Consider the following 222,282-nt stretch of genomic DNA (forward strand, 5'->3'; position numbering starts at 1 on the left):
ATCCTTCCAGTCCTGAATAATACACTGGGTCTTACTAACCCAAAATTAGCATACAGCTAAAAATACATGTGTGGAGATGCACTCCGTCACCCGTGCACCTTATCCGCTCCACAGCTCCTCTGAATCAATTTCACAACCAATATAGACTCCGGACCCTCGGAATACTATGATCACTTGAAATATTAGACCCTCCGGACCCCCTGGTCCTTTGACGGCTCTACAGCTGGGTCACCTTAGTCACTCTTGACATTCCGGACGCTAGACATTAGACGCTCCGGCACCTTAAACGCTCCGGACACACGGACGTTTCTACCCTCTGACAACACCGGACACCCCGGATATTCCTACCATCAAAAACTCTCAGCTGAAAATATACCCGATACAGTGTACTACACTTGATACAGACATAACGTAAGGACGTTATACATGGCAAGTTAAAAAGATTATATTATTATGGCAATTACAAAACAGAGGTTCAATAGTAAACCTAACCCTGCTTGATAAGACAATAGTAAACGATTCTTTTTAAAAAATGTAGCTTAACATTACCAATACAAATCCTGCACTACGTCGCAACAAGAATAAAAAATGCACGCATTATGGTATGTAAAGAAACTATAACAAACATGCAAAGGTAAATATGGTACTACACTAGTTATCACTTAAAACCCCAAAATTACCTACCCCTACAGCTGGAGTTGTGCGAATCCTTTAAGCAGGCCGCTTGCTGACAAAACCATTAGTATTGTAAAGGTCCTTTACATATAGTAACGTATTTATACCTTTAGAATTTTTGTTATTCTTTATCAAAGGCACCTTGCACGTGTGGCACAGGACGAATCGTACTCACGATTTCGAAATACAATAGACCCTGATATAATCACCCTCGGGCATCGTTGTACAGCGAAAAGAAACGAAACCCGAGTACATGTATTTAATTAACAACCTTTACACCATTCCGTGACAACCAGATAGATTCCATAAATGACTGCGGTCACAGGATACGCTCGAGCGTAATATGGTTTATCAATCCCGGTCAGCATTCCTGGTTTGGAATCTCTACTTAACAGAATGGTCTTTCCGTTAGCAAGAACAGGGTCGAGTTTGTCAAGGGTAATCCACGTATCGGAATCTGTTTGCACAATAAATTTTATTCTGGAAAAATATTTCTTACTGTGTTCATCGCTTTGATGAATATCAAATAGATAATCAATAATTGTTTTTGCTCGGGCATCAGTCATTGTAGCATCGATGACTTCGTCAACATCGATGCTGTCATCGATGACTTCGTCAATATCGGGGATAATTTTAAATGACGACCATACATGAGAAGCGCCGTCGTCGCGGAATTCTTTTTTGGCATCCGTGATAATATTAAATAGATCAGTTAGATTCCGCCGTCGTGAGTCTCTGTTTAGCCTGTCAAGATCGAATCTCCCAGCGCCAAATAAACCCTTCATATTATATTTAAGACGAATATTTAAATAAGAAATATTATATATACAATGAATAACTGCAAGTGGTTAAAAGTTGGATCTGTAACAGTCTGTAATAAGCCTTGCAGGAAGGAATTCTGCGGTGAACATATACAAAGCATCAAACGAGGAAGCACAGGACCTATCCCATGCCTACGATGTGGCATTGGCGTCAGGGGTAAAACACAATTATGTGCGGGATGCGGGGGGAAACGATACCGTGAACTCAAGCGATACTACAATAAAACAAATAATGGAGATGCGCTGAAATCTGAGAGTGATTATATAACTAAGTTTTCAGACAAATTATAAATTAGACAAATACATGAGGTATAAATGAATCAAGAATTTGTTCGACATCCAATCATCGAGAATTACGAAGCATCACGTGAGGGAATAGTGAGACACTGTAGGCGGAAAAAACCAGTTGGTGCTGTTAGTAATGCTGGTTATCTAATGTTTGCTGCTGGAAAGAAACATTATCATAATCACAGGTTTGTGTTTGAGGTATTTAAAGGAGAGATCAAAGACGGTCTTGTAATTGATCGCAAAGATAATAATAAACTTAATAACTCTTTTCAAAATTTGCAAGCCATCACATGGAACGAGAATTCTGCACGAGGTGACACTGGTAAATTTGCAAAAGTTCCCAGAGCTGTCAGATCTTTCAACAAAAATACAAATGAAGAAATAATATTTCAATCGATATATGCAGCTGGCAAGCATTTTGGTATTTGTGCACCCTCAGTACAAAAAGTCGCAGAAAAAATATACAAATCCGCGTTGTCAAAAACATATAATAAGCAGAAGATTATATTTTCTTATGTAGATAACTCTGCAGTGACTGTGTGAAAATCCGAAGGATTTTTGAAGTCAATGATACAATTATTTCCCCCTTGTCACCTTGACAGCGTCAAGGATGACAGCGCGCTATAACACTTCCGCATTCACAGGTAACAGCAGACGATTTTCTGCACAATATCTTAAGGTGTATTTTTTTACCTGTAAGCGAGGCCTACCTGTATAAATTTCACAACAGGTAGATCAGTATATAATAAGTTTTAAATCCTATATTATCAGATTAGACAGTGGCACAGTGGTAACGCGTTTGACTTTCGTCCCGACGCTATCAAATGCCACGTTCGAATCCTCGTTACGGACATATTGCCCATTTGTTTTTTTATAATAGATGGGGGCTCCAGCAGGGGCCTTGTGTACATATCTCCTCCACGTCGAATCGATTTGAGGGGGTATGTACACAGACAGTTTCACTTTCGCTTGGAGCCCCCAAAAATAAACAGTAGTCATTGGATGCATAAGCTCTACGGTCAAAAACAAAATATGGCTAAAAGAACCGATCACGAGGATGCCGAGAAGCTATAAGAAAAGCTCTGTAAGACTGAGAATAAAAAAGATCTGAAAAATAAAAAAATCACCTTGACAAAGTCAATGACAAAATCAAGGAAGTAAAAAATCTCAAGTCTGAAAGGACCTCGTGGAGACCCATAAGCCAGTATAAGACTAACCGCTCATCAATGACTACTGTTTTTTTTTATTATTTTAAATATATAAAAATATATATAAATATGAATCGAGAAAATATCAATAATGTGATTGATGCTATTAAAAAATTAGAAAAACAAGGATTTAATATATTACGAAATCCTGAAACAATTCTGTCTGATTTTGAATCATTATATGAAGCTAAATGCGCAGGGCGTTATATTCTTCCTGCTCAATATCGATTCATAAAGATGATCCAAAATAATTTGTATAAATCACTAGCTGGCGTAGAAGAAGCACAAATAAATGAATTTGTTCCATTGTCTCGTGCAATCGAAAAGATCAGGCTGGCATTGGCAGGCGAGTATGAGATGAAAAACTTAATAAATAATCGCGTCCGAAAATTGAAACATTGTATGTCCGCTGACACTGTCAGCGATGACACTGTCAGCGATGAAATCAACGAGGAAGTAAATACCTCACCTTGATTTCGTCATTGACGAAGTCAAATACCTTGATAAAATCAAGGAAGTGAAATCGAGTACTTGGAAGTGAAATCGAAAGTAAAAAAAAATATTACTTTTTTTTACTGTCCAAATTATGCAATTGTCCGCTTTCACTGATTGCTACTAGCAAATACCCTATCAGGATTAGCAACTTGGACATTTTCTCTGGCTGCTACTAGCAAATACCCTATCAGGATTAGCAATTTGGACATTTTCTCTGGTTTCTACTAGCAAATACCCTATCAAAACCAGTGAAATTGTCAGTGTTAAAAATTATATATAATAAAATTATGCAATTGTCCGATTTCTCTGGTTTTTTCTAGCAAATGCCCTATCAAGATTAGCAACTTGGACAATTTCTCTGGTTTTTACTAGCAAATACCCTATCAAGATTAGCAACTTGGACAATTTCTCTGGTTTTTACTAGCAAAAACCCTATGAAAACCAGTAAAATTGTCAGTGTTGTAAAAAATATATATAAAGTAAAATATTTTTACTGCACAAAAAAATAAAATTATCGTGAAATCGTCCGATTCCCCCCCCCCCCCCTTGACTTTCACTGCAGTATCTTATCAAGATGATCCCGCGAAATACACGAGTGAGCATAATTCATGATTTGGTCTGGAAAACATGTGATCGCTATGATATGATTTTCTTGTAGTTGTTTCAACTGCGATTCTGTCAGTAAAAAATCATCATTACCGTATTTATCAATAACTATTTTAACTTCACCTAATTTCATCATTGATGAAATCGACGACGTTCCGCTGAATAATTTTTTGATATATTCTTCAAGTGTTTGTTTGTCGTATATGGAACATTTCACGTGCTGATACATGCTATATTTTTTTTTATCATTTAATATAATTTATTGTGACAGTGCTGTCATTGATGGTGATGTTACCAACAGTGCCATCATCGTCGTCACTGTCACTAACAATAAAATCACTGTCAGAGACATCTTCATCACTAACAATAAAATCACTGTCAGAGACATCTTCATCACTAACAATAAAATCACTGTCAGAGAGATTTTTATCATCATCATCGTACTTCCGGAAATTCGAAGATTTTTTGGACATTATTATAATATGACATTATTAATTGAAAAATTTTCGAAGATTTTTCAAGATTGGAAGTCTACGATTTCACCAGCAAATTAATACTAATAGTTTCATTTCTCAGGTCCAAAAGTCTACCCTGTTGGTCAGTAACTTTAAAATTCATCCTTGTCAGCGTTGGACTCAAACACTGCAGAAATACTGGATTGATTGGCTCTTGTACAATCAAAACCCAGGTGGTTCTTTAGGAGTAAATGAATATAATATAAACCCTTGCTGGGCTTGATTTGATATTGTTGTGTCTATGTTGTAACTGCCATTGATTACGTCACACACAAGATTGACCGCGACATCAGTGATATTTACGATTCCCGGAGAAATATGTCTGCCATCGCTCGCTGTGGAATTGTCATGTCTGAGGATAGTTGGCGATGGCAGTATTCGCTTGTGCTGGTCAAGTATGTCATCGAAGTATTCATCGATGACATCAGTAACTGATTTTTTCAAGATGACCGGAGAAATATATCTTGGTAGTTTATAATTTGCAAGTTCATCCTCTTTGATTTTAAGTCTATCTAATGTTTCTCGGAGATCACGCAGTTCATCTTCTTCTTTTTTCTTCATCCCGCTGCTTTTGGTAATCAAGGATCTGGAAAACCATCCTTTTCAAATAACCCCTTTAGTCTTTCTTCACTTTCTAAAGCATCCCTTACTGTTCTTTTTTGTCGCTCGATCGCTTCGACTATATCAGCAACTGCTCTGTTGTTCAAAATGTCCATGTAACTCGCGACTTTATTTAATATTTAGATCTCATTGATGATATTATCACGTGAACCGGTTATATCGCTGATATGTGATTGAAAATGCGAACGTAAATTATTTAGTCGTTGATTGTGCAATTCACGATAATAATTAAATAGATCAGTAAAATCCTCAAGCGAATAATCAAATGTTTCACCGTATCTTACCATCCAGTTGGTTTTGCCTGTTCTGGAGTAAAAATAATATTCTGGATCACGATCAAAAAGCGTTATTACCGGGATAGTACGTCTCTGCTCATCTTTGCTAAAGTATCCTGATATATGATATGACTCCTCGTTAGTGATATAATCAGACTTTTTAGGTTCAGGTGGTATCGGTGTATCAGGGGGTTTTGATTCAGGCCATCCTAATACTGTTCTGATTGAACTGTTATAAATGTCTACGGCGTAACCCGGTGAAGCGACTTCAATGATCGTTGACAACGTTGGCTCGTTAGCGGTTATTGATATTTTTGCTTCTTTTCCCGTGATACGCTTTATTTGACGTTGTATTTCTTTGTTGATTTCTTCTATCTGATAAGACCCTGTTGGTAACGTGACAACGTTCCAGTCGGGGGTACCGTCAGGTTTATTCTGATACGAAAATACAAATGAATTATTTGGCAACTGTCTGTGAAATGATGTCGACCTGATGTTGGGTCAACTGTGATATACTCGTAATTGTGCCGACGCGATTTCTTTTACTGGAATTGCAGTTGGAAAATTAATATTAAAGTCTGGTTGCGTTGAAGATATTGTTATCATTGATGTTTTTGCCGGAGCTGTGTTTGCGGCTATCTGCTGAAGTAATTCCGTCATTATTTATCTTCATCGTTTTCAAATCAAAGTACTTTGAAAAACACTTTGTGTTTTTGTAATCGTTGTATGCGCTGGACATCAACGTGAATTCGGAATCGGATATTGTTGTATCGTCAAGGCTGGATGATATCAACGAGGACAATTTCGAGTAGGTGCTCGTGGCCGCGCTGTTTAACTTTTCATATTCGTGTAATTTTGTTAGCGCACACGAGGATATTTTTTTTTGCAATTATATTAGCAACTCCTGCAATCGTCGTTGATGTTGAAATTGTGATTGTAATCGCGATTGCAGTTGTCACTGGTGTCAGCGCTGATAATAGGACACCCGTGGATGCAACTACCGCGGATACCGAATACACTGTTGTGTCTAATACAGTTACACGCCGTTTGTATTTTTTTTATCTTTGTTGCACAATTGTCAATAGTGGTTTTTAACTCTGACTGCCATTCGCGTACTTGATCATACCTATATTGCTGAGCATTTAGTGTTGTCGTTGATGCCGAAACACTTTGCATTTATTATTTTACGCGGTAACCAATTGAGGCGTTTCAGCTACAAATTCCAAACACCACCAGTAAGATGTTGCGGTTAATTTCTTGTCTGCGGCTTCCAGTATAAATGTTTCTTCGGTTCCCTTGTTTAATATGATAGTCACAACCCCGGAATACTTATCGGTGGAATGTCTCCAGGGATATGTTGTGAAGATCTCAAATTTTGCAGCACTGAATACAGACAGTCTATACACGCCAGTGGCTGTTGCTGTATATTTGATAGTATTATTTTGTCGGGACCATGTTGCGAATCCAGATGATACCGTGTATACGATGTTGGTGATATGCCCGGGGGTAACTCCAGTGGGGACTTTAATCAGACTGGTTTTGTTAACGATCTCAGGAATTCCCGATACGATATCTTGCTGTGTTTGTTTGATCGTGTCAATGTTATTTTGTATCAACGCGATTTGATCTGAAAAACTTCTATCTGTTCTGACTACACCTAACCGGGTATTAATCTTGTTGATATCGTTGGCGTTATTAGTAAGATTTGGTATGATTTCAGAAAGTTTCATGTCGATGACTGGAGGAGTCCCAAAGAACTTATCCACGGCCTCATCAGTTTTTGCGAAGTTTCTTCGAAGTCTTGTAAACGCGCCCACGTGAACATCATACTCTGCCCGCAACGTGGTTAGTTTACTGTCAACGGTGCTAGTGCTTGTGTGAACACTCGTGTCTACATATTGTTTGTTTGCGGCATCTTCCGGGGATGTTGGATCTCTTAAAACGGTTATTTTGTTACCGTTCATGCTGAGTTCACCTGTCATTGTATCACCGGTCTTCGCTACACGTTCCCCTGCGGCTTTTCGTGCATCATCTCGAAGCGCCGCGATTGATATCAGCGAATCTCTGATTCTGCCGCTGTCAGTGAATACAACGATGTTGTCCGTGGTAGCTCCAATAACCCTGCGAATTATGTCATTCCACTTAATGTTACTGGTTTTTAGCTTGCCATGTCGATCTTGAAAAATTACAACCTCATCTGGGTCTATCCCGGTTAACGTTAAAAGATTATCAATTTCATCTTTGGTCGCATACTTTGATAAATCGATATCTTTTTTTTTCCTTTGTTCTGCTTGATCTTCCGTAAATATCAACCATTATTAGTTATGGGGTTGTTTAACTTTGGAAATCACATTTGTGATTTCAGCGTGTATTCATGCACTACTTTGTGAGGAGAACTCGCTGATTTCGAGATTGCATCAAGAACATTTAATACTTCACGGCCACATATCGGAGGATCAGTTAATGTTTGTGTTGGCAACGTTGAGTACCAAACCTTTGCTGACGTTGTCCCTAACTTTGTTAGGGGGGATACATATCGAAGAAACTCAATTGGCGGTGCTAGCCCGTACGAATCAAAATAGATAATTCCACGTGGATCGATCGCGTAAGCAACCCAGTGAGTTCCTGGACCATCGCCGTTATCAAGATTAATAATTCCGGTTTCTGGATTATTCGGTCGTGCTGGTAATTGATCTCGCATAAAGACTCCTCTGAAATGTTTTACGCGTAATCGTTTAGCGGCATCAAGTAAATCAAAGTTGGACGCTGAAAGTGAAACAGAAACACCTTGTGTTTTCAAAACCTTTTTGGGTACCATGATGGCGGAGTTCCTGGAAGTCTAAGGCCGGATCCCCTCTTTTTTTGTATCCGGATCCTGATCTAGGTATTAGTGATCTTATCGCGTGAGGAAGTGTAATTCCTGCGATATTTAACAGAGACCGGGCCTGAGGCGACAACGATGACAAATCAGGCTGTGGTAAAGCTACCTTTTGACCTGGTGGCATTTTGGCAAGTCGTGCAAGTGGTCCAAGTACTGCTAGTATATTTCCTTCTCGTTTCTTATATTTTCCTCCAGTGGCTTTCTTTAGTGCCATTCCAGCTGCGGTTGCAACAGCTCCTAACGCTGCGGCTTTGGCGACTGCTGGTGCTGCTGCGGAAATCAACGCTGGTATTGCTGCAAGAAACGGAAATATTCCACCGGATTTAATCATATCATGGACAGCTGCGGCACTAAAATCCAGTCTGATTCCTTTTCCGGCTGCGTTAGCCTTGGAAATTTGATTAAGCTGTGTTTGAGTAACCGATAACTTATTTTGACCACCACTAAGTTGTTCATGTTTAAGTGTTTTTGACGTTCCTGACGCTGATGCTTGCTTTGATTTCAATTTCTTGATCTGACCAGGAGTCAGAGTGACATTAACATGACTGTATGACATGTTATTTAATACGAGATTGATCTAATTGTTACATATTTTCGGAAAATATTACATATTTTCCACTGGTGCATCAACGAGTATCATTCGGCCGCCGGCACCTTCAAGCAACATTGCTTTATCGGAAAGTATGACCACGATTGCTCTGTAATTAGCTATAACTCCTGCGTCTCTATTCACGGTAACCCGAAAGTGAATATCAACGACCGACTGTCTGGTTAAATCAAGATGTTCCAGCGAGAAGTAATAGATTGGATAATGAGATATAAAATCCAATTGTGATATTTGCAAACCAGTGTCGATATTTAGATCACGCGCTAGATATTTTGTCAATCGTTGATATGCACGTGCAACATGATTATTACCAAAATTTAACAGTATGTTCTCAGATGGTTCCTGATGTCCATTTATTCTCAGAGAAACGTCAGTGATACCAAGTTGATCAAATATCACATGCGAACGTGTTTCATTACCCACCCGTGCAGCATCCTGAAGAGCAATACAAATATGTCACGGCGCGGCAACCCCCTGCTGTGATGCTATATGCCATGTGAATAAACCGTTATTGGTACTTTGAATACTATCTGTGGTTGTTGTAAGCCACGATAGCAGCACTTTACCACCTTGATCCATAAAAGAAAGCAGTCGCTTTTCTTCAGTAATTGCAGGAGTCATTACCGGCATCCACAGTGATAGTTTTGTTATGTTTACCTTACCAGCGTCACCTAGAGGTCGCCATAGCGCATCATTGTCGTCAGCTTTTCTAACAAGCACGACTGTATGTTTTGCTCCAAAAATCACCTTTCTGACATCTCTGCAAAATCCAAAGATATGCGACAGCGGAATGGCACATGAAAAATTTCTACGATTACCTTTTAGCATTTGTCTACGTGCAGCGAAACCTAAATTAAATTCTGCATTAGCACCACGAACCACCGGCCACACATCAGCGTCAGCGTTATCGGCAAAGTTTCTTGGTCGTCTAATATCGTACTGATCACTGTTAGGAAAATTAGAAGTGTCCTTGGCAAACATCATTGATGGACCGGCTGATCTTGTATAATCATCAGAATATCTCGCTAGACCAATTATTGTTGTAGCAACATCGACATCCTTTTGAATTGATTCAATATTTTTTCCATCAATCATGTAGATAGCTCTATCAAACAAGGCCATAATTCCGTTATTGACAAAACCGATTTTAACATTGGGTCCGTATTCTGTGTCATCGGTTTTTATAATTTCACCTTCTACCTCAATAAATGCTTCAGCGGGCAGGAAATATCTACTTGCATCCTGAACCTGAAGTTCAATTCGTCCTCATTTATTTGGTTCTCGTGCGTCATAAGAATAATACTGATAATCACGCACTGATTCATTTTTAAGAACCGGTTCGTCTATGTCGAATGCTGGGTCGTATTCCCGTTTAAGCATTTTATTATAGAAGTTATCGTCTAAAACGAAGACCACTTCCCACAATCAAACTTGTGTTTGTTTGTTCAGGATTTATCAGCGCTGCTAGTTTTTGATTTGCGGCTTCATTTATTACTTTACTAACATTTGCTGGCATGTCTGCGGTGGCTGGTAATTTTACCGGCGGAGGTTTTCTACGTATCAGTCGTGCTAGTCTGTCCTTGATTGCCAGGAATGGCTTTCATTGATAATTGTTTTGCGATCGGTATTGCTTTAGGTGCCATCCTCGCGAATAAACCCCGAACAACATCGCCTAATCCGTTTCCATAAGTCATCCTGTATACTGGTACTCGTGAATTTACCACCCTGACCATGACTGGTCTACGATGAGAATTGTGTACTATCATTTTATTTAATTAGTTATTTCTCTAATCGCTGTCCAAGAGTTCATCAATAAGTTCTCGATAGATGTGAGTATCCATGATGCCGCCTTGAAATAATCGCTGACAGATATCAGCCGCTTCATTAATTATTTCTGGTGAGTTATTTCCGGCACGTTTTCCTAATAAGAGAACTTCTAGCCGTGATACATCATTGATGATGTTATCAGGGCAGGGAATAAAATTACCCCCCAAACCACTACCGGTTACACCCGGGTCAGGCGATGGCTGTCTTCGTGGTCGAGATCGCTGCTTCATTGGTGTTGAAATACCCCCTTTCATTTCATTAACTCGCTCAACAAAATTATCATATTCGCGCTTATATTTTTTGCTGATCTGTGAAATACCTTTATACTCACGAAATACCCTCGCGTTCCACTCATGTTCTGCAGTATTATAAAATTCTGGCTTTAGAAGCTGATGACGCATTTGATATCCCGCTGCAGCGATCTTAACAGGATCGGCTATAACTTCTGCATAACCCTGCTGAGCAAAATATCTAGTTTTTAATTCTGGTTTAGTAGATAGATTCTCGACAATATTTTTAACGTCTTCGATTTCAGCACGTGTTTTATTAGCAGACTCCATTGCTTCGCTGATCTGTTTTGGTAATTCCGCGATAACTTGCTGTGTTGCTGTTGTGGCTTTAGCGATATTTTTGGTTGGCTCAGTAATTGGTTTAAATAATTCTTCTGCACCTGTTGCAAATTCAATTTGTGCTTGTTGCCGCGTTTGTAATTTTTGTCTTACACTGTCTCGCACAGGAATAAATTTTTTTATTGCTTCTAGTCGCTCTCGAGCTAGTCTAGCAGAATGTGCTTCTTCAATGTTGGCCATTATTGTTAACTTAAATATTTAAATCACAGCAGAAATCATAGAATTTTTAAATCAATAGCAGTAGAGAGACTAGGCCACCAAGTGTTTCGTCTAGTAGACCCCGGAGTCAAGAAGTATTTTTATAGTTAGTTATTTTTCATGAAATAACTCTTCTAGTCAGCAGAGAAGGCTTATTTATCATAGCTTTCTGAATAGAGGGTTTATTTTGTGAAATAAGACCCTCTATCAAGAGTGTTCTCGATAGAAGGTTCTGTTGGACGGAATAGTTGGTGGGCTCAGTCTCTCTGCTGCTCTACATTTCTTGGCCTTTGCAAGCAGTTTTTTTTTCTGTTGGAAATTTATGAAGATTACATGCAAAGACATAACCATCAAACCTGTATCAGTGCACCAAAAGCCCAGTGTGCTAAATATGTTGCGAGTAGTGACGAATACGAGTTGTACAGCCCCTTCTGAGGAAGGCATTCTTCGTACTATATGATCGCTTCATACTTACCAATAAGTGCGCATATCAAATAGGATACACCAACAGTCTTACAAAAGGATGTACGTGACTACAAAAGTGTTGGATTCAACGCATGACAGCAAGAAGTCGCTGAATATATAACAAAAATGTTGCCTTTCCTATTAAATAGTACAAGACAGAACAAGTGTGTTACAATGTTTACCAGATTTGTTCCAACCACAACAGATCTATATTTCAGATCAGGACACTATTTGTAGCTAAAGTCTAGTCGATACCACTTTCCGATAATCAGTGAAGACGAATTCCAGTACAAAAATGAAACAAGAATGTCCTAAAGTTTATACGATCGTTCAAATAAAATTTCCAAAAGGGGGCAAAACTGTTATCGATATCTCATATCAATGTTGCTTAAACGTTTTGAAAGGAACGGTGCTTTTGCTATGGATGCGGAAGAAGTGATTAGAACAACATTATTCACGTTATGGTGGAAAAGAACATGCTCACCAATGCTTTTATCATCTTCTTCATCATTTTATCACTTCTCTTAAAAGATGTCCAGCAAAATCGATCCTTATAAAGGATAAGCCTCTTTAAGCAACGGTCTTGCCAGTATGGGTAGAAATCATAGTCTTTAAACAAGTATACTTTTGTATTGATAAGATACGTCATGAAAGCCACTCAGTCACCCTGAAGGGGGAAGTAGTGCAACTGCAGTAACATTTAAATCAAGGAATATCTATGTGTTTAATTCATCATCCATGAAATATCTCTGACCAAAAGGATGCATCATGTTTCTTTTCATGAAGCTTTGACATTAATTTTCTGTTTCAATACAATGCAAGAACTATTTTGTGAAAATTTGCTCAGCCAGCAGCCAGATTCAACATGGCAGATTGTGGTTCCTTTGTTCTATGGATATTCAAAAGAACAGGTTTGCTCCTCGATGTTGATATATTCATTCCAAATTTTAAGGAATAAAGGAGTAATAATTTCTTCTATGTCTCTAACATTCAGATTCAATAATTATTAGTATTTGTTTTTTAAATATTTTTTTAAAAAGCAATTTAACATCAGGCACTATATCTTTGAATATAGTTACAGCTCAACATTCATGAGATTGGTGTAATAACTGGTGTAGAAAAAGCTGATGCCTATTGCCATAATGTCAACTTTCTTACACTCTTCTGATTCAGAAAATGTTTCATTTGAAGGATCCTCTGATGTAGAGCAAGACCTTCCTGTTAAGGACTATTTAGAGGGTATTATCTACAACGTGAAACATTTAAATTCAACCAATTTCACAATAACATTTTTGATTACTGGATTTTTTCATCAGTTCCTGGAATAAATTAAAAAGGAATTCACATTTGATTCATCCCAGTCCAAGTTTACTATCACAACACATGCTGATGGTCTAAAATGTGTACTTATTTTTAATTGTGCTGAAAGTCTAATAGAAGTTATGGGTTTAGGGTCAATGAAATGGAAAGATAATAACTTCATCAGAATGGCTACTAATCTATTTTTAGAAACCCCTACCAGTGAGGATAGTTTCAATGCCACATGTTTATCAGATATAGTGGACTCAAATTAGAGTTGTAGTCATAGAAAACAGGAATTATCTGATGAGAGAGAGAGCTGACCCACTTTCTAGGGTTCCTGTAATGAATAGCACTCCAATGACTATGACGCCTATTCCGCCTACAGAGGGCCCTACTAGAGATCATAGACAGCTCTCTCCATGTATGTGTAATACTGACCTGCTGCTGACTGTAATACAAACACTCCAGAAGCAGGTGGGCAAGATGCAAAAACAGATTGACAAACTAATGAATGAGAAGGTTAAATTAGCTGCCCAGAGAGAGAAACCTGTGACTATCAGCAGACATTCACAAACCATTGGTCCTAAACCTATTTCTCTAAGTAAAAGTGTACAGACACCTGAAGTATAGCCAAAAGAAAACCCAATTCAGTGTTCCAACTTTGCCACTAACTCAGCCAGAACTGATAAAGTTAAGAGTAATAAAGCACCATACAGACTACCTACATCAATACAAAGTAAACATCATACTTTGTCTTCTGCTAGCAGAGGTAACATCCTCCTTATTGGTAGTTCTATTTTACATGGAATTAACAACAGAGGGCTGAGGCACTGTGTTAGAAAGCATGCCATTTCAGGTGCCAAAATACAGACAATACTGGAAGATAGAAAAATGTATGATCTCTCCAAGTTTACTAAAATAGTTCTCTGTATTGGAGAGAACAATGCCAGTGAAAGGACTGCTCTAGAACTTTTTGAAGAACTATATGACCAGTTACACACATCCATAAGCAAAATCAAAGCTGTCAGGTTACATTGTGTGAAATGGCCCCCAGGGGAGATTGTGATGTGCTAGATATCAATAAGGTCATCCGAAGACTGGCAAGTGAACGGAAGTGTGATTTTATTTACAATTAAATGAGTTTCCTGGATGAAGAGGGGCAAGTGATGCAACATTGATTTGGAAAAAGAAATAATATCCACCTGTCTACTAAAGGGGTGGAAAAACTGGCAAAAAATATAAATGCAGTCATTCGTGTAGTCTGGTCTTGCAGCCATATTACAAACTTCATCCGTCCCTATAAATCCAATGTAGGTCAAAACAGCATCAGACAATATGGTCAGCCATGTCAATACAGTTAATACACTTTGGGATGTGATTACTGTGGTGAGATCAAACACTCAGCACAGGAATGCAGGCACAGGCAGCCAATACAATGCCATCAGTGTTGTAGCTTTGGACACAAAGCCAAAACTCACACTAGATTTATGGAATAGGAAAAGGGCAATGAGGCCATCTCAGCTCCACAAGGAAGACTCTATTCAGCAGGAGGACCAATCTATTTATCAAAGACTGTCAAATACACCATGCATCCCTTGTCAAAACAGGTTTGATACCCTTGCTGATACATGGAAACTTACCAGCTACTTGTACATATTCAGAAATGACTGATAGTTCAGATTTATACAATGATTAACAAAAATAGAAAATGTAGTTGTGGAAAAATTAAATTTTTCATACAGTAATGATAGTAGTAATGATGATCACTGTGAACATAGTTTTAATACTTTTAATGTCTCTTTGAGTGCCTCTAATAGATTGATATTAATATCATGAATTTACGAGTTTCTAGCAAAGGTTTACACATAGGTCATTTACACATTCAGGGTTTTAGTGGAAAGATTGATCAAGTAAAGTTACTGCTAACCTCTCCAAATAATAGTATCCATTTATTTGGACTCTCGGATATCAATGGCTACGACAAAACCTTATCGAAAGGATAGGAAAACAGGCGGTTGTGGCTCCTTGTGTATGTGAGAACCGGTCCGGACAATTAGGGACACGGTAAACTTTATTTTCATGGTAAAACTGTCACAATTGAGAAATTGCAGAAATCCTGTTACCCAAATTGCCAGATCAAGCTGACCCCGACTTAGGAGCCTTTGAAAAAGGCGGCAGAGATATTTGATTATGATTGGTTACGTTAAATAACGTTAAATAAGGGGCGTGTTTCCCACACAAAATTTCCTAGGTTTTAATATCGCCACATCGAAAATTTTAAACAGTCTAAGCTTTTCTGCAAGAGAAACCAGAGTATGCTCCTGGGATTTGCAAGAAATTTCCTCGTAAAAGAACTGTTGTCCAAAGGAGAAAGTTGTCGAAAGAAACCGACGAACTAATTTGGCGATTAGAGGGAGGAATGTTGAAAGCAAAGGTAGTGTGACAATTCCATGTAATTTATTGATGCCATATATAATGCTTTGCTGAATTTATTTACTTGTATTTGCATGAATCTTGTTTTCTACATTTGCTTTATGAAGTATAACTGTGTTGAGTCTACGCATAGGAAGTCGTACATTAATCTTCTTTAGATAAGTTTGATGAATTGTTTGAATTTGTCGTCTCGCTTGCATAAGAATTAGGTTCTAAGAATTTAATGCATTACATTAGTTGATATGATCACGAGAATCCGTGCAAATTCGCCGAATTTAGAAGATTTCACGTATGATTAAGAGTAAGTGTGTATTGACTGAAATAATGTAGTAATTGATGTAATGTATCTCATTTATTCGCTGTGTAAATTGAGGCTGGTTCAGAACCCCAGGCCTCGTGTGGTGTGTTAATGTGTGATGTCACTGCGTAACGAATTAGCCATTTGACTAACTAGGGTCATTATAGGACATGTGGAGTCGATTGATAGCCTTAGCATCTGTCTAGCACTGATAGTAAAATCTGATAACGAGGGAGAATAATGCAGAATCCCCTGTATCATAAATAACAGGAAATTTAGGTTGTCTCTATTTGTATTTATTTAAAAGGGAGAAAATAGCTCTTGAGACGTATAATCCAGTGACGCCATCCTGCGACGTATCAATTCTGAGACGTATACGGAGAAGTATAGAGAGAAGTGCAGTGGGAAATACAATCTTGTGACGTAATCCCGCGACGAATTAATTTCTAAAACGTATTCTGAGAGTATCCTGAGGCGGATGGTGGAAAGTATCATCCTGAGATCCAAGGGTCTGAACAGCTATAGTGGAAGCAGAGCAAACTGGGGACGAGCAGGTTATGCAATCGTACAAGACGTTGACTCCGATTGTTCACTCGATCCTATTATGAAATAAATCTATCAGTAAACAGATCGGAAATTTTATTTAAATCTATTTGTGTTTTTCTTTGTAATTTGGTGAAAGTTTTATTTCCAAAAGCAGAATATATTCCTGATGTAATGAATTCTCACGGTTGTTTTATGTAATTGATTAAATTGTTTGTTTACATGTACGGGGGCTCGTGTTGGTTTGTTCTATATATTTGCTCAGATCTCTATCTATTTCACCTATAAGTTTCACCACTTATATTTATATTTACTCGAACCGGGCAATAACATCGAGGGCGGTCAACCCCTAGATAACAAAAATCAAATTAAGCGGGACACCCACCAGAAAACAAAACCCCTTACACTGTCTGAGATTGGTTAAACCAAAACGGTACTTGAAAATAATTTACAGTATGCTTTCAACAGTTCAAGTATGGTGCAAGGAAAACAGTATGATCATAAATACAGAAAAAACGACAGCCCTACTAGTTAGAATACAATAAAAACGAGTAAACCTAGATAGCGACAAACTCCAGGTTCTATTTGACAACGTGAGCCTCAATATGACCTCTCAAGATAGAAGTCTTGGTGTATTCGTGGATAACAATCTTACTTGGTCTATTCACATTAAACGTATCTCAAAAAAGGTTAATTCTTATCTTTGGCTACTGAGGAAAATCAAAACATACATTCATCTTCAGTACAGGGTCATCTTTTATAAAAGTTATATTCAGCCATATCTGGACTACTGTAATGTAATTTGGGGTGATACCTCTAATTCAAACATAACAACACTTTTAAGACTCCAAAAGAGGGCTTGCCATTTAATTTTAGATCAATGTATATACAATTTTCAGGATGCAATGAATGATATAAAGGTTTTAACAATACATGAAAGAATATTTCTTAGAAAGGCCAAACTGATGTATAAAGTATCCAGAAAAGACATTCATGTGTATCTAAGCAATATCTTTCACCAAAGAGATGTTGATAGTACTCCAAATTTAAGGTCCATAAGAAGAAAAAATTACATTATACCAAGGCCAAAGAAGGAATTGTATATAAAAAGTTTTCAATATACTGGTCCACTGGTATGGAACAACATTTTCAGTGACATAAGGCAGGCTCCTAGCATTTCATTTTTTCACAATCAATGTCCTGAATGGATGAAATCTTTAGAAAATTTAATAGTTATAGTTCAAAAAATACCGCCTGCTTTTCTGTAATTTTGGATCATTTTCATTGCTTAATTTTTCAATGCTGGATGATATTTTATGTTTTATATATGTTTATGTTTTCACTGATGCCTGTGCATGTGTTCCAGGCTTGATACTTTGAATTTTAAAATTACTTAATTATTTAGTGTCAAGCCAGACTCTTCACATCATGTTGTATATACTGTATATATTGTACATAACATATAGAAGGCCTCAGGGTAGATTAGTTCTGTAACTAATTGAGTTACCTTAACTAAATAAAGTCTTTATTATTATTATTATTATTATTATAAAAACGACACTATTCTCGAAAGATATGACACATGTCCCCTTTGATCTTATGGAAGGACGAAAAATAACTTTAGTTCCTTTCAAACCAAGGTTGAAACTCCATCACTGGTACGAGCACATCATTTATCTAACCATAATGTCTGCGAAATGTCACATTTTCAGCAAGAATTAAAATCGTTGATGGTTCGAACAAATTTGTCAGAAATAGAAAAGTACTGCAACGTCTTCAACTCTTTCACCAGATTGCTTTAGACCAAACGGTTAAGTCTACTCCGACTGATCTAAAAAATTTCATGAACGGCGAAGAAAAACAAAAATCAACAAAGACGATGACTTATTCCAACCATGTTGATACTTCAGGCTTCGTACCATCCTTGCATCAGATGTGCTTCAGAAATAATGACACCAGAGAGCGAAGTCACGGTGTTCAATCGATTGCTTAGAACGTCAAAAAAAAAAAAAAAAAAAAAAAAAAAGAAGAAGAAAAATGTTAAACATGAGAGACTTGTCTCACAGTGGAAAAACCAAACGCACAGTTGACAAAAGTTATGTAATTAGATGGTGGACAAGGGTTGTTTCGTGTCACTGGATAACTGCATGGACTTGCTCCTCCTGTTTATGATTTGCAAGATATGAACGGAGAAGTGTTAAAAGGAATGAATTGTTGTTAATTGCTAAGTTATAACACGTGGCTTCGAAAGAAGACGACTTTTGCAAAATCGAATGCGCCTTTGATCGAATAACATCTTAAGTGGGAAAACACAAGAGGTGAAAGTTCGTTGGAAAATATATCCATCCAATTTCGATTATTGAACTGCTGCTTCCCAACTCGGTGACTCTAAAAAAGCAGAAGTTACCAACATAGCCGCTAAGTACAGCTAAATCTTTCCAGAATTTCTATATCCGAGAACTAAATAAATTAGCCCTGTGGGTGTGGTGGGTAAAACGAATACAAAAAGACTTAAATTCATTATTTTTCTTCAAAAACCATCGTGGCATATTGTGTCATCGGAGCAGTTAATAGAAATTCAACTTTGTAACAAAGAGATAAACAATTATGGACTATTTTACTTGGCAGTTGTATGTGTCATCATCCTTGAAATACACCGACAGTAACAACGGTAGCCTCACCACCGCTTGTCACCACTGCTCTTCCAATCACGGCAGTATATCTGTTCTGGAATCGTCTTTGGAAAATAATTCTTTAACATCGAGTGACTCTTCGGAGACTAGGGCTATCGATCTATAAATAATCGATTGCATTTAAATGCTACCTAATGACAGTTTAATGTATGTATTTCCCAAAAACATGTTGGGTTCTATCGCAACCCGAGTACCTGAGTCAAAACAATTAGATTAAGAAATTCGGTAGGAAGTATCTTTGGTAGAAGTCAATTATCCCAATCAAGTTAAGAATGTGGTTAGAGATCAAACAACTTTACTCATCATAAAATATTTAAAGAACAAGTCCAAAGTCACTTGGACAAGAATAATCCTTTCATTTATATATCCTAAACGACATCGATGAGTATTCCTATATAATAGTACTTTAATGTTCAACCTCTCGTCGATACTATTTCGGCTATTGTCAACTAATGGTCTGGCAAAGCACTGGAGGACACTCGCCGTAGTGAACCTGTCGACTGCCATACTATTTCTCATCGTCTTTAAATGACTCTGTCCGACTCAAAGAACGACGTATATCAGATTTGCTCCCAGTTTGCTATTCTGCGTGGAAACACGAACCTAGTGGAGAAGTCCAAAGATATTCACAACAACGATATTTTCGTACAAGTATTTTCGCGACTCGATCAAATTGAACGAAGTACTGGATTTCATGCTTGTGGAATCTCATCTGGATTACAACGTTGCAGGAATCAAAGCTGTTCCATTGCTGAGAGCCATTTCTCTCAAAATGAACGCTGCCGTAGCCGTTTACGATTAAGGATGAAACACGCATCACGTTCACCCATCTTCATTATCTTCATGTCCTTAAATTGTATTTTGACAGTTTCAATACTGTTATAAAAGGAGATCTTGGATGAAATATTCTGTTCTCGAAAACAGTGTCACCGTGAAACTACATCTTACAAAACCATAATCAAGTGAAAGGTAACAAATGTATCCGGTGTAAGGAGTCACTCCATAACAAGGATATATTTTGCAAGATATGTTAAAATCGGTTTTTTCGTTCCGCAGCATCTATCTTAAAACCGATGTTGACTGGAGGATTGTATACTTTTAAAATATGCATATTTGACACGAGGAAAAGAATTTATCAGACATGTACTTATATACCAACAAAATCCTAAAGAAGTGTGGATCTATGCAAGAGAAAACGTGCTGATTTAGACAGGAACGTGCCTCCTAGGGCGCTGATATATCTCCATAAACTGACACTTCTAACGACTTCATTAACTCCGCCGCTATACCAAAGCAAGAACAAAACAGAAAGAGAAGACAAAACCTCTTAAGACATCATAGACATGATCAGAAAAAGAATAAAAAAGAAGAAGAAAAACTGTGAGAGAATTGGACTTTCGTTATTCCTATTTAAAAAATAAAAACAAAGAAAAAGGAAATCGATGCATCAATCGTCTTGAGAATGTTACAAGTCATAGCTTGATATATTTTCCATGCCATTGACGATGTTGAAGATTCAAGAATTCCAATTGTAGAATTCATCTTGTGTTATCTCTGACATCAACACATATCGAATTAAATACCAAAGGACAAACTGAAGACTACATCTAGCTGAATAGCAGTTACTTGTACCTGAATGTCAACGTTCTCAAAACAGAGAACAGAAATCAAGGAGCCAATGGCAGAATAGCTCCCGTCAACATTGCTTTGCATTTGTTTTTCAGCGATGTGTAGTTGAATAACAGTCTAGCGAGTAACAACATGGACACTTACCCCTAATTAGTGTAATTGAACTTAAAGACCTCTTGACGTACGGAAAATAAGCCAAGAACACATATCTGGACATCATAAATGAATACCTGAGAACTTCGTTAACTTCTGAATCACAGTTCGTACACAGTTTTAAGGAATCCAGTGGTGTGTTCTTAAGGTGAAGTTCCTCATCGTAAACCTAACGACTTTCAAGTCTATGTCATCAACATGGACGACGGTCCTCGCCCAGGAACCCAGTGGGTAGCTGTCTACTCATCCAACGACCACAGCGGGGAATATTTTGATTCTGATGGATTCCTTCTATGAGAAATAATGCTGTATCCACTCAGTTTAATAATGTGGGATAACAAGGATCAGATTCCATTTTGTATAGACTATATTGTAAATATGTTTTTCATCAACGCAGCCGTGGATTTCTCTTAGTACACTAAGTAAGTTCTTTTGAAAATGAGTACTCTAGAAACGATGAAAAAAAAAAGAAAGGTAGTTTTAAGCGCAGAAACGTACTGTATATCTATATCAACAAGACACGATATTAGATCATTAGAAGACTAGTCTCACACATCAACGTTGTCAACCTTGTAAATTCGTTCATTCTTAATGTTTTGGCATTTGTAAATGATGAGGAATAGACCCTGCTCCAACCTTTTAATTGATTATGCTGATGTACCAATAAGCGGGGCAGTTTAAAAAATAGCGTTGATTTGGGAAAATGGTGTTGTCTTGTTTGGGATTTTTGTGATCTTTTATATCAACATAACCATTTCTTTGGATAAGTCGTTTCACATTCTCTTTGTCGTTCTTTGTGTAAAAAAAAAAACATGTTTTCATTCACATATGCGTACCTGACGCAAGCTTTGACGTGGTGTGATAGTATGTTTGCATGATTTCATCCCCCTTCTTTATCCTACGCTTTTCGTTGCACAGTTAATGCGGAATATTTAGTCACTACAAAATGTGTTTTGGATAGTATGCATAGTTGGATAATACTCAGAAAGTGTGCGTTTGATAATACTCAAAAGTGGGTATTGGATACCACCCAAAACCTGGATGTTGGATAAGAATCAAAAAGCGAGTATTGGATAAAAGTCAAAAAGTGAGTGTTGAATAGTAATGCAAAAAGTAAATGTTGGATAGGACACGCGGGTGTGGGGATGGTGATCAATGCTTGACATATATACATCTTTAATATTACCATTTCTGTAGGGGTCTATAACGGCCAAGCTTTTTAAAGAAAATGCTTAGATGCATTAGTAACATGCAGGTGATTCTTTGGGCCCCTTGTTCTAAACCTATTGGCAGTTTAATATTATCATTCCCATTTGATCCCATCATGGTCCCCAACGGTAACCTATGGCGTAATGCTAATTCCCGTTGTGGACTATAACAGCCCAATATTCCGGCCCTATACTACTATTGCCACACAACAGCGATAAAAAATATTCATGTATATGATATTAAAATAAAGGTACTACAATGAATTTATTTTTACTAAAAAAACAAGAAGATTAATTTTGTTTTTCTTTTTTGTCACTATCCCCCCCCCCCCCGCCTCCCCGGAGATGCAAGGTTGTACTGGGTGAAGACACAGCCTTTGAGTAACCTTAGAGTGACAGCAAATGACAACTCTTTCAAGCATAGTTCATGCATCACTTTTTCACTTTGATTAAAAACTACAACTGAGACCGCAAAGTAAATGCATACAGTTAACTCGTCTAAATCCTCTACACCGTCACATGTACAATATACACGCAACGTTTGGAAGGTACCTCATCATAATATGCAATATATAGTGACTAATATAAAATGTTTACCATTGAATAAACATATCGCTTACTACTTATTACCGCTCTGGTCATAACGGGATATGTATTGCATGGAATCAGCTAAGCACTTATATTTAGCCTATGTTCGAAAAGCAAAAACGTAGGTCGTGGTGACCTTCATTGGCTGCAAGATTATAGTAATAATAAAGATACATATTATTATCGAGTTTCATGATTTTAACCTAAACAACAACCACAAAACAAACTGTGCAGACTAAATGTCAACATAGTCGTTGAAGTATAATTTATAGGTCACAAATACCTCATTTAGCAATAAAGGTTGAGTACCTATTACAATCCATCCCCTAACCAAATTTCATGAATCTAGGTAGGATACTGTGCATACAACATGCCATTAACTCTGTGCTCATGACATAAACGTAAAGTCTTCACCAAAGCGAGTAACAGATAAAATATAGGTCACGATGACCTACGTTTGCTATAATAGTTTGGTACTAACAAATATATTATCGTAATCAATGTCAAAATTCTAACATGAATTATCTTCAAAAATGAACACAAACACAAAATTTAACCCAGTTAAGTGATACTCAAAATCTGGGTTATAATGATAATGTGAAATGTATGTCAAAGTGACCTTTTCTTTTGGTACAGATGTAGCACTATAATAAAGGTGTTTACAACCATCTACTTTCAGGATTCCATGTATAACACTGTACACCGGGTGCAAAATGAACTAAACGCACAAACGTAACCAAAGATACAACTAGTGTACATGTATGAACAAAGTTAACCCCAAGGGGTAGTTGCTAAGAAACGCACTCCAAACTGTTATTTATGATCCATTAAGAAAGAATGGGCGAGATGCAGTGAGGCTCTACATATATATATGATTGTATGAAAGCTGACGGCGATGCAAATGCCATGGGTAGTACATTAGCATTCATCTGCTGAATAGAAGGAAGCTATAAAAAAAAAAAAAAAACGGCTGTAGCTGCTTCACAGCAAGTATCCGTTTAAAGATTAAGCGTCGTGATGATTAATCAGGATGTCTAACGAAACAGCATTTCTCCAAAGTTTTCCACAACATAATTATAAAAAAAAACACGAGATGTAAATGGTACATGATTCGTTATTTGCTTTGTGGTTGCTCACAGATGAACATCGCGCAAAAAAAGTTTTTTACGGTTCAAGTCGATGGTTTCTGCAAAAACCTTTTTCCTACCTACTATCGACTGCAACAATTATACTAACTTTAAAGATATCAAGTGCTTGTGCTTCTCCAATTCCATGGAACAAGAGTATACATATTTCTTTTAGTTAAAGTGAGCCTGATATTTGATATTTTGACTCCGAAAACAAAAGGCTTCTTTCTTACCCAATGAGCACGCAATCGCAGTCTACAAAGCATATTAACTGTAGATGATGGGGAAACTCGAGCTATTTTGCATAAACCGTTTATGATGGGGAAACTCTAGCTATTGTGCATAAACCGTTCATAATGGAGAAACTTGAGCTAGTGTGCATAAACCGTTCATGATGGGGAAACTCGAGCTATTATGCATAAACCAATCATGATGGGGAAACTCGAGCTATTGTGCAATAATCATTCATGATGGGGAAACTTGATCTATTGTGCATAAACTTTTTATCTTCTTTCAGTCACATTGATCTTAACCTTTGATAATTTTGACCCCGAAATAAACAGGGTTCTTTCTTATCAAAAGTCCAATCCATATACTAAGTTTGTTCCAGGTCTGTGATATAGAACTGACGTTATTATGCAGAAACCATTTATCTTTTGGCGCCAAAATATGTAGGTGTTTTTCCTAGCACAAGTGGAGGTCATCTAATTTGTTTGATAACAACAGATGGTGAAGAACTAAACTTACTCTTCGCAGGCCATTTTTGTTCTTCCAGCCATATTGATCTTTACCTCTTACCATTAGAGCTCGAAATCCATTCGATTATTCCTTACCTAAGGTGCAATATATTCACAAAGTTTGGTCTAGCTCTTTGACAAATAACTAATGTCTTTGTGTCGAAATCATCTTTTCAGTTGTGTGTTCGTTCATCAAGTCGATGAGGACCACTTTAGTCATCCAGTGTTGTAGCGGGAACGAATGGTCTGTGTGTACGTAGGTTATTTATGTGACCAATGTGCGCCCTATGGCACTGTGGACAGGGGACGGTACCATCCTCATCCCATGTCTTTTCAGTCACAGTGACCTTGATCATTGAATTTTTGACTCCCAAACCAACAGTGCTCTGTCTTCCTTCAATTGAAAATTGCAAGCCATCCACAAAACTTGGGATCTCTCAATATTTGTGGAGAACTTGGGTCATTCTCACAAAAAGACATGAAAGGAATAAATGGAAATTAAAAATAAAGTATCATATATTTGTAAGATACATAAAAAACTAATTTATCTATCTTTTCAACGCATTTAGTCACAATTTTAATGAAATATTACTTGCATTGTTTTTGTTGTTTATTCTTTGTACGCATGCTATACCGTTTCAAGGGATGCAACTTCACCCGCCATCACCGCCATCATAATTCATATTTACCTAGTCACAATAAACTTTCAAATGGTATATGATATGGATTTGTGTAGGTTGGCATGTTTTAGATATTTACGAGGTTACATCCCACGTGTCCTTTCCTATCCTGCTTTAGATATTTAGAAAGTTACACACCATGTGTCCTTTCCTACTTTATTTTAAATATTTGCAAGGTTACACCCCACGTGTTCTTCCCTATCCTGCTTTAGATATTTAGAAGGTTACATCCCATGTGTCCTTTCCTACCTTATTTTAAATATTTGCAAGGTTACATCCCACGTGTCCTTTCTTATCCTGCTTTAGATATTTGGAAGGTTACACCCTACGTGTCCTTTCCTACCTTATTTTAAATATTTGCAAGGTTACATTCCACGTGTACTTTACTACCTTATTTTAAATATTTGCAAGGTTACACCCCACGTGTCCTGTCCTATCCTGCTTTAGATATTTAGAAGGTTACACCCCATGTGTCCTTTCCTACCTTATTTTAAATATTTGCAAGGCTACACCCCACGTGTCCTTTCCTACCTTATTTTAAATATTTGCAAGGTTACATCCTACGTGTCCTTTCCTTCCTTATTTTAAAAATTTGCAAGGTTACACCCCACGTGTCCTTTCCTACTTTATTTTAAATATTTGCAAGGTTACACCCCACGTGTCCTTTCCTATCCTGCTTTTGTATTTGGAAGGTTACACCCCATGTGTCCTTTCCTACTTTATTTTAAATATTTGCAAGGTTACATCCCACGTGTCCTTTCCTATCCTGCTTTAGATATTTGGAAGGCTACACACCATGTGTCCTTTCCTACCTTATTTTAAATACTTGCAAGGTTACACCCCATGTGCTCTTTCCTACCTTATTTTAAATATTTGCAAGGTTACATCCCACGTGCCCTTTCCTATCCTGTTTTAGATATTTAGAAAGTTACACTTTATTTTAAATATTTGCAAGGTTACACCCCACGTGTCCTTTCCTACCTTATTTTAAATATTTGCAAGGTTACACCCCATGTGTCCTTTCCTACTTTATTTTAAATATTTGCAAGGTTACACCCCATGTGTCCTTTCCTACTTTATTTTAAATATTTGCAAGGTTACACCCCATGTGCTCTTTCCTACCTTATTTTAAATATTTGCAAGGTTACATCCCACGTGCCCTTTCCTATCCTGTTTTAGATATTTAGAAGGTTACACCCTATGTGTCCTTTCCTACTTTATTTTAAATATTTGCAAGGTTACACCCCACGTGTCCTTTCCTATCCTGCTTTTGTATTTGGAAGGTTACACCCCATGTGTCCTTTCCTACTTTATTTTAAATATTTGCAAGGTTACACCCCACGTGTCCTTTCCTATCCTGCTTTAGATATTTAGAAGGTTACACCCCATGTGTCCTTTCCTACCTTATTTTAAATATTTGCAAGGTTACACCCCATGTGCTCTTTCATACCTTCTTTTAAATATGTTCAAGGCTATACCCCACGTGTCCTTTCCCATCCTGCTTTAAATATTTGCAAGGCTACACCCCACGTGTCCTTTCCTACCCTACTTTAGATGTTTAGAAGGTTACACCCCACGTGTCCTTTCCTACCCTGCTTTAGATGTTTAGAAGGTTACACTCCACGTGTCCTTTCCTACCCTGCTTTAGATGTTTAGAAGGTTACACTCCACGTGTCCTTTCCTACCCTGCTTTAGATGTTTAGAAGGTTACACACCATGTAGAGCAAACGCAGACGATGATTAACAAAAATCATCCAGCTGGCCACACAAAAAATCAAACAACAAGAGAAAAAAATCACATCAACTTTAAAATTACAAAAGCATATTGTATAGTTGTTATTCAGAAATAAAACATTTGAACAGAAATAAAATGAATTGTATCTTATCAAAATTAAAATTCCCAAAGAAAGTCGAATTAGGGCCAAATCTTACGTTTCATTGGTAAAACTGTCATGTGACAGTAGTATGAACGTCATAAATACAGCGCCTGAAGATGGTCTATGGAAAAATTTGCATAAATTTAGTAAAGCAAATATTTTCCAACGCTCCGATGAGTTGAAAATAAATCTAAAAATCTTATTTTGCCCGTCTGTGAAAGATGTTTGAAATACTTCCCCCGTTTTTAATTTTGTATGGTTATTTATCAGTGCTCTGATATCTTTTGCCACCCTTTGCGGTAAAGTGGTTACATATTCCATAGTGCACGATATGCAAGCAGAAACGTAGCTACCATATAGCATGAGTATGCAAACTACACCATCAATTTTATCAGGGGCCCATCGGTAAACTTTGCATAAGGTCCCGCATAGGGACTCAAATATCCTAGCTACGCCACTGCATCCTGGCCATGTAGGCGTTCAGTCTTGATTTTGTTTTTAGTAATCGATATAATTTATTAGAATTTGATTACACATAACTTTTGGCGGTTATTCACTTTATTTCGATTTTCATAAATCCATATTCCTCTGGAAGGTCATTATACACACGCCCCGATAAACATATACGGCAAAATTAAATGCTAAAGTACATGGAAAGTTTTGGACGAGGTCACTCGAAGGGTGGGCGATGGGACAGATCAGGTGATGCGTGTCCTGTCCCCTTCCCGTCCCCCGCTGATAAAAAAAAATGCATGGGTTTCAATAATCCTGTATAGGTCTAATGCGTCTAATAATTTAGCCTAACATATTTGTAATAATTATATATACATAAAAAGGACAGTTTTGAGAACTACTTTCAGGGTGTATTTGTAGATCTATAATCCTACCATTCATTGTCTAGCTCGCCCCTCCCGCCTTACTAAACCCTGGGTCTATGTAAATGTGCGATCCAGTACAAATCGAAATAATTCAAATTTTCTTTTGTAATTACTATTTAAAGCAATCTAACTGACCAGGCCCTTTCCAATGTTGGCGGGTTAATAACCGTAGGTACCCATTTTTTTAAAGCCACACCCACCTACACTACTTCTTTTGTACATAATACTCAATGAGGAATATATTTAGAATATAGGGCCACTGTATCTCAGATTTCTTACATAAGATTTTAATTACGAACGAAATAATGGACCTTTTTAAAAAAATAAATGAGATATATTTGCTGATGCTACTAAAATATTCTTTAAATTAATAAATAAACACTGTCTACTTACATGACTTGATGTTAAAGACAGGACGGTACTGTTAGCACTTCATCATTGTTTGTATTTATTAAAAGATTGCCTCTTCATTATTTTTTTTTTATTTTTTTAGAAATTCAACGAAGTATAAATCGAAAAAAATGCCTTGGAAACTGTATAAGCTGCGAATCGGTCATATTAGTTGTACAGTTTGCAAAGTTTTTTTCCGGTTCATACTTCATTGAATTTATAATTAAAATAATCGATCCTTATATGAATGGCACACGTTCAAAGGCACAGTGCGTCTGGAAATAAATTGGTACACTACTATTTATAATGTTAGACCCGAAGTCCTCTTTTCTTGACCAAGTCTTGTTTCTAGCCATCATTTTAAAATTATAAATTGATCAATACTTTTTGTCGTAATTTTTGGATGATATTGAATATTCAGAACATTCAACAATCGGGACTGAATTGTCTCTGGTTATGCTACAATAGTACAAAACGTTAAAACAACAAGAATATTTAGTTTAAGCAAGTGTGCCTACATGAACACGTTGACATCCACTCTAGGTTAGTCCTGCAAGCACCTGATGCCAACTCCTCCCCCCCCCCCCCATCGAAGCGGAAGTCTGGTTTAAGTAGCATACCTTCGTGGAAATAACAGCAGTTGCTTTCAAAAATAAATCGATAACATCAGTGACAGATGGCTAATTATTCAACACTTAACGAATCCCCTTACCATTATTATATGATAAAGAGACAAGGACGGATCTTATTCAGAGGTAAAGTATTGGATAATGGTTGTTGTATTTTTGTTGTTGTAGGTTTCTTATTTTGGAGAGGGATTTGTTCATCTGAAGGCAGAGGTTTGGGCTGCAACATGATTTGATGTATTCAGAGAAATCAGCCCCAGTATCACTGTATTGGTATGTTGGTAGATAAAATACTCAGCATGTTGCAATACATGTCTGGCAACCGATTTATCGCACTACATCTGACGCAGATTCAGGTGATCGTGTCACTTGTTTTCGAGGTAGAAACAAACTCGACGATACTCGGAGTTGATATATAATTTATTTAAACTATTTAATATAAAAAATCGACGTTAATTTGATTGAATGTCAAAGTAAGACAAGCCTTTTAATTAATCAGTGTCGACGATGGATGTTCTTTGTAGGCGGTTTTGTTCGTCACGTTGTTAGCTGTTCTTGGTTTCCATTATAATGAGACCGCTCCGGTGGCCTAATGGTTAGAGCGTCCGCCTCGGATGCGGTAGGTCGTGGGTTCGATCTCCGGTCGAGTCATACCAAAGACTTCCAAAAATGGTACTAACAGCTGCCTCTCATGGTGCTCAGAATTAAGAGAGACTGGTCGGCCTGGTGTCAGGATAATGTGACTGGGTGGGACATCATGCTACATGTCTGCGGCATGATGGCCCAGTGCTAGACATCACTATAAACTGTCACACTGCGGACATCGTAGTGATTTCCGCTCGGGGATTGGGGTCGGCAGTGGTAATGGCATTTGGAGAAGAAAACAAATTAAACAAGTTTTAATGATACTGAACTTTAAATTTTCTCCCAAGACTTTACAATTACTTTAAATCTCTCTCTCTCTCTCTCTCTCTCTCTCTCTCTCTCTCTCAATTAGTAACGCGTAGGGCCGCTGTGAGTGCGAGGCCAAATCGGTCCAATCGGTCTAAGGCTGGCCATGAGTGCTGCAGTTGTTGGTGCAAGTCACAAAGTATCAATATTATTATTACCAAAAATCGGTACCTTTTGAGAATCCCATGAAAACTGCAGTAAAAACGAGTGCAGGCATTTAAGCAAGAATTTAGTCCATTTTCCCTTCTGTGCCAGTGCAGGCTTCAGAGCTGTTTGAAGTAACCCTAAATTGATGCAGTGAATGACATTCACTGTTGGTATGCACACCACAATTTTAATAGAAAATTCAAGTCAGTCACTGTATTTAATTCAGCTACATGACCGTGTTGACATTATTTGGAAAAAAAATTAAATAATACCTTTATAAGATGAGATGAGAATTCTTTATTTCAGACTACATAGCCCATACATCTAAATTAAAATATAAAGTTAAACCATTGTAGACATAAAAGATCATAGACATCATATGTACAAGTATACAGATACATCTACAATAATGGACAGTGTTCTGCATTGTTAAAAATGAAATTATGTTGCACAATTTAAAGAGTAATTTGTTCCGTCTGCTAATAATTTGAGATTTTCAATGAATGTCATTGTTCCAAAGAGATTTCAATATACAGTTCTTACTGTTAGACAGTCTTGTCCTTATTTACAATACATACTTCCTCATTACTTAATCAAAACTGAATACATTATAATTTACAAACATATTGGAGACACACAAGCAGCAAGGACAAAAAGGAAATTTTAAAATAATGGATGATGACAGGGAAATTGTTTTTCAGTTCCTTTTTCTGCTTTATTTGGATCAGTGTCAAAACATTTTGTTGGAAGTAGCCACAGTGATTAATCAGTGATTATTGTTTGACAGTTTTATGACAGCTGCTGGTTTACCTTAAAGTATGTTGTGTTGTAAAATATCCTGATTTTAAACCAGGCAACCCAAAGCATAATACATTTTTATCTACCTGTATAAATTATAGCATGACCACTGGTTTTATATGAAACATTCAGCAACTGGTTCCCTGGGATTAATCCAGTCTTTTCATTCTTTCTTTTAGCACTTGTCATATTTATTGACACAGAGAATTTTGAATTGTCAAACATATGCATGGTAGTTTTAAAAACTGAGTTATTTTAATGCCTGTTTCATAAGATGTGTTTTTGCCAATTCAGTACATTTTCAGCTTTGATTCTAGTTGCACGTTGTATGATGTTAAAATAATAATTATTCTGAACACGGTGGAAAAACTGATTTCCACATTATTAAGTTTAACAACACAGGCAGTTTGAAAGTGTTTTTAATGAAAAATCCATCAAAATAATGGTAATAAATTTCTTATACAGCGGTTGGCAACCTATGGGTTTTATGCACTCAAGACTCATTTGAAAGGCATGTAGTATAAGTTGTAGTTCTGTATTATATGTACTAAAAATGATAATTAAATGAAAGAGACTAAGACTTGGCACACATCACTATACAGCACAGCAGTTCCAGTAGGTCACTGAGGCCTGTTGTTTCATCATCAACTTTGTGAACTTATTTTACAATACATGTATTTTATCAAAATTAATTTGTTGTTCAGGTATGTGAAAATTTATGTCAATGAACAGTGGCTGTTATACTTGCTGACCTAGTTCACAGATGGCACTGACTGTACAACGAGATTCCTGGAGATCCTTATCCCCACGTAGGGTACAGGATATAGAATTGCGACGGGAAAATATGCGTGGCCTGAATCAACTGGCCCAAATCTTGTTATCAAACACCGACAGGCAGATTTTGTACCGGATCCTTAAGGACTACAGGAGACACCATGATGTTGAGAGGCTGGTACCAGGTTTAAGATTAGTCTTACAAAATCCAGAACAACTAGAGTTGCTGAAGTATATTAGGACAGTCATTCATCCTGACCAGGTCCCCGAGTTCGATAGGCTTACAAACTACCAGATTCGATACAAGAAAAGGACAAAATCACCTTCATATAGATCACCAGGTAGTGAGTATTTAGAATGAATGACCATGACAAATTCGTAATTTAAGTTGTTTCTTATGTTTGTCTGATAATCTCGACTTGCAGGATGAAAGACTAAAATTAATTTTATCAAACAGCTGCTGTTGATTTTTACCTTCCATTGCTATTTTAGTACCTGTTACATAAACTTAATATCAGGGAGTGATAGAGGTAATGAGGGGGGAGATATTTTAAATAAGGGAGTTATAGAAGTAATGAGGAAAGATGTTTTGAATACGAGAATGATAGAGGTAATGAGAAAATATATATTTTAAATAAGGGAGTGATAGAGGTAATGAGGAAAGAGATATTTTGAATACAGCATTAACAGAGGTATCAAGAATGAGATATTTTGATGAAGGGATTGGCAGAGGTAATATGCAAGAAGATATTTTGAAGAGGGAATGAAAGCGGTAATGAGGAAAAAGATATTTTGAATTAGGGAGTGATAGAGGTAATGTGGAAGGAGATATTTTGAATAAGGGAGTGATAGAGGTAATGTGGAAGGAGATATTTTGGATAAAAGAATGATAGAGGTAATGAGGAAAGATATTTTAAATAAGGAAGTGATAGAGATAATGAGGAAGGAGATATTTTGAATAAGTGAGTGGCAGAAGTAATAGAGAAGGAGATATTTTGAATAATGAAGTGATGGAGGTAATGAGGGAGGAGATATTTTGAGAAAGGGATTGGCAGATGTAATAAAAAAGGATATATTTTGAATAATGGAGTAGTAGAGGTAACGAGGGAGTTTTTTTTGTATAAGTGATATAGGTAATGCGAGAGGAGATATTTTGAATAAGTGTTTGACAGAGGTAATGTAGAAAGAGATATTTTGAATAAGGGAATGATAAAAATAATGAGGAAGGAGATATTTTGAATAAGGAATTGGCAGATGTAATATGGAAGAAGATATTTTGAATAAGGGAATGACAGAAGTAATGAGGAAAGAGATATTTTGAATAAGAGAGTGATAGAGGTAATGTAGAAGGAGATATTTGGAATAAAAGAGTGATTGAGATAATGATGAAAGAGATATTTTGAATAAGGGATTGACAGAGGTAATCTGGAAGAAGATATTTTGAATAAGGGAATGATAGAGGTAATAAGGAAGGGGATATTTTGAATAAAGGAGTGATAGAGATAACTAGGAAGGAGATCTTTTGAATAAGGGAATGATATAGGTAATGAGGGAGTAGATATTTTGAATAAGGGATTGACAGAGGTAATGAGGAAGGAGATATTTTGTATAAGTGAATGATAGAGGTCATGGGGGAGGAGATATTTTGAATAAGGGGGTGATAAAGTTAATGTGGAAGGAGATATTTTGAGTAAGGGAATGATGGATAGAGGTAATGAGGAAGGAGATATTTTGTATAAGTGAATGATAGAGGTAATGGGGGAGGATATATTTTGAATAAGGGGGTGATAAAGTTAATGTGGAAGGAGATATTTTGAGTAAGGGAGTGATAGAGGTAATAAGGAAGGAGATATCTTTAATAAGGGAGTGACAGAGGTAATGAAGGAAGAGATATTTTGTTAGGTAAGTGGCAGAGGTAATAGAGAAGGAGATATTTTGAATAATGGAGTGATAAAGGTAATGAGGGACATTCTATTTTGTATAAGGGAGTGATGGAGGTAATGAGGGAGGAGATATTTTGAGAAAGGGAGTAGCATAAGTAATGTGGGAAGAGATATTTTAAATAAGAGTGGCAGAGGTAATAGGGAAGGAGATATTTTGAATAATGGAGTAATAGAGGTAATGGGGTAGGAGATATTTTAAATGAGTGAATGATAGAGGTAATGTGGAAGGAGATATTTTGAATAAGGGAGTGATAGATGTAAAGTGGAGGGAGATATTTTGAATAAGGGAGTTACAGAGGTAATGAAGGAGATATTTTGAATAAGGGAATGATAGAGGTAAAGAAGGAGGTGCTATTTTGTATAAGTGAATGATAGAGGTAATTATGGATATATTTTGAATAAAGGAGTGATTGAGGTAATGGGAACAGATATTTTGAATAAGGGAGTGATAGAGGTAATGAGGAAGAAGATATTTTGAATAAAGGAGTGATTGATGTAATCAGGACATATATTTTGAATAAGGGAGTGATAGAGGTATGGGTTATAGAGAAAGATATTTTGAATAATGGAGTTATATAGGTACTGAGGATGAGATATTTTATATAATGAAATGATAGAGGTAATGAAGAAGGAGATATTTTGAATAAGGGAGTGATAGAAGTAATAGGGAAGGAGATACTTTGAATAATGGAGTTATAGAATAATGAAGGAGATATTTTAATTAATGGAGTGATAAAGTTGACGTGTAGATGACTGTTCTCTGTTTGTGAAAATTTGTAATATTTAAATACTTAGAAGATTTAGAGAAAACTATTGCTTCTTCAGCATTCATAAGTACCAGTTTTGAATTGAAACCTGACATAATGTCCACAGTGGAAATGAACACAAGCTTACAAAAATCCATTGCCACATTGTGACCCTTCCATATCTTTTAAACAGTACTTGCATAACAATTTGGTAAATGTTGTCTTTTGTCTATTTATTTTACTTTCTTGAAGTTATAATTTGATCAGAAATATGCATTTTTTTCTAATACAAAAAATTCCATCATTTTATTGAGATTAAAGTAATTGAAATATTACGAAAAGATTCACACTGCAGGTCTATGGACTGTCAGCTCATTTGGGCTTGCCACATATGAGAAAGTTAACTAAAAGAAGAAAACTGTGACTGACACACAGCTTACAACTTTGCACACTAATGCAGTACAAAAGATATTGAAATTGTTGCACCCAGAATTTTTTAACTAGATTCGTTTCAGGCCTGGAAAGAAACTTCTTGTAAATATAGTTTCAAGAATTACAGTAACATTTTATGTACTGCTTGACAATGCTGAGAGGAGAGCACATAAAAACAGCAAATTCTGATGGAATATGGTATACATATTTTATGTGTTTACAAATGTTAATCTTCAACTAGTCCTAATAGAACCAGTCTTTGATTAATGTGCTGTTTCCTATTCAACATGAAGCAACAGTTAATTTCTATTTTTACTTCCCTGCCAATGTAATCTTTCACAGTATAAAGGATAGAGCCATTAATAATTTACAGCTTGATTCTGTATCAAGCTATAGTCTGAGGTAATTGAAAAATGCTTCCATGGCCAGTCCAGGTACGTCTACCTTTCCATCTGTTACCTGCTTGTTTCATTTGATCAATAACAGGTACAGGTCTGCATCACAACAACACTATGAACAAGGTGTTGATTTAACTTTTGGTATAATGGGCCTGTCGGTATGACACAAAGAAATCCATATTTTGCTGGTCAATAAAGGGCCTGTCAGTAAGAAGTAGTGTAAAATCATACATATAGTTTAAATAGAAATTGAAATACATATATTGACAAGCAGAAACACCCAATAATGTGTGGAATGTTTTATCATGGTTTTGTCAATCCTCCTCAATACAATTCATTTACTTTTGTGGTTATGAGTTTTAATGACTGTGTGAATTATTTTTTTCTTCTCATCAGTACTTAAATTAATGGATTGGGAAATGGTCCTGTTGTTTTCATTTATGGTATGCTGCAACCATAAAACTCCCAGAATTGGTGTTCCACATATTTATATTGTTATTATATATATATATATATATATATATATATATATATATATAGAGAGAGAGAGAGAGAGAGAGAGAGAGAGAGAGAGAGAGAGAGGACTATTATTACAAGTGAATATATATATATATATATATATATTCATTAAAATACAGTGAAAAATTTCATGAAGGACAGTACTGTGCGTTGTTGGCCAGAGCAGATTACATTATTACAATCACCTTTTTACACTTGTGGTTATTTGAAAATTTAGCATTATATATTTTGTTATACATCTCATGAAATCTTGTGGGTAGAATCATCTGAAGGAACACAAGTACTACTTATCATTTGCAAAAGTAACTTTCAGTGACATGCTTTTCACGCTTCCATGATCAAATTGTTTTTGCATTTGGCTTCCTTTCTCTGATATATTACTGGAATGATGTCACAGTCCTTTGTCACTAGCCTGTGAAATATTTCAGGCTTTCTGGCAGCAGCTTTAAATGTCAGCCCCTTTGCAATACCTGGTTGAAGTGCTTCAAGAAATCTGAGCCACTGAAACAAGAAAATTACCTAGCCCCACTTCAGTGTCGGCATGACATCATTAGCAGGAGTACTCATTACTTGCAATAATAGTATTATCTTTAATAGCAATGTTGTATCCATCACTTGCAGTAATATCCTTGTCCTTATTAGTTGTGTGGTACTCATCACTTGCAATAATAGTTTTGTCTTCATTAGCAGTGGTACTCATCACTTGCAATAATAGTCCTGTCTTTATTAGCACTGATACTCATGACTTGCAATAATAGCATTGTCTTCAATAGCAGTGGTACTCATCACTTGCAATAATAGTCCTGTCTTTATTAGCACTGATACTCATGACTTGCAATAATAGCATTGTCTTCAATAGCAGTGGTACTCATCACTTGCAATAATAGTCCTGTCTTTATTAGCAGTGGTACTTATGACTTGCAATAATAGTATTGTCTTCAATAGTAGTGTGGTATTCATCACTTGCAATAATATTCTTGTCTTCATTAGCAGTGGTACTCATCACTTGCAATAATAGTATTGTCTTCAATAGCAGTGGTAATCATCGCCTGCAATAATAGTCCTGTCTTTATTAGCAGTGGTACTCATGACTTGCAATAATAGTATTGTCTTCAATAGTAGTGTGGTATTCATCACTTGCAATAATATTCTTGTCTTCATTAGCAGTGGTACTCATCACTTGCAATAATATCCTAGTCTTCATTAGCAGTGGTACTCATCATTTGCAGTAATATTAATGTCTTCAATAACAGTGGTAATCATCACTTGCAATACTAGTCATGTCTGTATTAGCACAGATACTCATCACTTGCAATAATAGCCTTGTCTTCATTAGCAGTGGTACTCATCACTTGCAATAATAGCCTTGTCTTCATCAGCAGTGGTACTCATGATTTGCAGTAATAGTATTTTATTTAATAGCAGTGGTACTCATCACTTGCAATAATAGCCCTGTCTTCATCAGCAGTGGTACTCATGACTTGCAATAGTAGTATTGTATTTAATAGCAGTGGTAATCATCACTTGCAGTAATAGCCTTGTCTTCATCAGCAGTGGTACTCATCACTTGCAATAATAGTCTTATCTTCATTAGCAGTGGTACTCATCACTAGCAATAATAGCCTTGTCTTCATTAGCAGTGATAGTCAACACTTGCAATAATAGTATTGTCTTCAGTAGCAGTGTGGTGTTCATCACTTGCAATAATAGCCTTGTCTTCATTAGCAGTGGGACTCATCACTTGTAATAATAGCCTTGTCTTCATTAGCAGGGGCACTCATCACTTGCAATAATAGTATTGTCTTCAATAGCAGTTGTAATCATCACTTGCAATAATAGTCCTGTCTTTTTTAGAAGTGTGGTACTCATCACTTGCAATAATAGTATTGTCTTTAATAACAGTGGTAATGCTCACTTGAAATAATAGTCCTGTCTTTATTAGCAGTGTGGTACTCTTCACTTGCAATATTAGTTTTGTCTTTATTAGTGCTGATGCTCATCACTTGCAATAATATCCTTGTCTTCATTAGCAGTGGTACTCATCACTTGCAATAATAGTATTGTCTTCAATAGCAGTGGTAATCATCACTTGCAATAATAGTCCTGTCTTTATTAGTACTGATACTCATCACTTGTAATAATAGCATTGTCTTCATTAGCAGTAGTACTCATCACTTGCAATAATAGTATTGTCTTCATTAGCAGTGGTACTCAGCACTCACAGTAATAGTATTGTATTTAATAGCAGTGGTATTCATCACTTGCAATAATAGCCTTGTCTTCATCAGCAGTGGTACTCATCACTTGCAATAATAGTATTGTCTTTGATAGTAGTGTGGTGTTCATCACTTGCAGTAATAGTATCATCTTCAATAGCAGTGGTACTCATCACTTGCAATAATAGCATTGTCTTTATTAGCAGTGTTACTCATCACTCACAATAATAGTATTGTATTTAATGGCAGTGAAAGTCATCACTTGCAATAATAGCCTTGTCTTCATTAGCAGTGGTACTCATCACTTGCAATAATAGTATCATCTTCAATAGCAGTGGTACTCATCACTTGCAATAATAGCATTGTCTTTATTAGCAGTAGTACTCATCATTCACAATAATAGTATTGTATTTAATAGCAGTGGTAGTCATCACTTGCAATACTAGCCTTGTCTTCATCAGCAGTGGTACCCATCACTTGCAATAATAGTATTGTCTTCAATAGCAGCGGTGATCATCACTTGCACTAAAAGTCCTGTCTTTATTAGCACTGATACTCATCACTCACAATAATAGCCTTGTCTTCATTAGCAGTGGTACTCATCACTTGCAATAATATCCTTGTCTTCATTAGCAGTGGTACTCATCACTTGCAATAATAGTATTGTATTCAATAGCAGTGGTATTCATCACGTGCAATAATAGCCTTGTCTTCAATAGCAGTGTGGTGTTCATCACTTGTAATGATAGTCTTGTTTTCATTAACAATGGTACTCATCACTTGCAGTTGTAGCCTTGTCTTCATTAGCAGTGGTACTCATGACTTGCAATAATAGTATTGTCTTCAATAGCAGTGGTAATCGTCACTTGCATTAATTGTCCTGTCTTTATTAGTACTGATAGTCATCACTTACAATAATAGCCTTATCTGCATTAGCAGTGTGGTACTCATCACTTGCAATGATAGTCTTGTCTTCATTAGCAGTGTGGTAGTCATCACTTGCAATAATAGTCTTGTCATTATTAGCAGTGGTCATCATCACTTCCAATAATAGACTTGTCTTCATTAGCAATGTTCTGCTCATCACTTGCAATAGTGGTATTGTCTTCATTAGCAGTGTAGTACTCAGCACTTGCAATAAAATATTGTCTTTCATGGCAGTGGTAATCATCACTTGCAATAATAGTTATGTCTTCATTAGCGATGTGGTGCTCATCACTTGCAATAACAGTATTGTTTTTAATAGCAGTGGTACTCATCACTTGCAATAATAGTATTGTCTTTAATAGCAGTAGTACTCATCATTTGCAATAATAATATTTTCTTTGATAGGAATTTAGTACTCATCACTTGCCATAATGGTAATGTCTTTATTTGCAGTGGTATTCATCACTTGTGATAATAGTCTTGTCATTTTTAGCATTGGTAGTCATAACTTGCAAGAATAGTCCTGTCTTTTTTAGCAGAGGTACTGATCACTTGCAATTATAGTATTGTCCTTATTAGCAGTGTGGTACTCATCATTTGCAATAATATTATTGTCTTTAATAGCAGTGGTACTTATCACGTGCAATAACAGTCTTGTCTTTATTAGCAGTGGTACTCATCACTTGCAATTATTGTATTGTCTTTAATAGTAGTGTGGTACTCATCACTTGCAATAATATTATTGTCTTTAATAGCAGTGGTACTCATCACTTACAGTTATAGTATTGTATTCATTAGCAATGTGGTACTCATGTTTTGCAATAATAACCATGTCATTATTAGCTGATCGAAGTTGTGAAAGTTCTTTCTGCAAGTGAGTTATAGTATACTAGTAGATCTTTGTTTTAAACATTCTGTGGAGACCAGAAATGTACATTACTTAAAGAAAGCAAGTCATATATATATATATATATATATATATATATATATATATATATATATATATATATATATATATATTATAGTAAAATTTCTTGATAGCTTAAGAATGGCTACAAGGAAACAGTAATGTCTTACTTTTTTATTTATTTTTACATGTGATACCAGATCTTAGTCTGTGACACAAATTAAAATTGTGGTGAGATCAAAATTGTTTACTTCTGTTCTCTTTTTTTCTGTTTCCAGAAAGAGATTTTGCATCTGTCAGTAGCAATAGTGGCAGTAGGAACAGAGCAGAGAACATTCGGATTGTCACAATTCGCCGTCAGCATGGTGAACCAAGTCTTGGCTTCAGTGTACGAGGAGGATCAGAGCATGGCTTGGGGATATATGTCAGTGAAATTGAAACAGGTTCTGTTGCAGGTGTGTCACAATATTTCTGGTTTATCTGATACTCCTCCTTAACTGGGAAAATTCCAATTTGATTGAAGCATATATTCTATTGAAAATTCCTATTCCAACTGAGGATAGTATTGGGTTTTATGAAAATCCATCTTTTTGGTAATTAATATTTAATTTTGTAATGTCTCCCTCTTAGTAAGAGGGGTGGTTAATTGGGTTTGGCTGGCATTATCTAGAGGATGACCTCCCTTGATAGTATAGTTTGATGGGAGTGAAAGAAAAATATAATTTCAACAGAGAACTGAGCGAGAATACTGGGAAGAAATAAAGCAATATGAGCCCCCTTTGACAAGAAAATAACAAATTTAATTAAAACAAATTAATAACGGTAATTCCAATTCAAGTTAGATTATATCAATAGAATATAACAGGAGTGTCCAATTTGGATTTATTTCATCATCGTAACGAGAGGTGAAAAAGAGCGCAATGTCCATGACCGATTTGCATCACCTTCCTGTCTGGACCGTATATCAATATCTCCTAGTTCATCCTTCCTAAGCTCTATGCTTTGCCCCTTCATGGACTTCCTGGTCCTTTTATTCTGACCTTGTCCTTCTTTCCCTCAGACTTTTGTCTTCAGACTGTCTCATCACTTTCTCCCAGAAATCTGTTCCTTAAAGGACAAAATTACCCCATAATTTTGTATACCCCACACTCTAAGACGTACATAAAATACACCCATGTACTCAGAACATGTTGGCTCAACACACTGCGTAAATTCTGGCTTAGTACGGTAGGACATTGACCTCACTTCCAGCGGCAGGTCTTAAATTACCATGTGAGCGTCTATCGAATATTACCATATTCTTTTACATGTGCTACTACATGTTCGATTACTACTGCATGAAATTCACAAATTGTAACTCGCAGCAGTCCTTAACCGACAAGATTATTCAAACATTACAAAATCAGATATAATTAGGTAAGTATCATTAACTCATGATAGTCTGTATCATCCTAACAAACAAAGGAAGTTATTTCATATAGCCCTATGAAATCCTACACATATGAACATTTGGATCACATGCAATCAATTCTACCAATGAACTAATAACTGTATAAGTAAAAGGTAAATTGCATAAAAGTTCTAGCTTCAACACTTTTCATGAAATTGAATAAAATAAATTGCATACTAACTCTAGCATCAACACTTTTCCATGAAATTGAATAAAATAAGTTGTTTAACAGCTCTAGCATCAACACATGAAATTGAATAAACGATACATAATATGGAAACCTAGTCATAGCAAACACATTTGCATAAAGCAAACAATGAATAATAGAATATTATGTGAAACTAAAATTGCATAACTTATTGCTGTTCTCTTTTAGAACTTGGGCATCCTAGCACTAAACCCTGTCTTTCTTTTTACAAGACAGACACCTGGTCCCTTTCTTGTTTAACAAGGAAAGCACTAATCTCTTTATGCCTCCCTGGAGTCGACTACACTTCCTCCTTCCAGGGAATGTTTAGACTAAAGAATTTTGACTAAGGTCATCACTTTAAAGTCTGATTGCTCTAAAGTGTACGCCTTAATTTATTCTGCCCAATCGTAGGCAGCGGTCACTAACTTTTCCTAAAGAAATAATTCCTTTCATCAGGTTTAGACAGCTCAGAATCTGTGAACAACTGTGCATAACAATTTCCCTTTGAAAAAATGATAAGTGAACATAGGTTCCTACCAAGTGGTTAGGGTTGTTAGCTCATTTAATGTTTACTTTCTAAGGACTGTGTTAAGATACCCTGGTCAATTTCACTGAGTTGGAATGCTGCCCCTTTGAAGTTTACACTGACATTGGGAGAGATGAATAAAGAAAGGTCGAAGTGACCCTTTGCGAAGACTTTACTGGCTTAAATGCGATAAAAGTTTAATGTTCAGTGCATTTACTGCAATTCAATATTCGGCCCTTCACAAATTTGTTTATTTATAATTAATGATATAACTTAGAATGATCATTCTTGAGTTTTGGTTTAACTAGTCCCTTATAGGCCAGTCCATTATCATTATTTTGTTTTACTAGTTTTAATGCAGTTATCATGAATTTCCCCCATAAAAACCCATGACTGTTGATACTTAAATTTGTGGATCATAGAAGTATCCCAATCATCTTGCAAGATGACTATTTCTTACTTGTCTAACTAGGAAATGGTTCTGATTGTCTTCCAAGATGGCTTATTATTTTTCTGATCAAGAAAGGGTTTCTACTTGTATTTCAAGGTCACCTATTGTGTTTTGTCCAATCACATAATGGTTCTCATTGTCTTTCAGTGTGGCTGATTGTGTTTTTTATTGTCCAATTACAGAATGGTTCTGATTGTCTTCCAAGGTGGCTCACTGTGTTTTGTCCAATCAGAGAATGGTTATCATTGTCTTCCGGTGTGGCTGATTGTGTTTTTTATGGTCCAGAATGGTTTTGATTGTCTTCCAAGGTGGCTCATTGTGTTTTGTACAATCCGAGAATGGTTCTGGTTGTCTTACAAGGTAGCTCATTGTGTTTTGTCCAGTCACAGAATGGTTGTGATTGTTATCCAAGTTGGCCCATTGTATATTGTCAAGTCATAGACTGGTTCTGATTGACTTCCAAGGTGGCTTATTGTTTTAGTTCAATCAGAGAAGGGCTCTGATTGTCTTACAAGGTGGCTCATTGTGTTTGTTTCATATCAGAGAATGGTTCTGATTGTCTCCCAAGGTTGTTTACTGTTTTAGTTCAATCAGAGAATGGTTCTGATTGACTTCTAAGGTGGCTCATTGTTTTTTGTCTAATCAGATATAGGGTCTGATTGTCTTCCAAGGTGGCTTATTGTTTTTGTTCAATCAGAGAATGGTTCTGATTGTCTTCTGAGGTAGCTCGTTGTGTATAGTCAAATCAGAGAGTGGTTCTGGTTGGCTTCCAAGGTATCTTATTGTTTTGTCCAATCAGAGAATGTTTCTGATTGTCTTCCAAGGTGGCTTATTTTTATTGGTCAATCAAAAAATGGTTTTGATTGTCTTCTAAGGTGGCTCATTGTTTTAGTTTAATCAGAGAATGATTTTGTCTTCCAAGGTGATTTATTGTGTTTTGTCCAATCAGAGAATGGTTCTGATTGTCTTCCAAGGTGGCTCATTGTGTTGTGTTTTGTCCAGTCAGAGAATGGTTCTGATTGTCTCCCTCAGTAGCCCATTGTGTTTTGTCCAGTCAGAGAATGGTTCTGATTGTCTCCCTCAGTAGCTCATTGTGTTTTGTCCAATCAGAGCATGGTTCTGATTGTCTTCCAAGGTGACTCATTGTGTTTTGTCCAATCAGAGCATGGTTCTGATTGTCTTCCAAGGTGACTCATTGTGTTTTGTCCAATCAGAGCATGGTTCTGATTGTCTTCCGAGAGGTATATCATTGTGTTTTGTTCAGTCAGAGAATGGTTTTGATTGTCTTCCAAGGTGGCTTATTGTTTTAGTTCAATGAGAGAATGGTTCTGATTTTCTTCCAAGGTGGCTCATTGTGTTTTGTCTAATCAGAGAATGGTTCTGATTGTCTTTCAAGGTGACTCATTGTGTTTTGTTCAATTAGATAATAGTTATGATTGGCTTCCAAGGCGGCTTATAGTTTTAGTTCAATCAGAGATTGGTTAGGATTGTCTTCCATGGTGGCTAATTGTTTTAGTTGAATCAGAGAATGGTTCTGATTGTCTTCCAAGGTGGCTTATTGTTTTAGTTCAATCAGGGAATGGTTCTGATTCTCTTCCATGGGTGCTAATAGTTTTATTTCAATCAGAGGATGGTTGTGATTTTCTTCCAAGGTGGCTCATTGTGTTTTGTCAAATCAGAGAATGGTTCTGATTGTTTTCCGAGGTCACTCATTGTGTTTTGTCTGATCATTGAATGCTTCTGATTGTCTTCCAAGGTGGCTCATTATGTTTTGTCTAATCAGAGAATGGTTCTGATTGTCTTCTGAACGTGGCTCATTGTGTTTGGTTGAATTAGATTGTCTTCCAATGTGGTTTATTGTTTTAGTTCAATCAGAGAATGGTTATGATTGTCATTCAAAGTGACTTACTATTTTATTTCAATCAGAGAATGGTTCTGATTGTCTTCCAAGGTGACTTATTGTTTTAGTTTGGCCAGAGAAGGTTCTGATTGTCTTCAAAGGTGGCCCATTGTTTTTTGTCCAATCAGAGGATGTTTCTGATTGTATTCCAAGGTGGCTTATTGTGTTTTGTTCAATCAGAGATTGGTTCTGATTATCTTCCAAGGTAGATCATTGTGTTCTGTCCACTCAGAGAATGGTTCTGATTGGCTTCCAAGGTGGCTTGTTAATTTAGTTAAATCAGGGAATGGTTTTGATTATCTTCAAAGGTGGCTCATTGTGTTTTGTTTAATCTGATAGTTGTTTTGATTGTTTTCCTAAGTGGCTCATTGTGTTTTTTGTTCAATCAAAGAATGTTTCTGATTGTCTACAAAAGTGGCTCATTATTTTTTGCTGAATCAGATAATAGTTCTGATTGACTTTCAAGGTGGCATATTGTTTTAGTTCAGTTAGAGAATGGTTCTGATTGTCTACCATGGTGGCTAATTGTTTTAGTTCAATCAAATAATGGTTCTGATTGTCTTCGAAGGTGACTCATTGTGTTTTATTCAATCAGAGAATGGTTCTGATAGTCTTCCAAGGTGGCTTTTTGTTTTGGTTTATTCAGAAAATGGTTCTGATTGTCTTCCAAGGTGGTTTACTGTTTTAGTTCACTCAGAGAATGGTTCTGATTGTCTTCCAAGGTGTCTAATTGTTTTGTCCAATCATAGAAGGGTTCTAATTGTCTTCAAAGGTGGCTTATTGTGTTTTGTTTAATCTGAGAATAGTTCTGATTGTCTTCCAAGGTGGCCTATTGGTTAAGTTCAATCAGAGAATGGTTCTGATAGTTTTCCAAGGTGGGTCATTGTGTTTTGTCCAGAGAGAGAATTGTTTTGATTGTCTTCCAAGGTGGCTGATTGTGTTTTGTGCAATCAGTAAATGGTTGTGATTGTCTTCCCTGGAGGATTATTGTTTTAGTTCAGACAGATAATGGTTCTGGTTGTCTTCCAAGGTGGCTCATTGTGTTTTGTTGAATCAGAGAATATGTCTGATTGTCTACCAAGGTGGCTTATTGTTTTAGTTCAGTCAGAGAATGGTTCTGGTTGTCTTCCAAGGTGGCTCATTTGTGTTTTCTTGAATCAGAGAATAGGTCTGATTGTCTACCAAGGTGGCTTATTGTTTTAGTTCAGTCAGAGAATGGTTCTGGTTGTCTTCCAAGGTGGCTTATTGTATTTTGTCCAATCAGAGAATGGTTGTGATTGTCTTCCAAGGTGGCTCATTGTGTTTTTTATTGTCCAATTAGAGAATGATTTCGGTTGTCTTCCAAGGTGGTTTATTGTTTTAGTTAAATCAGAGAATGGTTCTGGTTGTCTTTTGAGTTGTCGCATTGTCACATGTATGGTCAGTGAATGGTTTCAGATGTCAACCAAGAAGTTTTGTTAAATTCAAATATAATATTTTTCCCTATAAGACAATGAAAATTAAAAATAACTTACAGTATGTTGAATGATATCCAAATTAGATCTAAAATTCTATCACAAGTCTAAGTATTGAGTATTCCAAATGAGTTCCAGTGTTGTTCCAAATGATGTCCAGTCTATTGTGCTGATGTGCCAGTAGTTTCGATGCATCACAGTGATATAATCCAGAATGTCTTTAAATGAATTCATATTGTTTCCAAAAAAGCTGCTAAATCTGTAAGTATGAGCACTTTGTAAGTCCATGTCAACAATTGAAATAAATAAATAAATAAAATAAATCTTCTCAAATGACCATAACTATATTTTTCCTCTAGGACTGATGTTAATGCTTGGAATAACTACTTTTCAGTAAATCATCTCTCATATATAAACTAAGATTCAGTTTCAAAACCAGAACGAGAGTCTGATTCATTCTAGATGAATCTAAGCTTGTCAGCAAGGTCAAGTACTTTAACATCCAGCCAATCAGGAACTAGATCAGCCTGGTTTTTCAAGAACTCATGACCTGAAATCAAATCAGATAAACATGTTTACTTTGATTAGTATAGATGCATTACAAAGAAACTATGTGTTTACTAAAATGACTTCATCTTAAAGTACAACCTTTAATCATGAAGAAAATTAGTATTTAATGTTATTTACTAAATGACCCTTACTCATGAAAATTAACACACATAATATAGATATACATAAGACCAGATAAAAGTGAGAGTTGCATTAAAAGGTTTACTTTAAAATCTTTGCTTGTTTTTGTTAAGTACTCTGTTTGGATTCTTCTGTATCACGCTCCAATAAGAGTTCATCAAGAAGATGGAAAGTGGTCATACCATTGAAATTTGAAGGTACTTGCGACAAAAAAACTAATATTGATATCATTCTTTATTGGGGCCACTGAGCTGGGAATGAAAGTGATGATGACACTGACCATGCAAAATAGTTAAGGACTGATCCCTGTGGAAAATGAAGGTGATGACGAAAAGGAAAATGAACCAGCATCTCATTGTCCCATTCATTTAATTTATTTAACGTTTACAGACATGTACATTTGGCTACAAACATTACAGGATATAACAATTAGGGGAAGGTGGACTTAATTAGCCTATAAAGAAAAGAAACTGATAATAGAGTTGGCATAGATGAATGTACTAATCCCATGGAATACAAAGGCATACAGTGTGCTTAGGATTCATACTTTTTGCAGCTCTGAAAACCATGTAGATAATAATGAAAGTATGCAGGAAAAGTTGTGTTTGATAGACATGAAGCTAACTTTTCAGCTGAAAAGCATGATTTACACAAGGCTGTTGTGGCTATTGCATTCAATGTGGCTATAGTATAGTACTTTTTAGCTAATTAGTGTTACATCCAATGTGGCTATGGGTATAGCACTTTTTGGTCAGTTGGTGGTACATAAAGTCTGCCTATAGGTATAGCATGTATTGGCCAATTGGTGTTACATACAGTGTGGTCAAATGTATTGCACTTGGCCAGTTGGTGTTACATACAGTTTGTGTTGCATACATTGTGTTACATGCAGTGTGGCTGAGGGTATAGTACTTTTTAACCATTTGGTGTTACATACAATGTGGCCATGGGTACAGTGCTTGGCTGATTGGTGTTACATACAATGTGATAATGGGTATAGCACTTGGCCAGTTGGTGTTACATGCAGTGTGGCCATGTGTATAGAACTTGGCCAGTTGATGTTACATACATTGTGGCCATGGGTTTATTTTGGCCAATCGATGTTACATCCAGTGTGGTCATGAGTATACCTTTTTTACAACCTGATGCAGGTAAATTATACTGGCACTTGACCTGATACAGGTAAAAATACTGGCACTTGACCTGATACAGGTAAAAATACTGGTGCCTGACCTGAGACAATTTAAAATACTGGCACTTGACCTGATACAGGTAAAAATACTGGCACTTGACCTGATACTAGGTAAAAATACTGGCACTGGACCTGATACAGGTTAAAATACTGGTAATCTTAGTTATTTATGTAAAAGCAACATTAACAGATACATTCACAGTAAAAATTGATAGAATATTTGTTCTTGTACTCAAATAATATTATAATCAGACAAATTTTTAACCAAATGATGTGAGATTTTGGTACACGATGCTGTATTAACATGTTGGTAGATTAAATGTATATGAAAATTTATTGAATTATAGATAAGAAGCAAACAAGTTTTGAATTAAATGAGTTTTCTATTCAGTTATTTTGATATCATTAGAAAACCCAGAAGTTTTATACTTGCTTTTGGTGTTTTTGCCAGATATTAGTGGCTTGGAAGTAGGGGATAGAATTTTAGAAGCGAACAACATCAGTTTCTACGGTGTGGCCAGCAGTAGTGCTGTCAAGGTCCTCACAGGTAGCAACTTGCTGAAACTGGTCATCAACAGAACAAGGAAAGTTCCAGAATGGAGACTATCCAAAGAGAAAACGGCATGGTAAGTTTGTCATTTTGATGTTCTGTTCAGTAACTGCTCAACCTCTCCATTTTAATGTTAAGTAGATTCAAGAGAAAAATCTTGATAAAAAAGAAGGAAACCATTCTAGCAAACAATATGTTATTATGCTGTGTTTTCGATATAATATTTTAACACAAATATGAATGTAAAACATTTTCTGATTGGTGGAAAATTAAAATTTGTTAAGTAAAATATTTTAATTCACCTGTGAATAAGGCTGCAATATTTACATGTGCCAATAGCTTCATGTAGTTTATTGCCTGTAAACATGTACAAAATTGGTAAATGTGTAAATTAGCATTCTTATGGCTGTCACAGGAATTACCCGTTTTAATTAAATGATATATTTTCACATATCTGCTCAAGAAAACTGTTTAGTAATATTTTTCTGTTTAATTTTTTTCTTTCTTAATGTTTGGCTGATTTCTACATAAAGAATGGCATTGATAGAAAAAGTCCAAGTTGATGAGAATTGGTTGTACCACATATTACATAATACTACATGTTACATAATATTACACAATATATAACATTGCAAATTACATAACACATTACATAACATTACACATTACATAACATTACACATTACATAACAACACACATTACATAACATTACACATTACATAACAACACACATTACATAACATTACACATTACATACCATTACCATTTACATACTATTACATATTATCTAACATTGCATTACATAACATTACACATTACATATTATTACACATTACATATTATTAAACATTACGTAACATTACACATTACATAACACTTCATATTAAATTGATTTATGATGTACCTGACAAACATTCTTTAAACCATATTACTTACCTTTAAGAAAAATCTTTGTTAACAGGATTTTTTATTTTAAAGAAATACCATTACATTTTACAGTCCACTTTAATTTTAAAGAAACGCTATTAAAGTTAATAGTCCACTTTAGTTTCTTGCAGTCATCATAAATCCTATAAAGTGTTCCAGCCACATGAATACATTATGTCCATTTGCATTATTGAATTTTTTCAGGAGAAGTAAAAAAACCAATATTATGATGATATCAGGCATGATTTTATTAAGTATTCAACAATTTTATTAAGTATTCAACAAAGACATGGTTCAAAGACTGAATCCTGTCATTATAAGAGTCATGGGTTAAAGACTGAACCCTGTCATTATAAGAGTCATGGTTTAAAGACTGAATCCTGTCATTATAAGAGTCATAGTTTAAAGACTGAATCCTGTCATAGTAAGAATCATGATTTAAAGACTGAATCCTGTCATAATAAGAATCATGATTTAAAGACTGAATCCTTATAATAAGAGTTTAAAGACTGAATCCTGTCATCATATGAGTCATGGTTTATGGACTGAATCCTGCCTTAATAAGAATTTAAAGACTGAATCCTGTCATAGTAAGAATCATGGTTTAGAGACTGAATCCTGTCATAGTAAAGTCATGGTTGAAAAACTGAATCCTGTCATAATAAGAATCATGGATTCAAGACTGAATCCTGTTGTCATAAGAGTTGTGGTTTAAAGACTGAATCCTGTCATAATAAGAGTTTATAGACTGAATCCTGCCATTATTAGAGTCATGGTTTAAAGACTGAATCCTGTCATAATAGGAGTTTAAGGACTGAATCCTGTCATCATAAGAGTCATGGTTTAAAGACTGAATCCTGTCGTAGTAAGAGTCATGGTTTAAAGACTGAATCTTGTTGTAGTAAGAGTCATGGTTTAAAGACTAAATCCTGTCATATTAAGAATCATGGTTTAAAGACTAAATCCTGTTATAATAAGAGTTTAAAGACTGAATCCTGTTGTCATAAGAGATGTGGTTTAAAGACTGAATCCTGTTGTCGTAAGAGTTGTGGTTTAAAGACTGAATCCTGTTGTCGTAAGAGTTGTGGTTTAAAGACTGAATCTTGTTGTAGTAAGAGTCATGGTTTAAAGACTAAATCCTGTCATAAAAAGAATCATGGTTTGAAGACTGAATCCTGTTATAATAAGAGTTTAAAGACTGAATCCTGTTGTCATAAGAGATGCGGTTTAAAGACTGAATCCTGTTGTCGTAAGAGTTGTGGTTTAAAGACTGAATCCTGTTGTCATAAGAGTTGTGGTTTAAAGACTGAATCCTGTTGTCATAAGAGTTGTGGTTTAAAGACTGAATCCTGTCATAATAAGAGTTTATAAACTGAATCCTGCCATTATTAGAGTCATGGTTTAAAGACTGAATCCTGCCATTTTTAGAGGCACGGTTTAAAGACTGAATCCTAAGTTTAAAGACTGAATAATGCATCATAAGACTTGTGGTTTGAAGACTGAATCCTGTCATAACAAGAGTTTAAGGACTGAATCCTGTCATCATAAGAGTCATGGTTTAAAGACTGAATCCTGTAATAATAAGCATTTCGGTTTAAAGACTGAATCTTGTCATCATAAGAGTCATGGTTTAAAGACTGAATCCTGTCATCATAACAGTCATGGTTTAAAGACTGAATCCTGTAATAATAAGAGTTTTGGTTTAAAGGCTGAATCCTGTCATCATAAGAGTCATGCTTTAAAGACTGAATCCTGTAATAATAAGAGTTTTTGTTTATAGACTGAATCCTGTCATCATAAGAGTCATGGTTTAAAGACTGAATCCGGTCATAATAAGAGTCATTATTTAAAGACTGAATCCTGTCATAATAAGAGTTAAAAGACTGAATCAGTCATAGAAAGAGTCATGGTTTGAAGACTGAATCCTGTCATAATAAGAGTTTATTTTATAGACTGAATCCTGTAATAATAAGAGTCATGGTTTAAAGACTGAATCCTGTAATAATAAGAGTCATGGTTTAAAGACTGAATCCTGTCATCATAACAGTCATGGTTTAAAGACTGAATCCTGTAATAATAAGAGTCATGCTTTAAAGACAGAATCCTATTATAATAAGAGTTTTATTTTATAGACTGAATCCTGTAATAATAAGAGTCATGGTTTAAAGACTGAATCCAGTCATAATAAGAGTCATTATTTAAAGACTGAATCCTGTCTTAAAAAGAGTTTAAAGACAGAATCCAGTCATAATAAGAGTTAAAAGACTGAATCTGTCATAGAAAGAGTCATGGTTTGAAGACTGAATCCTGTCATAATAAGAGTTTAAAGACAGAATCCTATTATAATAAGAGTTTTATTTTATAGACTGAATCCTGTAATAATAAGAGTCATGGTTTACAGACTGAATCCTGTAATAATAAGAGTCATGGTTTACAGACTGAATCCTGTAATAATAAGAGTCATGGTTTACAGACTGAATCCTGTCATAATAAGAGTCATGGCTTACAGACTGAATCCAGTCATAATAAGAGTTAAAAGACTGAATCTGTCATAGAAAGAGTCATGGTTTGAAGACTGAATCCTGTCATAATAAGAGTTTAAAGACAGAATCCTATTATAATAAGAGTTTTGTTTTATAGACTGAATCCTGTAATAATAAGTCATGATTTACAAACTGAATCCTGTCATAATAAGAGTTTAAAGACTGAATCCTGTCATAATAAGAGTCGTGGTTTGAAGACTGAATCCTGTCATAACAAGAGTTTAAAGACTGAATCTTGTCATAATAAGAGTTGTGGTTTGAAGACTGAATTCTGTCGTAATAAGAGTTTAAAGACTGAATCCTGTCATAATAAGAGTCATGGTTTGAAGACTGAATCCTGTCATAATAAGAGTTTAAAGACTGAATCATGGCATAATAAGTGTTGTGGTTTTGGAGACTGAATCCTGTCATAATAGAAGTCTAAAGACTGAATCCTGTCCTAATAAGAGTTTAAAGACTAAATCATGTCATAATAAGAGTTTGAAGACTGAATCCTGTCATAATAAGAGTTTAAAGACTAAATCCTGTCATAATAAGAGTTGTGGTTTAAGGACTGAATCCTGTCATAATAAGAGTTTAAAGACTGATTCCTGTCAAAATAAAATTTAGAAACTGAATCATGTCATAATAAGAGTTTGAAGACTGAATCCTGTCATAATAAAAGGTATTTAGCTTATATGGCAATTGAAACAATCACAAGGAGAGTGAGGTACATGGAATGCACATTGTCAGTGGTTTACATGCACATTGTCAATGGTTTGCATGCACATTGTCAATGGTTTACATACAGATAGTGAGGTATGGCATACACATTGTCAGTGGTTAACATATAAATAATGAAGTTGTTGTTGTTGTTGTTGATCTAGGGTTTAACCCCATTTTTCAGCACAAGATAGGCTATACATGGCGGCCAGTATAACTGGTGGAGGAAGAACCCTGGAAAACCCAGGGAAGAACCACCGACCCACGAGAAGCTACTGGCAGGCTTTCCCACGTACCCACACTAGCCGAGCCTTGGACTACAACCCACGCAGACAGAGGTGAGATGGCAGTGATCCGGTACGGTGAGCGCTTTAGACCACTCGGCCACTCGGGGCCCCAAATAATGAAGTATGGCATGCACATTGTCAATGGTATACATAGAATTATCCATGAACCTAATGTGCATATTAAATAGCATGATTTTGTTTATTGTATACTGTGTACATGTTTAGAAGGCTCGTTAATCATTGCAGCCTTACATCTGAATGCTTAAGAATCAAACATCAAAATTTGTGGCAGCAAAATATTTTAAAACAACTGTCAGTATAACATACATTCTGATTGGTTAATCATCAGTATGTGTGGCAGTAACATATTTTAACACAACTGTCAGTGTAACATGCTTTCTGATTGAAAGAACATCAAAATTAGTGGCAGTAAAATATTTTAACACAACTGTCAGTGTAACATGCTTTCTGATTGGTTGAAAATCAAAATTTGTGGCAATTAAATATTTTAACTCAGCTGTCAGTATAACACACATTCTGATTGGTTAAACATGATAATTTGTGGCAGTAAAATATTTTGATATATCTGCAAATGTAACACGCTTTCTGATTAGTTTAACTTCAAAATTAGGGGCTGCAAATCATGTAAACTGTTGGAATTGTTTATGCCATTGTGTCTTCATGACTCTCTCTGTGACGTAGCAACATTTTCTTATGTTTTAGTTATTGGTGGTTTACTGTCACAAAGTATGATTACTAGCCTTACAATCAGTAAAACTATCCAACAGTAAAACCACCATGAATGTGGTCAAATACTCAATACAAAACTGTCATCCCCTAAGTGGCAGACAGAGCAGTCTTTCTTAACTTGCTTCACACATATATAATACTGTGAAAAAAGGATGGAACTAGACTTGCTTGATACTTTTACTGTATGTGATATTGGGAACAGGAAAAGGTATAGGACTAAACATTCCTCACATATTTACTGTATGAGACTCCAGGGCATGCAATTAATGCTAATCCACTATCCCATGCTTAGTGCTTTCTGTTGGGGCAAATCCAAATTTGAAAATATTGGATTGAAAACAAATTTTATTACTTAGTTATTTATTAGTGTATGTTAATGTATTAAGTGCATGTATTCCTTGGTAAGACTGCAAATTTTCTTTCTAAGCTTTACAGATAGAACAGTTGTTTTTTGTTTGAATTTTATGTAATTTCTCAAGGCCACTAAATATTTTCTCAAATGTTGAGTAAGTGTGTTTTCTTTTTTTGTTAGCCTTCTCTGATAATTGTTTTGCCTAGATGTTGCCATTCCATTCAAAGTTTCTCTGCCTATTTTATCAGTAGTGTAACTTGTAGACTTAAGTGTCAACATTTCTGATTTTATATACAAGTACTTTAATGGCATCACAATGTTTTTCACAGGGTGTCATCTCTGGTGTAAGCTTAGTCATCCAGGTTTGGTTACAGTTTTTATAATTACACAACAGTTAAGATACACATACGATACACATAAGATACACATAGGATACACATAAGATACACATAGGATACACATAGGATGCACATAAGATACACATAGGAAGTTCATAAGCTATAATGTACTGAGCACATAATTTGAGGCTGGAGTTGCAATTTATATTTGAGCTGAGATATTTTAGTTTATCTCAAGATAATTAATTGAAAAAAACATAATGGATATAGTATGGTGTTATTTTTCTATAAATTAGAACAAAATATTTGTACCTGATGTTGATGGAAAATAAAAAAAGTGTCAGACCCTTTCCCAGAACATTAAATTGTAGGTCTTTAGTATAATTTAGGTATATCATGATATTCATGGTATGATCAGAAATATCATGGTAACAAAAATTGTGGTACCCATATCAAGTATTCTTTCAAGTTAAATACAGTTAATATTATCTTAATTAAGATGTTGGTGCAAATAAATATGTATGAAAGAGTAAATGTCAATAAAACACTTTGAATACAATAGACAACAAATGGGTCAATGTCAGTAAAACTCTTTGTATACAGTAGACAACAAATGAGTAAATCTCATTAAAACAATTTATACAATAGACAAAAATGAATAAATGTCAATAAAACACTTTGTGCACAATATACAATAGATGAGTCAATGTCAGTAAAACTCTTTGTATACAGTAGACAACAAATGAGTAAATCTCATTAAAACAATTTATACAATAGACAAAAATGAATAAATGTCAATAAAACACTTTGTATACAATAGACGGTAAATGGGTCAATGTCAGTACAACTCTTTGTATACAGTAGACAACAAATGAGTAAATCTCATTAAAACAATTTATACAGTAGAGAAAAATGAATAAATGTCAATAAAACACTTTGTATACAATAGACAACAAATGAGTAAATCTCATTAAAACAATTTATACAATAGACAAAAATGAATAAATGTCAATAAAACACTTTGTACACAATATACAATAGATGAGTCAGTGTTAATAAAACACTTTGTACACAATAAACAGTAAATGAGTTTATGCCAATACAATGTATGTATACAATAGACAATAACTGAGTCAGTGTCAACAAAACACATTTGTATACAATAGACAATAACTGAGTCAGCATCAACAAAACACATTTGTATACAATAGACAATAACTGAGTCAGTGTCAACAAAACACATTTGTATACAATAGACAATAAGCTGCAGAGTTTGATGCAATACGTGATGTGGTCACTGCACTCATATAGAAAAGGTTCAAGTTTAACTGCAACATCATTTGGGTGGAAAACTACATTCAAAGATGGAATTCTGTGTGATTTTTTGTTTTGGAAAAAAATATTGTCACATCATATATTTGTCACCAGGTGTTTATCTTATTTGCAACTTGCAAAATTTTTGCTGACCAACAGCAAAAACATAGATGTTCATTGATGAGGGATCAAGAATACACATGGCAGTGAATAGGGAAAAGGGAAATCACTCCAAAGCAAGTAAAAAGTGTATAAAAAAAATAATTTGGCTATCTCACTGTGTTGGGTTTCTCCAAAACAAAATTATGCTTGAACTTTTTCAGCTCATGTTTTTAGACATTTAGATTAAATTAATTTCTTAACTTTATGTAAAGCTATCTTAAAACTTGATGACTTGCTTTTATTTAAAAGTATCAGCAGATGTTATAATTCTGTAACCTGTGGATTACAGTTTCAGCTAGTGTTATAGTTAGATAAGCTGTGGATTACAGTATTAGCTTGTGTTATACTTAACCTGTGAATTACAGTTCTAGCAAATGTTAATACTTAGAAAACCTATGAATTAGAGTTCCAGCTAGTGTTATACTTAGATAATATGTGGATTATTGTATCAGTTAGTGTTATACATAGATAACCTGTAGATTACAGTATCAGCTTGTGTTATATGTAGATAACATTGACTAAAGTATCAGATAGGGTTGCACTTAGATAAACCTGTGAATTACAGTTCCAGGTATTGTTATACTTAGACAATATGTGGATAAAAGTCTCAACTAGTGTTATACATATATATCCTTTGACTTACAGTTCCAGCTAATGCTATACTTAGATTGCCTGTGGATTGATGAAAAATCAGAATCATTCTTGCCAGAATACCACATGCTTACACAATACAGTAAATGTGAATTCATATAAGTTTTTTTTTTGCATTTTGGATTGATAGAAGATCTGACAACAGTTGCAAACATAATACTTAAGTCTCAAAGAATACAGGGATCCCTCACTATAAAGCCCCTCCATATACCACTGTCCCTTTTATAACATGGGTATGGTCCTGGATCCCATATACAATGGTCTCTCACTATAAAGCCCCTCTCTATACTAGTCCCTCACTATAATGCCCCTCATTATATTACTGTCCATCTTATAACATGGGTATGGTGATATAATCCATACGATACCTCATTGTAAAGCCTCTTAGTATACTAATGTCCCTTGTATAATGTGGATATGGGCATGGATGACAAAAATTTGTTTGAATTTGGTTTTATTCTTACTACTTAAATTATTTCACTTCATTTAAGTTCATGGCTCAGAAGAAGCAATTATAGTATTTCACATCATGAATGACTCAGTTTTGGTATTTTTTTGTATGCACTATTGTGTCACATACTTGTTGCAACCTGCCTCATTATTATGCTGTCTTACTTATGACTTGGATAACTATTATGACAGCCATGAACAACATTACCATGAGAAAGCAGTGTATGTTAACAGACCATACATTCACTGTTTTGGTACTTGAAAAAAATACTGTAGGTATGACAAAGTGTGTAAGGATGAAGAACTGTAGTGTACACAAGCCTAATTTTATTTAGTAATACTAATAATTGATTTTTTTTCCAGCTAGAAATGTGTTCTGGCCAGCATTACACTCATACAGCTACCTTTGGTATGCATTTAATTTGTATGCTGGAGATATTACATGGTAATTATTTTATTACCATGATTTCATTAATTTATACATTTCAATTGTTAAGTGAAGAACTCACAGAAGGATGGCATTTTAATGAAGGTATGTTTAGGCTAGTTTTAAATATGTTTTGTTGGCTGTTTATTCAGAAAATGTTCCATTGACAATCTATGAGGAAATTAATGATTAAAAATAAAGTATTTGTTAGATATTTTCAACATGGTCTTCATATGAAAAATGGTTCAGGGAAATTTAAAATTGTAGAAGTACTCTTCACTCTGGTATGACTTTGGTTTGCTGTAAGAGAGGTCAAAAATATTAAGTTCAATGAAAAATCATCAGTATATATTGATTCATCATCAGAAAACAAACCAGATGGGCAGACAGCTTTCATTCCTTTATAGACTAATAATAGACAAATCAGAGAGAAACACAGCAACGGACAATAAATGTTTGGATTGAAGAAAGTTAAGCTTTCCACAAGCACATTTACATTGGCAGTATCTAGGTTTCCTAGCAATGAAAACATTCATGGTTAATCTCAGATTGGCTGTGTGTGAAGTTGACTGGATTGACTCCAGTCAACTTTTTTTCACTTGGCAGATTTTGCCTAGCAACAGGAAAATGAACATATTACCCTAGATATTGCTACACTAACCTTTAAAACTGTATGATTTTTGAACTGGTATGGTTCATCTATAAATGTTGAATACCATTATTATCAGAGGCAAGTATAAACTGGATGTCTGTGTTCAGACTGGTGATCTATCATTTTCAGGGAGTTGTATGTAGCATTGGTACTGTTGATGAAACAAAACTTCCTGTCTTGTCTGCTGGATTGACATGTATTTTGCCTGATTTTTATCCTCAGTTCTCCTTCAGACTTTGGTATGAAAGTGATTTACCAGTAGTTGTACCAGACTCAACGCATATATTGAAAAGCTACATATTTGTCCTTGTAGCCTAACCTTGGACACCTACCATATTTACACAGACTGGTACATAGAATTCATTTGATTCATTCCTCCCTATTATTTTAAGGAATGGTAGACATGATTTTTTAGCAGTCTCAAATAAAATCATGGAAAGTAGGTCAAAATAGCAAATTTTCATGAGAAAAACACCTACCAGGCACGTTTGGTCTTAATAGATATCCTGAGGTGAAAGCTAGATCCTCAGCAGGGAGGATGGACAGATGGAGAAATAACATTGGGAATCCTTTGTAGTGGCTGGAGCTGCAGTGGCTCATTAAGGCTTTGGACATGAGACCAGAAGGGCCATAAAATGCCAAACAAAACCATGCTTTGGACACGATACCAGAAGGGCCATAAAACAGCAAACAAAACCATGCTTTGGACATGAGACCAGAAGGGCCATAAAACACCAAACAAAACCATGCTTTGGACATGAGACCTGAAGGGCCATAAAACACCAAACAAAACCATGCTTTGGACATGAGACTTGAAGGGCCATAAAACACCAAACAAAACCATGCTTTGGACATGAGACCAGAAAGGCCATAAAACACCAAACAAAACCATGCTTTGGACATGAGACCAGAAAGGTCATAAAACACCAAAAAAAACATGCTTTGCATGCAGATTCTAGGTTTTTTTCCAATGGAAATACTGTTCATGCTAAAAGGCTGATATATTTGGGCAATTTTCCAGCTACTTTCTCTGATAAATCCCTGAAAAGAAAGATGGAAAGATGCATGTGTGATCCATAGCACAGGCTGAATATTTGCCACCATTTTCATGGAAGAAAGCCAAATATTTTATCTGCTCCAGCAAAACTTGTAATGGAATTTGTTAAAGCTTTCTAGAACTCACTAGAACTGCTGAAATAATACTTCTTTGAACTTACAAAAACTTCCAAATACATAAATATGGAAAACTAATTATTTGGGATAAAGTGGAATGACACAAGGCATACAGGATTTATTGGGTACTTCAAGTTAGTCCCAAGTAATGCTGTGTGAGTCAAAAGTAACTGTTCATAACATGCCAGCAAATTTATAAGATCCACAATGATCTTCTGACTTCCAAAAGTCCAGTTTTTTCTGATGCAAAGGCCGAAATAATTTGATTATTACTAATGAGCTAATGGAATAATCTTTGATTTAAAGGACATCCTACAAGTGACTGACCACTCATGTGGCCTAAGTGGTTATAGTGTCCACCTTGAATATGGGAGGTCATGGGTTCGAAGTACGGCAGAGTTGCACCAAAGACTTCACTCGGCACTCAGCATTAAGGGGTTTGTTTTAGACCTGGTGGGCCGTGTGTCAGGATAATATGACTGGGTGGGACATGATGCTACATGTCTGTGGCATGATGCCCCATTGCTAGACATCACTATAAACTGCCACATTGCAGACATCATAGTGATATGACTGAAAAATTGTTGAATTAGGTTAAAACTCTAAATCACACACACACACACACACACACACACACACACACACTTCAAGTTCTTAATCAGTAATAAGCAAATGTTGAATTATGTTTGTAAGCTAGAATTATCCTTAATTTTTAAACATAAATTATTCTAATAGTCAATCAGGAATGTTTTGAAACTTACAGTATTTACTGTATATGTTGGGAGACCATATTTGTTGGGACACCATAAATTAATTTTAAAAGTAATTTTTTTGTGCACTGTATGTTCTGGGACAGATCGTTTTTTTTTTACTTGTAAATTGTGGGACACCTTTTAAATTTGAAAGTTACATGTCAGAAAATGCACTCCAACTGAAATTTTATTTTAAAAAATATAAAACTTTACTTGAGATAAGACTCTTTAATCCATTGCAGCTGCATCTCATCAACACAATCCTTCTCCTGTACACATACCATCCATTCTTTTGATGCATGAATATTGTTTATAGCTTTCTCATGAAAAATTGTTAGAGGCAACACATCACCTGAGGCAGAAACTGCAAGGACTAAAGTTAGATTTTTTCAAATCTGCACCAGTCATGCTAATTCTCACACTTTTGACCCCCATCTTATCATCAGTCCGTCCAGGAATGCGATCAAAGTTCACTAGAATTTCATCCATGTTAATGATCATATTGTCCATGAAATCATCTGCTTCTCTTCAGGCCTTCATGAATTCATCACATGATTTTATTTTCTCCAAATCTTCTGGGCGATGCTGGTCATCAATGTCTGTGTACAAAGCACTATATTGCGTACTTTAAAAATTGTTCTATTGTTTCAATTTATTTTCAAAATTCCCATGAATACCGGTGAAAAGGAACCAAAGTTTGGTTCCATATCTTGGCCGTCTTTGTATATTCCCCAAAAAATAAAATCAGCACACTTAAAAGAATAAATAGTCGGCTTCCAAGGTCATCTTACTTTGCAATAAAATAACTTTTGTATCGATATCCTTTGAAAAAAAGTAATCAAAGTCAGCTTTTGAGGTCAGCTCGCTTTGCAATAAAAATAACCGTTGTCTTTGATGTCCTGTCGATAAGCTTGCTGCCAGTTGTGTTTATTAACCACCCAGGCTTCTATGTACTTGGCATCCATAGTTATAATTAATACAAAGGAGCATTGATGTCTGTGGGTAAATAGTAATGATACTTTTGTAACCCGTGCTGGCAAAAAGATTGTCACTTGCACTCAAGTGAATGTTTTCAAATAATGATTTTTATTTGTGAGATACTGTCATATATTAGACCTGATATAATTCAGTCTTGATTATTTTGCACCTAACATATTGTCATGCTTGAATGGCAGTTGTCTTCAATATTTCAGTTGATTATTTTCCTCTTGTTTGTGATATAATCTGCTTTTCTTCTGGCCTTCATGAATTCATCACATGATTTTATTTTCTGCAAATATTCTGGGTAACTTTGGGTCATAGACGTCTGTGTACGTAGCACTATATTGTGTCACTTTAAAATTTTGGTCCATTGATTCAGTTTATTTTCAAAATTCTCATGAATACCAGTGAAAAGGAACCAAAGTTTGCTTCTGTATCTCAGCCATCTTTGTATATTCAAAAAAAAAAGAAAATTGGCGCACTTAAAAGAATCCATAGTAGGCTTCTGTTGTCAGCTTGCTTTGCAGTAAAATAACCTTTGTATTGATATCCTTTAAAAAAAAGTAAGCAAAGTCAGCTTTTGAGGTTGTCTTGCTTTGTAATAAAAATAACCTTTCTCTTTGATATCCTGTTGGTTAGTTCAAAGAAGGAGTTTACTGTTCACTGCCAGTTGTGTTTATTCACCACCCATGCTTCTATTATCCTTAGCATCTGTAATAATAATTAACACAAAGGGGCATTGATGCCTGCGGGTAAATAGTAATGATACTTATGTAACCCATGCTGGTGAAAAGATTGTCATTTACACTCAAGTGAATGTGTTTGCAAATAATGATTTTATTTGCAAGATACTGTCAGTAGACCTGATATAATTCAGTCTTGATTATTTTGCACCTAACATATTGTCATGTGTGAATGGCAGTTGTCTTCAAAATATTGGTTGATTATTTCCATCTTGTTTGAGATTTTGTTCAATTTGGTTTTCATTTCTTAAGGGATACAATGTCTGCTGATTGGCAGTTTATAGTGATGTCTAACACTGAGGCATCATGTTACAGACATGTAGCATGATGTCCCAACCAGTCACATTATTCTGACACAGGCGGACAAGTCCTAACACTAACCACTTAATGCTGAGTGCCTAGTGAGGCAGCAGTTAGTACCATTTTATAAATCTTTGGTATGACTGGGCCAAGGTACAAACCTACATCCGAGGTGGATGCTGTAACCACTAGGCCACTGGGATGGTCTGCACTTGGGTTAAGAAAGAAACTGATCGATTTTGAGGTCAAAAGGTTGAATGTCAAGGTGACTGTGACTGAAACAAGATAAATGGTGTCCACAGAATAACATTAGTTCTGCAGAACAGACCTGCACCAAAACTTTGTGGATAGCTTGGTACTATAGTAAGGAAAAACCAAATTACATTGGGGTTAGAAGGTGAAAGGTCAAGGTAACAATGACTGAAAGAAGAAAAATGGTTTATGCACAAAATTTTCAGTTTTATATGTAGAGGACTATTAAACACAGGGAAGGCATTATATGTGCTCTTTGCATTTTTGTTCTGCAAAGATCTGCAGTAATGCAAAATAATGTCATTTAAGTCAGCTAAACCTTCAAGTATTGTACCAAGTGTGCAATAAAAGGTGGTAGAGAATTTTCAAATAATTTAGACTGTTGCATTTATTCCCCATATCTTTCAGTCTAAAATAGTAAGATGAGTTACATGACCAAAATGTCTTTAAGTTAAATTTGCATGCAGGTTTTTAAGGGACACGCCAATCTGCATTTTAAAAAAATTCATTTTAAAAACGTGCTTCAGTTAGGTCAAAAAGTACTATGTTTATAGATATGTGTAGTAGTAAATCAAAACTTAACATTATGATTCATTTGACCTGAAAAGTCAAAACAAGTTTGTAACAAATGAAGTTTATTCATCCTAGTCCCACATTCACACATGCCTTTGTCATGTCCAATGGCCAATTTTGAAGCAAAGTGACATCCATTGTGCACATGAAGGCCCTTTCCCAACACAAAACTATTTAAAAACATTGTGTACTAAACAGCTTGAGACAATTCAAAATGTTGCCATCCAGGCTGTTTTTGAGATGTTCCACGTTCCTTGAATCCACTGTGTCTGCTGATACAAGTGGATGGCTCAGCTTCCTAGCTGACTACTGCTGTTTTAGTGACTATTGCTATTTCAGAGTCCAAGTACTGTTAATTAAATACAAGCCATGTATGTACCTCAGATTAATGTCCTGTACAACTAAATACCAAGGCACTTGATTCACAAATACATTGATATATTTAATTATTATTAATAATAATAATAATAGTTAAAAATATCAAGCATATTTAAATAGTTATAGCTGAATACAAATGAAACAGCAGCCTTGAATTAAGAATTTTGATGTGTACCAATTTATGAAACTATGTCTACCTACCTAAAAATTGAACAATCTCCTTCATGTTTATGGGTTCTTTTTCAAAAGTCTTTGTAAAATACATAATCAGTCTAATAAATGGCAAACATTAACAGTGCTTAAAACTTAAGAAGTTTTAGTGAATTCCAGCTTTAAATGAATTGGTAACCATGGACATTATTTGATAATCAGCATACCAAATTAGGACATTTAATAGTTATCTAGTTAAAGTGGGATTGTGTGAAATGTTCTGGATTATACAAATTATTGGCAAATTCCAGATGATTCAATTTCACTAATAATTGGTGCTGAGCTGGAGTATTTGAGAACATATCAAACTTAATCTGAAACTTGGAGCAAAATTTTGCAGGGTCAGGACATTTGCAATCAAGAGGTTGGATAGTCTTCATGTTCATGTTATACATATAACTGTAGTAATGTTAAACCAGCAATTCTATGTGTTATTAAGTTTAGTTGCATTGTAGCATACTGCTGGTCAATTTGCATAAACACTTGATATCATCACCTCCTTCTGAAAACATTTGAATCTCATTCCAGATGCAGGAGGTCATGGGTTGGAACCTTGGCCATGTCATACCAAAGACTAATAAAAATGGTACTAATAGCTGCCTCTCTAGGTGCTCAGCATTAAGAGGTCAGTGTTAGGACTGGTTGGCCTGGTGTCAGGATAATGTGACTGGGTGGGACATCATGCTACACGTCTGCAGTATGATGCCCCAGTGCTAGACACCACTATAAACTGCCACACTGCAGACATCATAGCGAGATAGATTTAGATTGAATTTGGTATGTAAGCTTATATCCGCATGTTCTCAAGAGAGTTCAAGCAACATTCACTTGTATTAATGAGGTGGTCATTCACCTGATTGTCTGAGCTTGTGAACACTCTGTAGGCCATATTTATGAACACAGTTTGATCAGACTTGCTATATACGAGTTCAGTTAGTAGGTAGATCCAAGCATATTATAAAGGATTCTAGCTAATAGATGTTAGGAATACAGTCTACAACCTTTGTTCATGTGTCCAGTGCATTAATCACCATAGGTTTCTTGGGTGGGGATATCAATGGTTTCCAAGTTATGAGACTAAGAGTAGGGCCTTTTGGGGGTGGGTGGAGGAAATACCCATGAATGCTTGTTGACATCATAGATTATTTTTTCTTATAATGTTAAGTAAGTGTATGTACATTAAGAGTAGGGCCATGAACAGTTTCTAAGTGATGAATTGGGACCTAGTCTCCTGAGACAGGTGAGATCTTTGAAAGAATGCTGGTTGTATGAATGGCTGGTCCTTCTTATGTTGAGAGAGTCATCGTATATATATGGTGTAGGAAGGAAAAAAAAGACATCATCATTAATAATTAATGTAACAGTGATGTTATATGGTGTAGGAAGGAAAAAAAAGACATCATCATTAATAATTAATGTAACAGTGATGTTATAAGGTGTAGGAAGGAAAATAAAAGACATCAGCATTAATAATTAATGTAACAGTGATGTTATATGGTGTAGGAAGGAAAAAAAAGACATCATCATTAATAATTAATGTAACAGTGATGTTATATGGTGTAGGAAGGAAAAAAAAGACATCATCATTAATAATTAATGTAACAGTGATGTTATAAGGTGTAGGAAGGAAAATAAAAGACATCAGCATTACTAATTAATGTAACAGTGATGTTATATGGTGTAGGAAGGAAAATAAAAGACATCAGCATTACTAATTAATGTAACAGTGATGTTATATGGTGTAGGAAGGGGGAAAAAGACATCAGCATTAATAATTAATGTAACAGTGATGTTATATGGTGTAGGAGGGAAAGTAAAAGACATCAGCATTAATAATTAATGTAACAGTGTTGTTATAATGTGTAGGAAGGAAGAAAAGACATCAGCATTAATAATTAATGTAACAGTGATGTTATATGGTGTAGGAGGGAAATTAAAAGACATCAGCATTAATAATTAATGTAACAGTGATGTTATATGGTGTAGGAAGGAAAATAAAAGACATCATCATTAATAATTAATGTAACAGTGATGTTATATGGTGTAGGAAGGAAAAAAAAGACATCATCATTAATAATTAATGTAACAGTGATGTTATATGGTGTAGGAAGGAAAATAAAAGACATCAGCATTACTAATTAATGTAACAGTGATGTTATATGGTGTAGGAAGGGGGAAAAAGACATCAGCATTAATAATTAATGTAACAGTGATGTTATATGGTGTAGGAGGGAAAGTAAAAGACATCAGCATTAATAATTAATGTAACAGTGTTGTTATAATGTGTAGGAAGGAAGAAAAGACATCAGCATTAATAATTAATGTAACAGTGATGTTATATGGTGTAGGAAGGAAAATAAAAGACATAAGCATTAATAATTAATGTACCAGTAATCTTATATATAGGGTGTAGGAAGGAAAATAAAAGACATAAGCATTAATAATTAATGGAACAGTAATCTTATATATATATGGTGTAGGAAGGGGAAAAAAGACATCAGTATTAATAATTAATGTAACAGTGATGTTATATGGTGTAGGAAGGAAATTAAAAGACATCAGCATTAATAATTAATGTAACAGTAATCTTATATATATATGGTGTAGGAAGGGGAAAAAAGACATCAGTATTAATAATTAATGTAACAGTGATGTTATATGGTGTAGGAAGGAAATTAAAAGACATCAGCATTAATAATTAATGTAACAGTGATGTTATATGGTGTAGGAAGGAAAATAAAAGACATCAGCATTAATAATTAATGTAACAGTGATGTTATATGGTGTAGGAAGGAAAAAAAAAACATCATCATTAATAATTAATGTAACAGTGATGTTATAAGGTGTAGGAAGGAAAATAAAAGACATCAGCATTACTAATTAATGTAACAGTGATGTTATATGGTGTAGGAAGGAAAATAAAAGACATCAGCATTACTAATTAATGTAACAGTGATGTTATATGGTGTAGGAAGGGGGAAAAAGACATCAGCATTAATAATTAATGTAACAGTGATGTTATATGGTGTAGGAGGGAAAGTAAAAGACATCAGCATTAATAATTAATGTAACAGTGTTGTTATAATGTGTAGGAAGGAAGAAAAGACATCAGCATTAATAATTAATGTAACAGTGATGTTATATGGTGTAGGAAGGAAATTAAAAGACATCAGCATTAATAATTAATGTAACAGTGATGTTATATGGTGTAGGAAGGAAAATAAAAGACATCATGATTAATAATTAATGTAACAGTGATGTTATATGGTGTAGGAAGGAAAAAAAAGACATCATCATTAATAATTAATGTAACAGTGATGTTATATGGTGTAGGAAGGAAAATAAAAGACATCAGCATTAATAATTAATGTAACAGTGATGTTATATGGTGTAGGAGGGAAAGTAAAAGACATCAGCATTAATAATTAATGTAACAGTGTTGTTATAATGTGTAGGAAGGAAGAAAAGACATCAGCATTAATAATTAATGTAACAGTGATGTTATATGGTGTAGGAAGGAAAATAAAAGACATAAGCATTAATAATTAATGTACCAGTAATCTTATATATAGGGTGTAGGAAGGAAAATAAAAGACATAAGCATTAATAATTAATGGAACAGTAATCTTATATATATATGGTGTAGGAAGGGGAAAAAAGACATCAGTATTAATAATTAATGTAACAGTGATGTTATATGGTGTAGGAAGGAAATTAAAAGACATCAGCATTAATAATTAATGTAACAGTAATCTTATATATATATGGTGTAGGAAGGGGAAAAAAGACATCAGTATTAATAATTAATGTAACAGTGATGTTATATGGTGTAGGAAGGAAATTAAAAGACATCAGCATTAATAATTAATGTAACAGTGATGTTATATGGTGTAGGAAGGAAAATAAAAGACATCAGCATTAATAATTAAAATAACTGATGTTATATGGTGTAGGAAGGAAAATAAAAGACATCAGCATTAATAATTAATGTAACAGTGATGTTATATGGTGTAGGAAGGAAATTAAAAGATATCAGCATTAATAATTAATGTAACAGTAATCTTATATATATATATGGTGTAGGAAGGGGAAAAAAGACATCAGTATTAATAATTAATGTAACAGTGATGTTATATGGTGTAGGAAGGAAATTAAAAGACATCAGCATTAATAATTAATGTAACAGTAATCTTATATATATATGGTGTAGGAAGGGGAAAAAAGACATCAGTATTAATAATTAATGTAACAGTGATGTTATATGGTGTAGGAAGGAAATTAAAAGACATCAGCATTAATAATTAATGTAACAGTGATGTTATATGGTGTAGGAAGGAAAATAAAAGACATCAGCATTAATAATTAATGTAACAGTGTTGTTATATGGTGTAGGAAGGAAAATAAAAGACATCAGCATTAATAATTAATGTAACAGTGATGTTATATGGTGTAGGAAGGAAATTAAAAGACATCAGCATTAATAATAAATTTAACAGTGATCATATATATATTGTGTGGGGAGGAAATATTTTTAAGTTTCTGTGGACAGGAACCTAATATGGTCTCAACACATTACTTGTATAATATAGAAAATAAATGCCTATTTGTGGCTGAATAGAAAACCAAAATATTTCATACCTGTAAAACAGAATTACCTTTTATGAAAAGCTACATCCAGCATCATGTTGATTATTGAGAAATTGTTGGAGGAACTTATTGAAGATTGTCAGACTCTAAGAAAAGGCATGCACAGAGTTTATCAAATTCCACAGCCCAACATCCTAGACTATTCATTTTCAAAGTTGGATAAGTCAAATATTCCAGAATTCTAGTCCTGATCAAGAGCTTTTGCCTGTTTTAAAACAACTCTTGCTTGTGATATTTTGCAAGCTTCAGTCATATTTATTACTTTTGTCTGACAAATCACATCCTCCAGGCATTTTGAAAACTGTTTGAATTTACCTCTCTATTTAGTCATTCAGCACATCTCACACCTATCGTAAGTGCTCACTGATAACTGTTGTATGTTGAGTTAAGGGTCAGAATTATCAGTCAATCAAACACTTTCAACAAAACAAATCCTGTAGTGAGTAATTAGCAGGTGTTTAAATGACATTGTTATGTTGTGTCTACTCAATCCAGATACTCCTAACTGAATCACTCTTTGATTTCAGACCTGCATGTCATGAAATTAAATTAATTTAAGGCATGTACTGATATAAGTGTTGATTTTCTTTATGAATTGATTCAGTGACAGTAACAATTCTTAATTTTTTTAAATTGACTATACAGAAGATCGCCGTCAATGTGTGATAATATGATATTGCATTTGAAGCAAAACAATTACACTAATCAAAGAAGTAGTGTATGTTTACATTTAAATGACAAAAGCTATGTTATTTTATTATTTTATTATTTTAGATGTAGTTGTCAATGAAGATGATCATTCCTGTTGGGAAATGAGTTTACAAATTTATGTTTGCAAGGGAGGTCATAAGGAAGATTCTGAGAGGGAACATTCATGTGAAAAATGGAAGAAGAAAATGTAAGGCTGCCAATGAGTCTGACGTAACTATTTGTCCAAAAAGACTAATCCAGATTCTGTGGCAGCAAAACATATCAAACATGACAATCCTTTGAGACAGGTGTTAAGCCACATTTGTGGATAATTATCCATGGCTTGAACACATTGACTCTTAAGGAAATATGTCTTTATATCCCAAACTGGCACGGGTTGGATATTCATCCAGTGTATTTGTCAATGGAACTGACAAATTCTGGATTTAATGTAGCACATCTCATGACAGTTTTAGGCCTCATAAGGCCTGTGCAACAGGGTAAATGCATGACACTAGCCAGCAACACAGCATGGTCAATACATGACACTAGCCAGCAACGCAGCATGGTCAGTACATGACACTAGCCAGCAATGCAGCATGGTCAGTACATGACACTAGCCAGCAATGAAGCATGGTCAGTACATGACACTAGCCAGCAATGCAGCATGGTCAGTACATGACACTAGCCAGCAATGCAGCATGGTCAGTACATGACACTAGCCAGCAATGCAGCATGGTCAGTACATGACACTAGCCAGCAATGCAGCATGGTCAGTACATGACACTAGCCAGCAATGCAGCATGGTCAGTACATGACACTAGCCAGCAATGCAGCATGGTCAGTACATGACACTAGCCAGCAACGCAGCATGGTCAGAACATGACACTAGCCAGCAATGCAGCATGGTCAGTACATGACACTAGCCAGCAACGCAGCATGGTCAGTACATGACACTAGCCAGCAATGCAGCATGGTCAGTACATGACACTAGCCAGCAATGCAGCATGGTCAGTACATGACACTAGCCAGCAATGCAGCATGGTCGCAATGCAGCATGGTCAGTACATGACACTAGCCAGCCATGCAGCATGGTCAGTACATGACACTAGCCAGCAATGCAGCATGGTCAGTACATGACACTAGCCAGCAATGCAGCATGGTCAGTACATGACACAAGCCAGCAAATGAATTTTCTGAAACCACTAGTCCTGGACAAATGAGTGAATTTTTTTTATCGGCCCTGCTGTAGAAGTATACTTGTTGAACCAGTAATAAATAATTCATAGACAATGAGTCTCACTGTTGAACCCAGAATATTTATCAATAAGACAAAGATTTTGCTTTAATTTTCAAATAACACTCTTCCATATGATATAAGTTGTTTCATTACAGAAAATAAGAAAATAACACCAACTCTGTTCTTAATTACTGCCAGAAATTATTGCCAGAAATATGTAAATACACAAACTCTGGACAATGGCCCAATGACTGCCAGAAACAGTGTAAATATACCAACTATATACACAATTACTGCCAGAAAATGTGTAAATGCACCAACTCTATGGTAGTTGTTGCCAGAATTTTCAGAATTCCTCAAACAAACACAATGCAGAAAGTATTCATTACTCAGGTTTCTTCTTCTGCAACAGCATTCCAACAAAGTTATTAAATGGATTCAATAACAATTTATATCTGTGTATTAAACCTCAGTGCTTCCTATAATATATTTTAGCAGTATTATGCAATGTTTACTTGTAAATACTTAATTTGGCAGGGAGAGGAAGAGAGAGCAGGAGAGTGAGATTATACATTAGTATACGGTACAAGTATAAGAGTGTTAATACTTGTAAATGTTGTATTTTGTAGAGAGCTTCAAGGGAGATTAGTTATATTCAACTGAGTTACCTTCTTTGAATAAAGACAAAGATATTATTTTTATTTTTATTATTATTATTATTATTATTATTATTAATATTATTATTGAGACTCCATGTCAGAGATAAAAATTTAAAATTTGTATTTGGAATTCCTGAATGTTTGATGTATGGATACATGACTGTAGAATATAATTGCTTTAGTGTTCCTGACAAAAATTAACTTAGCACTGATAATCACATGCAGGAAGAAGATACTGGAAATTTTGATTTCACTTTCTGCTAAATTGGCACTTGTGAGAAAGGGTAAGAAATAGGCCACCTAGAGATAAGTGGCTATTTAATTTAAATTTAGTTTTACTGCTACATTGTTTAAAGAATTTCTTAGATTGACACTCAAGATTACTGAATTGGTTTGATTACTGAATTGCTGAAACTGTAAGAGAAATTTTTTATTGCCAAATGCTTAGTGCCTTTCATTCTTTTTCTTTTCTTTCTTTCCTTCTTTGTTCTTTTGTGCAGAAAGCTAGTCCTGGGTTCTGTTAATTATCATTGGTAATTGCTGAGTGCAGACAGCTTCAGTAAACACTTTGTTCAGTAACTGCTATGTCAATTTGTACCAAATCCAAAACAATTTACAGAATGCGTTGGAAAATGCACTATATAACTGCTAATTCAGAATTTACAGACAGTGTTGCGTTAAGAATAAACAAAGCAATTATTGTGATTCAGATACAATTAAGATGAAAGACACTCCAGTTTGTTGAATAATTTACAGAGTATGTTTATAAAGGTTATATATACCACATGCTTTCACATGATATGCAAAAATTCCATGAGTCTGGCATTTATTTGCCTGATAGAAGATCTACACATATCTGTTGTTGGGCTATCAGGGTTCTTTTAAAATAGAATATCTGGTAAAAGGTGAACAGTTTGCAAATTTCAGGCTGTTTATTATCTTCCATGTTTATTGTATTTATTGTTCAACTGTTTGAAAATCATTGATGTAATGTGAAAGGAGTTAATTCTTGTTTCAAAATACAATTTAGTTACCAGTCCATGTTTTACAATCTTTCATCTTAAACTGAGTAACAGAAAGAAGCAAGACAACTAAGTTTTGTAAAACTTAACAAATAGTTTAATTTTTATATATTATAAAATAAAATTTTGAAACAAATCTAAAATAATCCTAAAATGTTTTATCACAATTTAAAAAAAAAATAGTGCTCCAAATGAATTCCAGGTCCTTGATTTGCTCAAATACCAATATCCTTGAATATGCTGATGTGTCATATGTCTTGATTGGTCACAATGACATTACACAAAATTTCTTTGAATGAATTCACAATAATCCCAGATTAATTTTTTAATGACCAAAGGGAGTGAGCACTTTCTAATTCCAATGAATAATCCAAGCAAATCATTGCTCTCAAACATATTTAAACACAACATTAAATACACTGCAGAGTGTTAAAACAAGAACATAGGAAATAAGAAGGAATTAATTATCATTTCTATGCTTTATATATACCCTATGGCTCTAAATTGTGATATTTTCCTACTTGATCTATGTCATCCAATGGGAAATTACCACAAACTTGTAAACAGTTTAATTATTAAGACTGATTTTAAAACTTAACAACCTATTTATAGCTCATTGCAATCTGCAATCATGGACCAAAGGTTAAAGACACAATATAGATATACATAACACTATCGTCTTTTTAGCAGTGACCTTTCCATGTTTCAAAACAGTTTATTCTAAGATCTGTATAGACTTGTGAATGCTAGTGATGTCATTTATGTTGATAATTCATGATTCCTCCTATACAGAACTCCAGTCCACCATACTTATAGTTACCTCCCTTAAACAAATACCTACAGTATCCAACTACTGAGCCACAGTCAATCATACTGACCACAAAGCCACAGTCCAGCATGCTGACCACCAAGCCACAGTCCAACATGCTGACCACCAAGCCACAATCCAGCATGCTAACCACAAACCACAGTCAAGCATGCTAACCACCAAGCCACAGTCCAGCATGCTGACCACTGAGCCACAGTCCAGCATGTTGACCACCAAGCCACAGTCCAGCATGCTGACCACCATGCCATGGTCCAGCATGCTGACCACTGAGCCACAGTCCAGCATGTTGACCACCAAGCCACAGTCCAGCATGCTGACCACTGAGCCACAGTCCAGCATGTTGACCACCAAGCCACAGTCCAGCATGCTGACCACCATGCCATGGTCCAGCATGCTGACCACTGAGCCACAGTCCAGCATGTTGACCACCAAGCCACAGTCAGCATGCTAACCACCAGGCCACAGTCCAGCATGTTGACCACCAAGCCACAGTCCAGCATGCTAACCACTAGGCCACAGTCCCGCATGCTGACCACCAGGCCACGGATCAGCATGCTGACCACCATGCCATTGTCCAGCATGCTAACCACAAAGCCACAGTCCAGCATGCTGACCACTGAGCCACAGTAGCTTCTGCCTCCATTAGTTGCCTTGTACGACATGTAGCAAGATGAATGAGTTTTGTTCTAAATACCAGAGCCCAAGGATGGGGGAGTCTGCATATAAATGTATAGGATTATGGAAGCTTTTTTAAACTTTGGTATGTATGATCAGAATAGAAAGCAGTACAGTGGAAGGTGTCTGATTTGTTTGTCTCTTGACTGAACAAGTGGGAGATGTTGTGGGATGTTGCTACACATATAGAGGGATGAAGATGTCCCACCCAGTCACATTATCCTGACACCAGGCCGACCAGTCCTAACACTAACCTCTTAAAGATGAGCGCCTAGCGAGGCAGCTGTTAGTACCATTTCGTAAGTCTTTGGTATGACTCGGCTGAGGTTAAAACCTACGACCTCCTGCTTTCAAGGCGGACGCTCTAACCACTAGGCCACTGGAATGGTTTTCAAATTAGGACTGACATGACAAGCCATGGACCCACTCTGTTCCCTCCTAATTGATATAGTAAACAGAGGGGAGGCTCCCATTCTGCTCCTAGACGAGCTAAAAGAAATCAGCAATCCTCTTCCCTTAGGAGTGCAGCTAGTAGGATTAGTCCCATCATCCCCACTAAGGAACTTTGGGATGACAGCAACCCCATTTTGATGTCTCTCCCTACAGATACATAGTGGGAATGACATATATCATTTCCATTATAGTGGATTCAAATGAGTTCTCACAGGAATGAGTGTGGACTGTATGTACACCAGCAATTGGGCTCCATGCACCTTCCCACCTATTGGGTGCTGGCAGACAAGAAAGTTTGGACTTTTGATAAGGCAGTGAATAAAGTATGCCACCTCCTTCCCCAAGACTTTTGACCTAAGCCTTTTGGCACTGAAGATGTTTTTTCTCCAGGCAGCAGAGGCTTTCTGGGACTTTAATCTCATTCAAATTTTTTTCTCCTCCAGCACCCTGCTATGATCTGAGAGCTTATACAAAAATTTTCCTGGACCAAAAGTTCACCAGGTAGCAGATGGTCTTGTCTGTTGCCACTTCTGGACTATGGTTGTTAAATTTGGCCTCCAGCTATCAAGTTTAATTCTTTGGCTTTGCACCTTAAGTAACCTGCCCATGGACTCTGGGACATCACAAATGGGAACATCAGGTGGGGCAGCCTCCCACTTATAATCCTTGAAACCTAAGGCCTGCATTATATGAATGATCCCCTCATATGCTTATTTCTCATCGGTTGCCCCCTTATGCCTTTTCTAGGAGGAATCATTGTCTTTAGTCAAAACAAGCCAGGAAACACACATACATACACACCTTGATTACCCTTTGGGACCTTCTCCAAAGCTCTTCAGGCAGGAGGAGAGGCCAAGGAGGAAACATTTGGACTCATCCCCTTTCCCCAAGGAAGAAGGCACAAGGGAGTTGCATCCTGTCCTGCAGCATCTTCCTCTTCCCAGTGCCCAGACAGGTGCTTGTCAAGACCTTTTTTTCATGGATTTGGTCAGAAATCACAATGTGTGTGTCCATTCAAACTTAAAGGAACATTCTCTCCTGTCATGGATCACAACCTCTTTCAAAAGTTTAAACTGGGTTCTCTGTACTGGGTATGACCAGGAAAGGCTCCATTGCCCAGTTAGAGCTTTAATATTATTTTTGGCTTCCTGTAACAGAGAAGGAAGGATCTGGCTCATCTCTTTCTACATCTTAAAGGTTTCTCATATCTTTCCAAGTCAAAAGCATGAGGTATTCCATATGTTGGTTGTAATTAACAAGTCAGACTGGGATCATATTCTTTACATTACTAATTTGATGAAGGAATTAATACCTTGGACCAAGACTAACAGGCTTGGAAAAGGATTGCAGTACAATAGTAAGTGTTATATATTACATCATGAAGTAGTTTTACATCCCCTCCAAGACCCCTACATATTCAGGATGCAATTTTTTTTTTCTTCATTCTAGTCATATCTGTATGATATGCAGGGCCGGTGCCAGACCCGGCCAGACTATCTGGCACCCTAGGCAAGGTTAGATTCTGCCCCCCTCCCCCGATTTTCAAATTTATAAACAATACATATTTTTTTTTTAAAATGCGCCCCCTTGAAATCAGTGCCCTAGGCGGCTGCCTAGTTTGCTTATATGGTAGCGCCGGCCCTGATGATATGTCTTAAATGTCTAAATGCTTTGCCTCTTTAGAATGTTAGCTGTATTGTAAAGATCTTAACATATTTGTTGTGGAGATGGTCTGGCCTATTAGTCATAAAACTGTTTGAGCACAAAATAATGTTCTGGCCCAGAAATCGTGAAACTGTTTGAGCACAGATGTTCTAGTCCAGTTGTCGTGAAACTGTTTGAGCACAGATATACTAGCCCTGTAATCATGAAACTGTTTGAGCACAGATGTACTAGCCCAGTAATCATGATACTGCTTGAGCACAGATGTACTAGCCCAGTAATCATGATACTGCTTGAGCACAGATATTCTGTCCCAGTAGTCCCAATACTGTTTGAGCACAAAATAATGTTCTGGCCCAGAAATCATGAAACTTTTTGAGCACAAATGTTTTGGCTTAGTAATCATGAAACTATTTGAGAATGTATGTTCTGGCCCACTTGTCAGGCAACTGTTTGAGCACTTTTATTCTTGCCTACAAGTCATGAATTGGTTTAAACACAAAATTGAACTCCAACTGAAGACACCTAAATTAGAAACCATACTTAAAGACCCTTGACAGCAAGGACATTTTAAGAGTTATGTAGAGTTAAGAATATTATGCCATCTCAGAAAATTCTGTCATTTCTACCTTTAGTCACATTAAAGTTATTAGCTTCAAGATATTTCATGACTAACAGGGCCTGGTGTTTTAGGCAATGGCAGATTGAGTCTGTTGTTTTCATAGATGGGTGTAGCCTGTTATGCATGAAGAAATAGAGCATTTTTTTAAAATCCTACATCCTGTACTCAAGCATCAGCATTCCTAATTGCCCTGTTTATTTCACTGTTTAACAGTATCCCAACTAACTAAACGGTGGATCAATCCATGTCTGTTTTTCACAAGTTTCACTCTATTATATAGACAAGAAGAGTATGCATGGCATTTGGAGAAGAAAAAGTAGGGAAAAAAACATTCCAAAGGTTTGCACGTCCATCAGAAATAATTAAGTTTTAGATTTCTCTTGGCCATATATGCCATAATATGAGTATGTGTGCTTAAAAGAAAAGTAAATGTGCAGTGATGATATCGTAAACACTGTTCCCATCACATTTACATATCAAAAGTTTTAGTAGTTTTGTCTTGTTGGGAGCTCTTTACTTTGGAGGTGATTTCTTTCTTCCAATATGGTAAAGTTGAATAAATCACATGTAAGATCAAATTTTGAAACTGATTAAATGCTCAAGTTCAAGTGGTAAGGATGCATTATGAAGAAAATCATGATGTTCTAGCTGGGTCATTAGCATCAGGAATGATGGAATTGGATACACTGTTTTCGTACTTTTGTAAATTTTGATCAAAGAGAGGGATGTGCACTTCTTAAAGCATGTGTTTTTATTAGGTTGGATAGGGTATAGATCTAGCTTGTTCTGCGAGTAGGAAAAGAACCATACAGGAAGTATCAGAAATACAGAATACCTGGAAATCTTGGAGGTGGCTTGTATTTTTGTTGCTGCAGTGAACATGCTTAGGTGTAGGCATAGTGATCAGTTGTATGATTGTAGTTTACCATATACTGTACAATAAAAACTCCATAATTCAAACGCCTTTTATCAAGATTTTTCTACCCATCATGCAGATCACATGAAGTATCCTTCAAATTTACATTACTATCTTGTTCAAATTAATTGTTATGGATACAAAAGTTCTGGTGTTCTCAAAAGTATTGTAGGTCTCATCAGATTTGTGTTTGTCAACCCCACTGTCTTGTCATCTATTGTTGTCATCCAGAATTATATTTGTATACCCCATTATCTTGTCATCTAGTGTTGTCATCCAGAATTATATTTTATACCCCACTGTCTTTTCATCTAGTGTTGTCATCCATAATTATATTTGTATACCCCACTGTCTTATGATCTAGTGTTGTCATCCAGAATTATGTTTTTATACCCCATTGTCTTGTCATCTAGTGTTGTCATTCAGAATTATGTTTTTATACCCCATTGTCTTGTCATCTAGTATTGTTATCCAGAATTATATTTGTATACCCCATTATCTTGTCATCTAGTGTTGTCATCCAGAATTATATTTTATACCCCACTGTCTTGTCATCTAGTGTTGTCATCCAGAATTATATTTGTATACCCCATTATCTTGTCATCAAGTGTTGTCATCCAGAATTATATTTGTATACCCCACTGTCTTATGATCTGGTGTTGTCATCCAGAATTATGTTTTTATACCCTATTGTCTTGTCATCTAGTGTTGTCATTCAGAATTATATTTTTATACCCCTCTGTCTTATGATCTGGTGTTGTCATCCAGAATTATGATTTTATATCACATTGTCTTGTCATCAGTCGTTGTCATCCAGAATTATGTTTTTATACCCCATTGTCTTGTCATCAAGTGTTGTCATCCAGAATTATATTTTTATACCCTATTATCTTGTCAACAGAACTATTGAGCTCATCAACAAGAACCATGTTTTTCAACCCCACTAAGTAGTAGTAAAATGTGGGTTTTAAAATTTTACAATATTCCATATCAGGTTCAAGCTGTCCCCCCCCCCAATTTTCCCTTTTTTTCTGAGTGCAGGTGCATTCCCAGCACATACAAACACACATGCGAATTATTTTTCTTTCACACCTGCACACAGATGACACAGGACCTCCAAGGTATAAGCATTCTTGGTCTATGCATACAAAATGGTAACTTGCAAGCATTTGCTTAATTTTTATTGCATGTTAATCAAATACCTCTTTCAGTTTTTGATTTCATGTCTGTGTACGAAGTTGTCAGAAGTTTCCATTTCTGCCAACACAGTCATGAAGTCGGCCATGGCAATTGTTTTATCTTTGATTGGCGACTGAATATAGTTTACTGATGGTATTGAGACTGCTTGGTCCGAATAGGCATATAGTTATTAATGGAGCTGTAATTAAATTATTTTTTCAACCAAACTAGCCATACAAGTTGCTATTGATAAAGGTCTGACAACAATTACTGTTGGTCAATCTATGATGGTTGCCATCTTCACAATCCTAGCAGCATAACAGTTCAGTTTTTTTCAAAGCTACGATGGCCATGACTTCCTCAGCTGCATCAAATAAAAGAATTTTGTGAAACCATTGCTGCATTGTTGATGAAACATAGTGTGTGGTTCATTATGGACATGTCAGTGACTATACAATTTTGGAATGTGTCACTTGCATGCTTGTGGAACAATTATTCAGACACTAGTTCATGCAAGAATGGTAGATTCAGACAAAATTCTCATGAGTGGGTGATCTGGCTTAAGTTGGTCATATTAGCAGTGGATAATGAAACCACACATATTTCGTATGTTCTTGTTTTAAAATCTCAATGTCATCTAGAGCTGAAATTATACTACACACTCTTCTCAACAGAACCATTGAGCTAACCATTAGAGCCATGTTTTTATATCACACTGTCTTGTCATCTAGAGCTGGTGTTTTACCTCATTGATTTGACAACAGAATTATTGAACCCATCAGTTAGAGTTGTTTTTAAATTTAAATGTCTGGTCAACAAAAATATTGAGCTTATCATGATGAGCTGTTTTCATAACCCACTGTCATGTCATCCAGAGATGTTTTCATACCCCACTGTCATGTCATCCAGAGCTGTTTTCATACCCCACTGTCATGTCATCCAGAGCTGTTTTCATACCCCACTGTCATGTCATCCAGAGATGTTTTCTTACCCCACTGTCATGTCATCCAGAGCTGTTTTCATACCCCACTGTCATGTCATCCAGAGATGTTTTCTTACCACACTGTCATGTCATCCAGAGCTGTTTTCATACCCCACTGTCATGTCATCCAGAGATGTTTTCATACCCCACTGTCATGTCATCCAGAGCTGTTTTCATACCCCACTGTCATGTCATCCAGAGCTGTTTTCATACCCCACTGTCATGTCATCTAGAGCTGTTTTCATACCCCACTGTCATGTCATCTAGAGCTGTTTTTATATCCAAATGTTTTGTCAAGAAAACTATTCAGCTTATCATTCAAAGTTGTAATTTCATACCCTAATGTCTTGTCATCCAAAGTTGTTTTTATACCCCACTGTCTTGTCATTTAAAGCTGTTTTTATATCCTACTGTCTTGTCATCCAAAGCTGTTTTTATATCCCACTGTCTTGTCATCCAAAGTTGTTTTTATACACCACTGTCTTGTCATCAAAAGCTGTTGTTTTAGTCCACTGTCTTGTCATCAATAGCTGTTGTTATACCCCACTGTCTTGTCATCCAAAGCTGTTGTTATATACCACTATTGTCCTCAGTACTGTTGAGTTCATCAGCCAGAGCACTGTTATTATACCCCACTGTCTTGTCATCCAAAGCTGTTATTATATCCCACTGTCTTGTCATCCAAAGCTGTTGTTATACCCCACTGTTTTGTTATCTAAAACTGTTGTTACACCCTACTGTCTTGCCATCCAAAGCAGTTGTTATACCCACTGTCTTGTCATCAAAAGCTGTTGCTATATCCTACTGTATTTTCTTCCAAAACTGTTGTTATACCCACCGTCATGTCATCCAAAGCAGTTGTTATAACCCATATTATAGTAGAAGGGGCATATAGTTTTGTTGCTGCCAATCCACATGTCCATACGCCTGACCAAATCTGTCTGTTTGTACATCCACATGTCCATACGCCTGTGCCAAATCTGTCTGTGTGGACATCCACATGTCCATATGCCTGTGCCAAATCTGTCTGTGTGTGTACATCCACATGTCCATACACCTGTGCCAAATCTGTTTTAGTATTAAAGCTGAAAAATATTCAACTCAGAGTCATCAAACTTTAAACACTTCATCAAGGTCTTAATAAGATGACCTGATTAGATATTTGGCCACTACAGCAGTTTTTAAATTTTCAATGTATTTTTGGACTTCAACATTCGTAATAAAAGACTTTTTGAAACAATTAAGCAAAAACCACTTACGGTAAGCAAATTTAGTTTAAGAGGATATTTTTATTTATATGTAGATACCCATATTTATATGTAGATACCCATATTTATATGTAGATACCCATATTTATATGCTGATGCCCATATTTATATGTAGATACCCATATTTGTATGCTGATGCCCATGTTTACATGTTGATGCCCATATTTATATGTTGATATCCATATTTATATGCTGATGCCCATATTTATATGTTGATGCCCATATTTATATTTTGATGCCCATATTAAATGCTGATGCCATATTAATATGTTGATGCCCATATTTATATGTTGATGCCCATATTAAATGCTGATGCCCATATTTATATGCTGATGCCCATATTTATATGTTGTTATCCATATTTATATGTTGATGCCCCTATTTATTATTTGATGCCCATATTTATATGCTGATGCCATATTTAAATGCTGATGCTCATATTTATATGTTGATGCCCATATTAGATTTAAAAATCATTACTGCAAATATTATCTCTGTTAGTGAGAGACTAGAAGAGTTTATTCAATGGCCTGATAATTGCCCATCATCTGTCCGTCAATAAGCACATGTTTGTTACTATGAAGCTAATTGGTGGAAGGTCTTGAAACTTGACACAGTTTCATCAAAGGTTTAGCTTGTCCTGAATGAAAAATAGTTAACCATGGTCTTCAAATAGACACATGGTGGCATCTTGAAATCTTGTTATAGCTACTCCTGATTGGATCTTTATATCAACATTGGGTTGTCAGTGAAAGATGTCTTATGGTACATAGTTGGTCATAAATTAGAATAGTGCTGATTGGACATTCAGTATGACTGTCATGGTTACCATCTTGAAAATGTTGTTATTGCTCATATTTACTTAACAGATGTTAAATTCGACATGAGTTTTACAGAAAAACTTCTTATGAAATCTAGATGGCCTTAAGTGAAACTGGTGTCAAGTTGACTTACAACAAGGCTGATAAGGTGGCCATTTTGAAAATATTTATTGCCACTCTTGCTAAACTGATGGATGGCCATGTTGGCGTGGACGTTTTGTTTAGAAGCATTTTTATGATACATGGTCCTAAAATGAAAATGGTGCCAATCTAATATCCAATATGGTTACCTTCAGTATCATGTTACAACTTCTTTTCTGGTATTGATGGTCAAATGTATGTGTTGATTTTGCTAAAACATTTCTCATGATATTTCTCTTGTTGGTGCTGATCTAATGTCCAACTCTCATGAGAATGAATGATCAAAATGCATGTTTTCACTAGAAGATCTATCTGGTTCCAAATGAAAACAGTGCCAATCTGAATTTTCAACAAGGCTGCCATTATCGTCAACTTGAAACATTTGTTAGTACTACCACTCGACAACAAATAGACGTATTGATATGTGGTTTTTACTGAAAAACTTCTTATAATAAGTGGAAGGGCATAAATGAACATCGTAGCAATATGACTGAAAAATTGTTAAAGCTACGTTAAAAATCCAAAATCACATCACATCACATACGTGAAAACGATGTTCTCAGACATACATGATGACCGTCTAGAAAATCTTGTTATTGCTTATTTGCTATTGCTACTGGCCACACAGATGTTTTTTTTGTTGTTTTTTTAAATTGTAAGACATCTTTACAACATATAGATGGTCCAAAATGAAAATAGTACTGATCTTACTTGGTTGTTTTGATGACCATCATGAAAGGTTTACTGCTACTGTTACAATTCTATGGTCAGAAACCAAGTAATAGAAAGAAGCAAAACCAACAAGATATATAAAACTTAACAAATAATTTAAGTCAGAAAATGAAAATTTAAGAGAAAATTACAGTATTATGAATTAAATCTAAAATAATTCCAAAAGATCGATAACAGGATGTTGGAAAATTCCAGACAAAAAGTTTGATCCTTGATCAAATTGGACAGATTTGGGAAGGCCAACAAATGTATAAAAAAAAATAGATCTTTTTGCATGGTTTTATTCTTTATATTCCTTAAATGAGTGGGCTGAGGAAATCTTTTGGATGCACACATTATGGACAACAAATACTGATTGCCTAGCTTGGTCTTAGGCAAAGGATAAACAGAACACAATTATTTCACTAAGAGGTTTGTCAGATGCAGGGCTTGTCTTTAGGTATCTTCTGATTGGATGTTCCTACCATATGACAAGTGAGGCAATATCTACAGTATTCACAAACATCATTTTTAATTCTTGGCCAGAAAGAATGACTTAAGGTCTTATGATAAGTCTTATTGACTCCTAAATGACCAGCCAATGGAGTTTCATGGGCCTGACTAAGTATTTTTTGTCTGTACAACTTAGGAATAACCATCAGATAGTTCATTAACCAGCAGGTACCTCAGGTGTTCTCCAGCAGGTGTTCTCCAGTTTATCATAAGGATCCCATTTTCAAAAAATAACAAGCTGGTACTTGTGTGGCTTCAGTGTCACTCAAAACCATTTGCAACAAACAGGAGATCTCGGGATCATGTTCCAGTGAGACAACTAGTAATTGTCTTTTTCACCCTGATTAGAATTGAGAGAATGAATAGTATCAAAAAAGGTGATCAAAACCATTTATTAGATCAGTAGCAGGAAGTGAAGTTACCTCATCAAAAGACTGGATATCAATCAGGGATTTCATTTTCAACATGTTCAGATTTACTGATCCAAACAGGGCTTTTCAGTTACAAATGGCTAAAAGACAAACGTAATCAGCTAGGTCATTGTCTACCAGTTCGGCAAAGACGTTACTGCTCCAACTGTCACAGTTCCTGTAACAGATTGACACAATGGAGAGGAATACTAACAAAGCTCTACTTGACTCCCTGAATAAGAACACTTTCACTAGACAAAAACTTCTGAGATAAATGCAGATTACCTGATAATAAGCAATTCTGAGAAGCTCGTGTCCCTTAATATTATAATAGGGATAGGCTTGGCAGAATCAACCTATAAGTGATATAGAACCTTTAAACACGAACAGTTCATAATTATCCATAATAAAATCAGACTGGGGTTTGTTTGGCCCAACAAATGTGTTGTTTCCAATAATGACTGTGACAGTGACCTTGTAGAAACAATAACATTTGGAATAACTCTGTCTTTATTCTGTTGCTTATTTTGAAGTTTGTAACAATCAGAAATGACATGCTTTATTTACTTGTAATAAGTGCATGAAGGAAGAGATAAGGATTTTCGGAAAGTCTTACGAAAAGTTTCATTTTTGTAAGTTGTGCCAGATTCAAATTTGGAAGCACTTATATGAAACTAAAATGGTTTATTACTAAAAATGTGTAGAGAGGAAAACTTATTGACAAACAAAACTTTATGAGTAAAGGAATAAACATCACCTGTACAAGCAACTTCTTCCAAAGTTCCTACCATTTGCTGATCAAGATAAGTCTTGACATCACTATTGATGCTGTTCTTGAACTCTTTGATTAATAGGAGTTGTCTTAGTTTTTTTCGTAATCTTTATCAGTCTTTTGAGTTGCACACCACCTGTCAAATAGTTCTTCTTTTTCTCTAGCAGACTGAACATGGGTTTGGATTGTTTCTTTTCTGCAATTACTAAGCTTCTGTCGATGTGCCTTAGGTACCAACTCATAAACCATTGAAGATACATTCCATGACCAAACTATAATCAGGAATGCTTCTACTGACAGTGAAGTGTAAATTTCTTGAGCTTTGCCAGTATGTAGACTTTGTAACAGTAAAGTCCTGTGACTTCTTGGCCATTTCAGATTCTCAGCAATTTTCTCAAAATGAGGAAAATATTGATTTACCTATTTTCTTTAAAAGGAGGTTCTAAACTTATATTTTTGGCAACATTAGAACCCAAACTTTCATGAGAGTAGTGCTTCCTACTTCCCAGTTCTAATTCTTTTAATTGCAGTTGCATTTCCATTTTTCATTCTTCTTTTTTGCATTTTCCATTTTATTTGCATCTCTCTTCTTTTATTCTGCATTTCCATTTCTCTTATTTTCATTTTTCATTTTTCATTTGCATTTGCCTCTTCCCTTTTGCTTTCTTCCTTCTTATTTCACATTTCACATTCTCTCTCTCTTTCTCTCGTATTTTGCATTTCTTTTTACCTTTCTTTCTTCTTATTTTGCATTTCTCTTGATCTTTCATCTGTCTGATTTTGGATTTCCTTCATTTCATTTTTGAAGTTGAAGCTTTCTTAGCTCTATTTCCATCTGGATTTTCAATTTCAATTTTAATTTCAATTTCAGTTTTAATTTCAATCTCAATTTCAAATTTAATTTTAATTTCAATTTTCAATTTCAATTTCAATTCTATTACTTTCATTTTAGAGCTAGATACAGATTTACTAATTAAACTCATTATAAAAATGTTACTTCCATCAAATACTGGACCAAAATATTTTTAATTTTTTAGTTTCTTAAGTAGCCTTTACTTCCCAAAAGAATATTGCTTGGCAAACTGAAGCTACTCATCCTTTTTAAAATCTCCATCCCTTCCTGGGTCAGATCATAAACAAAACTCTCCATCACTTACTGGGTCAGATCAGAAACAAAACTCTCTTCATTTCCTGTGTCAGATCAGAAACAAAACTCTCCATCACTTCCTGTGTCAGATCAGAAACAAAACTCTCTTCACTTCCTGGGTCAGATCAGAAACAAAACTCTCCATCACTTCCTGGGTCAGATCAGAAACAAATCTCCATTCTTTCCTGGTTAAGATCAGAAACAAAACTCTCCACTCTATATGACGTTGTGAAACTTGTTGGTTTCATTGTGTCAGATCAAAAGACAAGAGACAGAAAATTTCAAAACAAAATGTGATTTCTAAAACAATTCATGTCCTGTATGAAGGCCAAATTTCTGTTATAATTCTGTTGTCATAAACAAAGTAACAGAAAGAAGCAAAACCAACAAGTTATGTAAAACTTAACAAAAAAGTAATTCTCTAAGTTAATAAATGAAAATTTAAGAGGAATGTACAGTATCATGAATTAAAATCAAATAATTCCAAAAGGTATATAACAATTCTTAAAGAATAGAATGTTCTGAGCGAATTCCAGATCCTTGCATGTATTGATCTGTCAACAGTCCTGATGCATCACAATGGCATTGTCCAGAACTCCGTTGAATAAATTCACAGTAATCCCAGAATAATATTTTACTCCAATGAGCATTTGGTAATTCTAGTGAATAATCTTGTTTCCTCACAAATTATATCTAAACACAACATTAAACACATATGTAGACTGATGCTAAAATAAGGAAATAAGAATGTCTTAATTTTCAAATTCCATATCCTTATATCAAATCATAAGGCCCTAAAACACAACTTTCTCTTACTATTTGCGACCCACTCATCCAATGGGAAATAATTGAATTCTTTGAAGAACCCACCTGACCCCATTAGCCAATGAAAAATTACTCCAGCTTGTCAACATGTTCAATATCTATGTTAAATTTAAGTTGAAAGTACCCATTTGTAGCTGAATATGTTTAATTTCTTCTGATATGTGCATGTAGTTGGTCTTAAATAAAAATGATGCCAATTTGATGTACAGTTTGAATGCTGGCCATTTTGAAAATCTTACAGCTACATTTCCTGAATGGATAGCTGGATTGACATGAGGCTGGGTGCTGTCAATTTAGTATGTACACATGGAGGGGATCAATCCAAATGCTTGCATATGGGAGGCTTACTGATAATTTACGTACACATCGGAAACGGGGGGTGGGGGTGAAACCTTGATAATATTTTGTCTACTGCATAACATGTTTGTCTGGATTCAGTTGGCATTTGAATTTTAGCAGATACTAGACAAACTTATTAAAGTTACACAGCTTATTTCTTTGATACAGCCAGACATTCAGTGTTGGTGGACTTTATGTTTTATTAATGAAGTTAATATTATTAATCCTTGATTGTTTCTGCATGGATTAAATATAGGATGTTATGTAGAATTGGGGAATGTCAAGCCTGGGAACGCAGGTGGGGTGTGTGTAAAAAAAAGTATGCATGTGTATGGGGGGGACGGGTCAAGCTTTGCCAGATTTTTGCATACGTACATACATACTTAATGGATTGCCCCCTGCCATTTAAAAAAAATAATTTATGATACTTTATCTTGTTAGTCCTAAATAAAATTGTTGCCAATCTGACATCCAGTGTGGCCACCATTATGATGAACTTGTAAAAGTTCTTATTGCTAATCCAACAGAATGGATGGTTATATTGACATGAGGTTTTCACTATAGCTCTTCTTGTAACATGTGGTTGGTCCTTTATTAAAGTGATGCCAATTTATCATCCAAAATGGCTGCATTTGTGGCCATCTTGGAAATGTTTTATGTCTACTTTTCCAGAACATGTAACCAATGGGGTGATGCAGGGGTTCAAGCTTCATTAACCTAGTTTATGTTTTGCATTCAGGTTAGTTTCTTTCGCACTGTTGGCACCAGTATCATGACATTTTGTGTTTTGATTGTATGCCACACTGTCCTGTCAAAAGTTGGTCACTATGATCTATAATTCATGATTATTAACTTTCATCAAGTTTTGTGTTGAAGTTAGTTTTATATGGGATTCATGTTTGGTTGTAAAGGATGAAGTGGACCATTGTTTTTTTATAATGGATCATTTCTAGAATTATAAAACCATTTGTATTATTCCGTGGACTTGTTTCAAGTTTGAGATAACCATTTGTATTATTCCGTGGGCTGCTTTCTAGTTTGATACTGTATAACCATTTGTATTATTCCGCGGACTTGTTTCAAGTTTGAGATAACCATTTGTATTATTCCGTGGGCTGCTTTCTAGTTTGATACTGTATAACCATTTGTATTATTCCGTGGGCTGCTTTCTAGTTTGATACTGTATAACCATTTGTATTATTCCGTGGACTGGTTTCTACTTTTATACAACAATATGCATTACTCTGTCAGCTTGTTTGATAACCATATTCTCGTTGTTTATAAGGTACGATGTACACAAGGAGCAAATTATCTCCGGAGACTTTGAGGAGTGTGGGGTAATGCATTACATACGTGGCCTGGATGTTGACATCTCTGAGAGACGAGTAAACTTAAAGTATGCACGCAGAGAAAAGACTCTGGGCTTCAATATCCGTGGAGGGTCAGAGTATGGCCTAGGCATATATATATCCAAGTAAGTCTTCTCTAGTAGTTTGAGATAAACCTGTTTTCAACTTATTCTCTTTTTCTTGAAAAACAACGCGCCATTTGTCACTGAACAGTGTACTATCTACCACAGAACAATGCACTATTTCCATATAAAGAGGGAAGTATTAAGTTGAAAGCACCTATTTATAGCTGAATATGTTTAATTTCTTCTGATATATGCATGTAGTTGGTCTTAAATAAAAATGATGCCAATTTGATGTACAGTTTGAATGCTGGCCATTTTGAAAATCTTACAGCTACAATTCCTGAATGGATAGCTGGATTGACATGAGGCTGGGGGCCATCAGTCACTCCAAAATCGTCATTTTCAAAAGAAAGGTCAAAGTTTGTCTCCAGGATTTATCAAAAACTATAAATGAACAGTTACCTTAGCATGTATGCTATAGACATTAAATGAGTCCCTAACACAGCATGGTTTGTCTCCCAGCGTGTCATTCTGTACATCATTTCCATACTCCATATAGTTTTATCAAATACACAAAGATTATGTTGGTGGGTTTGGTGGGTATATTTTTATCAGATACACAAAGATTATGTTGGTGGGTTTGTTGGGTATAGTTTTATCAAATACACAAAGATTATGTTGGTGGGTTTGGGTATCTTTTTATCAAATACACAAAGATTATGTTGGTGGGTTTGGTGGGTATATTTTCATCAAATGCACAAAGATTATGTTAGTGGGTTTGGTGGGTATATTTTTATCAAATACACGAAGATTATGTTGGTTCATTTGGTGGGTTTATTTTTATCAAATACACAAAGATTATTTTGGTGGGTATAGTTTTATCAAATACACAAAGATTATGTTGGTGGGTTTGGTGGGTATAGTTTTATCAAATATACAAAGATTATTTTGGTGGGTATAGTTTTATCAAATATACAAAGATTATGTTGGTGGGTTTGGTGGGTACAGTTTTATCAAAATAGACAAAGATTATGTTGGTGGGTTTGGTGGGTATATTTGTACCAGATAAAGCAAAGATTATGTTGGTGGGTTTGGTGGGTATATTTGTATCAGATAAAGCAAAAAAAAATGTTCATGGGTTTGGTGGGTACAGTTTTATCAAATATACAAAGATTATGTTGGTGGGTATATTTTTATCAAATACACAAAGATTATGTTGGTGGATTTGGTGGGTATATTTTTATCAAATACACAAAGATTATGTTGGTTTATTTTTTATGAAAAACACAAATGTTAAAATTGTTCAAACTTGGTGGGAGTATTTTTTATCAAATTCACAAAGGTTATTTCAGTGGGGATAATTGTATCCACTATATCAAGTATATATGTTGATGGGTATAATTTTAAGTATCAAATACACAAAGGGTATGTTGGTGGATATATTTTAAGTATCAAATACACAAAGGGTATGTTGGTTGGTATAGTTATAGTATGATATAAATATTAAAGTCATATTGGTTTTATGCAACAGTAAGCTTGCATTATGTCAGGTCACAAGCTACTAGTTTTTCAAATGTGTATTTTCATTAACTTTATAGTTTTCTTTTTCATGTGAACTTTGCAATTATTAAAATTTAATATTTTTTTTTCTTTGTCATTATTCAAATCATTTTCCTACCATAGTTCAAAGGTCTACATTACACATAGGCAACTAAATCATTTTATGTCCTAGTTCTCCCACCATTGTTTAAAAGTCTACATTACGCATAGGCAACCAAATCCTTTTTCCTCCATGCTCTTCCACCATAGTTCAAAAGTCAACACATAGGCAACTAAATCATTTTACATCCTACCTCTCCGACCATAGTTCAGAAATTCACATTACACATAGGCAACCAAATCCTTTTTCCTCCATACTCTCCAACCATAGTTAAAAAGTCAACACATAGGCACTAAATCATTAACATCTTAGTTCTCCCACCATAGTTCAGAACTCTACATTACACATAGGCAACCAAATCATTTTACGTCCTAGCTCTCCCACCATAGTTCAAAAAGGTCAACATTAAACATGCGCAACCAAATCATTTTATGTCCTAGCTCTCCCACCATAGTTCAAAAGTTCACATTACACATAGGCAACCAAATCCTTTTTCCTCCACACTCTCCTACCATAGTTAAAAAGTCAACACATAGGCACTAAATCATTTTACATCCTAGCTCTCCCACCATAGTTCAGAACTCTACATTACACATAGGCAACCAAATCCTTTTTACTCCAAGCTCTCCCACCATAGTTCAGAGGTCTACATTACACATAGGCAACCAAATCATTTTTCCTCCAAGTTCTTCCACCATAGTTCAGAGGTCTACATTACACATAGGCAACCAAATCATTTTTCCTCCAAGTTCTTCCACCATAGTTCAGATGTCTACATTACACATAGGCAACCAAATCCTGTTTACTCCAAGCTCTCCCACCATAGTTCAGAGGTCTACATTACACACAGGCAACCAAATCATTTTACATCCTAGCTCTCCCACCATAGTTCAGAAGTCTACATTACACATAGGCAACCAAATCCTTTTTCCTCCAAGCTCTCCCACCATAGTTCAAAAGTCTACATTACACATGGGCAACCAAATCATTTTATGTCACATCTCTTCCACCATAGTTCAAAGGTCTACATTACACATGGGCAACCAAATCCTTTTTTCTCCAAGCTCTTCCACCATAGTTCAGAGGTCTACATTACAGATGGGCAACCAAATCATTTTTCCTCCAAGCTCTTCCACCATAGTTTAAAGGTTTACATTAGACATGGTCAACCAAATCCTTTTCTCTCCAAGCTCTCCCACCATAGTTCAGAAGTCTACATTACATATAGGCAACCAAATCCTTTCTCCTCCAAGCTCTCCCACCATAGTTCAAAAGTCTACATCACACATAGGCAACCAAATCATTTTATGTCACATCTCTCCCACCATAGTTTAAAGGTCTACATTACACATAGGCAACCAAATCATTTTATGTCCTAGCTCTCCCACTTGAGTTTATGGGTCTATATTACACATAGGCAGAAGTGATGTCACATCCTTGCCAGCTGTACATCATGTGGACTACCTTTTCTGCCAATGAAAATGTAATTTTCTGTAAAAACTATGAAATCGATCAACACTGAAATACATTTTATCTATACCAATACAAAAGTATATTCCAGAACAGAAAATTTATCAGGGAAATTCATCCCCACAATTGAAAATTAGGGAGATGTTTTGTACTTAGGGAAAATCACCCCAACATTTGGAAAAAAATTGACATTCTCCATGTATAGGAGGGTTTTAATGAAAAATTAAATATAGAGCTTCAAGATATAGTGAGTTACTTTCATGCTTTCCATTGATTTTTCAACACATTTTTGAGAAACTTGCATGAATTCAACAATCACACATCCTAGAATAAATCTGCCAATGAGTTAGTCACAAACGTTTGTATGCAAATAAGAAACACAACTTACTATTTTGACACATACTAAAATACTCAGATCCAATGCATATTGAGAAAATCCATGAACCATGACATTGGATGGATATGACCATTAATTAAGCATGCAGTCATGTGTGTCTGAACCCAAGACCACAGAGATGCTTGGCAAGTGCTTGAAATGAACACAACATTGTGCAAGTGCCTGAAATGAACGCAGCAAAATTCAATACTTCAAAATGATCAAAACGGTATGCAAGTGCTTGAAATGAACACAGCAATATGCAATCCTTGGAATGAGCACAGCAATATGCAATGCTTGAAATGAGCTCAGAAATATGCAAGTGCCTGAAATGAACACAGCAATATGCAGTGCTCCCAATGAACACAGCAATATGCAGGTGCTCCAGATTAGCACAGCAATATGCAAGTGCTTGAGATGAACACAGCAATATGCAGTGCTCCCAATGAACACAGCAATATGCAGGTGCTTGAGATGAATACAGGAATATGCGATGCTCCCAGTGAACACAGCAATATACAAGTGGTTCAAATTAACACAGCAATATGCAAGTGCATTAAATTAACACAGCAATATGCAAGTGCTCCCAATAAATACAGCAGTATACAAGTGCTCCAGATTAAGCAACCAATATGCAAGTGATTGAAATGAACACAGGAATATATAATACTTGAAATGAACACACCAATGCTTGAAATAAACACATGAATATGCAATGCTTGAAATGAGCACAGAAATATGCAAGTGCCTGAAATGAACACATCAATATGCAAGTGCTTGAAATAAACACATGAATATGCAAGTGCTTTAATAAACACATGAATATGCAAGTGCTTGAAATGATCACAGAAATATGCAAGTGCTTGAGATAAACACATGAATATGCAAGTGCTTGAAATGATCACAGAAATGTGCAATACTTTAAATGAGCACAGCAATATGCAAGTGCCTGAAATGAACACAGCAATATGCAAGTGTTTCAAGTGAACACTGCAATATGCAATGCTCCAAATTAACACACCAATATGCAAGTGCTTGAAATTAACACAGGAATATACAATCATTGAAAAGAGCACAGCAATATGCATTGCTTGAAATGAACACATCATTATGCAAACCCCACAGATTATCCTAATGCTACCTCCCATACCTTTGGAGCTACTACTAAAAAATGTAATGAACTTTTTAGCGAAATCTGCCTTAAATGTGAATATTTTGATCAAAGTGAGCTTTTGCCATTTTTGGCATCATTTGTAAGTAAATTAATTTACATTCATACCAATAAATTTTATTATATTTTTCAGGGTTATCCCTGGAGGTCTTGCTGAAAAGAATGGTGTACATGTTGGAGACCAGATAATAGATGTCAATGGGAAGCCCTTTGATAACATTACTCACTCACAAGCAGTTGAAAGTCTCAGAAATATGAGTCATCTTATCCTCACACTGAGGGTACACAACTCTTTGAAATAATATTTTAATCTCCTTGAAAGGTTATCTCCCTTACTCATGATGCTAGATGATGTGTGTGTAAAGTGAGTGTTCATATTTACATATGCCAGAATTAATATTTTTGTTGTCATCCTATTTATCAGTTGCATTATTTATTTAGCAGAATATCTCTTTTTTAATGTTTTTATACATTCTTTTTATGATGGAGTGAGTGTGTGTGTGTGTGATTTGGATTTTTATCATAGCTTTCACAATTTTTAGTCATATTGCTATGATGTCTGCAGTGTGGCAGTTTATAGTGATGTCTAGCACTGGAGCATCATGCCGCAGACATTAAGCATGATGTCCCACCAAATCACATTATCCTGACACCAGGCCGACCAGTCCTAACACTAACCTCTTAATGCTGAGCTCCAAGCGAGGCAGCTATTAGTACCATTTACTAAAGTTTTTAATATGACTTGGCAGGGGGATCGAACCCACAACCTCCCACATCTGAGGCGGATGCTCTAACCACTAGGCCACCGGAGTGGTTTCCCACATCTGAGGCAGATGCTCTAGCCACTTAGGCCACCAGCATGGTCCCATAATGGGGAAAACATACTTAGACTACTGTAATGTAGTTTCGGGATGTAAAATGGGGGTTAGCTGAAATTGATCTTGAATGGGACTGTTGCCTTGTTTTCTAGCATGAAATAGTTCATTGATAATAGGCCATATTGCTTTAACTTTGTGCACAAGTCTGGCCTTTCTCAGAAATATTTTCATTGAATTTTTCTTCTTCTTCTTCTTCTTGTTATTATTATTATTATTATTATTGTCAAATATAGGATAGCTAATGATGTATAAGTCTAATGCAAAACTTGCAAGCTATTATTTACATTGTGTTGAATGTGTCAATATTTCTTCGTCTCACCTGTTTCAGGATGTGGGCCGGTATCCTGCATATAAGGAACTATATGCAGAATACACCTGGAGTGATTGTACAGGTAGCTGTAATAGATCACTTAGAGGTGAGAAAAGACATATCTTAGATTCCCTCTGAATATATTACATTAGCAAAAGATATCTTTGAAGGGTTGAAGTTCAGATGTCAATAGTTTTAACTCCAGATTTGTGAATTTCAAGTTGAAATTTTAATAATTTTAAAAACTTTTTCTTGCTTTACTCAAACTTTGTGTCTTTTATGTGTTAGTTCTCTGTTGAAATATTGCTTTTATAAAGTAATAGTTCATTACAAAGTAATGTATACTTTTGACATACGAATTATGGCTAGCTTTTATAATGTAATATTTCATTACAAAGTAATATGAACTCTTGATATCTAGTGTTTTATTACAGAGTAATGTGTATTCTTGACATCAAGTGTTTCATTATAGAGTAATATGAATGGTTGACATCAATGCTTGACATCAAATGTTTCATTACAGAGTAATATGTACTCTTGACATCAATGTTTTTGTTACAAAGTAATATGAACACTTGACATCACCACTGACATCAAGTGTTTCATTACAGAGTAATGTGTGTGCCTGACATCAAGTTTTTATTACAGAGTAATTTGTATGCTTGACATCTAGTGTGCAATTACAAAGTAATGTGTACTTTTAATATCTAGTGTTTCATTACCAAGTAATATGAATGCTTGACATCTAGTGTTTCATTATAGAGTAGTATGTACTCTTGACATCTAGTAAAATGTACTCTTGACATCAAGTGTTTCATTATAAAATAATATAAACACTTGACATCAATACTTGACATAAAGTGTTTCATTACAGAGTAATGTGTACACTTAACATCTAGCATTTCATTACAGAGTAATAAATATGCCTGATGTCAAGTGTTTCATTACAGATTAATATGTTCACTTTACATGTGTATGTTTGACAGCTAGTGTTTCATTACAGAGTAATGTGTACTCTTGACATCAGGTGTTTCATTACAGAGTAATATGTACGCTTGACATCATGTGTTTCATTACAGAGTAATATGTACACTTGACATCAAGTGTTTCATTACAGAGTAATATGTACACTTCACATCAAGTGTTTCATTACAGAGTAATTAATATGTTCACTTGACATCAAGTGTTTTATTGCAGAGTAATATGTACACTTGACATCATGTGTTTCATTACAGAGTAATATGTACACTTGACATCATGTGTTTCATTACAGAGTAATATGTACACTTGACATCATGTGTTTCATTACAGAGTAATATGTACACTTGACATCAAGTGTTTCATTACAGAGTAATATGTACACTTCACATCAAGTGTTTCATTAGAGAGTAATTAATATATACACTTGACATCAAGTGTTTCATTACAGAGTAATATGTACACTTCACATCAAGTGTTTCATTACAGAGTAATTAATATATACACTTGACATCAAGTGTTTCATAACAGAGTAATATGTACATTTGACATCAAATGTTTCATGACAGAGTAATATGTACACTTGACATGTATGATTGACAGCTAGTGTTTCATTATATAGTAATATATACACTTGGCATCAAGTGTTTCATTACAGACTAATATGTACACTTGACATCAAGTGTTTCATGACAGAGTAATATGTACACTTGACATTAAGTATTTCATTCATCATCATCATCATCATTGGCGACTCGGTCTCGAAAGACCATGCGAATAGCGCCCTTGGGGTGTTGCCTGTCTCTGTTGGCAACGTCTGCTGTGGCTGTACAGGCCCATACGTGAGTGACAGTCCCTACTGCAGTTGGTGCAGACATACTGGGAAGTCTGCATTACTGTGGTTGGTGTTGCGTTCTTCTTTCTCTTACGTTTCTCTGCCACCAACTGGCCTCTCATCGCATCAGCGACTGATATGCCATTGTTTACCATCAGTCTCCAGGTGCCTCGGTCCTCAGCCAGCTCTTCCCAGCCATCGGGTGAAATGTTGCATGCCTTCATGTCCCTCTTGCACACATCTTTGAAACGGAGTGAGGGGCGTCCGACTCTTCTCATGCCAGTGGCCAGCTGTCCATATAAGATGTCCTTTGGCAGCCTTCCATCCTCCATGCGTCGGACGTGACCCAGCCATCGAAGGTGGCGTTTAATTAGCAGGGAGTACATGCTGGGGGTACTTGCACGCTGCAGGATCTCGCTGTGTGGAACACGGTCTTGCCAGCTGATTTTCAGGATGCGTTTTAGGCACCGTATATGGAAGGAGTTGAGCTGGCGTTCTTGCCTCATGTAGGTACTCCACGTCTCACTTCCATATAGAAGGGTGCTGAGAACGCAGGCCTGGTAGACTCGGACCTTGGTGTGCTCTGTCAGCGCGTTGTTTTCCCAAACCCTCTTTGTTAATCGAGCCATGATGGTGTTTGCCTTTCCAAGCCTTCTGTCCAGCTCCATATCAATCGAGAGAGTGTTGCTGATGGTTGACCCTAGGTAGGTAAAGTTGTTGACTGCTTCCAGGGTGACACCGTTGATTTTGATTGAAGGGGCAATGGTGGTATCTTGCACGCTGACATTTGTTTTTTCCAAGCTGATTGTGAGACCAAAGTGCGTGCAGGCAACAGCAAAACGGTCTCCCAGTCTCTGGAGGGCTTCCTCGGTGTGGGCCACAAGAGCTGCGTCATCTGCAAAAAGCATCTCCCTGATGAGCACAGCTCTCACTTTGGTCTTTGAGCGCAGTCGTGCCAGGTTGAACAGGCTCCCATCAGACCTGGTGTTTAGATATATGCCATCCGTGGACGTGTCGAAGGCGTAGGACAGGAGCAGGGAGAAGAAGATCCCAAAAAGTGTTGGTGCCAGCACGCAGCCCTGCTTCACACCACTGTTAATTGGGAAGGAAGTTGAGGATGATCCATCATACAGGACTGTTCCCTTCATATCTGCATGGAAAGAGATTATCATGCTGAGGAGTTTTGGGGGGCAACCGATCTTACTCAGAAGTTCAAAAAGGCCCTTCCTGCTGACCAAGTCAAAGGCCTTGGTGAGGTCGATGAACATCATGTAGAGTGGTTGACCTTGCTCTCTGCTCTTCCCTTGGAGTTGTCGTAGGGAGAAGATCATGTCTGTCGTCGACCTGCCTGCTCTGAAGCCGCACTGTGATTCCGGGTACACACGGTCTGCCAGCAACTGCAGCCTGTTGAGTATGATGCGGGCGTACACTTTACCAACAATACTCAAGAGCGAGATCCCTCTGTAATTATTACAGTCACTGCGGTCGCCCTTGTTTTTGTAAAGGGTCACAATTGTGGCATCACGCACGTCTTGAGGGACTACTCCTTCCTCCCAGCAGCGGCAAAGTAGCTCGTGCAGTGGTTTAATCAATGCTGGTTTTCCACGTTTGATAGCTTCGGGTGGGATGCTGTCACTACCTGGTGCTTTGTCGTTTGGAAGGCAGTCGATTGCTTTGCTGAGCTCCTCTAAGGTTGGCACTTTGTCGAGCTCTTCCATGGTGGGCAGATTCTTTATGCTGCTGAGGGCTGCATCAGTGACTGACGTTTCTCTGGAGTATAGTTCTGAGTAGTGCTCCACCCATCTGGCCATCTGTTGCCCACGGTCTGTGATCTTCTCTCCCATCAGGGATTTCAGGGGAGCGACCCCTTTCACTGTAGGGCCTAGAGCCTTCTTGATGCCACTGTACATGCCTTGGATGTGTCCGGACTCGGCACTTCGCTGGATCCCTTCACACAGTTGTTGCCAGTACTCGTTCGCACACTGTCTAGCAATGCATTGGGTGTTACTTCGGGCACTTCTGAGAGCAGCAAGCGTCCGTTCATTAGGGCATTTTTTGTAAGCTATGAAGGCTTTTCGTTTCTCCTCGATTTGTGGTTCCATCCTTGATAGGTGTGCATTGAACCAGTCCTGGCTGGGTCGTTCCTTCTTGCCAAACGTTGACATTGCTGTACTGTAGATGGCACCCTTCATGGCGTTCCACTTGGCTGTAGCGTCATACTCAGGCAGGTCCTGGAGAGCCTTGTTCAGGGCAGACACATACTCCTCCACCTTGGCAGGGACTGACATCTGTGCAGTGTTTATGCGAGGACATCCTTTTGGTTTTGTGCGGTGTAGCACATGTGGCTGTAGTCGCACTCTGCTGCTCACAAGGGCATGGTCGGAGTCACAGTCTGCACTGTGGTAGGTTCTGGTGGAGAGGACGCTGTTAAGGGCAGAGCGCCTGGTGATGACCAAGTCGAGTTGGTGCCAGTGATGAGATCTGGGGTGTTTCCATGACACTTTGTGTTGTGGCTTACACTTGAAGAAGGTGTTTGTGATGCACAGGCCATGGTAGGTGCATAGCTCCAGCAGTCTTTGGCCATTTTCGTTGGTCTTTCCAGTGCCATGATATCCGAGGCAGGTAGGCCAGGACTCATGGTCCGCACCTACTCTGGCATTAAAGTCGCCGAGGAGGAATAGTGGTTCATTTTTGGGGCATCCTTTGATCTGTTCGTCCAGCTGCCCATAGAACTGATCCTTCACGTCTTCTGATGACGTGAGGGTTGGGGCGTAGACACTGATGATGTTGACAGGACCTGAAGTAGTGGTGAGGCGGATGGACAAGAGACGCTCAGTGCCCCCGTTGGAGGTTCAACCGAGGCCAGGAGATTGTTTTTGATGGCAAAGCCCACTCCGTGCTGACGGGGCTCCTCAGGTTCTCGACCCTTCCAGAAGAAGGTGTAGTTTTCCTCTCTGAGGGAGCCACTAGAGGCGAGCCTGGTTTCCTGGAGGGCAGCTATGCTGATATTTAGTCTGGTGAGTTCTCTATCGATGATGGCCGTCTTTCTGGTGTCGTCCACTTCTCTGAGGTCGTCGGAGATGCCTGTACACATGGTGCGCACATTCCAGCTTGCAAATCGAAGAGCTGGAGTCTTCTTTATTGGTGTTTCCTGACAGAGTAATATGTACACTTGACATTAAGTATTTCATTACAGAGTAATATATACACTTGATGTCAAGTGTTTCATGACAGAGTAATATGTACACTTGACATTAAGTATTTCATTACAGAGTAATATGTACACTTGACATTAAGTATTTCATTACAGAGTAATATGTACACCTGACATCAAGTGTTTCATTACAGAGTAATATGTACACTTGATGTCAGGTGTTTCATTGCAGATTAATATGTACACTTGGCATCAAATGTTTCATTGCAGATTAATATATACACTTGATGTCAAGTGATTCATTTCAGAGTAATATATATGCTTGACATCAAGTGTTTCATTACAGAGTTATATGTATGCTTGACATCAAGTATTTCATTACAGGGTAATTTATGCTTGACATCAAGTACTTCATTACTGAGTAAGATATATGCTTGACATCAAGTGTTTAATTACAGAGTAATGTATGTGCTTGACATCAAGTGTTTAATTACAGAGTAATATCTATGCTTCATGTTAAATTTTTAATTATCACAAGATGCACACAGTAAGTTCTAAATGCATTTATTTACGCAAACTTATATTAACAAAAAGTACATGTATACTTATCTCGGGCATGGCATGTATGATTATTAAAAATAAATGGTATAAACTTGTTTGAAAAGCAATTTATTTAGATTTGTGTATAATTTGATCAAATGATGACAAGAATTGAGCAGTCGTGAGTTGCTGTAACACTACCTCTGCCTTTTGATTCAATTATTGTTTGTTTATGCATCATTGCATTTTACATTTTATATCAGTAATTACGTTTTTACTTTGCCTTGAAATTGTAAACACCTAACTCATTAAAATTTGATCCCAGTATGATAACACAACAAACAACATTACAGTTTGATTCAATGCTCGCAAATAGGCTACTGAATGTATTTACATAATGGCGCCACTGCATGTACATTGTAGGTTTGAACATGCGCTGAATGAAGTACATCCTTAGAGTCGAATCATGGGCACCACTGCACTAAACTTTATTGATATCTCCAAAATACAATAATTAAGTTTCAGAAATAATCCTTCGAAAATTATGCTAATACTGTTAAAGCTGAGTTGTAGTTTGCTTTGATGTAAGTGACCTTACACCATACCTGTCAACTCTCACACTGGGAGAGACAAAACTCCTGAATTTTGGGGTCACTCCATGCCTATCTCCCGATTTCATATCTCCTGATTTTGCAAAGAACTCCCGATTATTATATTATGTCTTCAATTTTAATTTCTCCTAAAAAAAAAGTCCTACATAAATAGATATATCGTATGCAATCCATGGAAGGCATGTTCTGTTGTATCACATGTGAATATAGTCCTTCATTTAAGAAGTATCACATGTTATTTATGTTTTAGTGCTACGACCCTGATGCCCAAAACATATCAGCATCAAAGTCTTACATGTAGGACTACTGCGAATATTATCATGACGAAATAATTATTAGAAAGGATTCCTTCTTCACTAAATAGGATGTTAAGTTTAAATATTATTCACATAAATTTGTAATTTGTTTTCACCTTAAACAGTACAAAAAAATCAGAGTAATATATATGCTTGACATCAGGTGTTTAATTACAGAGTAATATATATGCTTGACATCAGGTGTTTAATTACAGAGTAATATATATGTTTGACATCAAGTGTTTCATTACAGAGTAATATATATGCTTGACATCAAGTGTTCCATTACAGAGCAATGTATATGCTTGTCATCAAGTTTTTAATTACAGATTGATATGAACTCTTGACATCAAGTGTTTCATTATTGAGTAATATATATGCTTGACATCAGGTGTTTAATTACAGAGTAATATGTATGCTTGACATCAAGTGTTTAATTACAGAGTAATATGTATGCTTGACATCAAGTGTTTAATTACAGAGTAATATATATGCTTGACATCAAGTGTTTAATTACAGAGTAATATATATACTTGACATCAAGTGTTTCATTACAGAGTAATATATATGCTTGACATCAAGTGTTTCATTACAGAGTAATATATATGCTTGACATCAAGTGTTTCATTACAGAGTAATATATATGCTTGACATCAAGTGTTTCATTACAGAGTAATATATATGCTTGACATCAAGTGTTTCATTACAGAGTAATATATATACTTGACATCAAGTGTTTCATTACAGAGTAATATATATGCTTGACATCAAGTGTTTCATTACAGAGTAATATATATACTTCACATCAAGTGTTTCATTACAGAGTAATATATATGCTTGACATCAAGTGTTTCATTACAGAGTAATATATATGCTTGACATCAAGTGTTTCATTACAGAGTAATATATATACTTGACATCAAGTGTTTCATTACAGAGTAATATATATGCTTGACATCAAGTGTTTCATTACAGAGTAATATATATACTTGACATCAAGTGTTTCATTACAGAGTAATATATATACTTGACATCAAGTGTTTCATTACAGAGTAATATATATGCTTGACATCAAGTGTTTCATTACAGAGTAATATATATGCTTGACATCAAGTGTTTCATTACAGAGTAATATATATACTTGACATCAAGTGTTTCTTTACAGAGTAATATATATGCTTGACATCAAGTGTTCCATTACAGAGCAATGTATATGCTTGTCATCAAGTTTTTAATTACAAATTGATATGAACTCTTGACATCAAGTGTTTCATTATTGAGTAATATATATGCTTGACATCAAGTGTTTCATTACAGAGTAATATATATACTTGACATCAAGTGTTTCATTACAGAGTAATATATATGCTTGACATCAAGTGTTTCATTACAGAGTAATATATATGCTTGACATCAAGTGTTTCATTACAGAGTAATATATATGCTTGACATCAAGTGTTTCATTACAGAGTAATATATATGCTTGACATCAAGTGTTTCATTACAGAGTAATATATATGCTTGACATCAAGTGTTTCATTACAGAGTAATATATATGCTTGACATCAAGTGTTTCATTACAGAGTAATATATATATCCTTGACATCAAGTGTTTCATTACAGAGTAATATATATACTTGACATCAAGTGTTTCATTACAGAGTAATATATATGCTTGACATCAAGTGTTTCATTACAGAGTAATATATATATGCTTGACATCAAGTGTTTCATTACAGAGTAATATATATGCTTGACATCAAGTGTTTCATTACAGAGTAATATATATGCTTGACATCAAGTGTTTCATTACAGAGTAATATATATACTTGACATCAAGTGTTTCATTACAGAGTAATATATATGCTTGACATCAAGTGTTTCATTACAGAGTAATATATATGCTTGACATCAAGTGTTTCATTACAAAGTAATATATATGCTTGACATCAAGTGTTTCAATACAGAGTAACATGTACACTTGACATCAAGTGTTTCATTACAGAGTCATGTATATGCTTGTCATCAAGTTTTTAATTACAGATTAATATGAACTCTTGACATCATGTGTTTCATTATTGAGTAATATATATGCTTGACAGCAAGTGTTTAATTACAGAGTAATAGGTATGCTTGACATCAAGTGTTTCATTACAGAGTAATATATATGCTTGACATCAGGTGTTTAATTACAGAGTAATATGTATGCTTGACAGCAAGTGTTTAATTACAGAGTAATATGTATGCTTGACAGCAAGTGTTTCATTATTGAGTAATATATATGCTTGACATCAGGTGTTTAATTACAGAGTAATATGTATGCTTGACAGCAAGTGTTTAATTACAGAGTAATATGTATGCTAGACATCAAGTGTTTCATTACAGAGTAATATATATGCTTGACATCAAGTGTTTCATTACAGAGTAATATATATGCTTGACATCAGGTGTTTAATTACAGAGTAATATGTATGCTTGACATCAAGTGTTTCATTATTGAGTAATATATATGCTTGACATCAGGTGTTTAATTACAGAGTAATATGTATGCTTGACAGCAAGTGTTTAATTACAGAGTAATATGTATGCTTGACATCAAGTGTTTCATTACAGAGTAATATATATGCTTGACATCAAGTGTTTCATTACAGAGTAATATATATGCTTGACATCAAGTATTTCATTACAGAGTAATATATATGCTTGACATCAAGTGTTTCATTACAGAGTAATATGTATGCTTGACATCAAGTGTTTCATTACAGAGTAATATATATGCTTGACATCAATTGTTTCATTACAGAGTAATATATATGCTTGACATCAAGTGTTTCATTACAGAGTAATATATATGCTTGACATCAAGTGTTTCATTACAGAGTAATATGTATGCTTGACATCAAGTGTTTCATTACAGAGTAATATATAGGCTTGACATCAAGTGTTTAATTACAGAGTATTAATTATGCTTGACATCAAGTGTTTCATTACAGAGTAATATGTACACTTGACATCAAGTGTTTCATTGCAGAGTCATGTATATGCTTGTCATCAAGTTTTTAATTACAGATTAATATGAACTCTTGACATCAAGTGTTTCATTACAGAGTAATATGTACACTTGACATTAAATGTTTCATTACAGAGTAATATGCACACTTGACATAATGTGTTTCATTACAGAGTAATATATATGCTTGACATCAAGTGTTTCATTACAGAGTAATATGTATGCTTGACAGCAAGTGTTTAATTACAGAGTCATGTATATGCTTGTCATCAAGTTTTTAATTACAGATTAATATGAACTCTTGACATCAAGTGTTTCATTACAGAGTAATATGTACACTTGACATAATGTGTTTCATTACAGAGTAATATGTACTCGTGACATCTAGTTTCATTACAGAGCAATATGTACTTGATATAAAATCACTGTGCATTATTTAGGATGACAAATACTGATGACATTCCAGGAAGATCTGAGAGGACTATGAAGAATAAGTAAATGTGTGATACATGCCTTTTTGTAATGCCATTTTGTAAATAAAATAAATAATGCCAGATGAAATCAGAGAGGAATAAATAGATCTTAAATTTTGCATATTATGTATTTTGTATGCAGTAAAATTAGTTCATTTTTCTTTTCTTTACTTTCTACCTAGCAAAATATGGAAAGGACTTAATATTGCACATTTCCTTTATCTAGGATCATCAGATAATTTGCTGGAAAGTGCAATTCAAGGTATATCGGATGACACGGAGACACAAAAGAGAAGGCTTCGACTTGCACACAGATTTGACCTGTCTAGTCAGTGGTCACTGAATACAATGGAAATCCCCAGATCCAGTGGTCTGCCTGCGCAGTCAGATGTCTTCCTACCTCGGTCAGAGGACATCAAAATATGCACCAGATGCATGGATTTGTCTGAAGATGAAGACTCCATTGATTTGGATCAGTGGGATGCAGAAGATCAGGCAAAAGTTGGGCAAATAAATCCAAGCTATTCCTCAGACAGTGATCAAGATGGTTATACACTATTTAAAAACACCGATGTCCAACAGACATCTAAAATCAGAGCTGATGTTGAACCAAGAAGTTCCAGTTCTATTGCAAGAGAAAATTATGAAGTTCAAGAAAATTCAGACGCTGTTGAAAATGATAAACATAGATCTATTGTTTCAAAAGTTGGGGGCAGAAAATATAATGTTAAAAGCAGTGAGGATGTTCATGAGGTAGTTGGACACAGAGAGGAACATAAAACAAATGTGTCATCAAGACCTTATGATGCACAAAGAGATAAAACTGATGAAGCTATTTATGTGCTGTCAGCCTCTAATGATGATGCTCACCATCAATTGTCTCATGAAATGCATTTGTCATCAGAACTTAACCTTGATGATTCTGATGTGGAATCACATGACAGTCCAAAATCTGATACAGACGATGAGTCAGGCAGGGAAGGGAACTATGACATGTCCCCAAAGAAAGCATCTGTGGTGACTATAGAGGCATCCCCCCCAAAAAGAGAATATACTTCACCAACCCCAAGCAAGACTAGAACAGGGTACAATACGACCAGCAATGTTAATATTTCAAATGGAGAGGGCATGGACATGATATACAGCTCTACTGAGGATATACATAGAACTGATGATACAACTGCTTCAGTGGAAAGAACTGAAATTAAAGAAGAGTACATATATGCTCAGGTCAAAAAGGTCAACAAGTCCCTCAATCTGCAGGCTCCAGTATCATCTCCAGGAGAGTCTTCTTCAAGGTCAAGGTCATCTTCATTGCATGATCAGTTTGTAATTTTAGAAGATCAGCACATTCTCACTGGACAAAATCCTAGTAAACTTGGAGGTCAAAGTCAGGGAAAGAATCTTAATTTTAGTGTTGATGGGACAAAAAATAACTGTCAAGATGAGATGAAAATAATTAATGTCACAATCTCAGATCAACAGCAGCAGGGTAGCCATGGTGATGACCAAGTGGATGGCTACCATGGCAACTCAGATTCCAGCAAAACTGTTAACTCAAGCTATCCAGATAAAACAGATGATAGACGTGAAGATGAAAACTTTGATGAATTTGAAATCTGCAATTTAGAAGAAAGAATTCAGAAACTGGAATCCAGAAAATCAAGTATAGGGATGTATGAACTGAACTCGTTGTCACCAGGTGAAACCATTGACAAATCAGATAGAAAGAAAAGTTACCAGGGTTAGTATATTGAAACAGAAACTATCTTGAATCATTTAGGGATGGTGGTACTTTAGCCAGCAGAATAAATTTGTCAAAGCATCAAGGCTACCTTCTGATAGTATTTAGTGAATAATGCATTTATTGGTGTGGAATTAGGTATAATCAACTACTCTAGATGATGCAGTTATTAGATTTAATTTTATTACATAACTAGTTTTCAAAAATGAATGTAGTTACAACATAATAATAAATGAGAATGATCAAGTCAATGAAAAATCAAAACAAAAATTAGAAAATTAGGATTTTCATTACTCTTTAAATATCTTGCAGATTTTGTCATACTTTTATTACAGTCTAATTCACCGAGTTTTGTGTACTTTTTGAATATTTTTAATTATTTGGAATAAAAATAATTTTATATATTAGTTGGTTTGACCAAACATTAATTTGGTAGTTTTGCATCATTGAAGCATGTAAGACATATATTTGTAACAAGTAAAATAACCAATAACATCCTCAGTGAAACTTCTAAAACAGACTGTAACATGTAAAATCACTATTAATCTCCTCTGCAAAGTTTGTAAGACATATTTGTAACAAGTAAAACAAAATTTAATTTCTTCAGTGAAGCTTTGAAACATATTTGTAACAAGTAAAACAACCATTAACATCCTTACTGAAGTTAGTAAAAAATATATTTGTAACAAGTAAACCGATTAATGATGTCCTCAGGGAAGTTTGTAAAACAGATATTTGTAACAAGTAAACCGATTAATAATGTCCTCAGTGAAGTTTGTAAAACATATTTGTAACAAGTAAACCAGTTAATAATGTCCTCAGTGAAATTTGTAAAACAGATATTTGTACAAGTAAACTGATTGATAATGTCCTCAGTGAAGTTTGTAAAACAGATATTTGTAACAAGTAACTGATTAATAATGTCCTCAGTGAAGTTTGTAAAACAGATATTTGTAACAAGTAAACCGATTAATAATGTCATCAGAGTCTCAAACAACAAAGACTTTTCTCGATTTAAACAGTGGAAAATTTGGTCAAAAATAGCTGTGTCATAGGGACAGCCATGGAAGTAAAATGGCATAAAACTTTCTGAAATAAATTTTATTATTCCAAATTTTGGCTTTTGACAAATCAGAAAGCATATTATGTCTAGCGCTAGGGCATCATGCCACAAACATTTTGTGTGATGTCCCACCCAGGCTGATTATCCTGACACCAGGCCGAACAGTCCTAACACTAACCTCTTAATGCTGAGTGCCAAGCAAGGCAGCTGTTAGTGCCATTTTTAGAAGTCTTTGGTATGACTTGTCCTCAGTTCAAACCCACGACCTCTCGCATCAAGAGCAGATGCTCTAATCCAGGGGTGGGCAAACTACGGCCCATGGGCCGCATGCGGCCCGCCAAGGGTTCTCATGCAGCCTAGGAACAAGTCATCGTTCACACTAACTCTGTTTATGTTACTCTGTTTATCAAATAAATGTGCTTCTTTTGAAGTTTAAGTTTAAGTTTTCAAATATTAACAACATATTAACAACTGAAAATTAGTTTTAGATGTTATTTAGAAAAACTTTTTGTTTTTGCTATTTCAAATATTAATTATTTTACTTAATGAACTATGCGGCCCACAACAAGGTGTAAATTTGTGCATGTGGCACTTGAACTGGAAAGTTTACCCACCTGTGCTCTAATCACTTGGCCACCAGAACGGTCAACACTACCTGGATGTACCCCATTAATTGAGTAAAAATTAACACTACCTGGATGTACCCCATTAATTGAGTAAAAATTAACAATACCTGGATGTACCCCATTAATTGAGTAAAAATTAACACTACCTGGATGTACCCCATTAATTGAGTAAAAATTAACAATACCTGGCTGTACCCCATTAATTGAGTAAAAATTAACAATACCTGGATGTACCCCATTAATTGAGTAAAAATTAACAATACCTGGATGTACCCCATTAATTGAGTAAAAATTAACACTACCTGGATGTTCGAGATTGCTATGCATTTGCTGAATTAGTAAAATGTATTCCAAGATTAGACTAGTGTATATGAAATATTAGAAAATGATGCTCTGCCAGTAAAAAATTTATGAATTCTAAAACACATGCACATATATTAACTGCCACATTAATGGGTACATCCAGGTATTGGTAATTGTTTTTGCTCACTTAATAGGGTACATCCAGGTGTTTCATCACAGAGACTCAGTTTCAACAAGGGATCATTCTGTACAAGAATTTTTAAAAGAAATTTAAACTGAAAAGTGCACTATTTTCATGACAGATAAAGATTCAGTTTCTTCCTAATAAATATTCCAATGAAAAGTCAAATAAAAGTTATTTTTGGGATAAAAACTATGGCTTTACCATTTCTAATGTCAGTTTTCTGTAAAAAAAAATTCTTTTTGTGCCTTTTATTTTAGTCTCACCTGATGCAGGCACACCAAAAAACAGTAAATGGAAGACTTTTAAGAATAAGATAAAGGGCAGCATGAAAGTCAAGTCGTCAAAGAGAGCCAGTTTGAAGAATATTGAAGGTATTATGCTGTTATATGGTTTGCATTTTAAGTGATATTGATGATATTATACTGTTATGTGGTTTGCATTTTAAGCAGTATTGATGGTATTATACTGTTATACGGTTTGCATTTTAAGCAATATTGATGATATAATACTGTTATGTGGTTTGCATTTTAAGCAGTATTGATGGTATTATACTGTTATACGGTTTGCATTTTAAGTGATATTGATGATATTATACTGTTATGTGGTTTGCATTTTAAGCAGTATTGATGGTATTATACTGTTATACGGTTTGCATTTTAAGCAATATTGATGATATAATACTGTTATGTGGTTTGCATTTTAAGCAATATTGATGGTATTATACTGTTATGTGGTTTGCATTTTAAGCAATATTGATGATATAATACTGTTATGTGGTTTGCATTTTAAGTAATATTTTGGTATTATACTATTATGGGGTTTGCATTTTAAGCAATATTGATGATATAATACTGTTATGTGGTTGGCATTTTAAGCAATATTGATGGTATTATACTGTTATGTGGTTTGCATTTTAAGCAATATTGACGGTATTATACTGTTATGTGGTTTGCATTTTAAGCAATATTGATGGTATTATACTGTTATGTGGTTTGCATTTTAAGCAATATTGATGATATTATACTGTTATGTGGTTTGCATTTTAAGCAATATTGATGATATTATACTGTTATGCAGTTTGCATTTTAAGCAATATTGACGGTATTATACTGTTATGTGGTTTGCATTTTAAGCAATATTGACGGTATTATACTGTTATGTGGTTTGCATTTTAAGCAATATTGACGGTATTATACTGTTATGTGGTTTGCATTTTAAGCGATATTGTGGATGATTGCCAATTTGATATTATGATCAGCAGATCAATCATGTCTTTTTTGTAAGACTTATTAAACCACCATATTTTTGTGTGTAAATTTATAATTTAATGAATTAAACAAAATCTCCCACTGTGTTGTTACCTCAAATAGCCTTAAAATGTAGCCAAATATTTGGTATTTGATTGGTTACTTTTGAGCCACTATTGATGATTTTAAAATTCTCTGAAACATTGGGCAAATAATATCAGTTGCAGTGCCCCAATTATATACTCTCAGCATGGAAATCATTAATTTTGAAAGTAACTAAAATGATCGAATAATTTATGATAAAATTTTCACTGATTTTCAACACTGGTATCCTCTATTTCCATCCTATTCACTCGGTGAATGCATTCAACAGCAGCCAGGTTGCTCTGACCACAAAATGCAGGAAAATCTCTAGTATTTTCATTCTTTCTCCTTTTTATAATACCCTTGCTATATTCTATAAAAGGTGAAAATAGTGTTACACGTATCCATTCAATCCTGTTCAGGGCTATTATTGCAAATTTTGTTTCCAATCAATTTTTTTAAGAACTTTATGAATTGCAAGCAAATTTTTTATTACGTTTAATAATACAACAAATATAAGCAAAGTTTTATATTTACCTGGTTTGATCAGAATTGGAATTATGGCCCTTGAGTTATGGTTCTTCTATGACTTTGAAGTTTGTCCTTTAATCATGAATTCTGTTTCTGTTAAGTAATTTCTGAAGGGCTTAATAGAATCAAATAAAATTTTGTATGGTGTTTTATACTGAGAAATTATGATTAGGTTCAGTTTGGATTGTGTTACTGAATTATTGCCCTTATTTGGTTTGGAATAATGAATTCTTTATGCACTGAATAACATTTTTAGGACTTAATAGATTTAAACCAATTTAAAATGAAAACAGATGCCTCTTTAATAGCTGCATAATTTTGCACACTGTTCTCATTTGCAAAATTGATAGTGAATGTTTGCACAGAAATATACCACAGCAAAGTGTTCCTTTTTGTGTTGATGGATCAGTACAGATAAAAAAATCCTACTTGAGTTTTCCAAATCAAAAACAAACTGATAACACAAAATTTCTGTCAGAAATGTAAGTCAAGCCCTATGTGAAATATTACACAGCTGTCTTAAAATTTGGTTGATTGTATACATGAAATGATGTCTGAGAGTAATGGTTTAATTCCAGACCTTTTTCTGTCTAGATTTCCATGAATCTGGTACCATGGGGAAGAAGGGCATCTTTGAGAAGAGCATTGGCTTCCATGTTGTTCACTCCAACACTATTGATGGGTACAGTCTAGCAATACTGGAAGACTCGGCCAGGAAAACGCTCACAAATGATGAATTCAGTGCTGTGATGAGACATATCAAAACAGTATGCTGTAAAAAAAAAATTGTCTGTGGAAAAAAAAAGAAATCATGCTGCAGTAAAATGGCATTAAAATCTAATGTTACGCAATTTTTCAACCTTTATTATAGAGATGATTGATTACCAGTAGATATAGAGATGTTTACCTGTAGTTAATATATATATGATCATGAGTATTTATAGAGATGGATACCAGTAGTTATAGAGATGATTACCAATAGCTGTAGAGATGGATACCAATAGTTACAGAGATGATTGATTACCAGTAGTTATAGAGATGGATACCAGTAGTTAAAGAGATGATTACCAGTAGATATAGAGATAATTACCAGGAGTTATTGAGTTGATTAGGAGTGGTAATATATATAATAACAAAAGTTGTAGAGATTAATACCAGTAGATATAGAGATGATTACCAGAAGTTGTAGAGATGATTACCAGTATTTATAGAGATGGATACCAGTAGTTATAGAGATGTATATCAGTAATTGTAGAGATGGATAACAGTAGTTATAGAGATAATTACCAGTATTTATAGAGATGATTACCAGTAGATATAGAGATAATTACCAGTAGTTATTGAGATGATTATGAGTAGTTATATAGATAATATCAGTAGTTGTAGAGATGATTACCAGTAGATATAGAGATGAATATCAGGAGTTGTAGAGATGGATACCAGTAGTTACAGAGGTGAATACCAGTAGATATAGAGATGTATACCTAGTTGTAGAGATGGATGCCAGTACACTTATAGAGATGAATACCAATAGTTATAGAGATTAATACCTGTTGTTATACGATGATAACCAGTAGTTGTCGAGATGGATATCAGTAATTATTGCTGGGTACCAGTAGATATAGAGTAACATACCTCTAGTTATAGAAATGGATACCAGTAGTTGTAGTGAAGGATACCAGTAGCTATTGAGATTGCTACCAGTTGATTATAGAGATGATTACCAGTAGTTATAGAGATGATTACCAGTAGTTATAGAGATGATTACCAGTAGCTATAGAGATGTATACCAGTAGTTGCAGAGATGGATACCAGTAATTATAGCTGGGTACCAGTAGATATAGAGTAAAATACCACTAGTTATAGAAATGGTACCAGTAGTTGTAGTGAAGGATACCAGTAGATTTAGAGATGAATACCAGTTGATTATAGAGATGATTACCAGTAGTTGTAGAGATGGATATCAGTAGTTATAGAGATGAATACCAGTAGTTATTGAGATGTTTATGAGTAGTCATATAGATAATACCAGTAATTGTAGAGATGATTACCAGTAGATATAGAGATGATTACTAGGAGTTGTAGAGATGGATTCTAGTAGTTATAGAGATGAATGCCAGTAGATATAGTGATGTATACACATAGTTGTAGAGATGGATACCAGTAGATATAAGGATGAATACCAGTAGTTGTAGAGATGGATTCCACTAGTTGTAGAGATGATTGCCAATAGTTGTAGAGATTAATACCAGGTGATGATTACCAGTAGTTGTAGAGATGATTACCAGTAGTTGTAGAGATGAATACCAGTAGTTGTAGAGATGGATATCAATAGTTATAAAGATAAATACCAGTAGTTGTAGAGATGGATATCAGTAGTTATAAAGATAAATACCAGTAGTTGTAGAGATGGATATCAATAGTTATAAAGATAAATACCAGTAGTTGTAGAGATGGATATCAATAGTTATAAAGATAAATACCAGTAGTTATAGAGATGGATATCAATAGTTATAAAGATAAATACCAGTAGTTGTAGAGATGGATATCAATAGTTATAAAGATAAATACCAGTAGTTGTAGAGATGGATATCAATAGTTATAAAGATAAATACCAGTAGTTGTAGAGATGGATATCAATAGTTATAAAGATAAATACCAGTAGTTGTAGAGATGGATATCAGTAGTTATAAAGATAAATACCAGTAGTTGTAGAGATGGATATCAGTAGTTATAAAGATAAATACCAGTAGTTGTAGAGATGGATATCAGTAGTTATAAAGATAAATACCAGTAGTTGTAGAGATGGATATCAGTAGTTATAAAGATAAATACCAGTAGTTGTAGAGATGGATATCAGTAGTTATAAAGATAAATACCAGTAGTTGTAGAGATGGATATCAATAGTTATAAAGATAAATACCAGTAGTTGTAGAGATGATTACCAGTAGTTGTAGAGATGAATACCAGTAGTTATAGAGACGGATACCAGTAGATATGGAGTAAAATACCAGTAGCTGTAGAGATGAATACCAGTTGATATAGAGATAATTACCAGTTGTTATAGAGATGAATACTAGTATTTATAGAGATGGATACCAGTATAGAGATGATTACCAGTAGTTATATAGATGATTATCAGTAGTTATAGAGATAGATACCAGTAGATATGGAGTAAAATACCAGTAGCTGTAGAGATGAATACCAGTAGTTTTAGAAATCGATACCAATAGTTGTAGAGATGGATACCAGTAGATTTAGAGATGAATACCAGTTGATATAGAGATAATTACCAGTAGTTGTAGAGATGGATACCAGTAGCTATAGAGATTAATACTAGTATTTATAGAGATGGATACCAGTATAGAGATGATTACTAGTAGTTATATAGATGATTACCAGTAGTTGTAGAGATGGATGCCAGTAGATATAAAGATGATTACCAGTTGATATAGAGATGTATACCAGTAGTTGTAGAGATGATTATTTTCATTTATAGAGATGTTTACTAGTATTTATAGAAATGATAACAAGTAGTTATAGAGATGATTACTAGTAGGTATAGGGATGATTAAAAATAGTTATGAGATGTATACCAGTATTTACAGAGATGACTACCAGTAGATATAAAGATGTATGCCAGTAGATATAGAGATGATAACTGGTAGTTATAGAGATGTTTACCAGTAGTTATATAGATGATCATGAGTATTTATAGAGATGGATACCAGTAGTATAGAGATGATTACTAGTAGGTATAGAGATGATTAAAAATAACTACCAGCATCATATACTTAACAAAATACAACAAATTCTGCAACAGATGTTATTCCATGCATCAAGTAAATTAAGGTGATTATTGTCAAAAAGTCTTCACACACATGGAACTAACCTGGCATACTAGCACAGTACACTGATTTCAAGATAGATGATACAAAAATTGATATATGGTGTCAGACTAGTTATTGACCAATCAGAAAAGTCCAGATGTCCAACTCAACAAATAATCCAGAATTACAGTAAATAAAGTGTTTTAATCTATTTGTCATTGTTGATAAACAAATTCAATACGAGGCCCTGAGTGGCCGAGTGGTCTAAAGTGCTCTCTGTTACGGATCACTGCCATCTCACCTCTGTCTGTGTGGGTTCGAGTCTAAGATTTGGCCAATGTGGGTATGTGAGAAAGCTTGCCAGTAGCTTCTCGTGGTCGGTGGTTCTTCCTGGGGTTTTCCCAGGTTCTTCCTCCACCATTAATACTGGCCGCCATACATAGCCTATCATGTGCTGAAAAATGGTGTTAAACCCCACAACAACAACAACAACAACAAATTCAGTGCATTATGCTGTGACATTTGGAATATATGTATTGAGTAGCATTTTATAGCAACTCATTATGACAGTAGATATATGATGCCACCTAAAGAAAAAAAATTGATAACAAAGTGGAAGTGTTTGAATTGTGCACAACCACCATCAAAATATGAGACTTTAGAGAGAACATAATTGTAAATATGATGAAGAGAGTTAAACAATTCCAGAAATGTGGAAAAAACACAAAAAAATGGCTATCATATGACCAAGGAAAGGATTTGATGTTATGTACTTTCTGTGGTGTCTTCATTGAAATATGAAAGCATGCAGGGTACTTCATTATGATTCTTTGATGGGTATACAAACTTGCACAGTTCATCCATGGAATCACACTATCGCTGGTGCTCCTTAACTCACCAAACATCAAGGATTATAACCCATTCCATCGGTCTGCGGCATGTTTCTCGACCAAGAAACAAAAAGCCAGAGACAATGCCTGGTTGAACTAGGTCTGATCATGAATCAGACATGGAACATTTAATTTTCGGTGATTCTTGTTTGTGAAATATAGTTATTTCTTACAGTTGATGTTAGTGAATAAAAAAATATTGAATAGGAAATTGGACTTACATCTGTTTCATTTTTGCAAGAAGTAAAATTTAAACCAGAGCATTAAGAAATTTTTATTATGGTGACAGTAGGTTAGTGAATATAAAATCCTAATTTTGTGTCCTCTTTTTATATGGCCATGTTGATACCTTGTCTGGCTTCATCCATTCAGATTCAAGATTTAACACAAAATGCTGTGTGAAGATTCAGGTGCAATATTTATAATTATTTGGACTAGCATAACATATCTCAGTGTCCAAGTTAGAATTTACCCAGATAACGCATGATAATTATGGTTTTGTTGAATCTGTGTGGAAACTAAAACTTCATCCATGTTGGAACTAAAATTTCATCCATTTTGGAACTAAAATTTCAGCCATGTAGGAACTAAAACTTAATCCAGGTGTGAACTTAAACTTCATCCATGTTGGAACTAAAATTTCATCCATGTAGGAACTAAAACTGCATCCATATATGAACTAAAACTGCATCCATGTAGGAACTAAAACTGCATCCATATAGGTAATGAAAACACTGACATTGTTTGGTATTAAGTATCAGAGTAGGCACACTAGTTTTCACATATTAGTACCTTACATGACTCAGCATATTCTGTGTAGGCAAAATTAACAGAATGGTCATCTGGTCTCAATGGTCACTCTTATTTCCTCTCAATAAATTTCAAGTGTAAAAGTTGTGTATAATGAAGTTACCTGATTTTCATGGTCAACACCCAGGTGTTTCCTACACATTAATGGTTTCTCAAAGGAGTGTTATTGACAGTGGCCGCTCACCTCCGTATGCAAATTAAATTTTTGCTTCTTAAGGAAGGCGTAGTTTGGATGGGTGCATAGTATATGAATCAATGTAACTTGAAGATCCAGTGTGCCAGATTCAAAAGTCAGGTGATTTTTTCAAACGGGGAGAGGGTTGAAGCAGTTCATCTGCTGGATGATTGGAAAAACCAGTTGTTTCATCACAGCAGAAATGCAGTTGCCTTTTGGTGCAAGTGTGAAAGGTATAGTTTGATATCTGCATCTATGTACCTGACATATTTTGGTTACAAAAGTTCATCTTTGAAGAGTATCCCTTGACATTAATCTCAGAGGTCATTCAGTACATTTTTAAAACTTCGCTGTATAGGCAAGTGAAATTTCAATTCACATATTATTTCAATTTGAGATAGATACAGTCTTGATCCTGACTTCAAAAACTTCCAGAATTGAAATTTGATATTAGTTGAGAGAGTATTTTCCCAAAATGGTAATTGTGGCCTAGATCAAGTAGAGGAGTATGTAGTCTTGTTTACATTGGGATTATTCATCCTTGCCTTAACATCTGAAACACAGTCAGTTGTATTGTTGTGTTCAGTTTTTAATTTGGTTGGATTTATTTCATTCTTATTCACTGGAATTATAAAGTGCTCAATAATATTCTTGGACATTTTGGCTTACATTATTGTGATACATCAAAAGACTGTTAGTATATCACCACACTCCAGGCCATTGGCACATGCAAGACTACAGGCACATCAACATATTCAATATTGGAACTTATTTGGAACACTACTGGAATGGAATTCAATCAGAACACACTATACTTTTGGACTTGTAACATAACCTTTAGGACTATTTTGGTATTTAATTCACAATACTGTCACTTCTTTTTAAATTTTCATTTTGTATTTTAGGAAAATAAACTATTTATTGAATTTCACAAGACTGGCTTTGTTTTCACTCTTTTCTGTTACCTAAATTAAGACCATAGAGTCATAAAAAGAGTGTTCTTGGAAACTTCTGGATGTAAGCAAAGCAGTGTTCTTGGAAACTTGGTGTCAGGATGATGTGACTTGGTGGGACATCATGCTACATGCCTGCGGCATGATGTCCCAGAGCTAGACATCACTATAAACTGCCACACTGCAGACATTGTAGCGATATAACTGAAAATTTTTTAAAGCTACATTAAAAATCCAAATCACACACACACACTCTGGTTGTATGCAAAACAATGTGTTTGTGGAAACTTCTTTATGTAGGAAAGCATAGTTTATTGGAAACTTCTGGTTGTATGCACACAGTAGTGTTATTGGAAACTTCTGGTTGCAGGCACACAACAGTGTTATTGGAAACTTCTGTTCGTAGGCAGACCATAGTGTTATTGGAAACGTCTGTTTGTAGGCAGACCATAGTGTTATTGGAAACTTCTGGTTGTAGGCATGCAATAGTGTTATTGGAAACTTCTGTTCATAGACACACAATAGTGTTATTGGAAACTTCTGGTTGTAGGCAGACAATAGTATTATTGGAAACTTCTGGTTGAAGGGACACAATAGTATTATTGGAAACTTCTGGTTGTAGGCACACAATAGTGTTATTGGAAACTTTTGGTTGTAGGCACACAATAGTGTTATTGGAAACTTCTGGTTGTAGGCACACAATAGTGTTATTGGAAATTTCTGGTTGCAGGCACACACTAGCGTTATTGGAAACTTCTGTTTGTAGGCAGACCATAATGTTATTGGAAACTTCTGGTTGTAGGCATGCAATAGTGTTATTGGAAACTTCTGGTTGTAGGCACACAATAGTGTTATTGGAAACTTCTGTTTGTAGGCAGACAGTAGTATTATTGGAAACTTCTGGTTGTAGGCACACAATAGTATTATTGGAAACTTCTGGTTGTAGGCACACAGTAGTGTTATTGGAAACTTTTAGTTGTAGGCACACACTAGTGTTATTGGAAACTTCTGTTTGTAGGCAGACCATAGTGTTATTGTAAACGTCTGGTTGTAGGCACACAATTGTGCTATTGGAAACTTCTGTTTGTAGGCAGACAATAGTGTTATTGGAAACTTCTGATTGTAGGCACACAATAGTGTTATTGGAAACTTCTGGTTGCAGGCACACAATAGTGTTGTTGGAAACTTCTGTTTGTAGGCAGACAATAGTGTTATTGTAAACATCTGGTTGTAGGCACACAATTCTGTTATTGGAAACTTCTAATTGTAGGCACACACTAGTGTTATTGGAAACTTCTGGTTGTAGGCACACAATAGCATTATTGGAAACTTCTGGTTGTAGGCACACAATAGTGTTATTGGAAACTTTTGGTTGGCAGACAATAGTGTTATTGGAAACTTCTGGTTGTAGGCAGACAATAGTGTTATTGGAAACTTCTGGTTGTAGGCAGACAATAGTTTTATTGGAAACTTCTGGTTGTAGGCACACAATAGTTTTATTGGAAACTTCTGGTTGTAGGCAGACAATAGTGTTATTGGAAACTTCTGGTTGTAGGCAGACAATAGTGTTATTGGAAACTTCTGGTTGTAGGCAGACAATAGTGTTATTGGAAACTTCTGGTTGTAGGCACACAATAGTTTTATTGGAAACTTCTGGTTGTAGGCAGACCATAGTGTATTAGGAAACTTCTGGTTGTAGGCATGCAATAGTTTTGTTGGAAACTTCTGGTTGTAGGCAGACAATAGTTTTATTGGAAACTTCTGTTTGTAGGCACACAGTAGTTTTATTGGAAACTTTTGGTTGTAGGCAGACCATAGCGTATTCGGATGCTTCTGGTTTTAGGCAGACCATATTGTTATTGGAAACTTCTGGTTGTAGGCACACAGTAGTTTTATTGGAAACTTTTGGTTGTAGGCAGACAATAGTGTTGTTGGAAACTTCTGGTTGTAGGCAGACAATAGTGTTATTGGAAACTTCTGGTTGTAGGCAGACAATAGTGTTATTGGAAACTTCTGGTTGTAGGCAGACAATAGTTTTATTGGAAACTTCTGGTTGTAGGCACACAATAGTTTTATTGGAAACTTCTGGTTGTAGGCAGACCATAGTGTATTAGGAAACTTCTGGTTGTAGGCATGCAATAGTTTTGTTGGAAACTTCTGGTTGTAGGCAGACAATAGTTTTATTGGAAACTTCTGGTTGTAGGCACACAATAGTTTTATTGGAAACTTCTGGTTGTAGGCAGACAATAGTGTTATTGGAAACTTCTGGTTGTAGGCAGACAATAGTGTTATTGGAAACTTCTGGTTGTAGGCAGACAATAGTGTTATTGGAAACTTCTGGTTGTAGGCAGACAATAGTTTTATTGGAAACTTCTGGTTGTAGGCACACAATAGTTTTATTGGAAACTTCTGGTTGTAGGCAGACCATAGTGTATTAGGAAACTTCTGGTTGTAGGCATGCAATAATGTTATTGGAAACCTCTGGTTGTAGGCATGCAATAGTTTTATTGGAAACTTCTGGTTGTAGGCATGCAATAGTGTTATTGGAAACTTCTGGTTGTAGGCATGCAATAGTGTTATTGGAAACTTCTGTTTGTAGGCAGACCATAGTGTTATTGGAAACTTCTGGTTGTAGGCATGCAATAGTGTTATTGGAAACTTCTGTTTGTAGGCAGACCATAGTGTTATTGGGAACTTCTGTTTGTAGACACTTCTGTTTGTAGACAGACCATAGTGTTATTGGAAACTTCTGGTTGTAGGTAGACAGTAGTTTTATTGGAAACTTCTGGTTGTAGGCAGACAATAGTGTTATTGGAAACTTCTGGTTGTAGGCAGACAATAGTGTTATTGGAAACTTCTGGTTGTAGGCAGACAATAGTGTTATTGGAAACTTCTGGTTGTAGGCAGACAATAGTTTTATTGGAAACTTCTGGTTGTAGGCAGACAATAGTGTTATTGGAAACTTCTGGTTGTAGGCAGACAATAGTGTTATTGGAAACTTCTGGTTGTAGGCAGACAATAGTGTTATTGGAAACTTCTGGTTGTAGGCAGACAATAGTTTTATTGGAAACTTCTGGTTGTAGGCACACAATAGTTTTATTGGAAACTTCTGGTTGTAGGCAGACCATAGTGTATTAGGAAACTTCTGGTTGTAGGCATGCAATAGTTTTGTTGGAAACTTCTGGTTGTAGGCAGACAATAGTTTTATTGGAAACTTCTGTTTGTAGGCACACAGTAGTTTTATTGGAAACTTTTGGTTGTAGGCAGACCATAGCGTATTCGGATGCTTCTGGTTTTAGGCAGACCATATTGTTATTGGAAACTTCTGGTTGTAGGCACACAGTAGTTTTATTGGAAACTTCTGGTTGTAGGCAGACAATAGTGTTATTGGAAACTTCTGGTTGTAGGCAGACAATAGTGTTATTGGAAACTTCTGGTTGTAGGCAGACAATAGTTTTATTGGAAACTTCTGGTTGTAGGCACACAATAGTTTTATTGGAAACTTCTGGTTGTAGGCAGACCATAGTGTATTAGGAAACTTCTGGTTGTAGGCAGACAATAGTTTTATTGGAAACTTCTGGTTGTAGGCAGACAATATTGTTATTGGAAACTTCTGGATAATACTTTTACAGCGACATTGGCCTTTGCTGAAGTCAAGCAGACAACATTGAACTTATCCTTGGGAGATACAAGATTACCACCAAGATAAATAACATAATATCGCAGTTAAAGGTAAAACATTAAGTAAAATGAAATATGGGAAACATGCATTACATTTATTTTACAAGTAAAGAGCTTTTTTTTCTTCTTCATATCTTTGTTTGGACCATAAAACTTTCAACCAGTTATTAAAGTTATCAAAATAGATATATGTAGATGTAGATGAGAAAAAAATGAATGCATATATATATATATATATATATATATATATATATATATATATACATGTATTTAGATAGATAACTGGATAGATAGATGAGAGTTTTGGAAATAGCTAGATCTGAGAGAGAGATATGGTTAGGTAGACTGAACAATAAAACAGCTTTGTTCTTTGAAACATGTTCAGTAGATTTTATTTTGAAACTTCATCAGGTTTCCTTCCTTTGCCTAAATACACTAAATTCCTAAACTACATGAACACTAATTAAAGCTTGACTTTATGTCTCCTGTAATTATATAAACAGTAGATATTTAACCTTCTTCAGTTTCCTGTATTTTTGGTACTTCATTTGCACATTTAAAGAAATCCAGGTGATTAGTTATTATAAATTAGTGTTGTCTATTTCACACCTGTCAGAAGTATTTCATGAGTTATGTTATTAACAGTAATCATCTATTCACATTGAAATCACTGATATGCATCAAAACAATCTTTGACAGGTCGATTTTATAGAGTAGGCAAGCTGGGTACATATTGGAACCTGTAGCTAGGTTAGGACTTGAATGTGGGCAAATCCTGTATGCATACAAATATTATGATTGAAATGTAGCTGATATGTTAACTCATGAACCCCGTGTGCCAGTTTTATCTGTCATGAAGTTGTGCCCTACTTCTGTACGATACACCAAAACTATGATATTACAGAAAAGTAGATAGATGTAGTTCTAGAACGGTACTATATAATCTGGACTTCCTACTTGCATTACAAAATACAGCGAGAAAAACTTAATTTTGTAGACCTGATTTTTTTGGCACCAAAATTTTATATGGACTTTTTGACCTGAGATTTAAATCAGACCAGTCTGAACTGCACAAAAAAAGGTGAACCTTTGCAAAAAGTAAGATAAGTTTGAGATTTAGAGTAAAAAGTAGCCAGGACACAAGTATAATGGGTCCAGTAAGCCCAACAAAAAAAGAAGTCCAGTTTTTAACCCTCTGCATATGTGCAGGTGAAATCACCAATCAAAAACAATGTTTTTAACACAACTATTCATATAGCTAATAAAATATCTCTTGGAAGTAGATATATTTGGATGTGTTCAGAAGTAACCCAGCAAATGCCTGTCCTATTCCCAATTCAGGTGAAAATGAAAAAAATCTCCAGGGAATAATGAGTAGTATACAGTGGAACCCCGCTATAACGCGATGATCGGGGTCCATAAAATCGGATCGCGTTAAAAGCGGGGTCGCGTTAATGCGGGGTTTTACAATATTTAACTTTTTTCCGAGAACATATACGTGTATACATGTACAATGATCAAAAGTCGGCTTATCATCAGATGAATATTAACTGGAATGCATTAATTAAGATATATTCAAAATAATCGAAGGCTATTATATTTATAGGTTATTACTGTGCATTAAAAACATTTACTAATTTTTATTTGTTTGAACGATAATACAGATTGACCGATAATACCAGACTATCGCTATATCATGAAAAGTGTATCAACACCGTATGCTACCGTGCCGTCGTGGCATGCAGTTCATCCATAATGGATGTAATTTCATTGAAAATCGTACAGATTTAAAATATTCAATAATTTTGTAATAGTCTGAATTCGTCGTGTAAAATATAGGATGAACAAAATATTGAAACCATTTACTTGCCGTCTGATGTCGTACGGTCATTGCATGCAGCTATTCCCGGGTCTACATACGGTGTCTGTACAAATTTCATACCGCTAAAATTTTATCATATGCGACAACTGCAAGAATAATTAACAATCAACGCATGATTTCAGCGTGCAAATAACTTTTATTTCAGATTTTGTGAACATCAAAAGAAACATGTGAAAACTGCTAAATTAATACTTCTTTTAAGTTGAGTAATGCCAATGATGTGTCGACGGATGCGTTATTATCTGCTACCATTCCCTTTATCATTTCACGGCGATAATTTTGTTTAAATACGGAAATTATGCCTTGGTCAAGTGGCTGGATTTCTGACGTAGTGTTTTTCGGGAGGTACGAAACTTTGATCTTGCCATCACTGCTGACAAGATTTTCCGCTGGGGGGTGGGCAGGGCAATTATCCAGCAGGAGGAGATCTTTTTCCTCCAGCTTGAGTTTTCGTAAATGAGCCCGAACATCTGGAACGAATGTTTTGTGAAACCAGTCGTCAAATATGGAGCTATTCATCCAAGCATTCTTGCTGTTAGTGTACTGGAATGGAAGTGCCTTCATATTTACATGATGAAAACATCTGGGAGCTTTCGATTTTCCAATCATCAGAGGTCTGACTTTGTGGCTGCCAGATTTGTTAACACAAAATAAGAGAGTCACTCTGTCCTTCCTCTTCTTGAAACCTTCTCGTTTGTGACTGTCAGTCTTGGTTGCAATGGTACGATCGGGTAACATTTTATAACATTAACCAGTCTCATCGCAGTTGTAAACTTGGTCGGCTGTGTAGCAACCGTCCTCCAGCAACTTTTTAAGCCCAATCGGGTAGGAATTGGCAGCCTCTTTGTCAGCGGAGCGGATTTCCCCAGACACAAGAACTTGGCTGATAGCGTGCCTTTTCTTGAATCTGTCTAGCCAGCCATTACTCGCCTTAAATTTGGAATCATCTCCATTGATACGGCGATCAAATTTCTCTGCTTGGGCTTTCAGAATTGGGACAGAAATTGGAACACCTTCTGAGCGAGCTTGTACAAAAAATTGGTACAAAGCTGAATCTAGGACATTGTCATTAGCTAACTTAACCCTTTTACGCTGTAAACCAGTTTCCTCTTCAAGAATGTTGGGTAGACTACGGAGCTTTCCTTCATCTGTTTTCCACCCTCGCAAAGTGGACTCACTGATTCCTAGATCTCTGGCAAGCTGAGTTTGTTGTTTGCACTTCTTTAGTTGATCTAGGGCATACAGTTTCTCTTTAGCAGAAAACGACTTGCGTTTTTGAACTTGCTTTTCCATAACAGTAAAATATTTTTTTATATAAGCAAACAACGTACACAGATAAAGCTCAATAACTAAGTAATGAAGGCCTGCAATGGTTACGAATCACTTTTTATATAAAACAAAATTAAGCTGAACGGATGTACAATTTCATACCTTTTTAATTTACAGATAATAAAGTGGATATTATTTACTTTCAACTGTTTGTTGTTTGATCACACCGCCAAGCACAGCATACATGTTGGCAGCTTTCGTCCTTTGATGTTTATTAAATTGTGCGACTCTTGTATCAACCACAACTTTGTCTGCTGCTTGGCTGTGATTGCAGTTAAATAAGAAGCCCATGTCGGCTATTGTTTGAGCAACGACTGTATACAGAATTCATGGAAGACGATCACAAAGACGATTTACTGGCTTTACTCATGGATCCGTAATAAGTAACACTTCCGATAATGTTTACTTCGGCTTAACAATTCAAAAACCTAATGAAACCAGTTTTCTCTTCTAGAGTAGAATACGGAGCTTCACCACAACCTGTTCAAATTGATAAATTTCAGAAGCCAAGCGTTGTACACACTGTTTCTCGTACGTTATATATATCGTATTATTTTAGAATTCATACACGATCACTTCTCCAAAATCACTTAAAGAACCAGGATAAATTGTTAAGTTCCGATCGTTTATTATTAAAAGTCATACGCGAATTCTTCCACCAAATTATAATAAACGTTTTACACACTATTTCTCGTACGTTAAACAAATATTTTCACGGTCCGATAAAAATACACGTAAATGAATTTCAAATTTCAGGAACCATGCCACGATCATATTATTTTAAAAGTCACAACTAATCTCATGCCCAAAATGAAGTTAATTTCTTGTTTTGTTTTTTTTTAACTTTTCTCCAAAATTTTTTTCTCCATGTGTGAATGAATATACGAAATTTCGGGAGCCATGCTACGACCGCGTTATATCCGAATTCGCGTTATGGCGGGGCGCCTTATAGCAGGGTTCCACTGTATATGTATATGTTGTTAATCACTATTTGTCAATGCTTGTTTCAAATGGTAAATATTCAAATTATCCGATCTATGCCAAAAGTATGAAACCAACTTTGACACTGACTACAACATGAAAATGTGAAGCAGTGTATTGTGTGAAATAAAAATTGGTAGATAAGAGAAACTTAGGCAGTTACGTAATAGAAGAATTCAGTATACCGAGTAAATAAATACTAAATAAAGGACTTCATATATGTGCTGTGGTGAGATTTCAGATTACAACACTTGCAAAACATAGAGCATTACAAACTAAGCACACACATCACACACACTCCTCAAAATGTTTGGGACTTGCACATTTGCAACTACACCAGCCCAAGCCAAATTTGAGCATGACATTGATGTTGAGCAAGTTGATTTGTTGAAGCCTGCAACAGATGGACTTCAGGATCTGAACTTTATTGTAGTGTTGCTGTATCTTTAAGCCATTTTATATATTAACAGTATGGCACTGACCGTTTGCTGGAAGCACATTGACCTGGATTTTTTTACAGACCAACCTTGGAAATAAAACTGCCTTATAACTGATTTTTTCCTTATAGAATGACTCGTCAGTGGAATTGCTTTATGTTGGTCATTCACGTTCAGATCCATTGAACTGGTTTTGCAGTTCTTTGATCCAAAATTTTGTTAAGGGAATTTTTTGTTATTATTGTTTAATTGAGAAAATTTGACAGTGTATTATGTCTCTTTAATATTCCTTCATTTTTAATTTCAGTATCATAATGACCATGACATCGAACACTTAGTCCAGTTGCTGTTAGCCATCCTGGACAAACCAGAAAAGATCCTGTTGCTCAGAGATGTCAGGTGAGTGTTAACCTAATCAAGATGTCAGAACACAATTTACGATCAACAGTTTTCTCGCAAACTATTCATAAAATTTCACTGAAGAAAAGTATTTACTTCGACTCTACTCCTTTTAAAGATTAATTATTAAGTAACAACAAGATGACATGCAGTCACAAAAACGCATAGCACCTGGGCAGTTCCAGTCAAATCCAACCATAAAGTTTTAGTTGGTCAGTTGTCAAGGAAGAGGATGATAATAAAGGTTCATTTTTGTGCTAGGATCTTTTTCTTTTTAATTTGTGCTCAAGCTACACAAATTTTGTTGCAAGGCTAATATATGCTTACACTCTGTCACATAAATAATTCAAAAACACATGATATGAGCAATCTTTGTAGCAGCCCTGGGTTTTAGCTGTACTGGTCATACAATGGAAGAGTCTACTGGTTGGTCTTTTATCCATCATTTATTTCATTACAGTCATATGGCATACATCTCTCTCTCCATTGCACAATTTTGTTATGGTTACTACTATTTTAAAAAATTTGAGAGGACCACCATGAAGTGTTATGAACACTTTCATCACTTGGTCTGGTTGGTCATAAATGAAAATGGTGCTGCACAGATGTCAAATATTGCCATTACAGTGGCCATCATGCATAACTTTTTATTGCAGCTCCTCTCTGATGGAAAGTTATACTGGCACAGAGTTTTCACATACTGGCATAGAGTTTTCACATATTGGTATAGAGTTTTCACATACTGGCATAGAGTTTTCACATAACAGCATATAGTTTTTACATACTGGCATATAGTTTCACCTGAATGACTTTTTGAGATGTGTAGTTGGTTCTAAATGAAAAAAGGTGCTGTCCAGATATACAGTATGTCTAACATGTCCAGACATACAGTATGTCTAACATGTCCAGATATACAGTATTTCTAACATGTCCAGATATACAGTATTTCTAACATGTCCAGATATACAGTATGTCTAACATGGCCAGATATACAGTATGTCTAACATATCCAGATATACAGTATGTATAATATGATCAGGTATTCAGTATTTCTAACATGTCCAGATATAAAATATGTCTTGCATTATCAGGTATACAGTATGTCTGACATGTCCAGATATACAGTATTTCTAACATGTCCAGATATACAGTATTTCTAACATGTCCAGATACACAGTATGTCTAACATGTCCAGATATACAGTATGTCTGACATGTCCAGATATACAGTATGTCTAACATGATCAGGTATACAGTATGTCTAACATGTCCAGACATAAAATATGTCTAAAGTGTCCAGGTATACAGTATTTCTAACATGTCCAGATATACATTATGTCTAACATTGGTAACCATCTTGAAAATCTTGTTATTACTAATTCTCAACAGAAAGTTTTCCCAACATGTTTTTTTAAAATCAGAATAGTCATTATTATATCTGGTTCCAGATTAAAATGGCATTGATCTCTGGAAGGTCATTTTGATAATCTTGTATGGGTACTCCTGGATGGATGGTCATATCGATATTGAGTTTTCACCAGTGTGCTTTCACAATGGATTGCTGGAAAGACTGTAGGGGATTGATGTGATATCTGTTATGCAATGATAAGCTTTTACACTTCTTTTGTCCTGTGTTTTATTGCTACAGAGTGTTTAAACAACTGGGAAATAACAGAAGTAACCCCAAATAGTGTATGGAATAATTGTGGACAACTTATATCCAATGTCCAATGTGTCAAGTTAGCAAATGGTAATTAGAGCTAATATAGGTCATGCATGGCAAATACAGTGGTATAACCACAGTGCCAAATACTGTGGTATTGCCACAATGGCCAGTAGAGTGGTGTTGCCATATTGGCAGATAGAGTGGTATTGCCACAGTGCCAAATACTGTGGTATTGCCACAATGGCAAATAGAGTGATATTGCCACAGTGGCAAATAGAGATTTGTACTTTGGCATGTATGTGTGTAATTTTCTTGAACTTGTACTCAAATCAATGAAAGTTCTGTTAGTCTAGATTGTCCAAATGCCCTTTTTCTTAATAATAGAAGCCATGTAACCTTTAGGTATCCATCTTATTGACATGTATACTATAGATTAGGTTTACATGTATACTATAGATTAGCCTGACATGTATAATATAGATTAGTCTGACATGTATAATATAGATTAACCTGACATGTATAATATAGATTAACCTGACATGTATACTATAGAATAGCCTGACATGTACAATATATATTTCTGTTGTGATTTGCAACTACACCTGCCCAAGCCAAATTTGAGCATGACATGGATGTTGAGCAAGTTGATTTGTCAAAGCCTGCAACAGATGGACTTCAGGATCTGAACTTTATTGTAGTGTTGCTGTATCTTTAAGCCATTTTATATATTAACAGTATGGCACTGACTGTCTGCTGGAAGCACATTGACCTGGATTTTTTTACAGACCAACCTTGGAAATAAAATTGCCTTATAACTGATGTGATTTGGAATTTTAATGTAGCTTTAACAATTTTTCAGTCATATCGCTACGATGTCTGCAGTGTGGCAGTTTATAGTGATGTCTAGCACTGGGGCATCATGCTGCAGACATGTAGCATGATGTCCCACCCAGTCACATTATCCTGACACCAGGCCAACCAGTCCTAACACTAACCTCTTGATGCTGAGCACCAAGCGAGGCAGCTTTTAGTACCATTTTTGTAAGTCTTTGGTATGACTCGGCCGGGGATCGAACCCATGACCTCCCGTATCCGAAACGGATGCTCTAACCACTAGATTAACCTGATATGTATACTGTTGATTAGCCTAACATGTATACTATAGATAAGCCTGAATTTAGGAATGTATGCATGGTAAGCAGAAACACATTTGGTTAATTTATGTATGTTAGTTTTGCTAAACTTCCCATGGAAGTTATATTAATTTCCTCCATTACCTGGAGTAGAGAATGCTATCTGATTGAGTTACATATCCGTCATGGAATATAGTACTGCCATATTTTTATACAAAGGATAATAGTAAATAGCATTTTTGATGCAAAGTATATTTTGTTTCCACTTACAGAGGAGTGATCTACCCAATGGACATGGTCAGGTTTGACAACATGGTAAACATGTATGAGATAGCAGCATATGAGAAATTGGCTTTCAAGTTACATCTTCCATTGAATCACAACAAGACGAGAAAACCTAGGAAAACTCTTATGACCACAGAGATAGGTACAGCCCATCCTATAACATCAACCCATACATAACATGGACATTTCTGGAAACTCGACACCTCTATATGTTGGCAATTGCTTACCATAAATACTCACCTATAAGTTGGGTCTGACTGAAAAAAACATCAATCCTGGTCTGTTGTCGCATAACGCATGCAGCAGGTCAGGGTCTGTATTGTTCTGCTTATTAATCCTAACAAACTGCATAGACCTAAATCTGCTGGCATGTAATGCAATGGCAGATTGGGATCCATGCAGTTTGGATCTGACTTGTACATGAGTGTCTGAAGTAAGGGCCATTGTTACTGAATTTTGAAGTCCTGAGTTTGAAACTTTCAAACCATGTCATTTTCAAATATGTGTAATGTAAAGTTTACAAAGCAAGTAGCTCCATGACAAGAATTACAATGTTAGCCATTTTTTATCTTTTTGTCTGAGGAATAACTTCCTAGGATTCAATGAAGTTTCCAGTGCTTTTTAAATAAAATTTTGTTGAAAAATAGATTTTGATACTTATTACTTTCATACCGTTAGTATTTTCTCGTGAGAGTTTCATGAATATGTATCAGTGCAGTAAAACAGAAACCAGATACCATTAAGTAAAGGACCTCATTTCAATCTTAAATTTATGGACTAGATCGAGTTCTCGGTGTATTTGCAGATCTCTCAACCCTTAGAATTTTACTGTAAATTATGGACAGAATAATAGCAAAAGCAATGAGAATAGTTAATGGAGGTCAAATCTGGATATTGACCCATCTGTTTTTGTCCATAGCTGGGTTTTCACGTTAGATTCAGTGTACCTCAGTGTACAGGAGTAACTCAGGCTGTTTAGATTGTCCGTGTTTTTCTTGCAAAATGCCTGTATGGTCAAGCTTTTGCTTGTACATTATGACATTATCAAGAAACATCTATTAGGCGAGAACAATTGTAGGCAAAATGGGCAATCAACCTCTGAAAAAAATTCAAACAATCAGCATAGAAGTATGAAAAGAAATATTGAGATATTTGGCCATGCTTGGTAAATTAGTACAGACATGACATGTGTAAAATAGAAACTTATCATATGTAAAATTGAAACTTATTACCTGTAAACTATAAACTTATCACATATAAATTATAAACTTATCACACATAAAATATACACTTATTACATGTCAGGTATAAACTTGTCAAGTGTAATGTATAAGCTTATAACATAGAAAAGGTATAAACTTGTCAAGTGTAATGTATAAGCTTATAACATAGAAAAGGTATAAACTTGTCATATGTAATGTATAAGCTTATAACACAGAAAAAGTATAAACTTGTCATATGTAAATTATAATCTTGTCAAATATAAAGTAAAAATGTATCAGATATAAAGTATAAACTTAAAACATGTCAAATGTAAGATTATAATGTGTAAAGTATAATTTTTTTGTAAAGTGTAAATTTATAACATTAAATGTATCAGCTATGAAGTCTATATATATATATATATATATATATATATATATATATATATATATATATATATAATGTGTAAAGTATAAACTTTTCATGTGTAAAGTATAAATGTTTCATGTGTAAAGTGTATACTTGTAACATGTAATGTATAAACTTTTAACATGTAATGTACAAGATTATCATGCATAAAGTGTAAAGTAATCATGTGTAAAATCTACTTGCTGATGCTTCTGTTCTGGTAAACTTTAAAGATTAGAAATACAAATTATGATGGAAATAGTATATTTATAAAGTCAAAATGTAAATATATACTGTTTTTCTCCTCATTTTAATAAAAAATACCAACATTGGCCAAAGAAGCATAACCACCTGTTTAGAAATCCTTAAAATTCTTGTACTAATGTTTGTTTTTTAATTCATATATGTTGTGTGTCATTCATGTTTGTATTGAAGAAGGAGGAAAAAAGTCCCTAGCACAAAAGCAACATCTCAGTGAACCTACCCCAAGAAAAAGACTGTAAATTCAATATGTTATATAGTAGTATTTTTACAGACTGTAAATTCAGTGTTATACAGTAGTTGATTATTTTTATTTAGGACCTCAAAGGAGATTAGTTGTACTGACCGAGTTAGCCACTTTAAATTGTTATTATTATTATTATTATTATTATTAAATTAATTCAGTATGAAATAGTTTTTAATGGAGATCTGTGTTGCAGCCAAAAGGTATGACCATAGCTGTACCAGCAACACCTACAACAATAGTCTTGCATTATGCTACTTTATCAAGAATCTTAACGTTCTCTATGGTGATCTTCATTTCAGGTAAAGACACTAGTGAGTATATTGTAGATCTGTAAAGGGGTATTGGGTAGTGTGTAATAGTTGTTCCGAACTATTCAAATCATGCAAACGCAAGCAAATATTGTACAGATTTCATATAAATACAAATATTACAAATTAAACAAATTTACTGGGTACTGACCTAGATAATAAGAATTTTAAATCTGTCAAAAATCTGTACAAGCTGAAGCCTATATTTTAATTTATTATGATAACATATTTCGAAGCTCAGTCCAACTGTAAACAACTGTCATATAACATGCCAGCAGATCTTCTACTTATTACTCCTAGAGCCAGATCTGCCAGTTTATTATGGGATGGCAGATCTGTGTCTATTCAGTTTGCAGTTGGACTTGACTTTTAAGTGAGTATATCACACACCAGATCTGTGCTCTAGATAAGAATTGAATAACTTCGGTAGTCTACACCCGGGTTGGAAATAAATTATTTGGGTTTTTTAAAAATTTGATAAAGTATTTTATTTGCAAAACACAACACTTACAGTTCAAGACAAAGTCTTAATCCTCAAGCTGTCAATCATGACTTACTGAATGTATGAAATGATTAGTAACCATAACTGAATGTATGAAATGGTTAGTAACCATGACTGAATGTATTAAATGCTTAGTGACCTTGACTGGATGTATCAGATGGTTAGTGACCTTGACTGAATGTATCAAATGCTTAGTGACCTTGACTGGATGTATCAGATGGTTAGTGACCTTGACTGAATGTATCAAATGCTTAGTGACCTTGACTGGATGTATCAGATCATTAGTGACTGTAACATCGCCCTCTTAGTAATAGGGGTGGTTAATTGGGTTTGGCTGGCGTTATCCAGGGGATGACCTCCCTCAATATTTTAGCCCAGCAGGAGTGAAAGAAGAATGGAATTTCAACAGAGAACTGAGCGAGAATACTGGGAAGAAATAAACAATACGAGCCCCCTTTTGACAAGAAAATAACGAATTTAATCAGAACAAATTAAAACAGCAATTCCACTTCAAGTTAGATTATCTAAGTAGAATTTAACTGGTGTGTCCAATTTGGATTTATTACATCATCATAATGAGAGGTGAATAGAGCGCAATGCCCACGATCAATTGCATCACCTTCATTCACTTTCACCATATATCAATGTCTCCTAGTTCATCCTTCCTAAACTCTAGGTTCTGCCCCTTCATGGAATTCCTGGTCCTTTATTCTGACCATGTCCTTCTTTCTCTCTTTTCCCCACACTCCTGTCTTCAGACTGTCTCATCTTCCTCTCAGAAGGGACCCGGAGTGGCCGAGTGGTCTAAAGCACTCACTGTTCCGGATCACTGCCATCTCACCTCTGTCTGCCTGGGTTCGAGTCCAAGGCTCAGCTAGCGTGGGTACATGGGAAAGCCTGCCAGTAGCTTCTTGTGGGTCAGTGGTTCTTCCCTGGGTTTTCCAGGGTTCTTCCTCCACCTGTTATACTGGCCACCATGTATAGCCTATCTTGTGCTGAGAAATGGCTTTAAACCCTACAACAACAACAACAAAAATCCTCTCAGAAAGCTGTTCCTTAAAGGACAAATTTACATCATAATTCTGTATACCTTATATTTAGAGGTACATACAATTCACTTAATGTTATTCAGAGCATGTTGCTATCCACACACCGCGTAAGTTCTGTCTTAGTACGGTAGGACATTAACCTTGCTTTCCAGTGGCAAGTCTTAAATTACCACGTGAACGTCTACCAAATATTACCGTATTATTTTACATATGCTACTACATGTTCGATATCTGTTGCATGAAATTCAAAGAAATATAACTCCTGACATTCCTTAACTACAAGATTATGCAAGCACTACAAAATCAGATATAATTAGGCAATTATCGTTTACTCACAATGATCTGTAGCGTCCTAACAACAAAGGAAGTTATTTCATATAACCATATGAAATCCTACACATATAGACATTTGGATCACATGCAATCAATTCTGCCAGTGAACTAATTGTAAAATTAAAAGGTAAATTGCATAACAATTCTAGCAACAACACTTTCCATGAAACTGACTAAAATAAATTGCATAGCAACTCTAGCATCAACACATTTCCATGAATTGAATAAATGATACATAATATGAAACCTAGTCATGACAAAAACATTTTCATTAAACAAACAATCAAATAACAGAATATTATGTGAAACTAAAATTGCATACCTTGTCACTGTTTCATTCAGGACTTGTGCATCCTAGCACTAAACATGCCTTTCTTTTTACACGATGACCAATTGGTCCCTTCCTTGCTTCATGAGGAAAGCACTAATGTCTTTATGCCTCCCAAGAGTCGACTAAGTTTCCTATTCTAGGAAATTTCCAGACTAAAGAATTTTGACTAGGGTCATCACTTTAAAGTCAGATTGCTCTAAAGTGTATGCCCTAATTTATTCTACCTGATCATAGGCAGTGGTCCCTAATCTTTCTCAAAGAAATAATTCCTTTCATCAGATTTAGACAGCTCAGAATCTGTGTGCGACAGTGCATGACAATTTTCCTTTGAAAATATGATCAGTGGACATAGGTTCCTACCAAGCGGTTAGGGTTGGTAGCTCAAATGTTTACGTTCTAAGGACCGTGTTAAGATACCCATGTCAATTTCACTGAGTCGGAATGCTGTTCCTTTGAAGTTTACACTGACATGGGCGGGGAGATGAACGAAGAAAGGTCAAAGTGACCCCTTCACAAAGACTTTTCTGGCTTAACTGCGATAAGACTTTAATTGCTCAATGCATTCAACTTTAAAATTTTCTGTAATTCAAAATTCGATACTTCACAGTGACTTTTTAAATGTATTAAATGGTTACTGACCTTGATGTTTTTAGAATGTATCAAATGGTTACTGACCATGACTGAATGTATCCAATGGTTCAGTGACCATGGCTTTTTGAATGTATCCAATGGTTTAGTTACTAGTTCAGAGTTTATGTTGTTTATAAGAGTTGATTTATCTTATAATGATCCGTTACAATCATTTAAAATGTGCAATTTATGCAATCCTACTATGTCTTCTTCTCTAGACCACTCCAAATCTGATAACATATTTGAGTCTGACTTGGATAGTAGCTGTTCCTCGGGTGAAGGTATTCTATCTGTTGTACCAGTGAATACTCCATCACAGCTAGTGTACCAGTCTGTCACGAATCACAGACAGTAAGCCCTGATGTGCACAGTTGACATTTGTTTGCTAAAACGTTACACATGCATGACATCAGTGTTCATTTTTGTTGTATTGATGTATTTTACTAACAAGTAGTTACTGTCAAATAACTGTTGAATCAAACATTGCTGCTTTTATGAAAGCTAATATTTGTCACCTCGAGATCTTGTTCATCTTGAAGAAACACTTTTTGCAAATTTAGATCATTACTTGGGCTGTATCCTGGCATTTTCTTAAACCTTAATGTAGCTAAAATTAGTGATATTTATTCATTATGTCGAGGTTCGTTTAATAGAATACACAATATATAACAAATAGGCAAATCATACATCCTTCCTTCTGTCTTTTTAGTGCAACAAGTTCTGCAATTTAGAATGGATTGCTGTGAAACTGGATAAATATTATGGCTATCATCTTAACATGCATTTTGCATCAAATCTTTGTGTTCCCCACAATGTTTAAAGAGTTATTGCCTTTTAACTTTTTTGCAGTGTATGACAGATTTATTTGAATGCATCTAGTCTCACAAATTTAAATGGATCACTTTGAAACTTGGGAATCATTATAACCATCATCTGTAGATACTTTTTTTTCAACAAGCCACTGTTTTACAAATGTTTGTTTGAGTTGTTGCCTTTAATAACTTTGAGCTCAAGTTTGTCTAGCCTCAGTTTTTAATCAGTCAATATGAAACTTTCTATATTTTATGTTTATTATTTAAAAATGTGTATATGAACAAATTACTTTTGCTCTGACAGTTTTTGTTAGTTATTCCCAAAATTTGTTCTTCTGAATGTGGCGTAAGACTGATCACTTTATTTTCAAAAGAGTTGTGACTTTTTTGGATGAGGCTTATCTCCATCATGGGATAATGGTGAAATGTGGGGGCAATGGGGTTATATTTATGTGTTTTGGGTTTTACGTTTCCACTCTTCACACCATGACATGAACAGCTGTCTATGGCCAGATTTGGTTAGGTAGGCTACTATTGTTAAGTAACACCACTCAGCCCTGTGTATTTACACATCATGGGTCCCTATGTAATTACACATCATGGGTCCCTGTGTAATTACACATCATGGGTCCCTATGTAATTACACATCATGGGTCCCTGTGTAATTACACATCATGGGTCCCTATGTAATTACACATCATGGGTCCCTTACTGGCATATTAAGCAATAACAAATTAATTTTATGTATGTTCTATCATTCAATAATAAACTGCACATAAAGTCATAGAATCTCCTTGCTTTAGATTATTTTTATGGTTAAACAAAAAACTAAATACATAAAGCTTGCTTTTGAGAAAAGGGAGATAACATGTCTGTGTGAAGAGACATCAGATTCCAGAAATTTGGGCTGGCAAATCAGGGATCACAGTTATTTTTTAAATAAACAGTTGGAATGAAAAATGTATCAATGGAAAACATAAATGACAGAATTATAGGTGTAGATCTTGTTGGTTTATTTAACAAAACTTTGCATCTTCATTCCTTCAGAGAATATTTTTAGACTACTTTAATGCAACAACAGACAAATCTTGTATTGAAATTTGTTATGTGGTAAAACCTGTTCTGACCTTTGACCTTTGGTATCTAGTGTTTTTACAGATTGTTCTACACATTTAAAAATTAAGATATTTATGACAAAGATGTTTATAACTCAATTGAGATAACAGTCTATGATCTGAAACATTTGTTCTAAGAGGCACATACAGAAACAAGAATCTGTAGATGATGAAATCATTGGGCAAGAACTATGCAGTACATTCTTTACCTAAAAAAAGTTGAAAGGTAATCATTATCACCTTCAAAATAATACAGTCATCAAATTTTCAACTTTATAATACTCATTACAAAATGAATTGGAAAAGCATATCTGATACTGATAACTATCAGTCAGTGTTCTTGTTACCAGTGCATCAAATATTGAGAAAGTTGTACAAGCAAAGATTAATAACTTCTTGGTGATTAAGGAAACTCTATTCCCTAATCCACAACAGCAATTCTTTCAAAGGAATCTAATCTGCCTCACTGCCTCTTTTAATCTTCAGGAGGTCATTAACTCTGACTGTGGTACTCCTACCCATGCTTCCTTTCTGAATATTCAAAAGGCCCTTGAGGCCATTTGGCATTCTCCTCTACTCTGAAACTTTATTGGAATTCATGGAAAAATCTTGAAAATAATGGGCAATATATATCAGATTATACAAAGAGCAAATCAAGATTATCCTATACTTGTCTAGATGGTTCAATATTGAATGAGGAGATAGATAGGGGACCATCTTATCGAGATTATCCTATACTGGTCTAGATGGTTCAATATCGAATGAGGAGATAGATAGGGGACCATCTTATCGAGATTATCCTATACTTGTCTTGATGGTTCAATATCGAATGAAGAGATAGATAGGGGACCATCTTATCGAGATTATCCTATACTTGTCTAGATGGTTCAGTATTGAATGAGGAGATAGATAGGGGACCATCTTATCGAGATTATCCTATACTTGTCTAGATGGTTCAATATCGAATGAGGAGCTAGATAGGGGACCATCTTATCGAGATTATCCTATACTGGTCTAGATGGTTCAATATCGAATGAGGAGATAGATAGGGGACCATCTTATCGAGATTATCCTATACTTGTCTAGATGGTTCAATATTGAATGAGGAGCTAGATAGGGGACCATCTTATCAAGATTATCCTCTACTTGTCACGATGGTTCAATGTCGATTGAGGAGATAGATAGGGGACCATCTTATCGAGATTATCCTATACTTGTCTAGATGGTTCAGTATCGAATGAGGAGCTAGATAGGGGACCATCTTATCGAGATTATCCTATACTTGTCTAGATGGTTCAATATTGAATGAGGAGATAGATAGGGGACCATCTTATCGAGATTATCCTATACTCGTCTAGATGGTTCAATATCGAATGAGGAGCTAGATAGGGGACCATCTTATCGAGATTATCCTATACTTGTCTAGATGGTTCAGTATCAAATGAGGAGCTAGATAGGGGACCATCTTATTGAGATTATCCTATACTGGTCTAGATGGTTCAATATCGAATGAGGAGATAGATAGGGGACCATCTTATCAAGATTATCCTATACTTGTCTAGATGGTTCAATATCGAATGAGGAGCTAGATAGGGGACCATCTTATCGAGATTATCCTATACTGGTCTAGATGGTTCAATATCGAATGAGGAGATAGATAGGGGACCATCTTATCGAGATTATCCTATACTTGTCTAGATGGTTCAATATTGAATGAGGAGCTAGATAGGGGACCATCTTATCAAGATTATCCTCTACTTGTCACGATGGTTCAATGTCGATTGAGGAGATAGATAGGGGACCATCTTATCGAGATTATCCTATACTTGTCTAGATGGTTCAGTATCGAATGAGGAGCTAGATAGGGGACCATCTTATCGAGATTATCCTATACTTGTCTAGATGGTTCAATATTGAATGAGGAGATAGATAGGGGACCATCTTATCGAGATTATCCTATACTCGTCTAGATGGTTCAATATCGAATGAGGAGCTAGATAGGGGACCATCTTATCGAGATTATCCTATACTTGTCTAGATGGTTCAGTATCGAATGAGGAGCTAGATAGGGGACCATCTTATTGAGATTATCCTATACTGGTCTAGATGGTTCAATATCGAATGAGGAGATAGATAGGGGACCATCTTATCGAGATTATCCTATACTTGTCTAGATGGTTCAATATTGAATGAGGAGCTAGATAGGGGACCATCTTATCAAGATTATCCTCTACTTGTCACGATGGTTCAATGTCGATTGAGGAGATAGATAGGGGACCATCTTATCGAGATTATCCTATACTTGTCTAGATGGTTCAATATCGAATGAGGAGCTAGATAGGGGACCATCTTATCGAGATTATCCTATACTTGTCTAGATGGTTCAATATTGAATGAGGAGATAGATAGGGGACCATCTTATCGAGATTATCCTCTACTTGTCACGATGGTTCAATATCGAATGAGGAGCTAGATAGGGGGACCATCTTATTGAGATTATCCTATACTTGTCTAGATGGTTCAATATCGAATGAGGAGATAGATAGGGGACCATCTTATCGAGATTATCCTATACTGGTCTAGATGGTTCAGTATCAAATGAGGAGCTAGATAGGGGACCATCTTATCCTCTTTTTTGTGTCTGGTACTTGTGGACAAGTTGCTACAATGTTAACTGAGTTTCTATGGCCAGTGTCAAGTTATATACAGAGTATGTGCTGGTAAAATATTTAAATCTGCTTGACCTGTCCAGCAAATACAATGATCTCAGGATCTTACATAAAAATATGGAAAATGACACTAACTTTAAGGAACAGAGCCAAACCAAAAAGGACATTTTAAACTAGCAGGAAATAGTCACTGAAAAAATGCACAAGAGAGAGGATATTGTTAACAAGCCAGCAGACACAAGATCCTGTGTTGTTATCATGAATACATCTGACAACATAACTGAAGTTAGTAAAGTGAACAGACAACTTCCAGACAAGAGATTTTATAAGAAACTCAGAATTGGGATAAAAAAACAACACAAATGCCAAAAATTGTGCATGGTGACATGAATAGACTCATAAAATAAACTTACTGGATTCATAAATTAGGTACTTTGTATCCTAATGGCCTTAATGCCAATGCACTAAATCAAATTGCATCTAGACAAGTATAGGATAATCTCGATAAGATATAAATTGATATATTGTATATCCTTTATAACAATATAATTATATGTATGACTGTTTGTCTCTATTTTATTTTATTATTTTATCAGAAACTCAGTTATGACCCAACAGTTGAAAATGCTAAAACTGTGTCTTAGACCTACCATATGTCACATTGATGACAAAACACTGACTTACTTCCTACAAGGTGACCCCAAACCAGGAAGGTTAAATATTCAAACAAGAGAACCTGGAGAGGCCAGTCATTCACTTAAGAAACAACTATCCCACCAAAAAAAATTCTGAATTTTTTTATTATTACCTTTGACCTTTCATGGAAAAACTGCCTTGACATATCAAGGTACAATCTGTACACTCCCAACAAAAACTAACCTTCCAGATAACACTCCTTATACAATCTGTACACTCCCAACAAAAACTAACCTTCCAGATAACACTCCTTATAGCTATGGGTGTTTGTTCTTTTTACAGGATCATGCCATATGAGGTAGATATCATGGTCTGCAAGGAAGCATGGGATGGTCAACCTGAACTTTCCCCGCTAAATACTATTTAATTGAATTTTTAAAACCTGTTCATAAGTTTAAGTTTTGTATTCAACAACCAACACTTCCTATAAATGAATAGACTTGCAGTTGGCAGCACTTAAAGGCCCCTTTGTATGCCAGTGTTTTCATGAGCACAAGCTTCTCACTGTGGCACTCAGTAGACCTCTAAGCGGGTGTAGATTTATTAACAATATAAAACCAAAATGGAAATCATAAGGGGCAGCAAAACAAAACCAAGAAAAGCAAAATACACATACCCTTCATGGTTACTTTCCACCCTGATGCCCAAAACTTACAAAGATCATTCAGACAAATTATGACAAGATTGAATCCTCTGAAACATTTGAAAGGCATATTTCAAGAGTTCCTCTGGCTTCATAGCATAGATGTAAAAGTCTGAAACATTTGAAAGGAATATTTCAAGAAGTTCCTATGGCTTCATGGCATAGACATACAAATCTGAAACATTTCAAAGGGATATTTCAAGAAGTTCCTCTGGCTTCAGGCATACATGTAAAAGTCTGAAACATTTGAAAGGCATATTTCAAGAGGTTGCTATGGCTTCAGGCATACATCCTCTGAACATTTGAAAGGCATATTTCAAGAAGTTCCTCTGGCTTCAGGCATACATGTAAAAGTCTGAAACATTTGAATGGCATATTTCAAGAAGTTCCTATGGCTTCATGGCAGAGACGTAAAAATCTGAAACATTTGAAAGGGATATTTCAGGAAGTTCCTATGGCTCCATGGCATACATGTACAAATCTGAAACATTTGAAAGGGATATTTCAAGAAGTTCCTATGGCTTCATGGCAGAGGTGTAAAAATCTGAAACATTTGAAAGGGATATTTCAAGAAGTTCCAATGACTTCATGGCAGAGATGTAAAAATCTGAAACATTTGAAAGGGATATTTCAAGAAGTTCATATGGCTTCATGGCAGAGATGTAAAAATCTGAAACATTTGAAAGGCATATTTCAAGAAGTTCTTATGGCATCATACCATAGATGTACAAATTTGAAGGACCAACTGGTATCTGCCATGGTATCTTTCAACAAGACCTCAGATTCAGGCCATATGCAAGGACAAACATCATCTAATTCGCAAAGATGTGTCCAAGACCATGTCATTCAGAAGTTTGACAAAAGGAGTTAGCTATGCTATCAGTCAGAAGTTAGGGTGTAGTACTTGCAATGTAATCTATTCTTTAACATGCAAGATTTGCACCATTCAATACTTTAGTGAAACTCTTGATTTCAGAATATGAATTACTACAAAGAAAAATTTGAAAGGGATACTTTACTGGGCCTTAAGTTGAGTCCCTCGAGATATTTTACTAGGCATTCAATTGAGTCCCTCAATATTCTTTACTGGGCATTCAGTCAAGTCCCTTGAGATGCTTTAATGGGCATTCAGTCAGGTCCCTTGAGATGCTTTAATGGGCATTCAGTCAAGTCCCTTGAGATGCTTTACTGGGCATTCAGTCAAATCCCTTGAGATGCTTTAATGGGCATTCAGTCAAGTCCCTCAACATGCTTTACTGGGCATCTAGCTGAGTACCTCAAGATGATTTACTGAGCATTCAGTCAAGTACCTCAAGATATCAAAATATACGCATAAGGAATAATGTTGGATATAATTGAAAACTCATTGGGAATTCAGCCTAAATAAATGTCTCATCTTCCTAATGCAATCTTATCAAAACTACAGCTAGGCATGAGTTAATGAGACATGTGTTGTGTTTTGCAATTTTATTTACCCAAGTAAATATTCCATAACTCTTTGCATGCACTGTTACTATTATTATTACTATTATTTGAACTCTTGTCAATTATCTCCCCTACGCCATATTCTTGACACACCTCCTTAGTACATCCATGCATAACTTATCAGGATGTAATTTCTTTCTGTTGTATATTTTATAGACTGCATTGATTAGTTGCCTTGCATGGTGTCCATCCTTTATTCCTAGCTGGAGTTTGATCAATATACTCTGCTTCTCGGCGTGATAGGCAGGATAACCCATTATTTGAGTCTGTTGAGCTGATGGCAGGATAAAACAGTTATGTGGTTGACCTGTTTTATGGCTGATTTTTAAGTTCATCATTTGTTTTTATTCTATTTTTTTTTGTATCCCTTGTTTGCATATTTCACCATTATTCAAATATGTAGGAGTTTAGAGTTTATTTTGACCTTTATGTTTAATGTTTTTTTTTTGTTTGTTTAGTGTTTGTTTGGTGTTGAGCATTTGTTTTGTGGATATATATTGTTTCTTTTGATGAAGAGCTTGTTCAGCTTGAAATGTTGGATAGTTGTTTTGTATTTGCAACATTATAAGTTTTTGTGACCATATATATATATATATATATATATATATATATATATATATATATATATATATATATATATATATATATATATATATATATCTGCTCAATTAACTATTTCATGGTAGAAAACAAGGCAACACTCCCAGTTTAAGATCAATATCAGCTAACTACTTTTCCATCCCAAAACCAAATAAAAAACTCTTTAAAAAAAGTTTTCAATATTCAGGATCATTAACTTGGAATGGATTGAATCCCAAAAAAGGAAATTAGGGAATGTACAAATAAAAATGCATGCAATTATAATTCAATGGTTGAAAATTGTAGCCTGTTCAATTTAACAAATACATTACAACGCAAGTATATATTCACTAACCTTCCACTTTATTGTCTCACTACTTTTGGACTGAATATACACAGTGTACCTAGTTGGACTGTATATACACAGTGTACCTAGTTGGACTGTATATATGCAGTGTACTTAGTTGGACTGTATATACACAGTGTACCTAGTTGAACTGTATATACACAGTGTACCTAGTTGGACTGTATATACACAGTGTACCTAGTTAGACTGTATATATGCAGTGTACCTAGTTGGACTGTATATACACAATGTACCTAGTTGGACTGTATATACACAATGTACCTAGTTGGACTGTATATACACAGTGTACCTAGTTGGACTGTATACACAGTGTACCTAGTTGGACTGTATATATGCAGTGTACCTAGTTGGACTATATATACACAGTGTACCTAGTTGGACTGTATATGCTCATTGTACCTAGTTGGACTGTATATACACAATGTACCTAGTTGGACTGTATATACACAGTGTACCTAGTTGGACTGTATATACACAGTGTACCTAGTTGGACTGTATATGCACATTGTACCTAGTTGGACTGTATATACACAGTGTACCTAGTTGGACTGTATATACACAATGTACCTAGTTGGACTGTATATACAGTGTACCTAGTTGGACTGTATATACACAGTGTACCTAGTTGGACTGTATATACACAGTGTACATAGTTGGACTGTATATACACAGTATACCTAGTTGGAGCATATTCATTTAAATTTTTTGTTTATTATGACCATATATAAATATATCTTATTATCAGTGCTCTGTGTGTGTGTATGTCTGTGTGTGTGACTACATGTACTCTGAATGTAAATATGCATATAATATACTGACTCAGTTGAGCTTTTGTTTATGAATAGCTGACATGATTTTTCATATAATGTAATGCTTGTTTCATGTAAACATATGTGCAGTTTTAACATTTAAATTCTATGGATAATATCTGCAGCCAGACAGTTGATGTTTCCATATACACTGTACATTTTTCTGTTGCATCCATTAAATGTCTATTCCTTCAGAATGGTGCAGCAGATTACACAATATATGCCATATTTTGCATGGCTAAGGAAGGCACTGTTCTATGGAAGTTAAACTGACTGACAAATGATTTGATAGCACACAATTTTTCATTGCTTTGAAATGATTTTTAGCAATACAAAATATTACTAAGAGATGTTCAGATGAATCGAGCTTACCTCAGACATATTCCATTGATTCAGACTAGCTAGCTAGATTCTGGATTTCTCAGAGACAGTCCATTGATTCAGAAAAAAACTAGCTAGATTCCATATTACTCAGACATGTTCTATTGATTCAGACTAACTAGAGTCCATATTGCTCAGACATGTTCCAGTGATTCAGACAAACTTACTAGATTCTATATTACTCAGACATGTGCCAGTGATTCAGACTAGCTAGATTCTATATTACTTGGACATGTTCCAGTGATTCAGACAAACTAGCTAGATTCTATATTACTCAGACATGTTCTAGTGATTCAGACTAACTAGATTCTATTTTATTCAGACATGTTCCCATGATTCGGTCTAGCTAGCTAGATTCTATATTACTCATGTTCCAGTGATTCAGACTGGCTAGATTCCATATTACTCATGCATGTTCCATTGATTCAGACTAGCTAAATTCTATATTACTCAGTAATGTTCCAGTGATTCAGAATAGCTAGATTCTATATTAGTCTGATATGTTCCAGTAATTCAGACTAGATAGATTCCATATTATTCAGACATGTTCCATTGATTCAGATTAGCTAGCTGGATTCCATATTACTCTGGCATGCTCCAGTGATTCAGACTAGCTAGATTCTATATTACTCAGACATGTTCCAGTGATTCAAACTAGCTAGATTCTATATTATTCAGACATGTTCCAATGATTCAGACTAGCTAACTAGATTCTATATTACTGAGGCATGTTCCAGTGATTCAGGCTAGCTAAATTCTATATTAGTCCGATATATTCCAGTGATTCAGACTAGATAGATTTTATATTAGTTGGACATGTTCCAATGATTCAGACTAACTAGCTAGATTCTGTATTACTCAGACATGTTCCAGTGATTCAGAATAGCTAGATTCCATATTACTCATGCATGTTCCAGTGATTCAGACTAGCCAGATTCTATATTACTCAAACATGTTCCATTGATTCAGATTAACTAGCTAGATTCCATATTACTAAGGCATGTTCCAGTGATTCAGACTAGCTAGATTCTGTATTACTCAGACATGTTCCAGTGATTCAGAATAGAAAGGTTCTATATTTTATTCAGACATGTTCCAATGATTCAGACTAGCTAACTAAATTCCATATTACTCAGATATGTTCCAGTGATTCAGACTAGCTAGATTCTATATTATTCAGACATGTTCCCATGATTCAGACCAGCTAGCTAGATTCTGTTACTCAGACATGTTCCAGTGATTGAGACTAGCTAGGTTCCATATCACTCAGATATGTTCCAGTGATTCAGACTAGCTAGATTCTATATTACTGAGACATGTTCCAGTGATTCAGACAAACTAGCTAGATTCTATATGACTCAGACATGTTCAAGTGATTGAGAAAAACTAGCTAGATTCCATATTACTCAGACATGTTCCACTGATTCAGACTAGCTAGATTCTATATCACTCAGACATGTTCCAGTGATTTAGACTAAAGTACCATAAAGCTTTTCATTTCCTAATAGACTTCATACTTTTAAAAGTTTAATGAAAGAGCATCCCGGACTTGGCTATTTTCCATAATTAATACAGGTCTCAAAATGTATCTCCTCCATTAACAAGAGCATCCAGGACTTGGCTATTTTCCATAATTAATACAGGTCTTAAAATGTATCTCCTTGAAACAAATTGCCTCCATTAACCATAAATGATAAGTATCATAAATTCATTTGATTTATAAAAGTGTATTTATTCTTGGAATTTACAATTTTATGTATTGCAGAAATACAACAAGGCAGCCCTAGTTGTTTGAAAATATAGAGCACAGATTGTTATATACTGTCATACCAGAAACAGTAATGTTTGGTTGCTGTAGCCAGCCTATGTTTGTTTTGTTTATTATGACAGTAAAGATAAAAAAAAAAGCAAGTAATGTTTTTATTTTCATTTCATACAGATGAAGATGGCCATTTTCACATCAAGCCAGTAGACCAGTACAAGTGGGAGGTAGCAACCAAAAAGGAAGTGATAAAAATCATGCAGGAGAACATTCCAGATGATGCCAGTAAAAAATCCACTCCAGTACACAGTATTTCACACCGGTTCCAGTATCTTGACCATGAAATTTCAGATGAAAGCAGTGATGCAAAGCAAAGGTAGACTTAGACATAATTACCAGCATACTACTAAGATTGGTATTCAAGAAACATAACTCTTTCTTTCTCACAACCTCAAAATCTGTGAAGTTTTTTTTAAAGATTATGGGAAGTGGTCCTGAAATCATTTAATGTAATATTGGTTGGGCAGGAATGCAGATCTTTGTTTGCATGATAGCCAGCATCTTTGCTAAAGGAACAGAGTCCTGTCAATATAATGGAGCTGACCAGTGATGGAGTTATCTGCCGATTGTATAGAGTCCTAGTTGATGCTTAAGTGAAAATTACTGTTTTGAAGGTTTGTTTTTTCTTCAGAAAATGTTATTTCAACTCATTACTTCAAAATGCCTTTTGTATTTTTGCCTTGTTCTACGTTGTGTTTATATTTATATAGAAGGGTTTACTTTAAAATGGAAGGGTTTATCTTTATATGGAAGGGTCTTTCTTCTTACAGGTTTGATGCAGTTCTTCATTTTTACATGTTTAGAACTTTACTGTAAATTAACACCATATAGTCATTATTTTGCTAATTTGCCTTTAAATGTTAACAAAGTCATACTTTAAAAGTATTGATATAGAAGGGATTTTGCAGGTTGCTTTATGTTACTCCTTGTCCAGGTTTTATTGTAAGGTAAAATGTTTGTAATAAATAGCAGAAGCTATTATTAATGTTTGTAATATAAATGTAATAAATGTTTGTAATAAATAGCAGAAGCTATTATTAATGTTTGTAATATAAATGTAATAAATGTTTGTAATAAATAGCAGAACAATTTGGAAGCATGAACTGGACTTTTTTTTTCCTTCAAAATATTTATGGTAAAGGTCACAGACAATAAATTTGCTCTCTCTGATGGGTTTTTAATGAGAAAGAAGGGCACAGAGTAAAAAAATTATATAGAAAATCTGTAAAAATTCCATAATTTCATAAAAATGTCATAATGATGGTGAAACAAGTAGCATTTTGTTAGATAATTAACTGTTGGGCCAAATAAAAAAAACTTGTGGTTGTGGTTACAGTATGTAGGAAGGGACAGATTTAAATGAAGCATAAGCTAGAAAATAAGCATAATTTGCATCAAGAATTTAATTTCAATCCTATTTACATACCATTCTTACTTTTGTCTCCAATTACTTTTCCATTTTCAATTTTTTTTAATAATGTAATTTTAGCAGGAAAAAATGGGTCAGTCAGGTAACCAGAAACACACAGAAGTTTTTAATTTGGCCTTGTTTATCTTTCTCTTATAGTGTTAATTTCTTTTCACAGTAATGGCTCTTCCGGATCAGATGAAAATGAGAAATTAAAAGGAGCGATTGTGGTTTGCCTGTCTAAAACCAAACCCAGTTTAGGTAAAATGAGAAATTAAAAGGAGCAATTGTGGTTTGCCTGTCTAAAACCAAGCCCAGTTTAGGTTAAATGAGAAATTAAAAAGAGTTATTGTGGTTTGCCTGTCCAAAACCAAGCCCAGTTTAGGTAAAATGATAAATTAAAAGGAGCTATTGTGGTTTGCCTGTCCAAAACCAAGCTCAGTTTAGGTAAAATGGAATCTGACAGAGCTTCATATAGTGATGCTTATACACAAATTCACACATTTTTCATGCCAAAAAACCCATATAAGATTTATTTTAGGAACAATGATTGCTGATGAAATATTAGAGTGCTTGATATGTTCAAATTTTTTATAGATATAGGAATAGCCAAAACAGTCCAAAGTTGCTTAAATATCAGCTGGTTTTTTTGTCCTTAAAGTTGCTTAAAATTCAACATTTTCTTGTCCTACTTTTAGTTGAATATCTATCCCCATCTAGCAAGGGTTATTACACAAGTATGAGAAAAAGTACCCTGTCACTAATTACCATGTAGTAAGGGTTGTTACATAAGTATGAGAAAAAGTATGCCATCATTAATTACCATGTAGTAAGGGTTATTACATAAATATGAGAAAAAGTATGCCATCATTAATTACAGTGTAGTAAGGGTTGTTACATAAATATGAGAAAAAGTATTTCCTCACTAATTACCATGTAGTAATGGTTGTTGCATAAGTATGAGAAAAAGTACCCTGTCACTAATTACCTTGTAGGAAGGGTTATTACATAAGTATGAGATAAAGTACCCCATCACTATTTACCTTGTAGGAAGGGTTATTACTTAAGTATGAGAATATGTACCCCATCACTAATTACCATGTAGTAAGAGTTATTAAATAAATATGAGAAAAAGTATTTCCTCACTACTTCCTATATAGTCAGGATTGTTACATAAGTATGAGAAAAAGTACCTCATCACTAATTACTGTGTAGGAAGGGTTATTACATAAGTATAAGAATAAGTACCCCATCACTAAATACCATATAGTCAGGATTGTTACATAAGTATGAGAAAATGTGCCCCATCACTAATTGCCATGTAGTAAGGGTTATTAAATAAGTATGAGAAAAAGTTCCCCATCACTACTTACCATGTAGTAAGGGTTGTTACATAAGTATGCAAAAAAGTACCCCTTCACTAATGACCTATAACATAACAGCTGAAGGTGATTTCAAACACAAAATTCAAAAGTTTGAGAGAAAAAAAATGACCTGTGCGGTTTATGCCATCTTTCAGATCAAAATGTTAATGAAGTTAGGACTCTATGGCTTTAAACTAAGTAACAAGAAAATCTGAATGCCAACAAGTCTTTTAAAATTCCAAATATAATTTATTTCACTAAAATACAAAGTGAAAAATAAAAAAATAATTTGCAGTTTGGTAAATGAAATAGTTTTATAAAGTCCAAAAATATCAAGTAATCCCAGTGAGTTCCAATAGTATTCGAATGAAGTTCGATAGCCTTGATAAATCACAATGATATAATCCAAAATGTCTTTAAATGAATTCACAGTAATTCCAAAACAGCCATTCAATCCAAATATCAGAGCACTTTATAATTCCAATGAATGATTGAATTAAATTATCTGAAACGAGCACAACTAAATGTCTTCTAAGACTGATGTTAAGGTTAGGAATAGAATACCTTCAGCAAATTGTCTCTGATATATAAAGCTAAGATGCAGTTTCTAAAACAGAAACAGAGTCAATGACTCTTACGTGGAGTCTATGCCATCTTTAAGATTGAAATGTTATTGATGAACTGTTAGGTTTATGCCTTCTTTCAAATGAAAATATTGGTAATATCAAAGCTGCTTTGTTAAGTACTATCTTTAGATTGACTACAGCATATATCTTAATGCTTAATGACATATATAAAAAAATTGTTTAATACCATGAATGTGGAAGGGGTGTATAATGTTAAACCTTGCCATTTTTATGTCTGTCTCTCATAACATTGATATCCTTTTTGCACTTGGATAAGATTCTGAAGCATTGATGGTGAGTCTTGTGTGGATATGACTTGTTGAATGAAGCACTAGCCTACCAAAACTGAAAAACCAGCCCACCAAAAATTGGTCATTGTCATCTGTCTCATACTTTATTGGCTAAATGCTGTGTTCATGTTAGTTTTTGTGGTGTCAGCTACAGAGTCATGCAACTTCATTTGTACATGTGAGTACAACACCAGCCAACTCCTGTCCGGAATTTGTACACAGCATGGCAGAATTACTTTAAATACTTTTGTATATGAAACTTTCTTCTTTCTTGCCAAATCAGTCATGCTTTGACTTTTCTCAATTTATGATTGAGAAAATCTTAATTTTTGAATTATATGGTTCACTTTGTCTAAGTTTCGCCACCAGGCATAACAGTTGGGTTTTTTTCCATTGGGGCCTAAAGATTGAACACTTATAGTATTTATAATTTTATTTAATATACTCAACTTGTCTTAAACATTTACCGCACAGAAAGCATTTTGATCTATTATTACGTTTCCTTGAAATTTATAGCAAATAGTTTGGTTAAGCTGTGATAGTATTAGGTCATTGAAGCTGATTTTATGCCACATCTCCAAAATACAAATGCTTCTATTATGTTCATATGAATGCCACTTTTCAAGTTCAAAATATATTGAAAAAAAGTTGCAGATTGATTAAAAAAATTAAAAAAAGCTAGGAATAAATACACAAATTCATTAAAAAAGTTGAAGAATGGTTACAAAATTTATAAAAGGCTGAATGATTAAAAAAAATCATAAAAAACAAGAATAATTATAAAAATGCATAAAATGCTCAGATCATGTATCAACTTTCAAATCATAAATGTTGATTTAAAATGACAGTCATCAAATTACAAATGATAGTGTTTTGAAATGAATGTCAACAAATTATAAATTATAATGATTTAAAATGAAATTCAACAAATTATAAATTATAATGATTTAAAATGAAATTCAACAAATTATAAATGATAACAATTTAAAATTAAATTCAACAAATTATGAATGATAACAACTTAAAAATGAAATTCAACAAATTATAAATTATAATGATTCAAAATGAAATTCAAGAAATTATAATTTATAATGTTTTAAAACGAGATTTTACAAATTATAAATAATGATTTAAAATGTAATTCAACAAATTATAAATGATAATGATTGAAATAAAAGTAAGTACATTATAAGTGATCATGATTTAAAATAAAAGTCAGTACATTATAAATGAGAATTTTAAAAAAGTCAATGCATTATAAAAGATAATGATTGAAATGAAAGTCAGTACATTATAAATGAGAATTTAAAAAAAGGCAGTGCATTATAAAAGATAATGATTGAAATGAAAGTCAGTACATTATAAATGAGAATTTAAAAAAAAGGCAATGCATTATAAAAGATAATGATTGAAATTAAAGTCAGTACATTATAAATGATAATGATTGAAATAAAAGTCAATACATTGTAAATGATAATGATTGAAATAAAAGTCAATACATTATAAATGATTAAATAAAAGTCAGTACATATAAATGACAATTTAAATAAAAGTCAGTACATATAAATGATAATTTAAATAACAGTCAGTACATTAGAAATAATAATTTAAATAAAATTCAGTACATATAAATGATAAATTAAATAAAAGTCAGTACATATAAATGATAATGATTTAGAAAGGATATGTGACATCCAAAAAAGATGAAGAAATATCAAAATAGATTCATTACTTTTATGGCAATAACCAAGGTGCATGTACTGCCATTTACAAAATGTTTTGCAGAATTTTCCATGCCATGTAACTAATAGTTTTTCCTTGTTTTTAAAAACAGATAAACATTGAAAGACATCTTTTATATGTTTTTCATATTGTTTGAGATTAAAATAAGCAGCAAAATGGTTTTTGAAATATCAAAAATCTGCATATTTAAAAAAATTCTTTGTCATACTTTCTCCTTTAAATACATTACCCAATCGTGTTACATTAGGAATATTAGCCTGCTGCCTTGTGAATCCAGCCCTACTACAAGATGAAAATCGTCTTTTCTTGTCTCTCTCATATATTCAAAGGGCAATAACTGTTTCCCATTACCTCCCCTTGCCACCACCAGGTATCTCTTGTTTTGAGCTTTGCTGCTGTACTGGTAACATTTGTTATGTATATTTAATTTAATTGTTTGTTAGTTTTAAAAGTTTTATTCCATTACATGTTATTGTAATGTGACATTGTTTATTGGATTTGACATTTTCCAGAAATTATTTTTTTTTATTTTTTATTTTATTTTCTATGTAAACAACTAATAGAAACATTGTATCTTGTTGCTGACCTAGTTCCAAAATCAGTGACAGTTTTGGTAGATAACTTTTAACAGAATGCTGGACCAGGACATTCATTGTGGGTGTTCACAAAGTGCTGGACCAAGATATTCATTGTGGGTGTTCACAAAGTGCTGGACCAAGACATTAATTGTGGGTGTTCACAAAGTGCTGGACCAAGACATTAATAGTGGGTGTTCACAAAGTGCTGGACCAAGACATTAATAGTGGGTGTTCACAAAGTGCTTGACCAAGACATTAATTGTGGGTGTTCACCAAGTGCTAGACCATAACATTTTTTGTAGGTGTTTACAAAGTGCTGGACTAGGACATTCATGGTGGGGTTCACAAAGTGCAGAGCTGGGACATTCATTGTGGGTGTCCCAAATAATGCTGGATTTTAACTTTAATTGTGGGTGCTTACAAAGCACAGGGTTGGAACATTCATTGTGAATGTTTACAAAGTGCAGGGCAGGGACATTCCTCATCAGTTTTCACAAAGTGCTGGGAAGTGATCATATACAGCATTGGAACACTCATTGAAAAGATGTTAATTGCCTACATATAGTTTGTTATTACCACTACATGAACTGATTGTTTACAATTAAATTTCTGCTGTACAACATTATCCCATTGAAATTAATGACTTTGGCAAGGCACTACCCAATGTACATGTTTCTAGTTTGGTTTGGATTTTTATGTTTGTTTTGTAATTAATTTGTCTTTTGGAAACAAATTGTATTACCCCTAGTGAAGAGAATTTGTCTCTGTCTCACTCTCTCTCTCTCTCTCTTATGTCACTTGTTTAGGCTCAAATAAACAGTGACACAAGAAAGAGTGAAAACAACAAGCTTTGAAAAAACACAATAATTTATTTCCCTGGAAAAATTCTGTAAAAAAGAAAAAATATGAACTTAGTTTTATAGAATCAAATCCAAAAATAATCCAAGAATAAACTTTTTGTAGTCCTAATAACAAAATGTTCTTCTGATTTCACGTTCGAATCCCGACAAAGAATCCAAGATGGAAGATGATGACGTATGCTGCAATCTGTAGTGTTGAAGTTTACAAGTCCTTGTAGAAACAAGAATTATCACTCTGGTTTCTGTTAGCTGAATAAATTTTTATAAAAAAACTGTTCTTGTTCCACACTATTACATGAGCACATGTATTTTCCAGAAAAAAAACAATGAATCCTTTTGATTCCAAGTAATTTGAAATAACTCCAAACAGCACAACATACAACTAACAGTTTAACAGTCCAGCTTTTACTGAAATTAATTCTCCAGAACATGGGTTATATCATATTATTAATGTAAACTAGGGGTCACATGATTATCTTCTCAAAGGTTATATTAGGCAAGTACTTGCTACAGATCACATTTACCCAGTGTGACCTTGACAACAAACCAATCATTTTAAAATAGAACTTATTTATGATGGTTGCTACAAATTTTGAAATAAGGTCAGGATTTAGATCAACAGCTGGTGTTTAAAAACTAACAGTCAAGGTCAAACTATTTTCTGAAAAAAGTATCATTTCTAGTGAATAAATTAACATTACAATATCATGTAATGAAAAATATAAAAAAAATTAAAACTGACAAACAATTAAATTGAAATAAATATTTATTAAATCAGATGTAATTAAATCAAATATACATAACACACACTCTGTCTCTCCCTCTCTCTCTCTCTCCCTCTCTCTCTCTCTCTCTCTCTCTCTCTCTCTATATATATATATATATATATATATATATATATATATATATATATATATATATATATATGCATATATGCATATTGCATTTCAAGTAAAAATTGATGTAAGCATGAAACAAAGCATCATCCTTGTAAATGCATATTGGCAACAGAGTTACTTGTATTGATGGGAGATTTGCTGATGTTCCAGTTTTCTTCATATAACCGATATTAATTTATTATTGTAGGCTTGGAGCTTAGTGGTGGAAGTCAAAATGGTCGTAAAGAACTGGTGAGAGTGGCCAAAATCTCGCCTTCTGGTGCAGCAGCTGATGATGATCGGATTAAGGTATTGGTTTTTGTGAGAGATGTAAGAGTTGGAATTACACCTCATCCTTGCAAATGTATATCCCTATACAGATATGCAGTGTCTGTATGGCTTTTACAGCAATTTCAGAAAACTGCTATCAAGAAAAGACTATATTTATTTCATATTTATTTTGTTGTATAGCATAATGAACTCCAAGATTTAATCCAAAAACATTCTGAATTCATCATTGCTATTATTGTTGCAAATACTGAATAATTATTATGGGCAAATAACTATTGGTCATTTGGAGAAAGTATACTCCACAGTCAAAGAAAGTATACTCCACAGTCAAAGAAGACAGTTTACTGATGTAATGCTGTCCAAATTCTTTGACTATCATCCAGTGGAAGATGTACACCCCAAAGCACTTCATTTATAGCTATAAGTCATTAGAAAATGTAAACCCAGAGCACTTCATTTATAGCTATCAGTCAGTGGAAGATGTACACCCCATAGCACTTCATTTATAGCTATAAGGCATTGGAAAATGTAAACCCAAAGCACTTCATTTATAGCTGTCAGTCAGTGGAAGATGTACACCCCATAGCACTTCATTTATAGCTATAAGTCATTGGAAAATGTAAACCCAGAGCACTTCATTTATAGCTATCAGTCAGTCGAAGATGTACACCCAGAGCACTTCATTTATAGCTATCAGTCAGTGGAAGATGTACACCCAGAGCACTTCATTTATAGCTATCAGTCAGTGGAAAATGTACACCCAGAGCACTTCATTTATAGCTATCAGTCACTGGAAGATGTACACCCAGAGCACTTCATTTATAGCTATCAGTCAGTGGAAAATGTACACCCAGAGCACTTCATTTATAGCTATCATCAGTGGAAGATGTACACCCAGAGCACTTCATTTATAGCTATCAGTCATTGGAAGATGTACACCCATAGCACTTCATTTATAGCTATAAGTCATTGGAAAATGTAAACCCAGAGCACTTCATTTATAGCTGTCAGTCAGTGGAAGATGTACACCCCATAGCACTTCATTTATAGCTATAAGTCATTGGAAAATGTAAACCCAGAGCTCTTCATTTATAGCTATCAGTCATTGGAAGATGTACACCCAGAGCACTTCATTTATAGCAATCAGTCAGTGGAATATGTACACCCAGAGCACTTCATTTATAGCTATCAGTCATTGGAAGATGTACACACAGAGCACTTCATTTATAGCTATAAGTCATTGGAAGATGTACACCCAGAACACTTCATTTATAGCTGTAAGTCATTGGAAGATGTACACCCAGAGCACTTCATTTATAGCTATCAGTCATTGGAAGATGTACACCCCAGAGCACTTCATTTATTGCTATCAGTCACTGGAAGATGTACACCCAAAGTACTTCATTTATAGCTATCAGTCAGTTGAAGATGTACACCCCAAAGCACTTCATTTATAGCTATCAGTCAGTGGAAGATGTACACCACAGAGCCCTTCATTTATAGCTATCAGTCAGTCGAAGATGTACACCCAGAGCACTTCATTTATAGCTATGTCAGTGGAAGATGTACACCCAGCCCAGAGCACTTCATTTATAGCTATCAGTCAGTTGAAGATGTACACCCCAGAGCACTTCATTTATAGCTATCAGTCAGTGGAAGATGTACACCCAGAGCACTTCATTTATAGCTATCAGTTAGTCAAAGATGTACACCCAGAGCACTTCATTTATAGCTATCAGTCATTGGAAGATGTACACACAGAGCACTTCATTTATTGCTATCAGTCACTGGAAGATGTACACCCAGAGCACTTCATTTATAGCTATCAGTCAGTGGAAGATGTACACCCAAAGTACTTCATTTATAGCTATCAGTCAGTTGAAGATGTACACCCCAAAGCACTTCATTTATAGCTATCAGTCAGTGGAAGATGTACACCCGGAGCACTTCATTTATAGCTATCAGTTAGTCAAAGATGTACACCCAGAGCACTTCATTTATAGCTATCAGTCAGTGGAAGATGTACACCCCAGAGCACTTCATTTATGGCTATCAGTCAGTGGAAGATGTACACCCCAGAGCACTTCATTTATAGCTATCAGTTAGTCAAAGATGTACACCCAGAGCACTTCATTTATAGCTATCAGGCAGTGGAAGATGTACACCCCAGAGCACTTCATTTATAGCTATCAGTCAGTGGAAGATGTACACCCAGCCCAGAGCACTTCATTTATAGCTATCAGTCAGTGGAAGATGTACACCCAGCCCAGAGCACTTCATTTATAGTTATCAGTCATTGGAAGATGTACACCCAGAGCACTTCATTTATAGCTATCAGTCAGTGGAAGATGTACACCCAGAGCACTTCATTTATAGCTATCAGTCAGTGGAAGATGTACACCCAGAGCACTTCATTTATAGCTATAAGTCATTGGAAGATGTACACCCAGAGCACTTCATTTATAGCTATTAGTCACTGGAAGATGTACACCCAGAGCACTTCATTTATAGCTGTAAGTCATTGGAAGATGTACACACAGAGCACTTCATTTATAGCTGTAAGTCACTGGAAGATGTACACCCAGAGCACTTCATTTATAGCTATCATCAGTGGAAGATGTACACCCAGAGCACTTCATTTATAGCTATCAGTCAGTGGAAGATGTACACCCCAGAGCACTTCATTTATAGCTATCAGTCATTGGAAGAGGTACACCCAGAGCACTTCATTGATAGTACTGCATTATGTTAGTGTCAGGACAGATATTGCATTAAATCATGGAAACTTGACTACGTACTTACCATATATGTTGGGACACCGTATTTGTTGGGACACCATAATTAATTTTAAAAGTAATTTTTTGTGCACTGTATGTTCTGGGACACATCATTTTTTCGAGTCATAAGTTGTGGGACACCTTTTAGATCATTCAAAAATTGCATGTCGGCAATTGCACTCCAACTGAAATTTTATTTTACAAAATATAAAACTGTGTACTTGAGATAAAACTCTTTAATAAACTGCAGTAGCATCTCATCAACACAACCCTTCTCCTGCACACATACGATCTATTTTTTTGGTACATAAATATTTTTTAGCTTTCTCCTACTGTGAAAAATTGTTAGAGGCAACACACCACCTGAAGCAGAAACTGCAAGGACAAAAGTCAGATTTTTTCAAATCTGCACTAGTCTTGCTAATTCTCACACTATTGACGCCCATCTTATTGTCAGTCCATCCAGGAATGTGATCAAAGTACACTAGAGTTTCATCCATGTTAATGATCATATTGTTGGCAAAATGATCTGTTTCTCTTCTGGTCTTCACAAATTTATCACGTTTTTTTTTCTTCTCCAAATCTTCTGGATGATGCTGGGTCATTGATGTTAACACACAAAACACTATATTGTGTAACTTTAAAAACTGTTCGATTGTTTCACTTTATTTTCTGGGCCTCGAGAGGCCGAGTGGTCTAAAGCGCTCACCATTCCAGATCACTGCCATCTCACCTCTATCTGCTTGGGTTCGAGTCCAAGGATCAGCTAGCGTGGGTACATGGGAAAGCCTGTCAGTAGCTTCTCGTGGGTTGGTGGTTCTTCCCTGGGTTTTCCAGGGTTCTTCCTCCACCAGTTATACTGGCCGCCATGTATAGCCTATCTTGTGCTGAAAAATGGCATTAAACCCTGAAACAACAACAATCACTTTATTTTCAAAATTTTTGTGAATACTGGTGAAAAGGAACCAAAGTTAGCTTCCATATCTCTGCCGTCTTTGTTTATTTGAAGCTAAAACATAAAACAAATCAGCACACTTAAAAGAATCTATAGTCGGCTTCTGAGTTCAGCTTGCTTTGCAATAAAATAACCTTTGTACTGATATCCTTTAAAAAAAAATCAGCTTCCAAGTCCAAAGTCGGCTTGCTTTGTAATAAAAATAACCTTTGTCTTTGATGTCCAATTGGTAAGTTCAAAGAAGAAGTTTACTGCTGGCTGCCAGTTGTGTTTATTTACCACCAGGGCTTCTATGTGCTTGGCATCTGTAGTAATAATTAATGCAAAGGTGCACTGATGTCTGTGGGTAAATAATAATGATACTTTTGTAACCTGTGCTGGCGAAAACATTGTCACTTGCTCTCAAGTGAATGTGTTTTCAAATAATAATTTTTATTTGCAAGATACCGTCATTCAGTAGACTTGGATATAAATTAATCTTGGCTATTTTGCACCTAACACCATGTCATACATGAATGGCAGTTGTCTTCAATATATCGGTTGATTATTTCCCTTTCGTTTACGAAATCGTTTGCTTCTCTTCTGGCCTTCACAAATTCATCACATGATTCTATTTTCTGCAAATATTCTGTTTGACGCTGGGTCATCGACATCTGTGCACAAAATACTATATTGTGTCACTTTAAAATTTGTTTCATTGTTTCAATTTATTTTCAAAATTCCCATGAATACAGTTGAAAAGGAACCCAAGTTTGCTTCCATATCTCGGCCGTCTTTGTATATTCAAAAAAAAAAAAAAAAAATGGCTTACTTCACAGAATGCATAGTCAGCTTCTGATGTCGGCTTGCTTTACAATAAAATAACCTTTTTGTTGATATCCTTTGCAAAAAAAAGTAACCAAAGTTGGCTTATGAGATCGGCTTGCTTTGTAATAAAAATAAACTTTTGTCTTTGATGTCCTGTCAGAAGGTTCAAAGAAGGAGTTAACTGCTTGCTGCCAGTTGTGTTTATTCACCACCAGGGCTTCTGTGTGCTTGGCATATGTGGTTACAATTAATACAAAGGATCATTGACGTCTGCGGGTAAATAGTAAGGATAATTCTGTAACCCAAGCTGGTGAAAAGATTGTCACTTGCACTCAAGTGAATGCATTTTCAAATGACAAATTTTTTTTTTGCGACAAACTCGTACAGTAAACCTGGATATAATTCAATCTTGATTATTTTCCACCCAACACCGTTTCATGCCTGAATGCCGTCTTCAACATTTCGGTTGACTATTTCCCTCTTGTTTGCGATTTTGTTGGCTCCAGTTTTCAGTCGGATAACACGTTCAAACCTTTGAGCACAACCACACACAACTGTTAGTGTTCATGTCAATGAACAACGTGGTGTGTGGTTTCGGACATAATTGATACACGCTACAGTATGGAAGCATACGCCACTTATCGGATTTCGTTGAAATATTTTGTTCTTTAATGCTCATGTTGAAAAAAGGAATAAATGACAACACAGGTTAGTTTCTTTATTTTAATTATCAATTAAGCGTTTTATTTATCTTTTTTATTGCAACGTGCATGGGGGGGGGGCAAACACAAATGCAATACAAATTTATTTTGTTTCATAAGTCTTGGGACATATGACTAAAGTGAAAAAATGTTTCACCACAAGTTCTGGGACAGGAAGAAAAATAATTATTTTATTTTGTCCCAACATATGCAGTAAATACGGTAACTGTAATAACTTGAAGGGTGATTGGTATGATACAGACCTGCCAACCCTGATGACACTGTCTCAGTAAGGCAGTTGATTATTTTCCATATGTTTGACCAGTTTCAAGTAAAGTGTAACAAAATATCATAAACTGCTATTGCAAAGCGGGAAAACATTTTAAACTTCTGTATTTGAAACATGCAGCAACAGTAAACATTATGTTCAACTGAAAAGTTTGTAAAATACAGAATGTTTTTACCTCTAGTTGCACAAACTTCAGTTCCAAACATATGCAGCTCAGTGGCTTGTTGCTATCTCTTAACTTAACGTAATTCTTGAGAAAACAAAATCCTTTCAGATAATGACGGTAATCATATCTCCTGCCATGAGACATACCCAAATTGACACGTGATGCTCAATAAACGTAATTGTGTCTTTTCCTGGTTTTCTTCACAAGAATCTGAACCTGAGCTGGTGAAAAGATTGTCCCTTGTACTCAAGTGAATGTGTTTTCAGATGATGATTTTTATTTGCGAAATACTGTCATACAGTAGACCTGGATATAATTCAATCTTGATTATTTTGCACCCAGCACCGTGTCATGCGTAAATGGCATCTTCAAGATATTGGTTGACTATTTCCCTCTTGTTTGCAATTTTGTTGGCTCCAGTTTTCAGTTGGATAACATGTTCAAACCTTAGAGCACAACTACACACAATTGTTTCTCAATGTTCATGTCAGTGAATAATGTGGTGTGTGGTATTGGACATAATTGATACATGCTACAGTATGGAAGCCTACGCTATTTTATTCTTTAATGCTCATGTTGAAAAAAGATATAAATGATAACAACACAAGGTTAGTTTCTTTCTTTTTATTATCAATTAAGCGTTTTATTTATCTATATTATTGCAACATGCAGTGGGGGCGGCAAGCACAAATGCAATACAAATTTATTTCATTTCTTAAGTCTTGGGACATATGACCAAAGTGAAAAAATGTTTCACCAAAGTTCTGGGACAGGAAAAAAAATTAATATTTTAACGTGTCCCAACATATACAGTAAATATGGTAGTCAGGAGAAACAGCACAGATATTGCATTAAATCATGGAAATTTGACTAGTCAGGAGAAACAGGACAATTTTTAATTCAATCATGGAAGTTTTACTAGTTTGGAGAAATAGCACAGGTATTGGATTCCATCATGGAAATTTTACTAGTAAGGAGAAATTTGTTGTTGTTGTGGGGTTTAACGCCATTTTGCAGCACACGATAGGCTATACATGGCAGCCAGTATTAATGGTGGAGGAAGAACCTGAGAAAACCCTGGAAAGAACCACCGACCCATGAGAAGCTACTAGCAAGCTTTCTCACATACCCACATTGGCTGAATCTTAGACTCGAACCGCCGCAGACAGAGGTGAGATGGCCGTGATCCGTAACGAAGAGCGCTTTAGACCACTCGGCCACTCAGGGCCCTGCAGTAAGGAGAAATAGGACAGGTATTGGATTTGATAATGAAAACATGACTAGTTAGGAGAAATATGACTAGTTTTTTTATTCATCATGGAAACAACATCAAACAAGGCTGATATTATTAAAACAGACAGACATGTAAAAATATACATATTTAAAACAATACAGACAAATGTTAAATATATCAGTCACAAAAACAACTCGAGACAAGCTGCAGTATATAGATAGAATTGATATACTTGCATCAAAAGGTAAATTATTTGTTTACAATAAAATGTATGTACACATACATGATACACCAAATACAGAATTAAAACTGACGTATAAAGTATGACATTGTTGTCAATAAAACTCATGCACAAAATGACAAATTATCAGTTAAGATCAATATTATCAGTTGTGTATTTTTTTGTCATACATGTTGGATAGTTGGCAGCATAGACCAGTTAGGTTGATTCTTTTCAACGGTGCCATTATGTATCCCAGTGAATGGCGTACTCATTGACTAAGGGTTTAATCTAGAATCAGGGTTTCCAAACTGCCAGGAAATGGGAAAAAGTGGGGAGAAACTACAGGTTTGTTCATTACCAAGAAAAGCCCTTTATTTTCTAAATGATGATGACAGTTAGGGAAAAATGGGGAATTTTCAGCTGCCACTTAATCACATATCAAACATATCAAATACATATTTGATGCATAACTTAACTGATTCCGTGTTAAATCTGTTGAGTTCTTACTGGAATTTTCAAAGGTTATGGAACTCTTTCATCATTTGATATATAATTGCTACATGGATTGCTTGGGTGTATGTCCTGAACATATTTGTATTGTCAGTTTAGTCATTGAGGTGATTAGAGTGTTCAAGCAGACTGGTTACCCCATAGTCCACTGCATATTGGTATCTTTTCTTATGTGGAAGGTATGAAGACCACTCTAGCTTCACAATGTACCAACATGTAGGCAACATTTGATCACTATGAGTGTAAGTGGCAAATAGTAATGTTGCCCAGTTCCCATTTTCTTGTAAAGTTAACAAAAACATATTGTGATAAACTTTTGTTTATTATTTATTAATTTGCACTGGGAATGTGGTGTTAAGCATTATCATAAATAGTAACCTTCATCACCATCAGCTTGCATTTTCTGTGAATTTTACTCTCAGATCCTGCTAAATACATAAAAATCTATAGACTGCTGGAACAATTTACAATGCAAAGTCCCATCCTGTGGATGTCCTTGACTGTATCTAGTGTGCATTCCATGGAGAGATTATATTTAAAGAAAATGTTAGGTCACTGACCAGATATTAATGGACTTTTTTTAAACTAAATTCCTTCCTTCTTTTTATACAAGGTATAAATTTTAAAGGCATTTGGATAAAACTAAACAACACTTTTCTAAAAGACTTTTTTCATACCAACATTTGCAGTTAAACAGAGTAAAGTTAACATTTTTTTCTCCTTGTTTAAATGAGTAACATGCAATATATGTGAATTTCAGTTGTTATACTGATGTCTAGTAATAAATGCTGTGCTTTAGTACATGGTCATATGTCTAATCCAAATGCTGTGCTTTAGTACATGGTAATATGTCTATTTCAAATGCTGTCCTTTTAGTACATGGTAATATGTCTAATTCAAATGCTGTGCTTTTAGTACATGGTCACATGACTAATTCATGCTGTACTTTAGTACATGGTCATATGCCTAATTCAAATGCTGTGCTTTAGTACAATTGGTAATATGTCTAATTCAAATGCTGTGCTTTTAGTACACAATCATATGTCTAATTCAAATGCTGTGCTTTAGTACATGGTAATATGTCTGTTTCAAATGCTGTGCTTTAATACAATTGGTAATATATCTAATTCAAATGCTGTGCTTTTAGTACATGGTCACATGTCTAATTCAAATGCTGTGCTTTAGTACAATTGGTAATATGTCTATTTCAAATGCTGTGCTTTTAGTACATGGTCACATGACTAATTCAAATGCTGTGCTTTAGTACAATTGGTAATATGTCTAATTCAAATGCTGTGCTTTTAGTACAATTGGTAATATATCTAATTCAAATGCTGTGCTTTAGTACATGGTAATATGTCTATTTCAAATGCTGTGCTTTAGTACAATTGGTAATATATCTAATTCAAATGCTGTGCTTTTAGTACATGGTCACATGACTAATTCAAATGCTGTGCTTTAGTACAATTGGTAATATGTCTATTTCAAATGCTGTGCTTTTAGTACATGGTCACATGACTAATTCAAATGCTGTGCTTTAGTACAATTGGTAATATGTCTAATTCAAATGCTGTGCTTTTAGTACACAATCATATGACTATTTCAAATGCTGTGCTTTAGTACAATTGGTAATATGTCTAATTCAAATGCTGTGCTTTTAGTACACAATCATATGTCTAATTCAAATGCTGTGCTTTAGTACATGGTAATATGTCTAATTCAAATGCTGTGCTTTAGTACAATTGGTAATATATCTAATTCAAATGCTGTGCTTTTAGTACATGGTCACATGACTAATTCAAATGCTGTGCTTTAGTACAATTGGTAATATGTCTAATTCAAATGCTGTGCTTTTAGTACACAATCATATGACTAATTCAAATGCTGTGCTTTAGTACATGGTAATATGTCTATTTCAGATGCTGTGCTTTAGTACATGGCCATATGTCTAATTCAAATGCTGTGCTTTAGTACATGGTAATATGTCTATTTCAGATGCTGTGCTTTAGTACATGGCCATATGTCTAATTCAAATGCTGTGCTTTTAGTACATGGTCACATGACTAATTCATGCTGTACTTTAGTACATGGTAATATGTCTAATTCAAATGCTGTGCTTTAGTACATGGTAATATGTCTAATTCAAATGCTGTGCTTTTAGTACATGGTCACATGACTAATTCATGCTGTACTTTAGTACATGGTAATATGTCTATTTCAAATGCTTTGCTTTAGTACAATTGGTAATATGTCTAATTCAAATGCTCTGCTTTTAGTACACAATCATATGACTAATTCAAATGCTGTGCTTTAGTACAATTGGTAATATGTCTAATTCAAATGCTGTGCTTTTAGTACACAATCATATGACTAATTCAAATGCTGTGCTTTAGTACATGGTAATATGTCTATTTCAGATGCTGTGCTTTAGTACATGGTCATATGTCTAATTCAAATGCTGTGCTTTTAGTACATGGTCACATGACTAATTCATGCTGTACTTTAGTACATGGTAATATGTCTAATTCAAATGCTGTGCTTTAGTACATGGTCATGTGTCTATTTCAAATCCTGTGATTTAGCACATGGTCATATGTCTAATTCAAATGATGTGCTTTAGTACATGGTCATATGTCTAATTCAAATGTTGTGCTTTAGTACGTGGTAATATGTCATTCAAATGCTGTGTTTTAGTACATGGTCATATGTCTAATTCAAATGCTGTGCTTTTAGTACATGGTCACATGACTAATTCATGCTGTACTTTAGTACATGGTAATATGTCTAATTCAAATGCTGTGCTTTAGTACATAGTAATATGTCTAATTCAAATGCTGTGCTCTTAGTACATGGTCACATGACTTATTCATGCTGTACTTTAGTACATGGTAATATGTCTAATTCAAATGCTGTGCTTTAGTACATGGTCGTGTGTCTAATTCAAATGCTGTATTTTAATACATGATCATATGTCTAATTCAAATGTTGTGCTTTAGTACATGGTCATATGCCTAATTCAAGTGCTATGGGAGAGTTTCAAAATAGGAATAGCTCTTGATTTAAAATGTGTGTTTTCTTCGCCAGAATGTTTTTGATTTTGTTTCATGATGGTCATAAGTGAACCTTGAAAAAATATATTTTGTTTAGTTAAAAAAACAAGAAAAGACCCTGAAATCTTTGTTCAAAAATGTGTGTGAACCTTGTTGAAAGCTCATATGTGAGAGCCTGCTGATGCACTAAAAAAATGAACCAAATTCATTAAACTCATGCACAACTTACATTTGTTTACATTTATAAATCACTCTCTTTTTAGAATCCCACACCTTTTTCATACAAATAGATGGGCATTTCCCCCCATCTTTCTCAGTTCTAGAATAGATCATGAATAAGCATGTTGAAATATGGTGGTTCTGTTTTAATATTTTAGATTGGGATGAGCTTGCTGTCAGTCGATGGCCAAAACATAGTTGGAGCCAACACATCTGAAGTAAATGCCCTTTTGATGAAGTCATTTAGCAACAAGCGTCGTGTCACAATGAAGCTTGTGCTACACAAAGACAAACCAGTTGAGTTTGAACACTGAATAATAGGAAATGTTTCTTCTTTTTCTATACTGCTGAGTTGCCATAGCAACTGTACATTGTCATCCAAGGTTTAGTATATGATTTGATTTTACTTTTCAATAATATTTTTACATTTGATAAAATTGTGTACTATTGCATCAACATTTGTTCTTGTTTGAAATTTAACAAAGAATAGGTGGTTATTTTCTCATTTTTACAGACATTAAGCTTTCACTTATAATTTTAAAATTTGAAATACTCAAGTTGTAAATAAATTTGTAAAAATTTGGTTGCATATGTATAAATATTATTGGTAAAATTCATCATTAAAATGATGTAAGAAATCTACGTCATTTTCATAAGCATTTGGAATTGGTAACACATTTCATACATCACTTTCATAAGCATTTGGAATTGGTAACACGATTCATACACCATTTTCATAAGCATTTGGAATTGGTTACACATTTCATACATCATTTTCATAAGCATTTGGAATCAGTAACACATTTCATACGTCATAAGCATTTGGATTCAGTAACACATTTCATATGTCATTTTCATAAGCATTTGGAATCAGTAACACATTTCATACGTCATAAGTATTTGTAATCAGTAACACATTTCATACGTCATTTTTATAAGCATTTGGAATCAGTAACACACTTTAAACATCATTTTCATAAGCATTTAGGTATAGTAACACATTTCATTTCAAGCTTTTATTCAGTTTAGAGACACCTCAGCTAGAAACAATATGTTACTTTAGAATTATTTAATTATTTAGTGTCAAACCAGATTTTTCACATCATTTTGTATATACTGTATATATTGTTCATAGCAGATGGAATGCCTCAAGGTAAATTAGCTCTGTTACTAATTGAGTTACCTTCTCTACATTAAGTCTTTATTATTATTATTATTATTATTATTATTATTAAGATGGGTGTCAAATGTAAGTCACATCCAAGAATATATTTCTTTTTGTATAAATAAAATATGCCTTGATAAATATATTGTCATTTTTACTCTAAACATTATCAGCAAACTTTTCATTATCATACCACAGGGATCAATCCTGGGTCCACTCTTCTTTCTCGTTTTCAATAATGGTCCACCACTGAAAATGGGCAACTGTATTTCATCTAACATCCTTATGCAGGTGACACCAATCTATCAGACTTCAAAGCTTAATTCAGACCGAAAGTTCACCCTTCATATAGCCTTACTTAGAATAGATACCTGGTGTAAGGAAAATGGCATGAATTAAACACAAACAAGACTAAAGTAATTGATTACTACCCAACAGGAGTGAGCAAAATTGCCAAATAACAATTTGATTCTAAGTTGAATGAAATTTCTCTACAAATAACATAATTCTTGGGCTTAATATTGACAACAATTTGCAATAGAATGAACATATGTCCTATGGACTTTTGCAATGGTAGATCATATTAAACCGGGTCAAGAAAGAAGCGCATAGAGTCTTATCATCACAATATAGGGTAGTATGGATTGTTTTTGTCAACATGTGTAGTGATTATTGTGACATCACAATTAATAACATTCAGTCCAGATTGTACTGGATGACACCTTTAGGTTGATCTCATCCCAAAATGTCCACATACTTTAACATTGGTTTTGCCATTGTACTTCTCAGGCATGTAAATAATGACCTTCCAAATGAATATGGATGTACAGTGCAAGCCCGCTAAAACGCGCCCTGCTATAACGCAAATTCGGATATAATGCAGTTGTGGCGTGGCTCCCAAATTTTTATATATTCATTCACACATGAAAAATATGTTTTGTACAAAGTACATAAAGTAGTGAATAAAAACTTTATTATCATTATTGGGAAGAGATCACGTATGAATTCGAATTTAATATGTCAGATCGTGGGATGGTTCCTGAAATTTTAAATACATGTATGTGTTTATTTCTCGTACTGGGAAAGAATTTTTTTTGTAAGTACGAGAAATAGTGTGTCAAATGTTTATTATCATTTTGGGGAAGAGTTCGTGTATGAATTTTTTTCAAAAGTGACTCGTGACCATTGCAGGCCTACTGCACTTAGTTCTTGGATTTTACATAGGTATGGTGTTTGTTTATGAACTCATTATTAATTTCCTGTTTTCTATACAAATATTTTACCATTATGGAAAAGCAAGTTCAAAATGCAAATCATTCTCTGCACTTTGTGCCATGATTAGTATAGTAGTTTTCACACGTTTCTTTCTATATTCACAAAATCTGAAGTAAAAGTTATATGCACACTGAAAGCATGTGTTGATTGGTAATTATTCTTGTTGTAGTCATTCAAATGAATAGGCATACAAGTGTTAATTATTGGAAATTTGCAATGGATAATTGTACATGGAAATGCATATGAGAAAATTTTAGCAGTATGAAATTTGTACAGACACCGTTCATAGACCCTGGAACGTAATGAACCATACACATGCTTCATCTTAACCTAATTTTGCTGTTAATTTTTCCCATTGAATTCAGACACATAATGATGTGTGACAAAATTATTGAATAGTTTAAATATGTATGCAATTTTTGTAATGGAATTACACATTGTATGCATTAATTTCAAGCCCTGACGGTACGATATCAGATGGCAAGTAAACGGTGTTGATACTCTGTTCATGCTATATATTAGATGTTGAATTCAGATACAATGATCTGGGGAAAAAATATTGAATATTGTAAATCTTTGTGCAATTTTTCAATGGAATTACATGCATTATAGATGAACTGAATGCCACGATGGCACGATAGTAAACTGTGTTGATATCCTATTCATCATATACATTAGACATGAATACACGTATATGTGCCAATGAGTTGTTCTCTGAAAACAGTAAAATACTGTAAAACCCCGCATTAACACGACCCTGATATTAACGCAATCCAATTTTTTTTACCCCAATTATTGCGTTTTTGTGGGGTTCCACTGTATGTGGATCCTAATTAAGTGAATACATATTATTTAATATTATGTAATATCAAATTCTAAAAAAATGACACCCATTTACTGAAATAATTACTGTTGCACAACTACATGACCTGTATAACTTTTACTATAGCTGAAGCATGTTCTTACAAAATTTTCTTTTTATTATTATGTCCAGATATACATGTAGCTTTTTATTAATGCTTTTCCTTTTATTTTGTGCAACTGTATACATGTATACTGTATGTGAATATGCATATAGTAAAGGCCCACAAGGAGGATTGGTTTCCATGCAGTCTACCTCTTTAAATAAAGTTATTATTATTATTATTATTATTATTATTATTATTATTTTATCACAATCTGTGCACATGTACAATATGTGTTGCTTGTTTAATCTATTCACAAAAGATACTCAGCTTTTACACAATGTTGCAATATAAAATTATGCAGTTGTAAAATATTTATATTTTATTTATATTATCTCAGTCATACATATGTCCTTATAATTCACTGCAAAAAATGCATGCCCTCTCATTTATAAGGGATGAATCCTCTCTAAGATCTCATTTGTAAGGCATTATGTCTCCCTTGTAAGATCTCATTTATAAGGCATTATGTCTACCTTCTAAGATCTCATTTGTAAGGCATTATGTCTACCTTGTAAGATCTCATTTGTAAGGCATTATTTCTACCTTCTAAGATCATATTTGTAAGGCATTTTGTCTCCATTCTAACATCACAATTGTAAGGCATTATGTCTCCCTTCTAGGATCTCATTTCTAAGACATTATGTCTCACCTCTTAGGGTGGGAAACATATTGGTTTTGTGCTGTTCATCATTACCTTTGTCTACCTATCCATGTACTCATTATGCTTTCTTGTAAGCAATGTAACAAAAAAAAGAGACTACTGAGTAAAATATGGCCATATTTGATATTTAGATTCCTAATCAGGTTCTGGTTACTCACGGTAGCCTATATTTACAGTTTGTTACAGAATTTTATCTTTTTGAGCTTAGACAGTTTGGGAGTGGGAGGGGGTGGAAGAAACAAGCACATTTTGTAATATTGAGGTAGATTTGTCATGCTTATTTGTTTTGTTATGTAGATGTACTGGTTAGATCTTCAGACCAATAATTGTTAAGTGCTTATGGTGTTTTTAACAAATGGAATGTGGTAAGCTTATTTGTATTAAGGTAGACAAATGGAATGTGGTAAGCTTATTTGTATTAAGGTAGACGAATGGAATGTGATAAGCTTATTTGTATTAAGGTAGACAAATGGAATGTGATAAGCTTATTTGTATTAAGGTAGACAAATGGAATGTGATAAGCTTATTTGTATTAAGGTAGACAAATGGAATGTGATAAGCTTATTTGTATTAAGGTAGACAAATGGAATGTGATAAGCTTCTATGTATTATGCAAGTGAAGTCAGGATAATACAGCAATGTTTCCATTTTCTGCACATTTTTTTAAAAACCTTGTTAGGATATTTTAGCAACACCAATTTGAAGTAGACAGATGAAATTTTGTCATTCATATTTATAAGCAGATCTACATACTATTATATCAGTTTTTCAAACTTTTCATTATTTTTAAAATGGTGGGCCATAAACATGTCCTAATTTTTGCACAAATAAGATTTCTGCAGGCTACATACTGAACTGTCTTGATCTTATGAAAGGAAGACTAATATACATGGTTTAAAAATCAGGTACTTTCCGTAGCACGCTCATAACTAGCTTTTATTTATTTTATGCTAAGCAGTGAATTACTTGATTTTCTAATTAAAATAATATTGATATTTCACTGTAGTGAAAAAATAACAATATTTTTTCAAAACAGGAACTACTTTTTTGGGTCAGAACATACTTACCTCCCTTTGATTTTCTGTTTTAATTATGTATAAAAAACAATTATACATTGATGAATTACTTGTGGTTGTTTTCTTATTAATAATCCCTGTCTGTTATCCTTGAAACTTGTAGTTTGTTATTCTGGAAATAGCAGTTAATTTTTATCAATCTGATGTGGAACTAATTTTGTGCGCAGGTACACATAGCACAGCAGAACATGTACGGTAAACAGCTGACATTACTGTAAGAAATCTACTAATTCAGTGTGTCACAAACTTTAGGTTGCCAATGTATGTGAGCATAAAATAAAAAGAATATTTGCTTGAAACAAGTGAATAATGGATACATTTCATCTCATGGGTGAAAAGCTCTAGTATTTTCACTTGTGGTTTTGCCACTCGTGAAAATACTGAGTTTTTCATCCACTCAATGAAATATATCCATTATTCACTCATTTCAAGCAAATATCCTCTATTTATTCACCTTGCTAGATTTTACTTTTTCTTCAGTGGGGTATCCCAGAATGATGTTCATTGTTTGGTGGCTTGAGACAAACACAAACAAGATTCACTTTTACCATTTTCTTTTAACATATTTAATGTGCATTAGCTATTTTAGGAATGTGTTATCTGTTTTCTTAATAAATAAATGCATCCTTAAGAATGCTTTTGTTATGTTTGGTAAGTAAAATCATAAATAATATTTACAATAAACAGAATGCATTCATCTACACCAGCAGCTTGTACAGATGGATGGATGTATATATATATATATATATATATATATATATATATATATATATATATATATATATATATATATATATATATATATGTGTGTGTGTGTGTGTGTGTGTGTGTGTGTAATCAGTCTGATTTGATTCAACAACTGAGTATTCAAAATATCGGATGGTCAGGCATTAAGACTGTGAATAGATCTGTTTTTAAATCTACAGGTTAGAGACCAAGAGAGCTAATGACTCAGTTTCTGTTGTCTGTCAGTGACCACAAGTTTCTTACTGCTAAAACTTCAGAACTACTTAGTGTATTGCCATACAACTTTACACAGACACTCCAGTGGATTAGTTTAAAGTTGCACATATAAAAATGTTTCTGCACAAGTTACAATTTTTATTCAGCCATTAACCCATAAAGTGCTTGTCAAAAACAGGTCACACCATTAAAGGTATTGTTGCTTGTTAGGACATGACCTTTTTTGTAACTGTTTACACATTTGGGTTCATCAGCTTGGCATGAACAGCTGTTGAACTAAATTTGATTGGCAAATTGGGCCCTCAAACAATTATTTTGTCATAGTTTGAACCTTGCATCAAGGAAGTAGTTTTACAAAATGCATGCTTAAAATAGGAGTTAACTAGATAACCCAAAATAGCTGATTCCCAGTGTGATTCATCTCTAGATGACAATTTTGATTGGTAAATACTTGCTTATGTTAGTGATGATGGCAATTTATTATGAAACATATCAGATTATTGGAGCTGGGAAAGTATTAATGGAGATACCAGTGTGTGAGTTTGAATCTGAAAATCGTGTCAAATACAATTCTGATGCTGTAAAGATAGACAAAAACTGCATGCAAGTCAAACCCTTTTTCAGTGATGTTTTGAAATTAAATGTAGAAAAGACAGAATAACAAGCTGAATTAGAATACAGACAATTTAAAAGTAAAGTGCAATTTTCATTTCTTTTTTCAAACAATTCAGCCTGCAGAACCTTTTCCTACATAACCATTTAGCCCCATAAGGGTTCAGATACATTTAATAAATAAGAATCTACAAATGAAATTAGAATTAAAGCTATCTATTTGATAAAATACCTTTGTCTGAACAAGAAGACTATGCCACTGATGGACTTAAAATCCAAACACATCATTATGAAACTGAAATCTGGCATAGTAGTCAGTAAAGCACTAATTCAAGAAAGTGAAAATTTAGCAGAGCTTATGTTAGTGAAAAATCTTATTTTGGAGACAAAGTATCCAAAATACAGTTCCTGTAAGCAGTGAAAAGCTGTACATAACCAAGAGAAGGAACAGTTTCTCAGCTGGCTAGCTAGCTGTGTATAAGCCCCTTAAGACAGCAGTCTGTGAATTAAGGTTCTCAGCACAGAATAGTATTCATAGAAAGGTAAGGAAGATTAATATCAGAAACAATTAACAAATTAAAGCTTACACAACTAGAGGTGACACCTTTTAAAGATTTCAATTTCAACAGGGCTCTAACACGGTTGAACATGAAAAAAGAGAGATGAAGTGTTGTGTAAATATTGAACTAGGGCAGTTTCTTCCATTCTCTCTTTTTATGTTCTACTCCCACCTTATTTTGGTTACTAAAAATGTTGCTGCTCAGAGATCCAGTATACCCACCATTGCAGCCATCTTAAAAATCTTTTAGCTGATACTTTTCCCAAATGGATGGTCATATCAAGATGGTGTTTTCACTGAAAGACTTGTTATATCTAGTTGATCCACAATGAAATTGGTGCCAGTCTGAAATTCAGTATGGCCACCATGGTAGCCATCTATAAAATCTCATTGTTGCTAATTCCATGAATGGAAAGTCATATTTACATGGTGTTTCACCAGAAGACATTATATGATGTCTAGTTAGTCCTAAATGAAAATGGTTCTGCTTAGACCTCCAATATGGCTGCTACATTGGCCATCTTAAAAATCTTGTGATCGCTTCACCTAAATAGATGGTCATATCAACACGGTGTTTTCATTAAAACTTTTTATACGTCTAGGTTGGTCCTAAATTAAAATCGTGTTAATCTGATTTTAAATACAGCTGCTGTAGAAAACATCTTGAAATCCTTTTTATTACTATTCCTCATGAATAGATATTGTCATGGGGTTTTCACAGAAGATTCTTATGATGTCTAGTTGGTTATAAATGAAAATGATGCGACCAAGACATCCAGTATGACCTAACAGTGGCCATCTTGCTATTGCTGCTCCTGATGAATGGGAAATAGAGGAGGAACCATTATCATAAAAACAACCGGAACCATTTTGGAGGAAAATAAAAATAGGATATGAGAACTACATATAGTGGATATACCAATGGAAATTCCACTAGAAGCCACGGCAGAAAAATTCCGACAAAAATACCAAAGTAATTAGAGCACAAATGGACATCATGAACTTTACCACAATACTGGACATAGAGAAAAATTATATACCATCAGGAAAGTATTCTTTCTACATGGTTTTTTAGCAACAACGTGGTACAAAGGATGTATCTTCCACAGGAAATGCCATAAATTTGGGAAAGTGGGGCACAAGCCCAAGAGGTGCCAAATGCAACAAGAACTAACAAAACAACAGCAGCAAGTAGGACACACCACATTAGTGAGATAACAATATTCCAAAAACAGATAAAACAGCAACAAGCAGGAGAGAAAGAAAAAGAGAAACGAGAACATAAACAGCAAACGACACAAAACCAAAATGACAAACAACAACAGAAGCAACCATTAGGAAAAGAAAAAGAGACACAAGATTATAGATAGCAAGTGAACCAGCAACTGATCTGGTAATCAATCCAACCACAAAAGAGCAAACAACGAAATTAACAACCAGTAGTGAAACAGCAACAAAAGTAACAAGAACCAAAAGAGAAACTAATAGAAACAAATGAAAAACAACAGAACCAACAAAAGCAAATATTATTAACAACTAAGGAAATAAGAGAGTAGTGATAGGGGGCTGTTTAGCATCAATGGAAAGCCCAGTCAAAAAGGTTGTTGTTGTTGTTGTTTTGTGGGGTTTAACGCCATTTTTTCAGCACATGATAGGTTATGCATGGCAGCCAGTATTAATGGTGGAGGAAGAACCTGGGAAAACCCAGGAAGAACCACCAACCAACGAGAAGCTACTGGCAAGCTTCCTCACATACCCACATTGGCTGAATCCTAGACTCGAACCCGTGCAGACAGAGGTGAGATGGCAGTGATCTGTAATACAGAGCACTTTAGACCACTCGGCCACTCGGGGCCCCCAAAAAGATCATGGGCACATTTGGCATCAAGACATTTCGGATCACTCTGGGCATGTTTAGCGTCAAGAGAAATTGAACATGGGAAATATTGGGTCTGTATAGTGACAATGGATAGTTGGGTTGATGTATAGGATCAATAGGTGGAGTGGGTAAAGAAAGACACACAAACAAACATATATGGCAAAGAGAATAAGTACGTTTTCAAGGCATATGAGTGGCCCTGAAAAGGGCTTATGAGTTTATTTTGTCTTCTTTTAGTTTCTTCTTTTCCTACACCATCTTCTTAGTTTTGTTTTTATGGTTGTCGTCTTCCTTTTTTCATTTTTTCCTCTTGTATTTTTTTCTACTCCTCCTCTTTCTTCCTTTCATTTTCTTCTTCCTTTTCTATTTTAGTATTCCATTCTCTCATCCTCTTTATGTCCTGTTCATCCTCCTTATCCCTCTTTTATCTTTAATCAGGTCTCTTAAGATATCCTTAAAAAGGCCATGGGCCACTATAGAGTGAAGGGTTATTGAAAGGTCATGGGCCACTATAGCGTCAACGGGAACTGAACATGGGGAAATTTAATGGGTCACTTAGGATTCGATGGAAATTGAACATGGGAATATTGGGGTTAATTAGTCGTTATGTGTTAGCTTGAAATGTTAGACAAGGAGACAAAATCTCACAAAATAGACTCTCTCTTATACTACCAAAAGTACTATGTGGAGAAACACTAGTATCTATTTATAGTGACCACTGGTAGGAAATTCCTTTGGAAAAACCTAGTATTTATTGTTGCTACAACTTGTGGGAAATTCCTATGGAAAAATCAAACATCTGTTTATAACTTCATCTTGTAGGAAAGTCCTATGAACTAATCTAGTATCTATTTATAGCTACAACCTGTGGAAAAACCCAAGTCGATATTTATGGTCTCAAAATTTCTAGCTTCATAGATGTCAATATAATAGACACTAGGGGAATAATGGCAAGAGTATTGCAAGATGCTGACCTGAATACGTGTTGCTGTAGGCAGGTAGGTAAGTGAACTGAATTTGATAAGGATAAAGAGAGTTTTGTAGGGACAAAGACCAATAAATACACACACAAACAAACGTACATTGCACAAATACACACATAAACACATACACAAACTTACGCTCGTGCGTATACAAACACACACACAGGTATGCGCACGCACACAAACACAAACAAATACCAATACTCTCTCTCTCTCTCTCTCTCTCTCTCTTGAATCGTTATGTGTTCGCTTAGAATGTAAGAGAAGGAGACGAAATCTCACAAAATATATGTCCCTCACAAAACAAAAAATGCAATCCATTATACCCACTATACCATCCATTATATCATACTATCCAAACGCTCTGTGTTAGCTTAAAATTAAAGTGGAGGCGACAAAAGTTCAAGCTTCAATGACGTCGCTGTACTCGACACTGTGGGAATAATGGCAACAGTGTTGCAAGATGCTGACCTGAATACGTGTTACTGTAGGCAGGTCGGTAGCTGAAATAAATTTTATATGGATATAGAGAGTTTTATAGGGACAAAGACCAATACATACACAACAAATGTACGCGCGCACAAATACGCACATACAAACACACACACAGACATACGCGCATGCACACAATCACAAACAAAGACCAATACTCTCTCTCTCTCTCTCTCTCTCTCACACACACACACACACACACACACACACACACACACACTCACTTCAATCATCATGTGTTTGCTTAGAATGTAAGATAAGGAGATGAAATCTCACAAAATATCTGTCCAATACACCACAAAAAATTTTATCCATTATACCCACTATACCCGCCATTAGATCATACTCACTATCCAAACGGCCTGTGTTAGCTTAAAATGTAAGAGGAGGCGATACATTCTCCAGCTTCAATGACGTCAGTGTACTAGACACTAGGGGAATAATGGCAACAGTGTTGCAAGTGGATGACCTGAATACGAGCAACAGTAGGTAGGTAGGTAGGTGATATGAATTTGATTGGGATAAAGGGAGTTTTATAGGGACAAAGACCAATACATACAAAAACAAACGTATGCGCGCACACATACACACAAACAAACACACAAACAAAACGTACGCGTGCACACAAACACATACAAATGTAAGAGTGCTCGTACACACACACACACACACACACACACACACACACACACACACATGCATCACAGAGAGGGAAGAAGAAAAAACAAAACCCATTATCTACAATCCAACACGGGAAGAAGCATAAAACAAACCCCAAATACACTATCCACACATGGAAAGAGGAAGAAAAAAAGAAGAAAAACATTATCTACTATCCACACACGGGAAGGAGCACACTAAAACCCACCAAAATATACTACCCACACAAACGTACCCGAACGTATAAAAACCTCAAATATAATATCCACACCAACGTACACTAACGCATACAAACCCCAAATATACTATCCACACACGGAAAGAGGAAAAAACAAACCCCAAATTTACTATCCACACAAACGTACGCGAACGCATAAAACCCCAAATATAATATCCACACAAACGTACGCGAACTTATACAAGTACAATATCTATTATCCACACAAACGTAAGCGAATGCATATAAACCTTAAATATGCTATCCACACAAACATACGCGAACGCATACAAACCCCAAATATACTATCCACACATGGGAAGAGGAAAACACAACCCCCAAATATAATATTCACACAAACGTACGCGAACGCATACAAATACACACAAACACACACACACGCAAATCAGTAAAAGAGTTAGTGTTTATAGTCACACTACTACACACTCATACCAATTGGCAATTTAAATAGTCTTTTTTTCTAGAGATCTGGGTAGCCCTGAAAAAGGATGTTTTTGTGGACGGAGATTACGGCAACCTTTTATTGTCTAAGATTGCGTCCCCGTCTGGCGGCAAGTTTTCCCACAGGATAGGGTCTGCTTCTTCGGAAAGAGGAGAACTCTTTCGCGTCGACATGACATGGTTCCTGCTGTTGCTGCTGCTGCTCTCTCTCTCTCTCTGCTTCTGAAGTTCGTACTTCTCCATTCTTCTTTCTCCTTCTTGATTTCCTCTCTGAAGACCTCTTCTGTCAGGTCTTCGGCCACTTTCAGCATCCTGGCATTCTCTTTCTCTTCAGGACTGGGTATCAGGCTTTGCATGGACGATGCAAATACACGCAGGCTTCGATAAGTTTAGCTAAATTAGAAAGCATCTTCATAGGTGAACGAGTCAACAATGGATGGTCAGACTGGAGACTGCCTCGCTTTATATGGTTCAAACGCGGACGTGATAGAAAATATCCCTACGATTTTTGTTAGGTCGGAATACTATAGACTTGATTTTAGAGTGAGGGATAGAGAAGTCAAAGAGCTTGTATAATGATACAAATTGAAAACAAACGACGGACACATTTTTTTTCAAAACACAGCAATTGACAATTTTTCAAATTAACAAACATTTTTCAAATGACAATCTATTTTTTAACAAGGTTGTGAAGTCAAGCTAGACTTCCACTGATGGAAGTCATTGGAACATTGATGTACACTACGTTTCCTAGCTAAAGACAAAAGATAGCCATAAAGGTCACAAAACCATCAATCTACTTTGTCATCGTTTCTAGAAGAGTGACGATCAAAATAAGTCACTAAACGTTCTAAAGAATATCCAAGACTGCGTTGATTAAGAAACTACACACAATATTGTCCACACATCATGGAATATATGACTTGTAATTTCACATTATTGAATCGTATCATCTGTGCATTTCTTTTCATAAAGTCGATGATGTCGTCTCGCAAAGGTGGCAATTATTAGGAATCAAAATACTCCACGCAACCCTCTTTAGGATAGTAGACGGCAATCCAGTGAGTTCTAGGGAGATGACTGTCGTCCGTGTTGATGACATAAGATTGGTTGTCTTGAGGTCTGTGATGAGGCAGTTCATCTATATCACACACCACTGGATTCTAAAAAGCAGTGTACGAACTGTGGTTCAAAAGCTAATATTGTTCCCAGTTATCCATTTTTTGCTTTGTTTTGGTTTTTGTCTTGTTATTTATTCAAAGGTAATGATAAGTCATCAATTTACTCCTGACCTTTTGCTTGAAAAGCTCCGACAAGTAACCGTTTCTTCGCTTCGTTTCCGCACTCTGGACCAAGAGAGCTTCGATGTGATGGATTTCTAGAGCCATCAGTGGAGGAGAGGAACGATCAAGCAAGTCTTAACACCACTAATGCAACATGGCTTCTTCTGAAATGAAACCCCAAGCGTCCTCCAGATATTCGTCCAATTTTTCTTCTTAACTCATCATCAGACATTTATCGTGTTGAATTTGACTGGGGTGATCGTTTTGACATCCATAGCAATCTTTCTTGATCAATTCTGTAATTTTTCTCCCAGGTGTTTGGCAAAACTGGAGACTAAATATTGTTCTTGTTCTGGCCATCTGGACTTCATCACTATGACCTCTTCGTCTTTGTCTTTGGGTTCTGTTTCCATGCTATCCTCCCATTCCATTTCCAAAGATTCTCCACTATGTAAAGAAACATAAGAGTCTTCCGTAGCTTCTAATAGTCTATACTAACTTCTCTCAAACTATCGATTTGTATGGTATTGTCAAATTCGGCATACAAGATGACGTTCACCGTGTTGTTTACGGGTATTGGCTTTGCAAACTGAAGTTCCACACGAATTTCGCCGGATTTTATAGGATGAAAAGGTCTCTCGTCGCTGTCTTGGTCTGGAGTGAAATCAAAGGCTCACAAAGTGTAACCTTCTGCATAATCCTCGTGCGTAATGCCGTGACTGGTGTTTGTTCCAGTCACGGGACTTCGTACAGAGACAAGTACGATCTCAAGGTATTCCTCTTCTCGTCACTAAAGTTAGGTTTGAAAGGCCTGGTACACAAGGTTTTGCCACCTTGATTGACTTCCATCTTGGACACGTTGTAGTACTGAAACTCAAAAGGATTTCCTCGAAAGATCCATTGAAAGCTGTATTTTTGACGATACTAATGATCCTTTCAACAGATCATCTTCAATCATCGATTGATTTCCAGTGGAAATAGTAAATGTTTTCACTTCCACGCGTCGAATCGGATACTTAGCCGTCGTTCTGCTCAAAGTGTGATTGATTTCGTTTCCCACTTTAGGTAGCCCTTCCACACGTCGTACGTTTGTGTGGATAGCATATGTGGGGGTTGTTTTTTGCTCCTTCCCGTGTATGGATAGTAGATGGTGTGTGTGTGTGTGTGTGTGTGTGTGTGTGTGTGTGTGTGTGTGTGTGTGTGTGTGTGTGTGTGTGTGCACTCGTACATTTGTGTGTATGTGTTTGTGTGCACGCGTACGTTTGGTTTCTGTGTTTGCGTGTGTGTGCGCGCGTACGTAGTTTGTGTGAGTATGTATTGGTCTTTCTTTGTCCATATACAACTCCCTTTATCCCTATCAAATTCATATCACCTACCTACCTACCTACATTATTAGCACGTATTCAGGTCAACCTCTTGCAACACTGTTGCCATTATTCCCCTAGTGTCAATAAAGTGACGTCATTGAAGCTGGAAATTGTATCGCCTTATCTTACAATTTAAGCTATCACAGGATCGTGAGCATGATCTAATGGATGGCATAGTGGGTATATTAGATAATATTTTTGTGGTGTATTGGACAGATATTTTGTAAGATTTCGTCTCTTTCTCTTACGTTCTAAGCGAACACATAACGATTGAAGTGTGTGTGTGTATGTGTGTGTGTGTGTGTGTGTGTGTGTGTGTGTGTGTGAGAGAGAGAGAGAGTATTGGTCTTTGTGTATGTGTGCGTGCGCGTACCTGTGTGTATGTGTGTGTTTTTGTATGTGTATATGTGCGCGCGCGTACGTTTGTTTGTCTGTGTATGTATTTGTGTGTTTGTGTGTATGTGTGCTCGCGTAAGTTTGTTTGTGTGTGTCTGTATTGGTCTTTGTCTCTATAAAACTCTCTTTATCCCTATCAAATTCAGTTCACTTACCTACCTGCCTACAGTAACGCGTATTCAGGTCAGCATCTTGCAACAATGTTGCCATTATTCCACTAGTGTCTAGTACAGTAACGTTATTGCTGCTGAAAATTTTGAGACTATAAATATAGACTTGGGTTTTCCTACAGATTGCAGATATAAATAGGTACTAGATTAGTTCATAGGACTTTCCTACAAGATGAGATTATTAACAGATATTGGGGGTTTCCATGGGAATTTCCCAAAAGTTATTGCTAAAAATAAATACTAGATTTTTCCAAATGAATTTCCTACCAGTGATGACTATAAATACATACTAGCGTTTTTCCACATTGTACTTTTGGTAGTATAAGAGAGAGTCTATTTTGTGAGAATTTGTTTCCTTCCCTGACATTTTAAGCTAACACATAAAGACTATACAACTCCAATATTCACACGTTAATTTCCCTTGACGCCAAAGTGCCCATTCAATTTCCCCATACTAAATTCCCCTTGACGCTATAGTGGCTGACGACCTTTCAATAACCCTTGACGCTATAGTGGCCCACGACCTTTTTAATGATATGATAAGAGAGCTGATTAAAGAACAAAATGAGGGGAAGGAGGATGATGAGGACATAAAAAGGATGAGAGAATTGAATAATTTAATAGAAACGAAGAAGAAAATGAAAGGAAGAGAAGAAGAATAAACAAGAGGAGGAAAAATGTGGGGGGAAAAAAAGACAAAAATGATAACAAAACTAAGATGGTGAAGAAAAAGAATGAACTAAAAGAAAAAGACAAAAGAAACCCAAAGGCCCTTTCCAGGGCCACTCATATGCCTATAAAACATATTTATTTTCTTTGTCATATGTTGGTTTGTGTGTCTCTGTTTACCCACTCCACACACTGAGCCTATACAACAATCTAACTTTCTCTTGTCGCTATACAGACCAAGTATCCCCAATGTTAAATTTTCCTTGACGCTAAAACTGCCCAGGGTGGACTGAAAAGTCTTGACGCTAAACTAGCCCACAATCTTTTTGACTTGGATTTCTATTGACACTAAACAGCCCAATATTCCGCATGTTAAATTCTCCTTTACGTTAATAGTGCCCAGAACCTTTTTGACTGGGATTTCCATTGATGCTAAACAGCCTCCTATCACTACTCTCTTATTTTTTTAGTTGTTAATAATATTCTCTTTTCTTGTTGGTTCTGTTGTTTATCATTTGTTTCTATTTGTTTCTCTCTCGGTTCTTCTCTTTTTTGTTATTTGCTAATTGGTTGTTGTTGTTGTTGTTGTGTTCTTTTGTTGTTGGATTGATTGCTGGATCAGTTGTTCATATACGTACCGTACTTCACCCGTTCGTAATTAATTAATTCAAAATGTTTTAAATTACTTTCTATGCGGAATTATACTTAAATCCAGCTGTATTTTTATGAATGTTTTTATTCAGTAGACTATTTATCACTATACATTTTTCATATGGAGTCAATAAAACGACGTTTCTTTTTTATATTAAAGGTCACTCGTGAAAGATTCCATTACACGGGTCACATTTGAGGTTGTTGACCAGGTTACGGAAAGAAGAAAGATGAAGCTAATGTCAAACGATGGGTACAGCTACACATTTAAGAGGGAATTAAAGAGTGGGGTGATAAAGTGGCGATACGTCGTCCGCGGAAAACCCAACACGTTTCCTGTGGTTGTAAAACAAAGCACCTCACTTTTTCCTTTAGGATGTAAGTTTTAGTTAGTACTATTAGTAAATTGCAGTATAAATAAATTCTACACAAATCTAGCAAAGCACCAGGGAGGGCGAACAGACCAATTTTTGAAAGGTCTGTTCGCGAAAAAAAGCTTTATACGAAAGAAGAAAATTTACAAGGTCAGTAACGCTAAACCGAAGCCTCTAACGACCATTATTTTGTCTAATTTGGTTGGCTTATTTTGTTACTTTATCTTTGTTTCATTTGTTTTCAAAAAGCATATGTGTTCATTTACGTGTCGGACATTCATTGTTGGTCTCGTCCTCTCTGCTGCTGTTTCTTATCCAGAAATTTTGTCAAGACATACGCGATATCGCAACCCTGGGGCATGTAAATTTATCGTGATAAATCCGTGTGGAATATCTTGCGCACGTGAAAAGAAGTTTTTGAACCTAATCATATCCATGTCCCTTGAACACCACGTCTGATGAATATTGCGCAGAGTATGTGTGTCAACTCCAATAGACACAACTAAAATATTGCAGTTATTTCTGATCACTTGAGGTACTTGTGTATATCGGGAAGTAACATAAATCACATCTGTGTTTTTGTTCTTGCCTCGAGAAAATATCCGAGCTGAATTTGATTGTTTGTCCAGCATCACATCATCGTATACTACGAGCTTATGACTAAATCCATCGAGGTCATCTGCGGATGGGGCTTCATCAATATCGGTGATAAAATCAATAATATCATTACCGTCCTCGTCCAACAATTTTGCATTTTCATTAAAATCATTAAGCACATCGTAACATCTCTGATATTCTACGGATGGTGCAGCTAAATAGAATTTATCCCATTTGAGCCATCTTATTATCCGATTAAGTAATAATCGCGTTTTACCAGACCCAGATGAACTTATAAAATTTGCTCTGATAGAATTTGGTAGCACTGGATGATGTTTTACTGACTCATGCTTTCGTGTCGCTGAGAAACCAGTGATATCCATGTTGTACAACTATAATAAATAATATGGATTTATATTGTGTTCGATTAAGAGCATCCGCCTCCTCAAGTGGATTAACAACAATAATTTTAAAAAAAAATAAATAAACGCGCGCTTACAGGCAAGTGTGTGAAATATGGTGCAAAAAATTATATATTTATTTCGTCCATGACTACTGTCAATGGTGGTGATATCACTGCCTCACTGGGAAAATTAGCAGGGGCTCCATGGGATAAATACCCAAGAGAAAAACATCTTCCTGGGTATAAGCATTTTGGTCCTGGAACCCGACTTGGTATCCGACTTGACGAGCGAGATCAACTAAGACCAAGAGAGTATTCAATATATGCTGTTGATCATGATAGTAGTGAAGTGGGGCACTTTAGCGACAATGGAAATTAGCATTACAGAGACCCCTGGGTCGTTTTAGCGACAATGGAAATTTAACATGGAGAAAAATCGTGGGTCGTTTTAGCGACAAGGGAAATTAACATGGAGAATAAATCGTGGGTCGTTTTAGCGACAAGGGGAATTTAACATGGGGAATAGAGTTTGGGCTTGTCTAGGGACAAGGGGAATTTTTTTTTTTTTTTAAATTTTAAATTTAAATTTAAATTTAAATTTAAAAAATAGGGTAGGTAATTGAAAAGTCATTCTCTTTTCGAGAAATATGGGGGCCCTGAAAAGGGCCTTTGGCTTTCCTCTATTTCCTCCATTTACTCATCCATCCCCTAATTTTTCCCCAAATTCCTTTTTTCTTCTTCTTTTCATTGTCCGGTATCCAGTCCGGGTGTCCCATGGCTCGGAACTTCTGTTGGATTTTTATCCAGTTATTGTTCAGTCTCTCATATTCTTCTTTTTTCTTTCTATTCTCTTCTTCTTTTCTATCTTTTGCCCACCTGTCCTTAATTTTCTGCACTTCTTCCTCTATTATCTTTTTCATCTTTTCTTCCGCTTTCTTTAGTTGTTCAATGCCCCTTTTCACGAACTTTCACTCTGACCATTTCTCTAGCTCTTCTAAATAGTATCTCACTGCTTTTACCTTGTCCATAGACTCTTTTATAGTCCCCACTCTTACATACTCTGGTTGAATCAATCCTCTCAATCTCTTAACTTCTTCCTCTATCATCTCCTCTATCATCTTCCTCGCTAATTGTAGTTCATTGACATAGTCAAGACTTTTTCTCAACCTCAATTCTCTTTCTATCCTTTCAATAGTGTACTCTCCATCCATCATCCAAAAGTAAACATTTCTTAAGTCATTGAACAACGCCGACACTTCCATCTTTTATCTGTTATTCCTTAGAATGGTTTGAACGACGGATACTGTGGGTTCTTATACGAAAAGCGCGTACGTGAAGGAAAACATCCCCCTAAAACATAAAATTGATATTACCTAGATCAGAACCAACCAACGCGCGGACGTGAAGGAAAACATCCCCCTACTTTCTCATTTCATATAATAAAACCCAAACTATACTCTTCACATACGCTAAAAGCAATAAACAAACCCATAATCTACTATTCACACTAACTTACGTGAGCAGTTACAATACAAACACAAACACACATTCACTCACACTATGAAAAAAGATTTAGTGTTTATATTCACACTACTCTACCTACACACATTGGCAAATTAATAGTTATTTCTTTTCTAGAGTATTGGGTAGCCCTGAAAAGGACTGTTGGTTTTTTTTGAACTCCAGATGCACCTATCTAATGGTTGCACCGTCCTGGCCTGGCGCCACACACGCATCTTCTTCCCCAGTCTCCTTTCACCTTTCTTCTTGGGAGTGCAGAGGCAGGATATGAGGCTTCAGAATCCCAATTTTCGGTTTCTGGGATTCTGAAATTTCTTCTTCTTTCCTTTTCCTCCTCCTCTTCTTTGTTTCTTCTCTCCTCTTCTTTTCTTCTTTCCTCCTCCTCCTCCTCCTCTTTCATTCTTGCTTCTTCGACAATGGCCTCCGCGGCCAGTTCATTTAGTATGCGCCTGGCATATTCGAGGTGCATCTGGAGTTCTAACAGTTTCACAATTCTGGTGTTCATTCTTCTGGTGGTGTTGATCAATCAACAAGGGTAGCTAGACTGCCGAGCGAGTTTCAATTTATACTGAAAGCGCGGACGTGATGGAAAACATCCCCCTAAAAACATAAAATTGATCTTACCTAGATCATGACCAAAGAAACAACGCACGGACCTAAAAGAAACACTCACTCACTTTTTTATGCTACCTTACACTATTTTAAAATTTTTTATAAATCACTTCAATAGACTATTTACATACGCAAAGCAATCCAATCTAACCCCAAATATACACCTCAAACACCAAAAAAAAAACCAAAAACAAACAAACATCATATTAATCTACTATCTACACCAACTTAAGTTAGCACTTACAAACACTCTAACACATACCCTCACATTTTTTATAAAAGAGTTAGTGTTTATATTCACACTACTCTACCTACACACATTGGCAAATTAATAGTTATTTCTTTTCTAGAGTATTGGGGTAGCCCTGAAAAGGGCTGTTTTTTTGTTTGCTATGGCAATCTTTTTTTTAGTTTCTAAGAATGCAATGTCCTCTGAGGATAGACTTTCTGGCGATAGGTCTGCTTCTTCGGAAAGAGAAGAAGAACTCTTTGGTGTCGATACGACAATCGACAAAGCCTCTGTCAGCTTCAGGTTGCTGCTGCTGCTGCTGCTGCTGCTTCTGTTGCTGCTGTCTCTGAAGTCTGTACTTCTCTGTCCATTCTTCTTTTTCACTGTCCACACACCAAGGAATCTGTGCCTTGTAATTTCACGTCATTGAATCGGGTGGTTTGAGCATTTCTTCTCATAAAGTCAATGATATCGTCTTCCAAAGGGGGCAATCCGTACGAATCGAAATATTCCACACATCCTTCTTGAGGAAAGTAGACGGCTACCCAGTGGGTTCCTGGGAGATGACTGTCGTCCGTGTTGATTACGTAAGCTTAATGGTCTTTAGGTTTGCGATGAGGGAGTTCATCTTTAGCACAGACGACAGGATTCCAAGAAGCCGTATACGAACTGTGGTTCAAAAGGTAATAAAGTTCCCAGGTATCCATGTTTTGTTTTTTCTTCTTCACAGGTAATAATAAGTCGTCAATTCGATTCTGACCTTTTGCTTGAAAATGTCTGACAAATAACCGTTTCTTCGTTCTGTTTCCTCACTCTGATTCAGGAGAGCTTCGATACGATGGATCTCTTGAGTGGTTAATGGTGGACAAGAATGTTCACGCAAGTCTTTATACCACTGGTGCAACACGTCTTTGTCCGAGATGAGATTCCAAGCATCGTTCAGATACTCGTCCAATTTTTCTTCTTGACTCAACATCAGGCATTTATCGTGTTGAATTTGACTGGGATGATCGTTTTGACATCCATAACAATTTTTCTTGATTAATTCCGTCATTTTTTCCACCAAGTGTTTGGCAAAACAGGAGACTAAATGGGCTTCTTGTTCTGGCCATCTCGATTTCATCATGATCACTTCTTCTTCTTTTTCCACGGTCTCCTCACATTCTATCTTTAAAGTTTCTCCACTAGGTAAAGAGGGATAACAGTCTTCCATGACTTCTAGTAATCTAGAATGACTTCTCTCAAACTGTTGATTTCTATGGTATTATCGACTTCGGCATACAGGATGACGTTCACTGTGTTCCCTGCATCCAGTGGACTCGCAAACTGAATTTCCACACGAATCTGACCGGATTTTATAGGGTGGAAATGTCCCTCGTCGCTGCCTTGGTCTGGAGTGAAATCGAAAGCCCACAAAGCATAGCCTCCTGCATAATCGTCGTACGTAATGCCGTGACTGGTGTTGGTTCCTAACTATCCGGTAGCTTAGTACAGGGACAAGTACGATCTCAAGTAATTCTTCGGGCCACCAAAGTTAGGCTCGAAAGGTCGGGTACACAAGGTCTTGCCATCGCGACTGACTTCGATTTTGGACACATTGTAATGCTTAAACTCAAAAGGATTTTCGTTGTAGACACCATTGAAAGCTGAATTCTTGACGATACCAACAATCAAACGTTTGGGTAACTGTCCTTGGAACAGATGATCTTCGATCATGGATCGCTGTCCAGAAGGAATGGTGAACGTTTTCACTTCTACGCGTCGTATCGGATACTTGGCGGTTGTTCTGCTCAATGTCTGACTGATGTCGTTACCTACTTTAGGTAACACTTCCACACGACGCACGTAGAGTCTGGCTTCTTGGATGATGGCTTTGTAAGTGGCATCAGCAGCAGCCATCAAATGGAAAGCAGCACTACTGCGATTCAGTCTCAGGCGGACATCCACCCCGTTCAGCAAATACTTTTCTTGTAACCACATGTCCAAATGGAAACGATCCATCAGTTCTAAACTACGACATCCAGCAATTTTCTTTTGTCGTTCTACAAATCCCGTTGGATTTGAAGCATCCCCAGCAAGTGTAATGCAGTTGAACTTAGTCGCTTGGTCAGGTTTCCATACCACGCAAGCATCCAGATGAGTGTTCTTGGGTTCTTTTCCGTACGTCAAGAGATTTTCCAGGTACGTTCGATAAGGGTAAGTATCCATGCTGCTGCTGACCAGTTTGTTATTCAAGTACAAGTCCACTTCGCTAAACAAGGAATGCATGAAATTATTGACGGGAGCTACTGCTTCATCAGCGTCTATGTTAGCGGGGGGTGTTCCTTCCATCACTTTCACTTTCAAGTACAAGTAACTGCTATTCAGATCGATGTAATCTTCGGGCTGTCCTTTGATTTCAAACTCGATGGGAGTGGAATCGGTCAATGAGGAGACGGGATGAAATTCCACCCACTGGGATTCTTGCATCGTCATCATGGTGGGGGGCATGGCAAACATATCCAGTTCCGTCTTGGAACAAGCGCAAGACTCTCGGTGTATCATTTTTTTGTTCTTTCTCAATAATCGAAAACGTCTAAGTCTCGAACGGTTTTTCTTTTCCTGGCCTTTTTAGCTTGAAGTCTGGTGAAAGGGTGTTTTCTTCGTCGTCTCTTTCTGCCTTGTCCTTGCTGAATGCCTGACTCGGTAGCGTGCAGGGCATTTATAGGTGTGTCTCGTCGGCCTAAAATGTCTTTACCCGTTTGCAGCAAGACATTTTTGCCTGCCCTCATGAAGGCTTCTTTAGGGTTTTGTTTGTCGATGATGACATTTTGGAGAAATTCTTTGCATTGCGTCAGTGCCGCATCTTTCAAGGCGTGCAATCCGCGTGTCACCATCGGTTTCAACACCGGGGCCACCGAACGAAAGGTTGATTTTAACATATCTCCTAAACCGTGTCCTCGCTGTCGAGCAACCCCTCGGTACACTGGATACATGACTTACGAGTCGTGAGAAAACCGTTTTCGAAGATGGAGTTTCACCGTGACTTTTCCTTTGGTGAATGGAATATTTTGTCCCAAATCTCCTTTTATAGTAATGTTGACCGTGTCCAAATACGACTTGCTGACCGGCAAATAGTGAGGATGGACAAATTCGCGGTGGACATGGTAAGTGTTTCCACCTTCCTCGTCAGCGTTCGTGGCAGAATCCACTTTGAAAGGAATGACACGCAGTAACGGTACGGAGGTGTGTCCCACCAAGTTGTACTCCACCACATCGGAGTACACAAAGATCAAATTCAGTCCTTGGTTCAGTTCTACCGGGGAACGAAAAAACTTGGCAAAAGTATCGTTGTCAAAAATGACTGCTGATTCGAGTTTTTGTTCTACTTTTTTCCTCAGCTCCATGTCACCGCCCAACATGTCAAACAATTCAGGACAAAATAAAATGGACACGGTTTTACTCAACTCAAATTTCATCAAGAAGCGACGAGCTGCTTTGTGGTACTCCATGGTGCCCTTTTTTGAGGCAAGCTCCAACGCTTTCCCAAACACGGCATTAAACCTAGAGCTTATGGTGCTGACCAAATGTTGACCACTAAAATAATAGCCTGGGGGAATCAAAATCTGGTAGGTCCACGTTCGAGTTGTTTCATTATATTTTTTGAGATCATGTTTGACATTATTCAACTGCTTTTGCACTTGCTCGTCATGAACGTCCACCGTAAAAAATTTTGGTTGTTAAGGACATTGAGGACTTGGGTCGGGTGAATCATTTATACTAAAGCCACTTCCCAATGGGCTTCGTGATCTAACGGGATGGCTTGAGGTAATTTAGCCGTGTAACAGCACAACGTGTTGTTGGGAAACACCTCCATGGAACTGTCACTGGGTAAGGTTAAGTAAAATTGGTTTTGGTGACTCATAATTCCAGAGTTCTGTTGCTGTCCGAGGGGTTACTGGACGTCAGAGGCGTGTCTCCGCCCAAAATGGGGTTCTGATTGTTGTTGGAGTGGTGACTGACACTGGCACTGGACACAAGGTTCCCGTTGGAAGAGAATTTCAGGGAGGGATTGGGAAGCAGGTAACCGATGCAACTGCTCAATAAAATGGTCCACAATTGTTTGTCTCCTTGTTGCAAACTCAAATTGGCAATGGCTGTCCCGATGACACAATACACCACGAAGATTTGGCAGAAAAAGACGATTTGCGTTTTAGGCACACGTTCTCCACATCACACCCACAAGGGTTGTTTTTGTAAATCTTGCACAGAAGAACTAGGTGAAGGAGGAGTGGTCGACGTAGCTGCGTCTGCTGTGTGAAAGGGCATGATGGTCACTTCTTTTTATAGTCGATGACTTGCGAAGCGTCGATCCAAGAATCGAAACTGGGTGGATATCCTTTCCAACGTACTTTGACTTCTTTGACACGTCGTTTGCCCACTTTACGGGTTCTGCGTTCGAGAATGCTTTCGATGTCGTACACGTCGTCTTCTTTTTTGGTAATACGTGGTAACTCGGGCAAATAAAACGTTCCTTTGAGCACTTCTCCGTTCACGTCTTCCAATTTATAGACGGCAGGATGACGGCCATGCACTCGTCCAGTGACGCGAAACAATTCGGTCGTCCAGTTAGGTAAGTAACCTTTGTCGAAAGTGCGTTTGGTTTTGCCAATGCGCACCCAATCTCCTACGGTCAACTCTCCACTTTTCTTGGGGACAGCCCTCGTCGGGGACGTACCAAACAGGCGCTCAAACACCAACACTTCGTTCTCGGGAGTCACGTCTTGCGGGGCATGTCCGATGCTTCGATGGTAAGATTGGTTGTACGCTTGCACCAGGTGCGGTAAGATGTCGATGTACTTCAGAGTGTGGTGATGCGTAAAATATTTCCACATGCGTTCTTTCAAAGTGCGTTGAAAACGTTCCACGATGCTGGCTTTAGTTTCGGGATTCTCGGTGGTAAAAAAATGAATGTCACGTTTCTTTAATTCTTTTTGGAAAGCTTGGTTCAGAAATTCGGTGCCTTTGTCCGTTTGCCATCGAAGAGGGTGACGACCGCTTTGTTTGAACACCCGTTGCAGGGCTCGCACTAACTCGCCGCTCGATTTGGAAGTCAAGGACACGACCCAGGCAAATTTTGAAAAGACGTCGATGACACAAAACAAATATTTGTAGCCACGATTGTAGCTGGCCAAATGAGAGACATCGGCTAAATCGACTTGCCATTGATGATCGATGCCTTCCACTCGGGTGCGACTTCTGGCATACTTGCGTCGAATGGGTTTGTGTAAAGTGTAGGTAGCTTGTTCTTGTAACCATCGTTGCACTTGAGGTAAACGGAGACTTTTCAGTCGACTTTTGGCAGCACGATACAATTTTTGAACTCCTGCGTAACCTGCAGGATGGGAGGGATCGTAGTAAATGCTGGCTAAGACTTTTTCCATTTTTTTTGGTGTGTTAATGTGTCACCCACTCTTCGGTGATGCTACTTTGGGTGGGTCGAAAGGGTGGTTTAGAAACGGATTTACGTGTCCGATGGGCTACGGGAGTAGAAGTCGAAGGTAGTGGTGGTGTTGGAGGTGGCAATGGAATGGCTTTGGTTTTCTTTTCTTTTTTCACCTCTGGTTTCCCTTCTTTCTTTTTCACTTCTGTCGAAGGAGGAGTGGACATCATCTTTTTAACGCAAGCTTTCATTTCTTCTCGTTGGGGTGTGGGGGACGGGGTCAACAAGGATGCTGAAATCTTACTCGAAATGGGAGCTGCTGACGGTGTTTGAAACACTTCTCGCATCTCTTCCTCCTCAGGTCTTCGTGGGGTAGCATCTCTGGTGACCCCTGGGGATGGTAGTAGTGGTGGTGGTAATGATGATGGTGCTGGACTTATCATCAAGGTCTTAAAATCTTTCAGAGTGGGTAAAGCTGTTTCGTCTAAAGCTTTCTGGTGAAAGAGTTGCAGTCGTTGCAAGAGTTGGCCGTACTTTTGCGATTTTTCTGTTTCGGACAAATCTTGGCGATCCATCAAGGACTGCAATTCGTGTTGTAACTGGGACATCTCGCTCAAATTGGGATTGGGAGGTAAATGCGGGGTGCGTTGTTCTTGCCACCGATGGTATTCCATCCATCGTTTGTAAGGCACTGAAGCTAGTTTTCGTCCTTCCATGGGGTTGTCAGGGGTCGATTCTGAGATCTTGGGACTTCCGAGGGCCTTTTTATCTTGCTCCCACCAGTCCTCCCAACATGGTTCCCAAGACTCCTTTCAGTATGAGGCCTAACAAGAGAGGTAAAATGCCTCCACGTTGCACTAACATCTTCTTTTTTTGACGAATGGGAATTTTCTTTTGAACCATTTTCCGAAGAACGTGACCATGTTTGCCTAAGCATTGTTTCTGGTGTTTGGACAAAGGAATCGTGCCTTTCAAAACGTTCAAACAACATTCGCACACGGTATCGATGACCTCTTTGGAGGCCGTTTGAATGAGTTTTTTTCGTAGGGGTGGAGAAGCTATGGATAGGAAAGATAACATGTCCCCATGTTTGGCTAAACGTGGTGGCAGTCCTTTCCTTTTCTTTCCTTGGGGTTTTCTGGAGGGTGACATCTTTGAGTCTTCAGGAGCACAAAAAAAAAACACTGATACCCTACTTGGTCACAGGCCCTTTTTATACTGGAACGCGTCGCCACTGATTGTCTTTACGTCGTATCAGTTTGAGGACAGGCATGACACGTCGTGCAGGGGTACGTAACGGACTAAATCGAGCCAGTTCTTGCTTGGACAAATCCAGAAAACTTTGTAACATGCCCGATCTTTCATGGACTTTGATTTTGGGAGAAGGTACTTTGTGAACAGCAGCCACTGCCGCTAAATTGGAGGGTCCTGCCACTGGGGAAGTTCTTTTGGGGGTCATCAACGGAGAAGTTCTTGGTGTGATCAACGTCTGCAAGTACTCTTCAGTTCTGGGTGTCATTAACGGAGAAGTGGATAAACGTGAGGCTGCCGGAGACGCAGTCACCGCTGTGGCAGGTCGTGGTTTGCGAGTGTAAGGTTGCGTCCTGGCCGAAGTGCCTCTCTTGCGACTAGTTTTCTTCTGTGGACTTTTCTTTTTCTGGGGACTTTTTTTCTGTTTCTTTTTCTGGGGGCTTCTTTTCTTTTTCCGGGGTGGTGGTGTCTGGTCAGAGGAGGGCCTGCCACTGGAGAAGTTCTCCTTGGGACCTGGTCTTTTTCTTTTTCTTCTTGGGGCTTCGTTGGACTTTTGTCTTGGGGATAACTTTGGGGGCATTAGGATCCCATCTTAAGAGAGCGAATGATGACCCCTCCTAGAGTACCGCTCCCTCCAGGTTTCAAAATGATTTGTTTTTTGGTTTGAGTGTCGATGCGGGGATCGGCCAGTTGGACCAAAGCGACTTTGTTTCGATCGAAAAAGCGTTTGGTTTGATGAGGAATCTGAATGATTCCTTGGAGTATTGACGTGCCGTCACCGTGAACCATCGTAAGACTTCTTTGAGACTAGCTTCTAAGACACGGGCTCGTGTTTGTGGATTTTTTTCTCGACTGATGCCATACAAGGCACGAATCAATTTGACGGGAAGATGCGACTGAAGGGACGTCATGTTCACACTGTGTGAGACAGACGAAAAGGGGTCTGTGGTTTTTATAGATTTTTTTATGGGGAGTGAAATGAAGTCGAGGACGGAGACGTGTACAGGACAGGCCCTCCGTCTTGGCACCAGTGGTGAAACAAGTGGGTACGAAATCGCAAATCCTCGGGAGTGGTAGGTTTCAAATCGACGAGTAAATAGGCGTGTGGCGTTTGAGTGGCATCGTCGTACGCCTGAGTCAGCCAAGGCGTTCCTAACTGTTTGGCTAAGACTTGCACTTGCGATTTATCTCGAGGGCTTTTAAACAAGACCACGTAATGCGCATTGAGACTGATGGTGCGATGGGCTTTACTTTGTTGAAACAAAATTTGGGTGATGTAAACGACACTGGCATTACGGTGATGCCCTTTGCGCGTGAACCACAGTTTAATTTCTTCTTCGTCTTCTCCTAACATGTCGTCGAAAATGACCAAATGGGTTTGACGGGAGTCAGAGACGATGCTGTCGTCTTCTTTAGGAATGCCTTCCACAAACACGATGGAATCGCCTTGACTTTCTCGCAAGAGGTTGTACGCCGATTGCCACTCTTTGTAACACCACACGATCCGTTGAGGGGGCCGATCGATCAAATGATGTTTATGTTCGATCAAACGTTTGACGAATTCGGTTTTGCCTGAACCGCTAGGTCCAGCAATGAGCATGTTAAAGGGATGGCGAAAATACAAAGCCTCCCAACTGGCACGATCTAAGTGTTCGTCGATGACTTTGACAGTAAAGGAAGAGGGAGCAGAGACAGCAGAGGTAGCCATTGTGTGAGAAATGTCACTTGTGACACGAAAACAAACAAGGCAAGAGTTTATATACTTTTTCAGAACACGTTTATTGAATGTTTTTTGTTTTCAAACATGAATACGAAAGACAAAAATACATAAAAGCCAAAGGCTTAAGTACAAGGATAAAAGGCACATGATAACCATGAACGTGGAATAAAAACAAGTGTCTGTACAACAACATGTTTTGGGTAATGTTCTAACCAGTTCTATAGTAGGGGGTAAGGTCACACAAGTGTCCTCCCGAAAGGGTCTTTCAGGTCTGTCCACGACAGTCCTGTCCTGGGTGACGGGTTCTTCTGGCACCGTCACTAACATGGGTTGAAAAGTAACTTTTTTCCTTGAACAACTCTCGTGCATACTGGGCCACTTCTTGGGTCCAAACCTCAAAACCCCATTATTTCCAGGCACGGACATCTGTCCAATGGGGATGTAAGTCACAAGCTACACACACATCGTCATACACGTCTTGGGTAGCTAAAAGTTGACGAATCTTTTTTTCCTGTTGAGGTCGAGAAGTATCCAGATGAAAACGCAAGGCTTTGAGCAAAAGGAGTTTTTCGTGACCATTTGAGGCCATTGAGGTGGTAAGTACTGATCGTAAAGAGTCCACAAAGAATCGGCTGGTAAACGAAATCCCAGAAAACAAGTCACTAAGACACACACCACTTGTCGTCCCAAATTGAATGGATACAGTTCTTGTAATAATCGATGGTAATGATCCACGGTTTGAATATGGTCATTGAGTACCTTCCACGGAATCTGTTCAATGATATGTGACATAATCCGTGGCATGGCAACTTGATTTTATAGTGTCTTTGTTTCGGAAGCAATAAAGGTAATTTCTAACCAAACATGTTCGTTCTCCAGTAGGGAATTTAAATGTTACATACTGTAACTGAAACGTCAGAGTTTGTCTAGATGTTTCGTGTTTTTCTAAGCAGATTCCATGTAACAAATGTTGGTAATCCTTTACCTCGTCTTCCTCAATACGTTGCAGTAAGTGAATCTCGAAGTAACCAAAATTAATAACGTCTGGTCCATCATCATCCCCAAACTGAAAGTGTTCAACAAGGTCTGACCACTGAAAAAATTTCTGACGAATCAGTCCTATTATACCATTCAGGTACCAGTGGTTAAAGATCTGGTGACGTAACGGATGCAATTGTTCTTTACGTTTCACTTGTATTTTCACCAGCTCTCGGTAAATCCTTTCTCTCAACTCCTCAGGCAAGCCCAAAATGTTCTCTTGTAAAGTATCCATAAGTATATACACTGTTTTTGGAATCGTTGGGTGGTGGCCAATAGCCTCGTTTAACTTTGTGCCTAATGTAATATCCACTCATAATCAGTCTTCTTGTACTTTGAAACAGAGCATAATTTAAAAACGGATGAATCACTTTGAGTTTGCGTTTCACTTGTATTTTGATCAGTTCTCGGTAAATGCGTTCTCTCAACTCCACAGGCAAAGCACGAATGTTCTCTAGCAAAGTATCCATGAATAGGTCATACTAAATCCCCTTTGGTCTGACACAAGAAATGTACTGTTTGCACAAACATGGTTTTACTTCAGTGTCGAATTTAAATCGTTCAGTCACTAATTTGCACATTACAATTCGTTCAGAAGTTTCCTCTTTCACCAAGTTGACATTGTGTTCAAGATGTTGGTAATTTGTTAACTCTTCCTCTGGAATTCGATGCAGTACGTTTACAATGATGTAGATAGAATCGTCCATACCAAACCAATCCTTTTTAAAACTAGAGGATCGTTGATCAATGTCTGTCCGATGGAACACTTTCAATTGAATCAATCCTTGAATAGCCTTCAGGTACCAGTGGTTCAAATACCGGTGACGTAACGGATGCAATTGTTCTTTACGTTTCACTTGTATTTTGACCAGCTCTCGGTAAATGCGTTCTCTCAACTCCACAGGCAAAGCACAAATGTTCTCTTGTAAAGTATCCATGAAGAGATTATGGTAAGAAGTTACTTCAATGTCTCGGTCCCACTAAGGGTAAGTAATGATAATTCGGTGACCATCGAGCATGTTCTACGTAGGCCGAATCTTGCGGTTCCCAGTGGTGAAGTGACACACCGCAACTTAAGCACTTGACTCTATCTCCTTCACCCAAGTAGAAAAATCCGGCTCTGGCTAATTCTTCGGGGGTCGGTCCTCCCAGATACTTAGGCCATTTTCCTTTGAACGATTGAAGCCGATTTTCAAAGTCGCAGTATTCCGACAAACGCACAGGGAACGAATATTCGTCTTTCACAGGTTCGTTTCGATGATGGTTGAGTGACATGGGCAGGAGTTTGCTCAGGGCTGGATGCCATCCGTAGGGGGGTAGACGTGAAGGTGAACATTCCCCTTTAAAACGAAACCCAGTAAAATGTCCAAGAGGACGAGCGGCATCACTTTCGCATCCCTCAGGTTTGACACGCACAGCATCCCTTTCCATGATAGGGGTAGTGACACTAAAGTTCCCATGATGCTTTACGCCATCGCTCAGGTCACAAGGTACAGCATCGTACCCATCGCAAGGCTCACAATCGCATTCCACTTCCGAAGCCTCACACTTGAATTGTGCCTTTCTAAACAACTTGTTCTGTGTTTCTCTGAATACTTTCATCTTGTTCGCTCGGTCTTGGTAGTCACAATGAACTATGGATCTTGCCTAGGGTTCCTTTTTATATACAGACCAATACCGACGTGACCGTACGGCAACGTAAAGTGATTGGAAAGTCTCACTCGCTTCTGGTACACGATTTGATAGACTTTTTCCAAGGGCCGACTGACGATGTGGTGAGTGGGTAAACGTACAATCTTGTTCGGTTGATAGGGGGTCACTTTCAAGTTTTTATCCTCTCCCGATTGCAAGGCTTCTTTCAATACCCCAAAGTTGACCACTCGACTGGTACGATAATTCAGAGTCAGTCCTTTCACTTTGCACGTCGTGTGCACTTCTCCTTGTTTGTCCCGGTATTCGTAGCCGTAATTTTTGGGGCCGCCACTGACGAAACTTAGAATCTTGTCGTCGGGATGCTCGTCTGTCCAGGCTCCTAAACGGTCTCCTTCGATGTCAGGGTGATGTTGAATCGGGTGATGGATGTAAATGCAACTGTCCGTGTCAAAGTACAGGACGCGTTCCCCTAACAGTTCTAAAGCTTCGTACAATTTTAAGCGAGCATGGGCTGTCACGTAAGCCGCAATGATGACATTTCCAAAGGGGTCGTCTTGTACAAAGTCCAGATCTTCTTCGTAATTGACCAAGATTAAATTCTCTCGAACGACGTCCACGTGTTTCATGTATTTGGTTTTGTCGTGAATCATCTGGAAGTAGCGGGAAGGTTCTGTCAAATATTCCGTCTTGGGTAAATATGGTCGTTGTGCCATTTTACCCCACAAGCAATTTAGCATCACTTTGGCAAACGATCGCCTGCCTTCGTTTTTCTCGATGTGGTCTAAAGAGATGCCTTCTTGTTCGTAGTATTTCTCTTTGAATTGTATTTGGTCTTCGGGAGTGTGACACCAGGAAGGATAGCCGCTGACTTCTTGTTTCAGTTTCAAAAAGGCATCCACGTAGTCGGCGAAAATGCCTTTCTGAGTAGGGTCACCCTTGTGGTACTGTTGTGTCTTGGGAAAGTGGCAAATTTCGTACACTTCTAACAGTTGGTATCCCATGTCCAGAGCTTTGAACAATTCTACGCTGACCCAGGTTCCCGTCAAGGCACGTTCTTCCTGGGTATGCTGACAAGGTTGGTCTTGGTTGCACGTTTCGGCACAAGTACGGCACAAGGGAAACATCAGTTTGCCTTGACAATGGTGAGGTAAGACGGGATGGTATAGGTTCGTGGGAGGCAAAACTTTACACTTGATCAAGCCTTCGTATTGTCGAATGTTTTTCAGGTCGATGTGTTCCGTCAGCAATTGAGGGTGCCCTACAGGAAAGCGACAATATTTGCACACGTAGGGATACAGCGAACACACGTCCAAGTATCTGATTTCTTCTCCTTTCTCTTCGTCGGCTTGGTACAGCAAACAGGTGGCATTGGTCCTTCCTCCGTACAAACTATCCCTCGGGTTCAACGGGTCCATGAACTGGTAACTTTCCACGAGGCGTTTAAATTCGGGATCGGTTTTCATACGGTGATCGTACTCGTGTTCCCACATTTCCACCACTTGGTATCCTTGCTGTTCTAACTTTAGGCGTCGCTGACAAGTGTCCTGGTACAAGTCTTCCATGGTTCGTTGCAAAAACTGATTTTTAGTGCTACGATCAGGGTAACAAACGGGACATCCGTGAAATAAGCAACCGTTAAACTCGTACACGATCTTAGGGTTTTCTAAGTCCCAGCCATCGACCGAATACGTTCCGATGGTCTTTTCGCCCCCTCCGTTGCGGGCATGCTGAATCCACTTGTCTTCCTTGTCGCACAAGTAATGTAACCAACGTAGGGCTTTGACCGAGTATTGACGTTTGACATAGTGGGTCGTTTGAGGGCTGATGACAGCCACGGTGTTTTCAGGCATGAATCGTTGTCGATACACTAAGGAACACGCTTTGGCAATGGTGCAAGCTTCTTTCAAAGGATCGACCTCTCCGTGTTCCATGAACAGTTCTCGAAATTTTCCACAGCAACGTCGTAAAATGTCCACGTCGGAACGACAATACTTTAGCATTTCTTCTTGAAAGTCGAAAGGGTCCGAGGCGTGAGCCTGGTACCAAGCGTAGAAAGCTTCTCGTTGTTCGGTACGCATGTTGTCGGGGTCGTAATAGTGAGCCTCAGGTAAATGGGGTAGAACGGCGTGTTGATTGGCTTCCGTATTGAAAAAGTGTGGAAAGTACCCTTTAGCCATTTCTGTCATTCCAAACGTTTTAGGCATTCGACTCAAAGGCATGGCCAAGTAACTCATCGAATCTTTAAACTGCACTTGTCCCACTTGCATGAAAATGATTTTGGCTCCGTTCAAAGTCACTTTAGGACGCTCGGTGCCTTGTTTCGTATAGTATCTCAAAAGAAACTGTCCATCTTATCCGGAAAAATTGTGAGCCATCACCGTGGCATGACGATGACAACGTTCTCCGTAACGTTCGATGTCCTCTTGGCTCCACGTCTTGTCGATGGGGTCTAAGACCCATTGAGCGAAATCGGCTAGCGTGTTCGGTCCCCGAAAGATTTTTTCACGCCCTCCAGGAATCTTGCTGCAGTGAGAGCAATAACTGAAAATAGGTTCTTGAATGCACTTCTCGCACGCTCGATGAGCCACGCAGAAATTAGGAATGTGAATGCCGGTCTCTTGCATGCATTCGAAATCGAAAAAGATGAAATTGCCTTTCTTCTTGTGACCGTCCTCTTTCTCTGGTGGGGGTTGGTATTTTTGCACGTAGCATTGGTGTTCCAAGTCCACGATGTGGTGACAAATGTGACATTTTTTCTTTCCTCGACATACGTGTGCCTTGGCATTATTGGTAAGTAGGCCTTGTCCACATGTAGGGCACAATCGCAGCAGTTGACAAGCACATTTCTTCTGTGAACCTTGCGTCTTCAAATGTTGTTGGTAACAAGTAGGGCTGACAAACGTGCGCAGACAAGTTGAACAAGGCACTGGTTCTTCGCTCAGACAGGGTGGATAGGCCAAACATCCTGGGCATTTCAATCCACAATGCTTGTGTTGCTCTCGATTATTATAACCATAATCACATTTCTCACAATAATAAATATATCCCAGGAATCCGGTGATAGTGGTAATGGTATCGAAATGGTCATCGTGATAATAGACATGAATGTATTTTCCGTCCTTAAAATCTTGGCCTCGAAACAACAGAGGTCCGCGCACTTCTTGAGGGTGCACTTTCAAGGTGTATCGTGGAGCTAGGACATCTTGCAATTTTTGCATTTCAGGAATGCCACAGGGTGTGTCTTTGGACAGTCCGGCTTGTTGTAACAGGAGTTCTGCTTCGTTTCGTTGTTTGGCTCGATCGGATCGTTGAATAGTTCTCCAGGTTCTTTTCCATTCTACCGTGTCGTTTTTGTTGGCATAGGTTCGTCCCACCACGATGGCTCGAGCTAAACACATCTGGTCCTGAGGGTTGTTAATTCGGACGAGACTCTTTTTGGTGCTGCGAAGGTCGTCCACCAATAACATCTTTTTCCGTCCAGTCCCTTGAGGAGGAGAGACGTGGGTCATGTCCAGTGTGGCTTTTCCATCGGTGATGTCAAACTGGTCATTAGATTGTTGTACGTGTTGAATCTTGGCCATGACTTTGGAAGCGGTCAATTCTGCAGGGGTGCTAAACTCGATCCAAACAGGGGATTTCAAACCGTCGTGTTGTATGGAAAGTCTCAAGCGATCGTCTTCTTTGGGTTAACATTGTCGCTTGAGTGCAGTGAGCAAAGAATCCCACACCCCAGTGATAAACACTTCTGCTTTCTCTAACGGCACTTCAGCCTTGAAATCTTTAAACTTCACCGTGTATTTGTAAGCCGTGGTTCTAAATTTTCTAGAGGAGCGCTTTTCCGTCTCTCGAATGGAATAGTACTTTTCAGGGTTGACTAAGGGTGGTGAACTTGGTTTAGAGGGTTCGGATTCTGGTTCACTCATGTCCTCTTCAAAATCACTGGCATGAATTTGTGCCAAGATTTCAGCCCTGGTTCGAGGCGATAGATCACGTTTCTGCCTCTTACTTTCTTCTTCTTTCTTCTCGAATGAATAGGATCGTTTCATCTTGAAAGCAAAAAGTCAAATGACTCAAGTTTAAACACCATAGACTAATTTATAGTCATGGCAGACCAGCGTATATAAAAGGGTGTGTGTCTTGTCCTTTCACTATTCATTTCACTCTCAAGCCGAGCACAACGATGGAAGAGACTAACCAAATCGAACGTTTCGTCAGAGCTTTGCGAGGGGTCATTAGAAAATTCTCTTCAGACCAACCCACGGACTACTCTCCTTCCTTTCGAGATAAAAGTCAAGATACTTGCTATATCTGTAAGAAGAAAGGGCATTGGTCTTCAGAGTGTCCAGACCGTCAAAAAAGAAAAAAAAAACAGGGACTAAAAAAGACAAAAGTCAAGATACCTGTTATTATTGTAAAGAAAAAGGACATTGGTCTCCAGATTGCCCAAAAAAGAAACAAGAGGAATCAGAAGAAAAGAGGAATTCTTCAGAAGAAGAGAGGGATTCTTCAGAGGAAGAGAGGGATTCTTCTGAGGAAGAAAGAAGACAGGTGAAGAAAAAGAAACAGGAGAAAAAAGAAGGGAAGAAAGCGAGGAGGAGGAAGAAGAGGAAAAGAGTGTGACGGTAAAAAAATTCAAAAAACAGAGAGACTAAATAAGGAGACAAAAGAAGTCAATGAACTTTTAATTAAAGTGTTCTGTTGTGAATTGTGAATTGTGAATTGGATTGTAACAATGGATAAAAGAATAAATTAATTATACAAGGTAAGTGTCTTTGAGTTGTGATTTTAAAATAAGAAGCTACACTCACGCACTCATACACAAACACGTACTATAAGGGTAAAATGAGTGGGGGTTTTTTTTGAGTTATTGGCAAATTGAAATTGTATTTCTTTTCGAGAAATGTTGCTGGCCCTGAAAAGGGCCTTTTTATTTTGGTGTAGGGGTGAGTTTAAGCAATCAACTTTAACTGCCTTAAGCCTTTGCCACGGCCAAGGCCTACGTCTGGACTGCGTAATGTTGATGATGATGATTGGGTTGAAATCACTAAGGGTGGTACGGTAGGCTTAGTCACAGGGTTAACGTGTTTAGCTCGGGAAGGTCGTATTCTCTTCGGTCGTAATAAAGAAGTCTGATACATTTGTTTCAGACTTCTTAACTCCGCTAAAATCTCCAACAGTACCGTGACCGTTTGATTTTCACCCTCTTGTTTCTTTGCTGCTACTTCTTCTTGTTGTTGTTGCTGTTGTTTTTTTCTTACCTCTTCTTCTTGCTGCTGTTGCTGTAGGAGAAAAGCTTGTTCCGCTTCCTTTTGTCGTTGTATAAATTTCTCCAATTCTTCTTTCTGTCTCTGTCTAAAATTCTCCACTTGCGGTAATGAAGAAGGTAACGAAGTTTCCGGAACAAATTCTTGCGAGGAGAGAAAATCCACAAAATCCCAATTCACCTCTTCTGAAAGTAAGTCCGGGTTCCCTTGGGCAGTCTCCCCTGCTGGTGCACCCCAATGGATCGTTTTCTAATTTCCGTCATGTTGAATCACTGTTGCATAGATTGATTGTACACAAGCACTATCGAATCTATATAGACCACGTGACGTCACAGACTGCTCTCTTCAGATTGGATGTGGGCTGACTGAATTTTGTAACGCGTGTTTGGATTGGTGAATGAACTCAATCCGTTTCAATCCTTCCTCTACCTATAAATAAGCGCAGTTCACTGCATTGATTCACCTGTTCTTGTCGCTTCAAGATGTGGACCACAGTTGAGTCATCCACCCTTGTGTCTTCCATGTTGTTTAGGACGGACATGCTCATGTATGTCCGATCCAAGTGGACCGTTGTCCACAGGACAAACACCAGCCTGTGGATACGTAGGATCTACGTTGAAAGACAAGGATGCCTGAAAAGAGTGCTGATTTACGGGCCAACAGTGAGACGCAGCCTAAGGACAAGAAGAAGACCAATGCGGTGCCCTTTATGTTAATGAATACATTAACATAAACCCAAAGGCCCTTTTCAGGGCCCCCATATTTCTCGAAAAGAGAATGACTTTTCAATTGCCTACCCCTTTTTTAAATTTAAATTTAAATTTTAAAAAAAATTTAAAAAAAAAAAAAAAATTCCCCTTGTCCCTAGACAAGCCCAAACTCTATTCCCCATGTTAAATTCCCCTTGTCGCTAAAACGACCCAAGATTTATTCTCCATGTTAATTTCCCTTGTCGCTAAAACGACCCACGATTTTTCTCCATGTTAAATTTCCATTGTCGCTAAAACGACCCAGGGGTCTCTGTAATGCTAATTTCCATTGTCGCTAAAGTGACCCACTTCACTACTCATGATGCAGCGAATAAAAAAGGATTTACAGCAACGACATATTGCAGATGTGAAATTGATTCACTAGTTAAATTCCATAAAAAATAAATCTCTCCGAGAAAAGCTTGCTAGCTTTCTAGTAAAATCTACGATAAAAGGTAAATTAGTATTAGGGGCCGGTAATTAATCAATCGATTATTAAAATCATGGAATCGGTTTAGTATAGCCCAAGAGCATATTAGAGGGGTATATCAGCGATTATTAAACCTGCTGATGCAGCAAATGTTGCAATTTCTGTTTCAGCAATTTTATAAGCACGACAGGCAATATGGAAAATTTACCTATCATCACCTAAACGAATTCAGTATGCACATGTTGATGTCAGCACTCCTAATGAAGTTCATCAAGCCGATATTTTGTTTTTACCACACAATACTATTGAAACACGTAGACGTCAATCGCGCACATACAAATACGCGATGACTGTCGTTGGCGTTGCAAGTAGGTATAAAGAAGCAGAACCACCATCAACTAAAACAGCAACTGAAGTTGCATCTGCTTTTGAACGAATTTATCAACGAGGATCTGGACCACAAGGTGGTCTACGATGGCCACAGTTGCTACAGGTTGATCCTGACAAGGAATTTCTTGGTGCATTATCATCTCTGATATACTTTAAGATCTGTTTAAAACAGTGGACGGTTATACCGTCTACTTGTATACTCGTGTACGACTTTATGAGGTGGTGGTGTTGATTATGACACAGCGTCGAGTACAGCAATTACTTCACGGCCACATATTGGCGGTTCAGTTATTGTCTGTGATGGTAATGTGGAATACCAGATCTGAGTGTTTTGAAGATGAGTGCTTTGCATTCTGTTAACATATTTTAAAAATTCTTTTGGTGGCGTCAACCCATACGAATCAAAATAAACAAGTCCACGTGGATCAATCGCGTATACAACCCACTGAGTACATGGGCCAGAACTTATATCGAGATTAATGATATCGGTTTCAACACGGTTTGGTTGAAGAAGTTTTGCTAAATTTTGATCAAAATCATGTTGCACGTGCTTATCATCGGTTGATGACCTTTATGGTGATCAGAATGTTGATTCTGATTTGCCGATATCTCAGCGGGATTTCACAACGCTGCATCTGATCTATTATTTTTCACTGTAACATCTGGATTTCTTCAGGCAATCAGTCGTTGATATTCACTTCAGATCTCGTGTAGCTCGACTGCCCGCTGATGGTTATAGAGCATTCGATGTTATTCTCTCAGACAAAACAATGCTACTTGAAGGTGTTGGTGGACGAGCGAGAGTCATTGATGCCCCAGTGAAAAACATGTTATTAGATCGCGAGCGATCAGTAATTAAATCATTGATAATTGTTTTGAAATCGATATTGCTTTTGGTGGTATCCTTTTAAATAAACCCTTAACAACATCACCGAACCGAGTCCATCACCGTAGCTCGCTTTATGTTGGTAATCGAGAATTTATCACCCTAACCATGACTGGTACACGTTGAGTAGTATATATATCTGATCACATCTTTTTAGTCATTGTATCTAATTGCATTCCCTCAATCATCAAAGATTTCATCAATAAGAGACCGATAGATATTATTATGATACCGCCTGTAAATAATCGTTGACAAATATCAGCTGCTTCATTGCTGATTTCTGGGGTATTATTACCAGTTCGATTTCCGCCAATTAGGTTTTCCAGTCGATCAACGTCGGCAAGGACGTTGCTCGGACAGAGTTTATCAAGACCACCGTTGGAAAAACCACTTCCAGTAGCAACAACTTCCCCGGATTTTTTTTACCTGATTGTTGTATATGCTCATCGATTTTCTTCTTTTAAAGATGTTCTTGTTTTTTTTATATTTCCATTGATATTCCTTTTATACGTTTGTGTTTTACTGGTTGTTGTGGTTTATATAATTCTTCTTCTGTTTCATAGATTTTGTCAGTAGTAAGACCATTTCCAGTGGCACTGGAGCCAGGATCTGTATCATAAAATTCTTCTTCTTCATCATCTGGTGATAAGTGTTCCATTTGTTTTTTATGTTCGTTTACTTTCTGCTGGAATTTAGCAAAAAATGTATCACCACCTTTGATAAGCTGGAGATCATTAGCGATAATATATACATCGTTAATCCAATTTTTACAGTTCAGAGTATCAATATAGGGGCCCCGAGTGGCCGAGTGGTCTAAAGCGCTCTCCGTTACGGATCACTGCCGTCTCACCTCTGTCTGCGCCTGTTCGAGTCTCGGATTCAGCCAATGTGGGTATGTGAGAAAGCTTGCCAGTAGCTTCTCGTAGGTCGGTGGTTCTTTCCGGGGTTTTCCGGGGTTCTTCCTCCACCATTTATACTGGCCGCCATGTATAGCCTATCGTGTGCTGAAAAATGGCGTTAAACACAGCAACAACAGCAACAACAACAGTATCAATATATTTGAGTTTTACGTATTTTCTCTTTCATCGTATCCATATGCGGCAATATTTATTATTTGGTCTCGATTTTTGACAGCGGCAATACCTTCAGGTTTAAATTTATACATAATTGTAGCCTTTGACGTTTGTGGCTGTGGTTTTGGTTGTAGTTTTTGTTGTAAAAATGAGAGATATCCATCTATTCCATCGATAAATGCAATACATCTTATATTACCATCTCTGGTCTGATTGCCGTCATAGTATATTTGAAATATCCATTTGTACCAAGTTTTCTGATCCACAAGCTTATTAGCATACTCAGGTTTTAACAAATTTTCTCTGTAACTAAAACTTGCCCCTGCAATTTCAGATAATTTACCCAGGCTTTTAATACTTCTTATGGCAGTATACTTTTGTCGGTACGTTTATTAATCAATTTAATCTTTTCTTTTATTTGTTTTGGTTCTGATTCTGGTTCTGATACACGATTATTTATATCACCTATTTCAACAAGTTTAGTCAATACCTTAAAGTATTTCTCGCATTGGTTGAGCAGCAGCTCATTCACCTGGAAGTTCTCGTAGAAACTTTTTTGCTTTTTAGTTCTTTCTACTATTTTTCTAGTTGCTTGAGCGCTTTGCTCCAACGTGGGAAGAAGACCTTTTGTAGCCATTGTAACCGGTTTAAATAATTGGTCTGCACCCTTTGCAAATTCCACCTGAGACTCCTGACGCTCTTGTAGTTGCTTTTTGAGAGAATCACGGATGGGGAGATATTTCCTAATTGCCTGTAGTCGCTCTCGAGCTGTGTGAGATTCCATTATTGATATAATAATGATTTAATTACGCACATATTACAGCAGCAGGGAGGGCGAGGCCAACAATGAATGTCCTACACGTAAATGAACAAACATACTTTTTGAAAACAAACTCAACAAAGATAAAGTAACAAAATAAGCTAACCCAGTTAGAGAAAATATTGGTCGTTAGTGGCTTCGGTTTAGCATTATTGACCTTGTATTATTTTTCATTTTCTTTTGCATGAAGCTTTATTTTTGCGAATGGACCCTTTCAAAAATTGGTATGTTCGCCCTCCCTGTTCCTAGCAAAGGCATAAAACCAGAGGCGTAGCTGTCGGGGGGGGGGGGGGGGCAGGGGGTACATATGTCCCCGGGCGCCAAGGTACAGGGGCGCCAAAATGAGGCTTACAACGTTACATTATAATAAGTAAACAAGGGTAATATTCAAAAATGTGATTAAACGGGGAGGGGGCTGGGGCGCCAATTTTATAGTTCGTCCCCGGGCGCAAAATATCATAGCTACGCCTCTGCATAAAACTACCCAGAAATGTATGTGTGGATAAAAAATAATGTAAACTCAATATGTATGAATAACTGTTGCTGCGTGGACCATGTTTTTGCGATTTTTGTCCTCAGCAATATGCATACAATTTAATCATCGGTTCCTTAAATGTATACTGTATTTGAACTGTTCAACGTACCTGGGAAATGATGAAAAATATCGTGTCTTAAACAAATGTAAGTATCACATTTAAATCTCAGACGAAACTCATTGATATTTCACATGGTCCGAATCAGCCATACCTCTGGTCCGAATCTGCCAGAAATCTGGTCCGAATCATCCCGTAATTTTGACAGAATAAGCTTGGTCCGAATCAGTCTGTTTTGCCGGGCCAATGTGTTCTGATTAGTATATTAGGGAGTAATTTGTGGTTAGATATTAGTTTTGGGAAATATCTACTCATATATGTGAATTTGCTTTAAGTATCGTGAAAAACATCCTATAATTTTAGATTAAAAATTTATATTTTTCTTTCTATAATAAATTTTATACATATTTTGAGTAATACTTTCGGGTAGAATAGTAAATCATGATCGTTCCCCGATCATGTGACCATGATAGTGTGTTATCGTTGAATTCATAAATATATGATTCCAACGGCAGTTATTTTGAGCAATTTGACAGACTCATAATTGCGGGAACCGTTGAGCGTGATAGTCGCCAAAGCACATCAATTGCCCAACAGGACTGCATTTCAGAAGCCGCTGTACCAAGTCGTTGGATACTTTGAACGCCTACCTATTGCAGTGAAGTTTGCTTCGTAGATTTTTATTTAAAGAATCTTGCACGATGGAAAAACTCAGACCAGCAGTAATTTATGACAAGGTCAGTTTGAAACACCTTCCGAAATTATCTGACTTGGATGCTCAGGTGCAGGATCTCGTAAGGAAAAGCAGCTGGTTTGAGCTGTATGGATTTGACTGGTGTGTTTGTGCTTTCAGCTTGCTGATGATGCCGTTAGCTTTAGTTGTACTCCAGGGAGACTCCTGGATTCATCTGAGTGCCGGAGCTCTTCTTTTAGGCTGGATTCACACAGTATTGTCAACAAAATGTGGACACGCTGCTGCTCATGGGGCTTTGATGAGCTCAACAAGGTGGCATAGGCTTCTTTCAGTCATTTTTGTTGAACTGATAGGAACATTTTCAGAGGAACTTGCATACGACATCCATATTAAAACCCACCACCCATACACGAATATTATTGGTCTTGGAGATTCAAGTACTTGGAAAGCCCCATTTATACCGGCTTTTATATACATGTTCATTACACCACTGGCTTTCCCACTCCTCGCACCTTTAGTATCCATTGCAGGACTTTTTGGCCAATGGTTGAAGCTGCTACGTTTCCTGATGATTGCAGGACTTGGTTTGACCGTTAGCCTTTTGCTTCTGATGAAAGTCTCAGGTTTCTCACTGCTTGGAGCCATTTTTATGACTTGCTTATCCAGAGGCGTTTGGTCCATTCCTTACATTCATGTGAACATCTTTCAGCATATTGGACTTCCCATGTACTCAAGAGAGAGCAAGCCAAAGAGAATCTATCAGATGGCTACTGGAGTTCTGAACCTATTCAGAAATCCACTACTAGATTATGCCTTTGGACACTCAATTATTAACTGTCACGTTGAGCATCATTTGTTTCCGAAGCTGTCAGATAATATGTGTTTAAAGATCAAGCCAGTTGTCGCCAAATTTTTGAAGGAAAATGGTTTGCCATACAATGAAGATAGCTATATGGGACGCCTGTGGCATTTCCTTAACAAATATAGAGAGCTAATGGTACATGCTCCACCCATAACTCATTTTGTAGGTCTCCAGTAAAATTCTGTCTCAGGAAGACATTGTTTTATTTTTAAATTATGCTTTTGGTGTTTTCAGTGCTAAAGTTGGTTGTGCAATTTGTGTTGAATCAAAGTTTATACGTATTATTTTTTAGAAATGACATTTTATGTTTTATTTTTACAAGTTGACATCTTGTAATCAATTGAATAGGAAATGTTTTAAGGGCATCTGAAATCATTACTGGTCGTGACTACAGTGAAAGATACTATTAACATAGTAGAAAAATTACTGTTTACAATTTGATGTTAATTTATTTTATTTTGGCAGAAGCATTACAATTTTGTTTATACATTTATGCATATTTGTGATAAAGACAATGAATATAGTTACCCATAGAATCATTTCGGTGAGTATTTAATGAATGATTGTCAATGTTGAAAATAAATGTAAATGAAAAAATAAATCATTGGGTAATATTTTATTTTAAATAAAAATAAAACATTAAATTCAATGTATAATAATTAACGTACTTTAATTTGAATTTTATGTTACTCAAAGCATGTTTTCAGTTTCATGCTGACTACTTCCAAATATTATGAATGTTTGTATGAAATAGTTATATTTGCCACCAATTGATTTCAGATATTAGCTGTATTGATGAACCTTTAATCTCATATTTGATATGTGTCACATATGGATTAAAAAAAGAAGAGTAATTCTTTTAAGTACATTTACTAGAATATGTTAATGTATTATGTACATGCATTCTTTTGTAGGAGAGAGAATGGTCCTAAAATTTTGAGGAGAGCATGGCTCTTTTTGCTTGAATTGTACATAATTTCTCAAATCCAGCTAATATTTATTTGTATCATTTGTTGAATCTGTATGTTTTACGTTTACTGGACCTCACAAATAAATATCTCACTTGGGTGTTAGCATCCCACTCAGAGTTTCTCTGCCTGTTGTATAATTAGTGTAGTTAGTAAATTGTAGACTTCATTGTCAGTACTTCCTATTTTTATCAGCAAACCCCCCTAATGTCAGAACAGTATCTTTTACAGGGTGTTGTTTACGTGTAAACTTAATTTTCCCATTTTAGTTACAATTATTGGATATCAAATTATACCATATTTGAAATACGTGTAGCAAATTCATCTTCATTGGGTTATGGGGGCTGCAATTATCATCTGAGCCAAGATATTTTATTTTTCTCTGTCTCAAGATAATTATTTCTCTTCTAATAATATAATGTTAATTTGCTACAAATCAGAGCAAGAGATTTTTTCTAGATATTTGAGAGTAAAAGATTTTTAAAAAGTAGGAAATTTAAAAACAATCCCAGGCTCATGACCCAGAAAATTAAAAAAATTTGGTGTCCTAAGATAATTGCAGTATACTGTGGTACATATCATGGAGTGTTAAGAATTAATGCAGTACTTTATATATATAATGACCCTGAATCAGGATTTATACAGGTCAGATAAGCATCTGAAGTACATTAAAATTAAATAGGATACAGTTATCCTTAATCTTGTTGGACTGTGCTCAGTTTTATCCCACCTATACATATACCACCAGATAGTACTCCTTTTTGTCCACTATTTGTTCCAGGTTCAAGATTTTGTTATATATTTTGACCTTATTTATCTGTATTATGCGGTAAATACTATGATAATTCTTTCATGTTATTAACTTAATATATGTTCTTTATTATGATATTTACACTAAATTATTGATATACCATAACTAGTCAGATATTCAAAAAAATCTTGCAGAATTTTACAAAGTGCCAATGTCTAGGATAGCAATTACCTGTACTTTTTTTTAAAAAAGCATTCTCTTATACCTAGATTGCATTATTTGGTCCATCAAGAGGGGCATATTTTGGCCCAACCATTCAAGAGGGGCTCATTTTTGGCATATTGTGAATTTGCTTGTTAATGGAATGGCTGCCTCCCACCAGTTCAGTATTAATACGTTACCATGACAGATACTGTGTATCCAAGTGAGTTCTGATCAAGGCTGGTTTGCTGTATTTGTTTACACATTTTTATCTGACACATTAGTGCAGTTAGAATTATGTGATAAATGTTCACTTGGCAATGTCTACAGTATTCATCATGTTTTGTGATAAATGTTCTGTTGGGTATGACTTTATACATCATATGTTTCAAGATAATCAGATATGGCACCAGTGTGCTTACCATAATTTTTCCTTCTGCCAATACATCCTTGATACTAAGCTGTGTGTGTGTGTGTGATTTGGATATAAGGGCAGGGAATTGTGATTGAAGTTTTATGGGGATGTTAGGGTAGGGACTCATGATGGTAGTATTCAGGGATGTAAGGGCAGGGAATTGTGATCAAAGGTTTATGGGGATGTAAGGGTAGGGACTCATGAAGGTAGTATTCAGGGATGTAAGGGCAGGTCATTGTGATTGAATTTTTATGGGGATGTTAGGGTAGGGACTCATGATGGTAGTATTCAGGGACGTGAGTCTGGGAACTTGCAATGGCAGTTTTTAGGGATATAAGGATGGAAATTTGCAGTGGAAGTTGTCTGATTTCAATCTGGCACCCAGACATAGAACATGGTTCTTGCTCAAATTCAGTTAATTATTTGCTTCTGATATGCACAGTATTAGAGATAAATAAATGCATACATTCATGGATGGGTTTAGTAGCCTGTAGGCCATGATTTGCACAGATGAAGGGCTCAAAATGTATGCATTGATATGCCTTTGCAATACTTTCACACTACCATTTGAAGTATTACATTTAATTTTAGTGAGTTCTATAGCTTTTGTATGTAGTTATCTTGTCGAACCAAACGGCTGTCAAAATGTGTTTTCATTTATTTCTAGCTGTCATGTATAATTATCTTCATAAATAAATTAGCATTAGACAATTGTCAGATATGTTGCTACAGTTCAGTCAGTGGTTTCAGGCTTTATGTTTATTATTATATTTTTTAATGCAACTTTTTATTGAAGTTCATCTTGATTTTTTTGTTATTGAAAATATGGTTATGTGAAATGTCTAGTAAAAATTTTTTGAAAGAAACAATTTGAACATTTGTTGATTCATCTTTGATTTTGTCAGTAGTGTGTTATGTATATACTCAGGAAGCAACAATGCAGTTACGATGAACACTACATATGTTCACATGTGAGTCATATCCAGTCATTATGATGAATACTACATATGTTCACATGTGAGTCATATCCAGTCATTATGATGAATACTACTTATGTTCACATGTGAGTTATATCCAGTCATTATGATGAATACTACATATGTTCACATGTGAGTCATATCCAGTCATTATGATGAATACTACATATGTTCACATGTGAGTCATATCCAGTCATTATGATGAATACTACTTATGTTCACATGTGAGTCATATCCAGTCATTATGATGAATACTACGTATGTTCACATGTGAGTCATATCCAGTCATTATGATGAATACTATGTATGTTCACATGTGAGTCATATCCAGTCATTATGATGAATACTACATATGTTCACACATGAGTCATCTATATGCTAAGATCTTAAATCAAGATCTGGGTTTATGCCATCTGTTTGAAATAATTAATTGAACAAACAACATAGATGCTGATTTGTTGGTGCATTGTACAATTGTGGGTCTGTGTTGTGTTTTTTTTTTTGGAGTTAGATGAAATTTGTATATAAGCTTTTTGGTAAGCTTCAAGTCTAACAATGCAATGACTTATATGTATTTTTTGTCAAATTCAGTTTTAAAAAATCCTTTAAATCTGTGATCATTTTGAAGATTGACCATTAAGTTTACTGCTTATTTATGTATTAACAACTCTTACGTTTTTATTTTTGTAAATGCAGAACAATAAAAGTTAATTTCATGAATTTGTCTTGTTAGTAGTTATTGGAATCATTCCATGGTCACTGTGGTTGGCATCTGGTCATACATAAAAATCCACCACTCTCCAACCATCTTGATTTGATAACTGGGGGATTGAACCAGAATGTAATATTGAGAAGGTCAGTAGGTTTAACACTGGGGGCTGGTATGGGATCTAGTGAGCCCATTACATGGTCACTGGGGTAAAAATCAACCACTCTGCAGTCATCTTGGGCATGATAACTGGGGGATTTAAGAGGAATGTAATATTGAGAAGGTCAGTAGGTTTAACACTGGGGGCTGGTATGGGATCTAGTGAGCCCATTACATGGTCACTGGGGTAAAAATCAACCACTCTGCAGCCATCTTGGATTTGTTAACTGGCAGATTTAACAGGAATGTAATATTGAGAAGGTCAGTAGGTTTAACACTGGGGGCTGGTATGGGATCTAGTGGGAATTTAATATTGTGGGTCATTATGGAGATTTAGCACACTTAATGATTAACACACATCCTTCTCACATATTCTTACTAACTTGAAGATACATTGTAAGATCTATCACCTTAGAGTATGAAAATGAAGATGGCCACCATAATGTTAAGTCTGTGGCATTATTTCTATAGTTTAACCTAACAGCATCAACAGAGAGATCACAAGAGAGGCAAATGATGTGTGGAGTCTTTAAGTATATCCCACTGTATCTAGTTTGCATGTGATGTGTGGAGTCTGTAAGTATATCCCATTGTATCTAGTTTGCATGTGATGTGTGGTGTCCATATGTATATCCCATTGTATCTAGTTTGCATATGATGTGTGGAGTCTGTAAGTATATCCCATTGTATCTAGTTTGCATGTGATGTATGGAGTCCATATGTATATCCCATTGTATCTAGTTTGCATATGATGTGTGGAGTCTGTAAGTATATCCCATTGTATCTATTTTTTGCATGTGATGTGTGGAGTCTATAAGTATATCCCATTGTATCTAGTTTGAATGTGATGTGTGGAGTCTTTAATTATATCCCATTGAATCTAGTTTGCATATGATGTGTGGAGTTTGTAAGTATATCCCATTGTATCTAGTTTGCATGTGATGTGTGGAGTCTGTAAGTATATCCCATTGTCTCTAGTTTGCATGTGATGTGTAGAGTCTTTAATTATATCCCATTGAATCTAGTTGGCATGTGCACTTAAAAAGTTTAAAAAGTTGCATATGCACACTTAAAATCTTTCTAAAACATGTTTGTACAATTGCAATTAACAAAATCTTTTAAAAAAGTTAAACATAATTAAAAAATGTAAGTTGTTTAAATTTACTCCTCCCTAAAACTTTAAAGAAATAATTTTAAACTAGATTATCAAAAGAAAAATTTACCCCACCAACATTATCTGATTAAAAGTTATAACAATATTAAAACACTTAAAAACAAATTTTCTTCAGATTTTACATATGTAATTCATGGGTTGGCAATAATGAGAAGTATTTTTATTTCTAGAAAATAGGGTGGCCCTGGGAAGGTCATTTTGTGTCCTCACCTCCAAGGATTGGCTCTACAGGCATTACATCTATGTAATATACTGGTTTCCACCTCAAGGAGTAATGGAGATTGACCGGCTCAAGTGAGGCTGAGCAATATAAAAGTAAAACAAAAAAGACAACCGAAATTACACCCAAAAATTAGTTTAAATTGTTTTGTAATTTAAAATTTATTAAACTTTAAGCAAATTTTAATAACTAGCTCAAAGTTCAAACAAATTAAAGAAAATTTACAACAAAACAATTTAAAGAATGTGTAAGAACAAAATTTAAAAAAAAATACAAAACATCAGAATTACAAATATTTAAAGAATGAAAAGAAAAGAAAACATTAAATGAAATTTTTTTAACAGAAATTTAAAGCAAAACATTTCAAACAAAATACAAATTGGTAAAAAAAAATATAAAAAGAAGGAAATTTAAAAATAGATAAAAAGATAAAGTCAAACCAAAAGATTAAAAATATAAACACAGTTTTAACCCAAAATATTTACATAAAGCAAATTGTTTAAAATTTTTTATAACAATTAAAACAAAAAAGTTTCAAACAAGAAAACAGAAGAAACCTGGACAAACAAAACTTTAAAATTAAAAAATGAATATCCCTTTTGCAAAATATTAAGACATTTGACATTTTTAATTCAAAATTATAAACTTGAACTAAATAGAATAATGTTAAAATAAATTTAAAATAAAAAAAATATGACAAAATAGATTTTTTTTGTTTCAAATTGTACAAAACATTTAACAAATTTAAATCATTGTAGAAATCAACTGCCAGATAATGCCTTTGGACATTCCAATATTACCGGTAACTATCGTGTTGAACACTACTTGTTTCTGAAGCTGTCGGATAATGTATGTTTGAAGATCAAGCCAATTATTACAAAATTCCTGAAGGAAAAGGGTTTGCCATACAATGAAGATGGCTATATGGGATGCCTATGGCATTTCCTTGACAAAAATACAGTAATGGCACCTTTAACTTATTTAGTAGGCAGTGTTTCCCTTTACCCTCATTTGTGCTTTAGAGACCCCCACATTTTTAATTTGACCCCCAGTTTTGATACCAAAGTTTGTTTTTTACTCAGTCTGACCCCCAGTTTTGACATCAAGGAGATTTTTGACTCTCAGTCTTGCACCCCTAGGGGATACACTGGTAAGTTTCATATAAAATTCTGTTTCAAAAAGACGCTTGCTTTATTTCAAAAGGATGCTTCTAGTGTTTTCATGGCTAAAGTCAGCTGTGCAGTTTGTGTTTAACCAAAATTTTGTACATCAGTTATTGTGAAAAGATAAACAAGTGGAAAAAACTTTTAAAAGTTTTAAAAAATGTCATTTTAAGTACTGGTTAACATCTTGCAATCAGCTTCATAGTGAATCTTCAAGGCATATGATTGCATTTAATCATAATGATTACAACAACTCATACTACTACCATAAGAACAAATCACACTTAACTAGTGAACTAGTTACCATTTAAACAATTTGATGGTGGGTTTTCTGTTATTTTTGTGAACACATTACTGTGTTGTTACATATTTATGCATGTTCATGATTGACATAAATAAATTTACCCATTAGCAAAATTAATAGAATCCATGTATTGAGTATGTATTAAAATGAGGAAAATTATAACATTTTAGAATATTTGTAAATGAAAAACTAAACTATTAGGAGATACTATAATTTAATTGAAGCATGGACGCTCAAGTTAATGGATTAATATAAATATTTCTCCTGTCATAGTCCCAAAGGGCCCATCAAAATACATTCCTTAGGGATGCACTAATAATAAAGACATATTTAATCAATTCTTGCCATATATTTGTAGCAGGGTAAGAGGTACTTATCATCAGATGAATGCAGAAGTTGAATACAGTGTACTAGTAGTCTTACATCAGATAAATGTTGCAGCTGAGTAGAGTGTATTAGTAGTCTTACATCAGATAAATGTTGTAGTTGAATACAGTGTACTAGTAGTCTTACATCAGATAAATGTTGTAGCTGAGTACAGTGTATTAGTAGTCTTACATCAGATAAATGTGGTAGTTGAATACAGTGTACTAGTAGTCTTACATCAGATAAATGTGGTAGTTGAATACAGTGTACTAGAAGTCTTACATCAGATAAATGTGGTAGTTGAATACAGTGTACTAGAAGTCTTACATCAGATAAATGTGGTAGTTGAATATAGTGTACTAGAAGTCTTACATCAGATAAATGTGGTAGTTGAATACAGTGTACTAGAAGTCTTACATCAGACAAATGCAGTAGCTGATAAATGTGGTAATTGAATACAGTGCACTAGAAGTCTTACATCAGATAAATGGGGTAAATGGATACAGTGTATTAGTAGTCTTACATCAGATAAATGTGGTAGTTGAATACAGTGTACTAGGAGTCTTACATCAGATAAATGTGGTAGTTGAATACAGTGTACTAGTAGTCTTACATCAGATAAATGTGGTAGTTGAATACAGTGTACTAGTAGTCTTACATCAGATAAATGTGGTAGTTGAATACGGTGTACTAGTAGTCTTACATCAGATAAATATGGTACATGTAGTTGAATACAGTGTACTAGGAGTCTTACATCAGATAAATATGGTACATGTAGTTGAATACAGAGTACTAGTAGTCTTACATCAGATAAATGCTGTAGTTGAATACAGTGTACTAGTAGTCTTACATCAGATAAATGTGGTATTTGAATAGAGTGCACTAGTAGTCTTACATCAGATAAATGCAGTAGTTGAATACAGAGTACTAGTAGTCTTACATCAGATAAATGTGGTAGTTGAATACAGTGTACTAGTAGTCTTACATCAGATAAATGCAGTAGTTGAATACAGTGTACTAGAAGTCTTACATCAGATAAATGTGGTAGTTGAATACAGTGTACTAGAAGTCTTACATCAGACAAATGCAGTAGTTGAATACAGTGTACTAGTAGTCTGGTAGCTGAATACAGTGTACTAGAAGTCTTACATCAGACAAATGTGGTAGCTGAGTACAGTGTACTAGTAGTCCTACATCAGACAAATGCAGTAGCTGATAAATGTGGTAATTGAAAACAGTGCACTAGAAGTCTTACATCAGATAAATGTGGTAGTTGAATACAGTGCACTAGAAGTCTTACATCAGATAAATGTGGTAGTTGAATACAGTGTATTAGTAGTCTTACATCAGATCAATGTGGTAATTGAATACAGTGTACTAGTAGTCTTACATCAGATAAATGCAGTAGTTGAATACAGTGCACTAGAAGTCTTACATCAGATAAATGTGGTAGTTGAATACAGTGTATTAGTAGTCTTACATCAGATCAATGTGGTAATTGAATACAGTGTACTAGTAGTCTTACATCAGATAAATGCAGTAGTTGAATACAGTGTGCTAGAAGTCTTACATCAGACAAATGTGGTAGTTGAATATAGTGTACTAGTAGTCCTACATCAGACAAATGCAGTAGCTGATAAATGTGGTAGTTGAATACAGTGCACTAGAAGTCTTGCATGAGATAAGTGTGATAGTTGAATACAGTGCACTTGAAGTCTTACATCAGATAAATGTGGTAGTTGAATACAGTGTACTAGTAGTCTTACATCAGATAAATGCAGTAGTTGAATACAGTGTACTAGAAGTCTTACATCAGATAAATGTGGTAGTTTAATACAGTGTACTAGAAGTCTTACATCAGACAAATGCAGTAGTTGAATACAGTGTACTAGTAGTCTGGTAGTTGAATACAGTGTACTAGAAGTCTTACATCAGACAAATGTGGTAGCTGAGTACAGTGTACTAGTAGTCCTACATCAGACAAATGCAGTAGCTGATAAATGTGGTAATTGAAAACAGTGCACTAGAAGTCTTACATCAGATAAATGTGGTAGTTGAATACAGTGTACTAGTAGTCTTACATCAGATAAATGCAGTAGTTGAATACAGTGCACTAGAAGTCTTACATCAGATAAATGTGGTAGTTGAATACAGTGTATTAGTAGTCTTACATCAGATCAATTTGGTAATTGAATACAGTGTACTAGTAGTCTTACATCAGATAAATGCAGTAGTTGAATACAGTGTGCTAGAAGTCTTACATCAGACAAATGTGGTAGTTGAATACAGTGTACTAGTAGTCTTACATCAGACAAATGCAGTAGTTGAATACAGTGTACTAGTAGTCCTACATCAGATAAATGCAGTAGCTGATAAATGTGGTAGTTGAATACAGTGCACTAGAAGTCTTACATCAGATAAATGGGGTAGTTGAATACAGAGTACTAACAGTCTTACATCAGATATATGCTGTAGTTGAATACAGTGTACTAGTAGTCTTACATCAGATCAACGTGGTAGTTGAATACAGTGTACTAGTAATCATACATCAGATAAATGTGGTAGTTGAATACAGTGTATTAGTAGTCTTACATCAGATAAATGCAGTAGTTGAATACAGTGTACTAGTAGTCTTACATCAGATAAATGTGGTAGTTGAATACAGTGCACTAGAAGTCTTGCATCAGATAAGTGTGATAGTTGAATACAGTGCACTTGAAGTCTTACATCAGATAAATGTGGTAGCTGAATACAGAGTACTAGTAGTCTTTCATCAGATAAATGCTGTAGTTGAATACAGTGTACTAGTAGTCTTACATCAGATAAATGCAGTAATTTAATAGTGTACAAGTAGTATGCCAGCCATTGCTAATTTCTTTCTAGTCATGATTATTTCAGTATTCCAGTCATAATGACTTAAGTACTAATGTCAATATAATATTGTATTTGGTGTGAGGGTCTTTAGAAATAATGTTGATAACTATATTATAATTAGTGAGAGGGTTTTAACAAATGTCAAAAACTATATTGTAATTCGTGGGCAGGTCTTAATAAAGAATGTTAACACTATATTGTAATCAGTGTGTATAGGTGGAAGGGAGTCTTAGTAATAGGTGTTAGTAGTATGTACTTGCAAGTCATCTTTTGATATCTGCTTTGATTGAACAATATAGTGTAGCTTGTACGAGAAAGGGATATACATGAAGAGGAAATACTTTGTAATTATATGAATCATACCAGGTCAAGTCTGGTGTCTCTTGAAAATAACAAATGTTTGTTCTTTGTGATTGAATGCATATGGATGTTTAAAGTAAGCTTTGAAACTAACAATGCTATAACAAAGCAATAACAATGCTATTTCACAGAATTTTTTTTGTAGATTACCTGATTAAAACCTTCATCCAAATATGAACGCCAAAGGCAGGAGTGTCAAACTTCTTTGCAATGGTGACAAGATTTGATGTAAATGAACACCACGTGGGCCATAAGTATCATGAATAAGATAAGCATACAAAATTGACATTAACAAAAGACCTGCAGGCCGAATTAAAGTCTGCTTTGGATATCATGTTTGACAGTACCCGGATAGTAGGGGTGTCTCATTTTGGATATAATGTTTCACAGTACCATTATAGTAGCAATGTCTATTTTCAATATCATGTTTGACAGTACCCAGATACTAGCAATGTCTGCTTTGGATATCATACTTGACAGTACCTGGATAGCAGCAATGTCTGCTTTGGATATCATGCTTGACAGTACCTGGATAGCAGCAATGTCTGCTTTGGATAGCATGTTTGACAGTACCCAGATAGTAGCATGTTTGATAGTATCTGGACTGTGGCAATGTCTGCTTTGGATAGCATGTTTGACAATACCCAGATAGTAGCAATGTCTGTTTCTGATATCATGTTTGACAGTACCCAGATAGTAGCATATTTGATACTATCTGGACTGTGGCAATGTCTGCTTTGGATAGCATGTTTGATAGTACCGGGATAGTTGCAATGTCTACTTTTGATAGCATTTTTGACAGGACCTGGATACGAGTAATGCCTACTTTGGATACTTTGTTTTGACAGTACCCGGATAGTAGAGAAGTATGCTTTATATAGCATGTTCGACAGAACCCGGATTGTGACAATGTCTGCTTTGGATAGCATGATTGACAGTACCCAGATAGTATCATGTCTGTTTTGGATATCATGTTTAACAATACCAAGAATGTATTTATGTCTGCTTTGGATAGCATGTTTGACAGTACCTGGATAGCAGTGGTTTCTGCTTTGGATAGCATGTTTGACAGTACCCAGACAGTAGCCATGTCTGCATTGGATAGCAAGTTTCACAGTAACCAGATAGTAGGGGTGTCTGCTTAGGATATCATGTTTGACAGTACCTGGATAGTAGCAATGTCTGCTTAGGATACCATGTTTGACAGTACATGGATAGGTGGGGTGTATCTTTTGGATATCATGGTTGACAGTACCCAGAGAACAGCAACATCTGCTTTGGCAATCATGTTTAACAGTACCCAGATTTAACGATGTCTATTTTGAATAGCATGTTTGACAGTACCTAAATAGTAGGGTGTCTCTTTTGGATAGCATGTTTGACAGTCCCCAGTTAGTAGGGGGTGTCTGCTTTGGATATCATTTTTGACAGTATATGGATAGTAGCAATGTCTGCTTTAAATATCATGTTTGACAGTACCCAGATAGTAGAGATGTCTCTTTTGGATAACACTTTTAACAGTACCCAGATATTAGCGATGTCTGCTTTGGATAGCATGTTTCACAGTACCAAGTTAGTAGGGGTGTCTGCTTTGGATAACACTTTTAACAGTACCCAGATTGTAGCAATCTATGCTTTGGATAGCATGTTTGACAGTCCCCAGATAGTAGGTATGTCTGCTTTGGATATTACGTTTGACAGTACCTGGATAGTAGCAATGTCTGCTTTGGATATCATATTTGACGGTACCTGGATAGTAGGGGAGTTTGCTTTGGATATCATGTTTGACAGTACCCAGATATTAGCGATGTCTGCTTTGGATAACATGTTTCACATTACCAAGTTAGTAGGGGTGTCTGTTTTGGATAACACTTTTAACAGTACCGGATTGTAGCAATGTATGATTTGTATAGCATGTTTGACAGTACCCAGATTATAAGGGTGTCTACCTTAGATAGCATGTTTGACAGTACTCGGATAATAGCGATGTCTGCTTTGAATAGCATGTTTGACAGGACATGGATAATAGATTTGTCTGTTTTGGATATCATGTTTGACAGTTACCCAGACAGTTGCTATGTCTGCCTTGGATAGAATGTTTGACAGTACCTGGATTGTTGGCGTGTCTGCTTTGGATATTATGTTTGACAGTACCTAGATGGTAGGGGTATCTACTTTGGATAGCACATTTAGGAGTACCCAGACGTTAGGGGTGTCTATTTTGCATAGCATGTTTGACAATTCCCAGAGAGTTGTGGTATCTGCTTCGTATAGGATGTTTGACTGGATAGTAAAGGTATCTGCTTTGGATTCATGTTTGACAGGACCTGTATAGTAGGGGTTTCTGTTTTGGATAGCATGTTTGACAATACCCAGATAGTAGGGGTGTCTGTTTTGGATATAGTAATAATAATAATAATAATAATGACTTTAATGACTTTATTTAAAGAAGCTTATTTGGTCAGCTGACCAAGATTTAATGAGGTCTTCTGCAATGACATTTGTGTATATATATATATATATATATATATATATATATATATATATATATATATATATATATATATACACATGTATGTAGATAGATAATGCACTATGTTTACAAGATAAGTTGTCTTTTGACAAAAATGCTGTTAAAATCTCAACATGGGATTTTTTGCTACAATAAAATGTGTACAAGGCTTCAATGATGAGTATAGATAAAGCACAATTTTTACAAGACAAGTTGTCTTTCAACAAAAAATGCTGTTTAGTTGATCTCCTGCTACAATAAAATGTGTACAAGGTTTTAAGGTTGAGTACATACATGATTCATACAAAGATTTGTAGTGAACATGTGTAAAACATTATAGATGAGTACATGATAATAATGTTGTAGAGAGTTATGTACTGAATTAAACAAAGTCATAAAAATGATTGTTTCTGTAGATGTTGACGTGGAAGCGTTTTAAAAGCTTGGCATGTGTCAGCTGACTTTATAGCAGGTGGTATAGAATTCCATGGTTTGGCTCCAGTAAAAGCAAAATTCTTCTTATAAAACTCTGAATTTGGTTTAGGTAAATATAACTTGTTGTTTTAGATGGATCTTAGTTCATACACACACCGTTTGTACATTTTTAACAAATTTAAAATAACATTTAATATAATCAGGATCCAAACCATGTAAGGATTTAGCAATCATTAATCCTTCTGAAATTGAGTTTTGCTTAAATGGAAGCAACTTTAGGGTTTTAAAAAGATTGTGTATCTACATCAACGTAAGAATAACTCTAGTCATTCTTTTTTGAAATTTCAGTAATCTTTCCTGACTTCCTGGGCCACTATTACCCCAGACAGAACAATAGTATTCTAGGTGTGGCATGATATATGCATTGTAGAATATCTTTCTCTGTTCTTGAGGGAGATAAGATTTTATTTTGTGCAAGAGATAAAGGAGTGAATTAACATTTTTAATAACCTTATCAGCTTGTATTTTCCAGCATAAGATCTGGTCTATCATATTGCCAAGTAGTTTTTCATTATCCATTCTTTGTATCATTACTTTGAAACAATGTTTCTCAGCTTTTACTCTTGTACAATTACCTGTGATCATGGCTTTTGATTTGGCTGCATTTATCTTCATACCACTGTGTTCACACCAGTTATTTATTTTTACCAAATCTTTATTAAATTTAGTGCTAATCTCATGGCCTGTTGATCCAAAGCTATATAATTTGTATCATCTGTGAACATGTTGGTGGGGATAGTTCATTGTTATATGGTAAATCACTGATGTACAGCAGAAAGAGTAATGGCCAAAGGACTTATCCTTGTGGAACACCTGACTTTATCAGTTTCCTATCTGAAAGTTTATTTAAAATAGAAACTTGTTGTCTGTCTTCCTGATAGGATCGTAACCAATTTAAGCTTTCATGGTTAACTTGATATATGCTGAGCTTTTCCAACAAGATTTTGTGATTTACAAGGTCAAAAGCCTTTGAAAGGTCAAGAAACACTGTCCTACAAGGTTGCCTTGATCTATTGCTGTTAACCAATCATCCATCATTCTAGTTAGTGTAGTCTGGCATGAATGTCCTTTGCAGAAGCCTGACTGTTGTGAATGTATCAAACTAAATGAATCCAGGTAGTTTCTAAATTAATTACAAATATTTGACAGTACCTGGATAGTAGGGGTGTCTGTTTTGGATAGCATGTTTGATAGTACCTAGATATAGGGGTGTCTGTTTTGGATAGCATGTTTGACCATACCTGTAAATAAGGGTGTCTGTTTTGGATAGCATGTTTGGCCCTATAAACATTTTGACCCCATACCACTTCTCACATATGAAGAGGCCATATAATGTTAATCTATGCATATTTTTAACATAGGATTAACCAGTGACTACCAATTGCCTTCCAATGTGAACCTATGGTCTAGACCCAGTATAGCCCCCAGTCACATCCAATAACAGCTACAATAAATTGATTTTAAGCGAAATTTTTACTTCTGAAATAAGTTTTTAATACATAGCAGTACTTTTTTTTAGCATAGTCGAATATATAATTTAATTTGAAAATAGTACCCTGTCCCAAATTCTTCATACCTCAAGCCTCCACTGGAAATAAGGTTTGTAAACTTGTTTGCATTCTGCAAATGGAATACACTCCAGCCCAGTTAGTCTATGTTGTGGTTTACCACAGGGGTCTGTTCTTGGGCCTGTTCTCTTTGTTCTATACAATCAGCTGCTCTCAAGTGTCATCGATCATCATCCAGTGTCTCACTAACTGTACACTGACGACACCCAAATATACAAATCTAGCTATTCAACTGAAGTTGATGCTACCATCCAAGGTGTTGAGAAGTGCATTTCTGATGTGAAATCATGGATGACATGTAGCAAGCGGCAGATGAATGATGATAAAACTGAGGCCACTCTGATCACAACACAAAGACTTTCTCATTCACATCCTTTACCTCAAACAATAAATATCAGCAATGCCAACATTAAATTCACACAGCCAGTATGAAACCATGGTGTTACTCTGGACAGTACTCTCGCATTGTACCAACATGTCATGAACATATGCAGGGCTGCATATCTTGAGCTGAGACACATCAGCTCAATTCGCAAATATCTTTCAGTTGATGTCACTAAAACACTTGTGTGTTCATTAGTATTTTCAAGACTGGACTATTTTAACTCAGTTTTGTCTGGTTCATGTCAATATCTACTTCAGAAACTTCAGAAAGTTCAAAACACTGCTGCTCGGATCATACTTAGAGTACCACAATCAGAGCACACCTCCCCGCTGCTCTGTACTCTACACTGGCTAGCCACTCGATCCAGAATCAAAAACTAAATTTGTTCTTGGTGCTACATTTCACTGATGGACTCCAGTCGAACATACCTATCTGTACCCATGTGTACACACCAGCAAGATACTTACGCTCCTCTTCTGACAATCGTACACTCATTATTCCCGCTATGAAAACGAAGTCATATGGACAACATTCTTTTGCATACCAGGGCCCAGAAACTTGGAATGAATTTCCCACTGAACTCAGACACAAAGACACAGTGATCTCATTCAAGAGTGCTCTTAAAACTCACTTATTTCAACTGCAAGAAAAAACTTAAAGACCTAATAATGTTTCCTACCTTAATTTTTT

The 222,282-nt window shown here is 35.9% G+C and overlaps 2 protein-coding genes across 3 annotated transcripts; both read left to right on the top strand.

The window, feature by feature from the left end:
• Positions 1–29,266: 29,266 nt before the first annotated feature.
• On the top strand, positions 29,267–144,189 carry LOC149794935 (uncharacterized). 2 transcript variants are annotated; one of them, XM_089964596.1, is made up of 14 exons: positions 29,267–29,402; positions 31,874–32,284; positions 40,310–40,486; positions 48,336–48,510; positions 87,161–87,349; positions 92,100–92,247; positions 93,173–93,260; positions 103,278–104,795; positions 107,229–107,342; positions 109,428–109,600; positions 124,109–124,200; positions 127,271–127,425; positions 132,774–132,906; positions 144,051–144,189. In XM_089964596.1, exons 2-14 carry the CDS (start codon positions 31,933–31,935, stop codon positions 144,052–144,054), a joined length of 3,318 nt encoding a protein of 1,105 aa, XP_089820722.1. In that variant the 5' UTR covers positions 29,267–29,402; positions 31,874–31,932; the 3' UTR covers positions 144,055–144,189. The 2 variants fall into 2 exon arrangements, with proteins under 2 accessions (XP_089820722.1, XP_089820721.1); XM_089964595.1 differs by lacking the exon at positions 29,267–29,402 and adding an exon at positions 29,452–29,546.
• Positions 144,190–204,909: 60,720 nt separating this feature from the next.
• LOC149794936 (fatty acid desaturase 6-like) lies at positions 204,910–210,023 on the top strand. The gene has a single exon (XM_089964597.1). The coding sequence runs from the start codon at positions 205,137–205,139 to the stop codon at positions 206,166–206,168; it is 1,032 nt and encodes a 343-aa protein (XP_089820723.1). The 5' UTR covers positions 204,910–205,136; the 3' UTR covers positions 206,169–210,023.
• The last annotated feature ends 12,259 nt before the right edge of the window (positions 210,024–222,282 follow it).

The sequence above is a fragment of the Sinohyriopsis cumingii genome, chromosome 7, assembly GCF_028554795.1.
Source record: "Sinohyriopsis cumingii isolate HCF-2022 chromosome 7, ASM2855479v2, whole genome shotgun sequence".
Classification (NCBI taxonomy): domain Eukaryota; kingdom Metazoa; phylum Mollusca; class Bivalvia; order Unionida; family Unionidae; genus Sinohyriopsis; species Sinohyriopsis cumingii.

Bases quoted from the DNA above. Each gene is read 5' to 3' on its own strand.
- LOC149794935 (XM_089964596.1), top strand. From the start codon at position 31,933: ATGGCACTGACTGTACAACGAGATTCCTGGAGATCCTTATCCCCACGT. The intron at 32,285-40,309 runs GTAGTGAGTATT...TTCTGTTTCCAG, and splicing joins ACCTTCATATAGATCACCAG to AAAGAGATTTTGCATCTGTC. The intron at 93,261-103,277 runs GTGAGAAAAGAC...TCCTTTATCTAG, and splicing joins CTGTAATAGATCACTTAGAG to GATCATCAGATAATTTGCTG.
- LOC149794936 (XM_089964597.1), top strand. From the start codon at position 205,137: ATGGAAAAACTCAGACCAGCAGTAATTTATGACAAGGTCAGTTTGAAA.